Source organism: Drosophila subobscura, chromosome E (assembly GCF_008121235.1).
Source record: "Drosophila subobscura isolate 14011-0131.10 chromosome E, UCBerk_Dsub_1.0, whole genome shotgun sequence".
Lineage (NCBI taxonomy): Eukaryota > Metazoa > Arthropoda > Insecta > Diptera > Drosophilidae > Drosophila > Drosophila subobscura.
Window position 1 is genome coordinate 10,306,478 of NC_048531.1, and position 284,763 is coordinate 10,591,240.

General features: G+C 45.7%; 19 protein-coding genes, 1 long non-coding RNA gene and 2 other non-coding genes across 30 annotated transcripts; 11 read left to right on the forward strand and 11 right to left on the reverse strand.

Moving 5' to 3' along the window:
- The first annotated feature begins 866 nt into the window (after positions 1-866).
- LOC117890613 (wiskott-Aldrich syndrome protein homolog 1) lies at positions 867-2,084 on the forward strand. Of its 2 annotated transcripts, XM_034795554.1 has the most exons (3): positions 867-1,049; positions 1,109-1,414; positions 2,074-2,084. In XM_034795554.1, exons 1-2 carry the CDS (start codon positions 1,047-1,049, stop codon positions 1,412-1,414), a joined length of 309 nt encoding a protein of 102 aa, XP_034651445.1. In that variant the 5' UTR covers positions 867-1,046; the 3' UTR covers positions 2,074-2,084. The 2 variants fall into 2 exon arrangements, with proteins under 2 accessions (XP_034651445.1, XP_034651444.1); XM_034795553.1 differs by lacking the exon at positions 2,074-2,084 and having other exon boundaries at positions 1,109-1,535.
- A 1,126-nt stretch (positions 2,085-3,210) lies between these two features.
- Positions 3,211-4,254, reverse strand: LOC117892751 (palmitoyltransferase ZDHHC15). The gene has a single exon (XM_034799174.1). The coding sequence runs from the start codon at positions 4,252-4,254 to the stop codon at positions 3,211-3,213; it is 1,044 nt and encodes a 347-aa protein (XP_034655065.1).
- An 84-nt stretch (positions 4,255-4,338) lies between these two features.
- LOC117890339 (leucine-rich repeat extensin-like protein 3) lies at positions 4,339-5,018 on the reverse strand. Its single transcript, XM_034795130.1, has 2 exons — positions 4,968-5,018; positions 4,339-4,887 (listed from the first exon to the last, which is right to left on the reverse strand). Exons 1-2 carry the CDS (start codon positions 4,968-4,970, stop codon positions 4,456-4,458), a joined length of 435 nt encoding a protein of 144 aa, XP_034651021.1. The 5' UTR covers positions 4,971-5,018; the 3' UTR covers positions 4,339-4,455.
- A 1,177-nt stretch (positions 5,019-6,195) lies between these two features.
- On the reverse strand, positions 6,196-6,930 carry LOC117890340 (cyclin-dependent kinase inhibitor 1C-like). Its single transcript, XM_034795131.1, has 3 exons — positions 6,898-6,930; positions 6,678-6,815; positions 6,196-6,494 (listed from the first exon to the last, which is right to left on the reverse strand). Exons 1-3 carry the CDS (start codon positions 6,898-6,900, stop codon positions 6,288-6,290), a joined length of 348 nt encoding a protein of 115 aa, XP_034651022.1. The 5' UTR covers positions 6,901-6,930; the 3' UTR covers positions 6,196-6,287.
- A 4,485-nt stretch (positions 6,931-11,415) lies between these two features.
- Positions 11,416-12,525, reverse strand: LOC117890338 (skin secretory protein xP2-like). The gene is made up of 4 exons (XM_034795129.1): positions 12,433-12,525; positions 12,181-12,330; positions 11,824-12,096; positions 11,416-11,655 (listed from the first exon to the last, which is right to left on the reverse strand). The coding sequence occupies exons 1-4, from the start codon at positions 12,433-12,435 to the stop codon at positions 11,539-11,541; spliced, it is 543 nt and encodes a 180-aa protein (XP_034651020.1). The 5' UTR covers positions 12,436-12,525; the 3' UTR covers positions 11,416-11,538.
- A 60,469-nt stretch (positions 12,526-72,994) lies between these two features.
- LOC117890312 lies at positions 72,995-73,487 on the reverse strand. Its single transcript, XM_034795099.1, has one exon. The coding sequence runs from the start codon at positions 73,478-73,480 to the stop codon at positions 73,136-73,138; it is 345 nt and encodes a 114-aa protein (XP_034650990.1). The 5' UTR covers positions 73,481-73,487; the 3' UTR covers positions 72,995-73,135.
- Positions 73,488-80,909: 7,422 nt separating this feature from the next.
- Positions 80,910-82,190, forward strand: LOC117890400 (basic salivary proline-rich protein 4-like). 5 transcript variants are annotated; one of them, XM_034795207.1, is made up of 2 exons: positions 80,910-81,695; positions 81,744-82,190. In XM_034795207.1, the coding sequence occupies exons 1-2, from the start codon at positions 80,918-80,920 to the stop codon at positions 82,112-82,114; spliced, it is 1,149 nt and encodes a 382-aa protein (XP_034651098.1). In that variant the 5' UTR covers positions 80,910-80,917; the 3' UTR covers positions 82,115-82,190. The 5 variants fall into 5 exon arrangements, with proteins under 5 accessions (XP_034651098.1, XP_034651097.1, XP_034651096.1 ...); XM_034795206.1 differs by having other exon boundaries at positions 80,910-81,549; positions 81,592-82,190; XM_034795205.1 differs by having other exon boundaries at positions 80,910-81,488; positions 81,528-82,190.
- A 56-nt stretch (positions 82,191-82,246) lies between these two features.
- On the forward strand, positions 82,247-82,703 carry LOC117891562. Its single transcript, XM_034797081.1, has 2 exons — positions 82,247-82,286; positions 82,320-82,703. Exons 1-2 carry the CDS (start codon positions 82,247-82,249, stop codon positions 82,670-82,672), a joined length of 393 nt encoding a protein of 130 aa, XP_034652972.1. The 3' UTR covers positions 82,673-82,703.
- Positions 82,704-83,899: 1,196 nt separating this feature from the next.
- Positions 83,900-84,796, reverse strand: LOC117891560. Its single transcript, XM_034797080.1, has 2 exons — positions 84,676-84,796; positions 83,900-84,613 (listed from the first exon to the last, which is right to left on the reverse strand). Exons 1-2 carry the CDS (start codon positions 84,700-84,702, stop codon positions 84,020-84,022), a joined length of 621 nt encoding a protein of 206 aa, XP_034652971.1. The 5' UTR covers positions 84,703-84,796; the 3' UTR covers positions 83,900-84,019.
- Positions 84,797-92,837: 8,041 nt separating this feature from the next.
- LOC117891721 (RNA polymerase II degradation factor 1) lies at positions 92,838-196,077 on the forward strand. Its single transcript, XM_034797313.1, is given in 9 exon segments — positions 92,838-93,848; positions 103,057-103,714; positions 103,717-103,775; positions 182,847-183,017; positions 183,540-183,722; positions 185,730-185,963; positions 190,994-191,284; positions 192,805-192,819; positions 193,447-196,077. Coding segments are annotated over 8 exon segments (3,156 nt in total). The 5' UTR covers positions 92,838-93,848; positions 103,057-103,587; the 3' UTR covers positions 195,523-196,077.
- An 8,179-nt stretch (positions 196,078-204,256) lies between these two features.
- Positions 204,257-207,268, forward strand: LOC117891722 (ras-interacting protein RIP3-like). The gene is made up of 3 exons (XM_034797314.1): positions 204,257-204,322; positions 205,254-205,338; positions 205,949-207,268. Exons 2-3 carry the CDS (start codon positions 205,296-205,298, stop codon positions 206,860-206,862), a joined length of 957 nt encoding a protein of 318 aa, XP_034653205.1. The 5' UTR covers positions 204,257-204,322; positions 205,254-205,295; the 3' UTR covers positions 206,863-207,268.
- A 14,718-nt stretch (positions 207,269-221,986) lies between these two features.
- On the forward strand, positions 221,987-237,409 carry LOC117892425. Its single transcript, XR_004648723.1, has 2 exons — positions 221,987-222,017; positions 237,120-237,409. It is a non-coding gene; the product is annotated as an uncharacterized LOC117892425 (long non-coding RNA).
- Trnaa-ugc lies at positions 224,460-224,531 on the reverse strand. The gene has a single exon. It is a non-coding gene; the product is annotated as a tRNA-Ala (tRNA).
- On the forward strand, positions 224,853-224,924 carry Trnaa-ugc. The gene has a single exon. It is a non-coding gene; the product is annotated as a tRNA-Ala (tRNA).
- Positions 227,208-237,395, forward strand: LOC117892421 (Na(+)/H(+) exchange regulatory cofactor NHE-RF1). The gene is made up of 2 exons (XM_034798654.1): positions 227,208-227,646; positions 236,008-237,395. The coding sequence occupies exon 2, from the start codon at positions 236,013-236,015 to the stop codon at positions 237,003-237,005; it is 993 nt and encodes a 330-aa protein (XP_034654545.1). The 5' UTR covers positions 227,208-227,646; positions 236,008-236,012; the 3' UTR covers positions 237,006-237,395.
- Positions 237,410-237,486: 77 nt separating the features above from the next.
- Positions 237,487-239,437, reverse strand: LOC117892417. 2 transcript variants are annotated; one of them, XM_034798650.1, is made up of 4 exons: positions 239,280-239,437; positions 238,961-239,093; positions 238,196-238,903; positions 237,487-238,134 (listed from the first exon to the last, which is right to left on the reverse strand). In XM_034798650.1, exons 1-4 carry the CDS (start codon positions 239,385-239,387, stop codon positions 237,626-237,628), a joined length of 1,458 nt encoding a protein of 485 aa, XP_034654541.1. In that variant the 5' UTR covers positions 239,388-239,437; the 3' UTR covers positions 237,487-237,625. The 2 variants fall into 2 exon arrangements, with proteins under 2 accessions (XP_034654541.1, XP_034654542.1); XM_034798651.1 differs by having other exon boundaries at positions 238,961-239,166; positions 239,280-239,297.
- Positions 239,438-239,845: 408 nt separating this feature from the next.
- Positions 239,846-247,312, forward strand: LOC117892423 (bcl-2-related ovarian killer protein). 3 transcript variants are annotated; one of them, XM_034798655.1, is made up of 5 exons: positions 239,846-239,947; positions 246,224-246,514; positions 246,573-246,719; positions 246,771-247,079; positions 247,142-247,312. In XM_034798655.1, the coding sequence occupies exons 2-5, from the start codon at positions 246,260-246,262 to the stop codon at positions 247,304-247,306; spliced, it is 876 nt and encodes a 291-aa protein (XP_034654546.1). In that variant the 5' UTR covers positions 239,846-239,947; positions 246,224-246,259; the 3' UTR covers positions 247,307-247,312. The 3 variants fall into 3 exon arrangements, with proteins under 3 accessions (XP_034654546.1, XP_034654547.1, XP_034654548.1); XM_034798656.1 differs by having other exon boundaries at positions 239,851-239,947; positions 246,271-246,514; XM_034798657.1 differs by having other exon boundaries at positions 239,856-239,947; positions 246,286-246,514.
- LOC117892424 lies at positions 243,428-245,512 on the reverse strand. Its single transcript, XM_034798658.1, has 3 exons — positions 244,452-245,512; positions 244,210-244,382; positions 243,428-244,154 (listed from the first exon to the last, which is right to left on the reverse strand). Exons 1-3 carry the CDS (start codon positions 245,351-245,353, stop codon positions 243,625-243,627), a joined length of 1,605 nt encoding a protein of 534 aa, XP_034654549.1. The 5' UTR covers positions 245,354-245,512; the 3' UTR covers positions 243,428-243,624.
- A 465-nt stretch (positions 247,313-247,777) lies between the features above and the next one.
- LOC117892420 (electron transfer flavoprotein subunit alpha, mitochondrial) lies at positions 247,778-249,103 on the reverse strand. Its single transcript, XM_034798653.1, has 3 exons — positions 248,946-249,103; positions 248,732-248,872; positions 247,778-248,653 (listed from the first exon to the last, which is right to left on the reverse strand). Exons 1-3 carry the CDS (start codon positions 248,985-248,987, stop codon positions 247,844-247,846), a joined length of 993 nt encoding a protein of 330 aa, XP_034654544.1. The 5' UTR covers positions 248,988-249,103; the 3' UTR covers positions 247,778-247,843.
- A 324-nt stretch (positions 249,104-249,427) lies between these two features.
- LOC117892419 (RNA/RNP complex-1-interacting phosphatase homolog) lies at positions 249,428-253,069 on the forward strand. The gene is made up of 8 exons (XM_034798652.1): positions 249,428-249,577; positions 249,662-249,737; positions 250,126-250,325; positions 250,391-250,437; positions 252,031-252,138; positions 252,200-252,427; positions 252,481-252,858; positions 252,940-253,069. The coding sequence occupies exons 1-8, from the start codon at positions 249,555-249,557 to the stop codon at positions 252,945-252,947; spliced, it is 1,068 nt and encodes a 355-aa protein (XP_034654543.1). The 5' UTR covers positions 249,428-249,554; the 3' UTR covers positions 252,948-253,069.
- Positions 253,070-256,346: 3,277 nt separating this feature from the next.
- Positions 256,347-258,063, reverse strand: LOC117890557. Its single transcript, XM_034795489.1, has one exon. The coding sequence runs from the start codon at positions 258,047-258,049 to the stop codon at positions 256,403-256,405; it is 1,647 nt and encodes a 548-aa protein (XP_034651380.1). The 5' UTR covers positions 258,050-258,063; the 3' UTR covers positions 256,347-256,402.
- An 8,274-nt stretch (positions 258,064-266,337) lies between these two features.
- On the forward strand, positions 266,338-284,128 carry LOC117892756 (myb-like protein AA). The gene is made up of 6 exons (XM_034799182.1): positions 266,338-267,326; positions 275,296-275,344; positions 277,239-277,374; positions 278,710-278,825; positions 278,968-281,052; positions 284,099-284,128. Coding segments are annotated over exons 1-6 (2,418 nt in total). The 5' UTR covers positions 266,338-267,324.
- Positions 284,129-284,763: the final 635 nt, after the last annotated feature.

Here is a 284,763-nt window from a genome sequence, read left to right on the forward strand (position 1 = left end):
AAAATAATCAACATAAAAAAGAAAATTATTTGCAATATTATCAAGAGCTGGAAAAGTAAAAGCAGGCAGTGGCAAGACAGTGGACGGCAGAGCGCAAACAAATGAAAATTGTGAAAATAAAAATAAGACAGAAATGAAATGAAACTATGGCTCGGGGGGCGGAGCAGATCGAAAAGGGAATTGCAAAGGAAATGGAAGACAGCCGAACAGTAGGGCCACAGCAAGTACATTTTCCCACAGAAAACTCTTCAAAATCAAGAAAATAATTATAAAATAATAAATACCAAAAAAACCTTAAAATATGCAGAAAAACTACATCATTCCTCCCACTGTGCCCGCGTGTTGCCCCTTTTTGTTCTACCCTTTCCCCAAGAGCGCTGCGTACAACTCCAGAACTCCAGTTCTGCCATTCCCGGTTCAGATTTGTATAATTGGGGTGTTGGGAGCGGCAGTAAACAGCGCCACAAAACTGAAATGCAAATTAAATTTGGTTTTAATCAAGTCGCCGAGAGCCATCCATGTCTTTTCCCATGCGGGGGCCGAGCCCAAGGCCGCTGCTCGACAAGCAAATCAATTAAAGGGCTGCACCCCACACCACTTGAGGCGAGAAAACAAAAGCCAAATGTAAAAATATGTACAAACAACAACATTAAAAATCAAAACTCTAAGTGGAAGCGCAGCAGCCAGCGATGACCTCCCCAGAGACCACAAATCGATGGGCCAATGCATTGGGCTGTGAACGGACAAAAGCCCGACCGAAACGTGATCATATTTCTCCATTAATCTGCAGATCGGCCCACAGAGCACTGTGCATTAGGAGCTGCGAGCTGGGCCAACCGGTTCCAGTTCCAGCCCGTGTGAGGCATCCATCAAGCTCTCGACAGAGCGGATCGCAGATCAAGTTCAAAGTCATCTGCGGCACATGGCCTAATGGTGATGCTTCCGTTGCCGCCGGCGCAAACTTTATCCGTATAAAAGCCGCGGGTGAGCATCGATGCCACAGCACACATCTGCCGTTGATCGTCGCACAAACACAGCCAGCAAACATGGTAGCTTGAGGATCATCCTCACTCCAGACTGTTATTATTATTTGTTTTTTGGTTTACAGAAATTCCTTATCATTGCCGTTGCCTTCCTGGCCTGCGCCTTCGCCGATGTCTCGGAGCTGTCCGGCTACGACTACCAGCAGCCAGAGCTGCCCGCTCCCGCTCCGTTGGAGACCTACATCCCGCCCGCACCCCCAGCACCGGCGCCCGTTGAGAGCTACATTCCCCCCGCACCGCCAGCACCCGAGTACATCCCACCCGCACCCGTCCAGGCCGAGCAGTCCATCATCGAGGAGATCGAGCAGCCAGCCCAGGACGGCTACCGCTACAAGACCGTGCGCCGTCGCGTCTTCCGTCACCGTGCCTAAGTCCCCCCCCCCACCCCATTGTTGGTTCTTCCTAAGATTGTTTTTGTGTTCACTCGAGTGCCGTTGATTGGTCCAACCATCCGCAATCCGCACTTTGATAGTAAAATTCGTGAAAATTGAAGAGAAATGTTTTGTTGTCTTGCGTTTACTTTGGCAATTGTCAAAGTTTATAGAACAGGAAAATAAAGTAACAATATTTTGCTCAAAATAGTTAAACTAAAGCCCATAAATATCAGCCTTAAGATTTCCGTTTGCAGCTCCCTGGATGGTTGCCTTCTTATCAACAGGTTCCCATCGGCCAATGTCAAAGTCGCCGTTGAAGCGCTTTTTGCAGAGCCATCAGAAACCCTCTTCAAGCCTCAGCCTGCCTCCAGTGCGCCACAGAATATCCTAAACAAACCGCCCAAGGCCAAACACATGTCCTGGCCACACACAGAGACATTCCCGCAGCCAACCCCATTCGATACTCATCCGACTGGCAGTAAAAAGGTCAAACCAACGACTAGACCAATTTGACTTGGCCAAAAAATTGCTGAAACATTCAATGAGCTGTCCAACTCCGAATCGAGTCCTCCTGCAGCTTGCCCCCAGCTCCGATTGAGGTCTGGGGCCAAAGCAAACAAATCCTCGATTACAAAATCAAACAGAAGGCGGGGCAGGGCGGCAGGGGGCAGGGGGCAGGGAAAACAAAAGATGGCGAAATGGAAAAATGTTTGCCCATATTGCAAAATGGGAAAATATGCGAATTCAATAAACTTGGCTGTCCCTCCCCTTTTACCCTTACAAGTCATTTGGCCAATTGATGTTGACTCTGCGCTCTAAAGCGAATTTCCGTGGTGCCCGGGAGAGTGGAGAGCGTGGAGCGCAGTCCTCTGTCGAGCTGGGTTCACATATTTTGCACTCACTTTATGCTGATGACATGCAAGTGGCAAAAAAGTATGTGGACCCGGCCAAAAGGCGAATAATGAGCTGCAAACAAGCTGTGGAAATCAGCCAGCGGGTCCTGCGTTCGCCTCTCGCTCTCAGTCTCGGGCGGGAGACAACAAAAAAGAGAAGACACAGAGAAAAAATAGAAGAAGAAATGTGAAAGAAAATGCCGCCCGACACCAGACAGAGAGGAGAGCCGGGCTCTTCTTTGTCGTGACATACGGGAAATTCCCCATGGAGTCTATCAACAGTTGATAAGGCAAAATGTGCGTGCAGGGAATGGGGCCCAGGATGGCATTCCTTCCTTTTTGGTATGTACATAAGTTTATTATTTTGAAGGTAATTGGATTTGTGTTGCAGCAAGTCAAGAAGCCAGCGACACTGCCACAGCCACAGCCACTGCCACAGCCAGGCTCCTTCTCTAGCATCCCATTGCGTGGCGTGTCCACTCGCCGCATATTCTGTGGCAAATAATAAGAAAATATATAAAGTTTTTCCCCCCCGCCCCACGCGACTCTTGCAGGACAATGAACTGGCAGCTGGGCAGCCAGGCAGCCAGGCAGCAGCGCGACAATCTCAACATATGCTCAATGGCGAGGCTTGTGGCGAGGCCAGGGAGTCGTCGACACCATAGTGGCCCATGGTGGACGCTGGCCATTGTTTGCACTCGTAATTGTTTTCCTAATGGATAAAGTCTATAAATTTCTGCACTGAGCGCACAGCCAAATGCGAAATATGTCACGAATGTTAAGCGTTTTATAAACGACTGCGAAATGCCACCCCAAAGGAAGGAGCAGCGTGTGGAGGGGGATTTATCGATGGAAGCCACTCAGCGGGAACCGTGAATAAAAATGTATTGGAAAGTGCAACTACACACCAGTAGAACTCGCAGAACTGCCAGATCCATCTCGACTCTTGTGTGATGTGGAAAAGGTGAGGCCATCGCCGCGGCTGCTGTAGATGGGCAGCGGCCAGAGGTACCAACGATCGCCGAATACCTCGCGCAGATTCTCGCAGCAGCCCAGATCGAAGGCTTGCCGTGTGCGGCCACCCACGCAGAATGTGGGCGAGTGGGCCGACTCCATGGTGGTGCGGTTCAACAGCACCAAGTAAATGTGCATGCCCAGCATAATGAGTGCGGCAGCGGTGAAAATCAAGGCAAAGACCATGGGAATGATGGTCAGCAGCGAGTCCAGGTCCACGTTGTCAAAGTCAATGCCCCAGGCCTGGTGCAGGTCGAGCAGCAGCGTCACCAGAATGTCCAGGCAGTAGAGCGAGGAGTACAAGAGGAACAGCAGGAAGCACTTGTAGTTGTGGAAGTGCACGCAGTTGTTCACCCAGGGGCAGTGGTGGTCCATCTTGAGGATGCAGCAGCCACAGCTGCGGCAGTGGTGCGCCCGATCCGGCTTGATCAGCCGACAGTGGACGCAGTACCGCACGACACCGTTCTGATCGCACATCGTGATGGGCAGTGCCCGGGCAATGGCTGCCAGTACGCGCCGCCGCTCCTCCGGACCGTCGGCTCGCTGCAGCCGCATCCAATCCGCTTCCGGGATGCTCCACTCCTCAGGGATGGGCCTGCACTGTGTCCATAAGGTGCGCCAGTAGGTCCAAAGGAACATCAGCAGCAGCAGGTGATACCAGAGCAGAAGTACACCCGTCAGCGCAGCGTTTGTCATTTTTTGCAGGCACAAGTGCCACACGTACACGTAGTACGAATAGACCAGCACCGCGCCCATAAAGATCACCGGAATCCAACGCAGAAAGCAGTCGAAACCGCTGCAGCAAGTCGCCCTGCCACTCCGCCTCTGGCGATACTCATCCTCGCTGTTCTCTGTCAGATATTCGATGGCCAACTGGGCTACAATCGGCACTGGGTTGGTCGGCAACACTCCGGAGGGATTGTCAATCATTCTATGGGAAATGTAACCTTTTGTATGTGGAAAAGCGTCGCCTACTACTCTCAATGAGTGGATCTCCACTTTGCTTTTGCTTTTCATTATTTATTTACACTCCTTCGAATCGAATTTCCTCTTCGATTCCAACAAAACATCAACAGATGGCCTATCACATTATTTAACAGTTGCTGGGGAGTCCTGGGATGTCCTTGCGCCTTAGTTGCGGTGACGGAAGACGCGGCGGCGCACCGTCTTGTAGCGGTAACCGTCCTGGGCGGGCTGCTCGTACTCCTGGATGGGCTCCTCGGCCTGGATGGGTGCGGGGGGAATGTAGGCGGGTGCTGGGGCTGCGGGGGGAATGTAGCTCTCAACGGGGGCGGGGGCCGGTGCGGGAGCTGCTGGGGGAGGGATGTAGGTGTTCTTGGGTGCTGGTGGTGGTGGTGGTGGGGGAGGAATGTAGGCCTTGGCCGGCGCAGCTGGAGGGGGAATGTAGGTGTTCTTGGGCGCCGGCGGTGGTGGTGGTGGTGGGGGTGGGACGTAGGACTTCACTGGGGCTGGCTGAGGATAATCGTAGCCGGAGGCACCAGCCAGCTCCGAGACATCGGCGCAGGCGCAGGCCAGAAAGGCGACGGCAATGATTAGGAATTTCTACAGGAGGGAGGATAAAGGATGATGTGAGTGTGGCTGGCAGCCGGCAGGATCCTGCAGGTGGTGTCTCGTGGACCTACCATCTTGGAGGAGAACTTGGCTTGTTGCTGCTTGGATCACAAGTTGATTTGTGCTGCTGTACCACATGCGTGCCGCCGGTTTTATAGCTCATTGCTTTGCGGTCGTTTCGGGTCAACCGTGGTCAAAATTAATTGCACAGCTGCCCTCACAATACCTGGGGGTCTTGGTCTTGCTTTTGCCTTTGCTTATGGTCTTGGCGTAGTCTTCGTCTTCGTCTCAGTCGCTCTCAGTGCCCTCAGCTGCCATTTCAATTCCATAGTCGGAAGATAAACCAAAAAGCTGCGACTGCCACGACCAATGCCAAGGTGGTTTGACGGGTTTCAGTTTCAGTTTCATCTTTAATCTTTAGTTTCAGTTTCAGTTTCAGTTGTCGGTCTAAGATAATGCATTCCAAAATTGCTTTGACTTTGGCCAACTCGATTCGACAACAAAAAGCTTCTTTAATTAGATCAAAACCAAACCAAACCAAAGCCAACCTTTTGGATTTGGATTTCCATTTGAATGCTGAAAAATGAATTCATTTTTTTGTATTTTTATATTTTATGTTTTGTTTTGTGTGTTTATCTTTTGCCAATTGATTAATGTTCGCGGGTCACACGCACTCGCTCACTCACTCGCCTCAGCTTCAAGTTTTGTCTCAGTTTTGTTTTGGTTGCTGCCTGCCACCTGGCCAGCCTATGGCGTCGCTGCGTGTCTGTGCCAAAATTAATTTCAATTTGCTCAGATTATGTTATGCTGAACTTGGCGGTGTCTGTCTTCCTGCCTAATTAATTGCCCAGACCAGCCCGGCTCAGACCAGCTTTGCGCCGAGCATCTGTGGCATGTAAATCAGTTTATTTTGGGAGCTGAATTTTGGCTATTTTTATGCATTATTCCAGAGCTTAAAAGGTAAGAACAGTTCCCATGAGCATACACGTTTGTACATAGTTCTGTAGATACATAAATGATCAAGCCTATCCCTTGAACTTATAACTTTCAAGCCAACCTCTAACTTCTATGGAAAAAATGCAACAGTTTCTGCTGCAAGGAGCTGCTGCAGCGCGGTAGAAAATCCATCTCTGTGCAGCACCCTTGTCTCTTAGAAAAAGAGTCTTTAAATTTATATTTGAATAGGGGAACTGCTGAAACCTTTTCCATCATCTGTAGTCCCCTTTCTTTCCACTCAAATGTTGCGATCCTCATCTTTAGGGGACTGCCTGAAACTCTTCCACAAACCACAATCATTTCTTTTCGTGTATCATAAATTCGTTTTGTTTTATTCATAAATTTCCTGCGCTCCTGGTGGCACTAGGAGCAGGATTGGTGGCGGAAGCTCCACTCTAGTAACGACGACGGATGACGCGACGACGGATGGTCTTGTAGCGGTAGCCATCAGCGGACACGGGCTCGATCTCCTCGAGGACGGGCTGGGGAGCCAGAACTGGGGCTGGGGCCAGGATGGGTGCGGGGGCAGCCTTGACGGGTGCGGGGGGAATGTACTGGTTGACGGGTGCGGGCACGGACACCTGGACTGGTGCTGGTGCTGGGGCGGGAACCTGGATCTGGACGGGTGCTGGTGCTGCGGGTGGGATGTACTGGTTGACTGGTGCAGGGGCAGGGGCAACCTTCACGGGAGCCACTGGTGCGGGTGCGGGAGCGGGCACCTCAATCTGGATGGGTGCTGGCGCCTGCTGGGGTGGCAGGTAGCTGCTCACGGGCACTGGGGCGGGTGCGGGTGCGGGGGCAATCTTAATTGGGGCCGGGGCCGGAGCTGGGATGCTCACGGGGGCGTAGTTGTAGCCCGACAGATGGGAGACATCGGCATGGGCGACAGCCAGGATGGCGAGGACAACGGCGGCGAGCAGTTTCTACAGGGGACAAAAAATCACAAAATGAACTCTCTGTTCCTTCCCCTCTTCCTTCTCTCTCTCTCCCCCTCTCTCTACTCACCATCTTGAGGTGTGTGTTACTTGGAACGTTGGCGCTACTAGTATGCCTTTGACGGGTCGCTGGGGCTCTATTTATATGTCGTCTGGGGCGCGGTGCAGAAGCGACGGACAGACTAAAGATAGTACAAAGAAGTGCTGAGATCTCATGGTCTCGTCTCATCTCTTAATATGCCAGAAACCAGAATTTTACGAGCCCCAAAAACTATAAGCCCCCAGACACTGGCACCCTACCCCACACTTGAAGGGATCTTTGATTTCCATTGGAGTTTTGAAGCTCATCTCTGATCTCAAATTCTTAGCCTTAAATTCCTTACATTTCATGCTGATCTGTAGAAGATTTTCAGCCATCTTTTTCATGTAAATTCCCCCACTGTAGCGTCTGCAAAAGTCGCTGAAACCCAAGCACAAGCCACAAGCCACAAGCGCGGGGTCCATCGCTCTTTGCAATTGTTGGTTTTTGTCAGTGCTTTAATTTAAATATCATTTGCATAAAAAACATTTATGCCTTAGTGTATCGAATTGAACTGCCAAAAATGAACCAAAAACAAACAAAACTCATCCAAAAACGAACCCAAAAAACTGGTCAGCAAACGACGCGACGGCCTACCGAATGGCAAGTCCAAGCGGCTGTCATTAATCTGCTTGATTAGCTGTGATAAGGTGGTGGCCCGAGACTACTGCGCGCCTATGGCTTTAATTAGATGTGTGTGGGAGCGCAGTCGGGCGAGAGGGGCCACTCGTTTCGATCGGGTCAAAAGTTGAACATGACGCCAGCTAGACGGACGCCAAGTGTCACGACGCGGAAAACAAATTTGCAGACGGAGGGAGCAGGAGCACAAGTGGCTGCTCTCACTCTCTGTCCATGTAGAAAGCATTGCGAAGGACACAACTTTGCTTTCGCTCTTTTAATTACACAAATGGCTAATGAACAACTTTTCGGTTGCTGCCTGCCGGGTGCCAACAAATTCAACTGGGAGACACTTGGGCGTCGCCTTGCCGTTCTCTGATTTAATTTTTGTTGAATTTCGTTTATTGCGAGAGAGCAGAGAATAAAAGCAGCAAAAAATGCTCGGAAAATGTCAAAAAGCTATGCAAACAAGCACTTAACCCGCTTTTATTTTGACAATTCCATTATTTTCGTAGCGCCAATAAACTGAAACTGCAAATGTATTTCGAGCAAACAACAATAGATGGCAGTGTGTGGCCCGCAAAGCCATTTTGGACATGCAACGCTGCGTATACGTAATTTAGTTGTTTGACTCTTAATAGTTGACATGCATAGCGGGGGGGAGGGGGCGAGGGAGGGCCAGCCAATGTGGCGCATTGGAGCGGAGCAGCGAATAGGAATAACAATCCTGCAAAATTCCACCACAAGCCAACGAGGAGCGAATATAAACCCCATTTCCATGTTGACTCACTGACTGACTGACTGACCGACGGAATTGGCTTCAATTTGGATGCATATCAGTGCCATAACTTCCATTTGTTGAAGTCCAAACTCTTCATTGATTGATCAGCTGGAGCAACTTATTTATGCCGCTTAGCTGTTGCCTTAAGCTGGCTTCGACTCCTTTCACAAATTAGCAGCACAGCCTGCCAATCGGTTAGGCAGATTGTCTCAACAGATCTGCCCAAGATAGACTCAGGTTCAACGACCTAAAGCCAAGGCCTAGAGCTGACCCAGCTCGCTGTCTCGCCGTCTCTGTGTCCAGTCGAATTGAATCGCTATTTTGGACTACGGATCGGATCGTATTCATTTCGCATTCACATTTGCATAACTACTCGCATTTGGCATTGTTTTGGTGCAAAAAAGGTGATTTAATAAATATTCAAAATGCATTCAAGCACCTCGGGGGCAAACAACAAACAGTCGGACAGTCCAGCTGCAGCTGGAGCATTGTTCGTGGAGTGCTTTGACATGACCAACTTCAAGCTGTGGCTGACAAACGCTTAACAATCGATTTTCGACATTTTTCGACGTTCGACTGCACGTACGCCGCCCCACAGCTCATAAATTCATTCGCAGCATCGATATACATACCGAGTGTATCCCTGTGTTTCCTCGTGTATGTGTGTGCATTTCGCCAGATAAATCAACGGGCGACAAATTAATGCTGCAAATGAAGTGCAGCAACTGCTGGCATCCAGCGAGGGGCCCACCTGTCCAGGATAACGATTATTTTCGCGCCTCTTGCTCGCGCTCCTGCCCTCTCCCGCTCTCCCGCTCGCCCGCTCTGGCATTCGATGTCGCCCAATATGCAGTAACAGTAAAAATAAATGAAGGCAGTCAACGTTTGCATATTTCAGAGGCTGCCCCACCGCCGACACCGCACCGCCGCACCCCTCCACGTTTGCTGGCTGTTTGCTTTCTCGTTTCTCGTTTTTCCCTTTTCAAAATACTTTTTTGCTTGTTTTTGGTTTCCAACTGGCGATATAATTACGTTTATACTGTCAATTTTCCACCCATCCATGCCCCCCAATCACGCTGCTGCCTCTTCGATTTCGCATTTTCACTTTAAAGCCGTAAGCCTGCCGCCTGCCGAGGGCTGCTTTTGGTGGGGTGGGGGGGACTCATCCATTTTTACATTCGATTTACAAAGAGTAAGCCCAGCCAGAGGGCTGTGATTCAGTGTGGGGACTGTGGACTGTGGATGTACATACATTTATTCCATCTTTGCATGGCACCAAAATTATGCAGAAATGTAAAAGTAAACAGTTGTAGCTTGATGTCTTTGCAGGGTATTGTCTAGTCGCATAGCTGGAGCCTTCAGTCTAGCATTAACAATTAATTCTCCCCATACTTTTGTGTGTAATTTCACTTTTTCCGAGTGGTCGTTGGCTCTTTGCATACTTTTGGGCTGGCTGCCGATGGTGTCTGCCTCGTGATTATTTTGTAATCCAAGCGCCTAAAGCATCGATTACACATCCGACAGGTGGGACTGCCCCACCCAGAGGCTTCACTCGATTGGAGCGGAGTCATAATGCGTGTTAATCAGGCATCATTAACTGCTAATTAAGTGCGGTGGGAAATGCAACCGACTGTCAATTGTTCGGGCACCAGCCGAAGCCGAACCCAAACCCGGCTTTTCGTGTTGTTTTTTTTACTTAATCGCGGCTCAACCATTCTTCTGCCTGGCAGAGCAGAGCAGAGCGCCGGGGAGTGTGCACTGAGGCTGATAATTGGCCAATGCAGACCATATTGCAGTTCCGACTAATCTCTGATTGAAATTAGATTGACGGACAGAATGCGAGTGGATTGGAACTCTACTGACTGCCATAGCTTTAAGCTAGTTTTCGATTCTTAAATAGTTCATTAACCGCATGACAATAGCAAACTAATCCCAATGGATTGGCATGCGGTGGGCTCTGGGCTCTGGGCTCTGTCGATAAATTGTAATTGGCTGTCAAATAATTTGCTTGCTGAACGTTTATTTGCTTTGCATCAAAGCAAAAATGTATTTTAATTCATTTAATTGAGCTGCCAATATTTGACCAAAATGCAATTAACAATATAAGCCGGGAAGGACAACTCCAAGCCCGGCAACCATTTGCGGTCGAGAGGGGCCACTGCCATAGGCAGGCGAGTCGCGGTGAGGAAATTATTTCGTTTTAATTACGCAATTACTCGTAATTTTAGGAGCCACTTTATTTGCTTTGCTCTGCGTGTTTTTTTGTTTTGTTTTTTAATTAGTATGCGGCGTGGCAAGTTTAATATGTGGCTTTTGCGGCGGTCCTGGCAGCCAGACAGCCAGTCAGACACATCCAGGCGGTGGCAACTCCCATTTGGCTCTGGCCCGGAGTCAGACATTTTCGTAATCAAATTGGTGAGTGGTGTGGTCCGGTCCTCAGACGTTTGTCGTTGCATTTTCTTGTTAATTTCCTCGAACGTCTAACGTCTATCGTCTATAGTCTCTCGCCTGTCGATGTCCTTGTTCAGCCACAAGTGGTCACCGCTCTGATGAGGCCAATCCACTCGACTCCCAGCAGCTCCGAGTCGCCAGTCGCCAGTCGCCAGTCTCCAGTCTCCAGTTCCGGTCTCTGCCATCGATTGTGGGTGGTGGCTTGCTTGAAACTTTGAATCTAACGAGAAAAAATTTCCACATCATCAAAGCTCATTCCAGGCCATAAATTTCGTGATAAATGTGGAGAGGAGAGTGGAGTGCAGTGGCGAGGAGTGTAGAGGACTGTAGTGGAGTGCATGGCATGGCAGAATGGACGATTCCTTGGGGAGGCTGCCTGCCACAACTTGCTTGCAACTCCTTATTATCCCTGGCACTGCCACTGCCCCTGCCCCTTCTGCTCTGCCACTGCTATCTGTCTGATGGCAAGTTGATTTCCCGAGTCCTGCCACATCTCGTTCGGTTTCATAAATTTGCGAATCAAACGGCCAAAGCCTGTCCAGGACTTTAAGAGTTTTCTGCAGTTCTCTGCTGTAGCCCCCTCCCCGCCCAATCTTTGGCCACAGGAGAAACTTTTTTTGTTTCTCATGTGATTTGCAATGATTGGAAAACAATTTGAAGATTCGTTTCTTTTTGTTTAACAAGTTGAAGGAGGAATTCTTTATTGCAAACTCCCTGGGGAGTTCGTTAGGAAACATTTCGATGCGATTCGCTTCGCTTTGGCTTGGGTTGAGGCTCTGCACTTAGACGCGGCGACGGTAGACGCGACGACGGACGGTCTTGTAGCGGTAGCCATCGGCAGACTGGGGCTCGATCTCCTCGAGCACCTGCTGGCTTGTTGGCTGGTACACTGGAGCGGGGGCTGGGGCGGAGTGGTACACTGGAGCTGGAGCTGGAGCGGAGTGATAGACTGGAGCCGGAGCTGGGGCGGAGTGGTAGACGGGAGCTGGAGCTGGGGCGGAGTGGTAGACGGGAGCTGGAGCGGAGTGGTAGACCGGAGCTGGTGCTGGAGCGGAGTGGTAGACTGGAGCTGGTGCTGGGATCGAGATTGGTGCGGGAGGAATGTAAGACTGCACGGGCGCGGGGGCTGGGATCGCGACGGGAGCCGAGATGCGGATGGGTGCTGGGGCAGGAGCTGGCTGGTAGACCGGAGCGGGTGCCTGGATCACAACTGGTGCTGGTGCTGCTGGGGGAATGTAGCTGTTGACTGGAGCAGGAGCCTGGATCTCAATGGGTGCCTGGATCTCAACTGGAGCCTGGATCTCAACTGGAGCTTGGATCTCGATGGGTGCTGGGGCGGAGTGGTAGACGGGAGCGGGTGCTGGGGCGGAGTGGTAGACGGGAGCGGGTGCTGGAGCGGAGTGGTAGACCGGAGCCGGGGCTGGCTGGTAGACCGGAGCTGGAGCTGGCTGGTAGACCGGAGCTGGAGCTGGCTGGTACACCTGGACGGGTGCCGGGGGAGAGTAGTCGTAACCCAGATGGGAGACATCGCCATAGGCGCAGGCCACGACGGCAAAGAAAACAGCCAGGAATTTCTACAGAAAGAGGGGGAGGGCAGGCGGAAGTGGCATTAGTGGTAATCCTTTTGGTAATCCTTGACGATCGTAGCGACTGAGAGGATCTGCGTGACTGCTTACCATGATGTCTACAACACAAGCTTTGAATCGCTTCTGTCCGACTGTTGGGCGCTGCAAACTATTTATACAATCGGCAGATCCGCGAACGGCAGATCCAAGATCCAAGTCTTAGGTTCTTCGAGCCACAAAAAAAAAACTAAAACCTGAAGATCGTCGGCGGTTGGCAGGCCAAAAATCTCTGAATATTCAAAGTGGATGATGGCTGGCTGGAGATCTTGTCTTTGGGGGCCGTTCAAAGCCGAATAAAGTAGCGTTTGTTATGTTTTTGTATGTGTTTATGTTTAATTGGTTTATTGGCTCACGTCTGCCGCCTGCTTGTGGAAAGAAGATTGTCCGGTTGATAGAAAGATCGATGGAACGATCGATCCTCGATCTGCTTAGCAGGGGACAGCCAAAAGTGTCATTAATCCGATATCTCAGCAGAATGTGGCCCAGATGGATGGATATTTTGGCACTTGCTTGCTGCTCGGGGTGTAGCCGGAAATTTGCAATATGCTGGCCAGATGCTGAAACTGGTTGGCACTTTATTGACTATTTTATGATCAAAGGTTAGCTGGCAGCGAAGCCATTGTTCTACATTAAAATAAACACCAAACTAAACAACTTTTGTGGACTTCCCCACACCCTCGCTGTTTGTTCTTGCAGACTTGCTAATTTATTCCAAATTTATTTTAAACCATGGCGCACTGTAATCCGCAAAAAGAAAAACGAGATCCCATAATTCTGTGATCTAACGAACCCTTCCTTGGCCAGTCAAGTAAGTGGCCAGCTGGGAACCGGTTCCCTTATGATTATGGTCGTTAAAATGGGTCCGGCTGTGACGTCTGAACCTGAACAAATTGATTCGCTTGACTATCTCAAGGTTCTCCTACTTATGGTATAACGTTTCCATAAATAAATGATGCTCTGACACAGAAGAGAAGATTCCACCAAAAAACATCACGAAAGACTGTAATTATTTCGAACAAAATTTCATTTATAATTAGGAATATTTATTACTCTGCGCGGCATGTAAATTATTTCCTCAATGGCCGTACTGTTCTCTCCATTATTCTACATATATTTCATATCCGAATGTGGACTGTGATTTATCGCTTTAATCTTTGTCTCCCTCTGCGCTCCTGCCGTCTCCTGTTGCATTCATGTTCATGTTTTATTGTCCCAAGTACAGCGGACACTTTTTAGCTCTCAACTACGGGTACTTATGATTCAGTTGTCCTCTCTGGGGCGTTGTGCCTTCAAGTGCAAACGAGTTAATAAGCGAAATTCATGGCCCACACCAAGTCAAACATTAACCAAAAAAACTTGTTGCTTAATTCGCTTGTTTTTTTTATTGTTTGTCTGTTGATAGTTTATTCAGCGTGTGGCCTGTGGCCGAGACTTTTTTCTGCATCTGTTGATCTTTCATGTATGTAAATGCCGATCCCATGTTGGCTCTTCTTTTCATCATTTGCATGGCAAATGGCTTCCGTTATTGTCTCTTCTTGGCCCGCTTTTATCAATATAATCGGATTTATCCCAATTAAACCATTGTCTGCCCATGGTAGAGTGTACACTCGGCTGTCACAGCCATTCCCAACTGGTTTTCTGCCTCATCTTTTCGGCCTTGACTTTGAAATGTTTTCTTGGGGGGGTCTTTTTTTGTGTCATTTGTTTATTTTCTTTCCTGTAATTATGCTGCCCATGCAAAGGTTGTGTGTAGCTTATTCATTAATTAAATTTACATTGTTGAATGACATCAGTTTTGTAGAAAACTTGTTTGAGCATCTTTCGAGCTTCTATTTGCCAACAAATCCAACCTCTGGCTGTCGGAAGAAAACGCAGCTTCACACACACCTATTAAGGGTCTCCGTTTTGTGATTAATTCTTCACTTCATATTTTGTAGAATTTGTGCATAAATTTGCATAATCTATTAGTGAAATAAATCTTTGAAAGAAACGTTGAATCGGAAGTGGCTTCAACAGGTTATTGAAACGCTTACAAATGGGCAATGGATGGATATTTTGTTCTTTATTGTAAATAAAGTTCTAAAGTGTAGAGTCTCCTCTCGCTACGGGGCGGAGCCAGGGCAAAACTAGTTTGCTGGCCAACCAGGCCAGGCCTCTCCTTTACCCGTGTGTGGACACAGGCACGCATCTCCCTCCCCCCAACCCCCCGGAGCATATATTTAGAGCTCTCCTATGGCTGATGGCTCCATGGCCCACTTACAGTTAGTCACATTTAGTCGTGTCGCAGCTTTGTCGTTGCCTTCTTTTTATGCACTGGTATATTAATTTTTGGGGTGCCAGCAACGAAAATAAGATTCAGAGGCAACAGACTCGTGGAGAGCGAGTGGAGGAGCAGGGAAAGCAGAAGAGCAGGGGCAGTTCGGCAAGTGCCAGCAGGGGCTGAGAGAGTGGTGTAGAGAGGGGAGGAGCAGAAAGAGTCGAGTTACGACGAGTGCAGTGCACAAAAGGCAGCAGAAGCGGAAATGAAATCACGTACCAGGGGCGTTGTCATTCACAATGAGAGTGTGTGGCTCTGCCTCGACAGTCTCTACAGCTGTATGTGTGTGGGGTGTGTGTGTGGGGTGTGTGTGTGTGTGTTTGTGGAAGTTGTCAGCAGCCGCGGCGGCGACGACAGAAGCTGCCATTTTTATGTACGAGTCTGTTTCCGTGTATCTCTCTTTGAGCGTAAGTGTCTGCATGTGTGTGTGTGTGTGTGTGTCTACGTGTGTGTGTGTATTTATGTGCTTGTTGTGGAAACGTCTAATGTCCAATTTCAATTTGGACTGGCTGTCGCCTCCTCCCCTTGCCGCTCATCCACCGCAAATGGCAAACAATGTGAAAGGTGCCACCAGCCCTCGGCTGCCCCATCGTAGCACTCCCAGCAGCAGCAGCAGCAGCAGCAGCAGTGGCAGAGTCAGTGGCAGAGATCGGGGCTAAGTTTATTTACTTTATCACGAAATAATAAAGTTTACAGAAAGGAAACGTGCGCCGAGCGGTGCGCTGCACTTCTTAGTCATTCCAGTTAAGGGCAAGGGGCAGAGGGGGAGGTTCAAATTGTGATGACTGTAAACCACTTTCGACAAAAGCCTTTACCTTTACAATTTAAGCGCAAAAAGCGAATTTTAAACTTGCTCGACGGCCCTATGTCCTGGCCACAGGCGCAGCAACAGCAAAAATTAACTGCAACCCGGCCGTGCCCTGTCCCTAAGCTGCAGCTCTCTGCCACTTTGAGTACCCTGTACTGCACCGCACACACCAAAAAGAGAACCCTAAAGGGGAAGCAACATTTTTGCCAGCGCATTGCAGTGAAAGAAGAAACTTTCTGCCCCCAAAAGACTGAAAGAAAGAAAGTTAAGAATGGGAACAGAAAAAAAGGTAGCAAAATTAGCGACATGCTGTGTGACGTGACTCGACTGCATTAAGTCCTGTCCGTGTCGCAGGCTGGTCCTGGTCCTGCGCCTGGTCCTGTGCCTGTGCCTGTGCCTTTCCGTGTTCTGCCGCGGCTTTTCTTTTGCCACATGTCTTTGACAGAGGCAGCTCCTGGACAGCTTTTCGCTAACGACACAACTAAATTATTTAAAAACTCTCTAAGTGCAAAGAGGCTTTGTGCAATTAAATGCGTTCTCAGCTCGCTACGCACACATGTGGCACGCTCTTGGCCAGAATCCTCCCCTGAAGAAGCTTCCTCGCTGCTCCATCTGTAATGATAATAATTACATCGAGTCTCGCGCTGGTCACATATGTGAATGTGGATGCTGGCTGCTGGCTGCTTGGGGTCGGTCCCTGCGTGTGCGGCTAATTACAATAAATTTGGCTAATTATTGTCTGGCATTGTTTTGGCCCTTGCGGCTGGCTGTAAACTTTAAGTAGCTCTGGCAGGCAGGCAGGCAGGCAGCAGCTCTCCCGAGAGCAGACCAAGTTTTCCGCCATCGATACTGCAATGCCATGCCGTGCAGAAAGTCCAGAGGAAGGGCAGTGTCTGGCTAATTGTCTTCGAAATTATGATAAGGAACTTTCCCTGAGTTCGAGTTGAGTTGCTTAAAAGGGTCAGACAGGTCAGTACTCACATGATAAATGCAATTACAAGAGAGTTTGCCCAGAGTAAAGCGAGAGTGTTGATGGGTTGTAGGGCTGTGGATTATTATTATTGAATTCAAAGTGCTCAAAGGAGTTAGTGGCGAGAGCTAATAGATTGGATAAGTACATATTAGGAGCACAGTTTGGATGGGATGCGGTGTAATATTACAGCTGTGGAAAGTTTGCCAAATGGGGCAAGAAAATGAAGAAGGTGTCTGCAGGATTTTCACACTATAATTCCACTAAATGCTCAATGGTAAACCGTTTCTAATGAACATTTCTGGTAGCTTCTTTCTTAAAAATATCTGCTTAAACTCAGCACCCATCAGGCTACATCAGGCTCTTTTGTGATGGCAGCTTTTGGCTGCGGGATATTTTTAACAATCATGGAAAATCAAAACAAATGTCAAACGATTTGCTTTATAGCCGTTCGCCTCAGACGGCGACTGCAGTGATTTGCCTGGGGAATACATGGGCCAAAGAGTCCTTCATTTTTATTATAAACCCACACCCTTCAGCCCTGCCTCTACCCCCACCTATTGCTGAAAGGGGTGCAACATATGCGCGCTTCATAAAGTGGCCTTCCCATCGAACGAAACGCCTCCTGCCCCAGAGCCCCCTGCCTGACTGTCTTCCCCGTTTTGGCGAGGTCTTCTGCTGCATGCCAAATGGCAGCAGAAGATGCAGTCAAGTCGTGCGCCAGCTGAGAGCGCAATTTAGGACAACAATACGTATACGCCCTGTTGTGGCCCTCCCAGCCAGCCACCATATGCACATATCCTGATCTGCGCTCTGCTGCTGGCTGCTACTGGCATTTAGGAATGCCTTTGTCTTGGTCTTGGGCCTGTTCCCTCGTTCCGTGTCTGCCAAATGCGCCACGCCACACATATATTTGGGGAAGTTTATGTCTTCGTTTTCTAGCAAAAATATTCCCATGGAGGGTGAGCGAGTGAGGCGGGGCGGGGCGAGGCGGCGGCAGGACAATAATGCATATGTCGGCGGGGCCCGTTGTCGTTTTGTTTTATTGCATATTTATTTTTTATAGCGAAAGTAGCAAAATATAAATCGTTGTAGCGCCAACTGGAAGGAGGGGAGGTTGGCCCTCTCTACATTCCTTTTTTTTTTGGCAAGCGCTTACATTGTGCGGACGGACAGACATAAGCTCTGCCAATCGCATATGGGGGGAACGGGCACAGCACACAGTAGGCTGCTGCTCTTCGAATTAAGTTCTCGAAAGCTACTGCCAAAAGGGTGGAAAGGGGTGCGGCATGGCCACCCAGCAGCAGAATTCAATCATAAAAGTTTTTCAGTAATCCGCTTTGCCTCGATTGCATTTCAATTTGCGCAACATTTTCTGTGCAAAAACTTAATTTTCCACCAATTAGTTTTCTGCAGGGCAACTGATTTTGCATCGAAATTGGTAATTGATGGCCTGGCTCTGTGTGTCTTCACACTTCCCCCCCAACGATCGAACCAATTCGAGTTTTTGGGTGCACTTTGGGTGCTTCGAAAAGAGTTGAAAAGTGGCCCGAAATGTACTGCACCAATCGAACAATAAGTTTCGGTTTTTCTGGCTTTTATTTCTGAAAATGTGCTTGATCCCAGCGACCTTCGCATGACCGCTAGCAGCCTTAGCTTCGACGCTAATGGCCACGGCCAGGCCGGCATCATGTGGCGCTCAAAAAGTCATTGAGCATATTTATTGATCCCCCGGCACACACGGACACAGACACAGCCACAGACACTGACAGAGACACCTGGGAAGAAACGAAGCGAAGCGGAATGGCCGCCAAATGGAGCTCTGATAATGCTAATTTTATTCAAAGGTTATGCCATTACAATCCAGTGCAGCCGGGGCCAAGTGCTGGCCAGCAGACACGAGTTGCAGCAGTTGGATATAGGAGAATGAAGGACCACCACGGACAACGGGCAAAGGACGACGCAGGACGATGAAGATGGAATGCAAGTACGTGAAGAAATTCACGAAAAATTACGAGCATCAGAGCCTTAGTGATGCACACAAAATCGCAAATCGTGGCCGGAACGAAGACGGCAAAGGCAAAGGCAAAGGCAACGGCAACGGCGACCACTGCCAGCTGAGGCTCCCAAACGAGACGAAGGAGGACCCGGGTTGGACTTGCATCGAATGGTAGATGAAACCTCCGCCATGCAGCATTTATTGCCAGCGAAGCGTATTTGGCACATTTGATGCGGCGCATAATGGGGAACGCCATTAAATGTCCATTGACATGGCAGAGTGCAGTGCGACAGGGTCCAGAAGCTAGCACAGTGGGACGAAAACTTCAGTCTGGGAAGGTGTAAGAGAGGTGCCAGAGGGGTGCAAGAGTTACTCAATAGTGGAGAACATTTGGCCTTAAGCTAACCCTAAAAACTGACCAACTAATTGTTGATTTCCAAACCAAAATTGATGTGCCAAACCCGCCACTGTGCCACGGTGTGTACACTGTGGGGTTGCAGCGTGTGGCTCCCTCTCTGCCGGTGGCGCATCGCAAATCGAATGCGAAACGAGCGTAAATCGTGACCAGCCAGGATCTGCTTAGTTTTCTTATTAGCTGCGATTACATTTTATGTTTGTTGTTGGGTCAACATTGGCGTATGCTTCACTTTGCAGCACTACCACTTGCCACCTACCCCCCACTCCTGTGTCTATCCTAGATATGTACAAGACAGGACAGAGCAGGGGGGCAGTCGTATACGTTATATACAGTTTGTTTGCTTAACCAAAAGTCGCAGTTGTTGTTGTTGCTTCTGCAGTGGCTGTTAGTAGATCGTTGTTGGTTTTTGCACTTTGCTGTTTGGGTTTTTCTGCTACCCTTTTTACAAGTGAAGTTTATTAGTTAGGAAGTGTGTTAGAAAGTTCCACAGGCAATAGATTATTTTCTATATTTTAATTCTACATTCAGCAGTAAGAAACCCATCCATACATTGGCTTGACCTTCTTGCCTCAGCTTTAGCTGACCTTTAGCTGTACTTATGTTCAGTTAACACTCAATCAATGGGCACTCCTATGGTCGCCATTCCCCATTCTTTCCCTTTGGCTGTTCCCCACGTTTCTCTCTCCTTTCTTTTTTCTGTGAGATTTCTGTACGTGGCCAAGTTGCAAAATGTCGAAAGTCGTCGTCGCATCAAATATGTTGAAAAGCAATTGGCAGGCGTCGGTAGCTCCACTGTCACCCCTTCGCCCCTCTGCCGTGTTCTGTCCGTTGGCTGCTGCCAACAGCTGAAGCTTCTTGTCTACTTATGCGCTGCTGTTGGAATTTCTTCATTGAGTACGTGCATTAAATATCAAATCACAAGGCACAAGGCACAAGGCAAAAGGAAAATTCCAACTCAGAGAGCTCGCCGAAAATGAAATGCATTTTCCGTTGCATACTTGCAGGCGCGCGCGCGTTCAAGTGTGCAGCAATTTATTGGTAGCTTCCCATTGCCCCCCCGCCTGCACCGATCAGCATCATCATCATCATCATCGTTGTTGTTTTAATTGCTCGCTTCATTTGCGGTGGCAAATACATGCAGCGGCTCTGCCTGGTGGCTCTCCATGATTGTGGAAATCAATTTCCTGTAGCAGCAACCAACCGCAATCGGCAGACAAAACAAAGAGACATTCAGCTGCAGCAATGCATATCAATTGCCGCTGACAATTTCAAATAGAAAACGTCTCAGCATGCCACTACGAGTGCCGCACGGCGGTACACACCGAATGAATAACAACAGAAACAGCAGCAGCAGCAGCAGCAGCAGCGGGGGGGAGTAGAGCCAGAGCTAACCACTAACCGAACAAACGCTGCCTGTCAACGACAAGCTGGAAAACAAAGTTCTGGATAAAAGAGCGAAAAACTGTCTTCAAAGAAGGCCTCGAACCGAGGGCCACCCTTTTGCGCACAGCGAGATTTTACTTTGGGCAAAACTTGGCAAAAAGGGGAGTTAAAATGGGAGTTAGAGCTGGAGTAGGTTATAGCTTAACAATCCAACATTTAGCCAATAATTTCTGCTGCCAAGAGTGCCTAATATTTCTGCATAGATTGCTGTTCTTCCCCGCTCTGGCATATGCTGGAGTCCACTCCTCAGAGTACAGGGTATCCAGCGCATTGAAATGTAACTGCAATTGAGTTTTGGCTGCTCGAAACACCAACATTCCCCGCACCCATCCAACCAGTTGCTGGCTGGCTGTTTTCCTTTTTCTATTATTTTTTTCCATTGTCAACTGTCAATGAGTTTTCAATTGCCGCCAACTTGCATGTTTGAAGATGCTTGCCGCTTGCCTCCGCCGCCACCGTTTGGTTCCACTTTTGCTTTGCTTTTGACAGCCCCAACTGCAGCTCCAATTCCACTGGCAGAGTCCCAGTCCCCGTCGCTGTTCCTGTCAGCGGCAGGTACCTTGGGAAGAACCAGCTAATTCGCTTGTTTGTGGTTTCGATGGCAAAAGGGAACTGAGCTGAAGAAGCTCGTCCCTTGTTTTGACAATCGACTGACTGTCAGTCGAGGGAGTGGCTCCGAATATCAGAGGGATATGGCAGGACAGGTCGGGAGTTCTTTCTGTTGATATTCTTGTGCCATTTGCAAGTGTCATCGAATGATAAATGGACTGCGTGCTGGCGGCAATACAATCGCGTGCTGGCAGCCAGCTTTCAACTTCCAACTTCCAACTCTTTCTCATCATCACCGAGTAGCTGACACGCCCATTACCATATTAATATGGAAACTGAAAACGCCTTCAATGTTGCATTGAAATTGAAATTGGTTGAAGGCGGGCCGCCGACTGATTAAGTTGAAAACTATTCAGCAGAAAGTGGAAACGCAGCACCATGAAAGGTGTCCCACATCGAACAGATTCGATTCATAATTGAAAAAGCCTCAAATTTACTTGCCCCATATCGTGGCATATTGCCTAAATTTTGCATACAAATTGCGGGCTGGGAGGAGCAGCAGCAGCTGTGCAAACTGTGGCAAACATCTGTCCCCCAAATGGAGAGGCACACACAGCAGGCAGATGGAAAGATTTCCCATTGTAAGAGCTCATTGTTTGCCCCACTCGCATTTCCAATTCCCCAATTTGCCGCCCATCCCTCCCTCCGGCTCTCCCCCCTTGCTGGCGTGCCAAACAAATGGAAAGGAAAAACCCTCCACATGGGCCGTGCAAAAATTTTCAATTGAGAGCATTGATGAGTCTCTTCTTTTTTTTGGTATTTCCCATATGTTAGTGTCAGCGCAGTGCCAGCGGGCGGGAGGCCTGACAATGCCACAGGCACGCGGCAGTGGGGGACGGCGGGTGCCATGGGGCACAAGGCCGTACTCCGTGCAGAGGCTTTTGTTGACATTCGCGATGCGAACGAACGCCCACGTAGCAGCAATTAATTGGAAAAAATGCGCAGAGTCGCTGTCCCTGGTGCAGGTGGGTCCCTCCCTCTGTGTTGACATAACCTCCATTCCGATACTCGTACCCCTGCCCCGAGTTCCACGTTCCCCCTGCCCAGAGTTGTGCCTGTCCCTGTCCCTGCCCATTGCTCAAAGTCCTGCTGTGTCGTCTTTGAGCTACTGTCCCAACCCCGACAGACAGCAGAGACTTGTCATCCTCAAATGTCATTTGTTGCTGCTAATAGTCCAACATTTAGCATGTTTCCTACCCTGCCAGTGGGCATAGCTGTTTGCTCCTGCAGTTGAGAGACTAAAATCTACATGTGGGAGCAGAAAACCCTCCAGAATTCTGGCTACTCTTCTGACTTGAGGCCACCTCTAAGGGTATTCCCTGTGTCTGCTCTTGGGCAACTCCCAGAGCAAGTGCAATGCAGTTTGCCAGCAGCAGCAGCAGCAGCAGCAGGGCAGGGTGGAGGAGCGCTTCCAACTTTTCGTCGCTGTCAATGGCTTTTGTCTCGTGGCGCGCCAAAACTTTTCTAATTAAGTGGCAACGCCGGGGAAACGCTGAAACATGTTAAATGGGTGGGGAGTACGTGGTGGGGGATGCTAGCCACTTGTCCAGTTGGCCTACGAGCGGTCGCATTACAATAAACTGTTATGGGTGGACTTTTAATGACCAGCTTCTGCTCTGCCGTTGTTGCTTTTCCTGCTGCATTTTTCGGGGGCGTTGGCGGGGGCGTGTTAATGGTTATCACTGTTGTTGCTGCTGCTGCTGCTGCCGCTGTTGCGGTTGCCCCGGCATTAGTTACAAAATGTCGTTAGCCAAATTATTTGCCATGTTGGCGGAACAATTTTTATGGTTTTTATCAGAGAGAGAGAGGGAGAGAGAGAGGGAGAGATAGAGGGGGGCAACGGCCAGTGGCTTGCACGACTAATTGCAGTTGAAATTTTGTTTTATGCGCACGCGGCACATTAAGTTTTATACGTTGCATGCCGCACATTCCACATTCAAGTAGCAAAAGGGCAGAAGCAGAAGCAGGAACAGGCAAAGGCGAAGGCGAAAGCGCAGGCATGGCCTAAGGGCAGTTGGTCGGGCAGTCTAACTAGCAAACTGTTAAGCCTGCTAATTAACTTAAGCCCACAGGAAATATGACAACAACAGAGGGTAGAGGGCGGCTGCAGAAGGGGAGCTTCAAAGTGGGACAACAACATCTCAACAGAGTGACGTTTAATGGGCAATAATTGAGGAGTGTCAGTCAGGCTTTATATCTGTGTTTACATGTACACATGTGGGCTTAGGGTTTACCCTTTGCTGACTCCACTGTCAACTGATTTTCATAGAAATTGCTGCACTCAAACAGAAGCCTTTATGTGTCTTTTTGGCTGTATTCCCACCTCAATTTCGCTTCTTTTGGTGGCCATGGAGCTGCTCATATCCATCCTAATGAATCGCTGTAGTTTTGCAAGCCGAAAGTCTTAAATATTTAACCGCCGCTGCAGCCCCGACGCCAAAATGCGGCTTCCAATTTCAGTTTTCCAGCTTTTCAGTTTTTCAGCCTTTTATTGCCGCCGCTGCCGGGTCGGGCGCAGTGTTCGTGTGGGACTGGGGCCTGAGGCAGCCAACAAACCAAACCGCATGCTGTTGTAGATTAAGCCACAATACTTTTCCTGGAAATTCACTCCAATAACAGCACAACACACACACACCACACTCGCGCACACACGCAAATACAAAGGGGCAAAGTGCACAGGACTGAGTGCCTCCTGCCTGGTCCTGGTCCTGGTCCTGGGTCTATTTATAGTTTGATGTTGGATTTTATTTGCTCTTTTCCTTCTGTTTTTTCCACTACCTCGATTAAAGCAGGGCCAGGGGTTGGGTTTGCGCTCTGTGTGTGTTTGTTTGCTGCCCGGAATTTATATTATTGCATGCCAGAGACTGACTCCCATTCTCCCCGCTGGTTGGTACCGAACAAATCGTAACATTTGTGCCCCATGTTGTATTGGTTTTTTCTGTGTATTTGGATATTTGTTGCGCTTTGAGTTTTGCTATTATCAGTATTTTGGGATACCTCACGAGCTGCCCCTAATTGAGAGCCTCTCACCTGTCCTGAGAGTCATCGCCATTACCATTCGTTTGGCAGCAGCAGCAGTAGGCAGCAGCAGGCAGCGTGACTCCATTCGATTTTTGCCAGCTTAAAAGCTCATTCATCAATTAAATCGACACATTCATCAAAACAATTTCTCCCCTGTTGATGTCAACATGGGCTCCACTGCGGTGACGTCAATCCAGAGCGTGTACAGCCACAGGGAGGGGGAAGGCAGGCTGGGAGGAGCTGGCGACGTGACGCTGACATATGCGAAATGGAATGGTGGGAGCCTCTGCCTTTTTGGCACTGAATGCGGATTATGATGGTGCAGGAATGTCGAGTGTGGGAGTGTCATATCTTTGACCCATCAAAGTTGGGGAATTATGCCAAAAGAGTGCCCTTAAAGAGTTCCCCCCTAACGGTTGATCTATTATCAGTTTGTGCCGATCATTTTTCATTTATTTTCCAATGACTTAAGCGCTTCATCTCCGACAGAGACAAACTTTGTTCGCTGTTCGTGTTCCTGCTGGCGATCCTAAGGACTTTAGTTCACACTTAATTGCTTTTTCACGCCTCCCTCTGACCCGCTTGGAATACGTAATGCCGCGCGGGGCCAACCCAACACTCCCCCACTGACAGCAGCTGTCAGCTCTATTTCTGTTCACGTTGAAGACGGACTCCGGACTCATCTCTTACCCCCTCCAATGGCATGTCCATGGCCTGCAAATTGCTCATTTCAAGGCTAATTTGTTAGCTTATATACCATCAGAGAGAGACAGAGACAAAGGAGCAGGGGAAGGAGCAGCTGGAGCAGCATAACTTGTCAGCGCCAAGGTGGGCTGTGGCAAAATTTGTCGCCAGTCTGCCAGGCAGCAGATGCACTGCCGGCCCCCCTTGCACTTAATTACAGCGCAATGTCAGCTAAATAAATTTATTTACATAATTTTAATTAAACAAGCAAAACGGATGCGGAAACTGTCACCAAAACGAGATCCAGTTCCGGCCTGTCGTGCCACATCAGTCCTCAGGTCCACGCGCAGTCTGTCAGGGTCAAGAATGTGGCTTGCCGTCTGTCTGTCTGTTTGTCCTTCTGTCTCTCTGTCTCTCTGTCAAGGTGTCAACGCACAGGACTCCACCTGAGGGGTGACGCGACTCCCCCTAACGCTGAGGGTGGCTTTGCACCCTGCCAATTTTGGTGTGCTTAACGATATAATTAGATTGTTTTGTGGATGGCATTTCTGTGCGCTTTTTTGTGGTGTTTGATGCCCAACCCATCCCCCCACTGGCTGTGATTTTCAATATGCCACGAGGCAGCCAGGTTGAACTTCTCTCCACCTCAGCCGAATGGTTTCCCTTCATTCTTTTCTCTCTGTTTGTCTGCATTGCTTGGCTGGGTCTGGGGCATTGTGTGGCTCGAAGTTGCGGCAAATTGGGGTGACAAACCTCATTAATTACAAATGACTTCATTTCTTTTGTTTAGCGAGCATTTGGGGGATTCGCCGGCAAGCTCTCCCGAGGTCTCTGAGGTGTGAAGAGGTGTGTGTCGGAGGGGAGTCTGTTGTGACAGCTGGAGGGCACAGGGCAAAGAGCCTCATGTTTCCCTGGGAATGCTAGCCAATTATCATGTTGATACGTAAGCAAAGAGCTAACAGCACTCGCATAACACATTCAAGAATGATTTGGTCTGGAAAGACCCCAGCAGATATTTCCTCTTGCATTAAATCTATTGCAGATTTGGAGCCATAAAAGTATCTGTTGGAATTTCTTTATATTTTTGTATACCATTTAAAAAGTTGTACCAAAATTTCAATCCACTTGAAAGCGGCTTTTGTTGGTTGAACGCAAAAAAGCAAGTCGCTGGATGTCTGACACTTTTGGCGGAATTTCGCTGCCAAGGGAAGAGGCGTGCAGCGGCGGGAAGCGGCGGGAAGCGGCGGGAAGCGGCGGAAAGCGGCTGGAAGGGTTGGGACAGCTTTTAGCCCTGGTCCCCAGTTGCTTATAAATTGTTCTATGGCCGCCAAACACATTGCAAAATGTGACAAATATGCATTTGGCAACAATAAATTTTATGACCACAGCCACTGGGGGGCCGCTGTGCCGCCGAAAATGTTCGCCGAATGTTCTGTCTGGAGCTGCAGCTGCAGCTGAATCTGGATCTGGGGTAGGGGCAGGGCAGGGGCTGCCTCTTTGGCTGCCCATATTCATATAAATATAAATTAGCATATTTTGTGGCGCCACCGCGACGGCAGCAATGGCAAGCGGCAAGCGGCAAACGGCAAACGGCAATTGCTCATTGCCCCCCGTTTGCCGCGGGGCCAATTGTAATTAAATTGTCGCCAGTCCAGAAAAATATATAAATATAATTGCACAATTTATATTATTGCATTTATCAGATTTTATTGCCTCGCTTTTATGCATTTTTTGTTTAAATTTCCGTGATTTATGCCGCGAGCTCAATCACAATTAAAAATGCCAAACAGCCGCTCGCCGCTGATTTGTAGGCGACCCTGTTTATGGCCCCGATTTATGCCGGATCCGATGCTTGATTATTGCCAATTAGCCACAATTGTGTGAGTTCCGTACCCGCGCCCGCCCATTTCTACCCCTTTCCTCGCCACAATTATGTTCATCCCTCATTCGGCGAGTTACAAGCGACAAAAACTGCCAAAAATAAATAAAAGAAAACTAAACATTGAGTGAGTCTTTTGTCCGCAGACTTGGCGCATGCGTTGGCAGAAACTATCTCAAATGCTTGGAGGGGCAACGCACAACAAAAAGGAAGCCATTTGAGTGCTGCAAAGGGAACTCAAGAGCAAGACGAACGCGTTGGCTGCAGGGATTCAAATGCTCTTGTTGCAAATGTGATTGAATGTTCTGGAATATTCGGGAAATCGGTAAAGAAAATGCTGCATGAGTTTGTGTGTTTATTGCTCAACGAAAGATCAGTGCAAGGAAGATTCTGTAATCCATTTGGAGCCTAATGCCAGGAGATTTTGCAGCGAATGCGAGAACTCTCTCCATGCCTCTAAGGGAAATTGATTGTGCAGTGTTAATTATAGCTCTCTGCTCGATATTTAGTTATCTTCTGCCTGATTCATAGTTCTTTCCTGCACTAAGTGGTTCCCCTCTCTCTCTCTTCCTTTTGCTTTTGCTGTTCCCTTTTCTCAAGCATAACGAAATCGTTAGGGCGACGCAGCGCGTGCAATAAAATAAAAAGGAAAACGCAATTAAAATAATTCCAGACGACGACTTGGACTTGGATCCAGCCACCATGCAGTGCGGCAAATGTTTTGCGTAATTGCAGTTTGGGGCTCATTAAAGTTCCTTCCGTCTTGCATCCGTTGCTGCTTATATTTTTCTCTTTTTTTCCCTTTTTCTCTTTTGCCGGACACAGCTGGCGTGCGAAAAGTGCCAAGCGGACTTAACAATGCGTTACATTATTGTCCCCACACCCGCTGCACAGGGCCTGTCCGAGTAAAAACATTAAAAATCCATTGCACAAAGCTAGACAAATAGACGCCGCGCTCCATTGGCAGGAGTTGTGTGTGGGGCAGACACACAGACAGACTATTGGCTGGCTGGCTGTACATACATATATCATGCAGCCGGCACTCCCCCGCTCTCTCCCCACACTCTCTGAGCCCAGTCCGAGTGGCTTGCTTAATTAATAAATTGATTGGATTGTTTTCACAGCACGCGGCTCGGGCCCTTCATCGACAATTGCTGTTGTTCGTGGGCTCAGTCGTTCGTTATTGTTCTGCCGCACCCTAACAGCGGACAATATCGAATCTGCCAGGCAAAAAACTCACATCGATGCAGCTGCCTAGGGTGTCCAGTGAGTCGACCATGGGAACTAGCTTTGCTCCCATGTTTTCACTCTGTTGTAGGCGTGTGTGTGGGTGGTCCATTTAATCGCATTTTCTTGTTCATATTTTATGCATTTTCCCCTGCAAGTTTTCGTTTTTTTCACTCACTTAAGATGTGCCAAAGGGTAAAAATATTTAAGCTTTTAGTGGGGCAAAACTGATGCCACAAAGGGAACTTGTTCGAGGGAAACTTTTAACACAAATAAAGACCAAATGAAGACTTCAGGCAAGTCTTTAAGCGGCAACTTTTACTGGCTACATTCCACGGGCTTAGCAGGCGGCATTTGAATGTTGTTAACTGCTATTAAGCTGGCCACAAGTTGCTACGCGACAAGCCAACGACACCACAACACACACAGCCACACACACACTCGGCAGTGAAGTCTGTCCTGTCCCGCCCTGCCCTGTTATTAGAGCCAACAATTCAACAGTTATCCTTTTTGCCTGTGCCCCCTGGCTGCTGCTGCTGCTGTTCCTGCTGCTGCTCCTTGTTTTTACGAGCGCCACTTGAACCCGTTTATTTTGCATGTGTTTGTCGGTCGCATACTCGTACTCCCCTTTTTCCTTCCTCTCTGTTCTTTTGGCGGCAAACACATTTCACATGTCGCCATCGTCGTTCTGCGCACTCATTTCCGCTTCCTGTTTTGTGGCCAAAACTTCAGAGCCACAAAAAAAAAGGTTTGTCTGTCCGGCGTTTGTCTGTCCCCTCCTCTCCCTAGCCGGAGCGCGGCTCTCCCAGTGTGGCCATGTTTTTAGCACCATTTTCCATTTGTACGCCACGGCCTCGTGGCCTCGTAAATCATGCGCTGACATGGCTAGCAAAATTGTCGCTGCAGTTCATAATAAAAAGATAAGAAAACGAGCGGCAAGAACAGCGCAAAATTCTGCAGCATTGGAATGCCAGATGAGAAATGTCTTTCACAATGCATGAGGAGGTACAAGAGGTTGGGGGTTGAGGGGTTATGGCTTAGGGGTTAGGGTTAGTGGTGCTGCTGCTGCTGCAGAAATGAAATTAATAAACTCAAGTGGAGACAACTGACCAGCTGAAGAGTTCTTTTGGGGCATTACCCTACAAGTAATTGAGTGCAGGATGGGGATTTGGGATGAGTTTTCAGTAGAGGTTTTGGCATAATTAAAGGAAATTTCCGGTGCATTTTCTTCACTGAAAGATTACGAGAAAAAGTGGAGAAACGAGTTCTCCTCAAGGACCACTACCTCTGCAGATTCCCTTCTCATTCAGCACAATTTATTTCTCCCATTTTTATGGTCTGTTCCACATGCTAAATGCATTGCTTGTGTCCCATATTATATGTAAATTCTATGAATTTCTCTCTCTCTCTCCCTGCATTCCCATTAGTCCAACAATAATTCCTCACACTGCAGACGCTTTTACACGAATCGTTATGCTCGTTCCCCTCCGCCCCTCATGGAATAACCTTGCCAAACTGTGGAGCAAGTTGGCTTAACTTTAATTATGCATAAGCCGGCAACTGGAGAGGCGACAGGGGGTGGCATGTTGAGCACGGACACGGACACTGGCGCTGTCCGAGTGGTGAGAGAAGTCCGCACTAATTAATCCCTTTACGACTGAAACCTATCAAAACACAAGCTTAACTTTTCCAATAAAAATAACGACGACACCGCCACAAAAAATATATGTAAGGGCATTTGAGAGCGGCGAAACCGCAAAAAGCATAACACATAAGAAGGAGGCGTCTGCGAGGAGCTTCCAGGAACAGGATCTAGAACAGGGACAGCTGGCGGTACTGGGACTGGGACTGGGACTACGGCTAAGACTCGCCGAAAGAGGAGCCAGCCAACGACAGAGGACAGAGAGGAGGAGGACTACCACAAGTGCGGGACTGCCGCGTGTCCCTTCCTGGCTCAAAATGCAGCAAAAGTTGGCGCACTAATTACCAAGGATTAGTTTCATATTTGTTTGTCAGCAGCAGCCAACAAACAGGCAGAGGCAAGAGCGAAGAGACGCCCGGGGCGAAGTGCAACTCGAGCAGCGGCTGGGACCAGAAGAGACTGGAGACAGGAGTCAGGAGACCAGCGACCGGAGCCCAGAAACCCAAAGAGAGTGTGCCGTGCCACCGCCTCAAAAAGATTATTTATGCGTTTAGCTTTGGTCGCGCCACAAGAAAAAAATTAAGTTTAAATCATGAAAAATATGTGTATAAAGAGGAGGCAAAACGTTTAGCTTTGCCTTTGCATTCATAATGCAATTTACTCGATTGAATGCACTGATTCTGTTCATGAAATAATCGCACACACCACTGAGAGCACACACAAAAGTCCTGGCCTTGGATAACCCTTCAGAAGAAACTCGTTAAAGGCAATGAAAATGCGGCATTAATGCTTCAACTGGTGGCAGCAACGGAGTGTTCCAAGTGCCAGTATTTTAAGCCATAAATCTACCCTTTAGAGTGCCTAATCTACATATATTTGGCACAGATTAAACGATGGAAAAAACAAACTGAACAGCAGCTTAAATTATATAAAACCAAATTGGTTTTTGCCTGCCTCTTGGACACAACATATCCAGGGCAATGTTTTATGCTTCCACAGCCAACACATAATACCTTTGGCATGTTTATTATGAGAGCTAAAACGTATTACCCGACCCTCGGCACATAATCAGATTGCCTGCAGATTGCGGGCAAAGTCTGGAACGGGGGGGTAAGGAGCAACCCTTGACCGAGAGCCACCCCCTCTCGCTGCGACACACGACTTGACTGGACTGGACTGGCCGGGCCGCATGGCAGGACTCTAATGTGATTGACCCTTCCGCCTTGTTGCTGGCATAATACTTGTGTTATCCCCTGCCGGGGTCGCACGAGGGGTGGCCTCTACTCCCATGTTGGTCATCGGGGGCTTCAATAAATTATCACGCCATATAAAGCAATTAATTCTACTGCTGTTCGCCGTAGTCCATAGTCCTCTGGCCGGCTACTCCTTCTCCTGCTGCTGCTGCTCCTTCTCCTGCTCCCTGTCACTCTTTCTGGGGTTGTTTGTCTAAACTTTTTTCATATTTGGTATGCTCTTGGCTTGAGCTACTTTCTCACCCTCCCCTCCTGCCCTGCTGCTGCTGCTGCTTTTTTAAGCCTGACTAAATAAGCTTTTAATAGCTTTTCGCTGGTGTTGTTGTTAATTGATATATCCTGCTCCGGTCCCATCGACCCATCGACGTTCACTTTCGCCCCATAATTCGATTTTGCATGTAGTGCAAATTTTTCAATTATTTCCATACTGGTGTCCAGTGTGTCCACACCCCTCCCCACCCTGCGCCCTGTCCATTTTCTGGCACTCTAAAAAGTTACTGGCAAATTACTTTCGCCTTCACTTTGTTGTTCTTCAGCTCGGAGCAGCAGCTCCTGTCATGTGGGGGGTCCTGTCCGTGTAAGCTTGATTGGCTTTCTCCTGCGGTCGCTCGGACGGACACTTTCTATGGCAGCTGCAGCAGCAGCTGCAGCACAACAATATTCGGTAGGAAATTAAGTTTTATGCTCCAGTTTGCTCTGCAGAACATTTTCCACTTTTCCATGTTATTTTTTGTGTGTGTTTTCTTATGGTTTCCGCTTGAGTGTGAAAGTGTTTCTCCACGTTCTCAATGTGACCTTTTATCCCCCTTCGTTACCAGCAAAAAATATCATAAATGTTCCACTGCTCTCCGACCCAGCCACCATCTTGAATATCATTTCCATGTGGGGTTGTGCTGCCACCCCCTGCGACCCACTTAGGCCCACTATCACCATCAGTATCCGGCCTAAGTTCATTGGCATTTGTCGCTGGCCAGTGCCAGGCATTCCCATTCAATGGACTCAGGACTCTGTCATAATTCTAACGAAGACGAAGACAGCCGCTTCGCCTTGCCTTTGTTTAAATTTTGGCAATGGCATTGTAATTTTCCTACGCCCACTCCCCTACCCCAGAGTATTTGTCCTGCCAAAATAAAGGCGTGTGCGCCAAATATCCTTGTTTATTCCTACACCCACACACCCTGCGTGGAGTACAACTTTTGGGCAAAAGAAGCGGAACTTCTCCTTCAAGTTCATAAATTACGATGACAAAATGCACTCGATGGGCGTATGCCCACGCCCCATAATTAGTGCATTAATAAGGCAGACTGTCGGGGAATGGACAGATGAGTAGACAATAGATTCGGATAGTTTTATTTATGCAGTGGGCCAGTCCAGTCCCAGTGCGAAGCCATAAAGTACTCGAATCTCCATTCCGTTCCATCCTCCATTGTCGCAAACAACGCCATAATAATGTAATGAAATTTATGATGCGCATTTAATGTACTCGCAGCAGCGCGACAATAAACGACACTCCTGCCCGAACTAAAGCCGGCGAAGGACTAAGGGACGGGGAACGGGGGACGGGGGCCTTTGAATGACCGTTGAACAAAGCCAACACTTAACTGATTTCAAAATTATATGATGGTGTGGAGTGTGCTCGTATATACTATAATTTGGCATATAATTTTATTGCTTATTGTTTGGCGCTGGTCAAGGCAGTGCGCCCCCCACCACTCGCCTATCCACAGACATTAGTGCGTTTGTGCGTGATGGCGAGGATACGGCATCGAGACGACAGGGTAAATATTTGCCCTGCCCTGGACAAATGTTAGTTTCCTGCATTCTGGACACATATCTGTGCCCCACACACACAGTCTGTGTCTGCCACATTGTTAGCTTTGGTTTCGTACATTTTAGTTTTATTGTTTCAACGCAAATGCATTTATTGGAGAATAGAAATTGATGACTCTCAAGATTGTGAGAAATCAGTGCAATTTAAGTAAATATTAATACTGATATGGATGAGGATTAATGGCAGGACTTCTGCTACGAGTATTTGTATGAAATGTTTCCACCTCTTGCTAGCGTTGCCAGGCGACAGCTCGTCCGTGACTCATCTCTCAGCCTCATTCTTATTGCCGTGACGACATCTTAGAGTTGTTCGACTGCCATAAAACCGACTGGCAATCCGCGCAAATAGACAAGTTAATTTTGGCTAACTAATTTGGCCAAAGCCTAAGGGCGAACACACGCCCAAATCGTAAAAGCCAAAGCCAAGCCAGAGCCAGAGCCGAGCAGCAGTTGGGACTAATTCCAAGACGAGGTTTTTATGTCGCCCGGAAATCGGTTCAGCACAGGGCAGCAGGTGGAGGTGGAGACTGGGACTTGGAACTGGGTGACTGAGTGACATTGACATTTGCATGACACGTGATATCAATTCTGATACTCCGCTGCTTGGCGATGATTCAGCTCCGATTGCTGCCAAGCTGCTGATGAGAGGTACAAGAGGAGGTGTGCGGCGGGTGTGTGGCGGGTGTGCGGCGGGTGTGTGGCGGGTGTGTGCGTCAGTGCCCACTCCTGTTGCTCCTTCTATTTTTTCTTTCTTTTCTTCCTCGCCTTGCGCACTTCCGCAATAATTTTTATCGCATTTATTTTTCTCTCTCTCTCTCTCCTGCCCGGTGCGTGTGTGTGTGTGTGTGTGTGTGTGTGCGTTGTGTGGGTAAATTTTTACTACTGCCTGCTTTTGGCCACATTTCACTTTGACGGCTCTGGCGGTGGTCGGTGGGACTGGCTGGCTGGCTGGCTGGCTGCCTGGCTGTGGCTGTTTGTGCCTTGCTGTAGCGCCTGCCTAGGCGCCACTTGAACTATGAAAATTTGTCCCGCCTTGCTGGCGCCGTGCTTATCGATCGCGCATGGAAAACACTTTTGCCATTTGCTTTATCTGCCAGCAAACATTGCCCAACACGAAGCAAACGGGGCAGACAGGACTGGGCTTTGGACTTGGTTCGCCGGTTCGTTGGTCTTGGTTCCATTCCCTGACTTGGACTCTTGCCGAGGGTTCTCCACACAACCTCGTTTGGCGCATTTTCGCTTTCCCTCGTCGCGTGGTGCGTTCATAAATATTCCGTTTTTGCTTTGCTTTCGACTCACTCACACTTTTCCGGCAACGTACATATATCGCACATCTATGTAGATGCGAGTGGAGGTTGTGGACGTTGTGGTGGTTGGGGGGTTGGGTGCATGTATTTTAAGTGTATTTCTGTTTTTGCAGCAATTTCTGTTTTTATTCCCGTAATTTATATGCTCCCCACAGACACTTATTGGGGTAGGTTTTTGGGGTAAACGTTTTCATGGAAGCGAACAGAAAAAAAATAAATACAAAACGAGTCCACAGTTGCAGGGGCAGCAGGCGGCACCACAGGAAGAGGAGCAATTACCTTCCAAGCTGTCCGGCGGTTATCCCTGCATTTGCGAACAATTACAAATAACTACTAGCGACAGTAATTTGAGATTTCAATAAGGGGCTGCATGTGATGGGAGTTCCGAGAACCTTTGCATTGATGTCCACTTGATTTATGTGCTCCTGACTGCAACCCGAACCCCGTTTGTTTCCATTATTCATCCGCTGGAGACGCCAAACTCTAGAGTTACATTTCGAAGACATAACGGAGAACCTCTTGTCGGACATTCCCTTGTGCCCTTGACTGTCGCTGGAAGCTACCCTCATTATTTACAGAAACATTTTCATTTTAAAAATTAATTTTCAGCATTGCCCCCAAATGGGAAATATATTTTAATTGATGATTTACGCTGCTGCCAGTCACGTGGCGCGAACCCTTTTCTAATGGCCGGCAGACACAGTTGTTGTGGGCAAGTGTTAACAAGGAAACCGCCCACCCCACCCCACCCCACGCAACCCCTGCTCAGAGATGATCTGCTGCTAATCAAGTGGAAGGATGGCAGAATGTAACTTTTTTGTGTGTTTCATTTCTTGGCCCATGGGGGACTCCGTTTTTGTTGTTTCTACTTTTAAATATTTAAGTGGATTTATCTGGGGAAAGGGACTTTCTCTGCTGCTGCTTTCGCCGCACTTCCTCTTCCATTTAGAAAATTTGCATGCAACTTTTTGTTGCACTTTGTTGCGAGAATGTTTTTCGCTTTCTGCTGCGGCTGGCTTTCTGCTGCTTTTATGCTTTTTCTTTCCACCTGTCGCGTAAAATTTCACACAACAGCATAAATTTTCCCTCGACGCGATGGCAACCGCACCGTGTGCGGGCTGGCAGCCACCTGGTCCCGCCCACACACACCACCCGTTCCGCAGTCGCAGCTCCGGCTGCAGCTCCCAGCTCCCAGAGCCCGCCCACACCCTGACCGACGCGCCGCATTTGACGCCACATAATTTTGCTGTCGCTGGAACTTTTTGTTAGCCGTTTTTTTTTTGTTCCTTTTGTTTATTTGGACCAACTGCCACGCCCACACGCCAGTACCTGTACCTGTACCTGTGCCACTGCCAATGGAATTGGTGAAATTTATTTGGCGACAATAACCAAAGTTTTGCATACTTTGGGGCTCTGGCATTGGCTTCGGCTTCGGCTTTGGCGTCATTTCATTTACGTTTTCCTTTCGTTTTGTTTGCTAATTAAAAGTAAGTGCTGCCTGTCTGTCCCGGCCACCCACTCCCCCGCGTGAGCACAGTGGAGCCAAACAGGGGGAACCCCCTTCAAGCTGATGGACCGCCCTTGGATTACTCTTTCCCTCCCATTGGCCCTTATTTTTCCTGCACCACTGTGGCATGGATGCACATCTTGATCAGCTTAAAAAATTACCATCACTGGCTGAAAGTAATCGCTGGAGTTGGTGGGCGAAACTTGAAGGAATATTTTGGAAAACTGCACACGTGTTCCGCACCGTGCCACACGACACACCGCCGCCACCCACTTGGTGCGCCATTTTTGCACGCGAACTTTGGCCGCAGTTTGACATTTTGCCACAAGGAAAGAGCGAGCGAGCGCCACCAAAGGGGAAATACTTGAAAGCAAAAAAGGACGAAAGAACATTTAAAACTTTCGCAGTTTTAAATTGTCGCCGCGGCAGTGCGGAAAAGAATGAAAGGAAAGCAAAGGAAAGGAAAGGCTGCAGTTGACTTGCACAATCCACACAACCCACAGGCAGTCCCACTGGCAGTCCCAGTCCCCGTCTCAGTCTCGACCTCAAGAGTCGCCTCGATGCGACTGTCAATTGCAAGTGTCACACGGGGAAAGCTCTGAGGGAGAAACTGCAACTAAAAGTGGAGTGGAGTTGGTCTTTCCGCTCGGCTGTCACTAATTCCCCGAGCTCGATTTGCATTTTTCGGTTTTCTGGTTTTAGGTTTCTGCTTTTTGCCTTGCACATGTTCTGTTCCCCCGTTTCCCCTCTATTTCCCGGTCCCTTCATGCCGCTTTCCATGTTTTTCTGACCATGTGCCGCGGCGGTTTTTCTAAATAAATTGAACATTTTGCTAATATCTTGATCAAATGTCGCTGCTAAACCAGCGGCAGGCTTGATAAATGGACATTTCTGTTGTTTTGCGAGCCTCTCGAATTTTCCAGATGCCAGTTGCCAGTTGGCAGTTTTTCGGTTCAATTGATGGAGTGCTGGATTGGCGGTTTGCTCGTGTAGCGCATTTTCCGAACAAGATTTAAGCCAAATTCTGCACTGGCTTTAACGTTGGCATTTCCCCACAAAGTAAGCATTTTTGGGTTATGATTTGACTGGAAATTCGCTGCTTAGAAAATTTAATTCCTTGCATTTCCTGGTTCCTTCTCACCAAAAGTTTGTAGATATTTTTTGTGGTTGCCCAAAATGGTACATGCAAAAACAAACTAATAAGAAAGTACGTGCGAATAATTTTACAAATTATATGTAGACGGGAAAGAAGACCAGGACGAGGACGACAGAGACATGTGGTAAGATACTGTGGGCCTTGGGGAAAAGTTTGAGCCCAGGCTGAGACGGCGACACCCGCATGTTGAGGCATGTATGTAACTAAATACGCTTGCCACACTCCTCCTGCTGCTCTGTTTCTCCGTTTCACAGTTGCAAGCAGCGGCTAACACGATAAGTGAGAGCCGGAGAGGGCAGCAGCCCCGACACTCTCTTGTGGCAACCAGACACGGCCCAAACTTGGGGCCACAAAACTGCTAAGCGCAAACTGCGAGCGGGAACAACAAGCGGCAAGCGGCAACAGGGCAAGTGGCAAGTGGCAAGAACTCGTAGTTATTCCTGCTGGCTGGCTGAATTTTTGCGTGTGACAACACACTGTGTGGCATCCTCGTGCGTGGAGTTTTGTGTAACTCAAAGCGATCCTGTGGCAGCAGCAGGCAACACACGTCGGCTACTTGATATCGTGGCAGAGCAGGCGACAAGAAATTGCAGCAATTACTTGAGCGAACGACTTGAAAGACGTTGCACAAGTTGTATGCAGATCCAATTCCTGAAACCATTAATGGCGGGTTGAATTTGATGAGCAAAACGGCTTGAAATCGCTCGATTGCCTCCAACCCAAACAAATCGAACAAAGGAACACTCCTGCACAGCGGCGAGAGCAAACAAAAAGCAATTAGCCAGCACAAATCCAGGGGAAAGCAGACCAAAAGGAATCAAGTTGGAAAAGAGGAGAAACGGAGTTCAATAATAAATAAATAAAACTTAAGCAACTCACATTAATGAGCCCCAGTCCCAGTCGCAGACCCAGACCCAGTCCCAGTACCCTCGTGGCGCCACTTGGCATGACAAACATGTGGCGCACGTGGCCGGACTTCGGGGCGAACTTGCTTGAGGAATGGAGAGCGAGTGAGGAGGGAGTCCTGCCACTAATTCCCTAACATGTCACGAATCATATTGAACATGCGGCTCGGCTGGCAGTGCCAAATGATGATGGCAGAGACAGGAGGCCCATGACGAGTGAGAGAGAGAGAAAGCCACAAGGCAGCATAGGAATTAAGCCGAATGTTGTCTGTTTCCGTTACCAACGCGAGGGGAGGGGGGAGGTTTGGTGGGGCATCACTTGACTCATTTTCTACATGTGCCGCATATTAAGAGTGCACCAGAGTCCCTGCCCCGCCTCCAGCTGCTCATTTCGGATCGCTGGCAATTATAATTGTTATGCGGCGAGGTGTGCGGGCCAGCAAATTGTGTAATTTTTCACGAATTTTCATGCATCACTCCGCGCCGCTCCACTGCGCAGTCCATCCACCCCATTAATTATTATTTTGCTAGCACATTTCGCTGATTTATTGAGTGTCGGCTGCAGGGAGAATTGTGATGCAGAACAGCTGCAATCAGAGTGTGCCGCGGCGGCCTACAAATCTCAGACCGAAAAAAATGCACAAAAATTAAATGAAAATTGCAAATGAAATTACACGCAGTCTTCCACTTGAGAAGAGCAGACGGGAAAAGGCTGGCAAATTATTAAACAATCAACAGCTGAAACAGAAGTAGCGGAATGCCTAGACAGCCACCATACCCTGGGAGTACGTTATGTGACCAATCCCCGACCCCCCATTCCCTGCCCCAGCAGCCGTGCCACATTAAAAGCCTGCCACATTCCGACCGCTATTAAGTCAAATGGATGAGCTTCTGCGTAATAAAATTTTTTATTATCATCTGTCGCTTGCGCTTGAAGCAACCAAATGAAAACCCACAGAAAAAACAACAATAAAAAAAGCAACCAAAAATATAAAATAAAAGCAAAGACAAGCCCGGCTTGGGGCTTTGGGGTGTATGCAACTTTTGATACCCTTTGCAGATTGAATATAAATATATTTATTGTGCTCCCAAAAATCTTTCACTTTTTCTTACTCTCCTGAAAAAGGACACCCTGCGACCCTTTGCAATAGCCAAATAAATGTGCCAACCAATGGAGCCCGATGCCCTGGCAGATCATCACCACTTGGTGCAAGCATTACGGGAACAGGCAGAGAGTCACTGACAGACAGACAGACAGACAGACAGACAGGCGCAGAGGCATTCACGAATTATGGTCAACAACAACAACAACAACAACAACAACAACAACAACAACAATTGGGGGGGTACATCCGCCACAAACTTTCGAAAAACAATTTTTTTCACTTTGTCTGCGGGCCTGGAAATATTTATTTTTTATTTTATTTTATTTACAATATTTTCCAGTATTTTTTTTTAGTTTTTTGGCATTTCAAAAGTAGTCAAAGGCGTCCGTCCAGCACCAGCAGGCCCCCGCCTCTTCACCGCTGCAGCGATTCCGGCATTTCACACTCCACTGGCGTGAAAATTCATTAAAAAATTGTGTTTAACACGGAAAACAAAAAACACCAACAGCAGCGGACAATTCCTCATTGTTGTCTGCGTGGCAGGCAGGGAGCGGAATCAGAATTTGGCTGGTCTTACGGATCTCTTGCGTAATGGCAGCACTTTTGGGGTATACTTTTTGACATTTATTTGACGCATGGCAAGGATGTTCATAAATTTCCACTGACGAAATGCAATTTTCAGGCGCCAGATGAGCGAGGAGAACCCCCCCTCCTGGCTGTGTGTCTCGGAGAAGCGACTCGGTAGTTGAACTGAAACTTGAGGCCTGTCATAGCCAGTCGTGATGCCAATCAGCATACAATGGGGCACCCCAGCTCTGGGCAATATGTGGAAAAACAATTTAGACCATAGAGCGAAGAGCGAAGAACGAAGAGCGGGGACGAGGGGGCACAGAACAATGCCAAAAGGCCTTGGTGACTTGTCAGAATGGAGCAGTCTCATTTGTTATGCAAGCTACATTTCCGTTTCCGGTTAACACAGTTAACAGCACGACTCGAGGAGCCACAAAATACATTTGAAAGAACAAAACGCTGGAACGTCAAGCCAAGTCAAGTCAAGGGAAGTTATTTGCATTTGTCGACTGATTAATTACAGCAGGGCTCCAAAGCTCGAGGAACTGCAGTGGGAAAGAACAAGATGTACGAGTCCATGTCAACACACAAATAAGGTTAACCATTAGGATTGTTATATTACACATCCCTACACCATTATACACTTGGATCCTGGGACTCTACGAACTTCCAGTCATCCAAAACACTATGCGTAGATGTTCCTTTCCACGCACAAACTAAACTGAAAGCAAGTAAATATCCAAGAATTAAATATCTTATTTATATCTATACATTTCGCAGAGAAATCTAATACAAGAACTATGGCCGACGGCTTGGACTTCACGATACCGGCATTCCCGGACAATAAAACGATAAATCCCTATAGCTACACGTCGCGGTATGTTGGCAAATCTGCGTGCCAGGGGATGAGTTCGAGCATCTGGATGGTGCTCGGTGGCATGATTCTGGCAGCTCGTATGCTGTGGTTAGCCCTGCGGGCAACAAACTCTGAACCGTTTGAAGAGTTCGGCTTGGAAGGGCAGCAAGCGGAGTGTGCTGAGGAGGAACTTAGGGATCGGAAGAATGAGAGAACTGAAACCAGCAGACGGAAGAAACAATCATTGAATCCACTTGGTGTATAGTCAACCACTAACTATGCCCCGCTGTCATACCATTTTCATTTGGGGCAACATAAACACACATAATGTCGTCTCCCACACACAGACTGAAACGAGTTTTCAAAAACTCCCCACTAATGACTTGTGTCCGTCAGATTTTTTGGCTGCATAATACAATAAATTCAACGTTTGAATAGCCTTTGGCATTTTCTAGGAATTCTGGGTTAACCGCTGCGTATACATACGTAATGGGGCAAACGTAATCCATTTGCTGCAAAAATGCAAATGTTTCGAAAGCGTAAAAATATTTGTATTTTGCAGCTTATTTGCATACTTGCAACGAGCGTCGCATTGCGGTCGAAAAACTCGGTCTCGAAAAGCTCGCTTAAAATGCATTTGGGTCCCAGTCCCAGACCCAGTTCGAGTCCCAGTCCCAACCCTTTCGTAGGCACACACAAGCGTCAGTAGGGTGATGGGCTGTGGGGGTGGTGCCACAGTGTTTATCCAACACGTACCGCCCATAAATTATCCGTGGCCAAAATCCATTGAGTATCTGCGAAGCAGTTTATCATTATTTTCCAGCTTGAGGCACACATTAATAATTATCGCCGGTGCAGCGAGAATGACAATGGTCAGACGTGCGGGATTTTTGGGGGTATGATGCCTCAGCCTCAGCCTCAATGTTGCATAATTGCAATGGGGTGCTGTAAATAAGACAAGTGGCACCCTGAGATCGTGTCTCATCACGGCCAGCCATCCATCCTCTCTCTCCACTCATGCACACCACAAGCCCCAAGTCCACTCCCACTCCCAGTATCACCCCTCAGTCAGCGCCCTGCCAGCCAGGCAGGTGCCGTGGCAGACAAAACGGAATGCTGCAGTGACTGTCAAGTCAAGTTGGCCGCAACACGTTGCCCCTAATGATTTATCATCGCTCATGCTTGCTGCTTATGAGTGCAGCAAGATGATGTTGATGTTGATGCTGATGATGATGCTGATGATGATGATAACGATAATGATGAGGAGAGTCTCGTCGCTCCCCGATGCCACTCAAGTGGTGCATCCTGCTCTGGCTTCAGGCATCCTTCAGCTGCATTTAAGCCAACACCAATTTATGCAGAGTGTTTATCTAGCTTCTGGCTTAGTCTCTCTCTCTCTCTCTATCTCTCTCGTGTGTGTGTGTGTGTGTGTGTGTGTATTAGCATTTTGTTGGCACTCACTTGTGGAGCTCTTAATCAACGATTTGTTTTGCTGCGAATGACTAATCAATTGATTAATTGGCCAATTGTTTGCTGGCTACTTGGATGGAGAGACACTCGAAATGCACTCTCTGATTTTATTTAATTCAAAGCCCAAACCTTTTCCCATTTTCGAACTACTCTTTGAGCCTAATTTGATATTTTGAAATGTTTATGTGGCAACTGCCAGAGTATCAATTGATTTACAGCACATAAAAGACAACAACTTGGAGTCTGATACACAACATCAATCAGCAAAGAGTACCACCTATCGATGGCTTCCACTTGATGCTCCTCCTAGAATTAAAAGTCCAAGGCGAGGGCCAAAGTCATTCCATCTTCAAATTAAAGGCAATCAAGCAGAGTCCTGCCCCCCTCTCTGTGTCTTGTTTGCAGCATAAGGGTCCGGTGGCATTTTCTGTCCGGCAATGAAGACATTTTGAATAGCACAAAAACAAACAAGCGGCAAGCAAATGCCATAGCACTTGCCACTGCCACTGCCGCTGCTGCTTCCTTTTGCCCGTCGGTCTTGCCTTCCACTTCTTTGGGTCTTAGCTCAGGTAAAAATAAATTGTAAATAATTCCGTTTATGCGGCATGCGAAGACAAAACACATAAAACTGCCAACCAACCAAGCAGCCAAGCCAGCCAGCCAGCCAGCCAGCCATTCGAGCCATTCGAGCCAGGCCAAGACAAGGAGCAGCTAGCGGCTAGGGTCGAAGGTAAGGCGAACCCCAAGTGCTGTTAGAATTTACTACTACAGCTCAGTCGGATGGGGATGAGACTGGGAATGGTGGCAAGCGTGTGGCTGGGGCACGACGGCGCTGCAGGTCATTTTCATGGCTGCCGTGGCATACGTAATTGAATAGCAGACAGCAGGAATAAGGTACAGGAACCCTGTACTGGGGATCCGATGGGGATGACGATGGAAATGGGGCAGGGGAATGGGGGAATTCGGGGATGAGGCGAACCAAATATACCTCGCACTCGTTGGATTAATTTTTAATGAATTCTCTCTCCTTTTGGCCCTGCCTGCCTGCATGCCCTCCTGCCTGCCCTCCCGCCTGCTTGTTGTATAACTGCTATTGCTTCCTCTTTGACTGGGGGCTGGCTCTTCCTTCGAGTTGGTCTTCGTCTCAGTTCTCAGTTCTCATTCCCATTGCTATTGCTGCGACGTCTTGCATTTAGACCGTCTTTATTTGCGGCAGCCAAGACAAATACACAATAAAGAGACGTCAGAGACACGTGTGAGTGTGTGGAGTGTGTGGTGTGTGTGTGTAAGGATATAAAAACTTAAGTGAGCTCGAGCACTGCCAGGAGGCAGAAACTGCAAAGTATAGGACTGGGGCACTTTAACCATTTCCGTCATTCAAGTTCTCTCGCATCAGTCTGCAGCTCACATGCAAATGGAGCTGCGTATGAAATGGCAGATGAGCGCCAAAGGGCTGAGAGACAGGAATTATGAAAAATTACAGGGGGTCGCTGCATGCACATGCAAGCAGATTAACATTTAAATTAAAAAAGCAAAGGCCGCCAAGTGCAAAGCCAAACAAACCGGAGACAGGCAAAACGCAAGAGAAAGTGAGAGAGAGAGAGAGTCGACGTGGAGATACCGTGCAACTGCTATATACACACAATCACTGCATCTTCTATGCGTTTATTTCCAGCAGCACACTTGCTCTAACATACCCGTTATCCCATGGCATGCAATGGGCATTCAGCTGCAGCTAGCACAAGCCCCGAAAAAAGCTCACTCTCTCTCTCTCTCTCCACGCTTCTGCTGCTAGCTGACTGCTCTTCCCCCACACACTCTCCCTCTGTCTCCCACTCTCACCGCTCGCTGGGCTTGCAGTTGCGAAACAGCTGTTCCGTGGGCCCGTGCCATATTTCCGCGTTTGTTGTGCCTTATTATTGTTGTGCCGGCGCCCAAGTTTCAGTTTATTCCTAGATTTCCATTGCTTTAAAATTTTCGTATTTTAATCTTTTATCAAATTTGTCAGTAAGTGAACTTCGACTAAAAATAGGAATATTTTCTGTTCAATTAAAAACTAAATTTCATTTGTTGTTCGTTTGTTCTAGTTGAAGCCAAAAACGCAAAGCTGCAGCGCTGGCCTAAAAGCTTTCGTTTGCCATGCATTTGTGGAAGCTTTCAGTGCTGAGCTTTGCCAGGCATTGCAGTTGTTGCGCGCAAAAGTGACGAAATTTAAAATTAAGGCTCGTAATTAGCCTGTAAATTCGAAAAATATTACGTCTAGACAATAATACTGTGAATCATTTGTGATAGAAATCCAAGTCAACCAGCGACAACATTTCGAGGGGTAAGTGCAAGCAAATAAATGAAGTTCAATGGCAACGAGAGAGAGAGAGAGAGAGTCCGTGCCGCTGGCTTTTTCTTTGAATCGAATGCCTGAGCAAACAGAAAACACAGCAAATGAAAAAACACTAAGCCGAAGCGTGCTCTAGTCCTGTTCCCAAGGGATTATCGATGGAGTAGAAAGCTGGAAAATCACACAGCGAACTAATGATTGATCAAACACTTTGAATGAAGTTTCACACATAATTATGGAAGATTTATAGAAGCCAATTCGCAAAGTCAAAAGCTGCCATTAAACCACTTTAAACTACATATTTTTGAGCTCCACAAACTAATCGTAAATACATTTTTGTGAGGCATGGCAGAGGAAGGAGCAGAAGTAATCAAAAATGTTGCAGCATTTGCAGCTGTAAGAAAAATGGAAACTCCAAAGTGGTGGAAGATCTTCTCTTTCTTCGTTTTTGCACACATTCTCAGATATTGCATAAATTATTTATGTGCTTATTTTTGTCTTTTGCCCTTGCCCCGTCTTTTATATGTGTACTTGCCTCAAATAGTTTCAATTTTCCGAGGCCGAAAGGGGGAGAGACCCTTCGTGCATATTCAAATCAAATAAAATTCTTTGCTCAAAATTAAATGTTTAAAAATTTAAAAACTTGTTCTCGCCAATGCGCTCTCTCTCGTTCTCCGTTCTCCCGTGGGAGTCGTTAATTTTTATCACTTTTCTTCTTCCTGACTCTCTGAGTCTGTCTCTGTTTTTGGCTGCATTCTGCCTGCTGTGAACTGCATTGGGAGGTAATCCTTGGAGCAGGTGTTTGGCCATTTCCTTGAGACGTCATTTCTTATTAAAGCCAACCATGGGACAGGACAGGACAGGACGGGAGAGCCAGAAGCCCCTGCGACCGCAAATGACTAAGAAATGCAGTGGAAATTGGGCAAGGAATGATGCGCAAAAAAGGAAAACACCAAAGGAAATACTCTACACTCTATTTGGTATGTTGTGGAGCCCCTTCCCTCCCTTCATACCCTGCACTGGGAGAGAGAACATTTCGCATTGGGACGCGACATGCATACCTAATGACCGAGACTCTCTGCCAGAAAAGTAATAAAGCGTAACCAGCCAGGCAGAGGGTCAGGTCAAAGCGGAATTCGTCAGCAAAAGTAATAGAAATTGAAGGGGAGAAGGCAGCAGCGGCACACAGAGAGAGAGAGAGAGAGAGAGAGAAACGGAATCAAATGAAAGAAAGACGAAACCCAGTGCCTGCTTTTAGGCGGTCGCCACTCGCTGACTATTCGTCTCCGTCTCCAACTCCGGCTACGTCTCTGGCTGATTATGAATACGGAATACGGTGACCGCAGGCTGCAGTCGCTCAGAGGTCGTCGCTCGACGGTCGCTCGTGTCGCATACGTAAGCAGCCGTGCCACACGTTGCAGTTCTTTGTTGTAAATTGGGAAATATGCAAATCAGTCTCGAACGATCAACAGGATGGAGTGGAGACAGCCAGAGACAGCCCAGCCCAGCCCAGCCCAGCCCATCACAGCCCCTCTCCACTTCCCAGTCATCATCAGCATCATCATCAGCTTGCATTCATGCCGGCGGTCTGGGCTGGACCTGCAGCATGAGTCCAAGGACTCATCTCGTCTCTCCTTTTGGGTTTCGTGCTTTCGGGTTAGATTTGTGGCCAATTCGGGTGGCGCGCGTGACCTGAACCCCGAGGCTATTTGGTGCACTTTAAGCCATGCAAACTGACGGCCACTTGAAGGCCACAACTTGACCATAAGCTGTGTCTTTCCCTCTGCGGCAAGTGGCAAGTGCCACGGCAAGTCTCTCTCTCTCTCACTCTCTCTCTGCCTCTCTGTCATAATCCTAATTGGACAAGAGCGTAAAAGTTTCGAGTTGGCATATTTTTAATGATTGCAAATCTGCTAACAAAAGTGCAATAAATATTTCGGTTGAGTTCTTGATTCCCTTCCTTGGGTACACCAGACTACAAGGCTGCAGTCTAAAACTGTAACTAAAACTCTCCATTGATCGGTTAGAACCCGCTTCCTGTTGTTTAGTGTAATCTCAAAAGGATAAATAAATCCAGTGCCAGAAAAAAAGAGGAAAACACAGGGAAACACGCGGCGCTGCAAGCCGCTGAAAAGTTGTAAAAATGTATATATAAAAATTAAAAACTTTTAGCCTAAAAATGTCAGCAGCCATTGCCGGGGGTTTGGGGTCAAACAAGGAGGAGGAGTGAGGAAGCCCACCCAAATGAGAACCAAAAGAGAACGAGAAACGAAACCAATAAAGCAAAACAAATCCACTTAAATGGGCCAAGTGACGATGGCCACAGCCAAAAGTGGGAAGCACGAGAGAGGGCGAGAGCGAGAGAGACAGCCAGTGGTGGCAAAAGTGACAAAGTTAAATTCGAAACTCATAAATTGGCTTATCCACTTAACTGTTAACGGGTTCTCTCTGGCCAGGACCAAGTTTCGTTGCCAAAAAAAGAAAAATACAGCAAAAAACAAAAAAAAAAAGAAACAGAAAAGAAGAGAAAAAAAAAGAAGCAAACTCTTCCACATCCACACGAAAATGGTAAAAACCGTTGGCTAATAATGGCGACGGGCCCAAAAACTGGCGCCTCCTGCATCGATCAGGACATGGCCAGGACTCAGCTCGGACTCCACTCGTCTCGTCTCCTGCCTTTTCATTTGCTGGGTGAAAACTTTGGCTGTGCCACCACCTTCCTGCGCTTGTGTGTCCAGGGGCTATCTGAACTTTTCGCATCATACTTCAATCAGCGTCAGTCACTGCCGCCGCATGTCCTTCAACTGTGCTGCAGCCCAGCCCCAGTCCGTGCCGTGTGCAGGAGCCACAAGTCTGATGACTTTCTTACGCTCGTGAGTCATGTTGTCCTCAATTTGTTGTGGTTCTTTTCAACGCATCGAGGCAAAGGAATCCTCTACAGAGTTTTTCCAGCTTAAATCACAGATGGATCTGCAGGATTTATGAAAAGTTAAGCCAACCATCAGCATGGAAACCCACCTTTTTGGCTCTGGCGCGACACATGCCGCACTCCACACTCTCTCTCTCTCTCCTTCGTGCCCGGCTGCCATTTGCAACAAATTGCAGCTCATTAGTTCGAAATATGGCAGGGAAAAAACGTAGAATAAATGCTGAGACAAAAGCATAAAACAGAAATGCAAGGCGGTGTCAGGCGGGGCCATAGAAATTTCTGGGAAATTTCTACCCGTTTTACATTGCAAAAGTCTTGCAGCGGCACTGTGGTGTGCCACCGAGAGCAAGGACTGTTCGAGGCACAGTCGAGTGTTTCAGTCACTGGCTGACTGCGTGCAACCCACTGTGTGGCCGCCTGCCACAATTGCAAGCAGCTGCAACTGATGCGAATTTCTTGCAAAAATTCTAACCGAACGGAAGAAAGAGTTGAGCCAAGAGTTGCCATAAAAATAAAATACACCTGACGCCTTTCCCAAGACATGGCTTTAATGTGGCAGCAGCAGCAGCAGCAGGGGCAGGGGCAGGGGCAGGGGCTGGGGCACAAATATTTAAATGTGAATGCGAATGTGAGTGAAATGTTTGCATGTGGAAAATGACCGCAGAGAACACACACACACAGAGCCACACAGAGAGACTCATTTATGGCATAATTAATTAGAAATTATACGCGTTCTGGTTGTGTAATTTGCATATTAGTCGGCCAGCAGTCGTCACCAGAGGGAGAGCGTCGCTGGCAAATGCCACAAGCTGACGCTCCATTACATTCCACATATGCACGCTGTCCCCATGGCTGACGCATCCCGGCGGTCAATTAAAGGACTTCTTGCAGACAAAATATCTCGCGTACATCGGGGAGGGGGGTCTGTCAAATGTGCCCAATTGGGCTGCTCATTAGCAGTCGCAGTGGGGATTCCCCACTCAATTGTGTTCCCTGGAAAATAGTTTGCAAGACGCAAGATGCTGCATCCATCCACCCATTAATGGAATCCTTGCGGATGATCCAAGTAATTGCGGCAGCATCAATACATCTCTGACAAACATCTGCGGTTCGGGTGTGGGGTCTGGTGGAGGGACTGCCTGTCCTTGGGGGGCCTGTACTTGGCAGCAAGCGGAGCAAAATCCGAAATGCAATTTTCCACTTGTTCGCTCTGCTCTGCTCGTCCTCAGACAAATTCGATCTGACGTTTTTCGCTCGAGTTTAATGCCATTAAATGTTTTCGCTGATTTTGCAGAATCGCTTTCTATTATTCATAGATTACCGCCCTACTCCCCCGCCATCCATTAGCCTCCCCGCGTGCAAGTCTTTTGTTTTCGTTTGCCAAAAATGTTGTATCGGAATTGGAAAATGCGAAAAATACGAAAAATACGAACAAGAAATCAAGTTGCCCGCGGGGGTCTCCCCGTCTTTACAAATTCGTGACAAGCGAGGGAGCAACTCAACCCGGAAGCCCCCCGGGTGGGGAGCAATCGCTGGGAAATGCTCGAGCGAAGGGGGTAGGCAGAGGTGATGCCGGAACTGTTGCTTAAGTAAAGTTTATTTGGTAGGCGCGTGTCTCGTTCGGCAAACCCCCTCAGACACCTTGGATATCTTCCTCTGCCATCTACCATCAGTCCTTGGAGACCTCGACCCCGACCCCGCTCATAACTTATTTAACCGAAATGCCCAGAAATAACATTTGTGCTTGGCATAACTAATGGCTTTAAAGCGCCATCTCCCCGCTCCCAAACGCACATTTTGTAGATTCCTGAGGCGTATTTTTACCAGCAAATAACAAGAAAAAAGAGCAGCCGCAGCACTGGATGCCCTTCCTATTCCACTATTTATATATTGATAGAAGTAAACTTACCTGAAGAAGAGTCCTTGCTCTGGTCAAAATGAAGCGCTCCGTTCTGCAAGTGTAAAATTAAATAGAAAAAAATTGTTAATGGGCTTGTGGCTACAACTGTCAAGGCACGTAGTTAGGAGGCAAAAGTTTTGCTCTTTGAATCTTTCCACACCCTCTGTGGGCGACTCCCAGTTGCCAGCAACATAATCCGCACCACTTTCAGCAGCTAATAAAGCACTCACCTATAAATTATTTACAAATTAACATAAATTACACCCGCAGCAGTGGAGGCCAAAAAAAAAATAGATGGAATCAGCGGATAAAATATGAAAAATATGTATGACAAATTTCGTAATTAAATGAAAATGAAAATCCTGGAAAATATTATTTATTTCGCAACCCGTTGAAAACTGAGTAACTTGGCGCTGCTGCTAATGATGATAAAGTGTGCCACATCCGCGCTGCAGCAACATTGTGCTGAGAAGCTGCCGTGTCCCTGCGTGTCTGCACCACCTGCCACTGCCTGACTGCCTGACTGCCCCACCTGCCACTATCTGCCTTCCGCTGCTGTCTAACTAGACAAAGTTTCGAGTTATCAGAACGCGAAAACCCACAAAAATGTATTAAACTTGTTGGGGTGGGTGGCAGGGGCAGAGCGGTGTGTCTAGACTGCTTACTTAATAATAATTTGCCAAACAACATCAACAACAAACAAACAAACGAACGAGCAAACGAGCGGACAAACAAACAAACAAACAGGAGGCGAAAGGCATCTCATTTTAAGAGCCGAAAACACGAAGAGAGAATTGGTGAGGGTGGGGGTGTGTGGGTGTGTGGGGGTGTTTACGCAATATTTGCTGAAATTTACACCAGTCAAGGAAGGGAGGTAACAGAATGTTGGATGTTGGCTTAAAAGTGAGCACAGGCATGTCTTGAATTTTGAAAAATACAAAGAAAATACAGCAACAAACATTGTCTGGCACTGTCACAGCTTTCTCCCTCTCTCTTTCTCTCTGTGTGTGTGATCAAATGGACACCGGATGCACAAGGGACAGGGGTGGACTATCAGACAACCAGACAACCGGAAGGAAGCTACCGATACTTGCCAGCTTTTGTCACATTTTCAGCAGATTCTGTGCATAAGCCAGTCCAATTTCCAGCTAGATTACCACTCGACATTCCTTCGCTTCGTCCACGAGCCAAAACTTTAAAAGATACCCCCGCCCCGGCATGCCACCCCGAGCCACGAAGCCGTTTGTGTGGGTGGGTGTTTGCGTGTGTCGGCGGGACACGCTCCGGGCAAAAGCCAAACCCGGAAAAGATGATTAATTCAAAGTTATTAGAAACCTGACTGAAATTTATAATGCCGCCAGCGCTGCTGGGTATGGATGGGATGCCGCAAGGGATCCGCCACAAAGACAGAAGCTGAAATGACTCCCAGTCAAGGCTGCACTCGAAAGGTGGCACACAGTCACAGCTCGCCTGGCTTCTGTTGCCTCTGTTGCTGCATCTTCTCTAGCTATCTATTGCCTCTGCTGGGAGTTCCTCTTTTGGTGTCTCGGCATCCGTATCTACAGCTGCCACTGCCACTGCCACTGCCTCCGCAAGTATGCAACACTTTCCGACTGGCTCAAGCCACTTGACGGTGTAGTGCCTAGGGGGGTTGCAGGTTCGAGCGGGTGGCCAGGTGGAAGACGGTTGACAGCCGCCACTCACCCACCTCGTTTTGCCTGGCAAAGGGGTTAATCAACACGACGCTTAATTATTTCTTCCGTTCTTTTGTGCGCCACGTGGTCGCTCTTCATTATGAATATTTATATTTGTGTTTTGTACTTGTTGGAGCTAAGAGCATTGCATTTGCCACCACATCTCCGCAGAAACAAATTGCTTATCAACAGGCGAAGAAGCAGCCGCAGCAAAGAGGCGGGGGAGAAGGAGGAGAGTGAGCGAAGAGACCGCAAAATGCGGTTGAACTGCAGAACCATTAATTTGTTTGTTGCCCCTACACTGGCTGCTCTGCCATCCACTCGCCGGACATGTTCGGGGGGTGGCAGTGGGAGCTGCAACTGGAGCTGGAGCTGGAGTGTGAAGCCACTGGGAATCCTTAGACAATTTGAAATTAATATTTAAATGGCTATGCAAATTCAGTGGCAGCTGAAAATGGAAATGAACAAGAAGTGCCTGTGGAAAATGCTGCGGTCGCAGCGGAAGGAAACTATTTTCAACTTCACTGAGCAGCAAATACTTTCCGCCTGGCACCCTGTACTACACTCCCCCCTCTCGTTAGCTCTCTCTCCCTCTGTTTCTTGTTTTTTTCTTTGTGAAGCCAAAAACGAGTCTAAAAAGTTATAAAAGTGCAAAAGAAAATTAAAATTAAGAAGAAAGCAGCCAGCACTTAAAGGAAGGAAAGTTGTTCTCTGGGAATCAATAGACATTAATCTCCAATGTTAATCTGCTCTTATTTATATTAAATTTAGATACTAAGTAAGTTTCCACTCGAAACAAAAACGCAAATTACGCACTCAAAATGCCATTTTACATTTCCCCAAGCGAAACATAACACAAATACTGGGAACAGACACGGCTCTCAATAACTCAAACGATTTTCACTCAATTCATTCGTTTGAGCGTAACCATAACAGCTCTTAACATGGCAGCTCTTAGCATAACAGCTCTTAACATAACAGCTCTTAGCATAACAGCTCTTTCCCCTTTAAGAGAGCGCTGCTAGTGGAGAGCTTTGCCGTTGGTGAGCGAGTGTGGTGCCGTTGTTGTTGCTCCTGCTGCTGCTGCTACTGCTGTTACACCGAGGTAAACAACATATGGCAAAACATGGAAACAGACGGCATTAGCTATAGCCGGAATCGGTCAATATTGTATGACAGCAAACAGCGAAGACTATTAAAACCGTGTTAAATGTGTGGACTCTTGCAATGCTCGTACAAATATTTAGTGCCATGAAATTTACCACCAAAAAATATTGCATAAAATGTAACCGAAAGAAGGAAAACATAAATGAGTATTTTAGCCCTGCTGCTCAATCCCTTGCTGGCGAGGAGGCCTTACCCTGTAGAAATACAACTTGAAATTGGCAGCAGCCAGATGCACCGCTCTCCATTGCACAATGCTGGCCATTCTCACTCACTGGAGCATAATATGCTACGACTACCGCAAGAGAGCCGTTTGGCAATTGCCCCTCCACCTTTAACTCCGGCCATAGCTTTTCACTTTCAATTGCCTTTCTCGTGCACTGCTCCTAACGCACATTGAGTGCGTTTTGTTCTGTCGCTCTGCCGTTCCTGCTTTCACTCACTGTTAACACAACTGCTGGGGCCATTAACAGCTGTACAACTTAACAGCAGCGCCCGCTAACATTCTGGCAATAACATGGCTTTGCTTTTGTTCTCGTTCTCTTTTTCTCTTGCTTCTTTGCGGCTTTGTCTGTTCCTTTTTGCCTCATTACCCGTAAGCGAGGCCGAAGTCAATTCGGCAGCTGGCTGCAGCTTCGTGCGTGAACCGATGCAGCTTCGGCTTCTTGAGCCAGAACCCAGCGACAGCAGGCAGGGCACATTCGGCTCGAGCTAGCTTTGAGTGCAACTGCAGTGTCAGCGGCGGCAGCAGCGCTGCCAGCGTCGAGTGCAACTATTGCTGGCGTTGCTGCTGCTGGCGCTTCCGTTCTGGGCGCAGGCATTAGGCTGCCACAATCCGCAATCGCCATCCGCCCAAGAAGCGCACCTACTGCAACCGACTGCAAGTGCCGCAAGTGCCTAACGCCTGCCAGCGCTGCTTCTGCCGCCTGCTCCTTCAGTCTCCAGCCGACTGCGTCTCCGTGCGGTTCTAGTCGTCGTCCAGCGTCCCCACGGGTTACCTCCCAGTTTGCCGTTAGATCTCGTCGTTGTTGCGCTTTCAGCCCAAGTTCTCGCCTCTGCTCGGCTTGATGCTCCGCTCGAAAAGAGCTGCCACCACAGCTGCCGTTGCTCCTTGCTCGCTCGCGTTTAAGTTGCGCGCGCGCCCCTCTAGCCAGTGCGATCCGTGAACAATTCCCAAACAGATCCCAAAACAGTGTGTGAAACCCATCCCGAGAGTGGCAGAACTGACCTTCCCCGCAGTGGACTTTGCAGTGCGTGATCAGCTTTGCTTTTTGTGTGTGCAGCGCGGGCTTTGGGCACCAAAACGAACCACAGAACTGTGTGACACAGCAAAGAGAATTCCAAAAGTGACAGAAGACACACAAATTAGTCAGAAAATATACAGTTTTAGTGTACTAAATAAGCCAACAGATAAAAAGGTATTGCCAACGTTAATGCACATCCCGAACTGGAATTTTATTTGAATTAAGATTAAGATATTATTTTAAATTATAATTTTGAAGTATATTCTCGCACAAAATAAAATCAAATATTATTTTTACAACATTTCTTGCATTTTTCTTTGATTTCCAGCCTTAAATGAATTTTTATTTACCATTTTGAATAAAAGTTCGACTTGAAACGAACCCCGTGAACCCCATTTGACCATTCCGAACTCCATAGAACTCATTAGTTCGTTCCTGTACAGAGAATAGATATGCATTGGGGTGTACTTTAATCCAGGGGAAGCTCGACGGGAAACTTCCCCTTTGGAAACAAATTCAAAACTAAGTTGCAGGACACCGATGTGTCCCCCTGAATGCCGAGAAACCTCCACAACCTCATGCTCAGGCAGGCAGTGCTGCATCCACAATATATTCACACAGCATCATCGTCATTGGAAGGGATTGTGTTGCTGGCGGTATTTTGGTACCAAATATCCTAACCGAAACCACAACATTCGACGTCAATCAGCAAAGCAGATTGTTGCCGCTTGTTGCAGCTTGTTGCTACTGTTGCTGCTGTTGCTGCTGTTGCAGCTTGTTGTTGAACAACATTTTGCAGTGCCTCGGGGCTGTGCGACTGGCCCACCCGCATAGATTCTCTTCTCGACCCAATGCTGCTGCTTGAGGTGGCTAACAGAGTTTTCCATCCCAGATGGTGCGCCGGGCAGCGTTTCCGTTCAGTGCCCCATGATGTTGCCCCGCTCCTGAAGCAGTTTTCTCTTAAATAATTACAATTTTCAAAGTCTTTAATTGATGGGAAAAACTCTCTTTCCTTCTGGCAAAGATAAGCTAACAAAATTAATTAAAAATAAATATAAATTAGCTTCGGTTTTGATCGATTTCTAAACTTCTTTCACAGCGCACTCATTGCCGGGGAAATGGCTTTTCAGTCAATAAATCTGAACATTCAATTTCGCCCATCCACACCTCTGCGGTGGCTGTCCCCTCCCCACGATATTTGCATTTATACACAAATTGCCAGTTACTTTATCTTATATAAATCTAGCCTCTTTACCGATTTGCTTTTTTACGGCCTTAAGTTGTGGGCATTAACTCGTAAATTATGCCAGCCGACACATGAGACACACCGGGGCAGTCGATGGGGAGAGCTGTCAGGCCAGGATACAGACAGACAGACAGACAGACAGACAGGCTGACTGACCGACCGACCGACCCATTCATTAATTGCAGACACTAAAAACATTTTCATGGGAAATGAAACTGCCTCAAAGTCTCCTGCTGCCTCTCAACAAAATTTGTGTTTGGCCTCTGGCTGGTTTTATCTGTCGTCTTGGGGCTATCAAGTGATTTTCTTCGTTTATCACGCGACACATTCACACAGATGCGACTGTGGGCTGTGGCCCTCTTTCTCAAAAGGCGGAAGTGCAATGCGATCCCTACTGTTTGTTGGAAGGAAGTGAAATGTGATCAGGCCACCCCACGCATGGCATGCAAAGTGAAACGACTAATGCTTCCTTTTACTCGTGCTCCAGAAACACTTTCCAAAGCGAATGCCATAAGCAGATTAAAAAGGGGAAAACCTAATGAAGCCATACAAATAATGTAATACCTTTTCCAGCGATCCATTTGTCTGCTCCGAAATAGTCCATTTAACTAGCGTCTGAAGTGTGTGTCGAGGCTGTTGGGAGGTTATTGCCATTGAACATTGATTAATAGCAAAATGTTTTGGAATTGTGGGCTACTGTTGGGGGGCTGGGAGACACGTTACGACTATGGACTTGTCGTTCACAGTTCCTGTCCGTTGAGTGCTTCTCATAACCGGGCTCGACTCTCAACGGGCGTTAACCAAGGCAAAGCATTTAGGCTGAATATGTAACTGCCAATCTGTCATCATGTGGACCGGCTACAGCATAAACTGCAACTGCCACTGCAACAGCAGCGTGCATGCATTTGTGGCAAGCGCAAAATCAATGCTTCAACTAATAGGGAAATAATTAATTTCCACTTTTGGCTTGTGTCAGGCATTTTCAGTTGATAATTAATTCGGCATTCGGTTGACGGCTTCTTCCTCTTACCGCAAAATCTTGTATCTGTCCATAATGAGAGCAAAAGTGAGTGCCTCTCCTGCCTACTGCCTACTGCCAGTTTTATTTTGTGGCCCCGTTACAGATTTTGTGTGGCTCATCCTTTGATTATTCCTTTCTTTCTTGCAGCACTTTTCCTTGCGTTGCCTCTCGTCGCAGCTCCGATTTACCAGGTAAGTTGCACAAAACTCACTGATTAGCAGCGGGATATAAGAGCCCGAGGAGCATTCACTGGAGCATTCAATGAGCATTCTGGTGCTCCTCCAGGGGTAGCCGAAATGGGGGCAAACGTGGCAGTGGCGCAACGTTGATGCGCTTTTATGATAAATGATTTGCGATTTGTGTGCATTCGTTTGAGTTTTATAGACGTTTCATTTCCATCGTAAAAAACGGTTCCACAGCCAGTTGCAGAATCAAATGAAACTGCACGGAAAATTGCCATTCAATGGGCAAAAGGGAAAAGGGTGGAAGGAAAGGGTCGGGGCATTTGCATGCAGTTTTAGCATCGAACGATTTTTGCTTTTAATGCCTCCTCCACCAAAGGAACTATTCCACATCAATGTTGCAGCCCATCAGGGGTAATCTTGCAACTTTGCAACAAAAACAGCGAAAGTGGATGGGAAATGGAAAGAATTACATTAATTTACTCTCAGTGAAGATAATTTTAAAGTGATTTTTAAGCCATTTTGAAGAAAGAAAAGAACAACAAATCAATCATCAGCCCATCCATCAATCAATTAAAGAATTTTAAAACAAAACTAAACGAAGAACCTAAAGGAAACCTAAACTTTCACAAGTTTTTCTTGGACTTACATCCACAGTTGAACTTTTTGTGCAGCAGGAATCAATCCATCAAAGAGGATTGTGGGCTGTCCCCAGTCCCCAGTCCCCAGTCTTTGACTGCATTACGTGCCACAACGAATTATAAGTACTCCAATGGTCTTATGCCAGTGTTTTTCTACTTATTTCTTGTGTGGTGTTCGAATGGCGCACAAAGGGTTCAAAAAGGTCGCACAATCCATCCGTTCGAGTGGAGCAGAGAAGTGACAAAGCAGTCACACAGCAAGTATCATGTTCTCGCCTCTTTTAAAGGGACATGCCTACACGACGGGGGGACACACGCCCAGTGTCCTTTCAATTGCTTTAAAATGCAGCAATTAAACCGCAATTTCTATAAAATACGCCTCTCACAGCACAGCAAAGAAAACAATTACACAGGAGCAGGAGATGGGCGACAGGAGCAGCATTGTGAGCGACTCTCTGAGGCCATGACAACAATTACGAGATCCATTTAACTTTGGCAGGATGCGAGGAATGCGACACATGTCGCCAAAACGCAGCGGGTTGGCGCACTCAGCAAAGCGGGGTTGCAACGTACACGGGGCAGACACAGACACAGTCACAGTCACAGTCGCAGTCGCATTCATGCCCACCCCCCCCCCCCCTGGCCTAACTGTTGAAAAGTCAGCAAGCAGAAGAAATTTCTCCAAGAATACTCCAGCGCTAAAAGCGCACAAATCTTTGGGCGAACGCTGCAGAATATGAACCAGAAACAGAGCCAGGGACAGGGACAGGTCTCTGAGGAGGAGTACAGACAATCGGGACAGGATGTTTTTGCGCTCATTATGCGCCAGCTGCAGGACCATGTGTGTGTCTCTGTGTGTGTGCAGTTCTTTGTTGATTCTTGGCATAAACATCGGGTGAAAGGAGCCAAAGTGAAAGCAGCAACGAGCAGCGCTGCAATACTCTATCCCAAGCGAGGGTTACACTTAACTGAGGAGCTCTGCCACCCAAATGAAACATAAAAGATTTACATAAATGGTCGTAAATATCCAACTATCGATCCCCCCACCAGTCGCAGTGGTTATGCATCTTTTATGAATCAATTTTTAATGCGGTCTTGCATCCGTATTTTGCGAGTGGCCCATTAAATGTGTGGCTGGTCGGTCGCCAAGTGGTTTTGGCTATCTAAATTCGCTCCCGTGGAATGGTTTAACCATTTGAATTCATTTGGCTATTACCCTGTATCGATTAATGCAAAACCAGCTGCAAGCGAGTGGCCGTTAAATGTGAATAATAATTGAAGGAGCAAGTGGCAGGGTATACACTTTTGCACCATGCAAAAACCGAAATGAATCTTTTATGTTTCGCATGTAAATAAATAAAAGTGATTCATGGTCCTCACACTCATCCCTCTCCCTCTCTGCTCGTCGCATTCTTTCAGAGTGTTTTATTCGCAGGTATGTCGTGTAATTGAGTTTCACTTGAGCAGCAGCCAGGCTCTGCCGTCTGACATTGACTTCATTCAGCACTGAGATGAGACTGTGACAAAATGAGAGTTGTCTGCAGCGGATGAGCAAGTCAGGGTTAAGGGTTGAACCCTGCCTCATGCACTTAAGAATGATTTGAGGCATGACAGCGGAGAGGGTACAAAATCAGTTGCTTAAAGATGAGGCAACATTTTCCATCATTTTCCATGCGCACAAAATCGAAATCGAAATCGAAATGGGATCACGTATCAGTTTTTGAGGCCACCGTTTAGCGGGAATTATCATCCACATGACATGAATGGCAGACTCATATTTCTGCATTTGCCGCAAATGTGACTGGATTAAAAACCATGAAAAGAAATTCTTGCATAATTGTCAAGTTTTGTGCCAGCAAGCGACCGACGACTGTCCAAATTGAGCGACAAACCCACAGGGGAGTGCAGTGGGGCTGCCGGAAGAGTGCCACAAAATCCACACAATACCAAACACCAATCGAAATGTGTGGCAGGAAGAGGTGGCAGCCAGCGGGCGGATAAATCATGAAACATCGGCATTTTCAGGCCAACAGCAAAACACTGAATAAGTGATTCAATGAAGTGAATCGATGATTGAATGCGAACGTGCGCCAAAGGAGGGGCAGCAACTGGGGGCCTCTGCAAGCGATTTGAGTGCGATTATGGGTAGGGCTGGGCCCCCACCCCCCTGGCATCAATGTTTAACACTCTCCTTCGGTGTATTCCTTTTGTAAGCGATACCCGAGGGATGCAGAGTAGCCACTGGAGTACCCAAGGATTTGTCACTCTGTTGAGGCAAAAGATCGGCTTAAAGTTGGACCATAAAGAGTGGGTTTTGTCCACGTTTTTGTTGCTCTTTCGGGGTATCAGCTAGTCGATCCGTTCGGTCTTTTGTCGCGTCTTTTTGTTGTGTTTCGGTATTTGGGATTACACTCCTTTTTTTTGGGGTGTCGCTTGTGCCTAATTTTGGAAAGGATTTCGCATCGCTAATGCCTGCCTGCCACCAGTCGCATCAGTTCGCGTCAGTTGGCAACAGCAGCAGCAGCAGCGGCAGCTTGGCCAACATGCCAGCAGACCACCGCTGTCCCCCTCCCCACTGCCCTTTCTGCTTCCGTCTCTGCCCTGTTGCCCAATCCCTTTGGCTGCTGCTGTGGGCTGTCCTCCTGCCGGCGACGACCATGATGCTCCTTTTGCTGTCATGTAGCTGCATTCAGTCGTGCATGCATGAAAGTCAATTAAGCGTATTAAGTGTGCGTGTGTGTGTGTGTGTGAATGTCCTTTATGTGTGTGTGTGTGTGCATGGAGTACCTCTTCTGTTCTGTTTTGTTGCTGCTGCTGCTGCTGCCACGTTGTCTCGTGTATCGCGCTTATCGTGACATTTCTTGGCATCGCCATCAAACAGCAAACGTTGTACACTCCGTGCCATCCCCCTCCCCCCACAGACTTCCCCCACAACTCTTTGTGGCTGATTGCGGTTCTTAATTTGCTTAAAGATAATCCCACACATAGAAGAGTGTGTCATGGAGTGACATGCAGAGGGGGTTGTCCGGTTGGGTGGAGGGGGGATAGTAATAGCTTTGGATAACCGCGAAGCGAACTCTGCCGCGGATTATTTGTTGCATTAATTAGTTATTTGTGAAAAGTAGTTGCTAAATGGTAAACTTTCCTGCTAAACGGATCAAATCTCTTCTATCCTCTCCTCTCCTGCTGCATTATCCTTATGGCGTGTGCTGTACAAATATTTGCAGATTCTCATTAGCTCGGGTTTGCCTTTTGCAACATCAACTCCATTAACATATCAGCAGTTGTTCTCTGTCTATGCAGCACCACGCTGCCTCTGTCCTGCTGGAACACAAGACAGCATTACGCATACGCCACGTTGCTGCAGTTGAGCAGAGGACACATGTGAGGGAAGGAATCTGCCGCCTGCCTCCTGCCTTGCCTTCTCGTCCGCCTTTCGAGTGTTAATTGTCGTATGCAAATTTTTGCGCATGCACAAAATGTAACAAAACACGATTTTGAAAGATGCAAATTGGGTGTTGGAGTTGCCGTTACCCGGCTGTCCCCCTCCCGCCTCCCGCTCCCGGGGGAAGAGGAGAGGGTGGGGGCATGGGTGGAGTGTCAAAATAAGCTTTAAATTACGACACCCCCAGCTGGCTGTGCCTTGGACTTGCCTCCGACTGTTGCCACTGCAGACGTGTGGCAATGTAATTTGCAACTGACAAGAGTGAAAGTTATGCGAAGGGCAGGCCAGCAGCAGCACAAAAAGTGTCAGAGCCACGGGGCCAGGGGCACCACAGGTCAGGGCAGGGCGGAGGTATGGTTGCAGCTTCAACCAGGACACATGCTGGCTAGATCCTGGATGGAGGGATAGGGTTCAGTTCGGTCTACTCTGCGGCTGCCAAGGACAGCCCCATGCGTGATTGTGACATTTGATTAGGTTGCCTTTGTCGAAATGTTAATTTGTCCATTGAAGGTGAGTCCTGGCCCTGGCCCTGGCCCTCGCCTGGATGGATGGGCAGAGAGTCCAGCCACACCCGCAACCAGCAGCCAGAAACCAGCAACCATGCAGCATGCAGCAGGACGTTTATCAAGCTGCCTCCAAATTGCGGCATATTGTTAGTGGCCAAATGGATGGGTTCGGTTGGGATTTGAGTCGGGTTGGGTTGGGTTGCTGGGCCAAAAACATGCCTGTACTTGACTGCCACTTGGATAATTATCGATTCAATGCAGCCCCAAAAACGACATAACTTGCCGCCGCACACCGAGCAAGGGGCATCCGTTCCGCATGGAAAATCGTCCGCAGAAGAGACTTGCACCAAATTGAGACACATTTTGCGGACCAATGAAATTGACTTAAGGCCCCACTTCACTTAATGCAAAATTTGACAAAAGACTGCGGGGAGAGCCAAGAGAGAAGTGGATGCATAATTGCCATATAATAATCATAATCCGCACAAAGCAAACAGAATCCTAGGGAAGGACAAACACACACACAGTCACAGTCAGAGCCAAGGAGCCGGGCACGGGCACGGCAGTCGACTTCAAACTTGTCCACTAATTAAGAAGACAAACTCCGGGCGGTCTCGGTTCTCGGCTCTCGGTCTTTGTGTGCAGTTTAGAAGTGAACTATTTGCTCAGGAGCAACAGCAGGCAGCGTTCAAGTAGCACTTCTTAATGGCGCATTTAATAATTGAAGCCCCAATTAACTGATGGATTAGATTGTCCCCCCCCGCTTTTTTCGATAGCGATTATAACACCATTTAAGAGTGATATTTCCCTTTGGGCAGCTAGGGTCAACCTTTGGGTTTGCCAGTTGCCAGTTTGCACGGCAAAAACACTTTCATTTATATTTATGTATAGATTTCATGCCCTCTGTCTCTCATTTTCCCTTTTTTTGGAATTCCCTAAGTCGTGTCTCCATGACAAATTAATGAAAAGTGCAAGGCAGTCGCATAACCTTTTCCTTGGATGACCGATCGATCGATTTATTAAACTAAATATTTCATTTTCTGCATGCCAAACATCTGCTGAAAGTCATAGAACTTCCTGGTATGGCAGCGCAACCCCACAGCAAGCAAAATAACCAGCGAGACATTCAAACCGCACACTCACAACACTCGCAATGGAGCGAGCACAGCACTCACATTCATATTCACACTTGCTGCTGTGGCAGGAAGGGAGCCACAGGCAGGAAGGGAGCCACAGGCAGGAAGGGAGCTACAGGCAGGGAGTGGGCTGGAAGCTACTGGCAGGGAGAGGTTGTGGCGGCGGCAATGTGCACTGCACTTTTCCAGCTCAATTGCGCGCTCAATGAATAATTTAGTTGAAAATTTCAGCGCACTCTTTTTTTGTATTTGTTGTGCCAACTCCAACCCCCGATGGCACCCTCCCCCAACCCAGACAGACACATTCTTCTGCTCACTCAGTCATAAAATTTATGCCTTTTAGCCCTGCCCTGCAGTTGCTTGTGTGCCCATAAAAAACGCGCCTCGTGCAACAGTTGAAAGTGGTCGCTAAGACAGACAGACAGACGCCAGGACAACCATCAGAAGAGTCATAAATAAATCCTAAATAAATAAAACTTCTTGCTTGATTTATTAGTGCTTTGCTTCTAAGACTAGAACTTGGATGAAGCCTGGGATATATGCATCTGATCCACACAGAAGTAGGCCCCAGGGGAGAATGGGACTCACTGCAGTAACAGCAAAAGATCTCACACCGAAATGAGAGTAGAAAAGAACTCTCCATCCCAGCAATCAATATCGATTCTGAGTCCTTCTTGGGGAGGGTCAATGTCGGATTAATTAGCTTTCCATATGACTGATGGAAGGCAGAAAAGGGTGGCTAAATGTATGTAGGTATTGTACCACCCACTCGTCTCGTGGAAGAGCGGAAAACTCATTTATCAAAAGTGGCCAGGGCGCAGCAGCAGTCCGACCAATAACGCTGCCAGCCCCCAGGCTGTCTTGGAAGTGCAACACGATGAGCAGAAGCGCAACCACAAAAAAATGCAACCAATTTTTTGGTGAGAGTCCAAGAAAAAAACAACAAACACAGACACAGGGAAAAATGATGAGGGAAAGGCTAGGAAAGGAAAGAAAGGATGAAGGAAAGTTGCCGCAGGCGGCAGGGCCTGGCAACCATAAATCATAAGAATTCCATGGCCCGTCGTCATCTCTATAATCTTTGGCCAAGGCGGCGCTTGGATGGTTGGGGGGAGGACTACTATGATGCTGCAATTTGTAGCTGGCAAAGTGTGAAATTGCGTTGGCAGCGCGAACTGTTTTCCCCGTTCCCCACCCGTTCGACACTGGGACACTGAAAATCGTTGGAATTTAAAGCAAAAGAAGTTCATGTCTACATCGAATGATTGGAAGGCGGACCCAGTTCCATTTCCCCCCAAATAAATCAATTAACCAGCCTTCGCACTCATTTGAAAATGAGCTGGGAGCCGGGGATGGGCCCGTGCGAAATTTAAACCTCCTGTGGCAGCCAGACCAGAGACCAGAGACCCTTTGGCTAATTGATATAAACGACTGTCTCCTACGGTTGGTAATACAAAGTAAACATTGAAGCAGCAGCACAAACAGCACATTGGTGGCAGAGGAAAGGGAAACGAAGGACTCGCTTTCACAGCTTTCACTGACTTTTGCCGCTGTTCTTTATATTAAAATTTATGCCCGAAGGTGGTTCCAGCATGAAAGTTGTATTCTTTTTTTGCCACTCAGCAGTAAGAGTTAAGTCCTTGCCTCCGCCAGTAAGTGTTTGGCAAAAGGAATATTACGTAGCAGACAGCAGCAGCAGCAGCAGCAGCAGCAGCAGCCTAATGCAATTCCACACATTTATTCGCACCTCATCGCAGGGAACCGAGTGCCAGACTGCCAGACTGCCAGACTACCAACAGACCAGACCCAGCCATGAATCGTTCCGACTATGAAAACCCCTGACATGCAACAGAATTTATAATCGCACGCAACTCCCAACTCCCTCCTCCAACTCCACGCAGCTGATGCCATAAAGAGTCTGGAGGAGCGCGCAGAAAAGTCTATGCCGAAGTGTGCTATACCCTGGATAACTCCAATCGATTGTAGCCATGACAAATGCTGAGCTCTCCTATTAATCCGAGTAGATAATGGACCTTCAATCTGCTCAATCTGCAATGCCTGTAGGGTGGGTTGCTCCTGTAGCCAGTTCGCCTTTAAAGCGATCAAAACCCTTGCCTACACGGTGCACAAAACACTCACTGAATTCTGCGTGCGCCAGTTATAGGCGGTGGGTGTCGCTAAGTGGGCGTGTCGATGGCATCACACGGTGCAGCATGAGGCAGGTAGTGGCAGCGCGTGGAAGCAGCGAGAGTGGAAAGCGCTTTGGCCGGGCAACGTTTAATGGCGCTGCCTGCAAAAGTGCGTGTCTCGATTTCTACATAATTAAACTACGCCAGCCATGCCCCTGCACCATGCCCCATGTAGGTGGAGGTGCAAGTGGAGGTGCAGGTGCATGCCACCAACACCACTTCCGGTTCAAGCGCAGTCTGGACTGCGTTCCCCTTTCGCTAGGTGGGAGCCTGGCTGCTGCCCCACCGCTGCTGGACAACTTCTGCCGCTAAAGTTTGTAGTGCACGTCGTGCCCGGCCCTAGCCCCGGACGTGGAGCCCTAATGGGCAGTTGGTGGAGCGAGGGGCAGACACTGGGTGGAGGCCATCGAGTTGGGCAGGCGACAAAAGTGGCAGCAAACCAGAGGAAAAATTAGCCCCCGCCTCAAATTTTGCTAAGCAAAATGTTCGCTGATTTTGTCGCATTTTAAATTTGATTTAAACATTAATAAATAATTAAAAATTCAATTTAATATTCCTGTTGTCTGCTGTGACTTTTGCTACAACTTTCAACACACTTCCAATGGGATTCTTGTGCTGCCACAAAACTTTGGCCGGGTGCACAAGTTCTTGGATTGCAGTTTTGGGCTTTTGTTGTTGATGTTGCTGCTGCTGCTGCTGCTGCGTCTCTCTCTCTCTGCTCGTTTGCACCGAAATTTGTTGGAATTATTTCGAGCAGTTCTAAATTTGGCAATAACGAGCCGCACTTGACGGCCATACAAATTGCATTTGGCCAGCATGTAGCCAGTAGCTTGAAGCCTTTAGCAGGCAGAGGGGAAGCGGGAGCGGAAGCGGGGCAGCAGGCAGCAGGCAGTTGTTGAACTCACAAGTTGTTTCCGTTCGAGCCGCCTGCAGGCCGGCCGCAGACTTGCAGGCACAAGTTTTGCCCCGCTCGGCTCGGAATCGGCAAACTTGAGGGGGGATGCTACATAATTAAATAGCTGGAGCATGTGGCCCGAAGGAGACACAGCCGCCAGATTACAGCACAGTTTAAGGCCAACAGATTGGGCCACAACTCGAGTGCCAAAATATTTGTGCAAAGTTTAAGCGTTTCTTTTTTTTTTCCCTTTGTTTTCTTGTGACTTTTTCTCGTGGCTGAGCACGGATCTGGGGCTCTCCCTCTCGCTCGTTTCATGCTGTGGCAATCTTTTTGATTTAGCTGCAGAGCCATTAACACGGATTGATTGCCCCAAAGGACAAAAGATGGCAAGTGGCTTAAAGGACAAGCGTCAAGCGTTGCTCTGGGGCCAAGGACACCAACGGCAGTGCGGCACAAGCTGGGCGAATAGCGGATGGGAGACGGATGCTGGTGCGTGCAAAGAAATTGAAAAGTTGCCGCTTGTCTCTCACACTCTCCCCTGCCACCCACTTGGCTTTTGGCAATTGATTTGTGTTTGATTTCTCCTTCCCACTGGCTATTCTGTCAGGGATTAGCCATGAATAGTACGGATGCTAGGAATAGATCATGGAACGTTGACAAACTTCGAATGAATCGATTTAAAATTGGGTGAGTGGAGCAGGAGCAGGAGCCTGTCAAGTTGCATGTCCTGCAGTGGGGCAACAGCCCCCAAACGGGCAATTTATCGATTAAACAGGAGGTCGGTCGCTGCTTTCCTTCCGCGGTAAGGCAACAAAATTGAAGACAAAATGCAAGCAGAATCGAAACTGAAAACTGCCAAATGTGCGTGCCCCGTCAACATAATTCAGCAGATTAAGAGCAGAGTTTCACCCTCCCATTCGGCCATAAATTAGCTCAGTGATATGCTCGATGGAGGGAGCTCCTCTTTGGTCTCGGAAACTTTTGCTAGTTTTAAAATCAAAAGCCTCGTTTGAGGAGCTTCCCAGAGTCGTAAACGGTGGGTGGGATTGAGGAGGGCTTTGCCAAACCTCCAACAAGCCGGAGGCAGGCCGCAAAGATTAATTTGTTATGGGACCCAGAGCCCAGGCCATCCCGTCGGCATGTCCTCTGTGTGTCAGCTGTGGAATTTTTAGCGCAGCACTAAAGGTGCAAAGGAATTTAATTAAATGCTCTCTCGCTCTCCACCATTCTGGCATTGCGAAACTTTTACAGCATTGCAGCCAGCTCAGAGACCCAGAGACCAGAGACTCTGCTCCTGCCTGCTGCGGCTCCTGGCGGCAGGACAATGCCAACTGTTTGTCAGCCAGGCAGGCAGGCAGGCAGGCAGCTTTCGGCTCTGGCTGCCCCCACGAGTGCAGCTCAATAAGCTAAACAAATTTGCATAGTTCCAGGTTCCACAGCTCGACTTTGCGACCTCTTTCAGGCCCAACTTGTGCCACTAACAAGGCATGAAAGGGCCCCAGCAGAGTCCTCACGGTGTGGAAGGCTCTTTCTTAGGAAAACACAAGACCTGAGACTCAACAAATCGATGGGAAAGTATGCCGATTATCTGTTTAAAATGGGGATAATAACACGCCGACAGTTGGGTCAGTCAGCCGCAAAAGCTTTGCCCTCTGCGAGTCCATCCATCATAATCAAATGGCAAGCAGAGTCCCCCGAAAGTCTTTCCATTGCATCGATTGTTCGATTGACCATCAGGCAGGCATCTCCATTTCCATTTCCATTTGCATCTTCATCTTCCTTATGCCTCATCCATCCATCCATCCCGAGTCGACAAGAGTGGAAGCGCTTTAAAGAGTTCATAATCCGAAATGTACACAAACCCAGACGACGACGACGATGAGAGGGCCAGGACCAGGGCCAGTACCAGGGCCAGGAGCTAGTAAAACAAACTGATCAATGGGCTATAATACGAGTAGGACAGACCCACGAGGAGATGCCACAACTGCAGAGAGAGGAGCGGAGGAAGACCAGACACACACACACACAAACGGAGGAGGACAGCTGGCATGAAAAATTATTTACTGCAAGAAAAATCGCATGCAACATGCAAAAGAGATGACAGCAGCAGCGATGCACACGTGACACGACAGTTGGGGGGCCGTTACTTGGCCAATCGAAAGCCACAGCCGTTGATCGTGTCACGCGCTCAACTCGAGGGCAGCGAGAGAGAGTGGGAAAGGGAAAGCGAGAGCGAGAGCGAGAGGGTTATGGTCGGCCGCAGCTGCCTCCCTCTCTCGAAGCGCACGAGATGACCAGCCGCATGATGAAGTTGCCAATGATGGGATGGCATGGATGGCACCGACGACCCATTCCAATGATGATGGTGATGATGATGATGATGGTGTGGATGCCCCTGCCGATGAGGATGAGGATGAGGATGCGGATGACTGTGCAGGCGACACAATAATGCCGCCATTAATCTTCTGGCACGACTGATTTGTTTGACTTACGGCTAACGGCGACAGGCAGCACCAGCACCAGCACCAGCAGCAGAGAGGAGGAGGAGAGTCCGGGCACTCTGCAGTGCAGACGAACGGTTGATGGGTGATGGCTGGAGACAGCTTTTGGCCAGCTTAAAGCAGCCAGTGCACTGGCCGGCCAAAACGCAAACGCACATTGCAAAATAATTTGTGTAAATCATTTGTCCCACTGTGGAGTGCGTTATATAAGGCACACACAAAACCCCACAGTTGTCGCCATCAACACTCTCAGCTACACAGACAGACACGGACAGACAGACAGACAGACAGTCAGTCCCCAGGCCTGTTTTGACAGTTGTCGCCAGTCGTCAGAGGCTTCGCAGGCGAAAGGCATTCATAATTTTGGTCTTGTTAATGAAAGGTTTTTTCAAAGTTTTGAAAAGAAAGCCCGAGACAGATAGCAGGCGACACTCTACAACATAATTGAGGCAGCAATTCCACCAATTGAAAGCTTAAAGTTGCTGCAAACTAGCAATAGAAAATCCTTTTTATTTGGTGTAATCTGCCTTGAGATTTTGTAACAAATGCTGGCCACATGCTGCGAAGACACACAACTCACGTGAAATCACATGTTATGGCATTGCGCCGCCTTCCTCTCTGTTCATCCATCGGGTAACTATCGCTCAGTGCCCACAATCATTTCGCTTTTAGTTGGTCTCTCGAAATGGACTTGTTCCAGCCATCCGATTGGCCAGCAAAGCAAAAGAAAAACCAAAATGCGAATTGCGAAAAGTGAAGCCAAAGGCCCCCTCAATCCACAACTCCACAATCCCTCCTGTTACCAAAGACGACCGCAAATTACTCTCCACTTGAGTGCGAAAATTGCACTGGAAAAGTCAGTGAGGCGAAAACATTTCTTCTTCTTGGCAGAGATCTCCTCTCCCTGGCTTTCGGGTCGCAGATGCACTTTGGTCGGGGCTGCCAAAGTCAAATGGAAATGCTAATGAGAACAAGTTAATCATCTTTTGGGTTGGCACTCGAAGGATCATTCTGTCCCGGGAACTATCACTTTGAAGTGCTGCTGGAAGGGGGAACACTCTGTGGCAAGAGTTCATCTTGGCAGCCAGACCACAAGTGGGTCAAGCCATTACGCGACAGAGTACTCAAATTTCCTGGCTATTGTGCAAAGTATCTTGCAGGCCTTGATTACCGCCACGCCCACTTATTTATGGCCCAAAAAAAGCAACACAATGGATGGATGCCAATTTTGTTTAACATTTTTATTGTTTTCATAATTTGGAAGATTCCGAACCCAAGACAGCTGTCCGTCTGCGGCTGAGTCGCGGCTCAGCTGATTGTCTTTGACCAGGAAGCAAATGCCAAAGCCAAAGTAATAGACAGACCAGACCAGACCAGACTACACCAGACCAGAGACCCGCACCCGGGACTGGCATTTTATCAAACCAAAAATCATACAAAATTTGACAGAAAATTACACGACTTAAGGCCGCCCACTTTGGCATGAGGACTGCCAGAGGAGGAGGCGGCCGGAGGAGGATGGTGGAAAATGCAGAAAAGGAAAAGCAGAAAAGCAGAAAAAGCAAGCTTCAATCCGGGCTCGAAATTAGTCAAAATTTTGACTCGAGCTTAGACAAATGGCCGAAACGAATTCCCCAATGTAAAAGACTACTCTCTGGCGATAATTATGAGCAATTTATTTAATGATGATTTGCATTGCGAACTGACAAACTGGAAAACCAAAAACTGCAAAACTGGAAAGTGTTTTCCACTTGTTTGCATCTGCTGTTTGTTCGCTGCCTGTGGCCCGTGGCCGCTCCTTGATAATTGCAGTTCATTTGCCAGTTTGTTGTTTGTGGTTCGCTTGATATATGACCAAAAACTGTGAGTCAGTTTTTTCCCTGTGCTCCTGCTCCCGTGCTTTTGTGTAGATTGTTTATAGCATTCATCAATTAACGGGGAAACCCTACCCGCCCACCGACCACCGGCAAAGACTGCGACAAGACTGGCGATTGCCAAAATGGCCGTAAAACATAAAAGATTTAACGATCAGAAAGCCACAAGACGCCAAGTGCCAAGACACGCGTAAACAAAGTGCAGAGTAATCGTTTTTCAGGGCAACAGAGGGGCAGCTTAAGCATTGGGTAAGGGTTAATTGGCTGTTGCAATGGCCATAACGTGGTTAAATACCAAATGAGGCAAGAAGACTTCAGCTTGTGCAACCAATACACAAATGGATCTGGCATCGGTCAATCCTCGATAGAGAATCCAAACAAAAACCTAATCCGAGCTCTGGCTGGACATTTGTTTTGCCCAAAAATTGATAAAGAAATGTTCCAATCAGCCAAGTGCAACATCGAATGTGGGTGCCCTTCTGTGTTTGTGATTTTTCCGGCCTAAACTTTTCGGTTTCTGGCCATTTGTTTTGCTGTATTTGGCAGGCGTGGCTTGCCCCTTCTTTGTTTGCAACAAATTGAACATTTTCATTAGATTTTCGTCTCGGACAAGGGGCAAGCGGCACGCACAAGTATGGGGTAGGGGGCCAGGACGTGGTGGGCCGGGGCACATTCAATTGTAATGCCCAGGAGAGTGATTCAATTGAATTTGTTTGTTTTAGTGTACGGTTCATTTATTTGCCAAAGCGAATGAATAACAGCAGTTACCGTGCCACAGATACACACACACAACACACACCTCTATGGATTTGTGTGTGTGTCATTTGAACTTTGTCGAACTTCCGGTCATATGGCGAGCACTCCACTTCTGCCCTGTCTAAGCACACATGCTCCGTGTATTGTTCAAGTGCAGATTCAGGTAGTTCTTATATATATTTCAGGTGTAGCTCCCCTCTCCTTACGTCTCTGTTTGCGCAGAAAGTTCGTGGCAGGCAGAAAGTTTTCTGCTCGCGCCATCTCCCTGGGGACCTCTTAAGATTTCATTGTGTAAATTTACTGCGGCATTCTTTGTGTCCCTGAAATGCTGAAGGCAGCAAGTAAGAAGGTATTTATTTTATATTTGCGACCTCTGAGTACCCCTAGTGGCGGATTTATCCAGGAAAACCTTTCAGAATGTCAGAAAAAGCTTCATGCAATTATTTTCCATAGTCCATAGATACATTCATAAGAATTCATCTACCTTATGGGCTGCCCTCTGCTCGTTGCATATCACCTTTCAAACAGCGCAAACAGCCTCTGCCATTACGGGGTAGCATAAACCTGAACAAAAAGAGCTTGGAATTCAAATCGCGAACTGCTTAAAAATGAACAACAAATGAAATTCCCATAGGTGCCACAGAACTTCTCACTGTCTGTCTGTCTGCCGGCATTTAAATTCCACGCTGGCTGCACGGTGGCGCGGAAATCTCTCCGCCATCGCAGCGGAAAGTTTTCTTGGGCCCGGCGCATGTCGCTGCTCTTTTCACCTGCTTTTGTGTGTGTGTGTGTGTGTGTCTGTGTCTGCCATCTGCGAGCGGGGCTACATTTAATGTCATGTTTTGTAAGTTTCTAGACGACGCCAACATGTTACTCCACCCTGCCACACCTTGACGATTCCTTCCGGTCCATCCTGTGCAACCCGAAAGTCACTTTCCAGCACCAATTCGGAGCTGCTTTAAGCTGATTTTATCTTATGTTAAATTGTACTCCAAATTGCAACTATTTCAAGATGAATTCTTGATTTATTTGTAGCTCAAATCAAGAGCTTTAAGAGATTTTCACATTGCAACATTGTTGGTTCCTTCATGTGGTTCCAATTAATTATAGAGGATTCATAGGCAATGCCCACACATAGATATGAATATTGTATGAATGGAGCCGCCCCTCCAGAGACAGGAGCTTATGACAATGACAGTGGGATTAAAATTAGAGCAGGGCAACACATCTGTGAGCTGCCAGACACATACGAACATGTTGTAATGTGAAAACCGCTCCTAGACAATGGCAAAAAGGATTGCAATTGTCTTGTTATCTGGCGCTAATAATGTTGATCTGATTAGCAGCGCTTCTGTCCCGCGGCAGCTACTTAACAAATCATAGAAATGGGGGGAAAACCCCCACAATGTGTGTCAAAAGTTGGCATTGAGAGTAATTAAATTCAAATTGAATTCAGAGAGAGTGAGGGCCACAGAACGAGCAGCCGAAAGGCAGGAAACTTTCTTAATCCAATCCTCCAGTTGTTGTTGTCGCTATTTTTTTTAACTCTATTTTTGGATTGTTGTGCGTAGAGTTGAAGCTGAAGCTTGGATGGGGGCTGGCTCCTGCGTGTGGCTATTAAAACTTTAAGCGAAAAACTTTGCTGCGCAAGAGATTTTAATTTTAATTTGAATCAGTCGAAATATGTTGCACTGGCAACAGTCCATCACTGAAACTACTTAATTAAAGACTTAACACTCAAAACCCACAAAAAATAATGCTTTTATTTCCAATTAAATCATGTTCCTTCCGCTGGAATAATTTTAATGCTACGCCAAATGCTGAAAAAACGTTGATTGCAGCGCGAGCAAACCTGTGCCACATTTGGATTCACCATTCCTGCCACTGGATTTTATTGCAGCGCACATACTAGATGCATAGATAGATTTGTATCTTTTGCAAATTGCTCGGCACTCAGAGGCACCGCCGAATCGCCATCGATGCTCGTAAAATGCCATGAAATACCAGAGCGGCAAATGAAGCCATAGAATGGAGTCGCGATGGCAGTGCGCGATGTGCGGCAAATGTCGATGGTTATGCGAGTGTCGGGGCAACTCTTTTGGGTGGCAAAAAGCCCCTGCCCCAGCCCCTGCCCCAGCCCCAGCCCCAGCTCTAAGCGTCCGCCGCGCACCCGCAGGCAAGGCAGTGGCATGTTGCACGTTGGCTTTCATGTCGCGCCCCTCGCCAAATGAGTCACAATTAAAACCGAAGCACCGTGTGGCAAGTGCCCGGCAAGTGGCAGTGTTGGCACTGTGACTGCTTTCGCCCGCTGTTGCATGCAGCATGCTGGCAGTGGGCGTGCATACCCGCGACACGCAATGGCTAAGGGGTATGCAATGGAGAGGCAGGCGGCTAAGCTTACGGGAAAGCGAAAGCGAAATTGTTATTGCAACATGCAACCGCAACAACAGCAACAACAACAGCCACGCTGTGGCTGCCTCGTCTCGCAATAATTGTGAGCAAATATTACATGAAAGCGCACAGAGGGAGAGAGAGAGAGAGAGAGAGAGAGGGAGAGAGGGAGAGCTCTGGCAAACGGAATATTATCGTGGCAGGCGATGACGATAACCACAACGACAACAGGCAACAGGCAAAAACAACAGCAACAACAACAAAACAACATCATAATTATCGACTGACTCCACAGACCCCACGGCACACAGAGCGGCTGGGTGTACCCGCCCCCGCCCCCGCTACCGCACCGCACCGCACCCAACCGCTGCAGCTCGGCAATTATGCCAAAAGCGCGTTTATTATGTGAAAAGAAACCGAAAGATAAAATATTGAATTCAACTCAAGCCGCAGCAGTGCAGGGGAAAAACGTAGCGAAAATCACTTGAGGAAAAGCCGTCAAGGAAATCGCTCGATTCGACAGCAAAGCAAGAGAGAGAGAGAGAGAGAGAAAAAAGTTTGTGGTAAAAAAGAGAAAAGCAAAAGCAAAGTAGAGCCAAAGCGGCTGATGGGTGCACTGTGTGGGACACAAAAGGAAGCAAGAGCAGGGAGAAAACTAAAAACCAGAACTGAGACTACACAGAATAAACGTACATTCATGTGGCGTTGCTCTACAAAAGAACCCATTGGACCCGCTGGAAGGGTATGCAAGAAAAAAGTGAGTTATACATACAACAAAGTTGTCGGTGCATTTTACTGATTTAGAGCGGTGGCTCCACGGAGCCATGGAGGCACGTCTTATGGCGTGTTACGACATCGTGATGTGGAGAGTGAAGTGGAGCTGCTGCTGCTGCTGCATTCAGAAAATCATCAACTTCCAACCGCATTAGCAGCACGGCAATAGCAAAAACCAATTACAAAAGACTCGGCCATTAATTTGTGCCGCAATTTTCATTGATAATTAAATAAGTTATGCGAAATACTTGTGGAAATTTCTTTGCCCAATTGCTGAACTGTTTTCGGAGACTCATTCGTTTGAGGTTTGTAGAACATGGCAGGCATGGCAATAAATTTCCAAAATTATTGCTAATTGACAGCTGAATTAATTACACACTTTTCATATGCGACTTTGCCCCAGCCGAAATCCCCGCGTGTTCCATCAGAGGAAGTCGTTGCTTTGGCGGTGTCTGTGGCTGGACAGGAGTGGCGATGGCGAGCGCAGGCATGGGGCGCCTCTGGTTGCATGTGGAGCAACTGTTGCTCCAGTTTCCGTGCGTTTGTTGCACGATTTCTGTGACATAATGGGCCGTCGTCGTCGCTCAATCAACGCTCGATTGATCGATCAGCAATAAATCCGCATAATAATTCAATTTTTCTTGTGGTTTTTCTTTCAATAAATGGTTTATACGAACTCGATCCCCAACTACATTCTTTTGTCTTGTCATTCGAGGCTTCATCGTGTGTGGTATTCACAATTAATTTTGCTTTGTCTGAACTTGTTGTTTGGCGTTGTGTGGGAGTGTAGCTTCATTCTCCTTTCTTGTACATCCCCTTTGGAACGCGCAAGCATTACAACAATTATCTCTTACATTTGTGTGTGTCTAAGTGTGTGGTGTATGCATAAGTGTGCGAGTGTGCGATTGATTTAGTGTACAATTCGTGTCCTCATCCTGTCTGCCACCCAATTTAACAGTCAATGGGCGACATCTCGAGTATTCGATCGGGTCCCAGACCCTCCTCTTCTTCACGCTGCTGCACCTCAAGCGAAGAGTCCTCAGCGTCAGTAGCCACCGAAGGTGCGGCAGCGGCAGCGGCAGCTGCCTTGCGCCCACGCAAACTCTTGAAGATCCCCAAGTCACGCAGCTTGGCCCACATGGCAGTGGTGGTGTAGGCGGCGGCAGCGGCCACTGTCAGCCAAGGGCTGGCCATCATCAAGGCGGCACCAGCCGTGGTCGAGCCCGCGGTTCCACCGGATCCAGCTCCATCACCACCATCGCCACCTGCAGCGGGGGATTCATCAGAGGAAGACATGTTGAAGCTAAACCACAAGCGAAAAAAAAAAAAAATTTACTTTTGAATTTTTTATTTTTTTTGAATTTTTCTTTACTCACAAGTTTGTTTGCTTTGCTAAGAATTGGAACCTTAAATTATTTTCTTTCTGTTCTGTTGTTCACAGTTCGGCTGCCGGCAGTGGAATGAAAATTCTGAGCTGAGCACCCAAGGGGTCGAGAGATTCGATTTGAAGGCCTACTACATTCGCCCCAAAAAGTGTGTTTGCTGTTAAGTACAATGGGACAAATCGGTTTCGAGCCGGAACAGCCTCCGGTTACTGTGTGTGGCCCACTGTGCAGGCTGGGCGCCAAAGCCAACTGAGTTACAAACAAATTATTGAAATTGAGTGAAAATTACTTGAAGAGGGTTGGGGCGGGGGGGAAGACACACACACACACAGTCCGGAATGTGATCTATGGCAATGAACTGCACTGTCTGTCTGTCTGTCTGTCTGTCTGTCTCTCGTGTGTGTGTGATTTATACTTCACAAGTTGATGAATTTTGTAACAAGTTGTCACATTTGCCATCTGCAAGAGTGTTCCGTTTGTGGCAGCCACAGCAGCATCCATCCAGCAGTCCCTCCTGCCACTGTCCCCCCTGCTTTGCACTCAAACCAGGCGACAAATGACACAACGCAAACAAATGCAATTTGCATTTTCATTTGCATTTGCATTTGAAGCCGTGTATCTGTGTGTCTGCTTGTGCCACTCATATCGGGGACTTGAACAAATTTGTTCCCCTGATGGAGAGTGTTAATTCACTGCGCACACATATTTCAGCAACCCTTCGGTATATTCTGTCGATAAGTAGTAGCAAAAGTACATCCGACACAAGCATAAACCAAATTTTAAAAATTACAAGAAAATTATGACAATCTTCCTTTCCTAATAATCTCTTTCCTTCATCATCTCGGGTCACCGAAATGAAGCACTTCCACAGCTGAGACAGCTCTTGACATTCCCTATTCCTGCTTTGATTTCTCTGTTTCCATTTTTCCACTTTTCCATCGGTTCCGCCTGTCGGAACTTGCAGCTCCACTAAGCCTCTCGATTTCGATACTAGGACCATGCCACACACGCGTAGAAAACCTGCCCCTGCCTGCCGCCTTGCAACCTGCCAGAGGTGGATATTTGATCGATGTCCCCGCACACACATCACACGGCTGAAAAAGAGACTTTCAATTACGGTTTTTCCTGTCATTTCCCCGGCATGGCTTCACAGGTTACCCGAACATTTGGCAGACTTTCTGCAGAATTTTTCGAGTTCCCTAGCCGAAAATTCTGCTCGAATTGTTCACTCATTTTTTGAGGGATGTGATTGGGATTTTTCTTGGCTATGAGAACCGTTTTCCATGCCATTCTTTGGCAATAAATATGCATTCCATTTACCCCAACCTTATACATATTTTAATTGTAAATGATTATTTCACAATTAATTTGTTGGTGTGTGGTGGAGCGATCCAAATGAATGTGGAGCAAGCAATGAGTAATATTCTGGGTGTCATTCAGGAATATTCTGCCGCTGCCGGAAGTCGCAGCGGATGTCAAGAGTTGAAATGTGAGAAGAACCCAAAGCCCCCCACTACACTCCGCTCCAGGCTGGCCCAAAATGTAGGCTACACCAGCCAGCAAGCGCTTTGTTTTATTTTTCTCCATTCTTTTGGACTATTTTACTTATTTTTTGGGAGCACTTTATTGTTGCATAAAGTTTGCAATTGCACAATGAAAATAGGCCCCAGCCCCAGCCCCAGCCAACAGTTTCTGCAAAAGTTTATGGCCACGCCCCAAAAGTTTGCAATTTTCAGTTGCAAATGCATTAAAACAATGCACAATTCGTGAGCCCCAAAAAAGGGAAACTCTCCACAGGGAGTCTGTTCTTGGGGGGTTCTTGGAACTACACCTCCTGGTGGCAACCTCTGCCCAACTGGTAGACTTTACGATTTATGTGTGGGTGTGCGTATCCCTCGGTTAGACAACTCTCTGCTGATTTTTTGGCTATGAACTTTACCTATTTAATGCCACAATATCCTCATATATTTTCGGTTCTTTTATTTGCTATTCCTATTCCTAAGAACACGGAACACTTTTCGCACGCACCTCCCACACCACCGACCGTGTGCTTGTCAGCGCAAACGGAGGATACTCCGAGACTGTTGCCTTGAAAGCGCCATAAATCTTTTTATGATTCTTGCTGCTCCACCAAAAGAAATGACTTGATTCGCCCTTTGGTCTCGGATTGTGACTCGGTTTGTGAATTGTGACTGCGCGACTCCAATGATTGTGACGCATACAAATTTCAATGTGTTTCTCACTAATACACTCTAAATCTTAGCCCCGAGCCCCCACCAACACCACCCATTGCCAGTGCCCATTGATTTTCCCCACACTTGGAAAAGTCGCTTGGGTTTGGCATTTTTCAATTGATTAATCCAGCAGAGATTCCTTCGTGGGGTATCCTCTGCTTCGAGGCTTAAGCTTTTTCGGGATTTCTTTTTCTTTTGGCTGACATTTTCGACAAACATTTCGCGGCAGCACGCAACGCCATTTTGGCGACGAATGCCATGAAAATGGAAAATGGCCCAAGCACGCGACGCGACGTCCCCGACTGGCGAAAAAAAAACACACACACACACAGCAACAGCAGCAACAAAAATGATTGTGGAGCGAAGCCTGTGCCCCAGCATGGCGCCAACAAAGTGAACCGCAGTTCAGCCCCCCTCTGGCAAGGACACTGGGAAGCCGAAGCGACTGGGAGGAGCGCCACAGTTGGTTTGGGTTCGGCATAAGCCAGGCGCCAGCAAAGTTGTAAAATCGCCAAATGGCATATAAAAATCGTTGCTTGGGCTTTCTGCTGTTGTCGTCAGAGTTCACAGAGGATCCAGCGAGTCGCCAGCCAGCCAGACTGGCTTCCTCGTTCTGGCAGTGAAAGTGCAGTGGGAACAGCAAGGAGAACATTTTTGGTTGATTACTTGAGAACCATCAACCGAATTAGAGCTTGAGCAACTTTGCCCCACAACAGGAAGTTCCTTTGACAAAAATAGAGCCATAAAAATCTGATAGATTCATTTGTTGTACCGGAAGAGGGGAATATGCTCGTAAAAGGTGTTGGGAATATTTGTGTGCGCTGCTGGGAGGCACAACGCTCAGGGGTCCAAGGAGATGTCCTCCTCTCTTCTTCAATTTTAACCCTGAATAAGTAACAACTCGAAGCATTGCCTGTTGTCCTTCAATCATTGAGTGTAATGAGCTTTAGGCATTAAGCTAATGTTGCCATTAAAGCTGTTGCCCCCCCCGTAAAGAGTCCTGTAATTAAGGTCAACGTGTGACAAAATGTTTTCATTTTCGCCTCTCTAATTTGTTGGCTTTATTTTTCCTTACTCTTTCTTTTTTGTTGAATGACATCAGCAGCAGAGTGATGGGGTTGCCGCCTCTCAAAACTGGCACAAATCATTACACACGAGTGTGGCAAGTGTGGCACACACACACGCACACACAATGCAAATTAACGTGACCGTTTTATGTCATTAACACATTGAAGTTCGTCCCATGTCCATGTCCTGCGTTTGAGGGAGAGAGCAGCAGCAGCAGCATTAGTGTCCCCAGTCAGTCGGCCATCAGTCAACACCTCGCAGGTCACGCGGGACCCACGCCAACGCCAGTCCTCAGCGTTAATTGAAATTAGCCGGCGGCTGATTTTTCGGGGTTTAAAAATCTGCACGCAGCAGAGGGAGGAGCTGAGCGAGGGGGGGTTACACACACATTGTTGTTATGGAGAGCAGATTGAAATGTGCGGGCAAAGGTGCAGCATTCACGTGCGATGACGAATGGCAGTCGGGAGAGTTGACGATGATGGTGGTACAACGATTTGGTGCACATTTTCGATGTACGAGTATTTCCCTGGGCAACGTAACTCGAGCATCATCAAGCGCCCTGAAGGAGCCCTCTCCTGCTCCTGCTCCTCCTCCTTCTCCCCTGCCCGACGAACGACACAAGATATTGAAAAATGAAAAGGAGCAAAAGGAGCTCTGAGCTGAGCTTCAACTTAATCCCAGAGCTTTGGCATTGCTGTGGATCCACAGGCACTACACACATGCAACAACAGCAACAGCAATCCAGCTCCCAGCTCCCAGCTACAGGCATCCAGTTGATGCACAGAGAGAGAGAGAGAGAGAGAGAGAGGTGGCTGTGGCTGTGGCTGTGGATGATGATGACGATTACGATGTGGCGGTGAAGAACGTTGACAATGACGCCATTGAAAGCACTTTTCGTGGCATTATGTGCCTGAAGAAGGACCTGAATTTGTGGCTGAGATTGAGGCAGGTTGCTGGGATTTCAAACTGGGGAGAGGACTGGGGAGGACTCTTGCTGAAGGCGGACAAGAGTTTCTCGGTTTTGGCAATCAAAAAGTCATCAAATATGAATTTTACGCTATAATTTTTCACCTGCACAGCTGCGGGGGGTGGTGCCGTTGTGGCATGAGCCATTTTTATGGCTTTTCTTTGGCCCCTTTTTTCCGTGGCTTGTCTTGAGTGTGTGTGTGTTTGTGTGTGTGTGTGTGCCCTTTTGGCACGTCTTTCAACTCAATTGCACTTTTGTGTGCAACCTAGCTGGCGTCTTCGCTCTCTCTCTCTCTCTCTCTCTCCGTTTGTGTGCCTGATGTGGCAGACACATTTGAATTGATGGCAACAGCATCGTGTCCTGCCTCCTCCTCGTTCCCGTGTCACAAAATATTCAATTCAATGTGGACGGAAACGCGGCAGAAGCTGATTGAATGCGATTTAGTGCGGGGGGAACAGCATTTTCGGGGGGGAAACTGACTGCCACTTTCTAGCTTTAATATCTGATGGTTTTTGCTTTTGTTTCTTGCTGAGGATGCTGCGCTGTGTTGGCCAGAAATTAAATTAAAGTTTATGCAAGCGTGACGGCAACGGCAACGGCAGCGGCAGCCACCAAAAATCATTTGCCACAAAATCCACTAAAACCCAATTTTGTGCCAACAAAATAAAATGGAACACGCACAAAACAGCAGCCAGCAAGGAGCCAGGAGCCAGGAGCCAAGCGCCAAGAGTGCGGCATGGAGCGCTGGCCGGGAGGAGTCGCAAAGAGTTTTGTTCTCGGCTTGACATGTGTAGAAATCACAGGACAAGAAAGCGTTGCATCAAGCCAAAAGACGCAAGAACAGAGTGAACAACAGGCAAGGCAACGTGCAGCTGAAGCTACCTCAAGACGTTGCTGCTGGCTGCCACCGGCAGTGGATGGCAGCGTGAGGCATGGACATGGAGGCATGCGGTGTGGCGGCGTGGCGGCGTGGCGGATTCGCTTCTTGTGGCTGTAACGTAGATAAGCAAAAGTTTCGCTCAACTCTTGAGTTGCAGTTGATGTGTGTCTGTGTGTGTGTGCCACTATGAGTGGCATGTGTCAAGTGGCAAACCGAATCAGAACTGAGAGAAATCATGTCATTTGGCAAGCAGCGCCGCAACATTTTGCCGCTTTCAATGTTAGCCAAACTGTCAGGACGATGTTGTCTGTCCCTCACCCTCTCCCCAACACCCCAACCCTCACTGACAGCAGACAGGAGGCGTAACAATGTGGCATGGCGCGGCAATATGTTGCAGTCCACGCGGCAAGTGAGAGTTTTCTTTTTTTGTAACCAAATTCGATCGCTGATCCCTCGCTAATGGATGAGTCACACCTTTAATCGAGATTCGATGCGGCAGAGGTGCAGTCTACGGGCAGGCGACAGTGCCACACGACAGCACGTAGCAGCGGCATGGCCTTCCCCGTGACAAGCGGAAGATCTACGGAAATATTCGGCGGCATGTCGGGTGGCATCTTCTGGCCGGAGGAGGTGCCGCCCGTGGTGGTGGGATCGCCGCTCTGGCGTGCCAAGAGGCCCGTCACGTGTCCTTGGGGCTACAGCTGGACATCCAGGGAGAGGCGAAAGTGCTCCCGCATCAAGTATCACGCGGTCCAGCAGCCGCACTTCCTTCGAAAGGTTTTTGGCTGGTTTGTGCCCATCACGACTAAGCGGCCAACCACGCTCTACATGCCGTGGAGCGACTCGGAAGAAAAGCCTTCATCGAAGCGGCCTCGCAAGAAACCGCCGAGGGAAGACAACGAGGGGGAAGGAGGAGGAGCAGGAGAAGGGGGAGCTGGCGGCGCTGGCGATGGCGGTGGACCAGATGAAGCAGGACCTGGCGGAGGAGGACCCGCAGCAGGGGGAGATGGACCAGCAGGTGGACCCGCAGGTGGAGGCTTAATAGAGGGCCCTGGAGCAAGAGGCGCGCAAAGAACTTTTCATCAAATCTTTTCGAAAATTCTTCAAAGAAACGGCATAGGCGGGGAGCCACCTGCAGAAACTGCAGCGCCCAAAGCGGACGAAGGAGTCTCTGGAAAAGCAGATGCTCCTGCAAACAAATGGATCGGTAGGGGTAGACTGCTAAAAGCGCCACAATTAGCGGCAAGTGAAGAGCAAAGTGACGAGGACAGCGAGGAGATCAGTAGAGCTGCAAGAGCCAGGAGGAAAGGTGACAAAAAAGTGACCAAAAGCACAACAGGAGCTATAAATGTGTAGCAGGGGATTGAAAATATAACAACAAAAAGAAATTGAGCAGAGGAAAGCCTCCACAAATATAAAACATTTAGCTATAGATTCCAAGGCAAATAAACTTTCTGAAAATCTCCACAAGTGAATGAAATTGTAAATGGAGATTGAAGTTGGGAGAATGTCATTCAAAATGATGAAGAAACTCACTCAATTCGGTGGCAACTTGAAGTCAAAAAGGTGAACAGAAAAAAAAAGAGGCAGCCCAGCGCCCAGATAAACCATTAGCAAAAGTTGCAGCACCTCCAGCACTCCCCTCTCACTGCCTGATTATCTTTCCAAGTCAGTTGCTGCTGCTGCAAGGCGACACTTTTAGTGCACTCAGTTCCCGTGTGACAGATAGTTCCGACAGCACTGGCACACAACAAACAAACAAACAAGCAAATGGCAAAAGGCAAAAGACACGGCACTGAGAAAGAGAAGGAGAAAGATGCAACAAAAGCAAACAAAACGAGAACTGAAACGAGATGAAAGCTGTCCCACTCTGCCTCCGCCTCTGCCTCTGGCTTTGGACTCTTGCCTTTCCTTTCAGGTGTCAGACAACCCTCTCCCCCGTCATGTTTGCTGCTGAGTTTTGAAACTTGCCACTGACTTTGGCATTGAATATTGCCTGCCCCACAGCCCACAAGCAACTCGAGCAACTCGAGCAACTCTCATTTTGTGCGTGGAAAATGGTCAAAGTTTTGTGATCTGTGCAGAGCAGCAACTGAAGCTGAAACTGCTTCAGTTAATCGACTTAAATACTTGATTAGTCACACGCCAAACGAGAGCCGATCCAAGCGATCAACTGCCAGTTGGCCTGACCGCAGCGACATGGGAGGACGCGGCACATTGGTTGCACTTGTGGCCAGCCTGGTGTGCCTCTTTGGGCCGGATGTGGTGGGGCCTGCGCGACGGAACGAGTGTCCCTACGGCTTTCACTGGCTCAATCCCTACCAGAGGGATCAATGCGTGCGCATGGCCTACAGGCCGCGACAGCAGCCGGACACAATCCGCAAGGACTTCGGCTGGTTTCTGCCCGATAAGGACGCGGGCAAGACGACCGCCACGCCCGGGTATCCCAGCGGCATCATTCCGTGGTACGACTCGCCTGAAGAGAGACCACCCAAAGTGGCACTGGCACCTGTGGTTGTCGAAGAGCAGGATGTGGAGTTAACGGAGGAAGAAGCCACAGAGGAGCCCGAAGAAGGAGCACAGAACGCGACAACATCCGCAGCGGCAGGAGATACAACGAAAGCGACGCCAGAAGAAACAACAGTCGTCACAAAGCCACCAGAAGGCGGAGGCAAACCAACTGAAGAAGGAGGCAAGACACCTGAAGGCGGAGACAAGAATCCTGAAGGCGGAGGCAAGCCACCAGCAGAAGGAAGCAAACCACCTGAAGGCGGAGGTAAACCACCCGCAGAAGGGGACAAGCCTGAAGGCGAAGGCAAACCACCTGAAGGGGGAGGCAAGCCACCAGCAGAAGGAAGCAAACCACCCGCAGCCGAAGAAACTCCATCCGAAGGCGAAGGCAAACCACCTGAAAGCGGAGACAAACCACCCGCAGGGGGAGAAACTCCATCCGAAGGCGAAGAAACTCCCTCTGAAGGCGGAGAAACTCCCTCTGAAGGCGGAGGCACACCATCTGAAGGCGGAGGCACAGCACCGGGTAGAACTGTTGGAGGTAACAGAAAATCGAGCAAGCGAAAGGCGGATCAAGTGGATGGACAACCAGAACCGGAAGCCGAATGGCATCCCTGGAGCTGGTCGCAGCCGAAAAGCACCCAAAAGCCACCGCCCAAGGTGCTGCCAAAGCAAAAGCCCACAAAGATGGAAGTTGTGGAGGATAACCAAGATGAATGGCACCCCTGGAGCTGGTCGCAGCCAAAGAGGAGCAGCAAGCAGGCAACAGAGAAGGTCGTGGGCAGCGGAGAGATCACCACCAGAAAGCCAAAGACCGCCCGAAAGGTGCCATTGAAGACTTCACAGATCGCCGAAGAGTTTCCGCTGTGGAGTTGGGACTCGTAGCCGAAGGTCGGGGCTGGACTGGCATTAGATTAGAATTAGAGCGTGGAAAAATAACTTAAGTGAAACGGAAAACTGTGGACAAATGCCCCGTGAGAAGTAATTTTTGCTGGGGGAAAAATCAGTCTCGTTCGAATGGAGTTGGCGACGGACGTGAGCTACTCGCTGGTTGAGTCCACGACGCACCTGTCCCACTCGCTGGTGGATGCCTCAGCGGACGGGTCCTACTCGTTTGTGGACAAATCGGGCTGGATACCGTGCGAGGAGGGATTCGACTGGAGCGAAGAGTTGGGCGAGTGCCAGCCGGTGCTGGTGCCACGCAGCTATAGATCCTGTCCCTGGGGCTACAAAATGAACGGACGGTACAAGCAGTGCATGCGCGTCAAGTACCACGGGAAGCATCAGTGGGACGTCTTCAGGAAGTGGTGGCACAAGATCCTCTATCCGCCAGTGTCTAGGAAACCCATACGGAAAAGGGAACCCACCAAGGCCACAACTGCGTACACTGGCGCCTGGTTTGGCTACAATTTGGGCTATGGCAAGGATGTGAAGCGTCCTTGATTAACGTCCAATAATCAAATAAAAGTTTCAATGGGAAATTGTAATATTTATATTTGATCTCGTCTCACTTTCCCGCTCTGTAGGCTATGCGTGAGCATTGGGAGAATTTGTTGTACACGTAGCCAAGCGGACACTTGCCCCCGTGCTTCGTCCTTGCTTGATAACTCAGCCCGAGGAGACACAGCCAGATGATTCGATGCAACAACATGGTTTCCAGCTACCAACTGTGGCAAAAGTGTTCTATGATCCATCAAATATTTGCTCGCTGCTTGCATAAGCGAAACAAAAGGGCCAACAATCGATTTCAAGGGTTTCTATTGTTAATATTTATGGAGGGATCTTCACTTTCCTGCACTGTAGGTGGTGTGTTCGCATTGGGCGAACGCATTCAGTTTGTAGCCCAGGGGGCAGCTCACTTTCTTCGCGTGTTTCGTGGACACACACCGCACGGCTGCTGCGCTGTAGACCATATTCTTGCCACATTCTAGATGCATGGCTTCCTCCTGACCCAACACCAGAGGGGAGATCATTCCAAAGAGACACAAAAGCAACAGCATGGCTTCAGACGAACTGTGGACATTTCTCTGCGATCTGTGCACAAAATGTTCTCGTTCCGCTTGCATAAGCGGAGAATCGATTGAAGTGTTTATTTTTTGCTACTTTAAGCTCTTTAAATGCACAATCCACAGTCGAATCCAACTAATTCCCCACCAACCAATTGTCTCTGTTGCAGGTACGTTCTCTGCGCTGATTTGTCGCCAATGAGAAGAGCAGGACACTTGCCAAAACAAATGTCACGTGAGCCACACACAAACACACACCCACACACACACAACACACATAGAAAACTTTTTCCGTTTTCCTTTGCTGATTTTGGCAAGCATTTTTTGTTTTTCCCTCTGATTTACTCTCGTTTCTGTATACCCTTTAAAGCTCGTAGGGAGAAGCAGCTGCCTGGCAAAAGGATATGCCACAATGGAGTGGATATTCCAGGACATGGTTTCCTTTTTTTATTGGTTTGAAGGATGAGTGTGTGAAGGGGAAACTCTTAACCCGATCCGTGATTTGGATGGCTGAAATCACGTAAGCCAAGGGCAGTGGCAGAGGCAGTGGCAGGAGGAAGTGTCTGCTGCCGTCTATACTTTTGCTCTGATTACAAAAACCCAGCAACATCCGCATCCTCCTCGCCCAACTTTGTTTTAAGTGAAAATTGAAACTGAGCTCAGCAACTGTCCGATGGCTTTTTATTCGGTGATTGTCGCCGCTGCCCCTGTAACAGAAAACTCAAAGAAAACGAAGCGTATACGTGACACCAAGTGAATGGAGGAGCGGAACCCTGCCCAACCCTCAGGATGAACCATCGAAAGCACTGTTTAGATGGTGGGACACAGATCCTTGGTGCGACAAGGCGACTGGCTGATCCTGGGACGTTTGGCTGGACCTAAGGGAAAGCCAAAATGCACGCGCTACTTGTTCCAGAAAGGGTCCTTCGACTGGCACCTGGCTGGCTGAGAGCATCTCCTTGCTAGACGATGACTTCTGATAATATTTCTCGCTTGACATCCGATTGGACGTCCTGGCTGTCATCTGTTTGGACCGCTGCATTCTGGATTGATCACCAGAAAAGTTGCAATTGCAACTGCAACCCCAGCAAGACTCCGTTTGGGTTTCCTGCGGAACTTTCTCCAACAACGGCTCGACTGCAGGGGGTAAATGGATCTCATGGCACACATTGCAAACGGAGGTGGCAGCGCCAGGTTCATCGACTCTCCTGAACTCTGGATTGAGGTATCTGACCTCAGCAATCGAGTGGGCCTGCAGCCTCTCTGGCGGCATGCGGCAAATGCGTCGAATAATGGCCGAATTGAGGGCATTTGGTGGTTTCGTGCAGCCAGGAATACTCTTCCTCAACTTTCCCCGTTTTTTAACTGAGGTCATCGCCTGGAGGAGATCTCTAGGCTGTCAGTATTCCAACGATTTGGCATTTGTTGGCATTCACTCACCCGTTTCTTGGCAGCATTTGGGGACATGATTTTCTTCTTCTTTTAAAGCGACAAAAAACTTATACAATTTAAAGAAGTTTTCAAAAATACTTGGAATTTTCTACGATATTTGTTACTGAAAGGTTTCGATTTTAATGATTTTATATAACATTAAAAGGAACTACGGAATGTGTACAAAACCTCAAGGCTAAGTGGATGTAGGAATTATTCGAGACACCATAAATATCATTTCTAAATATGGAAACTGGCTCTGCATACAACCAGAGATTCGTTGAGGTTAGATAATTTATATAGACTTTTATTTTTGTACTCAAAAATTTGCTATACGAGTGGGAATAAAATCCAAAATTTTCACTTGTAAACTCAAAATATTTCCCACCATTTTATGCAGTTTTCTGTTTAATTTATAGAATTTTATATTTAGTTCAAACATTAAACACAAATATATATCATGCCCGCTGTAATAATGCTCCGATTGCAATGTCTCAATGGCACACAGAATAACCAGTCTTGGGTCTGCCAGACGTTAGCCAACACTTTTTTGCTGTTAAGCCTAAAGGCGTGAGTTTTGTTAGCAGAGCGGCAAGACGCTCCGCTCCGTTCCTTTTTCTAGATTTAAGTGGTATCTACGCTGCCCCCTCGACCTCACCCACTCTTTATTGACTTTGAAGCTGTTTACTTGTCCCTGGCGCTGTTTGACTTTGAGCTTGCAGCAGAATGCTGCTACTGGCTGTCCCCGTAAGAGGGGTGTGGCACCAGCTGAAACTTGGCTGGGGAACGGGGGGGGCCAGAGAGAAATGTTTTATGCTGTGCACGGTGGAAATTCACATAATTGCAGTTGAAACTCAACAAACAACAGTAGTGGAGCAGAGCCAGAGCCAGAGCAGAGCCAGCGTAGAGCGTAAATAGAAAGCGCAGAGTCAACAGAAAAAATAGACGGCAGAGGGGAAAGGAAATCTTGCAAAATGGAAAAGAATTCTTCCTTCCATTCTGCTGGCAGCGAAAAAAATAAAAATAAAAACTGTGCGAGGGTGTGTGCAATCGGATGGGAGTCGCCACAACAACGAAAACAAACAAACAAACTAACCTTTGACCCAGCATGGCCATCGCCGACCGACGACCGACGACCGTTATCGTCGTCGTTGTCGCTGTCGCTGTCGTTGTTGTCGTCCACTTCAGGTGCGCCAAGTAATTGCAACTGAAACTGAAACTTGGCCAAGTTGCCAGCAAAACGGATTGCAACTAAAATTGGAGCCGAAGCTGGTAGCAGGAAGGAGCAGCAGGAGCAGCTGCAGAATGCAGGATGCAGGATGCTTGGACATGTAGCGAGTGCGACACAAAAGCATTTCGATGCAGGTCATTGCGGCTAAATTAAAAGAAATCAACGCAGCTTGATCGGCGGCACTGGAGGAGGGAGCAGGGGTTGCCATGGCTGTCCCGAGTTGTCAACGTAAGGCAAAGATAAAGAGCAGAACAAAGCCAAAGAGTGCATCGGAAAGACACGAGCAGCAGCAGCAGCAGCAGTTGGTAAACCCGAACAGAGTCTGCTGTTGATTTTAATTAAAATCTTTAAGCTTCTGTTGATTATTAATTATAATGCCACGGAAACTGAGCTGCGCTAGGTAACACTCGTGACGTTGGGCGGACAAGGGGTGGGCAGGGGGTTCGACTAGAGAAAGTAAATTGATTGTGTGACCTTTTCCAAGCGAAGAGAGTATCTATTACTTTAACTAAAAGTTCACGCAAAAGTGTGTAAATAGAATAGAATGCGAAGAGTATTAAACTATTTAAACAATTTATGGAAATAATATACTTAAATCGATAGAGTTTTGTCGCCTTTTCCTTTCCGGGATACCCCAAACAAATATTTTAGTTAGTCGCTAATTACAGGTTATATTTTATGCTCCTATTTTTTATTATGTTACATTTCTGCATTGAATGTGATACATTTAATTTGTGCTCTCCTCAAATAAAAAGATTTCTGTACACTTTAGGCCCGAAAAGAACGAACCTGTTGGTCAACTAATTTCAGCAATTTGTCAAAAGATTCAGATTCAGTGGCAGTGGGCAGCAACAAGCCAAATCCAAACATAAATAAATCGCAAAGTGTCCGCCGGATAGGCAAACAAACAAACAAACAGGCAGAGAGACGGAAAGAGAGGCAGACGAATGGACAGAAAAAACAAACAAACAAAACGGTCGGATCGGACAACAACACCTGCCATCCCTCCTCCCCTCCCCGACACAAGCCAACCCACCCAGCCACACATATTCTGTCGGGAAGCTGCTTCTGCCTGCTGCTCTCTTAAGCTGCCAAATCCGACAATTAAATTATTGCATGGCAAAACATGCACCGCAAAATATTCAAAACTCGCCGAAAACAGGATGTAAACGGCAACAAGGACAGCCACACTAAAAAAAACACAAATGCGGAGAGGAGCAGGGGCAGGAGAAACTGTGGAAAAAAACCCCAAAATACACAAACACCCCTCATGGATGGTGTGGGTGTGGGCGGAAGAACAATAGCAACAACTAATCAAACAACAACAGGAAAAAACACAACACAAATTCATCTTTCAGTGGGGAAAAAACATCACCCAACAAACACACACAAAGAGGAGAAAACTTTTGGCACAGCAAAAAGGAAAAACTGTTGGAAAAAAGGACACATTCCCAGCCTCTCGTCGAACCCCGTTACCCGCCTCCACTGATAGAGCAGACAGTGCATATAGCTCGTGGCAATAATTTGAAATTCGATTACCATAACCAAGTACTCGGAAAACACAAACAGAGATCGCAGGCGAGCAGGACACACCACACACCACACACACGGAAACAGGAGTAACCCTAACCCACAAAAAAATAGACGCAGAGCGAGATAGAGAGACAGAGAGAGAGAAAGTGAGAGCGAGAAAGAGTGAGCGAGTGAGTGAGAGATGGCATGTCCGCTGCCAGAGGCGAAAAACTGCAAATGGCGAAAACGTTCGCTAAAAGGTCGCCCACATCAGACTGGAAATTGCCAGAAAGAAAAACAAAAAACCAAAAAAAACATAGAAAATAGAAAAAAAGATGAGTAAGAAATAAAGTGTCTAAAGAGCGACGTGAAGATACCCTATAGACAAAGACACAACCTAAGGGCTGTCAGAATGAGTTGAACAATCGAAGCCATCTGCTTTCGGAGTTGATATTTCTGTTCCTATGGGCAGCAGGATAATACGAATAAGAGAATCGCTAGGCCACAACTTTCCATCTTCCCTTGACGCTCGTTCTGCCAACCATTCGAATAATATACCCTTACAGTACAGGGTACAGGCACAGAAGAAAGAAACGTGTGGCCAAAAAGCCAAAACGTGAATATATCAGAATTTTGAGCAAACAAGTCGCACCGACCACAAACAAAAAATCCTCGACGGCTGGCAGCAAACTACGGGGGGAGTGTGTCTACGCTCGTGTGTGTGTTTGCGGATGGAAAAAAAGCAAGAGAGTCCTGCCTGAAACAGGCAAGAATATGGCCAAAATGGTCCAAGGAAATACGCGCAGAAAATCTTGGTTTTGTGTCCTAATATTTTCATTGAAGGCGAAATATAAATTGAAAATATATTTTTAATGGGAGATATCTTTGCGGCAGCAATTGAAAATATTTTCTTCAGCCAAATCACGTATTAACAATCGATTTCCCGATCACGCATGCCACACACCCACACACCCACACCCACTCCCACTCTCACACCTCTCCTTCAGACCAATTTCAATTACAGCCAATTAGGCGAAAAAGCGGATTCAGACAAAGAAAAAACTTCACTTTACGAATTGCAACAAAAAGCCAGAAGCTGCCACTTCTGTTGCAACACACACACACACGCGTGCAACATTGAGGAGTTGCACCTTAAGAAGGGAAAACTTTTCGACTTGCGAGTCTACGTTTCCACCGCGCTCCTCCCCTTTCCGTGTCCCTGAGAATACGCCGAAAATGTTAAAACAAACAAACAAATAAATTAGTGTTCAATCAGCGTAATTTCTTCGACTCTGCAGTCAGACCGCCACGCCCCTCGCCGCCCAGGCTGGTGCCTCCGGGCAGGGCAGCCCTTTGTCTATGGGGGTTTGATATGCGGATTGTAGCGCAGGTTTCAATTGCATTGGGGCTTCTAGAAGGGGGTGGAGTGGAAAACTTGAAGCCCAGCAGCAGCGGGAACGGCAGTTAGTTGTCAGTAATTAGGCAAGAAGGTTGCAGGGGGGGAGGGAACAATGCAGACAAAGAAGAGAAAGGTGTGCAGGGGAAATGGAAGCAAACAAACAAAATTATCGTTAATTTGTTTAATTTGAATTCGAATGCAAGCAAAATGGAAGAAAACAGAGAAGTAAGAAAGGAACGTGGAAGTCAGGGATTCTTGATATTGAAAAGGAAGCCAAAATAATACGAGAAATAATAACATCGGAGACTTTTATGGAGCATAAGAGAGGGATGATGCCTGAAAAATTCAAATATTTCATTTAAATTATAAAAATATATCCGAAAGAATTATTTATTTAATACTCAAATAAATGTTAGCTAATTCAATTGTTTAATTAATCATTTCCACACAGTTTTCTTTGGTTATCGTAAAACTGGGAACACTTTCCGCCATCGAATCGAGCCGAAGTGAGGCGCGGCGCTCTCTTTACATTATTCCACTCAAACTCAAACTCAAGAGCAACCCCCATGAGAAATCCACTCAACGGTTGAGTTGAAAATTTCCAGTTCTGTTTCTACGGGGAAGCATTTATATGGAATTGTCAGAGCAGGGGAAATCTCCACATGATTCAACTTCTGGCGGCACCCACGCTGCGTCTCTCGCTCTCTCTGTTGCTCTCTTTGTTGCTGGTGGGGGATCCCAGCTGTTTGTATGCGCTCTTTGGGCTTCACTTGCTAAGAGCAGATAGAGCGCGACGGTCCGCTGACTCAGAAGACGGCGACGTCATCGTCGCTGCTGCCACTGGATGGATGATCTGATCTGGAATTCTGATCTTTGCCGCTCTCCCAGCACTCCCACTCTCTTGGCCCGGCCCGGCCTGGCCTGGCCTGAAACTTGAAACTGGTTTCTCTGCCGCTGCTTTTTGGCCACGGATCTACGTGACTTTTGCTTTATTTATGCCAATTTACGAGCATATGCATTAGCCGGTCTCTTGCCGATCGCGTGCTCCCGATACGAGGCGATGCGATTTGAGCAGCGTGATCTTCATTCTTGGCATTCGCCGTTATTTCTTATTAGATGAGGGTGGGACTTTCCTGCTCTCCTCACTCTCTCGCTCGCTCTCTCTATAGACATGTCTCACTCTCGCTCGCGTTGCCAAGTTCTTTGGGTACGAGCCAATCCCCAGGCTTGCCTTTTGTTTTCCCAAGATCTCTTTGTTTGCCAGCGACCTCCTTTTCCTTTTCTTTTCTGTTGCTGCTGCTGGCCACAAACACACCCTGCCACTGCCACTGCCACTGTCCGTGCCCCTGCCCCTGCACCAGTCACTGTTGAAAGCCTTGAAACACGTTCTCTCGAATTGGATTGAAACGGAACGGAACGGAACCCTGGAGGAACAGGCGTAAAAGGTGTAGCAGAAACGAGAAGTAAACCCGTTTCCATGCGCCAGGCCAGCTCCCCCAAAACAAGGGGCGACACACACAGCATCCAGCGATCTCTGATTCCAGTCACACCCCACAGCCGCTCCCTCTTACTCCACAGCATCCAAATCTCACTTCCAGTTCCAATTCCAATTCCAATTCCCAAACTTCTGCTTTGGTCAGCAGACCCAGCAGCAGCAGCAGCAGCAGCAGCAGCAGCAGCAGCAGCAGCAGCAGCAGCAGCAGCAGCAGCAGCTGAGACGACGGCGTCTGCGCAACTTTTGATTTTGCCTGGAACCGGTTTCGGTCCGCCAGACCGACAGACCGCCAAACCGTCGCTGTGTACGAGTGTCTTTCGGTTTGCATTTGTATCTGTATCTGAAGCAGACGCAAGCTGCCCACAAGGCTGCAGAAGAGCCAGCAGAACAGGCACCAGAAGAGACTGAGAATGAGACTGAGACAGGGTCTGGGTCTGATGATTGTTAATGATGTTTTCAAGATGCTTCAGTGGGCGGCTTGGGTATACAGAGAAAGATGTCATTCGGCGATAGCATCTTCTAAACAGACATCCCATCCATTCATCCATCAATGGCCCCTTCAAGGTCACTCTTGAGGTTTTCTTCATATTTTTTAATGGGTTACAACTTTTTAATGAGGAGATTTTCCTAGCTACAGTAGCGTTCGGCAAAGTTTCTTGTAATAGTTCAGGGAGTCCTTATAGGCAACACCATTCAGGCGAAACATAGTAGTTCTAGTACGAATTTATTTATAATAACCCATACAAATATAGTTTTTCCATCCGTTTTCAATGTAAAAATGTCTCATTTGACATCTAAAAGCCTCGTCAAAGGTATCTAAACAATTATTAAACAAAACACTCCATTGAAACACAACTTACATTCATAATGGCACTTAAATAATGCTTGTAATTCCCATTTTTCGTACCTAATGGATTGCCTTTACCACGCTTGAGGGGCAACTCTTGTTACATTGTGGAAACAAACCTTTCACTTGCCCCAGAGGCGCACCGTTGAATGTGGTCTCGGATCACTCACAAAAACTCCGATTTCGAATTGTTTATAAATAGTGCAGCAGCCGCACAGCACACAAAAAACACACACAGAGACTTCTAATGTCTAATAATAGAGGGGGGCAGATGGTTGCTGGAAGGGGGAGACTGGAGTCGAGTGGAATGGAATGAAATATAGAAACATTGCGGGGGCGTTTCTCGATCTCGTTTGATTGCTCTCCCTCTCTCTCTCTTTCTCTCTCTCTCTGTCTTTTTCTGGACTGCTTTCACATGTTCGCCTTCATGTTTCTCCTTCAGCGTCGCACATTTCTCGTTGTTTTCCATTCACTTTTCATTCCGATTAACCCACACAGGAGTGTACAAATGATAGAAATTATTTTTCCCCCCACATCCCACCACACCATCATCATGTGCGTACGACTTTCAGGGCTGGGCTCTCTGTGTGGGGGGTGGTGCGTGGGGGCGGGCGGGATGCTGCCAAAAATCCAAAAGGAACGAAGCGGCAACAAATTTATGACACAGAAATGTCATGATGTATGCAGTATGCTCTCTATAAGCGACGGAGCGACACTTTACAATGTCTATTTCGGGTACATTTTGGGCTGCAGTGCAGAGCGCCTCGAGCATTCAGATATACAAAGTGGATATAGATATGGATGAGATGCATTTACGTAAACGATTTGGGACATATTGAACACATTTGAAGGTGACTTTGACAAAGTTCCAATTCATAAGTGTACAAGTTTATTTTTGGGACCCACAAGACTGTACTAGGGAGCCTTGCTTTTATGGCTTTATGCAACAGAAATCCTTCAAATGTTTCAAAAATAAACCATAATCTTTCAACACTAAATATAGGAATTCTACAACACTGGAGACTGTCAAAAAGTAACACTTGTGCAGTGTCATCTACAGTTTGTCATTTATTTTCATTGTTCTGGGCAGTTCCCCGCATAAAATTGCAATAAAATTGATTTGACTAAAATTTGCACTGAAGCAAGTCTCAGTTTTGGCCACGTTCCGCAACCTACGGCAAAAGCCGTCCGTCTACGTAGCCAGTTAACCTTTTGGTACGCGTCACAGCCGGCGGCAGCGGTAGCAGCAGCAGCAGCACCCTGTGCGCCTCCCCCGGGCCAACAACAGAACGAACGACCGAGGAAATCACTCCAAAGCCAAGTGAGTGCTCTCTTAACATACAAACACAGAAAAGCACCACCGTGCGCTCTTAAATCCACAATCGAGTCCAAAGCTATTGCTCTTCGTGTTTCACTTTCTCTCTTCGGCTGGCCGCGCACGAAGCCCCAACTCCAGCGGCAGTGGTAATAATCCAATAAGAGACCCCACAGCGGCAGAGTGCAGAGGGGAAATTGGCAGCATGAGTCAGGTATTTTTCAGAGAGCCAGAGAGAGAGTGCCCAAAGCACGTTTGCTCGCGCTCTCTCTCTCTCTCTCTCTATGTCTATCTTTCTCTTCGTTGTTTTCCTGCCGCTGGGTGTCTGTGTCGTGGTCGCTGCCGTCGCCTGTCGCTGAGGCCGTTGGTTGGGAGGAATTTACAGTTTACTCTGTTCCGAAGCGTCGAAGAGTGCAGTGTGCCGCAGCCAGAGTTCAAGATACAAGATACTAAGCCACTAAAATCAGACAGCCAGCAGCGCGCATATAGCCTACCGCACAGCAGAAATCGAACAAATTGTGCAAACGCCGCAATAAAACAGTCAACAACAAACCAAAAGGCAAAAATCACAAAAAAGAATATTAAAAGAAAAAGAATTATAGCAATTGTCGAAAGCTGCAAAATCCGGCAATTGTGCAACATCATTCAAGAAAGCGCGCGCGTTTACCAACAAAAAAAAGCAGAAGAAAACAAAAAGAGGAGAAAAAGAAGTAGAATTGAAATTCCCGATTCAAGTGCAAATTGAGTGCTGGAATATTTGTTTCTGGAAACGAATCTAATAACAAATACAACGAGACGCCGCGTGTGTGATTGTTGCGTGTGTTGGTGTGTCGCCGTCTCTCCGTCTGTCGGTGTGTCGTCGGTGTGTTGTGCGTGCGTGTGTGTGCCAACTGTCAGATCCTGTGCGAGTGTGTGTTTGTGTGACAGCAACGAGAGGACAGGAAGCAGAGAAGTGTAGAGGAAGGAGGAGAAAGGAAAGTCCCACACACACAACACGAAGACTGGCCCACAGCAGGCCCATTGTTGTACCGGCATTTTAATGACGTCATGTCCAGCAGCTGCTTGCAACACTGAAAGCCACAACTTCAGCCACCACATCTTCCATCTCTGTCGCTAACAAACGCCGCGCGTGTTTCGTACAACCAAAAAATAAGTTAAAAATACAATTTACCATAACGAAAAAGAAGGAAAACGAAAACCAGAAAAAGAAAAAGAAACAACAAACAGCCCAGAGTGTATACCAACAACAATAATTCAAATACAGCAGCACAACAGCACAGCACAGCAGCTTCAACAAAAAAACGAAGCTCCAACAACAGCAACAGAAACAACAACAACAACAACAACGACTATCGTCGCATCATCAGCTGGAACTACCGAAAGGTGTTTATATACTAAAGATCTTCTCTTCTCTGTCTTCTCTTTCTTCTCCGTTTTATGTTTTGTTTTGTTTGGTTTTGTTTCGTTTTCTCTCTCGAGTCTTTCTTCCTCCTTTTGTGAATTGTTTGTGTTTCTTGGTGTTTGCGGGTTTTTATCGTCTTTTTTATACTTTTTGGTGAAAACACGGAAATTCTGTTTTATAATGCCAAGAAAACGCTCAGAGAAAGTCAATGCGAGGAATTTGTCAGTCAAAACTCAACCAAAAAAAAGTGTTAAATTATCTAAATTTTCGATAATTTGATGAAATTTATAATAATTATGTGGAGAGCAGAACTTGGGGAATATGGAAAATGTGCAGCAGAAAATAGACAAATATTATTTAGAGTTGCGGGGACTTACCAATTTATTGAATTAGATTGTAAATTTCATCAGAAACTGAAAATGGAATAAAGAATTTAATTAATAGAAAGCTCAATAAAAATTCGAATACTTATAATTTAAGAGAATCAAATAAATCACCCAAAGGAGTTATTTAGTTATTAGAACACTTAAATTAAAAAAAAAACCTGTTATGTCAAGAGATTTATTTCGACACTGGTCAAACGTGCATTCCCTGTAGCAAAGGCACCTTTAAAAAGCATTAAGCGTCTTAAAGGCATTAAAATTGACTTAAAAATAAACGTAAAAATACAATTAAATACATTTTGAGAGTGCAATTCGCAAAATCGTTAATAGGATTTCAGTTTCCCAATTTGCCACATAAAATGTTTGCTCATTTAATGTTTTTATGTTTTATGCACAAAAAGCTAATGAACCAAAAATCAATTAAAGTTTCGGTGCTAATGAACTGTGAAATAATAATTGAAAATCAACAAATTGCCAGTCCAAAATAATGTCCAATGAACACGGAAAACAAGCTGTAAAATGGTGTAACATTATTGGGCAAACAACTGTTTATCAATCAAGGATTAAAACTTGCACAAATCGTGTTCAAATTAAATGCAAATTAAGCCTCTTTTGTTTTAAATTCTAATGCAAGGTCTAGGCCACAAAATATATGAGCTCTAAGTGTGTGCGAAAACTGTACAGTGCGTTACAATACTGTCAGGGCAGTGAAGTACTGACTTGGCATTTGATTTCTTGATGCGAATCTTGTTCGTAATGGATCGAATCAGGCATGCAATCACATAATTAAATCTCTGTTTATTTGCAATAACTTTGGCCATCCAATAAGCGACTGTGTTCGATTAATATGTTGTTGAATCAGAAGAACATGAACATCTCTTGGCAGAGAGACGCACTGTAGGCGTCGTCAGACATACAATTGCATAGATTTTTGTTGTTTCGCTGATTTTTTATGAAAAGTCACGTTTTTTTATGTGGTTCTGTGGTGTCTGGACGTCGCGCCTCCACCCTCCACCCTCAACCTGAACGGTTTTACGAGTCTGCCATTAAATTTATGTGTATTTCTGGCTGTGCCCCCCATATGATTTTTGTTTCTGTTTCAGCTTCAGTTTTGCGAACCGAACAGATTGTTATTATAATTTTCGCGATTCGTTTCGTTTTCCTTTAGCTTCGAGATATGCAAATTGAATTAGCTTTGCTTTTGGGGCAGAAACAAAAAAAAACCACACACAAACACAGAGAAAAACTGCCAGCAAAAGCTCGACACAATTTGCTTTTACAGACCCATCAGCATCATCATCATCATCGCCGTCATTGGCAAAAGTGTCAAAAGTTGGCTTTCGAAATAAAATATGAGTCAAAGAAATCGCATTGGAAAATGCCAAATGAATTGTGATTTCTGTCCATTTTGTTCCATAAACTCGACTCTCTGTCCGACAAGTCATTCACTTTTATTTTTATTTTTTTGTTCACTTTTTCAAACAAAAACCACTCAAAACTCCAACTGAAAATGCCACGAAAGGCAATGGGCATAGGAAGCAGACGACTTGAGGACTTGCCATGACTAATCGATTCGATTTTTTGCCAAAAGTCATGCCGAAACCCCAAAAGAAACACAAAGCGGCAACACTGAGAAATATGTGTGCAGTTTTGTGCTCTGCTCTAAGCTCTCTTCAATGTACCTCAATGGGTCGTAAATATCGATACACCATACCCCCCGAACACCCCTCGATTGTCTTTGAGCGCTCAAAACGCTTGAAAGTCTGTGGAAAAATTGTTGGCACTGTGATTGTTCGCTCGGCTTGAATATTCGCAATTTGACGCGAGATGACAGTCTCAAAAGGTGTCAGAGTTCAGCCAAAAGGTCCACAAAGAGCAAGCGCAAACAAAACGAGAGTGAATGGTTTAGCTTTGGCATTTAAAGTACTATATAAGACAGTCGTACTCTAACGTGGGTGGAAATAAAAATACGAATAAATCTGCAGGAAAACATGGGAACTATTGAACTACTCTACTTTGTTTAGTTTGGAAAAGGGAAATCATTTCTCTGCATTCATTGCTATATCGAGATATTTTAAAAACCATTTCCAGGAAGAGGCTTCTACGCTCGCTTTTGGCACACTAAAATGAAACACACACACACACACACACACATATATTTTTGTAAGCATTTCGTTTCCTTTACGAAATCGTTTTTCCCTCTGGCTTTAGTTTTTCCTCCTCTCTGCTTCTTCTAGTTTTCATCTTTTTTGATATTTTGAAACATGTGCGCGTGGATTTTCTTCTCTTATTCTCTCTGCTTCTTTGTCTAAAAATACCAAAAAGTTGTCTTCGTTTTTGGGTTTTGTTTTTGGTTTTGGTTTTTTGTTTTTACTTTTTTGGTTTTCAATAAGCAAAGCGGCAGCTGCGGCGCAGCGTCGACGGCAAACAAGTCGGAAAAGAAAGAGCAAAGAAAATACATAACAAATATCTCTCTTTGTGCTTTTATGGATGAATAGGGTGATTCAGTGGAGCTGGAGAAATGCAAACCAACAAAATAAAACGATAGACAGATACTCGTAGATGTGGTAATGGGGGCGGGACATCCACTTTGATTTCTACTATCGCAGGCTTTCCTGTGAAGGAAAGGGTTCCATTAGGATGGAACAAATGCAGCGTTTTGTCCATCATTCATGGCCTGTTGGTTGGCACACCCTAAGCATAATTCTCCTGGCAGTCGACATGCCAAAAAAGAATTTCTCGAACGTGTTCGTTCTGTTTTTGGGGCTGTCTGCTGGCCTGTTCCTTTAGCACCACGAGCATCTCCCCAGAACCAGCGACAGCTGCTGTACGCTTTCGGATGTACACATGCATATCTGTTTGTATGTATCCGCAGCTGTGCAGCGGCACCTCTTCCTAAGACCCCACCTCATCACACTGTCAGCACTTGGCCACATTTTGGAAGCACTGGCGCTGCTGCTGCTGCTGCCGTTGGTACTGCAAGCCAAAAATAACTTTTTTCGTGCAACGAAATGTGTGGCAGAGACAACAGCAGCAACAACAACCACAACATTGTTTAGTCTTTTGCATAATGCTGGGGGCATCTTTAACCCTTGGCTGACCCCTGTCCAGGCTCCACGTTTCTCTCCCTTCGTCACTCTCTGTGAGAATTGAGATCAATTGAAAGCGAAATTGATTGTTTAACCTTTTGGGAACGAGCAGAGAAAAAGACACAAAGACAGCTCGCAAAAGAGCGAGAAAGAGAGAGCGAAACATGTGATTAAACAAATTAGTTCAAAGATTAATTTAATTATGAAATTCGGAAACATTTCGTTTATATACATATTCGTTCGGTAATTGTTTCCCCTCTTTTACGCTCTTTTTATGTCTATTTTGGGATTCGACGAAAATTTATATTTAAAACGTTTTGCTACCAGCAATTTTTACGAAAATTATAGTTTTCCCTCATCTGTTTTCTGTCTTTCACTTATTTCTCTTCTTCAGGCGAATATTATTTTGTATTTCGTAGGAGAGCATTCACTCGTGCTCGTATATTTTGAGTCGTTCGCTGCTCGTAGTTGTATTCGTATTTTAAGATAAGCAAAAGTTTATGAAATATGCCAAAAAACAAAAAAATAGTATTTGAGAGAGTCAGTCGAAGATTGTTAAACAAAGGCGTGTGGAGAGGGAGGGGAGAGGCATGGTGTTAGATCGAGCGAGTAAGAGTGTGAAAGATAGAGAGCGGAAGAGTGCCTTTGCTTCTCCCAAGTTCTCACTCACTCTCTCTCTCTCCCTCTCTTTCGGCATTTATGAATTTGTTTTTTGATTTCTTTCATTCGTTTTTTTGTTGTATTTGTATATTATTTTTGATATTTTTGGGTATTTTCGTGTGTGTGCTTTGTGCTTCCTCCCGTTTTTCGTTCGTGTTAGATTTGCCGAACTCTGACGTAATTTACGGAATGATGATCGCGTTTAAAGTCTAAAGAAATTGATTTGTTGATGCGAGTGAAAAATTTAAATATTGCATTGCCGCCAGAGAAACGTGACAAAAGGGAAGGCCGTTCGTCCGGCGCCGGGAGTCGGAGATTGCGCTCGAGACTGAAGACTGGGGCAAGGTTTTTGAATGAATTTGAAATTTTAAGATCAGTTTAATTCGAAAAGGGAAAATATATGATAATTAAAAATACATGGGCTTGTGTGCAGAGGGAAAGCTGCCATCTTTATGGGATAAAGTATTCCCAAAAGACGATATGATGAATTTCTGTTGCGTCTGATAAGAAATGAATCATAAAGTCGATAAAGTCGCTTAGTTTTCAGCGTTTCTGGAATCGTTATTTGGAATCTCCAGAGCCGTTACGAGATCCCCCGACGAATCCATTTTAGTACACATTTTCGGCACGCTTCAGGTTCGCTGTATTCGGGCATTAGTCATGCCATATAATACCATACTTGGGATCAACTGAATTACGCATGCAACCCAAATAAGGGACAGAATGCACTTTCATCTTGCGGGCCACTTTCGAAAGAGATTTTAGTCGACGAAAGGAGCGCTAAGAGATGTCAAATGAAATCTGTCAACGCTCATTCAGTAGCCCACACACACACGAGAGCAAAGCAAACTCCAGATGAATTATCTCCATCAAATGGATGACAATGAGAATTAATTAGCCAAGTCGAGCTCTATCTTTGGAGCAGACTTTTTGGTGTACGAACAAGCAACCACCCACCTGTATGACATAAGCATCATCATCTTTGGCATCTTTAGCATTTTGCCATTTATGGCAGAAGCCACACACACACACACACATCTCAGTTTTGAGTCTTTTGCTGTTTCGGATTTGTTATGGTTCTTTTATGGCTGGAAGAGTGGGGAGTCGGTACCCGTTCTGCTGCTCCCGCTTCGGGTGTGTGTGACAGCATATGGTTTGTGGCTCGTGGGCTTGTGGTTCGTGGTTCGTGGCTCGTGCAATTGCAATCGCTTTTCGGTGCGGCAGCTGGAAGGGTTTTAGTGTAGTTCTTTTATCTAATCGGCTTTATTGATAGCAGCCGTCGAACTCTGTGTGTGCTCCCACCGCCCCATACGACGACCTACAGCACTCAATCGGTTTTTGTATACCCTTTTTGCCAAGTGGAGAGAGAGAGAGTGTGAAAATGAAAGGTAACTGAAGCTTCGACCCCAGCTGGCTGTTACCATTTTCTTTCACTTTTTTGTTTTTATGGGGCGCATCGTTAAATAATATGTGTGTCATACCCCTAGGGTGGGTCTCTGGCCAAACACTCTCGCTCTGTCAGGGAGTGTTTGGGGGGAGGAGTCGTTTGGCTGGGCTGCTGTTTGCTGCATGTTGCCGTTGTATAATATTGCAAAGTCTGAGAGCGGTTACTGACCGATGTTTTCTCGTTTCGTTTGCTATGGCTTCGGCTTGCGTAAATGTTTCTTTAAATGCATTAACTTGTCGCCTCCCCACTAAAAGGTATTCCGAGCAGCTTTTGTGGAGCTTTGTAGCCATAACTTGGGGCCCGCATGGGTTAACTCTGTGTGCTTGTGTGTGCCAGAAAGGCGGCAAAAGTTGATGCACAAATTCTGTTATGAGTCGCGTATCTAAATAAAGAGAGGGAGAGGAAAATACGGGCACGCTCTCTCTCTCTCTCTCTGTCGTTATCAGCGTAGAGCGCCGCTCTCGAGTTGGAATTCCACGTAATGTGGCGGAGAATGTGGGGCATGTGGCGAAACGGGAACGTTGGATAAGTTATTGTAAATGGAAATTTGTAAAGGGATTTACATTGATGGATATCCCCGTCTAGTCCTATATTTTCCATCAATGTATGATCGCATATTGAAGGGTTCCCCCCTTGGGACCCCACTTTCTTATCGAAAAATCATAAATTAAAGTAAAATTATTTACTTTTTTACTGCCAGATGCCCAGAGCTACAGTTTCAGTTCCACATGCAGATTCGTGTCGCTGCTGCCAGTGAACTCAGCGCCGTGCAGCTCCTCCCTCCCTCCCCCCACAATTCACCCCCCTCTGTATTGATTCAGCTTGCATAAACACTCGAGTTTTTGTATGGTAGGCGAATGTGAACAAATATTTAGTGGGATTGCGTTAAGAGCTACAGAAATTAACAGTTTTCAATCTACAATAACGTCACTCTCCACTCGCCGCTCCACTCCACACTCCACACTCCACTCACTCTCTCTCTCTTTCCCTTTCTGGTTTCTGTGTGTATTTCGGCGAGTCTAACCTTCAAAAAAACCATACACACTTTTTTTCGAGTCCGAAAAAACCAGTCAAAAAACTTGTTGAACTTGTTATTCGTCTTTTTTGTGGGGGCCTGGGGGTCTGGGGGTCTGCCAGCATTTTGCATCAGCATCTTTTGTCGCTTAATGATTTTTTAATAACCGAAACTAAACCCGCTGCAGATTGACCAACCGCAGAGTGTCCTTATGTCAGAGAAGTGCTCAAGGTGGATTGTAGGTCAGCGGATGCATCGATATATTCACATATAAACAGACATTCATTCAGCCGCCGGAGAACCTTCGATTCTGCTTTCTGGCCCACAACGAAAGTTTATTTTCGTAGAGCGCTTTCCACACTCGCTGCTGGCCATCAATTTTCCCTCCCTACTGCGTCAATGACACGGATGCTAATTTCTGTACATGTTTCTGTAGCTGTATCCGCGTCTATATTCGATATTGTAGATTTTTCTGATGCCCATCCACGTCCGCTTGCGTGGGCGCAACAACGTCTGTTCGGGTGGGTTGCGTGTTCTTCTTTTTTTTCTCTCTCCCCTCCCGATGGTTTTTAGCCGAAAAAGTTTTCAAAAATTATTTTAATACTACATCCCAGCCCACACACACACGTTCACGCAGATTATGAGTCTGGCTAGCATTTCTCAGCTCGTAAATTAAGTTAGAATTTAAATCTTTGGAAATCAAGTTGAAATACGGAAAAGCAATTTGCAGCTGACATCATGCCCGAGCGTATCCACAAATTATCAATACACAAATAAACCAACTAAATAAAGTCTATTCTAATGCCTAAGATACGTACGTACCCACACAAATAAACCACATACATGTGTGCATAAGGTTTATTAATTGTCTTTTCATACAGAGTCGTCAGAGAGATAGTTTACGGGCAGTGCGGCTGGCAGGCAGAATGTGGTGCTGCGGCGGCAATATCTTTGCCAAAGATATGAAGAAGGCTTTTTGGTAGCTGTCAAATGAAATGGATTCGCCTGGACAGGCTTTGGGGGGACAATAGCATGGAAGTAGATAGCAGAAATATTATTGCACAAGGCAAAAATTAAAGGGGTTTGCCAGTATTTATTGTTTCATAAAGTTTAGGAAGTTTCTTATTTACTTATTTACAACGAAAGTCTATTAGCAATATTGTATTACTATTATTAGTTATTTCTCTTGGCAAAAAGAAAACATTTAAAATAAACTGAAATCTTTTCCGGCAACAATTTCAAAGTCTAGTCATCACCCGACACATCCACAACCTGCCCTTCCTACCCGGCGAGGGAAAACTTTTAATAGATTTCCCTTTTCGAAGACTTTGATTCATTCGCCGCTTGCCGCAAGAGATAAGATAAGATTAAAACACAAACAGCAGACACACAGACAGACAAGCTGCGAGAACACAAGCGAAAAGTAAAGATAAAAACCAAAAACAAAATAAAAAGCAAAGCAAAGAAAAGGGAGAAACAAAAACCAAACAAAACAAAGGCGATAAATATCAATTTGTGTACCGTCATCGATGATTAAATCATTTTGCAACATTTTTGCAAACTTGTTGGCTAATTCTAACACTCACCCAAAGCACACACACAGCCCCCCACCCTGAACCTTATCTTAAACCAATTCACACACATCAATCTCTCTCTGTCTGTCTATCTTTCTCTCTTTCGAAATATATACGTATAAACAATGTATTTTTTTACAGTATTTTTTATTAATAATAAATACATTTTCTATCCCATGCGATCGGTAAGTGCGTTGAACAATTTATTTCTCTGCTATAAGAAACGGAAAGAACAACAAAAAGTGACTGAAATCGGAGCGTAATAATTAAGCTCTCTCTTAAGGTTCTGCCACCTCTCTCTCTTAAATGTTGCTTAAGCTAAAGCACCCGCTGGCCATGGATATATACATACATATACATTTAAACTATCTGCAGGAACAATTAGTGCACTTTAGTTGTTTATTTTTTGTAGTTATTTTTGTTGGTCAATGTGCATTGCGCGCTGCCCTGCGCCGCCAACGCGCCAGAAACTGCTGCCCACTGGATGCTGCTCTCTCGCTCTATCTATCTATCTATAAACCTCTCTCTATTAATCAGATATATGTATGCATTTAGTGTACATATATCTGGAACTATTTTTAGTGATTATATCATAAGTTTTGTATGGAAAAGAACTTTTTATTTTGCACCAAAAACACACACAGAAAAAAAATCTCACGCAACGCCTCATACGATCTCTCCATGTGCGAGTTCGGTTTTTATAATTGTATGTGTATTGTGGATAATAATCTTTATAGTGAATTTGTTTTTAATTTCGAATATCATTTAATTTAAGCATTGCATTCTGCATACCAACATAATACCACCCACCCACCTTTGCGCATTACTAACCCAAAGAAAACAGAGATGAATCAGTTGAAAATCCATCCTCCATTTAGTCTTAGAATCGCTCTCTCTCTCTCTCTCTATCTATCTATCTGTGTCTCTCTCTCTATCTATTTGTCTGTCAGTCTTGGACGATCCCCCAATGCAAATGGCACAATCCTAAAGATATGTTTTCTCTCTTTTATTCTCATTTCAGATAATGTAAAATCAGCTTGAACAAAAAACAAAAACAAATACGAATATTAACAGCTGCGTCTATCTATACACCACACACACACAAACACACTCACATCTACTATATAGTGATATAAGAGTTCGAGTTTCCCCCCAAAAACCCCCTCAGAAATCAGCTATCAGCTATATCCTCCCCAAAAAGCTTTGTGTGCTCCGCAGCAGAAACGTGTAAAACGCTAAGACACAACAACAACAAGCCATCTATATGCTATATATACCTTATATATACACTGAGTGCTGATCCAAGTTCTAGTGCTGTTTGTTTATTGCGCGTGTGTGTGTAAACTCGATCTACAAACTCCAAAAAAAAAAACCAGCAAAGCAAAGCAAAAAAAACTAAAAACGCGTTCTAGTCGCCAGCGCTAAGCTAAAAGTCTATTTGAAAAGCTATCCTAGATCCGTATAGAGCATATAAACCACACACACACACATCTCTATCCATACTCGTATATATATATACTATATATTTGTATCTGTCGAATACAACGATCAAATGGCCAACGTTGTCAATATGAACAGCCTTCTCAACGGCAAGGACTCGCGCTGGCTGCAGCTGGAGGTCTGCCGGGAGTTTCAGCGCAACAAGTGCTCGCGCCAGGACACCGAATGCAAGTTTGCCCATCCCCGGCCAATGTGGAGGTACAGAACGGCAAGGTCACCGCCTGCTACGACAGCATCAAGGTCAGTATATGCCCCAGCCCACAACCACACACCTCTCAAACCCCCCAAAAAAGACCCACATCTCCCACCCACCGACCTTTCCCCCCAAACTGACTTTTGCTTCTTGTGATTGTAGATTGTAAGCTTATGATTTATGATTTCTCATCTCAAAACAATATGCCTCGAAATACCCCTAAGCAAAAAAACCAACCAGAATTCGTTTAGGGCCTGAAAAACTGAAAAGTCCAAAACTGATCTTGTCTCGCTTTTGTTGTTTGTGCTTTTGTGCTTTTACTCCATTTTGTTTTTATGGTATCTCTGTGCTTCCATATACATAAATATATATAAATATCCTATTTAAACACACACACTATATATCTAGTTGGAGCTTTAGTCTGGCTGCTGTCTGTCTCTCTTAATGCCTGTGATGCGGCGACTGCTGATGCGCCAGATCCGCCTGCGAGGTGCAGCTTTTGCAGCCTAGCGAGCGAGCGAGCGATCGATCCCAGCTTTTGGGGCTTTCGTTTCGTGTGTCTTGTGTGCTTGAGTCCCGAGTAGAGAGCTTTAGCTTTATATAGCCCAGCCCGAAAATATTAGAACAATTAAGAGAGTGTTGTTCCAACCGCCCCCCCTGAAAAAAATCGATCATAACCATAATCCAAGTGTGAACTTCAACTGAATAATTCGAGTGATTTTTAGGCCACGCCACACTTAGACATGGACAATCTGCAGGTAAAGCTCATTTGATTTTAACGTTTATTTAAGAACCTTAATATCTAAGTCCCATGCCCGAAATTTGAGACCCAACCAAAGAGTCCATAATATCAAAGCGTACCTTTTAGATATTCAATCCTCTTGTAAAAAAGCCGCCAACAAAAAGGTCGAAATGAGCTCCTTTTACACGGAACAATGTCCAACATAGAAACAGTGAAAGGAAAAACCCAATGTAGTTGTTTTCTTTATTAAGCTTTTTGTTTTATCCCTCGGCAAACAAAAACGAATGAACGAGAGGAACAGAACGGAAACAGCCAGAAAAAAATGGCCACATAAAGTGAAGTATTTTATGTATACACTACATAATGCTGACAAAATGCCGACGCGGACGCCATCATAATCATCAACATCATCATTATCATTCTCCGCTCTCCCTTCTGTTGGGGTCCTCAAATTTTGTGACAGCATAAAAAATTACGTTTTGAAAATTTTGTGCCGCCGCCTTTTAGGCGTTTCGCCAGCCGCTTGTTTGGTCAACGACAGGCAGGCAGGCGGGCAGGCAGAGGAGCTCCTCTTGTTGTTTCAACAAAAAACTGAAAAGCCTTAAAGTTGGGGCATAGTTCGTTCAGCCCCTGCCCATCCGTCGAAGTCCATGCCACTGGCAGTCCGCTCTTCCCACTCCAACCCCAACTCTGCTGAGTCGAGTGTGCAAACAATAGTTAAAACTGCTGTTTGGTAAGTAGCTCGTTGCCGTTGAGTGGATGGAGTGTGGCGCTGGTCCTTCTTTTCACGCCTGTCCACCCACTCAGCGAAGGAGGGCACGGGCACATCGTTAATTGAGCCACTGCCTGGGCATGCAGGCTGGCTCTTGCTTCCTTCGGCTTCATCTTTAGCGTCCTACAATTTTCCTTGTTTGCCATGGCAGCCCCCCAGCCGCATGATTTAATGTATTAGGTATGCTTCAGAACCTACTTGGACTTTCATACGACCGAAAGCTGCCTCAAATCTTCTAGTCCTTATCCATCAATCATCATACCTTATGGTAAACCCAAAATCACATCTAGGGTCAGCTTTTCCTCGAGATCTATCTACTCGTATGTAGTTACCATCTGGCGTAACCACAGCTGCGTGATACGCAACTTCTGCCTGCGGCATTCACATTAATTCACTTCTGTGGCTCTTCACAGCTGCACACACACACAGAGAATGGGGGCCAATGGTGACCCTTTGGGCCACTTGTAGTTTTTGCTGGCCCCACTGTGCACGCTGGGCAAATAAAGCTCAGACATTCATTGCCCACAAATTAATTGTGTTATCCTATTAATTAACTATGCAGTAAAGTTGCCCAGCAATTTCCCAAGCTTCTTTTTTCTTTTCACTCTCCCTCTTTTCCTCACTGTGCGCGCCTTTGAGTGTTGTAATTGTTGAGAGAGAGAGAGAGTGACTGTGAGTGTGTGTGTGTGTGTGTGTTTGCACTCATTTTCACCTCTTTTTTTTCTGTCGTCCCCTGCGTGCCAGTGTAAGTGAGTGTGTGCTGAGGGTTTAAATGCATAACGAACTTAAACGTAACCAGAGGCAAGTAACCAGCACACACACACACACAAACACTCGTTACATATAATAAAAGCACCTCGACGAGGACTACGTGTATGTACTGCACTGTATGGTACACATAATGGCGACTGCCACAACCATTTCGAGGACGAGGAAAGGCCTATATGCGGCTCCTGTAAGCCCCCCCACCCTCCTGACAACTTTGTTTTTTGCACTGTATGGCCACGACACTAATTTATAGGCACGTTGCCTGCCGCATTGTAGACTTTCCAACTCGCATTGCCACCAAGCAGCAGCTCAAGTTAAAGTAGAATTTCGAGTGGAAAATTGGGTCAATGGCGAATGTAAGTGTGTTCTGCGAGGCTACATATTCCATATGTGAATATTATATTGAGTTTAGAAAAGTTTCCACTGAAGTGTGTGTCAAGGGAAGTTGGAATTTGGCTATCCGCAAAGGTATAATAATACAAAGGAATATAATTGTATTATCCATACATGAAGAACGTTTCTTTTTGCGCTCTATCAGATCTTCCTGGGTTTCACTTTCAAGCCAATCGAGAATTTTGGGCAATCCGAACAGAATTGCTTCGTATTATAGAACGCGAATTGCTTTTAGCTCATCCAAGCGTTGCCTTTTGCCTGACGACCGTTGACCCTCTCGTTGAAATTGGCATCATTTCATTGGCAATTTCCCCTCAATTTAATTCTGTCACAATGAGAAACTTTAAACGGCACTGGAGCAGCCACAAAGGGGTGAAAAAGGAGAGCAAAAGAGTGAAAGTGTGACCGGGGAGGGGTGGGACTGAGAAAAATCGCATAGCCACAACATAAAACATTTTCCGGTTTATAATTTTCTTGTCAACACAATTTTCACGCCATGCTCTGGCGCTGTGCACCGGCCTTGCCCTGCCTGGCAGTCCACCTCCCGCCAGCACCAAGCCTACACAGCCACAGGCCACTCTCCTACTTGTCCCTCTTTCTTCTGGCTTGCTGCTTGGCTGGCTGGCTGGCTGGCTGGCCTGGCCTGGCTGGTGCTGCCACTTTATCCGGCGCTTTTCCTGCGCGTCCTTTCGCCGCTGCGCGCTTTTGCTACTTAACCAACTGTAAAGCTCTCGGCCATATTGTGTGGCACCTTATTTTTCTATTATATTTTGCCAGCAATGTCGCTGCAACATATTTTCCACGTTGCCACCGCAGCTCCCACTCCTCTATCCCTTGTCAGCCGTTGTTCCGCTTTCCTTTCTCTTTCTGTGGGCAACAAAAGTCAAGTTCCCATGCCATGCAAATTATGAGTAAAAATAAAAATGAACAAGAAAAGTAAAAATAAAAATAAACGAGCGAAAGAATGAAAATGGCGCCTCGCAAAAGAAAATGAAAATGGCAACTCTTCCGCTGGGCACAGCAGAGGGGCAGCAGCACCACTTTTGACAACATTTCTCTCTCTCTCCATGGATTTGGCATTTGTTTATGCCAATTTATGTAGTTGACGCTTGAATATCCGGCATGCGGCAGTACTCGGATATGCCTCTGGGATAATTACACTTTAAAGAGAAAAAGCGATGGACTCGCCTCTTCTTTCTGCTACTTTGCTCACTCAATTTGTAGTATTCAATGTCATCCAATTATTTTTAATTCTATTTGCTGTGCGAGTATCTATCTTTGGGTGGCTCTGCTTTCTATGGCATAGTCCAATCGATAATAATAATACAAAATAATCATCATAAGCAGCAGTTCGACCAGAAGAAGTGAATGAGGAAAGCAAACCGAAAGCCGGAAAGAGCCAAAGTCCAATTTAAATAAGAATTTCCAAATAAAAATGATACTCGTGTCCGTGGCGGGGCGGGGCGGCGGGAAGTAGAGCGAACACAAAGGAGTGCGACGGGGGAGGGGGATGCAGGGCCATCCATCAATAGTGCTATGAGGGAAACGGCAAAAGAGAAAACTTTACGACTGTCATTGGAATCAATGGAAACTGCAATGAAAAATATTCGTAATTGGGCGGGAGAAACCAGACCTCAGCTCTAGCTCGGACAAAGGATCGCTGCCACAGATACTGCCACAGTGTATCTTTTGCATAGTTTTCTGGGGCTTAAAGCACACACGCTGCAGCAGCGATTGCTGCCTGCAGCAGCCTGCTGGCGCCGCCTAATTTGTTATGCCTTACACGCGTTGCACTTGGAAATTCCGCAACAAACTTCAAGTCAATAACTCAGCGGAGCGACGACTCCACCGACTTCCCGGCACTTAATGCATTATGCAACAGCAAGTTGTGGCATGTCCTTGCACACACATGTGTGTGTGTGTGTGTGTCTGTCTGTGTGTGTGTGCAGCCATTTCGCAGTTGCTGAAACCTACACAATTCATTCGGTGCCTCTGGCGCCGCATTGGCTTCGCAGCCCCATGTCCTGGCTGTATGTGTCGCCCGCCCGTTCTTGGCCTGGCCAAGACGTGACTGCAGATCGAGTGGAGCGCATGCCTTAAATAAAATAAATGGCACATTATCAATATAAACAAGAGCCAGAGGACGACGACTACGTCGCAGTGAAGGAGTCGCATCGCGTACGCGAGTTGCAAGCGTAAAGTTGTTAAGTTACTTAAGCCAACAAATGAAGCGGGCCAAGATAGAGGAGAGAGACAGAGAGCATGTGCACAGGCACTGTTGGATTCTCTCTCTCTCTCTCTGTCTCTCTCTGGAGAAGCAGTCACGAGCCTGACAAATTGCACCCGGACGCCAGACTTTGCCCCACCCAGAAGCCCCTTTCCAAAACTTCCTGACCAACAAACAAATGCTCCTTTCGGGTGCCACAAAACAAAAGGAATGCCACATCCAGAATGAATATAAATGCAAGTGGAAGGGGCTGGGGCTGGGGCGAAAGTTTGCGACAAGTTTTCGCCTCTCCGTTTGTCAGCCAAAGCACGGAAATATCCGTTAATGCAGTCAACTGACAAAGAGAGAGAGAGGGAGTCGGTGGCCTGGGGTGAAGAAAAAGTGCATATGGAAATACGTCAAAAGATTTTCGCCCGTTGGACTTAAAATTTCATTCTGCCAATGGATCGGAATGGGGGATTACATATTCATACGAGTGTCAATCAGCTGACAGAAGGACGAAAGCGTCGAAGAACAGAGTGCTGCAGGAGCTGGAGGATATATTTACTCGTTAGGCAATCATTTTGCAACTCCCTTTGATTGACTGTCGGGGATTATTCTCCATTCAGAACTGGGGAGGGGCTGGCAGGGACATATGCCCGAGTAATCTAATGTTGTTGATTGAAATTGGATTAACAAGTGATGGAGGAGCATGCGAAATGTAAGGGAATGAAATTACAATCGAAGCATGGCCATGGGCATGGGCCATACATTAGAATGATTGTGCAAATTCCTTGCGACTTTAATGTGCCACTTCCATTGGCAATATTTACCCAGCAAACAACGAGCGCAAAGCAAAGTCTGTCAATCCGTTGAATCACAGAATTGTTCCAGCTTAAAGCTCATCGAAAACCGCACACAACTTGAGAGTCCGCGCTGCTGTTGCCTGCCAAGCGACATCTAAGCGTCAAACTAAGAGCGGAAACGAAAATCGAGATCAATAAAAACGTCATTCAATTTATTTTCAATTTTTGCGGCAACGGCAACGCGCGCATCAAATGAGACGTGAAGGGGGAGGGAGGGAAATGGGTAAAAGAGGAGCGCAGGAGTGCCCAACAAATAATGGCAGACAGAAAAGGAAAACCCAATAAATTTTAAGCAGAGAGAAGCATAGAACGCACACAGCCAGGAGTACAGCGTATGCCATCGATGGGATATAGGAATGGAGGGTGCAGTCCATGTGGGTGCGTTCTCCTTCGTGTTTGGGTATATCAAATAACTCTGACTTTACACATTATTAAACGGCAATGTCGTCTCACTGTCGTCGCTCTTGTCGCTCGGCTGGCAGGAATAAAGCGACACAAGCAACACATAGCACAGGCGACACATTTGTAGGGATTGCAGGGATTGCAGGCAGGCTCCTCCTGTTGCTCCCGCAGCTCTCCTGCAGCTCCTGCTGCAGCTCCACCACGCTCCACAAAGCTCGACAAACAATTGTCAGCTTGCCGCTTTGTCTTGGGCTGTTGCATTTTTGAAGGGAAATTGATTAAAGAACTTGCTGCACAGCAAATTGTTTGCTCTCAAGTCAACTCTAAGAAGGCAGCCCCCTCGCCACACCCCCTCCAGCTCCTAGTCCTCCTTGCGCCTTTATTCTTTTCCTCTTACCAATTTTTCCACTCCCCCATTTGGCGCATTTTCCTTTTGCCGCTGGCGTTGCGGCAAAGTCAATGAGTGGCAATATGCCACCAATAATTCAGGTCACGCGAGATGTCCTCGTCGTGGTCCTCCGCCTTGTTGGTTGCAGCCGGCAGCTCCTTCGCGTCCTGGCTGTGCTGAGACAGTGGGCCCAAAAGCGCTTCATGTCGAGGGGAATGATTTTTGTAAGAGTTTCATCGCTTTTATCAGCGGCTTTGCGATTATCTTTAAGCTATTTATCGATGCTTTTTGGAACATTTATAGATTATTTCGAATAACAGTTTTTTCTGCACTTTTGGCACTGCTTTGTCCACTGTCCATCAGCGTCTTCGACTGGGGCCCAAGCCTCATTTGCTCGACTCCACGCCCACGGCTGCGCCTCCTGCAATGCGGCGGAGCTCCACCGTGTGGAATGTTCTATTGCCGTTTGGGTTTTATTTTGTTGTTGTTGCTGCTGTCCTTACACATCCGCATTGTTCGCTCCATTGTACGCTGACGTCGTTAGGCCATCTTGGGAGAGGCACTTCGTTTGCCAACGTCTCCGTCTCCGCCTCTGACACTGCCACTGCCACTTCCACAGCTCCTGACTGCCTGACTGCCTGCCTGCCTGGGTGGCGTTTCCTTTTCTTGGGTTCTGCTGCAATTTTAATGAAGCTGCGGCATGCGGCAAGCGCGCCTTCAAGTTGCACGCGCCACGGCACAACTTGCGCTTTTTATGCTTTTGCTGTGTGCCACATCCTTCTGTTCCTTGCTCTGCTCCTGATGATACTGCTGCTCCTGATGCTGCTGCCGCTGATGTGGTGTGGGGTGTCCATGCAACATGAGGCACGTTGCTGAAGCCTTGCCATTGTTAAATGAGCTTTACATGACAGCTGCTGCAGCGGCAGTTAACCCGAGAACTTCAATCCCCCACCCAGCCACCAGCAGTCGTCACCCAGGCCCCCGCATTCCCTGGGAGAAATTCAATTTCTCTATGCCTCTTGCCTAGGCGGTCAAATTTCGAGTCTGTCTGTCAATTGGGATTCAAGTTCTTCCTTGTGGGTAGCTAATAAATGAAAGGACTCTCTCTCTCTCTCCCTGAAAGGGAAGGGCAGTGCAGTGCAGGGATAATACTCCCTTTGGACTTCCGGCTGCGTCGGACTGCAGTGCCGGAGTCATAGGAGGGTTTGCCTTTTAAATAAATGCCATAATTTATGGTCAAAAGTTTGCTTGTGCACACATTTTGTGGCCAACACTTGAAGCGCAGCTATTTAGACCAGAGTTTAAACCCCCCCAACCCCCCAACCCCAGCCCCCCTCTTGCCTGCCTATCCCTTCTATCTGCTTGGTCATTTGGCCATGATGATGATGATGATGATGACTACATGAAGGGATCCATCGCTATTTTCCATCTGCATTTACCAGTCCCCCGTTACCCCTGGCTACTGCAGATTTTGCAGTTCATCTGAAAAGTTTGCTTCGGTTACATTTCGGTGTCCATTAGTGTAATTTAGAAGTGAAGTCCTTGTGGATGGACGCGGCGTTGGAGTTGGGCTCCGATTGGGTTTGGGTCGTTTGCATACAAAAAATAAAGATAGAAAACCAAAAATAGAAAGATATTCAATTTACTTAATAGTTTTGGGCTAGCGGGACTTCAGACGACACCCAGGGTCATCAAATTACAGAGGTGCCAGAACCAGAACCAGACCAGCGCCAAAACCAAACTCAGGACACGAAAGGACAGAACCGAACCGAAGAGAGCAGAACATAACCAGAACAGGTGCTTATCATATTCCAGGGGTTGACGAAACGTTATCGGAGGCTTGTGCCTTTGGCATTATTCAGTTGTGGCCTTTCCTTTGCTTTGTTTGCTTTCCTCTTGAGGGAAAATCAAATGAAGCGAAGGACAGACTGTGTTTGGGAATGAGGGAAATGCTAATCAACAATGCCATCGATAAATGTTTGAATTGAGCAAGAAAATAGACAGAGACAGAGGGAGCGGGAGAGGGAGCGGGACTCAGAGAGGTGGAGAGACAAATGCACAAAATTTGAACAATGAATGCCCCTGCCAGAGGTCCCAGGCGGCTATTCTGTCGCTTACACTCTGAAAAATTTGCATATTTAAAGATGAGGAATGGGGGAATGGCACTGGCTGTGGCAGTTCAATGGGAATTGGCTGGCCAAAAAGGAAATTAAATATATTTTCAATGAATTTCAATAAAACTAAAGAAAAAACTGTGCAGAAAACTATTCAGAAAAGAAAAAGAAAAAGGTAAAGGTAAAGGTAAAAAAATAGCGCCCAATATACCAAACAATTCATGACATAAGCATGGAAAGTATTTTATCTGTTGCAAACTATCGCATAAAATGTCTTAATAAAGGTCTAAAGATATCCCAAATCTTTAATTCAGTTCGAACCTTTAATAGATAAACAAATCCCATGATCCGGGAGGAAAATTCCGCTGTCGCATGAAAAATGGTCGGGAGCAATCAATGGATTACTTCCGTCATTTGGGCTTCGATTTGAGGCACATGCGTGTGTGTGCGAAATCAATATCGAGAGCTCCAGCTCCTATCCCCAGCCACAGTCACACCCCTCCCCGTCCTCTTGCCTGACAGCACAATTTAAGCTAAAATCAACAAATATCTTGCCAGCGCATCGATGTACATATGTATATACCTACTATGTATACATATGGCTGTGTATCGATATATAAATACCCATTTATTTGGACTAAAAATTGAAAATGCGCAAAGCGCCTGTTTAAGCATTTCAATTGATATCCATCAGCAAAGTGGCGCAGCAACAATGGAAAGTAGAGTGGGGAGAGGGAGGCAGGGAGCGGATGGGCGAAAAGCCAGGGAGAAAAATAGAAAATCAATTCAATCACGCTTATCATAGATACGAGAGAAGAGGAACTCATCGACAAACGTCATCGGCAGGAGCAACGGCAGGAGGAGCAAGCAGTAGGAGGAGCAGCAGCAGCAGCATCAGCCAGAGAAGTGGCCAGAAAACAAGAAATAAAAGCGACATACATGGGAGGCTGCGAAACGTTAGATACCCTGGATATAGAGAAATCCTAATGGAATTTATATGTATAATTTGTTATACTTTTACTTTGGTTTGTTGTATGATATGAGAGCGTGGCAGATTTAGCCTGTTAACTTTAACAGTGCTCTGTTATGTGCAGGTTTCAGCGGTTAACTTCAACATTTTCCTGCGCTTGCTGCAGTCTGTTAATTTTAACAGTGCTCTGTGCAGGTGTTCTGCATTTAACATTTCCCTCTACCTGTTACAGTCTCTTAACTTTAACATTTTCCTGCGCCTGTTACAATCTGTTAAACAAAATCAAAATTCTCTTGTAGGGTGGAGACATACATATTTTGATAGATATTTATTATTATAAGTATTTAATTATTTTTTGTTGCCGCAGCATAGAATATTTTTTCCTGTCGCAGTATTTATTGAAATTTCTTTACGTTCCACAAACCCATTATACCCCTGCTGCAATGGGTACAGGAATTACAATTCAAAAAGCATTTCGGTATGTTTACTGTCGCAGCAGAAAGTAGGCAAAAGTCCTCCGACACGTCCTTCCCCCAGCACCAGAGGGACAGGCACAAGGGGGCAGGACCGTAGAGAGGAGAGATATGGCGACAACAATAAAAAATCTAAATGGAACTAGTCTCCCCCTCGCCACCCCATCACTCTCTCTCTCTTGGCACAATCCCATTCGGCATTCGCTGCTGAGAATGATTTACTGTCGTTTGTTTGTTGTGAGTGGCAAAGATACAGTGGTCGAGAGAGGGGGGAGTGGGCAAAGCCAGGGGGGAGGGGATTTGTATCCCTAGGATTGGCAAACGTTTTAGACATTTTTACTGTTTATAACTATCACTGCCCCCTGCAACCACCCACCAGACAGACAGCCATCTATCTGGCGCCGCACTGTCCTGGTCGTCGTCCTCGTCCTCGTCCTCCATTTCGAAATGGTCGCATATTTATATCACTCAGTGTTGGTTCAACGCTTTGGTTGGGTTGGGTTGGGTTTGGTTTTTCTTTCTTTTTCTTTTTTTTTTGTTGAGATGGAAAAGCATTAGCCCGGCTATTGTTGTGCCACACAGCGAGGAAGAGGGAAATGCCGCTGCTGCTGCTGCTGTTGCTGCTGGCTTATTGATTGCTCAAGTGTTGCATCAACAAGCTTTTTGTCATGGCTGTTGGCATTTCGAGAGCAACTATTAGTGGCTGCCATGAGACGACAAACATGATCCGAATTGTGTTGGATTAATATAACTTCAAACGAATTCCTGTTTATATTTCTAAGGAAAACTTTTGCTTAAATATCCTAGAACCAATGGAAGCAACTTTGTTGCTCGCTCCTCGATAACCAGTCCTTGTTCTAGCTCCCTGTCTACCGCTCTGTGTGTGCCCTAATCCCATTATCGCTTTGTGGCATATGGAAATATTAACTGTGCCCTGTGGCACACTCGAGTGAATGCCTCTTGCCACATCCACACCGAGGCATCGATTTACTCTGGGATGTGTGTGTGCGAGGGAGGGACTTGTGACCAACTTTTCCATCACTTTCCAAGCGATTAAACAATCAGCGGGCATTATAATCTCTGCACAAAGTCATGTATCATAGATTGTCGACTCTTGGGTCTGTTCCTCACTCTCTTTCACTCTCTCTCTCCCTATCTGACTCTCCTTTCGCTGCTGTCAAACATGATTTGCATATGCTTGGCTTTTCTGGCTTATGGATTAACTCTGTCGCTGTCTCTGACTATTCCTCTTCCTCGATTGCGAATCGATTTGTGGCCACGCGCGGCACCGCCTCCCGCTTCGGCTGTTGGCCAGGCTAAGACGCGTGTAAGCTTTTTGGAGCCCAATTAAAAACAGGCTGACAAGCTGACTAGCAGCTGGCCAGGCTGCTAGTTTTCCCATTTTCCTTTTTACCAATCCAAATCATAAACTTTGATTAATCGTAAATGCCAAACAAAACGATTTCCTGCTCTGTATATCATTCGGTTTTTGTGTTTGCCGCATGCCACAGAGCTGGCGCCTTGTGAGTGGAGCGTTATAATGAATTCATTCCGATGACATTTATTGTCACACAGGTGTGTGAGGTGTGGGGTGTGGGGTGACAGACAGACAGACTTCCGGAGTGTCGGAAAATAGGCTTAAAAAGCCATTATTGTCAACATTTATAATAGTTTCAAGAGTCTCAAGACGCACACAAACACACACACAGAGATAGACAGAGAGAAAGGTAAGGAAATGTGTCCTTAAGTCAGCTTTCTGCCGCTACCCCACACCTGTGTCCCCCCTGTCATTTGTGTGTGTGTGTTTTATGTTTACCTTACACTCGAGAGCGACACACAGCCCACATCCTCAGACAGCCTCAAGTGGTTGACTAAGGACGATGAAAGCATTTGTGTTTCTCCACGTTATAGAAGGGCACTGGCAGAACAGGCAGAACAGGCAGACTGGCAGCCACCTCTCGTTTAAGTAGTTCTCATTACCATTTGGAGCGACCTCCTCGCAAGGTTGAATCCCACTCCCACTCCAGCCCTCAGCCTCCTCTCTGCCTGCCGCCTCAGTGCACATTCACTCCACTCCTGTGACAACTTGTGACAATCTGTCTCTCACTCATAATTATTATTATTATTATCATTATTTTTGGCTTAAATCCTTTCGCTGACAACCAGGCAGACAGACAGCCAGCCAGCCAGCCAGCCAGCGGCAGCCAGCGGGCTCTTCGCTCTTTAAGCTTAATGGAAAGCGCCAACAAAATTTCGCCGGCTATCGTTTTGATTCTTCACTTCTTTGCCAACATTTTGGGCCGTAGTTGTTGCTGTTTTTCTTCGCACTTTTTAATTACTTTCCTTTCATTTTATTGGGTGTCGGGGCGGGGGCGGGGCAACTTTTGGCCACAATTTCTGTGCTTTCATTTCCCTTCTTCATTTTTGTAATTATTTCCACAGTTTATTTGATAATTTCTCATTGCACACAGATACAGAGGAAAGTGGGGATGGAATTTATCATTTTCCACTGTCACAAATTCTCGCAAGTGTCAAGCGGATGCTGTCTGTGTGTGTCTGCTTTGTGTGTGTGTGTGTGTTTATGTGCTTGAGGTGGCTGGAGCTAAATTTATGTGTCCCGATGAGAAATGATTAGAAGTGTGCTTATTGAGGGGGAAAACTAAAGGGAAATGTGTCTTACGAGGAAAACCCATTTTCTTTTGCTTAAAGCTTCAAGGAAAGAGCATCCTTTCAAGCAGTTCTGTCGATGTCTGAATGGCAGCTGCTGGACAGCGATTATGCATCGATTTGATGGCTAAATGATTACAAAATTATTGATAACAGATTCAGATTATTCACGCAATTTCCGTTCATAATTTAAATTTGTTTATGAAATATCTTAGAGGAAAAAGCAACAAATTAAATCAAGCCTTGCCGCTCCTAACTAAATAATTTCCTTCTGAGATTTTCAAGGAGCCACAGCACAAAGCCCCACATTTACATTTGCCGCAAGGTCCCGCAAGGATTTATACAGATATTTTATTAAAAATGAAAATTTAATTGTCACATTAAATGCAATGTCGGAATTAGAAGGAGGCCCCAAAGTCCCCAAAGATCCCACAGAAGCAGAGGGAAATCGTTTTCAGTTGTTTTCGTGGGCCCCGGGCAGGCATTTCCCAAGGAAAAATGAAGCAGCAGCGTGGAGGAAGTGGCAGAAGTGGGGGAAGTGTGTGAGTTGCCAGATCCCTGGAGAGGTTGAGGCGGGAATCTAACCTATTTACACAGTAATTTATTTGCTTATAAACATAAAACCACTTTCACGAGCCCCCAAGACTCCAGAGAGCAGCAGGAGAAGGAGAAGGAGACTGGCGCTGCCACATATGTTCGCAGGGTGGTGCAGGGAGGGGAAGGCACTCCACTTAATTTAATAATTTTCACATTTATTGAAACAAAATGAACAAATGTGAGAAATGGTCGGAAATTACAGAGTGCAGAGGGAGGGAGACCCGGACTTTTGCATCTTTTCTGCTTCATTTGTTTCGGTTTTTAATTTTGCTTGCCTCAGCCTCAGCCCTGTGTCTGTCTGTGTGTCTGTCTGTGTGTGTGCCTGTTGTGTGTGTGTGGGCCAAACACACTTAAAACTCAAATATTTGCATACACTCGAGTGAGAGAGGGAAAGCGAGCGAGAAGGAGCATTGTTTGCACATATAAAAAAAAGAAGAAACCAAAAGAAATGAAGAGAAAAAAAGGTAAAGAAAAGAAAAAGGAAAGGAGCAGCAAAATGGCAAAAGGAGCTGCTGCTGCTGCTGCAAGACCATGGGCAAATTTATTATCACACACCCACAAAGGGAGGAAGGGAAAGGCAGCTTCCAGTTACGGGGCATGCCACACACACAATCTGTAGAAAGAATGTTGCAAAAGCCCAGGACAGGCACGGAATCAAACGAAATGAGGCGCACACACACACACAGGACATGGATCCTGACGCGCGCTTTGTGCAAATAAAGCATTGGAGGCAGGAGGCTGGGGGTAGGAGGCTGGAGGCTGGGGGCTCTCGACACGGAACCCACAGAGCTAGTGGATTGTAACATTTACTAGACGATGGAGGTAATGTATGCCAATGCACACGAGACCAAGACCAAGCAGGCACCTCGACTCCATTTCATTTTAGCCACCCACCCAGCAGGTGTGCCGAATGCCCCGTGTGCCTCAATTTGCATAGCTTTGTCGTGGAACTGGGTGGGGAAGGGAATGAGCCTCCTCCCAGGGGGAAATGGCAAACAAAAACAAGCCACGCCAGCAGAATAACAGCAAACAGCGGAGGCGGGCAAGGGCCGCAGGACAGCAGCTGCCAAAAAAAAAGGGGAGGGAGGACTGAAAAGCGGAAAGCCGAAAGCTGAAGGCAGAAGAAAGCGTTAAGTTTAGCGCAAAATTAAACAATCTTATTGCCCGGATTAGTGACAAAATTATGTAGCAAGGAGCGAGAGCAGAGCTCCAGCTGGGGGATGGTGCCACAGGGGGATAAGGCATAAGGGTGCTTGCCGCCATTTGGCAAAGGTAAGCAAGAGACATGCCACACAGGCGGATTTCCACCGATAATTGAGTGTGGATGCGAGTCCTGTGTAGGGGCGGAAAACAAAAGGGAGACAGCGAACGCAAATTGGAAATTTTGATCAGGAAAATTAAATGTTGGCCAAGGGAAAACGTTTTTCAACTGAATTATCGATGGAAATGTGTTAATTAAATGATAAAAATGAGTAACTGTCGATCGGGTGTCGAAGAGAGTCGCTTTCTCTTCTCTTTTAATTAACTCTCCCTCAAATATTGAAGCTGCCAAATTTAATGCTCAATTTAACAAGAAGTTCCCTTCGCATTAAGCCAAAAAAACTGCCAACAGAAAAGAACGGCACACACACAGTCGGAAATTTCTGGAAAAAAGAAACATAATTATGCAAATGACTTGGTCGAGGTGCAGGGGGAAAGCAAAGATAGAGAGCTGCTGCAGCGTCCTGTCGGAAGAGTGCGAGTGCCAGTCGGAAAAGGAGGAAAAGCGCATAAGCTGCACGTTAAAGATTGGCTCAACCTTCCAGCCCCCGCCCCACCAGCCGGAATCCACAAAAGAGAGAAGTGGCTGCCAGGACAGTGTCATCCACTGTTGTCGTTGTCGTTGTCGTCGTCGTCGTCGTCGTCGTCGTCGTCGTCAGCTGCCTGCGGGTTTCATTTCCTGGGCCAAAAACCTCTGGCTTCTGCTGATGCTGCTGCTCACGCCGTTGCCTTTCCTTCCCTACTGCTGATTTAGTGGAAAACATTTTTCTTGATTATTTTAGTATAAGCATACGTATGGCATTTTCCTTTTTCCCTCTCTCTCCCTGGCTGTCGCTGTGCTGCCCCAAGGCGAACCTTTGCTTCACGGTGTCTGGTCGCCTCCTCGCTCTTTACCTCTCTCTCTGCTGTGTGTCCATAACCATTTGGTCTCCTGCTGCGTGAGAAGTCATAAAGCGATTTGTCATATTTATACAAGTTGATAAAATTATAAACAGCATCTCGTCTCGGGTTCTCCCTTGCTGGTTGCTGTTTCTGGGCTGCCTGCTGCTCAAGTGCTCTTCCTGTGCCTTTCCTTGCTCCTACTTCTGGCATATCTCTATCCCTGTGCGTATCTGTATATCTTCTGCTGTGCCAGCATCCTCATGGCTGTGTGGCATTTCTGGCATATCTTCCCTAATTGAATGGGCGTCGGCATTTGCTTTATGCAATTTGTAAAGTTGATCTATGAAATTGAGCTTCAAAACTCAGCAAAAAGATGAGGCGGTGGCAGTGGCATGACTTCTCCTCCGCTGGCTGAATAGTTGACAGATATTTTTGTGGCCAGCCACAAGCAATGTGAAAACTTTTGCGATACACAAATATTTCCATAGACATTGAATCAATTGGAGAATGCTCTTGCCCCCGCAGCCAGCCCATTGCCACTGCCTCTAGGGTGAGGAGTGTCGCATCCGGAAAATGTCCCTGGCAACATTCAAATTACATGTTCAAATTACTGTCAGACGGCTTAAAGTATTTGCCAAACGATGCTTCCAGCTTCCCAGCTCGCCCGTTTGCCCCACTCCTCCTGCCGTGTAACGAAATGTATTTTATTTTAATATTTATTGTTTTCCACGGCAAAGTCGACAAAAGCACAAGCGTAGATTGGACAGCTGCTGCTGTTGCTGTTGCCGGAGGCCTTGCCCTTGCCTTTGTCTCTCACTCCGTCTCCGGGCGACGGCAGCCGGAAAATTGAAAACGAAAGCAATGCCAAATAGAAATGTTTTTCGCGCCACCCGCGCCCCCTGCGCCACCCCATCAAACGACATTGTCAGCATTGTCGCGGCATTATGTGCCGCCTTCAAATTGGAGTTAACCTGGCGGCAAGAGGCAGAGGCAGGCGGCAGGCTTCGCATTCTGTTGTCTTACTCAAAGCGTAATCATTGTCGTTTGTCGCACGTTTGCCGAGGCGAGCCTCAGACGCCCAGACACTGCGTGGGCTGGCGGGGCGGGCCAGGAGGGTGCATCCACATGGAACTTATTACTTTCATTTGGCTGTGAGGCCGTCGTGAATATAAATTCATAAGAAATTCATTGCGCGCAGCGAGGCATTTAAGAGGCTGCCTGGCTGCTGCCTGCCTCCGATGTCACCGAAGCCACACCGAGGCGGCTCTGCCGCTGCTTCTAATTTCGTATTTGCTTGGTCCTTCTTTTTGGTTCTCTGCTCTTGCGGCTGGCTGTGTCTCGTCTCACTCGCTGTTTGCCCCACGCAAACCTCACGCATATCCGCCTAATCCATCGCTGGCCCCCTCAGGCCCTGGGCCCGTGATGATGTTGCCGCCTTGCGGGAATTGTCGACGCATATTTATGGGGCATGGCCCCAGAAGAAACTTTATTACCCCCCGCCAACGCATTGAAAACTTCTCTCTCTCTCTCTCTCTCTCTCTCTCTCTGGCCGAAAATCGAAGGCGGCCGAAACGGCTTTGCCATTATTTGATTTTATTTACATAATGACATTTAATGATGATGATAATGTCTGGGGCATGACACAAGGCGACACGCACACAGCGAGGGGGAGGACCAACGAGGGGCTCTATGATATTTCCATAAGTTTGCGCCATTGATGAGGTAATCGTTGGGTCCTTGGTGGGTCCTTGGCAGAACTTGCATGTGGGATGTTCTCCCAGAGATTTAAAAAGAAATGGGTGCTCCTGCTTTCAATGGAAAAGAAGTTTCAACTACAGAAATTAGTCAAAAATAGGAACTCTCTTCAGGGTTCCTCCTCTTAGGCATTAACCAACACTGGATTTAAGAGCTTATGACCGCCAAGTGATTCATCTAATATTTAATGCTGGCCGCTTCCACTTACAAAACTCAACCGCTTTCGGCTTAGCTGCTCGACGGCTGCCCAGCTCCTCCCCCGAGCCGCACTTGTGGCATTAGCCAACACTCAATTTCCGTTCTTACGGACGGCGATAAGTAGGCAACCATTTTTGGCCATTACTTGCAGCTTTAAGACATTGCGGAAAATTCATTAAAACTTGGAAGGGCAGGAAGGAAGGAAAGCAAAAATGCTTGACGCACATTTTGTAAATTGCCAAAAACTGCCCTCCCCCCCTCCAGCCCCTTTTGCTGACATCGCCTGCTGTTGTTTATGATTATCTCTCCACCGACACAACCATTTCTCCCTCCCACTGTGCGCTTTCTCCCTCCGCGCGTTTCGTGCGCGCTAATTTCAAATTACAAAATATTCCATTTAGTATTTTTGAAAAATGATTGCCAGCTATTTCATTTCCGTTTGCGTTACGCCTCCGTTGCTCTCAGAGCACCGCCCCGCCGTTTACCCGTTGCAAAAACTAATTACAAACACATAAAACTCAATGGGGAACCCACCCAAAGGATGCTGCTGCTCGGCGATAGAACAATCCTCTATCTACTTTTTGGTGGCAGAACATGTGACGAACAGAATTGTCCAATTCTGTGGCACGCCCATCAAACTAAATTACAACAAAAAATAAATGTCCGCCCCTGCCACTGCCGCCACTGCTGCTGCTGCTGCTGCTGCTGCTTCTCCTGCCATTCTGACTGATGCCCAAGTTGAAAATTTCGCATGAATTTCAAGTAATTTTCCTGATTTTCGTTTTTTTGAGCAGCATCCACCATTAAGACAATACCCTGTCGGAGGGCACAAGGGCAGACGGCAGACACTGGCATTTTGTGGCCTCTGTAAGATGGTGCTTTAAAGTGTGTGCCAGCAGCACGCTCTGGCTGGGCAAAAGTTTTCCCTAGCTGGAAAATGTGTTTTCAACTGCACACCAATTTGTGTTGGACATTTCCTTTTATGACACTTGGACTCGAGTTTCCTTTTTGCGGTGTCTAAGGAGTGTGGGCGGGAGGTTAGGGTGCGGCGGTGGAAAATATATGCATAGAAAATCATTTCAAAATGGTTAAATCAATCGCAAAAATGGGAAATCTGAGCAGTCGGTGAAGAGATTGCGCATTGATTGAGCGTAAGCCGAGTTAGACCTCTGACCTGAACCCACAGAAGCGACTCCCCCTCCCCCTCCCACAGGTCTGCTGGCTTCTGAGGTTGCTGCCAGGTCATGGCCTGCAGCAATTACCAATTTTCTTCTTGCATTTTAAGCTACGCGACTCTGACTGGAGCCGTTGCGGTGGCTGGCTGATGTCCCAGTTTTGTGCTTTAGCTGTGTGTGGCACATTAAGTGCACTTGAGGCATGCGGCATTAAGCTGATGACAGCATCAGCAAGGTGCCCCCCAAACTGATGACAATGAAGTGCATAATCTTTCCTGTCATTTGGGGGACGAGCAAGTGGCATGACGCCATCACCCACCCCTGCTCCGGCTTATAAGAAAACGAAGCAAGTGCCACAAGGTGTAAGCGGCTGTTGGGGATAGTCTGATCCAAGTTTAAGTTTAAGAAGTGTCGGTGGGGAATATATCACTCCCATCCTTGTCTCAGTTTCACTGCAAAAATTGTTCATTTAAAACCCAAAAAACTAAATAAATTTTCATTTTTTACTTGCAGGTATGTAAAAATCGAATAATTACACAGTTGTTACCGTAAGTAAAATGTAGAATTAATTTCACAAGGGTTGAAGATGCTTCATTAAAATAATCAGCTACAAGGCACAGGAAAAGTCAGGGGGAAAAGCGTCAAGCAAGTGACAGCCAAAAGAGTGATGGGAGAATGGAAGACGGCAGCCCAGAGGAGTGGCAGGGGCAGCGGCTGCTGGTTGATGCGGTGAATGTGTGAGTCCTTTTTATGCCTTTGCCGGGGCATGTAAACAGGATGCTGCTGTTGCAACACTTTCCCTCTGCCTTATGGGTATCCCAATTCCTGACTTGACACTTCGCCAAGTCTCCAAGCCCCCAACTTTGTCGTCGTCTTTCACTTTTATTCTCTGTCTCTCTGCTCTCCCATTTTTATTCTCTAATTAATTATGCAGCAACAGCAAACAACTTGAAATGTAAGGAGATTAAAGCGACTTAAAAGGCATTTATGCAATGTCTGGCAACAACAAAAACAAACAGAGCAAAGAACAGAGCGCAGAGCAGAGAAGAGCAAAGCACAGACAAGTGTCAGTTTGCCCCCTGCCAACCATGCCCCGTCCCCCATATGCTCATGGAACAAAATTACTAGACAAGCTGGCAAATGCCAATGCACATGTGTGTGTGTGTGTGTGTGTCCCTGTGTATGTGTGTGTCATGTTTACAAGGCTGAATGGCAGAGAGGAGAGTGAGGCATGCCTCACCCCCACACTTGTACTCTGTGTACTTTGACGGCAGCTTAAATAACTCTCTCTCTGTCTCCCTCTCTCTCACACACTCCGGAAAATGTAAATATTAAAATCACTAACATCAACAAAAAAATACAAAATTGTTGCCTAACGAAGGAATAAAGTGATTAAATGTGAGAAATAATTGAAAAATTTCCCATTTAAAGGAGAGTCAAGCACGAGTGGAAGTTTCAGTTGAATTACATTTATGAATTTAACAGCTTCAAGTGCAAATAAATATTTCAACACAAATGGGGAGTAAAGATTTAAGGATTCAAAGAAATATCAGAAATATTTAAGACATATTTTTCATGCCGAAATAGTTTTAAAGGGAAGCCTTTGAACTAAAGGAAACCACCGCAACACCGTACTTCGAGCTGATATCGAACTTATCTTCCCCAACTCGAACCTTCTTTCACTTCATACCTTAAGTTCGATGGAAAACACCTCATACCGTAACGAACATGTTGCACATTCCCTTTGATCTTTGTTTCGCTGCTGCTAAAATGAAGCACCTTCCAACGCTGCTGTTCCTCCTCCTTTTTTTTCTGCTCCCTCGTTCCGCAACACATTAGCCATTAATTTTCACTTAATTAAAGCCAACAACAGCAAAAGACAACACACAAAAGTTGACACTTTTTGACAGCCAAAGGCCTGCCTGTGTGCGCGAGTGGCAAACAAAATAAAGCAGAAAAAAGAAAACAAAGTTATTTTTATGAAAATGCTAATTAAGTTACAAAATGCGCTGATGCCCTGAACAAAATGAAAATTATAGACAGCAAAAAGTGAGATGGTAATATATTCAGGTGTGTGTGTGTGTGTGTGTGTGGGTGTGTGGGTGGTACACGCGTAAGTGTGCGACTTAAGTGCGCTTGAAACGACAGCAGTCACCCGTTCCCAGCATCAACCAGGTGGGCCTGCGTGTGTGTGTGTGTGCGCCACAAGACAATCGACCCGCGAACAGCGGCACTTGCCAACCCCTGGAAGCCTCATTTCTACATAGAGATGTGTCTATGCATATATCATTTTTGGAGTCTAAGAGCGAGCGATGGAAGTGTTGTACTTATGGTACGTTATGGAACATTATCGCGGGGTATCCTTCAGTCGGATCCACATTCTATTCGCTGTTTTTTCCTTTAGTCTACAAAGTTGCTCTTCATGCGGGCGTCTCTCAGTGTATGTTTGTGTGTGTGTGGTTAAGTGTTTCACAAACACTTGCACACCTGTCCGCACACGTTACCCCGGCCTTATGTGTATGACAATGACTGTTATGCGCCCAGCCCCTTGCCACACTTTTAATAATAGAAAAAAACCAGCGGAGAATATCGCGCGGAGACTGGGCGGGCTGGTGGTAAATGTTGCCAGAACAAAAAGTTGCAACAAATTGAGTGACAGTTATTGCAGCCCCGCACTCGCTTAAACAGGGGAATATCTGAATGTTTACGACCAGAATAAAAAACATCAAATGGGCATATCATACGTAAAAATACAGAATTTTAGACCGCGAGATATTTATATCCTGTTAGCCAGCACTGGACAACTGGCTCGAAGTTTCATTTAAATTTTACGTCTTTTATTTGCACGTTTCACCCGGAACGAGCGAAATCCACGCCACGACTCATTGTTCTCCTTTTCACGATTGTTTCTCCACTTTTCTCCTTGAATTTTTCGAGCTTTTATAGCTTGATTGACCGAATGAATGACTGAATGAATGAATGAATGAACCAAGTATAAGTGCGTTAACCAAAGCCATGGCCCTGACTGCAATTTTTGCCGCTGCTGCTGCTTCTCAATTAAATTCCATATAAATTATTAAATTATTTAAACACAATCTCCGCTTGGCCATGGTTTTTAAAGAGTACGTGGCATTCCCCCACCCTCTTTCTCTCCCTCTGACTCTAGTGTGTCGCCCGCATGTCCTTCCCCGTAGAGTATTCAACAATTTAAAGCTCTTTTGCGGTCGCAGCTTTGGCCACAGTGCACCAGCCCCCCAGGCCCCTGCCACCGAAAAGGACCACCGCGTGCGTTTTTCATTGCGTTTTTCATGCATTTCCCCATGTGGTTTATTACAAATTGATTTCATTATTGTTTTTCCCTTCGATTCCTGCTCCCCGCTCTTGTGAGGCCTTTTAGGCCAGCGTTTGGTTGCGATGCTGTGGGCGATTTGAAAACTGATTGCAAACACATGATTATATACACACACCACACCCCGCCCCCTCATGTTCACCCCTCTGACAGTACGTTTGAGTGCACCATCGATTGTTTAATTAATTTTATAATGAGTTAATTTTACGCTGACCAAACGCTGGCTGGCTGAAAAGTTTAATTTTTGTTTCACAGTCTCCTGTCGGTTTGAATTTTTCCCTGTAATTGCAGCAATGGAAATCGAAATGGAAACTCAAATAGAAATCTGCTTACATTTGCATCTGTTTGTCAAGTTGGCTGCTAAAACGTGGCACAGGGGCAAAGCAGATCTACACGCAAATAAATGAATAAATTCGTGTCAAATTATGTTATTTCAAGTCAAATTCTGTTGGCCAACGGCCAGCGCTGCGCGAGAGACGCGAATGTTTATAAATAAAACGAAAGCCAAAATGAAGATTCAACAAATGTGCCTACACGATTCCTCTGCATAATTAAACACTTGAAAGATGCACAAACAGAAATCCATTCGCATATATACATAAATACTTATATACATATGTGTATGAGCTGCTGCAAGCTCCTTTTTGATTCATTTTTTAAGTGATTTTCATGCCACATTTATGAGTGCACATTCGCTCGATTCGCGGCTGCCGCTTTTCATGGGGATTATTGCAGCGGAAAACCCAACGACACTCGACGCTGCAGGAGGAATGTTGTTAAAATAACTCCTTAAACGAATTCCAATTGTCATTACCATCGGCACCGCAATTGCAGTACAGCCCGCGCCCCTTCTCTGCTGTCCGTGTCCCTCAGTTTGTTTCTTGAAGGAATTTTTGCGATTTTTCATTTCGAGAGCTTTCTTGTAAATTCCACGCACCACCCAACCACACAGCACCACGCACCCCAACTGCCTTTGGCATTGCGCGTATTTTTGTGCAGAACAACGGGGAAAAACTTGGTCCTTTTCGACGACAACGATTAATGCGAAAACAGAACGACAGAGCGGCGTCTTCTGCTGCTGCTGTTGCTGCTGCCAAATTCCCAAGAATTTTCCCGGGCACTTCGCTGGGATGAGTCTGCCGAAGAAAAAGATGGCAAAGGGAAAAGTCCTGGCTTGTTCTATGAAATGCCACAAGGTGTAAAATTGAATAATTGAAATGAAGCGAGCGGCAGGCAACAGCAGCAGCAGAAGAAGCAGCAGCAGCAGGACTTTGATGAAGAAAGAAATGAAAATGGTAAAAGGGAAATGGGGAAAAGCGGCAGGGAACAACGGTAGAAACGAGCAACAAAGTTTTTACTTAATTGCGGTTAATTCTGATGGATTTGTGCATAATTAGTGAGTAATTAAATTTCTGGAATTACTACCGAAAAGCAGCAGAGAGGATTAGAGGGAACGAAGTTTGATTAAAAGTGGAAGTTTCCATGGAAATCTGAAAGCAGAAACACCCAAGAATACGCTAGACTTTCGCACCTTAAAGGCGCTCCTTTGGATCCTCCCTTTTTGCCTCTTTTAACAATTGAAAAAATCTTAAGAATTTCATTCCACACTGGCCAGCAAAAGAATCTTTCTGTTTTGCGCCTTGCTGCGCTCTCTTTCTCTCTGTCTCTGTTCCTCCTTTTGGGCACAAGGTATGCAACATATTTCCTTTATTAGCCGCAAAGCAACACTTGAAAACATTTGCCAGCCCTGCGGCACTGGCCCCAGACAGGATTCCCAGTGGTTTTTCCTCCTGGAAGACAACTCCTGGGGGTGGTGCAGGATGGGTGTGGATGTGGGTGCGGGTGTTGGCCTAATGAAATGTGACATTAAGTGCTGATGCTGACACGCCCCCGCCATTGCCAATGGCCGCAACAAAAGTGGCGCTCAGTGGCGCAATTTTAATTGTTGCCACCGCTGCCGCGCTGCCACTGCCACTGCCGCAGCAACAAATCGAGTTCTCTGTTGCTGTTGCGGTGGCAAAAAAACGCCCCAAAGGCTTTCGGTTTGCGCTCAGACAAATGCCAGCCAAAAGACACGCAAAAAAATAAAAGCGGGAAAAATCTGAAAAACGCAATGAACAAAACGAAGGGCGAAAAAACCCAAAAAAAAACACAAAAAGTTTTTAATTAAAAACTTTTTCCTGTTTAAATCTATGGAAAATGTTCGAATGGTGTGCAGGGGCGTGGCAGGGATGCCAAATTCTTACAGCTGGGGCATCGAATAATTAGACAAAGATTAGCAATTGATGGCAGAAATCCATCGTTGGGGGCAGCCAGCCAGCTTTGATATGATCCACGTGGATGGAGGAGGTCCTGGCAGCATATACAACCCGTTAAGCACTTGCTTGGCCAACTTTTGCCACTTCTCTGCGAATTGAGTTGTTGGGCGCCCCGTTTATTTATGGCGGGGGGTGGCCGCAAGTACGAGTGGTGTCTGTGTGTGTGTGTGTGTGTGTGTGTGTGTGTGGCAGAAGTCAAATAGCGTTGCATGCAATTTAAATGCGATTGTTTATGCCCCGGACGACCCAACTCCAAAAGGAGTTGCAGCAGGACGCTTAACGTTTGCACAATGCGGCGTATGCGCAATGTGGCAGAAGGTGGTGGCGGTGGTGGTGCTGGTGTTGTGTTTGCCACTACCACTGCGCCACACCACACATAAATTGCAAGAGAGCAACAAGGGACAAAGCCCGACGCTCGCGCACGCACTAATAAATTATTAAATGCCTGCAATAAATTTCAAATTAATCGCTGATATTTATCTCCCCCCCCCTCAACTCGCCAACCTATAATTATGCGTCCAACCAAAATTAACCTCTCTTCCCACCCCTTTGCTGGGAGCACGGGGGGTGGCTTGACATTTTTTATAATTTTCATATTTGTTTCCCTTTAATTTCCATAATTTTCCAAGTGATTTTTGCCTTTATTCCTCATTGTTTCGGCTGATTGCCACTGCTGCCTGTGTGCCACTGCCACTATATGCGCAGAGTATTGTTAATTAAATTATATTGCTGCCACAGAAGCAGGCTTTTATTTATTTAATTGCATTTCTGTTTGTTTGCGCAAATTTACAATGGAATTTCGAGTAGTTTTCGACGAGCGCTTTGACCAAATACCCAACTAATGAAGCTAATTAAGTGGCCAACGAACAGTGGGGATGAACTCAAGAAAAGAGCCAGAAGCTGTGCTTCTACACAGCACATTTCACCTTGCAACCGCTCCCCAAGGACCCGCTCCTGTGCCCATTGTCAGGGCCATAATCAGGACCATTATCATGGCCAACGCCGCAATCATCACAAAGGGCCAACCAAGCAACCGGCAACCCAACAAGCGACAAATATTCCACATTGTTTTATGCCACAGTAGAAAACTTTTTTGCCATTTAACATATTGTCCCGTTTTTGGCGCACATATGAGAACTCTTACGGCCATTTCCCTGGGCTCTACCCCCTGGTTTTTCACTGCATATCAAACTGAAAATTAACACAATAATAGCTACGGACAAAGTCATGCCAGAGAGACAAAGGAGGGCATGGCACAGAGAGTGTGTGTGGGGAAGGGGCAAAAATATGCAAATGTCAAAAGGAAAGAGAGACAAAGAGAGAGAGAGAGAGAGAGAGAGAGAACTCTGACCATTTATTGTGGAGAATGTGGTGGTGTGGTGGTGGGGTGGGGCAGTGTGCGGATATGCTTGCATATAAATTATAACACCGGAGTGTCTATTAAAATGATTGTATCCGCTCGATTATGCACACACATACCGACGGTGCTATCCCTTGCCGCTGGGCAAACTTTTTGACTTCATCAGAAATACACAAAACACACACAGACAACACACACACACGGATACAACAACAAAGCAAATGGAGATACAGATACATTTGCAGCTATAAATTGAGGCCAGAGTCGGTGATACTTTTGGTAGAGGATATTTTAGCTGGAAATAAATACAAAATTTCCCTCTCTCTATCTAAATTCGAATATTTATTCAACATTTAGTCTGTCACTCGTGTCTGCCGCACTGTCTGTGTGGCAAGTTGATACAAAACCATTTTGACAGCTAATTAGTTGCGTATCCATGAGTCCATGGCACCCAGCATGTGTCTGTGTTTGTGTATATTTTGGACACTTTTTTGGAATGCTGTTGGACAAGTCAATAAACCAAATAGAGACATAATTAATCTCGTAGATGCGTAGCTGCAGCAGCCTTAGCTGCAGGTGCAACCGCAGCCAAAGTTTGGATAGATGGATGGATGGATAGCTAGATAGATATGTGGTGGGATGCTGCAACTGCAGCTAATAAATTGTGACCAAAAACCGCACCAGAAAGTGTGCGTGTGCGTGTGCGTGTGTGTGTGTGTGGCACTCACTTCCACTTCTGTGTGAAGTATGCAACACTTTTGGATGCGTCATTTCAGCTGCTAAAACGGGACACTCTCTCTTCCTCCTTAACTCTGGCATCTGCCCACTCTCTACACTTCTCTCCCTTGCTGACCGCAAGTGCATCAACTGCCATTCAAAATAAATGAGCTAAATAGGCAGCCTGACAGGCAGGCAGTCGGACAGGCTTAACGCAGCCAACTTGGAGGCATTAATAAACAAGGCAAGTGCCAAGTTTGCGACTAGAAACAGAGAGAAAGAGATAGTGGGAAAGGGAGGGCAAGTGGCAGAGGGAGGGAGAGTGAGCGAGTGGCTTGGATAATGCAGCTTGTTTCTGTGTCTGTGTGTTTGTTTTAACCATCAATTAAAATGACTCGTTTCTAATTATGTTCACGTGTCTGCCGTGTCTCTCTCTCTCAATCCTTCTCTCTATCTTTCTCTCTTTCTCTGATTGTCTCTCTCTCTCTCTCTCTCTATTGTCTCCTTTCTGAGCTGACATCTCATTGTGTGTGGGCTCTCGTATCTTTGAAATTAGTCAAATATTTGTTTGCTGCCATTGTCCTGCTGCTGGCACTGCTGTGCGTGATTGTGCGTATCTCCTAACGCCTTAGTCCCTGATTTATGCCCGTTGTTTTGGCCATGTTATTGACGTGCATAAATCAAACAAAAGGCAACACGACACCAGAGGCAGAGAGAGACAGAGAGGATGCTTTGGCTCGGAGCATATGTGTGAATTATCGGTTCAAAGCTCCAAAAACAATGACAATGGACTTTGGTCCAAAAGGTCACTTTGGTCAATGATTAGGGGCGAACACAGTAGCAACTGTAAATAGAGCAATTCACAGAAGGCCAAGCTGCAACAGACATCCCTTAGTAGCTACAATTAACTAGGTTATCGCTTATAAGTGCATTCTAATGACACAAAAAACTGAAAAAGCGAACGATTTTCCTAGCACAAATAATTAATGAATTAATAAACCTTTTTGCTGACTTGAATCTTTACTTTTCGATCTCTATTGCTGACTATTTGGTTCGTTTAAAGTGGTATCCATTTGCCTCTATTACATTTCCCAATTTTCTACTTTAATTTGCTGTCAGCATTTCCCGCCATTGGATTTTGCCCTCCGCACGGGCACCATTATCCAGCAAATATCCAACTGTGCTCCACGCTTTTTGCAAGCTTAAACAATAACAATTACAATAATGGGAGCAGCAACAACGATGGCAGGCAAAAAGCTACCAACAATTATGTGGAAAACAAAGTTTGAACCGTCCAAAAACATGCGTAAATTTATGCTAAACCAAATTGTTATTTAAAACACTAAAACTACGAAATTACTGCGTGGCTTGGTGGCATGGCCTGGGTTGGGATAGGGGTCATAGGGGAAGTCAGTCATCGGCGTGTGGTCAGAGAGGGGGACTCCCACAGGCAGGGCAACAGTGCGTGCAACGCATGTGTCCGTGTCTCTCTCTGCGCAATGTGTGTGTGTGTGTGTGTGTGTGTGTGTGTGTGTGAAATATTAATGCACAACATTTAAATGATTGCAGCAAACAGACGACAAGGGGGGCGGGTTGGGGCTTGGGCCCAATGTGCGGTTTCCGGGGGGTGCAGGGGCTGATGAACTGGCCTCTGCGCCAGATGCAGATGCAAAGCGACAGATGCTGGAGGCAAGAGGCAGACACGCAATGATCTGATTAAACATGGTAATGAAGTAGTCAAAATGTGGTGCAACGTGGCGTATGCGTAATTTCATACGAACAGACCAAGAGGCTCGTTTGTGTGTTTGCATACGTGCATATGTGCTTGTGTGTTTGTGTGGTGTTGCTGCTAATTTAAATTTACGCGCTTCGCCTCCTCGGCCACAGCCATGTCCATTTCCATGGCATGGCCAAGGGCCAGAGGACAGGGCACACACAAAAAGTAAATCCCAACGGAGGCGGCGCCACCAGCAGACACATGGACATTCGGAATCTGACTCTAGGCCCGGGCTGCTGCTTTCATATATATAGTACATAGAATATGTATGAATATATGTACATATGTATGTATGTACATATTTATGTATGTAAATACAGCAGACTTTCTCTCGCTCTTGCTAGATGTTTCTCCTCCCTTTCGCACTCTGTGGCTCAGAGAGCAGCAAGGTGTCTCGATCGGTTTGATAAGAACATGCCAGTTCGAAGCATCACTGCATACATGTTTGATGGGTTTTGTTAGAAGCCGAAACACAAGCATACATGTTTGATGGGTTTTGTTGGAAGCCGAAACACAAGCACAGACCACTTGCAGTTGCCACATGAAAATCTCTGAACTAACAAAAAAACAATAAAATATTTTCATTTAAAAATTGCCAAATATTATGAACATTGCTGAATTTAGTAGATATTAATATTTTCATCAAACCTGCTCGATCATGCATGTTAAATCCATGCAGCGAGCACCTACGAGCCTTTAAATGTCCACCAATTAAAGCTCAACTTCCACGTTTCATCACTCACAAAACAATTGCATTTTTCCCGCTGTTGTCCGGCACTATACTTTGATTCCTTATTTTGCTCGTTTTTACATCAATGCATTTTTAATGCACTCGTGGAGTTGATTTATCCTACAATCAGTTTTTTTTGTCCTACTGTGATTTTTTTCCATCTTGTTTATTGATAAACAATAGAGCAACAAAAATTGTGCGAGTGAAATTGTTCACATTGCGAATGGCACTCGGCTCGTATTTGCCGATTTGCCGCTTTAAACCACTTTCAATATTTATTAGCTCGACTGCATTTTGTTTGCACTTTGCACAACCGTCTGTCCACCGTCCACCGTCCAACGACCACCGACACTCCTACCTCCCTCCCCCCGCACGCCGACACACGCTCCACACTCATTTTCGTATGGGGAAATAACAGCACGTTATGCCATTATTTGTTTTCGCTGATTGCATTTGATTTTTGGCAAACGCCAGCCGAGCTACTTGCACGGGAAAAAGAGCACGGAAAAAAGGCAGGATCCGACCGGTTTGTTAGCTAAGCAAATACCACATTGTTCTGCACTCTGGATGCAACGAATGAATGGGCGGATGGAAGAGTCAGAATCAGAGTCAGAGTCGTTTTCCGCTTTCCCGTAGAGTTATGCAATTTGAATGGTTGCCGTCGGGATACGTTGGGCGTCTCACATTTTAGCAGATGAACCGAAATCATATTTTATTTGGAAGCTGCACAGCTTCGCAGGTGGCAAACAGCTCTCGCTCAGAAATCTACTAATTAGACGCAAGTTGAGTGCTCGGCATGTGTTGCTCACCAACTCGATTTGGCTCAGCCAATATTGACCCAAGGAGGACGCACAGCCACGTCCTAGCCACAATGTAGAAATGGGAAGACATAAGTGTATGTGTGTGTGTGTGTGTGTGTGGGTGGACGTACCAAAAGGTCAATAAGTTACATGGCAAACTTTTGCCACGTAACTGCCATAATCCACAGCCACAGCCACACGGCACAGTCCAGTGCTGTCCACAAAATGCACGTAAATTGGCAATTATTTAGTGCGGTGCATGCCATGAATTAGCCTCTTAGTTGGTTGACCTTTAATTAACTCATGATTAAACCTTAATATCAGACTGTGAAAAAGCAACTGTATATTAGGTACATTCGAATACAAACTTATGCGTTTCCCTTTCCAATTTCTGTTTAATTTCAGGTAAGTTTCCATTTCCCACCGCGACTTCCATTCCTCTGACTTGAAGTAAGTGCTGAGATTTCTCTTCCTTTTTTTTCGATTTTGATATTCTCGAAAAAGTCTTTAATGCATTTTTCTTGCAACTCCTGCCAGTTTTTTTTTGGCTCTTTTGAAGAGGTTACCAAACATTTTTCATGGACGTCAAGCTTAAACGACTTCACGAAAACCGCTTAAAGCAGCAAAACGAAAAGAGTAATGATATTTGGCACAAGAAATAAAAAACCAAAGAAAGAGTGCAAAAGAGGGAGAGGCCCTGGACCCCAAGGGAAAACTTTGACTGCTCACACACACACACACACACACACAGACAGAGTCAAGGAGGGGCATAAGGACACACGCATATTGGTTTCGAAAGAACTTTACTCCGATTTTGCGTGGAGTAAAAAATGAAGTAGAAAAATGGGTGGAAAACTTTAAACGGCAACGACGCCGACGATGATGATGATGATGATGAGAAAGTGCTGGCAGCCCCACACACACATAGCACACAGCAGCAGTCGCGTCGTCGCACACTTTGAGAAAAAAGTTCATAAGCAAAAAGTTCATGGCAGCAGCTAAAAAAAAGAAACAAGAAAAAAATGACAGTTGAACTTTTCCTCTAACTGCAGTTCTGCTTTGCGTTTGCACTTTTGGCTTTTTAATAAAACAAAGTCTCGGCCACATTTGTATAATGTCTTACAGGCAGCAGCGCAGCCCATTCCCTCCGCCCACCATAACTCATCAATGGAGGCAGCCCCTGCCCCACCCGCGCAGCAGCGGGGGAGTGGCGGCAACATTTTAATACATTAAGTAAACACATCCGAATGCGAAAAGTTTTTCAAATATTTTCTGCTTGATTTTGCCTGCTGCTCTGCCATCCCCAAAGCTCCTACTCCATTCATGGCATGCCACATTATTGCCTATCACGGGGGCTGGGGATTGGGTGTGGCGGTGCTGGTTGCTGGCTGCTGGCTGCTGGTTGCTGTGATTCCTACTGCCAACTAAACGAAGTTTCCTTCGATGGCTCTCGACTTCGCCGCTGTCTGAATGGAAGCCCCAAAGAGAGTGCGCAAAAGTTTCTTCATTTCAAAAATGCACTTGTTGATTTATTGAAATTAATATTGGCAGACAGCTCCTGCCGTGTGCCTGCTGCCTGCTGCCTGCCCCGTCCTGTGCGCAAAAGGCACCTCAAATGCAGGTGAATGCAACTCCGAACGGCAGGAACCTAATCAACTAAAGTGTTGGCCTGGCCAAAAGGGAAACGGAACATAGAGACACAGTTACTTGCACCTGAAGGCAAATGTAATTGGCAGGCAAAAGCTGCAGGGGCGACGGCTATCGTACGGGATATCCCAGCCACAAATCTGAGTTCCGGCCAAGAGTAGGCTTAGGGTCTTAATCCGCTTATGTTTTTATGCCCCTAAAGCAGAGGATATTACAATTTGGAACAGAAAGCAGGCGATTGCGAGTTTGTTATTGATCAGGCGAAAGAGCGTGAAAGAGAAGTTGATAACAAAGAGAGAGCATAGAAGAGCACACTGCCAGATGTATTGTTAAGAAAAAAGTGAACTAAAAATGTAAAATCTCTTACTTTCTGCACATTTCTGGCTTGAACTTTCATTAATTTTACGCGCACAACTGCCCCGTGTCTCTGAGCTAAAATATCACTTCAAAAGCAGTGAAATTGACTAATTTCCCATCAGGACATTGCGCTTGTAAAGATGTCACTCGCAGGACCTCTCAACTTGTAAGCCAATAAAGCATGACAAGCCCCCATCCAGCAGAGACAACAAATCTGAAATGCATGACAAACTGAAAATGTCACAGCAGCAGCAGCAGCAGCAGAGGGAGCAGCAGCATCCCCAGCAGAACCAACAGATTCATTCTTTGAGTAGCGTAAAAAATTATGGTAAATTTTTGATTAATTGCTCTGTCAGGCACGCGTCTGTCTGCCATATCCTGCGCAGAGGGGTGAGGGCAAGGGCAGAGGGCAGAGCGACTAGCGCCAGCCAAGACGGGAATTTGAAAATATTAAAAAAGTTTTCACTTGACATGTTATTGACTTGTTAAAATGCTTGTCTCGCTCTCTGTCGTAATATCATTTCTCTATATCGACGAGGGTAGTTGCTTTCTTTCTTTCGCAATTCTTTTTTACGCTTTCTCTTTTTCTGTTTTATTTTTTTTTGTTCTTTGTCCCTGCCGTCGTGGCTCGCTGGATGACTGGGCTCTGGGTTCTGGGCTCTAGCATCTGGAGTTTCTGGGGTGCTGGAGCTGCTTATTTATTTATAATGTGGGACTTACTTGGGTATTCAAGCCACGTTTCTGCTTCATGCACGAAAATTGCATTGGCGTCCGTCCCCTTATCCCCGAAACTCCACGCTCCACTCGAACCTGTACCAGTACCAGTACCAGTGCTGGCTGCTGTGTGGCACGGAATGGATCAAACTTGTGTATAATTCGCTGAGGGTTGGTTTGGCAGTAATGTCGACTAGACTTTTATTAGACAAGCTTCTCTGTGTGCCTGCTCCTGCTCCTGCTCCAGCTACGACTCTGGCATCTCCTGTGTCTCTTCCGAAAATTGGCAAGAAAAAGCGTTGGTAAAAGTTGGTCCTGGGGTAAAAATGTAACCCAGGCACGAATTTTCATCGTCTAGCCGTTTGAAAAAAATGTCTCCAGAGTGTGAGTGGAGTGTGTGTGTGGGCTGTGGGCCATGTGCTTTATATGTAGATGCTGTTTATTTGACAAAGCATGAAAAATGCATGTGGATTTTGTGATCAGCGGCTGCGGCTCAATAGGGTTACGGGGGAGGGCATGCCGTGCGGTTGTAGCGGTGGCTTTTCTTCTTAAGTGTGTGCTGGGGTGGCCACAGGTTACAGCTGAAGTATTAAATCCTTTGTTTAGCAATCGGAATGTATGTAATCCTCATGCTCGAGGCACTTTGGCGATCCACAGCAAACTATTTACATTTGCTACACTTGAATTATGCTCAAATAAATCTTAAAAGTGTTTTCCCATACGATCCCCCCTCGATCTATGTTCAGTCAAAGTCCAAGCATCCATTTGTTATCAAAAAACTCGCGCACATATTTCTTGTTTATCCCCTTTGGTATATGCGTTTTGTATCCGCCCAAAACCCCATAACTCTTGTACACATTTTCCGCTGAAAATCTAAAATCTGAAGCGACAAAATCCAAACCCAAACCCAAACCCAAACCCAAGCCCTAGCAGCAGCTTTACGCTTGTCAACATATTTTCTAAGCTCTGTCGACAAAATGGCGCCACAGCAGCCAACAAAGGGCCATGCCATAACTGTTATCTAAAGCTTTTCCTGTGATATTTTTTTTTGTTGCTGTTGCTGTTGCTGTTGCACAACCGGGCGACGGGGGTACGGAGCGGGCACACACAAAGACACAGAGAGAGTAGCAAAAAATTCGCAGAAAAGTAGTAAATTTTACGCGCATTATTTAAATTTACTTGAGTCTAATGTAAATTTACATTTTCTCTTTGCGCTGAAGCAAAAGAAAAGAAAAGAAGGAAATCCCCCAGAGCCCCCGGAGCTCTGCAAAGTAAGTAAGCTTTTTCCGAGCCGCACCATCGCATGTGTGTGTGTGTGTGTGTGTGTGGCATGGGGGAGAACGTATCCTGGCCGGAGGCAGTACTCTGGCATTGTGGCTGCCACTTTCCACTCGCTGCTTTGCACAAAAGACGCAGTAAACAAGTGCACGAAAACAAAACAAATCTCTGGAGAAACCCCAAAAACAACAACAAAAGTAGAGGAAGGAATTTATACGTATATGAAACTCGGACCGAAATTGTGGAATCCGAATCCGACATCTATTTGGGATTGAAAAGTTTCGTGTTGCCTGCTTATCGGGAAATATTGCAAGACAAAACACAGCGAAAATGGCAGCGCCAGTGCTCCAGGAGCCAGTCTCACAGTCTCTCGCCTGTCCGACTGTTATTCTGACTGTCAGTTAGTCAGTCATTCCGCTGTCATTGTCTGCAATGAGTCGATGTCCTGTTCTGTTCTGTTCAGTTCTGCTCTGTTCTGTCGCCCAATCTGGCGAATCGGTTGACTGATTTCTTGTACTCATTTGTCGTCTGTCAGTTTTTGGCGGCGTTGATTTCCCGCTGTCATTGTTCGGCAAGCCAATGTTTTCCTTTCTTTTTTTTTTTTTTTGCTGGCAATTTCTCAATACTCTTACTGGAAAAGAGATGCATTTTTTGTTGTGCCAAATGGTTCTGGGCTTATGTTTTTCCAGCAAACAGAATTTCAACTTCCCCCCGCCAGCAAACAAAAAATAAAATGCTCTGCCCAAGTAGAGAGTTGATTGCTTTTTCGTGTATTTATTTGGCATATACAATATTGCATTTTACGCAGAGACCAAGTGGTGCGCAGAGGGTTAAAAGAGCTTAAAGTTGAATGGGAAAAAGTACATAAAAACATGTACATTTATATGTATATGTATGTACATATATGTATGCATGTAAAATGTATTTGAAATGTTTGCAGATCGCATTCGTACCATTAGCATTTCACGCGCCGTTTGCCGACAGTTTTTGCCAGCAGCTTGCCATAAATTCTAATAACTCACGAGTTTAACATAAATTACCAGAGCGCATAATTAAAATGTCCAAAAGTGTGGGACCACCCACCCATCCTCATCCCCCCCTCGCTCACTCACTCTCACTCTCTCCCTTTGTGGCACAGTGCAAATAATTGAAATTAAATGACAGAAACATAAACTTTAAACCGAGAGTCCAGCACTGGAGTGGAGTCTGCAAATGAAGAAGCCGCAGAAACCCCAAACGCAGTGCAGTGTGGAATGCGATCCACAGACACCCGCCATGACAAAATAAAAGTAAATTAAACTGTCATATGTTCGGAAGCAGACTCTGGTCGTCCTGCTGCCGCGTCCTGCTTCGTCCTGCTGTCGTCCAACTGTTGGCTCATCTGTCAGTGTGCGAAGATATGTTGAAATACGCCGCGTGTCATGATAAAGCATGTCGAGTGTGTCTCTCTGTGTGTGTCTCTCTGTGTGTGTCTCTGTGTGTGTGTGGGGGTGGCAATGAAAGCTGCAACAAGCGCTTCAGTGCGGCCAGCTAGATTTATAGGATGATGGAGGAGGGGGAGGAGGGCCAGAGCAGAGCACAACAGACAAAAGTGGCGCACAGAAAAAAGTGCAGACAACTTTCTGTTGATAATTAAGAATAAATGCGAAAATATTTCAAGCGCAACACGAAGAATGAAACAACAACAAGAACAGTGAGTGAAATGGATAGAAAGCAGCTAGCTCTGGCTCACTCTCACTCCCACTTTCTGCTTTAAAATTGTTTATTAAACAAAAATTCAAGCAATGTAGCAACGTATTTTTGGACAGCATTGCTGGACTTGTCGTCGCCGCAGCACTCAAAACAGCAGCAATATTCCCCTTGTCTGCTGCTGCTGCTGCCACTCTCTGGCCGAGTGCCAAAAATAAGGCTCAACAATATCAGCAGCTGCAACAAAAACAGCAGCGACAACAGCAGCAGCAGCAGCAGCAACAGCAACAGCGACAACAGCAAAATAAAAACAAAAATTAAAAAAAATCAATCTTTTGTGGCATTTGCCAGGAACTAGATTTGCCACAGCGTTGACGACAACGACAACTACAGCCGGGAAGTAGCCAGTCAGCAACAAATTTGGACTCGGAACAAACTCTATAGAATGAAGCCAGCCAAAAGAACACAAAACAAAAAAAAGGAACCCAACTGACAAAATAAAATGAGGTCTTAGCCAAATAAAAACAGGCCATGTGGTGAAGTATTGCGCCAAAGAGGCGGACATGTCGCTACTCTCTGGTAAATTGTGTGGCATGTTTAGTCAAGGATTCTTGCAGTCAGTATTTCGATTGTATCTTTAGCGAATTTAAGATACTTCAGGCCTCTAAAGTTGCACATTCAACTTTTTACTTAATTTCGAAATCATTTTCGTGTATTTTTCTAACGCACTTTTTGGCAAGTAACAAGCAAAGTTTCGTTGCCACTCATTTGGTATCTCACGGAGTTTTTCACACAACTTTCCGAGTTATATTCAGATCAGAATGGTGGTTTGGGGGGTGCTCGAAGGGGATTCCGTTTCCAAGTCACTAGCGTGGCTTGTTGCTATGCTTTTGCCGCACCAAAAACCATTCAAATGAAAAGGATCTCTCCCTAGCACCCATCTCCTCGCCCCCATCGCTCTATTGCATACTTTCGTAAGCCAAAAAGTATACTTGACATTTTTTATGCTGCTCAAAGCGAGAAAATATTTCAAATACGAAGGCCCTGACCGCAGAGAGAAAGTACGACAAGTACGAGTACTTCAGAGCATCGTTGGTGGCGGTGGCGGTGGCGATGGCGGGGGCAGAGAAACTTTTGAAGAACTTCTCGGGGAAGTTCCATACCGCTCTCTGGATGCTGGATGATGATGCTGAGAGACGAGAGACCGTCACTCTAATAACAGGAATAGAGGAATACATAATAATAAAGCAAAGCGTTTGTGCAAATAAATATGCAGGCACTTGAAATTACTTGGGATGAACTGACGATGGGCGATGGACGAAGGACAAGTACTGCCGTTGGTGAGGCGACATCTAAATATCGTTGGAGGATGGATGGGTGGAGGGGGGGATGGGTGGATGGTGGAACACAAACCGAAACTCAATTTCCAGCAGCCCGCAACTCAATTGTCAATGAATAAATTTCTTTTCGCTCAACTGGAGAGAAGACTGTCGGCCTGCCCCTGCCCCTGCCCATGCCACTGAAAGGCCTGCCTGGCTGCCTGCCTGCCATGACAGCAGTAACAGTGGTCGGTAGTCCAAATCCATTATCCTTATCAGGGCACGGCCATCGGCGCTCGTCGCTCGACGCTCGACATTCGGTCGCGAAACTTTTGCTGTCCCATTATTTCGACTTGCGTTCCGTTTCGTTTTCATTTCCCACTCCCACCTCCCACTGCCTGCCGCTCCTCTTTTGGCTTTTTTCCTTTTGGAATTTCCCACTTTGGTTTCGCCTTTGCTCTCCCTCGTTCCCTGCTTTTCGTTCTCTTTTTTTTTTTTTGGAAATTAATGACGCAAACGGCCGGAAAATTTAGTAACTTTTAGTCATGGCGTGTGGATGATTCGCAGGCGATACGTTGGAAGCACTTCCCACGGCTCATCAGCCGGAATAACCATGAAATGTATGCGCCGCCAGGCCATGCCAAGCCAATGAAATCGATATTTATGAGCCTTTTGTCTGGATCTCTGCGAGTGTGTGGTGCGGACGTGGACGTGAAAGGAGTGCTGGGGGTGCTGGGGATTGTATTCGTGTTTCGTGTTGAGTGCGTTATCGAATCTGTGGGATTGTCGGGTCACTGGGGGATCTCTGAATCTCGGGAGCTTAATAAATTAAGTAAGAGAAAAGTTTGATGCTTTTATTAAAAAGTTTAGCATGGCTCTGGCTCTGGCTCTGGCTCTGGCTGTGTATCTGGCTTTGTATTCCACTCATATTTTAACTGGGAATACGAGTGTGCTCGTATTTTCTGCGTACCAATTTAAGTCCACAAATCAAAAAACTGTCAAACTAGAAGCAATAACTATAAATTCAACGGAAAAATGAACACCAACTAACAAGTTCCACATGGCATCCACAAAGAGAACGCTCAAAATATACAAATTTCAAGGCAAATATAATTAGAATTCTCCAAATACAAGTTCCACATACGATCCACTTGCAATCCACTTACAATCCACACATTCCAACATTTTCCCTAGCTTTTGTCGTGCCAGAAAAACCTTTCAACATACAAATTTCTTATATTTGCTATGGTCCACTTATCATCCACTTACGAATTTGTCCTACTTCATGGGATAATGGGATGCTGAAGCGCCAGCACGAGCCCTCCAAGCATGCCACTCAATATTGGCAGCCATTGCAGTTTGCGACCACCGAATTATGTCAATGCACGACCACCCAACCTACCCTCCCTCTCGCCCCGCCACAGCAATCCGCTTTAACAGTCATTACGCCGCCACTACAATCCACCCACGACAATATCAAAAGCCAATTAGCATACATTTCCAGGCGGTGCAGAAGGGGAGGGGCTGCACAAAATCAAACAAGTCCAAGCGGGCGACTAGGGGCGGACAACCGAAAAATGTTTGACCCGCCCCCCAAACCTGCTCCCCCCGCATCCTCTACGACACCACTTTAAGCGTATTCATGGGTATCCCACATTCAGTCCGTCAGTCAGTGAGTTCTTCAGGAATCGGAGCCAGAGCGCCCGAGCCAAAGCCAGGACTAGAGCCAGAAACACGAACAGGAGCCGCATTCAGCATCCATGATGGCATGTCAACAAGAGAATTTCGCATTTTGTTTGCTCTCTCACATTTAGAGGGGAGCGGGGGGTGGGCGATGGAGCGGGTCCTTATGAGTGTACGAGTGGACCAGCCAACGGAACTATTTGCTTCAGACATGGTCCCCGTTCCCGGCCCCGGCCCCGGCACCACCCTGGCACTCCTGTATACCCTGTGGCAACAGCATCATGCCCTAGGATCCTATATCAAATTAACAAAACAAACGGACCAGCAGCAGCACCAGCACCAGAGAGAAGGAGGAGCAGCAGCGGCAGCAGAAGATACCCGGCAGAAACTTAGAAACTACTTCAAGCAGCAAAATAAACTAATAAGCAAACTGAATGCCCCAGCAGAAAGAAGAGAAAAGAGGAGTAAAGCCGATGCCACTGATGATGCCACTGCTACTGCCACTGCGTGTCGTTTGGGGCAGCAACAATGGGGCAGGCAGGAGTGGAGTCCCATTCGTATCCGTATGGCATCGCATCGCAGCCCACAACAAGCTGCTCGGCCTCGTCTTAATAAGATAAATAGGCACTTGAGTGCAACTTCTGGCTGTTGTTTGGGGCGAAAACTTGAAATGGGTTTCCCCATTCGGCTCTTGGTCCTTTTCCTTGTTCGCCAGCTCCTGCCTGCCACGTCGCGGTCCTCCTGCCTTCTGCCTCGTGCCTCGTGCCTCCTATGTTCAATATTTTGTTTGTTAATGATGAGCAAAGTTTGTGCCGATCTACGCAAAAATGTCTGGACTTTAATGTTTGTGCTGCGGCCTGCACAAAAGTGAAATATGGAGCAGGCTCTCGCCCCACTTTGATTTATGTGGCAATATTAGTCGAGTGGCAGACATAAACCGTAAACTACCCAAAAATCGTTTGCTTTTGTGGGTAGATAAAACCCGAAAATTTACTTCAACTTGGGAACCTTTGGGGGGGTGCTGAAAGATAATTACAATCCCTAAAAGCGAATGCTAAAAGAAAGTCTAAGACTAGCTCTGGGACTTGGGACTTTTCCCTCCGTTTATCCCTGCTGCAGTCACCTCAAGTGGCCGTTGCTTTTCCATGCGATTGGTTTTTCATTTTCCCTGCCGTTCTGTCTTTTTCTTTTCTGCCAAGGGAATCGCGCGCGCCCATCGGTAAATATCAATTTCCACATTAACACTCTGCTCCCCCTCCGCTGCGGCTCCTATCGCTCCTCCGTTGTGTACGCCAATTACAGAGGCTGGAGGAAAATTGTCATTTTCTTTTCACTGTGATTTACACTTCAAAAGCCGCCAAATGAATCCTTTGAGAGCGTTTCGCACACTCGCGCGTCTGTCTGTGATTTCGCATTCGTTTTGTTGTCTTCTTTCGTTCTTTCGCTCTTTCGCTCTCCTTTGCCTCTGCATATTCGTCAATGGCAATTTTTCAATTTATATGCCACAGGGAGGCCGAAGGAGCGACTGATAGCCAAGCAAATTTGCTCATTTCTGTTGTCTTGGCCTTTCTCTTTTCGCCCTCTCGCCCCAGCAATTGTGTTTGACTTGACTGTGCAATAGAAAGAGAGGAGCAGAGAGAGAGAGATAGAGAGAGAGTGATGGTGGGGAACGGGGGAAGGGTGCGGAGGAATGCCACTTGTAAAAATATTGGCATAAATTATAAAGAGGCCACCAGAGCATGCAGCAATGCACGAAGCCAAAAGGCGAAATGTTTCCGCTTAATAAGGCTTTCCGTTTCCGCTTCTGGCCGCCTGCCGCCTGCTGCCTGCTGCCTGCTGCTTCCTTCCTTCCTGCCTCTGCCACACACTTCAAGTGTCCACCCCTGCCCCTGCTTCACTTTGCTCTCCACATCCGTTGCTCGACTCGGCCCCGCCTTGGACCACCACCGCCTACTTGGTATGCATCGCAGGCAGCAGTTTTGTGGTCGCCTCCATTTATCTGCTCCATTGTTAAGCTCGTTGTCAGCGCTCGGCAATTGATAATGATTATAATGGTCGCTGTCCGTTCCCCTCCCCCCCCCCCCCCCCCGCCCAAAACTACTTACATTACAATGCACTCACTCACCCCTGCCACTGCTGCGTGTCTGTCTTCCCCGTGGCAGACTAGCGTTCCCCTCCCTCCCGCAATCGTTCAATGAATAGATGGCAATTTCTTTCAAAGCGCATGCAAATGACTTTGGATTTTAATTAAAAAGCAAGTGGGCCCCGGACCACAACCCCCTCCCGCCACCACGCCACTGGGAGTGCATTTGATGAGCCTTGATGTTGGCGGAGAAGATGGCAAATGATGATGATGCGGGGGGTGGTCTCTGCTGGATGTCCTTCTTGCGAGGAGCAAAATAAGGATATTCTGTGTCAGTGATTCCTTTGTGCACAGGCCTCTGCAATGCTTTCAAAAATAAAGTCAATGATTTCCTCTTCATCTCTCGCTGCATCTCTCTTTCTCAATCTCTTTCTCTCTCTCTCGCTGTGTGTGTTTTTTTTTTATGAATTATGCTGGCAATTATGCAGCAAAAGGCAACAATGCCCCACACACACACACACACACACACACACACACCCACACACACACAAACACAGAGTAGAAACGAGAACAAAGAAGAAGCTGACAAAAAAATAAAAAGGGTTGCTGCTCTGTTTCCTTCCGCATCCGTTTTGGGTCCCAAAGAGATCCCTCAGCCTGATGCCGGGCCACAGTTTGCTTTCGGTTTATTGAACCTGTTTAATTAAGCGGAAAATGTCCCGTTATTTGTCATCTCGCTTACAAAAAACACTTCCCCTCGTTTCACTAGTTATTTAAATTGTTGCATAATTAGCAACAGACGGAAAGATGCTAAAAGGACGAAAAGAAGGACCAGATTAGAGCACAATTTGGAGTTCTTAAAAACAAATAAACAAGTCTTTTGTGTGCTTATAATTGATACATTTCAAAGCAATTTATATTCATAAATAATTCCCACATAAAGAAATTTCAATCTAACAAAAGATTTTGTCTGCTTTTTTGTTTCGTTGCAGGTATGTTTACGTTCCCTCAAAGCTCTTTCCGCCCACTTCCCCGCTATCCGTAAGTCATTTCTAACTCTCTTGCCAAATGTTGTAAACTCATATGTTGCACATTGAAAGAAATAACCATAAAACAGAGCCCAAGAACCCAAGCATAGCCTCAGGCCTCTGGCTTCACAGGACAAAGCCCATCAGCGCTGGCTGGCAGGTGGCAGGCAACATCGCACTGTGGGCTGTGTGGCGCACGCACACGCAGAGGCCACACCACTTGAAAGTTCTGTGGAAATAAATAAAATTAAAGGCCTCTCCCCCTCCCAAGCGATTCCCTTCGCCATAATGCACGATCTGGAGCAAGGTGCGGCGGCGGCGGCACCTGCCCCTGCCACTGCCTCGCTGGCAGAATGTAATTAGAATTGTACAGTGCGGTTAATATTTCCGCCCACTTGAGCTACGCCTATATGGCTGTGCATCTGTGTGTGTAAAACAATGCGACTCTTGTTGTTGCCCGCGCCCTGCCGCTGCCGCTGCTGCTGCCTCTTGGCCGTGCGCCTGCTGCGTGTAAAATTCAAACGCGTCGCGTGTCAAACTCTCGTTTTAATGCCTGGCCACCAGCAGCCCTCCCCTCGCATAACACAAAACACCTCCCCAGTGGCCCCCGCACACACACGCAACACACACACAACACCACTTGAGGCCAGACATTTGCAGCATTTCTTTGGGGGCTTGTTTTACAATAATCAAGGCCTTCCTGCGCGTTAGCCCCACTCCCCCCGCGCCAGATGCTGTATAAAATTAATTTTATTTACTTTTTTGTTACCCTTGATGAGGCTACTCGGAGGGGAATATAAGTTAGAAAGAACGATAGAGCCACAAACAAAAAACAATTCAAACAAGTGCCAAAAGATGCCTAATGCAAAATTAGCTTCGAAAACATTCATTTACAGGGTAACCGCAGGTTCTACCCATTTAGCTGAAGCTCCTTCCATGTTTGGTGCTCAGCCACGCCTTGTCCTGCACTCGGCACTCGACTTCGCTGAGCCGCCTGTGTGGCGACGTCCTTTGGGTTGGCCCTTCAAGTGGCTACTTTAATTTTTCTTGGCGTTTCTTTTCTTGTTTTCATCCACTGTTGTTGTAACGAGCGCGGCCCTGTAATTAGTGCCATTTCTCGCAGGTCTAATTGGAAAATTAACATGTGAAGTGCTTCGTGTTTGTGTTTGTGGCCATCTGAGAGGTGTAATGGGATTAAAATGGAACTTGAACTTGGGGCATAGCACAGCATAAAGCAAACAGCATTCACATGTCAAATCTCTGCTCAAATATTGCGCACTTCTGCTGCAAATTCATAGTAAAATTTAACTTTCCCCACATGTGTGTGCGTGTGTGTGTGTGGGGCTTTAAGAGCGAAGTGTATGGGTGGAAAAACTTCAAGCAACAAAGCCGCATTCTAACCACCGAGCCAACCCCCCGCCACCCCACACAGCCCCCTAAGCGCTGAGAGACAGGCAGACAGACAAGTTGTAAAATATATATAAAAATTTCATAATACTCTTAGTGGAAAAATGTGCCACAACATCTTCCTGTCTTTTCGTTTTATTTTCACTCTGTGGCGCATCGCATCTCGTTCTGCTGTGTGTCCCTCCCCCTCCCTCCCTCCCCTGCTGCTCGCTCTCTTCTTTCCTACTTTTTGTTGTCGCCTGGACTCTTGTCTGCAGATTGTATCTCGTCTCTCTGTGTGTGTGTGCGAGTGTGTGTGTTTGCGGAGGAGTATCTGTATCTTATGTATGCTCTCTGTTGTTTGTGTTGTTGCGGTTATCATACTTGTTGGCATTTTGGGGGCTTGGGTATTGTTGTGCCGCTCCGCTCCTGCTGTTCTCTTGTTGAGGCTTCTAGCTGCAACTGCTGCTGTGGCATACACACACACAAACTCACACACTGCCCATTCCTCATCCTTTTGTGTGTGTGTGTGTGTGTTTGAACAAGCGTATAAAGCAAATTTTTATGAAGAGTCGAGGAGTCTGCAACATATTCAGAAATTCTTTCACTTTTTTTATGCTTCGTTGCTTGAAATTTAATAAGATGAAGAGCCAGAGGGAGGGAGGGGGCGGAAGGAAAGATATGTTGCGGCCAGGTCATAAAATTAGAGGCAAGACGAAAGGGCAGGGGGCAGATGGGTGCCTAGGTATTTTAGGTATTTATTGGTCTACTAAGTGGGCTCTAAATTTGACTTATGCGTTCGGCTGCCTCGGTTTTATTTCCTTTTTTTGTTTTGTTGCTTCTGTGCGCTGTGAGAAAATGCATAAATTATGCACAAAACTCCAAGTCAGAGGCCATAAAACCAGGCGTTAAATGGGGAGGGGGATGTCCAAGTACCAGGCCAAGTCCATGCCCTCCTAGTGCCGTGTTTATTCCTTCGGCCAAACTGCTGCTGTCCTGCCCGAAACAGGAAGCAATAAAATCAAATCAACGTGACGACATTTCAGTTTACATCTCAGTGGGTGGGTCATGATGATGATGTTGATGGGGGAATCATTGGATTGGGTATGGGGCAATAATAAAACGCACCGAATTTAAATTAAAAATCAATTGGAACAGTGGAACCGGAAATGGCAAATTGTAAAAGAAAAATTCCCGCCCAAATTCATCAGCGAATCAACCTTAAAGATTCTCTTCTAGATTCTCTTTTGGTGAAAGTTAAATTTTTTTTAAATTAAATAGATATTTTAGCTTACCTTTTTGAAACAATCGTTTAGATTTAACAAGAAACCTCTGAAAGGAAGCAGAAATTTCTTTGATTAGAGATTAAATATATTAAAATAATTATGCATATAAAAATATATTAAAAATCAGTTCCATGGTTCCATTTTCTTCAAAATAAAACCCACATGATTATCCTATAGTAACTCCTTTTATGGAGGACATTTTTGGTTGCAGTGATTTACTCACCGCTTGACTTTTGTTGGCTCTGCCTGCCCATTCGTTCCATCGTTTTGCTCTCGTTTCCCCATTGCCCTTTTGCCGTCCCACTCTGGCTCCACCCCCTTGACGTGACACATAAAATCCCAAATTACTGTGTTTGACCAACCCCCACCTCCTCCCGTCCTCCTCCTCCTCCCTGCTGCTTAGTTTGCTGCTTTTGTGACACGCTTTGCCCTTTTCCCCATCTTCCAACTTTTGCCATTTGCCATTATTTTTGCTTTTGCTTTGTCAGTTGTTAACCGTTATTTAATGCACATTTAATTTAGTCGTAAACAGAGAGGCAGAGCAACAGAGGTGGAGAGACAGATATTCAAGCGCTGAAGAAGACAAAACACAGACAGAGACAGCAGTCAGATGTGTGGGCGTAGGAAAGGGATGGCTAGACAGATACGGATAGCCGGCTTACCCCAGAGTGAGCGTAAACGCATTTCTTGTCCTCTCACTCTCGCTCTGTCCCGGCCGTCCCTTGCCCGTCAAACGATACTCGAGGGAGTTGTGTGTCCGCGAGAGACATAAAATTTCAAAAGTCGCCCGCATTTCAATCGCCTTCGACTTTCATTTATTGCTTCTCTTTTGTCGCTGCTGCTGCTGCTGTTGTTGTTTTTGCAGGAGAGTAATTAACTAAAAGACTGCTTTGTAGTGGCAACCACAGGGTGGGGGGGGAGCAGAGCGCTGGTGGGAGCACGCACATGTGCGGAATAAATCACAGTTCTCCCCCGTTGATTTTTGCAATTAGAACAGAATCGAAAAAAGGGGGGCAGCAGAGAGCGAGTGGCCAGTGGGTGGGTTCATTAGATGGCTTACTCCTGACCAGCTAAAAAAGAGAGACAGAAACAGTGACAGAGAGAGAGAGAGAGAGAGAGAGAGAGACAGCTTGCTGCTGTTGCTGCTGCTGCTGCTGCAATCGATGCGTGCAATTAAATGCTGGCGGCCAAAGGCAAACAACATCCTGCATCCTGCAACAAAACAGAGCCGCCCCAAGAGCAGCCAGATTGAAGATTTCCACACCCCCCACACCCCTAAGCTCCTGGCTAATTGCTAATTGATAACACTGCCAATTACGTGGGGATTTTTCATGCGAATTCGACCAACACACAAAACACACACAGAGAGAGCAAGAGACTCGACGAGTGGCAGAGGGGAGATTATTTCAAAGGATAAACCTCAGCAGGAAGCAGTTTTTTTGATTAAATTGATCCACAAAATGGCGGATTCTCTGCCTTAAAGCTTTTGCGGCCTTTTTAAAATTTCCTTAATCCTTTTTCCTGTGTGCGCCGGGACATTGGCGGGTGGCAACTGTTGCCGGAAGCGCCGGCGGATGTCCTTGTTAAACCGAATGGCTTCGCTGTCGTCACTTACGTCAAAGCGTCGCGAGCGCCTCAAATGAAAATCCTTAAAGCGCAAAAAGCGCTCAGAAATTCCCAAGGATTCCGCAGAGCAGACGCTTAGGTAAGCTCCTGCTTACACAGGAGTGGAGTCCTTTGGCGCTCGCTCTTTGTTAATTCTTCTTTTCGGTTGCAAATCAAAAACGGATTATTAGCTGCAAAGGTTTGTCGCTCGACAGATTTAATATCCTCCATGCGGTGGATCGTCGGGCTCCAAGTGGGTTTTAGGCGGCATGGCGGGGCATGGTGGTGGGGCGTCTGGGCTGTGTCACCGGATGAGTGGGAACTCACACAAGTGACGGAAATTGCTGCATAAAGCGCGCTTGATTGAGTTGACAAGTTGTAATTTCATTGCCGCTCGCAGCTCACATTTTATACGCCTCTCTGCTACTGCCACTGCCAGCCTCTGCCTCTGCCTCTGTCTCTGCCACTGCCTCTTGTGGTAAGGGTAGCAGCAGAACGTGGCTTCGCGAAACGGAGGTGTAATGGCTGGCGCAGGGGGCGAGTAGGTGGAGTGGCATCAAAGTGACGCAACATCTGCCATTGCCGCCAGGCAAAAGTGCTTTTAGCTGAGAGTCGCTTACAATACGCTGCATTATTGGGTTAACAGCGGATATCTAACAGCAAATATATTGCCAGGGAGGCAGGGCATGAGGGAGAGCGGCGGCTGTGCAGAGGTGAGGACCATATGGCGGGTTGGCAGCAATGAAAACTATAACTAAGATTGCGGCAAGCGTTTCAAAATGTAATCACTGACAGATGCCAACCAAGCTGCTATCGCTGCTTCAGTTGGAAGCAAAGAACTCAGCAGGAGACAAGTAGGACTCCCCCAAGTGGATTTATACCTACTGCAAAGTGCTTGCCTACCTGCCTGTTCACAGTTTTCCCACGCAAATGGCAATCCTTTTCTTCTACTATTTTTGCTGGCATTGATTTCACTTGATGCTCACTCAAGGCTCAAGGTCTCAGCAGATGGATCCATCTCTCAAACAGACAGACAGGATGCACCTGTTTCGCCTCAAGTTACGCACAAATCAACACTTTCGCTCTTACCCAAGAAAAAGAACAAAACAAAAAAAAGGTTCCTCAAAGACCAGCAATGAAAGCTTAAGAAGTAAATGGCTCAAGGACTTCTCTACTTTTTCTACTCCCTCCCTGTGTCCTTTTTTGATGCCCGACAATAGACAAAAAAAGGTCCCGTCCTGGCAATTAGCGAAAAGAAATCGAAACCCAAAAAAAAAACAAAAAACATTGATTCAGAGCTGCCGCTGCTGCTGTCAACCACTTGTCTGCCACACTCCGGAAGCTGCGGCAGCCTCTTCCGCCTGACGTTGCCGGCCACCAGTCCTCCAGGAAGTGGCCAGGCAGGCCCCCATTGTATTTGTTCGCTGAACTTTAAAGCCAGCCCAGTTCGCCAGTCCAACCTCCACTCGCCACTCCACACCTCCCTCCCTGCTTCTGGCTTATTAATGATGTGGCTCTCATGTTCTAGACCAAGAATAATTTAATTGGCGAGGCTAAGCTTTCACTTTTTCGTCTCTCAAACGTCTTGAATTTCCAATTTATGCGAATTTCCCTTGCAACATATGTGGCAGGCTGGCAGGCTGGCAGGCAGGCCCAAGTAGAGTCAAAGTTTATGCTAGCTTTACGCATGATTTATGTGACCTTAGACCCAACCGAAAATCTCCCTCCGCCGCCACAAACAACTTTGCAACAAATAAAATTAGCAACAACAAAAACAAATAAAAAGAAATACCAAAAAAAAAGAACATGAAAAACCTTCAAACGCTCAGCGAAACTTGCAGATGTTTTTCTTTTTCCTTTTTCCTTTTTCTTTACATCTTTCCATCTTTTGTATTTTTTACTTTTTGGGGGGAATTGGGGTATGTGTAGCCCTCATGTTTAACATACATTCCCCGCCCATCACACACACACACACACACACATCCTGGAAACTTATTAAATTAAACTTCTACACATGTTCTTTGGGGCTATGCCGGATATGCCCAATCTATTGTGTAAAATTGCTGTATGCCACCCACAAAAAAAGGAAGTGGCAGAGTGCCTGGAAGTGGGGCAGGGTGTAAAATGCGTTTCAAGTTTCGCGCTTATCGACATGGCAAATAAATCATTTTCCCTTTTGCGTCCTTTTGCTCTTTGAAATCTCAAATGTTCTTTTTTTTCTGAGGATTATTTTGTTGAGCAAACAAAAAGCAGAAGGGAAAAATACAAATATAAGCAAAATTATTGTAGAAAAAAACAAGAATTATAGAAGAGAGAATTATGTATGTGCTTTCTCTCTCACTCGCTCTCTCGCTCTGTCGTTCGCTCTATTAACAGCAAATCGAGACAGAAATGTAGAGGCAGAAAAACAACAAAAAACGGATACACATGGAAGAGACTAGACAAAGCAGAGAGGGGCAGGGGCAGTGCCACAATAAAAATCGCTTTGGCTTAGGAAGAGGTAGGCGCTTGCTCCTGCCAAAAGGATACACACACACACACATGAAAGGCATGGCAAGCAGGGCAGTCAGGTGGCGACACTATGGCGCCACAACCTGCGTCGGGGGTCTGTCGGGGCCAAAGTCGTTTCCACGAAACAGTTTGCTTTGTTCCACTGTGGTAGGTCCTGTGGCTCCTGAGGTCAACAAAAAAAGGGAGAGACGGTTGGGCAGAGGGTTCGAAAAAAGGAAAAAAAAAAAACAAAAGTAACTTTTGCTGTTTTTACTGGGTGGTTTTGGGGTCAGTCTCCACTCTTCTCCGATTAGATTAACGAATGATTCTCAATGGGCGCACTGATTGGCTGAGCGATTTCCACTTGGAAAAATATTTAAAGTTCAAAGATTTCTCCATGATCTAGCAGGCAGAATTAGATCGATATCTGTGCTGAGGAACTAACCCCTGTAGAATCCCAACTACCCCCTGCAACAGCTGTTCTTCCGTTTGTTGTGGCCGCACCGCACCGCACCGCACACCCCTTTGATGCCACCCCACCATGTTGAGCCCAAAGCTAAACCTATAATTTGCTGCAATTTTTAGCGCTGTATATTTTCTTTCTGCTTTTCGTTTCTACGTTTTTATGGCTGTTGTTTTTGCCATAGTCGGGAGGGCCACATGCTATACTATATTTAATCGGGGGTTATGTGCGCCACGGAAAAAGGGTCCGGGCTGGCGTTGGCGTTGGCGTCGGCGTCGCACTGGGGGATGGCTGGCAGTGCCTGTCGCGGAAATGTACCGCAGACATGCAAACAAAACTTTTTACCTACTGGAAAAAGCTTCTACTGCTGCTGCTGCTACTTTGGCACGCGAACTTCTGACGAAGTACCGTACGTACATATGCCGCGGTGGCCAGTGGCACGGTTGGCACATTTGTACTGCCTGCCTCCCCCTGTTTGCTCTGTTTTTATTATTACTCCTTGGTAGTTCTCCAAGCGGCGTAATGCAAACTTGTTTATGTACATCGTGTGTGGCGTCGCGTTGTCCTTCTGCCTGTCGCATCGCCCACTGTCTGCATTGTGCCCTGTCGCCTATGCCCTGCCACCGTCCCTGCAGCATTTCTTTGTCGCTTTTTCCGTCTGTTTTCCCATTGGACATTTCTTTGTTGTTGCTGCTGCTGCTCCAGGGGTGGCACAGTGCTTTCTCCTCTGTCTGTGCGACTGAATTATAGTTTCATAAATTCATATATTTATTTGGGAAATAAAGAGACGAAACAAATGAATGGCCAAAATGGGGGAAAAGTGCAAATTTAACTTATGGAAAATGTGCCTCAAAGCGTATCCTGCCGCCATGCAGCACTTTTGTTTGCTTGGCCACACACAGTTAATTGCATTTTGCAGGAGTATCTGTGCTATAAATAAAATTATATAATTATATGCCATGCATTGTGGCACAACAGGGGGAAGGGGCTTAGATGTTTGCCCTCACAACCCGCACCCCACACCCCACACGGGCAAATCCACTTAACGTATTCGTTATTCGTTGCTGTTATTTAACGCGGTGTTGCCGTGGCAACAACAAAAATAAAACAAAAATCGTGGCCAAAACAAAAAGGCACTGGAAAAAACAAAGCAACAGAAACAAAAGGCAACTAAAATGCGCAAAATAGCAAAAGGCAAAAGAAAAGGAGGCGGAGAGACAAGCAGGATATGAAATGAGAGAGCGAGACAGAGCGAGAGACAGTGAGAGAGCGTGATTCAGTGGCTGGCAAAGCGCCTTTTCTAGATGCTTATCCTTGTAGGCCAACAAACGGCGTGGCGCCACCACCACCACCCCAAAAGGCGCCGCAACAAAGTAAAATTCTTGTTTCGTGTTGTGTTTTGTTGTTGTTGTGCTTTGTGCTGGTCGCAATCGGAATAGCTGCAAGAATTAACGCTTGAAAATGTTGGCCAGGTGCCGGCCAGTTATTTTGAGTGGCGCAGCGGGTAGGCAGGGATATCCCTATCGTTCATGCAGGCCCCACAAATTAACGCTTCACCAAAGTATTCCAAGAACTTGCACAGAACTTGCCCCAAGAATGCAAAACTCGAACATGAAATTCACATTAGATATGGGTTGCCCCTTGGATATGCCGTTTCCTAGTAATCCACTCCGAATGTGTATGTCCTTTATTCTATTTTCTATGTTTTAGCAAGAGTTCATTTATTGTCTTCCTTTTTGTTGTGTTCCTTGCTGTCTGTTTTTGCGTGCTTTATTATACCCGGTACTCGAAGAGTAAATAGGGTATATTGTATTTGTGCGGATAACGGTTGTATGTAACGCACAGAAGGAAACGTTTCCGACCCCATAAAGTATATATATTCTTGATCAGCATCAATAGCCGAGTCGATTGGGCCATGTCTGTCTGTCCGTCCGTCCGTCCGTCCGTCCGTCCGTCCGTCCGTCCGTCCGTCCTTATGAGCGCCTGGATCTCAGAGACTATAAGAGCTAGAGCCACCAAATTTTGCATCCAGACTTCTGTATGCTCACACTGTTACAAGTGTATTTCAAAAATGAGCCACGCCCCCTTCCGCCTCCGCAAAAGGGCGAAAACCTCCCAAATCTACAATTTTGAAGATAGCAGAAAACTAAAAACGCCATTTCGTAGGGAATGAGCATATCTATCAGATCACCAAATTGGGATACGATTGGAACATTTTTAAAGCCACAATGAAGAAATTAATTTGCAGTGGCCAAACCCACCCCGTCCCGCAGCATTAACACTCTGCATCGCGCTGTTTATGGCCTCTCCCCCTGACACGTCTCTGCCTTTGTCTCTGCCTCTGTCTATGCCTCTGCCGCGACTCTGCAGTGTGTGTCTATAGGGGAGGGTGGCGAGCTAAAGGAGCGTGTTGGCGTGAGCAGTGTTGTTGATGTAGATGACAGATGAAGAAAAAAATGTTAAATCTGACAAATAACCGCTAAGTTGCAGATGTAGTACTGAGTGCCGGGTATAAAAGTTGTGACGCGTAAGAAGCGTCTCACACGTCCCTTCTCGTTTTTCTGTATTATGTTGATTTCCATGGGGAATCGAAGCCATGTGCATAGGACATAACACAGCAGGAATAGTGGGAAGAACCTTCCTCTCCCTCACCCTCTTCCTGCCTACACTGCTGCTGTGTGTGTTCTCTCGCTCGCCCAGGGCTGTTTCGCTTTTTTCTGTGTTTGCTAAATTATTTATTGCAACTTGCACGTTGCTCTCTGTCGCTCTTTCTGTCTCTTCTTTGGCTCTAAATTTTTATGAGAGTTTCGTGTGTTTCACTGAGCTTTAAGTGATTGCAAATTGATTGAAAAAGGGGAGCACATGTGCGAGTGTCCACGTATGGGTGGCCCGTGGCATGTGGAGGGATCTCTGTTGAATGGCATTTCGGGCAAATTACAAACTTTATAAATTGTTTACGTTTAATGCTTTCAATTAATTTAATGCATCGTTCATTGCATGCCTCCATGCCCCACTCGACACTTGGCCCTACTGCCGCACTCCTTCCCCGTCTAATCATGCAACTCCCTCAATTTATATTTGGCCCTCCACTCATTTGCTCATTTGAGTATTTCTGTGTGTGAGTGTGCAAGTGTGTGTGTGTGTGTTGGCCATATTTAATTGCTTGTAATTTGCACTAATGATGACGAGCACAACGGCAAAAACAAAGGTCCTAGGTCCTCGGTCCGTGTTCCTTGTTCAGTGGATTATTCTACTCCCTTCGCTTGTCATTAAAAGTGAATTTCATTGGCAGTGTGTTTCTTTTTCCCCCCACTGATTCATATCAAATAAAAATCAATAGTGCTGCTTCATTCTCATTTAGTTTAAATAAACATATGTATTTGATTTTAAAGTTACACAATTTTTCCCTCACAAAATAACCAAAAAGTGAAAAAACCCTTTTAGGGGCAAAATGACAGCGCAGTGATTCATGCAACATCGAACATGTTTGATTGTTTCGATCTCGCTCGCTCGATCTCTTGTCTGTTGCAGTTGGCTTGTCTTTCTACAGTTTTATTTCACTCTGCAATTAAAAGAAGCAAAGCGCAAGTTCCATCTATTCCCTTCACACGCACACACACGCATACATAGCTCCCACACTATTCGCCAGAGGCTATTTACGCCATTTTTAATTGCAGCATGAAAAAGTAATTACAATTTTGTGCCCTTTGTGGCCCGAGAGGCAAACAGCTCGCTCGCTCGCTCGCTCTCTCGCTTCATTCCCTCTATTCCCGCTTCCTCCCGAACTCCAGAGGGGGCTGTTAGTGGGCGTGGCAGTGCAACTCAAACAAAATTATAAGCAAACACGCAAAACTGCCGCAAAACTTGAAAACTGAGAGTTAGCCCTCGCTTCACCCTCTAACCTCAAAACAAAAACAGAATAAAAACAGCAAAAAATATAACCAAAAAAAATTAAAGGGTGCAAAAATGGAGGAAAAAATTCCGAAAAAAATATTATTTTCCATCGTTTAGGATTCGAGTTGAGTTGGGATACGACGAGAAAGTTGAGTTTGGGGTTTCTGTGGTTTCTCCTTTTGTTGGTTGGTTGCTGCTGCTCCCTTTTTGTTTTTTGTTTGTTGTTGTTGTTATTTCCTAAAGTCCAGACAGGAGACGCATTTGTCGTTGCCCGGCGGGCGTTTTGGCTGCAATCGCTGACCCAGACGGCATCGCTTTCCAGTGTTGAACAAATTAATAAAAAGGAAATGCGAAAACATCGCATTTGCCTGCTGCCTGCTGCCTGCCTGGGTTCGCCATAATTCTAGATCAGATTTTTGGTCCTGCTGTGCGGATGAATTTCATTTCGTAAATTGTGGCAGCAAAATGCGAGTATCCAAAAGGGAAAGGAAGCCCAAAATGAAATTATGGTTTCAGAAGGCCAAGGACCACCCAGCGATTGGAACTTTAAGGGACTTTAATCGTTTAGGGATTTAAAGAACATTCCTTATGTTTCCGTTTACTGGCACTTGATAAATATCGATTTGCTGGCCACTCTACCTAATGGGGGAGAGAGCTCCCTCTAAGGAGCTCTCGATAACATATGTTGCCCCTTCATTGCGGTACACTGCCCCACCAAAACCCACTCCAGAGTCCACACTCACAATTTGTTTTGTTGATTCTGCTGTTGATGCTATCCATGGATTTTCTTTTTATATAAACACTCGCATGTACACACATTCCTCCCATCTATGTACATATATACCACCATTTACAATTCGGCAAGCGGTTGCATGTGTGGCGGGGTGTGGGTATGGCGTCGCTATCGCCGCTACGAGTTTAATTTTGCTAATTGAAAAACGTAATAAACCCGGGGGCTAAGCGGCGGCCATGTGGAGGATATGTGTAAGAGGAGATGGACACAAAATGCTGGACACACGTGAAAAGTTGGCCCCGTTTTTAGTGCAATTTTCTGTGAGCTGCTGGGATGCATTACATTTCCGTATCTTTCCTTTTGAACAAGATTTAATTACGGAGAATTTTCAATGGTGCTGGGCAGGCACTCGAAAGAAGTGAAATTAAATTAAAATAAACACTAAACAAGGCTTAGAGAAGTGAACCTGGACCCCTGTGCACTGTCCTCTGATCTCTCTTTGACCCACAGTTGCCAACATTTTAGTTAATTAAGAAAATCGCCCCGAAAAATGGTCGCCGCTCTTTTCTGTTTTTTTTTCGTTTGCAAGTGCAGTGGAATGTGGAAAAATGCAAGAGAAGAAGGAGGGAGGGGGACACTCATATGAGTGTCTTCATGGTTTGTTTCTCCTTTCGACATGGCGCTCCTGTCAGAGTGTGTCCTGTGTGCATTTGTTGATTGTATCTCTCAGGCTAATGAAGCTGGCTGAGAGCTTCGCTAAACACGGTATGGAAGAGGAATGAAAACGGTAACTGAGTGACTGATGGCTCTGACTTACGGTTGGAGGACAGGACAGGACAGGACAGGGGCCGGGTAGGCCCCGTCCATAAAGAACCAATTTGGCCCAGTGAACATCCCTTTATCATTGGCAGCTGCAATCCTCAACACAAAAGCCATTTTAATAACTTGTACAAGTCGCTCGGCAATGGCTGGGCGGCAGGGGGGAGTTGCCAGGGGTTGTCAGTGGTGCGGGGGAGGAGATTGCGGATGGAGAATGAGGGTGGGGGAATATGGTAGGGATTATAAAAGTTATATTATTGAAATGAGAGTGGAGCCGGGCACGGTTTGCTTTGACGCTGACCAAAGTCATCCTTTTGTCCATGCTAATTAACTTGTTGCGTCGTTTAATTAGCCGAGAGCCAAGAGAGATATAGAAAAAAAAGTGATATAGGGAGAGAGCGAGAGAGCGGGAGACAGAGAAAAATATGCAGGAACTGGCAGATAAAGAGCGACACAGAGAGGGTGGGGGGAAACTTTTCGCTTAAGTGAACTCCGGTATTCATTTTCCACTCCACTCCGCCCCTCTCTCTGTTAATTTTTTCTGGCATTTTCAGCTTTTAGTAGCCTGCCGCCGCCGCCGCATTGTAAATTATGAAAATTAAACAAACGCCTGAAAGTTTTTTAATTAACCAAACGGTTAGTGGGGTCTCGGCCTCTCTCTTTCACCCACAAAACTCTCTTTTTTTCCACACTTTCCCCCACCCCTGAGTCTATGACCCCAGCAACATACGAGTGTGCTGTCTGTCTCTTTCGCACTGACACTAATTGCGGCAACAAGCGCATGAAATGTTTGCCAAAAATTGTCACAAAATCTAAAAAGAAATGCAAATAAATTTTGCACGATAAATATTTATGACGACAGACAGACGGAGCGAGAGAACGATCAAGAGAAAGAATTGAAACGGAAATTATGAGGAGGAGCAGCCACAGCAGCAGCAGCAACAGCAGCAACCATCGCGAGTTGCATCGCATAAATCGCATATTTCTGCAAATTGCATTATTAAATTGCCCAAAAAGTGGAGCGAGTGACGTCACCCAGCATCATTCATTCATTCATTCATTCATGGGGACAGGCAGAAGCAGACAGCAGGCAGCGTGTCGCGTTGCAAGTCAAGTTGTCGTCTTCGTCGTCGTCTTGGTCGTCGTCTTTCGCCGTTCGTCGGGGACCTGGCACTTCTCTATAAATAATTGCACGCGAATTTGTCAAGCGTGTCAAGGCAGAAGGAATGCTGCATCGCTGCAGCAACATCACATGAATGGTGTGGAGGCTCTGGCTGTGTCTGTGCGGTAAAGTATATTGAAGATGCGATTCGCAGTCGCGACAAATTTGCAATGTCTTCGGCATGCAAAGTGCGGCGGCTTGAGTGCAAAAGTCGCATCATTATGCCATAAGGCAAGTGCGAATATCTGCCACAGATACTCTCGTGTGTGCACTATCTGAAATATGCAGAGTGGAGCGCTCCACACACACACACACACACACACACTGGTGGCCAATTAAGTGGAGTATAGTCGATGGTGAAGTCTATTCGGTACCTTAATGGACTGCCAACTGACTGCCAGGTGACAATTTTCCTTTGATAAATTCACTTTGATGCACATAATCCACATAATCGGATAACTTTCCCACACTGTGGAGGAGGGAGGAGGAGGAATTTAAAATCTTGTTGTCGTATTTGAACTTTTGTTCCTTGCCTGCCACACAATATCTTTGGAAACAAATCTCCATTCATCTAATTCTAATTTAATTAAACTCTTTCTCTCTCTGGCATTTCCCTTCCCTGTTGCATTCTCCAGTGTGGCACAGCAGAGTTTTAATGCAGTTACGTTACGCGTGGCATCATTGAAAGTTTTCCCAACCAAATGCCACACATAACACAGATGGAAAATAATAAAAATCCCAAAATACGAGGGAAAACTGGCGTCTGTCTCCAATTTTTGACACGTTGTTGGGAGGGGGGAAAAGCGGCGAGCAGAGCAGGTGGTAAACACTCTACTGTCCCTCTCCCCGCCCTTCCTCTCTGCTGTCTGCGTCTGACTCTGGTTTTTTGGCTAAAAGTTGAAGCGGTAAACAAGCAGAAAATGTCGCGTCTGTCAAAAGTTAAGTGAAGACGAGGCTTTGGGCTGCCTCTCTCCATGCGTGTGTGTGTGTGTGTGTGTGTTGCATGCTACACGTGTGTCAAGTGTCTCCTTTGTAGGGGGCGGAGGCCCCAAAGTGTTGCCTTTCAATTTATATGCTGCAGTTAATTTGCATGAAATATAAATAAATGCTATCCAAAGGCAACCCGAGATACTTTTCAAATGCGATACAATCTCTAGGCATACTCTCTAGGCCCACCCCATTCCCCTTCCCATGCACCTAAAGCATTCAAATTAAATTAGAATTTCTCTCTCTCTCTCTCAGTGTGTAATTTAAAACTATTTTTGTGCATGGGGATACGAGCATCCGTACTGCTGCCAAAGTGCTTCCTCCTGCCCTGCTGCGGCTCGGCTTTCTTGCTCTTTTGCGAGCGCTTCAACCGAGTGAAAACTTGTTAAGCTTTAGGGAATTTCTAGCTTCGCAGCAGCAGCAAAAAGTGCTACAAAAAAAAGCACACAAAAAAGAGGTTACAATATTTAAAACTCAACTTGATATGCGCCTGGGAGCTTACTATGTCTTCCACTTCTCTCCGTCGCTTCACCCATTCGTCCCCTCCTTACCGACTGTCTGACTGCCGCTCTGCATGTGTGTGCTTCTGTGTGTGTGATTTATAGTGAGCTGGGATTAAACTGTCTTTGTGCTCTACAAGAATGCTCCAGGAAATGTTCAGCATAATGCACAGGAGCAAACAGACAGACAGACAGACAGACAGACAGAGCGACAGAGAGAAGGAGAGAGATTTCCTTTTTGGCCTTACAAAAATCTGCAGATACGAGCATCTAAGCGGAAGGCAGGGTCTTTTCTTTGGGGAGCAGATGTCAAGGTGGATAGATAGAGAGATAGATAGCTAGATACCACACGAGGCACATCAAGGTGCAGCAGGCAGACAGTGGCCGACAGAGTGGGGCTTATTCAGCCATAACCAGCTATAAATTGATAGTTTAATGCTGCGGGCATAACGAGTGCAACTCCAATTAAAGGACACATTTGCGTGCTTTATAATTGTTGCAGTTTCCACCCAAATCCAACTTCCAATTGTCTTTTAATCTTGTAAATAGGAAGCCCTAGTCCAACCGCTGCTGGTTGCGCGTAGTTCAATGCACTTTAAATCTAATTAGCCAACGGGGGGAACCGCGCTAGACAAGCCTCTAGGGTGGTAAGCTTAACAACAACAAAAAGCAAACCTATACAAATCAATATGGGCCAACAACAAAATGGTAAAACATATGAAAAATGGCGTCGCATAACGGTATACATGTACATGTATGGATGTGTGTGGGGTGCGCTTGTGTGTAGGCATTGCTGATGACGCGAACGCGGCTTGGGCTCGGAGTAGGACGACAAAGTCGCCATTGTTAATAGGATTACGAGGCACAACGGCGAACAACTGGCACAGAAGCACAGCTAAAGCAACAACAACATTCACAAAGGGCCAGAGCTAACGGCATTAGCAATGGCAGAAAACCCCCAAAAGCACTGGCACAAAGCGCACAAGAAACAACAACGGAAACCACATAGAGGAATAAGAAGGGAAATTGTTTACAGAGAGCCGAGGCAATTGATACCCTGATCGGACATTCTTCCACTCGCCATGGAAAATTGTATGCAAATGGTCTGTGGTTTCACTTTGAACAGAATAATGTTAACCTGCGATCGCACTGTTAGTGTCTGCTGCAGCCGGCTTACGGGTAACATGCGCTGTCTCTGTTAACGTGGATTTTGGCTGTTAATTTCTGATATTGAACTGCTTGACTTCCTGTCTCACTGTTAGTATTAACTTTCGCTGTTAACTTGCGCTACAGCCGCTCCCACTGTTAACACCCACTCTCGATGTTAACGTGCGCGATCCACAGCCGTTCCTGCGGACTGTGGTCTTCTGCTTCGCCTTGCTTTGAGCATTGCCAGCTCTTCGATTGCTTTCACTCTTTGTATGCTGCCTAAATCAATATACCCTCTGCAAGAGCATACAAAAAATAAATAAAAACATACATAGCAAAATCGTTTCTAGTGAAAATACAACAAAACGCAACGAAAACGAGAAGCCAAAACAGAAATAATGAGCAGGGCAGGGGCTAGAGGGGGAAACAAACAAAAGTAAATTAGATTGTGTGGCCCATTAAGGCATTAAGATTTCATTGCCCTTCCCTTTCCTTCCTCACTCTCACTCTCTCTCTCTCTCTCTCTCTATATCTGTGTTCCTCCCGTTTCATATGGTGAAGAAGGGCTTTGTTAGTGGCAGACACACACACACACACATGTGCGCGCCACTTAAAGCGTCGCCGTCGCACTTTAAGGCTTTCACTTAAGTCCGCCTTCTATCTCTACCCTCTCTCTTTGACTCTCTCTTTCTTCCTTCCTACACTGAACTACACCGCTTCATTTTCATTTTTTCGCACTTGAGCATTTCTGTTGACTGTTGAATGCAACAACATCCTGGGGACTACTCTGCTCATCCTTCCCTTCTCAGGGCAAAATCTCGGGCTACGTGACTTTTTGCGGTTTGCTTGGATTTTGCCAGCGAAAAGTGCTAAAAATTGCCCCCTTACTGCCAACACCACGAAACCACTCTTATGCCTCCCCAGCCCCAGGCCCAGCCCCAGTCACACCCTTCCCCTGCTCAAGTTCGCACTTCCACCATTTTGTTTAATGACCTTGAAGCAGCAGCATCGTGTCAGTCGAAATGTATCTGTCCCATTCTGTTCTATTCTATTACGAGTACTATTTCTAGTGGCCGGCTAAATTTAATGGCCCGAACAGCGCACACACACACACACAGGCACTCTTTTGTGATTCGTTGTTTGCAGACGTTTTAGGCTTTCCATTTTGTTCATTGTTTGGCATTTGACTTAATTTAAAGTGCCCAAACGACTAGATGAAATTGGTCGTAAGAGGGGCAGGGAGAGCGAGGGGCGCAAGGGCTCTCGAAGAACTAAATAAATTTCGAAATTACATTTGATTGGCAGCCGAGATATTCTACTACAAAATGTTCCATTCACTGATAAATCCTCACAAATTTGTATCTCTAACTATCATTATCTTTGCACTTTGCCTAACCACAACTATTTCTCTATCAATTCTCTTTGCAGGTAAGATACGCTCCATTTCTCCCCCCTAAGTCCCGCCCCAAAAATGCAGGCCTGTGTAAGTAATTTAACACATTTTCCTGGAACATTTCGTAAATTTCAATTAAACAGAAAGCGTTCTGCACACACACATAAACACACACACACTCGTAAAGCGTTTTGTGTTGTTGGTTAACCGGAATTTTATCATAATCATTTGCATACATAATAAAAATTCCCCAAATCATCCTTCGTGACGGAGAAGGACCTTGAGCCAAACTATTTATGCTGATCATCATTAACGGACCTTTCCACAAGAAAATCTAGAAAGCTCTGAAGTTGAGGCTGTGAAACTCAGGTCAAGACGCGCTCAGCGAACAAGAAAATTAATTTATGTGCCGAAAAGGGTGGCGAACTCTGGGTCTGGTCTGGTCTGGTCTGGTTCTGCTCGTTTTGAGGGAAAACTAAACTCCTTGAGAGGGATGCTGCTGGCTGGCCAGGGAACTTAGGGTTCGGCAGTTAGAAATCATTAATATGTCTTACCCTTCAGGCCATGCATTTGACAAAAGGACACGGACACGGGTACGGACACGGACACGGACACACAGAAACAAACAATGCATTATAATGTGCTTATAAATATATTTGAAAGATGCCAGGGTCCAGTTCTCTATCTCAAGGGTTGTCGCCGCCGTCTTGTATTTTTCCCATGCCAAAAACATGTTTAGATATGAATTTCGGGTGTGGGCTGGGGTAGCCAGCCCGAAGGTCAGACGAAAGTCGTTCACACGTTTCACACAATTCACAATTAGCAGCTGGCGTTGAGCTGACCGCTGCCGTCGTCGAGTCTCTAAAACCTGAAGGCGAAAATCCATTCCGATACGGGACACGCGTTGACCACGAGTACAGCCGGAGCCAGGATGATGCTATCCTTTCGTTAAGTGTCCTGTTGGACATTTTATAGTTCTTTTTGTGCTGCTCTCGCAGTGGCATTAATGGATATCGGATTTTCGCCCTGATCTACTGGCCTCGCGGTTCATCAATATTCCCCCCAAGCAGCGCCCCACCCAAACAAACAACAACAACAACCATTTTAATGTCCTTTTCCATTCACTTTTATGACGTAATTGTGTGTGTTTTGGTTCAGTTTATTTGGGGGGGATGATGCTCTGCGAATGTCGTTGAATAAAACCCATAAAAACAAATGTCGAAATAGCCAGACAGCAAAATGGAGCCAAGGGGTGATGGCATTATTAATAAACACAAATTTGTTTAGCGGATAAAAAGACGGCAAAGGGGGGAGACTAGAAATCAATAAATAAATTGCTGCCGAGGGAACAACTGCAGGAACGAGTCGATATGAATAAGTGAGCGAAAAAGTACAGCGAAACGGGGAGTTGGGAGTAAAATGTGATTGATTTTTGGTATCGACTCAAAGGAAAGACTAACAGAGCCTGGCAGATAACTTCACATTAGTTTACATTCCATTTTGGCCACCTAATCGCACAAAGAAATATCTGCACTTTCATTATTAATTGATTAGGCGGCAGCGGCAGCGGCAGAGCTCCCCTTTTGGGTGTCCAATATTTTGACAGCAAGCACGCGCCGCATAATAAAATAAAAAGAATAAAAAGAAGAGCAGCAAGAAATGCCTGCAAAAAGAACAGATAAAGGAACAATAAATTTGCATAAATTACCCGCATGAATGCCAAAGGAGACAGAGAGAGAGAGAGAGAGAGAGAGAGAGAGAGTCCCCAAATGCGAAGCAGCGGCAATTCAATAAAAAAAGAAAAGAGGAAGCCAAGTGGCGCAAAGGCAAACCTGAAATATGCGGCACGTTCCTCACGTAAGTCGGTACTTTTGTGTGTGTGTCAGGGTGCGATATAAAGACATGTCCCGTAAGCGTTAGAATGGTCGTGCAATTAGCATGCTAAGAGGATGATGATGATGAGCATGATACACAAAAGAATAGGCACAGGCAACGCGGTCATAAATCAGGAAAACAGGAGCCCAAAATACACGACACACTTCCCGCAGAGGTGGTGTCCCATAACTGCAGCACACAACCCTTCGTCAAGTCGCCGGACAATGGGTGCTCCTCTTGCTTTTGCTTTTGCTTAGGTTTCGGTGAAAGGTTAAGGTGTCATCATCTCCTTTATCCCGTTTGCCGATGCCACGCGGTGTCAACAATAAACAAATTTGTTTTACATTCTATGTGCCGCCACCCCTTGATCCCTTTTTTTTTTTTTTTATTATTTGCTTATTTTGTTGCCACGCTTCTTGCAGGACACTGCCGCAACCCTTGAGTTGTCGTAGGAGTTATTTGTCCTCTTTCTTTAGTATTATTATTGCTATCTTTGTTTTATTTGGGCTGGCGGCTTCGACTGTCAAATTGCTGTCAGCATTTCAAAGCAGCTTTCCCCCCGCACACCCACCCCGCATCAGCCTTCGTTTAATAATGTAAAAGTTTTTCGCCCCGACCTTTCTTTCTGGCGTGGCATCGGAATCCCTGGCAACGTTGTCAATCGGTTTGGGAGACTTGGGATTGTGTTGCACAAAAGTTGTTCCTTCTTGTTAATTAAACTTCAATGTGTGTGTGTGGAAATCGGTGGTTTCTACGGGTAATAGAGAACTCCCAAAAAGAGCGAGAGCGAGAGAGAGAGAGCGAGCTTCTAATGAGATTGCGGGCTCTCCATTTAATAGACTTTTGTCAAGAGCAGAGCAATTGTTGGCAAGTTAAAGTTTTCGGCTGCATCAAGCAAAAAGTTTTGCTTAAAATTGGGCTTTGTTGCGGATAAAACTCGCAGAAGGTTAATCACGAGGAAAATGGCAGACGAAACCCGGGCGGAAGCAAGAGTTTGTTGCGGTAAGAATGCTTCAAACTTGATTCCTCTAAGAACTCGATGCCTTTTCCTTTAGCTAATTGGATAAAAAATCAAAGCGCTCTCTCTCGCTCTCGCTCTTGCTACTCTTAAGCCCCCCCAGCCGATTGCTCTTTTGATGCACAGAAACGCTCTTCGACTCAAGAGAGAAAACCAGTCTCAACCCTCTCTCTGTCCGCTTGGTTTCTCTTTGCCTTTGCCCTGCTCTTGCCTTGCCTTGCCAATGTAAAATGTCTTGCCTTTGATTTGGACTTTGACTTACTAGTTCCTTGTTGTATTTGCTCCTCGGGGGGTTGTCAAAGCTGACGTCATCAACACCACGAGGGCGAGGGCGATGGCGAGGGCGATGGCGAGGGCGCAGTGGATGAGTCACTGGCTTGGGCTTCGGTGGTAATCGCAACCCTCTGGAATGCTTAGCCATCCGTCTGGGCACTATCCGATTTCAGGCTGCCCGCCCACGTAATTGCTTCCTGCAGATTTTCGGACACTGTCCTGCATAATTAAGGCGGCACTCGCACACACCCACCAGTCCCTCTCCCTGTTTGGTATTTTAGGGCACTTTTAAATTGTGAAACGGAAGTCCAGCGAGCCCCGAGGCAAACACCTGTCAGTGTTTTTTTTCCCCCTCTCTTTCTGCTGTGTGGCACTTCTGTGGCGTCTCCCGCTGCGCCGTTTTGCCAATCAAACTTTGTAGACCTTATTCTCTGCATGCGACAACTCGTTACAGGACGACACACCTTGCCACCCGATCGATAAAACCACAAGCCGCATTTATTGCCATTATATTTAGAAAATGGCCCAAAGCCGCCGGATCATGGCCCCTGCTGCCCCCACCAAACAGCCAAGTGGCACTCTTACTCTCACTCTCTCTCTCTCTCACTTTTTATTCTCGCTCTCTGTGCTTGAGTCCTGTCACTTCTTGGGTTTCCTAAGCAATAACAGTGGGGGAGGAGACGGTGAGCCTCATGACAAATTCATTTGACTTCCACATGACTGAAGCCGTTGCCGTTGCCTCCTGCCGCCTGCCTGCTGTGGCTAGCCACAACAAAAGACTGTGGCATGTGTGGCACAAGTGGGATCCATGGGACGCGACCTTGGGGATATACGAGGGATAAGTGGATTAGAGACAACTTATAGGACCGCTGCCGTTGAACCGATAAATATTTATGGTTTCCCTGCGATTACGCATAAAAGATTCTCGCTCCCTCTTGCTTTTCACTATTTTCCTGCTTTTTTCTATGCACTATTTCAACCGCTTTGCCCACTGTCTTTGGCACTGCATCATTTGTCATGCTTTATTGAATAATAAATTGTCTTGGCCTGTCCGAAATGATGTTCTTTAGCCGCCCCCCTAAAATTGATTGAAAAATAACTATCATTTGCGGTCAGACGATGCAGCCACAAAACCACATCCTTAAAAGCGGAACTCAAAACAGAACTTAAAATGTGGATAATTGGCCATAGCTCTGGCCAGTCTGCATCAGTTTTTAATCAAGTTTCGAGCGGGGGTCGAGAAAGGTCTATCGTTAGCATAAAACTCCATTGGATTGGTCGTTAGAGCGCCAGAACTTTGCCCATGGAGCAGATGTTGCAGGAAGCAAAGCACAACCGAAATTGCCGCCTCTCCTGTTTAATCGAACAAAAAGTTTGAGTTGAGCTTCGAGGCTAAACTACCCCGAGGGGACGACGGGTGGTGGTGAGGAGTGAGGAGTGCCAAAGGCCAAGGGGCAGTCCACTGGCAATGACCGTTGGTCCTTTGCTCCCGTAGCTCATTACAAATAAATATCTTTGACTATTTATAATGCCCGGACGCAGGCCCAGGGGCCCATTTTACCTTCGTCGTCGAAAGGTAGCAGAAGTCCTTCATCCCAAAAGCATCCTACACACACTCACACACACACACGCATCCGACATCCCTGTGTGCAAATTATGCAGATTAGAGCTAGGGTCAAGTCCTGCGAGAGTCCTGGCCTGTACCTGAGCAGCAGCGGCGGGCACTTCTCCTGCAATTTCGATTTACATAAGAATCGAATTTCGATCTTTCGGCTGCTGTTGCCTCTAATTTGATTGTGTTTGCCCCTCCAGCCACCACATTCTGTGCTCTGCTTTTGGCCGCACGAAAACAGCGAGTACATAATAAGCCTTGGCTGGCCTGGCCTGATTATCTGGGTCACACGTTGGCTGTGGGGGTTCTGCTTCCACTGGTAACTGGTTAACTTTTTTGCAGCTGGTACAAATTCCTTTTTGCCTCCGCTGGCAGCCAAAAGTATGCCCTGGAAATTCCAACAGCGCTTGCCAGCTGTACCGCGGATCTCCTCCTGTCCTGCCTTTGCTCCTGGCACTCTTGGGTTTCACTTTCATTGCCAGGCCAAATGTTTGCATTAACTTGTTCGTTTTTTTGTATTTTGTGGGCGGGTGTAGCGGGCGGTTCGCTCTTATCGGATGCTTAATTTTAATTGAGTTTTGACCGGTTTGTTCTTGGAATGAGCTGCTGGCAGGGCAGACTGGAGCTGTGTCCCTTGCATAACTTCTGCCTCGACAATTTATAAGCCACGCTTATCACTGCCCGTAGTACCGCCCGCTCTCTCTCTCCCTTCATCATCTCGCTCTAAACAATGCCTGAAATTCGCGCACTCGAAGCGGGAAATATGTCACAGCGAACGAGTGACAGAAAAGCCAATTTCCAGGGCCAGCTCTTTGTGTTCGCATCACACGGCTGGGGCATGCAACGCATTCAATTCTTTTGTTTTCTTTATTTTTGGCAGTGTGACGATTGTAGATAAATATGACAATAAAATACTCATGGCACTACACAGCGCGTAAAAAACGCTGCAAAATATTTACAAAAATATTTCCACTCCTGCGGTACAGTTGACTTCAGCTCCACCCCAAAAAAAGTAACGTGTGAAAGGGCTGACAGGACAGAGTGACAGTGGGTGTGGTGTGGTGTGGCGAATGCAAGCACAATTTGGGGCCAGCTGTGGTGGGGTAACACACATTCACACACTCACACGCACGTGATAAGCATATGAAATTTTATGGCAACTCTATTTGTAACTTTCACTGAGGCAACGACGGCAGCTGGGTGGCAGGGTGGCACGGGGTGGCGTTTTTTCTTTGCCCGCTCTGCTGCGCTGGGTTTTTGTGTGTGCGCTGACTTGGAAAATACTTTTTGTGATAACATTTTATGGCTTGACAAGACAGCAGCAGCAGCAGCAGCAGCAGCACTAGAAGACTTTCTTGCAATTTCTTCAGCTTGCAACGAAGGAATTATAAAAGAAGCAGCAGAGAGCGTGGGGGGCAGCGGGTGGGAGAAGCGGCGGCTAATGGCTCGAGTGCACGGGTGCATCAATTTGCAGAGTATGACAGTTGCCTATAAATGGTTGGGGATGCCCCGAAGGACATTGATGGCTCGAATAGAATATGCAATATAAAAACTCCAAGGGGCCAAAGCCTTTTTGCCAGCAGCAGCAGTCTTGCTGCCACAATTAGAATCTGAACCGCAGGAACATGTCAAATTGTGTGCTGAGAGCTGTGGTGGGTGGTGGAGTGGTGGAGTGGTGGGGGGCAGAAAAAACTAAAAAATAAACACGCATGCTTATGAGGTCATTCAACAGTCGTAAAATGCTTCAGTTTGTGGCGCCACACGAGAGACGCCCCCAAACAGACATTTGTCGCCATGAGTCGCCCTTTCTCTCACACTGTCTCCCCCTTTGTGTGTGTGTGTCGTCTTTGCATTTGTGTTTGTCATTGCCACTTAGCCTTATTAGTATGTGCAGCACACGGGGCATGCTACATGGTACATGGGGCGACTCCCTGTCGGTCTGCCCTGTCCTGCCCCACCATCTTTTTTTTGGGCCAAAGTGGCAATGAAGCTTGCCAAAAAGTACACACGCTGCGGTGCACACATGCCACAGACACAGACACAGACACGGGGACACTCGCCTTGCAGCGCACTATGGGGCATTTGTCCACTTTTTGTGGCATTAATTAATAACTTCCAAACGAAACATTATTTTTTGATTTAGTTTTTTGATATGAGTTTATAATAGTGAAAGGAAGGTATGTTGAAAAAATGGGCGTGGCACCGCCTTTTCTTCAGGGTAAAATCGAATTTTTATTTTATTTTTAAATTGAATTAAACAAATAATGATGGGAATATGTAAAGCAATGCCATATTAAACTAAAAAAGTTGTGCCGGATTTTTAAAAATTTTAAAGTAGAAGATAATCGGATTTTTACATTGACTTCCTTTTATACGGCAAGCAGCTTCTTTTCTTTAATTTGTTGAATGTTGGACACAATAGCACTGCACGTCAGTGCAGATATACTGGAAATGTCTCAACGTTATTATAATTGCACGATTGAGCACGAATTGATCCAATCTGCACAGTTTTTTACGATTTGTTTCAATTTTTCCGTGGAATTGTTCAATTTAATCGACAAACCGTGAAAAAAAGTTCTTCAAAGGGTCTACAAATATCCCTTATCGGTCTCAAAGCTAGTGACAGGTATTACCACTTAAATGCAATGCAAATCGACATCTTCTTCCACAACTTTCTTCTTCACTGAGTTTAACATTGCAAACAACTCCGAATTTCCAAACTTTAGGTTATATAACGAAAACTTAAATATCTCCGAAGACGCATAAAAGCGCAAGAAAAAGTAACTAAATTGGATTAAGAATTGAAAACTCTACAATATCTATGCAGTTTATTGCTTCCGGCGGGAACCGAACACTTTGTAAGTCTATTCAAAGACAAATTTTCGTCATAAATATGGACTTGTTAAAAAACTAGTCATTAAACATATTATGAGGTTAATTTTTTAATTTCAAACTCACAAACAACTTTTTAATACCTGTCTGAATCAAGAATGTTGTAAAAAATTTACTTAAATTGGTAAATTTAGCAATTTTTGCACTTTAAACTTCATAAAAAAAATCAGTTTTCCGATAACTTTATATTGTTCGTAGCAAACAGCTGACTTTAACAGCTGTTATCTTAACAGTGGTGCGCAATGTTAATTTTCTGGGTATGTAACATTACGGACTGATGTTATCCCTATGAATATCCGTTAAAAAAATATTACTTTTTTGACTTTTGACAAATGAGTTTCGGCCAGGAAAAGTGGTCAAATGCCCCATAGTGCAGCGTCATGTAAGCGGAAAGGGCGCCAGAAAGTATGCAATATTAAAATATATATTTCTGTATGTATATTTGAAGAGCGCTAAAGTGGTGGGCTCTGGACTCCTGCCACATGCCGCATGCCACAGCAGACAGACAGCGCAATAACTGTACATTAAAAGTCATTGCATTCATGATATTATTTTTTATGCATTTTTTTTTTCGCCCCACTCTTTATATTTTATATATTTTTTTAAAGATTTTTTCTACAATTTTTTGTTGTATTCCGCCATTTGTTTGTCTGCCGCTCATCATTGCTGTGTGTGGCCCCCAGCCGCCGTTTGTTTGTGTTTGTTCTGGCCCTCGGGAGAGGAGGCAGCCGTGACACGCCTACACAGCACAGATGGAGGGCGGGGAAAGCGGCTGGGAAAAGTCCCTAAGCGGAGGCAGAACGCTAATGCTTTGTTGAACACCGAAACGAAACAAAACGAAACGGAAAAAAACACTGCCAAATGCCAGAAAAATAGAGAAATGTGTAAATATTCATAATATTTTTTGTGGTGCAGCCACAGACTCAACAGTTGGCGGCGGGGGGCGTGCCAGAGGCAGCTTAAAGAGCATTCTAAACGCTTAAATTTGTGGTTTAAATTGAGAAAGAAAATGCCAGAATTAGTCCTCTGAGGCACTGCACGCCACAGAGGAGTTATTGTCTTCAATTAAATGGCAATTAAAAATGTTGTACTCCCACAATAAATTAAGCCCATTTCGAGCAAAATGTAGACATAAATTCTCGAAATTCTCCGTGCGAGAGCTTCCATAATTTATTCCGACACCTGAAAGGAAAATATTACTTATGCGGCAGTGCCGCAAGCCAATAGGTTGCGCCACAGTCTGAAGCAGCAACAAATAAAATGCAATTCAATTTCAAAATCAAATATCTTATGGCGCATGTATCTGCATCTGTGTATGTGTGTGTATCCGTGTATCTGTGGCCATATTGTAGTGCAAAAAACACATGTTGTACAATCTACGAGCTAGGGGAAACCTGAAACAAGTTAACCACAAAACAGGACACAACTGAGGACACGGACTGAAGGGACAATTTTCCACTCCAGCCGACAGGCAGCACCACCATATTTTCCCCCCTCTGCCACTCGCCACTCCTCAATGGTTTGCGACGGTTTCCGCAAACACGGCAAAAGATGTTTTATCCCTTCGTTTTATTTTTCTGCACAAAAATTCAATATTTTTCAAACAAACAAGCAGCAACAACAGCAGCCACAGCAGCAGAAGGACTCCGGGAGGACTCACATCGAAGGATAACATATTAAATTTGCTAGCAGATTTCGTCCTTTGCCTCATTCGAAGGATCCCTGCCTGCCTGGACAAAAAGGGACAATGCCGTAAAGACAAGAAATCAATTCGGTTTTTTTTTTTCTGCTTCCCCGTTCCGTGTGCGTTCGTTCCGTGCGGAGAAAACAATTTTCTAACAATAAAAAATTGCCCCAGCGATGATGTGAGAGCGATAGAGGGTCGAAGGACACACACACACACACACACGCATACACACACATGATGGTGTGTCCTTTAAAACGGAAATGTAGCAAGCGAAACAAATCATAAAAAAGGAAGAGGGCAAGCCATCAAACGACTGGCAGATACCCTGGAACAGAAGGGTAAAATATTGGAATTTCAAGAGCGATTCAAACTCTCGGAACATTTTGTGGCTAAAATACAGCAAACCGTTAGCTACAATCGCGGGAAGTTGGCACCTTTCTCCTACATATTTCTGCCACAATTACGGGGTATAAAAAGTGAAGAAAGACAGCAGAAACCCAAGCAGAAGCCCTGCTTGGATCTGCAGTGGGGCGTGTGCGGGCAAAGTGTTGCTGCTGTGGCCAGCCATAAAAGAAGAAGCCAAGCGGTTACGGGGGGGGGAGGCAATAAAAACTGCCTCAGGCAAGGAGGGATCCCGTCTGAGGCTGAAACTTCGGATTAGTCATCTGACCGAAGAGGCCTTCGCTTTGGCTTTAATTGAGATGAAAAGTCGCTTTGGCAGGGATGTCACTGACAACTGTCGCTTACAGCAGGCCCCTGCCCTGATGCCTGATGCCACATGCCCCCTGCCACATGCCACACATGCGTTGCCTATGCCACTGGTTGACTGCCAACTAATAACGAGCCTCATTTCGTGTAAATCGATAAAGTTGTTACGTGGCAGCAACAGCAGCAATATCACAAAGAAGCAAACAGAAAAATAAAAAAAGAGAACAGAAAGAAAAGTTTATTTTTGTTGGCACAAAAGTTTTCCCTTCGCCAGTGGGAGAAGGAGCAGCGGGTAGTGGCACGAGTGTGCGTGTGTGTGTGTGTGTGGCAACATTATCGCATCGCATGTTGCATTGCGAAGGAGTCGTGTTGACAATTGAATTATTTATGTGCTCCTCTGACTTCGCCTCTATATGCGGCGGGGGTTTTGTCCTTTTTGTTTGCGCATTGATTGAATCCTTTCGATGTGCTGGACGCTTGGCCATTGTCAGTCATCCCACTGCATCCCAGATCCTTCAGCATCTCCTGCCGCAGCTACTTCCACGTCTACCACAGCCAGTTACTCCCTGCTCATATGGTCCTTCCCGCTTTATGCAGTTTATTGGCGATTACATTCACTCAAAAGGGCAGACAAGTGGGCGTCGAGGGGGGTGGAGTCGATGGAAACTTCAATCATCTCGTCCTGGCATTGGTCCTCCTGCCTTCTATCTACGTTCTATGCTACTCCTTGCTGCTGCTGCTGCTGCTGCTGCTCCTTTCAGCTTGATTGTCATCGTTTGTGGAAATTTGATAAGCGCTTTTTGTTCGTGCATTTCCCTTTCTCCAACTCTTCAGCTCTCTCTCCCTCTCCCTCTCCCTCTCTCTATTCCTTTCTTTGTCTCTAGACATGTGTTTGTCCTGTGTGTGTGTGTGTGTTTGTTTGCCAGCGAAAACTTTTGCTTGTTCGTGTCAGGACTTGGATCTTTTTAATAATGCGGGTTATGTGATGGATTTATTAAAAGCGTGTCCTCCATGTCCATGTCCATGTTGCCATAAACTTTCTCCTTGTGCGGGTGTGTGTGTGTGTGTGTGACTGTGTGTGTGTTAGAGCTTCCCGTTTCAATTAGTTCGCATTGAAAATGTGCTGTGGCATGCAACCATTGAATGCTAAGTGCCTCTGCCATTGTTCAGCTCAAGTTTTAGAAGCGCAGGCACAGGACACATCTCTTCGAGCGTTTTGCCACCCACCCAACCCCCTGCTACCCCCCAAAAGTATGCCATAATAATTGCAAACGATCCATGGCACATATGGGCCATAAAATGTTGCTCCCGCAGGACACGACCGACCCCGACCAGACCCCTTTTTTCGTGTATTTTATATCTCTCTTTACGAGCATGCAAATGTCGCCAACATATGTTTGGGCAAACCGAAATCAATTTGCTTGTGCCACGACGACGACGACCTTGGGGCACAGCACACACACACACACACACACAGTGGGGCATGCCACAGTCCGTATATTTTCAGCGGCTTGTTACTAAATTATTATGGGGTGGCCGGCCGCCGCTCGTTAATTTGCGGACACTGCGGACAAAAAAAAATCGCAAATAATCGCATTAAATGGGGGCACCACCCCTCCCCCTCCACCAGCAACAACTGTGGCGGTGCGGAGGGTGTGGAAAAATCGATTAAGTCTCTCCCTCCCTCTCGTTCTGTGTGGCTTTTGGCCCCCTCTGTTGGCCTCTTTTCATATGGCATTATGATGATTATTTTTATCGCCGCGTCACGCGATATTTTACCCTGATGTCGCCGCTAAAAATGGCTTACAGCCGCCAACTCCATGAAGGAAACGGAAATGCCAACACGCCGTGTGCGTGTGAGTGTGTATGTGTGTGTATCCTAGGCAAACATTTCCCGCCACAACGCTGTGTGTGTGTGCGGCGTCTTTTGCAAATGACTGCAGTTAAAAAGCCATCAATGTCTGCCAAAAAAAAAACACACACACAGAAAAGTCGGCATTTAATGTTGCCGCAGTTTATGCCAATCTCTGCCCCAGTATGTGTGTGTGAGAGTGTCGATTTCCCATCCAGATAAAGGCAAAGTTAGGCTCGGCTCTCAGGTCATGGGCCATCAAAAAGTTGGAAAAATTTGAAATCGAACCACCAAATGTCGCAGCGCAGAAAATGCTTTTAAATAATAAAAAGAAAATTAAATATTTCTTACCTCATTGAGATTCACTTTCTGGCACGAAAGAAAAAGTCATCGGCTGGCCATTTTCATCTGTGGAAAGGTAAGAGAAAAAAAAGCATGATGAATACGCGAATGAATAATAGAAAATTTAATGAAAATATATGTAAAAATGTATGGAAAAATGCAAAGAAAACTGTGTGCAAAAATGTATAGAAAAATGCATGGAAAAATGCATTAAGAAATGTTTTCCTAATCATAATGTTGCCCCATTCAATCGGCTAGCCATCGAATTAAAGTCAGACATTCGCTTTGATAAGATGTTGAGCTGCGCCCCACAGAACAGATCGTGCAGCAAAAATCCTACAGCCCGGCAGACACAGCAATTTGTAAAGCGGCTCCATAGGCATAGCCGCTGCGGTCAAATCATATAGAGGAAGGCAGCGGCAGGGCCTTACGTGGATACAAGAAAAAAATCAATGTGCCGGACACACCACACTACAAACACACACACACACACGCACACACACACACACACACACACACACACATAGAGTACCACACAGGACTATGGCCTGCCGTCGGAATCCTGTTTCTGTTTCTCGGGGACAGGCGGCATTATGTGGCCATATGCAAGACAGAGAGAGAGAGAGGGGGGGAATGTGTGTGTGTGTGTTTGTACAAATAAACAAGGTAATGCCCGGCAGGGGAAACCTGGCCACCTGACCACAGCATGGGGCACACCCAACCAACCAGGCAAACATCCAGCCCGGTCCCGGTCCCGGGCCTAGCCTGCAGGCGGCTGCAGTCGGTTTACGTTTAATGCCCATATATTGTTGCCTACTTTCGGGCGCAGTGGCCCCACAGGACTCCATCCGTTTGCCACTTTTTAAAGCCCTTTAAATGTGAGCAACATTTTTCCCGCACGTGGTGTGTGTGTGTGTGTGCGCTGCACGAACGTTCGAGAGGCCAGTGTACTGGTCAGTGGCTGTTGGACGTTAGTTAAACGTATGCCCCAGCCCACACGCCCTGCAGCCCCACACCTCTGCCAAATGAATGAGTCCGTGGATCGGAGCGCTCCCTCTCTCTCTCTCTCTCTCTCTCTATATGGTTTGTGTATTGAAAATTGGATTTTCAATTGGTTTGCAAAACGGAAATTAATTCGGGGGCGCAACGGAGCCGAAGCCCCCGTAACCGGGAGGCGAAAATGAAGCAATGACCGTTACTCTCTCTCTCTCTCTGTCTCTCGTTCTGGTCCTCGTCCACGTGTTGTTGATGATGATGATGATGATGATGGTAGCGGAATGACCAGAGTGCCATTGCATACTTTCTGACGTTGCTCTCTATGTGTGCGCGAGTGCAAAAATAATGCTGAAGTTCTTCGTTTCGCGAATGTTTTCTGATCGTTTTTTTTTTTTTGTATTTCGCTTCCTTCTGCTCCTCTTGCGTTGTGCACTTTAATTAAATTAAGTGAATTTCGAGGCTGATAAGCGAACCAATGAATGGCGCGAGAGAGAGAGGAAGAGAGTGAGAATCGAGGTGCAAAAGAGGTGGCCAGCAGTCCAGGAGGTTAAATGAGCAAACGAAACGAAAACATTGCAGGGATGCAGCTAGAAGCGGAGATGATGCACAGTTCCAGCGAAAGATACAACAAAAAACCCGCTCTCTGGCAGTGGCATTCCATTAAGCCAAGTGCCAGCCCCCACCCCTGACCCTTTGTCTGCTCTTCCAAAAGTTAATCTACTTAGACCCCAAAACATACGCGCAACAATTGCCTCTAAAACTCGATGTAACATTTTTCAATTAATGCCCGAAGCTGCCGGCTGCTGGCTGCTGGCTGCAGGGGTTCCAGGATTTAAAATTTAAAGCCCCCGAGTGCCGAGTGTCGCACTGGGCCAAATGCTGGGCCATAAGGAGGAGTGTGGGCAGATCGAGTGGGGATTCTGTTGCAAATCCCAAAAGTATGCAATGCAATGGCGGCGGCGGCTCCTCCATTCAATGCAACCAGCGAATACATGATTGAAAAAAAACATGCCAACACACACACACACACGCGTAGGGAGGCTCGTTCATTGTTTCGCAGGCAGATAAAGGGACAGAGACCAAGAGAGAGGAGGAGGGAGGAAGGGCTAGGGAGACCGTGGCATATGCATTGGCTATTTGGCGTTGCATACTCTCAGCTAGAGTTCAGTGCACTGCAGCAACGACGGCTGTTGCTTTTCCTGCACGCCGCCACCCCCCTTCGCCCTGTCATTGTCTGCGAGGCATTCAGCTTTGCATCGCTTCGCTGGTCCGCCGTTTGTCTACCTTCATGCAGCGAGGAGGGGCTGCCCATCCTCCCCAACCGTAGCTCGCCCTTGCCTCGGGCAATTGTTTTGTCGTAGGGCACCTCTCCCCCTCTCCATCTCTCTCTCTTTCTCTCTCTTCTAAACAAATATTGACCATTTGCCTTTTGCCAATTTGTTTGCATTTTACGAAAATATTTTCATTTACAATGCTCCGCAGAGCTCTGGCCGGACTGGCGCTGCTCTGATTCGGCTATTGGCCACATCGACAAAAAAATGCAACTGCAACGCAAGGAATAGAAAAATAAAAGAAGAAAGAAATATTTTGCAAATTCGAAAATTGGCTTGATTGGCGAAGGGCAGCTCAGGGTTGGGCATTGCGAATTTTCATTTTTAACACAATAAATATGCTCCCATAAGCCTAGCTCGCTCTCCCTCTCTGTCCCTCTCCGTCTGCATGTGTGTGGCTATCATTTTCTGGCTCTTTATGACTCTGCAATTGCTTTTTGATTATCTCCATGCGTTGTTTGTGTGTGTTTCGAGCTTTCGTTGTGGCTGTGTGCATCTGTGTGTCGTGGATAACCCAAGTGAAAACAAATTGAGTTCTCGGCTAAGCGTTGAAAATAGTTTTCAACTCTGCATCTTGCCTCTCGCTTTTTGCCATCCCTTTCTGCATCATATGCATGTCCCTGCCTCTGTCCCTGCCTCTGTCCCTGCATGGCCCTGGGTCTCTGTGTGTGTGGCATCTAAAGTGCCAAAGCTTGTACTGCCGTTAGTTTGTATTACAATTTCTTTTTTCGGCAACGGACTTGTTTAAGACTGGCCCCGAAAGTGTTGGCTGGGCGGAGGTGGGAGTTATGCTCGGGCAGCAACTTTTTTGTTCAACAACAACATTTTGTGCTTATGTTTTATGTAAAGCCTTAAATGGAGTTTCCTCCAATGATAGGGACACGCTGGCAGGGCGGGAGGAGCAGGAATGATGTACCGTAAAGTGGCTTATCATAATTTTTACTCACTTCGGTTGCAGCAGCGGCACACAGAGGGCTTTGCTGCAGTTCCAATGGAATTTATTGCAAGTGCAGAGAAAAACCCAATATTGAAGGTCTGATAATGCAGTGTTGTGATCCTCTTTGAATGTGGATTTAGGCAAGAAAAGAAAGCATTTTCTATACCAACTAAAGCAACTTTTCTTTAAATATTTTACTTAAATTTGCAGCAGCTTTAATAAACAATTTTTTAGATTATTTTTGAAATAGTGAGAAAAAGTCATGGCCATGATCGGCAGGTTTTCTATCTATATCACATTAACCCGTAAGAATTTCGATATTTCGATAATCCATTCCTCAGGGCTGCCAAAAACCTTAAAGGTAGAGGCTTTAAGCATTAAATTCTGATCATTCGAAATCCATTTGCCGCACCCAACGTAACCAACGCCCCACATCAGAGCAAAGCCAACGGAAACATATTTCATTCCCATTACAGCAACTCTTTGTCTACTCGAAAGACTAACCCTATTTCCCCACCCTTCACCCTGCTCCCTGCTGCCTGCTGCGGCATTATTTTAATGCATACCAAAGTCGAACCACTAAACAGTTTTAAATTTGCATAAAAATCCGTTTTATTAACATTCAAAGGCGATTCGTATCGCGGCTAAATTGAAGAAAAGTAGCTGCAGCCTGTGATCCCTTTCCCCCGTCCCGAAATCTTCCTTAGGGCGCCAGCAAACAGAACCCTGAGCAAACTTCGAGTCAAGATTGAGTCGAGGGAGGGACAGAGAGGTGGTGGGGACGAGGCGAATGCCATGTAAATGCTCTTAGAGTCCACGGGGAAGAAAAAAAAGTGTAAGAAAAATTCCTTTTGCACTCAACAAAGAAGAAATAAATAACTTTCGAGTCAGATTAGCCAACTTGTCACGAAATGCAAAATGACATTTAATACCCAGCTAGGACGAGCGAAAGGACATCGTCCTGAGTGCTCCTTCTGGCAGCAGCAGCAGCAGCAGCTGCCGTCCGTTCCGCAGAGTGAGAGGCAAAGGAATCCAAGACGCATGTCGACCAAATGGCAATGCGATACGCGACGATATACATGACTGGACTTGACTTGCACTTGGCAGGAGAAAACATGAGAAATTCCTTAGCCAAAGCGAAGGACATGAACGTGAGCAGCGTAGACGTTGCCCCGCACTCTGCCACAGACCAGTCCTCAGTCGTGGACGACAGGCGACATTGTTTCGAGCGCATAGCATAGCCGGAGAAGAAAAATGGCTCTGAAATGCCATCACTACGAGTAGACACCCCCCCCAATCAGCCACCAACGACAAAAAAATTCACGGGAAAAAAAGTATGGGGTGGCGAGGGGGTGGAAAAGGGGAAAAGTAATCATTGCAATTTAAAGCGGATAATCTGCATCGGAGAAGGCCATGGCTACGGCTGTGGAGGAACAAAGGCAGCTCGCAGTGAAGGAGCCGGATTTCAGTTCCAGTTTCAGTATTCAGAGTCCCCTCCAATGCAAATATGCTGTCCGCCTGTCGGTCTGTCCGCCTGTCTGCTGGTCTTTCCTGCCACCTCCCGCTCTCTGCCGTGCGTGAGTGGACACCATTTGCAATTTTCACACTCGCTTTTCATTCTCCGCTCTCGCCCTGCGTTCGCTCTGGGGGCTCCACAGGGTTTGCTTTTTTTGTGCTGAAGAAGGAGCGCAGGCGGCAGTCATGCAGATTACAATCGAAATGACATGAAAATGTTTAGTGTGGCGTGTGGCAAGCAAAAAGAAGAAACGCGCGAGAAAAGAAAAGTGAGAGAACGCAAAAAAACGGCGAAAATCGTGGCGGTGGCGGTGGCAATGTCAAGCGGCGGGCAACGAAAGAAAAGTGTTGCACAGTATCTTGGGGCAGCCAGCCCGGAGGGTTGGTGGGGGTATTGCAGCGCTTGGCATTCAAAGATAATGTCTGCCACAGGCAACGCGGGGGCATTGCAATTGCAATTGCATTATATGCAAAAGAAGAATAATGTCTTATTCGATTGTCGTCGATCGCCTCCGCCCAGCAAATGCAATTTAAATGTGTAACAAACAAGAAAAAGTGTCCTTAAAGGCGGCACACTCCATCGGTGCTGGCCCTTTGACCCGCACTCATAATTCAGTTAACAAAACACCTCTCGCTACGATTTTATGGCCCAATCAGCAGGCAATTAACCCACATTCAAGGGACTGCGCTGCTGTCAATCGATAGACTACAAGTGTGCGCTGTAAAAAATTGCATTAGTATTTCATTCCAGCAAATTAGTGAGAGAGAAAGCCAGAGCCAGAGATGGAGCAGGAGCAGGAGCCAGCAGATACAGCTACAGCTACAGCTACCAGATACAAATTGCAGTCAGTCTGTTGCTGTGTTGGCTGTTAAACAAACTCAATCGAAGCATTAAATTACGCCAATAAGCACACAACAAATAGACCAACACAAAAAACTTGCTCCTCCTATACTCATGTGTCCCTTCCTCTCCTCTGTGTTGCATGCCACTGACAGTTGCTGATTGAAAGTTTGTTCGAGAGAGTGATGGAGAAGGGAGTGTGCAAAAATATTTGCCTCTTGTCAACAATAAATATTTTGTGTATTTTGATCAAATTTTGCAAATCAACAAAATTTCCCCAAGTATTTTCCGTTGTTGTTTGCTGCACAAATATTTCAGGGGCGGCAGTCTGTGCTTTCCAATAGATCAAAGATAAAATGGTAAATGGATTGTATAATTAATTGGGTTAATGGGTGCACAATTTTTTATAGTTTGTCAAACATTTGTCAACGTCTATGCAAATAAATATTTGTGTGTGGAAATTTCATTGCCAAAAATAACAAAAAAAAAAAGGAAGCAAAAGAGGGAAAACGAAACGCAAATTGTTCCGACAACAATTATTTGTAAGTTAGCGTCAGTTTTGTGGGAAACTCCATAAATCTTGTGCAGCTTTCATTGCGTCATAAATTTGAAATGCCATCAACAGCAGCAGTGGCAGCGGCAGCGGCAGCGGCAGTGGGTGGCTGGCAGGAAAGAGCAAGCAAAAAAAAAGAGAAACCGAGTTGGCATGTCGCTGGCCCTGTTACTGTTGCCATATCTGTTTGTTGAACGCCCCTGTTGTTGGGGCATGCCACACAGCACCCGCTGCTTCCACTTCTCATCCTCGTCCTGGCCCTGGCCAAGGCAAACAATCAATTTATGCACACCACACACACACACACTTTTCGCTTTTACATATAAATTTGTTGTACTCCAATTTTTTGGTTCGCTTCATTGTGTGTGTGTGTGTGTGTGTGTGTGTGTGTGTGTGTGTGTGTGTGTGTGTGCGCAAATATTTGTTAACTTCATTTGGTCTGAATTAAATATAATTTACATGCATGCTTGTTTGTCCTTGTCCGTTGGTTGGACCCATGCCTGCCTCATGTTGCATGCATCGTGGCGCGCATTAGCTCTCACTCTCTCTCGGCATTGTTGTTGACATTTCAGCTTAAATTATCCAAAGCAAGAGAAAGGGTTCAACGCAAATTACACGTGCAAATGAAGTGAAATGCAACTTTTGTGCAATTAAAAATGAATTTCAAACAAAAATTCGATGCGAAATTCGTTTGGGTTTTCAGATTCCCCCAGCTTAGCCCCAAAGGGAAGGAAAATCGCAATCGCATTTGCATGCAGTTAATTGGTTTGCCACACACAGGAACTAGGCAAATGTGTTGAGAACACGAACACATTGCCCCATGAGTCATCCGAGCAAGAGCTATCGATGGGTGGCCTGTGCGGTAATTTCTATTTAATAACAAAAGTCCCAATTAAGTGCAAGAAAATTGTTTCGTCATTATTGGGAATTACGCTGAACATTTCCCTGATTTCTACTAACTTTAATATCATTTTAATAAAATTAAGTTTGCCCTTTTGTTGTTTTTGCTGTTGGCCTGTGCTTGGGTTGGGGCGGAGGCCACATGGAATTAAGGTTAAGCTCTACAATTTGCGTTAATCAACATCCGGACGAGCCCATAGGCACCCGTGGCACATTGAAGCATTAACATAAATTAGTTTCGTGTAATTTATTTAGTGCGACAAAGGCACTTCCTTGCCGCCACAAATCGAAGCTGAATTATGGCCCACAGCTGGTTGTAGTTCCCACAGAGTTTCCTCACAGTTCCTGTCAGTTTTTGTGTACCAAATTGATGGCTCTCTTTCTTGCCAAATGGCCAAACCATTTACTAACTAATTTTTATGCAATTTTTGTGTGTTTGCAGGGCCGCTGTAATCGTGAGAAACCGCCGTGCAAATATTTTCATCCACCACAGCATCTGAAGGATCAGCTATTGATAAATGGACGCAATCATTTGGCCCTCAAGAATGCACTGATGCAACAGATGGGCATTGCGCCCGGCCAGCCGGTCATCTCGGGCCAAGTGCCAGCTGTGGTAAGTGCTTGGCTCACCTCCCTAATACTTTAATTGAATTCCCAACACAGTGGTTGGGCGCAGAGTGGAGAAGAGTTCACAAAATATGAATATTTATACAGAAGATACCACCCCTCAATGACCAGCAAAAAGAAATTCACGAAAATGATTCCAAGATAAGGATGGGCAGGCAGCAAACGACGAGGAAGACGCAGAAGAATGTTTTATTCATGGTTTTTGGGTAGCATTAAAGTAGAATGGGGCAAGGGTTAAACGAATCGAAAATTAATTCTCAAATAATTTGAGACAAGGTTTTTGTGTGGATTTCACAGCTAAACGGTGGCCATTATATGGGGGAAGGGGAAATGCTTGGAATGTATTTTAAAATGCATGAATTTCCATTACTGTTGGGTCCGAGCGATTTATGACTTAACGTGGCATAATTTGACGGACAGAAATAGACAAGTGAGGGGGCCCCACCAATCAAGGCTAAGTGAAAGCTTCAATGATTTATGAATATCCCCAAAATCTTTCACATTGCAGGCTACAAATCCATACTTGACTGGGATACCAGCAAACTCGTACAGTCCGTATTACACAACAGGACATTTGGTGCCCACTTTGCTGGGACCCGATCCATCGGCTGTGGCCTCACAGCTGGGACCTGTGGTGCCGCAGGCGGTGCAGGTGCAACAACAGAAAATACCACGTTCCGACAGATTAGAGGTGAGTTTTCATCCCCTCCCCACCCTCCCCGTCCCGCCAAACCACAACAAAAAGCAAAATGCTGCTGCTGCTGCTGCTACTGCTGCCAGCCAGCGTGCATCGATGCTTACATCTTTATGTATACATTATGAATCGACTTTTATTGTGACTTAATTTACGCTTACGTTTCGTTTTACGTTTTACTATTTTACTTACATTTATTGTACGTTTTTTTTTGTTTGTGTTTACTGTCGCGAATGAAAAAAGTTTAAAAAAAGAAAGAAACAAAGCAACTTGAAGCCCAAAGCGAAACCAAAACGAAGGCTTGAGTTATGTTTCTGTTTCCGTATCCGTTTCGTTTCCGTGGCATGCAACACGTGTTACCGTTTCGTTTTTACTGTACTTTTACTTATATTTAGAATTAATATTGAAACTAAAATATGTGTTATACACGCAAAATGTACAACACACAACGACATTGTACAGTGTTTTGAGTTCTCTTGTGTTCAAGCAGAAATTCTCACATAAAAATCAAACACGATCTGAAAATCTGACAACGTTGTAATAATTCGCCAATAACCAGAATTGATTTGACATTTGACAATATTGACACATACACACACACACACACACATTCGCATACGCGTCTAACACCCAAAAAGTACAAATAAAAATAAAGAACGCCAAATTTGAAGCAACCCAATCTTGATGTTATTTCTCTAACAATTTGTGTTTTGTTTCGTTTTTAAGCTCGTTTTTATTTCTCTCTCTCTCTCCGTATCTCTCTTCGCTCTCTTTGGAATTCTCTGAAATATATACATATTTTTTGTGTTTAATGGTTTTACGGATCTGTGGATCCGTTTGCCTAGCAGCTGCTGCAAAGATTAATTGAGGCGCTTTTTGCAGGCAATTTCGATTTCGAATTTCCCCATGTGTATAAAGACGAAAGAAAACTTTCAAGTTCCAGAATTATATGCACCCGATTGTCTCAAATTATGAATTTATTTTTTCGTTTTCTGTTATTTTAATATCGATTTGTATCTGTTTGAGGGATAGATCTTACACCTAAATCGCCCTCTACCCATAGATGTCAACCAATACTCCCTTCAGGAATGTAAATGTTAATAGAAATAATTACCTTACCCCGCCGCCAGAAGACACTCTCTCTATCTATCTTTTTTCTCTCTACAAAAACAGTCCAACGCCAGCCCCCGAGCTCCTTAATATTTTTGTGTTGATATTTTTTTATATTTATTTATTTTTGTATAATCCTTGCATTCTCGTTGTTCTCTCTCTCGCTCTCTCTCTGTCTCTCTCTTTTGTTTGTTTGTGCTACGTGTTTCTCTTGTGTTCTGGTACTCAAAATGTGCACCCCAACCACCAAAACCAAATTGAAAATTGAAAAACTAATCGGCATGAAGCAAAAAAAAAAAACGATTCCAAGAGCGCAAGACTCCAATCGAAAATCTAACCCAAAAAGCTCAAATGCAACCACAAATATCGGCTCTAACAACAACAGCAACAACTAAAACACTTGCCTACGAATCGAAAATATGACCAAAAACTATTTTTAAATATAAAAAAAAACCAAAAGAAATGAACTTGTTACTGAATATCCTTCCATTATTTCCAAAAACCACAAAACAACAACAACAAACAAAAAACTCAACCACAAAACACAACCAAACACACACACCAAACACCATCTCCGCCTAAAACCACACCACACACACCACCACCACCACCACCAACAACAACAACAACAACCGAAACACCACCTGAACCACTCTGAAACCAACCAACCACAACTGCTGCCACTTTTGCTATCCGCTGCCAACGCCCGCAACCAACCAACCAACCAACCAACCAACCAACCAATCTGCAATCAACTTTACGCCAACTTCGAACGATCCATGCTCGATTCCACACCACGATCGAACGAACACAATGATGAATTTCAACAATCAACAATGAAATGTGCCTGCGTTCGTGTGCGTTTTGCGTGCGTGCGTGTGTGTGTGTGTGTAGGTGTGTCGCGAGTTCCTGCGCGGCGCCTGCAAGCGCGCGGAGTCTGAATGCCGGTTCGCACACCCTCAGGAGAGTGTCGCACGCCATGACGATGGCTCCATCACGGTATGCATGGACGCTGTGAAGGGAAGGTGTGCCCGTGATCCCTGCCGCTACTTTCATCCCCCCCTGCACCTACAGGCACAATTAAAAGCGGCCCAAACACGCGCCACCGCTGTCGCTGCTGCAGCTGCGGTATGGCTATATACTATATATTTTCTCAATACTTTTTTCCCCCCCCCTACCTGCCCACAACCTTTTTCTTCTTCTTCTTTTCTGTTTACCGTTTAACCCCGCCACCCCCCAACACACTCCCCCTCTAATTTCGTTAGTGTATTTTTATTTTCTTTTCTTTGTTTATATTTCTCTTTTTTGTTTAAGCCGCCGAACGTTTTTGCCTTTATTCTTATTCCCATTTTGCGTTGAAAATGTTTGCTGCCTTTTCACTAGCGCTGATTCCGTTTCCGTTTCTGTTTTTCCAAAATAACTTCAAACAGAGATATACAACACACAACTTTACTCCTGCACTAACACACGCCACACAAAAAGAATGCCATAGATACATCTATGCATCAATATATACATATTTAGTTCCCTCCCAAAACAGTATCCTCTCTATGTATATGTATGTACGTAGTATAGCCAAACATTTTACGTTTTCCGACTGCCTTAGGCGTTCGTTCGCTAGTTAGTAAATAGTTGATTGAATTTGCTTTAACTTCCAGTCAAATTGTTAACAATTTGTGTGTGCGGAGGAAGAAGGCGAAATCCCTTCGTAATTTAAAGCAAATTTAATTACATCTTCACGCTGCATGCAAACAATTTAATTAACTTTATATGCAAGCCATGCCCCACACAAAGCCCCAAACAAACAAAAAATTACACACATATTAATTCTGTCCCTCGATAAATAACTGTTACTAAACCAAAGAGCAAATAACAACAAAAGATACAGAAATATGTATAAATAAATACATATAGAAAATGGAGATTATTCTATTTGTGTTGCATGTTCAATGAGCGAATCATCGCCGGTGGGAATATGAATATGAATATTCAAACAGAATCAATATAGCAGATATCTATCTGATAGTAAATCGACCAATCTTTTCACTGGAATTATTTACGTGTTTGGATTAAAATATAATACAAAGAATGCCTCCCTACATTTTAGTTAGAAATTATTTCAATTATTCAGAGATTAGTTCTTACAAATAAATATCATATTTTATTTGGCTATGCTCTGCCTTGGCAGCAGTGGGGGTCGTTCACTTGAAAGCTCTATAGGTCATTCCACAGTCGTGGTGGTGGGTTTATTTTGCACAATTTTGGTCGTAAAATTTTATGGCTAATTGAAAAATCATTTAGCCAAACTTAATGGATATTTATACAAGCCAAAAGAATTTGTTTCACACACCATAATGCTATATTATGTGACACCATCGTGAAATAGGCTGAGCGGTGAGAGTTTTTACATGCTCTAAACACCGCTTTCCCCACGGAGTTAGATATTCCTTTTGTTTATCGAGTAATAAATAATTAAATGCTGATAAATTATAATTTCTGAGCGAAACAAACACACGAACAAACGCCCGAGCCAAAAATAAAGGTGTCGGGAATATAATCCCGGCATGGGAGTGATGGAGTGCTGCAGAGGGGGAGGCAGGCAGGCAGGAGCAACATGGAAAATATGTTGAGGCTCGCATAAAACACGCCATAAATGTTGATTTTCGTTCGGGCCAAAAATTAACATTTATTATAACGCGTTAAAACTTTGAGCACGCAGCCAGCCAGAGAGAGAAAGAGAGGTAGAAAGCGAGTGTGTGTGTGTCATGGGAAAGAGGCAGTAAGGAGAGAGGCGTGCACACACATATGCATGGTTGAACGTACGTGATTGCCACGTGTGTGAGGCAGAGCCAGGACCAGGACTCTGGGCCATGGTATCCGTATCCGTGTACGTGTCCGTGTCCGTGTCCTGGCTGCCAATGCCGTCGTACTTAATTCGCGACTTAATTGCTTTCTGCTGAAAATTTATTTGACGCAACAAACAACAACAACAACAACAGCAACAGCAACGACCGTGTTGTCGCAGGAAGCAGGGCGCCAGGATGGCAGGGTTCCAGGGTGATGCAGGGATGCAGGGGAAACTCTGCTGGTAGATGGCATGGCACACATAATTGCAGCATAATATCGCATAAAGTGAAAAATTGTTGCAGCATTTTAGGCGTAATTCAATCGACGCTTTTTCCGGAAGGAAGCCACTCCCCGACAGACGTGATTATTGTAGAAAAATTGTCCTTTGACACACACACTGACACACACATCCTGTATACTGTATACTGTAGAGAGAATACCCATAATTGTATTTATGGGTCGTCCTCGTTTAATGCGATTATGGCCCTGAAAAATGAAAAGAAATTAAACGTTTACCTTGTTGCACCGTTTCCCCCCCCCCCACCCCCTTTCAACATACATTTATTTTTTGTTGTTTGTTTTAAATGGATTATTTTGATATCCTTCCCTTCAGTCGTTTTCGATGTTACATGCTTTACCGTAGCTTGCCGTAATACCCAACAAATACCATAGCTTTTCCCTTAGACATCTTGAAAACCCAACAAAATCCAACAACAGAAATGTACCTCAAGTGCTTAGAGGTGACAATAAGAAATAGTGTCGTATCGGGCTGTTGATATCCGATTTATCCGGAATCAGAACCACATATAGTCTGTAAAAGTTGATCTATAGCGAACGACCGATGCAGCGCTGCTGTTTCATATGAATTATAACCTTCATTTATCCATTATATCTACCATTAACTCTTGAATAGTTCATTTCTCACTCTCTTAGTGCTAAAACTGTATAAAATATCTAAAATATATTTTTGTATAGGCTACCATCATTAGGGGTGTTCCTTGCATGACGAAAGTGAATCCATTCAATGTTGTTATCAACTCATTCAGTCTATATATCCATGTATATATGTATATATATATATCTACGTATATGTATCCCAATACTCAATCCCAACAAAAACAGAACCCGAAACAAGGAAAACACAGAACACATGAAACTTTATTTCGTATTTATGATATTCCCTACGTTGAAGAGCGCTCAAGTTTTCTTTGTTATGATTGTTAGTGTATTCTGGGGCGTATTCTGGGTCGCCCATATGTCAATCGCCTGCCCCCACGATATATGTACATATGTGTGCCACCTGCCGCGTCCACCGAACTATAAGCCTGACATGTAAGCGTGACGCGAGCATCCCTCCTCCTCTCGAGAAGCAGGAAAACAAAAGAGGGAGAAAAACTGTGGAAACAGCCCACACCCTGTGCCAGTCCGGACTCCTTTCTTTTTTGTGTTTTCTGTGGCAGTGGCCAAAAATGTAAATGTCAACCTGTACTGTGGCCCCCATTCACACGGGACATGGGACACAGGACAGAGGACACAGGACATGGACACGAACGACATGGATTAGTCGGGCAGGATAACGTTTGAACCGGAAAATTAACTAAAAGCAGAGATTTCCATGCCAATGAATTGTCCAGCAGAGATGCTGGTCCGATGCCGCAACTGAACACAGAGGCGGCCGGCCTGTCGGCTGCGTTTTTTATAGACTCGACGACCCCAATATCCAAGCACACAGAGACACTCCACACGCACACACGCACACATGGACACATACACCGAAGCTGTCGCGCCCAAGCGAATTAATCCATTTGTAGCATTCATTGCCAGTGACACGACACGGCAGCAGACCCAAGGAAAAAAAAAAGGAAAAACAAGCAGCAACATCTCCTTCTCTATCACTCTCTCTCTCTACCTCTCTCTTTCTCTCTGAGTGCGAGTCCATTTAAATGCAAATTTTGTGCACTTCCTGCCTCCTGTGCACTGCCCCCAAATGTATGCTAAGGTTTTTGTACCCTTTTACTTTGTATTTCTTTTTCCGTGCTGTTTTTATTTTATGTTTTGGGCCTTAGTTATTAGACAGACATACACACACATTGCGAGGTATGGAGAGCCCCAATTGTGGTGTTAAGCGCATTAGCATAGAGCTCTACACCTAAATTTATGGCTATCCCATGGCTTATAATACACTGGACTTCGGGGCGGGAATCAGGTCATATCTTGCTTAATTTTATGAATACATATTTTCTGTGAATATGCAACAGCAACGGTGCATCGGTAGGTATAACGGTATATAGCGAATAAACGAATCTTTCTAAAGAAAATCGTTTGTGCACGATCTCCCCAAACCAAAAACAAAAACAATAACGGGATACCCGAATGTGTGTCAAAAGTCAAATCGATTGTTGGATTGCGAAAACAAAAACACGAATGCGATTTTGTTGCGTTTCCAAGTTTTTAGCATCTAAGTTAGTTCTAAGTTAAGTTTTAGAGTTTAAGACAGAAAGAATGCTCTCTCTCTCTCTCTCTCTCTCTCTCCTTAACTCTCTATCTCCGTCTCTATATCTATCGCGGTTTTTTGCCAGCTTTGCAAGGCTTCTTTTCTTTATCAAATATTTTTCTAACTACACTGGCTTTACACTCACGCGAAATTAATTTGTGTTACGCTTTCCACTAAATGAATTTCAAATGACATTTAGCTTATGTAAGGTCGAACGATATTCAAGCGGAAATCACGTTTATTTGTTTTGGGAATTACAGTTGATTTCTGCTTGATTTATCCATGAATATTGTACAGCCATATTATCCTACCGAATATACCTAAACCATAAAAAAACAATAAAAAATAAACGTTTGATTTGTTTCTATTATTTTACTTATCGAATATCAAAACACTTTTCCGTACTCTTCTACTATTATGTATTTTTCATCTGTTTGCACAAACGAAAACGCACAAATACAAATACAAACACACCCACACACACACATACTGTAAACGCTTCAACGATGGATGGCACACACTCATTCAAAAACCGCACAAAATAAACGCAAAACCAAAAAAACAATAATTGAAAAACTGAAAAAAATTCGAAATTGAACACACAATTAAATAATTGATGGGAAATGGAAAACATATGGAAAACAAACCATTGAAAAATGTACAACAAAAAATAATAATTAAATTGTGACGACACCCCATACAAAATGGAATGCGGAATCTCCCGGGGAAAATCTTAATGCACATAAATTCATATTTACAAATACGAAAACAACACGCACACACATGGACAAACACACACACACACACACGCGTACAGACCTCACCTGTTACGGCACACCATCACCACGCACACCACCATCACCAGCAACAACTACAACAGCAACAACAGCAACAGCAGTTGCAACAACAGCTGAACAACATCAACAACAACAACAACAACTGCAGTGCAGCAACCACATCAACAACAACAACAACCACAAACAACGCTGCCGCTGCTGCTGCCGCCGCCGCCGCTGCTGCCGCCGCAGCCGCCGTCATGGGCCATCACCATACAGCAGCACTGGAAGTGGGCAAGAAGCGGGCAGCGGACACTGATCTGTTTCCACTGGTATTTTTCTTTTCCTTTTTTTTGCCCTTTGTGTTTCCATTTTTTTCGTTTTGTTTTTTATTTTCGAATTCCCATTTTTTGTGGATTAATTTTCGTTTCGTTTTTCATTTGAGTTTTCTCTTGAATTGTTTAATGCGTTTGTATTTTAATTCTTTTGTTTGTTTGTTGAAATAGTTTCCAATTTAATTTGCATGCTTTTAGGCGGGTGAAGAATTAATTCACTTAAGCTAAGTATTTTTCCAGCCACACCCCCACGCCGCCCCTTTCTCCTCACCAAAATAATAATAATAATGATAATGATCTGTTATTGATGAACCTTCCGTTTAACATCCGATTGATGCATTGCCACGGACTCAGACTAGACTACTTTTATCCTCCACATCCTCATGGAATGCACTCCAACTTTCACCGCTAACCACAAAGCCCTACACATTCATTCATTTAGTCACTCAGCTGCACATCAAAGTGCTCTCAATTAACGTTTATTATCAGCCGGCCCGCCCGCTGACATTTCATTTACGGAATGAATTCATTATCTGATACATCAAAAGCGCAAATACACACTAACAGCGACACTGACTCACTCACACTGTTGATTAGTGTGAGACGGACAGACAGACGGACAGGCAGACAGACGGACAGCATTCATTGGCACATTCCACAGTGTGGGATACCTTTACATTTAACCAATTAGCAAGCGGCATATCATTCCCTATGATACATCACAATCACAGAGCACACACACACAAAGGCACAGAAGCACACACAAACGCAATCAATTAATTCATTCCACCTGGCGAAAAGTGTTAATTAAAATGATTTAACCGATAATTGCGCCAAGGCTGTACGAGCTCTTCTTTCTTTTGGCTTTACCTTCTGCCTTCTGCGTTCTGCCTCTTGCCACTGCAAATGCCACCAGCTATCGCTTCAGCTATCCTCTTAGCTGCTGCCATGGGCTGTGCTTAATTGTTTAAGTGCTTTTCCTGGTTAATTAGTTGCAACATGCATTTACCGCGAGCACATATCCTTGTTTATCCCTTCGCCATATCATACTACACACACACACACAGTCACACAGTCACAGTCACACATGCACACTAGTTAGGACTAAGTATATATATTTCTTTATACATGTATATGTAACTGTATTGCCTATGAATATAATTGATTGAACTGTGCAGAGGATATATCCACTAATTTCATTTGTGTTCTTCTCTCTCTCTCTCTCTCTCCCTCCCTACCTCTTCATTTTACTCTTCCACACGTCAACAAACACACACACACATACACTCTTCCGTTCGATTTTTCTCTCTCTTCCACAATCTCTCTCTCAATCAATCTGCAATCAATGTGTGTGTGCGCGCCTAACCCTCTGATCAACCACATCAATCAACAAATTCCGATATAATCCCAACAACAACTACAACAACCAAAAATATCAAAATTCATTCACTAACTGAATAATCAACCAAAACCGAAAACCGAAAACCAAAAACCAATCCGATAAATGCCACAAAAAGATGGATGTTAAAACGGTTGGTTCATTTTACTATGAAAACTTCGTAAGTACTCCAAAAAAAATACACCCAAAATATAAAATCACAAAACGATCAACTATAATATTTTATATACACTATAAAATATATCTGAGCAATGCGCAACGTTTTTGAATGCAAAACTATAACTTAGTAAATAAATAAAACAAAGCAGAGTCTCACATGAATTGTAGACAATTTTCAGTTCAAGCAAAAAGATCATTGTGGAAACACACAGCTTTTCCGCCCACACCCTCACCCAGATATGCACGGAAATTTCGCTTAGAATTCGCTTTCATTCATCGTTTCGTTTTGTTATCGTTTTATCTATATTTTATTTTGTTTAAATAGACAGAGTATGTGTATTTATTTTTGTTTGTTTAATTTCTGTCTCTCTACCTCTCGTTGACGAATATAAATTGGCAATAGAAAAAACACACACAAGAATTATTGTGGGTCAAAATTTGAAACAAATCCCGAAAATCAAGCTCGTTTTTAAGCAATTAATTGTTATAATGTGCCTATGGTTAGATGTAGAGACTAACTAAGTTAAAGCAACTAATTTAAAGCAGAAAAAAGCTAATGTATCCCTCCCTCTCTCTCTCTCTCTCTCTCTCTCTCTGCTAGCAATTCTCTGGAATGGTACCGTTCAAACGTCCAGCTGGAGAGAAGTCTGGCATTCCAGTGTATCAACCCGGTGCGACTACGTATCAGCAGCTAATGCAGCCCTATGTACCAGTCTCATGTGAGTATCCCCAACAACAACAACAACAACAACTACAACAACATCAACAACAACCACAACAACAACAACAAGTACTAGTACTACAACAACAACAACAACAATTAGCGTTAAGTAGCGCCATAACAACAACAACTACAACAGCAACAACAACAGCCAGTAATAATATTAATAATAATAATAACAGTAACAATGCCATTCACGTAAATGCTGTAATTGCTACTGCTAACAATCCATCATCAATCACCACATCCATCGATCAATCAGCAACAGCAGCAGCTGCAGCTGCAGATCCTGCTAATAATCACAGTGACGATAGTCACGATAACAGCGATAACAATAACGATAACGATAAAGCTGATACTGGCGATGATGATGTTGCTGCTGATGAAAAAGAGAATGATAATCCACAAGACAGTGATGATCCCAATAAGACATTGAATCCAAATCCAAGTCCCGCTATCGATTGTAATCTAACACAAACAAATGCACACACCACAGCCACAGCAACAGCAACAGAAGCTGCCACAGACACAGACATAGACACACAAGAGACACCTGCGACAGCAGCAGCAGCAGCAGTGGCAACATCATCCAATGGTAGCTCTCCCGCCCCCTGTCCATCCCCAACCACAGACAGCAGCCTTCTGCCCCTGCCCCAGGCTCAGCCCCTACCACCGAATGGCGATAATAACAATTACTTGTCCTATATCAATAACAATTTAACCAATGGCCAGCGGATCAAGTCCACCAGCCCAACCGAAGAGCCCATCAATGGCGAGCCAGACATTACCCCATCATACGTGGCAGCAGCAGCCGCAGCAGGAGCATCCCTGACCGCGGCTCCTCGCAGCTATAGCAAACACAATGGCGACGCCTATCAGAGGAGCACCAATGCCACATACTCCATGAATGGACACAGCTCTGGGATTCTGCCCACACCCACCAGCACAGCCCCCACAGTGTCGTATCAGTCCCAAGCGCAGGCACAGGCCCAAGCACAGGCACAGGCTCAGGCTCAAGCACAGGCCCAAGCTCAAGCCAGTTTGCAGCGCATCAACTATGCCATGCCCGCCTATAGCTATGCCAATCTGTACTCTCCCTACAACAGCGGCACCTCCTCCATCGTGAGCATTGCAGGCAACACGCCCTCCTATGTCCAAGCCCAAATGCAGCAGCAGCACCAGCAGGCTCAACAGCAGCAACAACAGGCTCATGCCCAAGCCCAAGCCCAGGCTCAGGCTCAGGCACAAGCCGCCTATGCTCAGCAGGCATATGCCGCATATGCGGCAGCCGCTGGACTCACGCCACAGCCAACGGCAGCAGCTGGCGGCTACTATGCCGATCCCGCTGCCCTGGCCAAGGAGGTGGCCCAAAAGAACTACGCGCTCAAGGTGGCCAGTGCTGCCTCGGCAGCGGCCAAGCCGGGCTCCCACTCGGCTGCCGCCTACACTGGCATGACCCTCAACAAGGGGTATGTGGCCGCTGCAGCTGCTCCGCAACCCGTTCAGGCGCCCCAACCGCAGGCCGTCTCCATGGCCACCCTCCTGCAGATGCAGGCACAAGCGCAAGCCCAGGCACATGCCCAGGCCCAGATGCGGCACATGGGATCCCTGCCCAATTCGGGCATGTCCACACCCATGGCGCCGGGCACGCCCCTCCGCTCGGCATCCGCTGGCGGAGCCCAGACCCAGCAGTACTTGTCTGCAGCTGGTGCCGCCTCCGGCGCCCTGTTGCGCGCCCCATCGCCCATGCAGTATGCCGGCGCCCAGGGCTACTTCTACCCGGGAGTAATGTCCGGTCCGACTGCAGCCGCTGCCGGATATGCTGCCTATGCCATGCCCTCGAGTCAGGCGGCAGCGGCCCAACAGTATGCCGCAGCAGCAGCAGCTGCCGCCGCAGCGGCTGCCCAGGGGGGAGCACAAGGTCTGAATCCCTACAAAAAGATGAAGACATCCTAAAAAGTAGACCCAGCCGTCCCAACACAAGACACAAGACACAACTGTACTTAAAAGCTCTCCCGTTAACGAAGAACTCAAACATCGAAGACGTAAGAAATATGTGCCTCAGAAGTAGAACGATTAGACTTTAGTTTGTAGCCCCCGAACCCATCAAAGAAGCGATAGAGAGCATCCATGACACACACAAGATAAAGGTGAAAAGGCTTTTTGAAAAAGCTTTTCCCCAACATGCACTAACACAAACGCGCGCATTCGCCTGCTGTACAAAAGAAAAGATATCGCTGCCCCTGCCCCCGCCCCAACACCCCCTTACTAACACAAATGCCGCGCAGCTTGCAACACAACGAAAAGAAAACTTTTTTTGCCATTAAGTTATTAACGAAACGAAACGAAACACAAACCTCACAGTGGACTGGAGCTGTTGCCATTATTCTCAAAATGCTAGAAGAAGCTTTCAAAAAGCTGCCACGACAACAGAAAGAGCAACAAATGTTATGTTAGATGATAGATTTACTTAAGTTCCTTCTCTGGTTAGCAATTAGTCAAACACTAAACGGAAAAAAACACAAACGAAGATATGAATAGGGATCGGCACTGGCAATGGGAAAATAATGTGATAGAAAACACACACAAACACCCCCCTCTCACTCACCACTCCCGCTCCCTACAGCAAGCAGATTCAGAGAGAGTAAAAACAGTGCGCTCTCCCCGCTCTCTGCAATGCTCCTAACAGATCCCCACTGCTACTGCTAATGCTACTGCTGCTGTTACTGTTACTGTTGCTGTTGCAGTCGCACCCGCTCATACATACATACATAAATGCAGTACCGTTTCCATTCTCTTGCTGCTTCACCCATCATTCTCTTAACTTCTGCTCTCGGAAGGAGAGCGAGCTCTCCTACTCTATTGCTATCTCTCCTTAAATGTTTACTTAGATAGCGGCCATAAATATCGTGAATGCTGTTGTAATTGTTTAAATTAAATTGTTGAGCAACGAAGAGAATTGTGCATAACGTAACGGAATATTGTCTAGTTATATAGAATACGACTTATATACGATATACATACAAACATACATCAAAGCTGTATGCTGCTACTATCTACTATATATATATATACCACACACACACCTCCACACTCTGTACTCTTCTGACACACACACACACAAGCTCATCCGCATACACGCATACACTATGAAAGAGACGAAAGAACGATCTGTAAATCGTATATCTATAGCCTTACTAATCACAGATATCACTCTAACACTCACACACTCACCCACACACACACACACACACTCTGACACCTGTTAAGCCACCCTTCAAAATTAATTAATTCATTAATTAACATTATGTTTGTCAAAGATTTAAACCCGAAAAATAACTATGTACAACTTTTGTTTTCCTTTCGATCATCACCTCTGTCTATTAATTCCTCACCCCTCCACACACACACACACATACACACGTTAATGCTATCTTTCAATGTATTTCGTTCTTTCTATAATCAAATGTTAAACAAAAAATATATAAAAATAAAATCATTGGCAAACAGAATTAAGTTTTTAATGTTAGATCTCTCGTGTGTGATTATCAGTTCTTTTCACTCTCTTCTATGTAATGTTTATGTTTTATTTATATACATTTATAATATACATTTTGATGTAAAAGAAACAATTTTCTAATGTAGTTCTTACATATATAATTTATTAAGAAAAACAAATATAAATTTTGCCACTGACTTGCGCGCACACTCCTACATAAGTCTTAGATCCACTGTCCCCCCCGAGCATCCCACTGCCCCGTACCCTACATTTTGAGACAAAACGAACACATCCTTACATTATGATATGAAACATATATCCTACTATAATCTCTCTATGTAAAATTGTTCTTAATTGAAGTACTTCTAATGTCGTTAAAACAACAACAGACTTTGATGTGTTTTTTTGCCACTAATTCTTATCCTAATTCTAATTCTAATTTATAGTTTCGATAGTTTTTATTCATGTTTTATTTGAAATATCGTGTTTTTATCTAAATATAGTTTTTATCAAACAAAACAAAAATATATATCCTATTCTGTGTGTTGGTATTTTACTTTTTATTCGATTTGATTTAGTTTTCTGTTGTGCCGCTTTTCTCATACCATTCCAACCTTTAAATATTATGATATATCCGGAACATACGCCCCCCGCCCACAAATACACACCAAAACACACTCACACAAAGCATTTCCACACACTCGCGCTTAAACGGCAGAGCCAGCACTCGTATACACTCCCCGCCCCCTCTAGAGCTTGAAGATCTACCCACGCCCCAACACCACTCGTTCTTTTTCATCATCTTCTTACATCCTGTATATGTTTTAGCTCTTAGTATAATGGCCATGGCAAAGCAAAATGAGTACGCTAACGGTAGAGATCTACATATACCTATAATAGTTGTAAACCTCTGAACAATATGCATATATCGATCGTATATATATATTTGTCTGTATCTGAATGTATGCCTAGTGGGCCAGCTAATTGCTTGGCTTATTCTATCTATACTTGGATATCTACTTGATAAGAAAGATGCTTTAACATGCAGCGATACAGTATCGAAAACCACACATAATTAGAACCAATAAAAGTATACCTATCTGCATACATCTATGTCTTGTATCCTCTATATGTCTTGCCTAAAACGATGATAACATTGTACATATGTGTGTTGTATGGTTACACCTTTTTTTTTTTGTTCCTTAACAAAAACTACGCGAGAACTACGCAAAGTGTCTAGAAAATCGGTCTCTCTTTCTCTCTCTCTCTGAAACATAAACTAACAGCAAGAACACAATCTCCACTGCATGGCGCAAAAGATATACAATAACTAATTTGCATTCCAGAATCTACATAAGCATAATTTACTCCGCTTAAGCACCCAAAATAAGACACACGTAATAACTGCTTCAAGTTACAATAGTTGGAAGAGCCTTTAACATCGGGATGCAACAAATAATGCAATAAGTAAATGGCAATATAGCAACGAATACTAGGGATAAGATTGACTTTTTGCTGAATTTCAAAGTTGAATTTCTGAATTTTTGTAGAGCTGTTTGGTTTTGTCTTGTTTTCTCTCAACAGACAGAGCAGTGAAGTACCGTCCAAAACGTAGCAAAATGTAGTTTATTGGCGCACCATATATTTTTAATTTGTAGCAGAGAAGCACACAAACACACACACACAGCCACTTACACTGAGAGAAACAATATTAAGGTTAAGAGTAATATTTTGCTTTCATCATCGACCAAAGCAGCAGCGAGTAGAAAAGTGAGCAAAGCAAACAAAAAATAATGAAAAATGAAAATGCATGTTGCATAAAAAGAAGAAAAATGAGACGAAGAGGATGTTTACTAAACAATTTAAATTCATGAATTATATAACCATACATACATACATATATAATGTATACACACGCCTGCCACACACCCACACACACACACACAAGCAAGAAACACACACACCAACTTATGAATATATGTTATATGTATGTGCTAACATTAGTCGTACGATTATAAAAGGAGATAAACCAAAAACCAAAAAACCAAAAACAAAACAACAAATTATATTGAAAATTATATTATATACGTTTTATTGTAAAAACCGTAAAAACAACTTGTTGGCTTATTTAACTCGAACATCGTCCCCTCGTACCACGAACCTCGAACCTTGGAAAGTGATCAAAAACCGAAACTAACATTCTCTGTCTCTCTCTCTATCTCTCTCTCACCCCACTACTAATACATAAAAACAACAGTTTGCTGTGTGTTGTCTCTTTTTCTCTCTCTCTATCTCTCGTACTCTGTTTGTTGGCTGTTTAAAATTTATAGTTTGAATTATTATCGATTTTAATTGTTATTATTATTTACTCATAAGTTGGTATTACTCATTTTGCTACGCGTGAAGCCACCTGAAATACTTGTACTTTTTCTTATGCTTCTCTCTTTCGTATTCTTTGTTTGAACAATCCTCAGCGCGGCCGTTATAGATCTCAATGTGTGCCGCTCTGTTCGACAAGCAAAATAACTTTTGATTTCCCTCACAAACACCCGAAAGACACACCCATCCACTTTTATCCCTTCGGTAGAACTTCTCCCTACAAACACACACAAACAAACACATTTTGCCAGAGAAATATTTCCTACTGTATTGCTTAAATATATCAATATAAACCAGATACTCTCTAGAGTTAAGCGCTTTTTGTAATGTTTTCAAAGAAAATGCTTCGAATCATTTATCATTTTTGCCAACATATTAAGTACTCTGATTTTGGTTTCAAACTATAGTAATTTCCAGGCCCCTAGGCACTAAATATAATTAATTTATATGAGAATTAGAGCGGAGTTCGGAAGAACTTGGCAAGAAACAATTTGGCAAGTAAGAATATAAGGCTAGCCCTTCCTTTTTTCTATTTACGCCTTGTGAACAAAATTACATCATAAGAACAGCGAACGAGTAATGAGTGAAAGTGCTTAACGCTTACTTTGATCACTCACAAAATCTTAAGTGGAGTACAAGATAAATAAAATAGTCCTAAGAAGATCTCAAATATTCACGAAGATCAAAAACATTCCCAAAGATATGTCTCTCTAGGATCTGAAAGTTTCCCTCGAAGCTTTTTCTTTCGTCTCATTGCAAAAAAAAAAAAAAAACTCAAGTGCAGTAGGAATTCTGTCTCTATCCTTCACATTATTCCCTTTCTCTTTCTGCTGTCGATCGCTGGTCGGATGTTTTGCGGGGTTGGGGGAAAGTACGTTCCTGTTCGACATTTAAATGTATTTGATTGATTTATGAGTTAAGATTGATTTTCTGTCGTTTATTGTGACTTTTTCCGTTTTGGAGCGTACATTTTTGTGTAATTTTTTCAGCATGTGCTCAATGAAAACCAGAACATTTTTGTAGCAAGTATTCTACCGATTTGAACATGAGTATGATGTGGCTGTATCTTTTCATCCTCTATATATACGTATCTCTCTCTCTGTCTCGCTCGCTCTCGCTCTCTGCCTCGCTCTCACCCACGCGAGGGAGAACGATAAATATTTATACATTCCGTTTTGCTCACACACATAAGTATATTATACTATATAACTCGAGTATGGCTTCTCAAGTGGCATGTGGTATGGTAAGCGCACTCCTAAGGTAAGCTGGTGCACCTGCCCCACCCCTTTCCCCGATCAACGAGCTTAATTATACCGATTATATACTCGTCCCGCTAAATATACATACAATCATATATACATAGATGCTAAGTATGTCTAATAATCTTTTGTTTTTCGTAGATTCTCGTTTGTCGTTTAACAGCTTCGATCGGATTATGGTGGCTAAGGAGGCATCCTCCTTAGCTCCCCTGTCCCTCCAACCGACGCACACACACCCACAAACACACACACACACACACATATATATACTCGTACAAAAAAAATGTTATTAACATAAATCCTATTAACTTTTATTTTTTTATATTTTTAAACTGATTATTCGATACTTTTTTCGTAACAGCAGGATGAGAAAAAAAAGTAATATATTTGCTGAACAAAAAAGAAGATAATAACACGCACATACAACCACACCCACACACACACACACATTACACACACAAATTTAGATACTTTTTGTAGTGCGAAAAGTGCTTTCTAGGTTGAAGTTTTGCTTTGTGGAAGTCACGTGCCAGAAATGCTTGAGAACGACCAACAATCGTATATAATCGTTTAGACTACTGCATCAACTTTTGCCCTTGCTGGAAGATCAAGAATATATCTAGATATATAAATAAATACACACACTCATTCCCACACACAAACACACAAGGCCACACAGTACAAGCAACCAAGGCAAGGTGGTAAACCTACTTCCCCAACGAAGAATTTATCCAAGTTATTCTATTTTCTATCCATCGATCTAAGTATCTATCTTTCTATCCATCATATTTGATTAACTTTTGCAGGCTTGTTTGTATTGTACTATTTAGTAAGTATTTGCATTTGTTTATGTGTGTAATGTCTCTCTCCCTCCCCACCGAGTGCTGCCCCGTCCCGCCCCTAATGCTTGATCAAATCCCAACAGACTTTTGGCTTTTATTTTTCTCTCATTTACAGTGCTTTTTGCTGCCGCGCAGTAACACAGTTTGAAATGCGCTTTAAAATTCTGCCGCTGCTGCCAATTTAATTGATTTTTAAATACTTTTAATGCCATTTTTTTTATTTCAGACTTTTTTTCAGTTTTGCTGCTTGCAACCGGCTTTAAGTCTCCTGCTTCAGTGCTGTTTTTTCTGCTTTTTTCTAATTACATTTTTATTTGCAGCGTGATCCTAACTCTGCCCGTTAACCCTGGCTTTTATTTTCATTCTCCCCACTCAAAAAGTATGCCACTGTTTTATAATTTGCCTGCAATTTTCCTGCTGCTTAAATCGCCCTTCTCCGCCTTGCACGGACTGACTATAATCCTCGATAGTTTTAAGTGCAATCTGCCGCCTCTTTGCATATGCGAACAACAATCCGCCGGTAAACCAAAGGCAAACTTTTCCGCCAGCAACCTGTTAATTACAGCCCAAGTATGACGGCTGTAAAGTGCGGGGCAAAACCGTAATTTACGTTTACACATTTACATTTATTTCTTCGTGTCCTTTTGTGGTCCCAAAAAACCATTATAACCGCCAGAATTTTCATTGTTTTGTGGTCAGTTAGTTTGTGGTTTATTTCCATAAAGTGAACATTAACTTGTGTGTTCAGTGAGTTTAAGTAGATACATATTTGTAGGGAGTGTAGGAACTTCTCCCAGAGAGTGTTTGGCAGATGCTGTGTGGATTGTTGTTTCGCAAATGCAGCTTCGGCTTTAGCTTAATTTTAAGACTTTTCTTAATGCAAAACATAAATAAAAACTAAATAATTACTTTTCATTTCTTCAATGGATTTTTATACACAGAATTATTCATTTTCCAATCATTTTTCTACCGTTTTTTTACATGCTAACACACACATGCGCCAAAAAAATATAAACAAATATAACAAAACTTTCTCACTTCTTTTTGCATGAAACAAAATATTGATATATATTTAATTTATGAATATCAACAATCACGCACGGATTTTTTGGACTGAAATACGATTGAAATGCTGCATGGAAAATCGAAACTTTTAACTACAACTATAAAACCCAAATTAAAACAAATTGTGTTTTCATTTCTCGCACACCCACACCCACACACACACACAAACACACCATTAACACACACATAATCGCATTTTGTGTGTGTGTTTCCCTGACCCACTTATAAATATTTGTCATTGCATTTTGTGCATTTGATTTGGGGCATGTTTCGGGGCGGTCGTCTGGCTTTGTGATGCAATAATAATCATGGCTGAATAGCAAATCAGAAAATACCCCTTAACGCCTCCTGTGTCATCTACACCGATGCCAGTGGACAGGTACAGTGTGTCTGCTAAAAGTCCCCGATCCACATCCCTCTGCCTGCCGATAGGCTGCATGCGCGCTCCATTTGTAATCTTAAGTACTATTCCCCAACCCCACCAGCCCATGCAATGGAAATAAAACACAAACTAGGAGCAGCAGCAAGTATAAGCTAAGAAAATTGTACCAGATAGTGTAGGGAGCAGCGATTAGGGGGGCGGCGGTGTACAAACAATCCTTCGTGCTAATCAAGTTAAATGCGCTGCCGCCGCTCCCTCATCCAAGAAAACAAGCAAACAAAAGAGCCAGAGACGGCGACGGCAACTCAGCCCACTGCCAAAGGCGTTGCCCAGTGACGATGACGTTGACGTTGGACGTTGGATGATGTCAGGAGTCAGCCTGAGAACGATGGACACACCTCTGTGTGGGGGTGTCATGGCTGTTGGCGCAGTTGTTTGTTCAACAAACAAACACACACAAAACACACTTACACATAAACTCACACCATACACACACACACACACACACGCTGACACACACACAGTCTCCATCCACTGAGCTCTACTCCTTTACTTTATATATATTTATGTGTATATTGTATGTCTCGTATCTGTGTATTCCCTCTGCAGCCCAACCGGAGAGGGGCGTCTTGTACACTCAGAGTCCGATGCTAATGAACGGCACCTTTTACATAATTAGGTATGAAAGAGGTCGAGAGTCCGATAATCCTCTTCTACTTCTTCAGCTGTAGCTTTATCATTCCCCTTCTGTTCTTCTGCCCTTCTGTGTGCTGCTGCTGCTTCGGCTTAGTGCGAGTTTTTTTTAGGCTTTCGCTGCTTCGATCGTTATCTTTTCGATCTTTACATACATTTCGGCTTTTGTTTTTCGCCACACCACCCCTTCCCTCTCTGCGCTCAAACTGTTTTGCTCTTCCTTCCCGAATTTCCGGGACAGCTTCTTGGCAGCTTTCGTTTTTGTTTCCTCTCTCTATTTCTCTCTTTCGCTCTTACATTTTGGCAAAAGCCTCAACGCAATTCTCAGCTCGATTGCGGCCTTAAATTTCAGTTTTTGTTGGCTTCTTGGCAGCTTTTGGTTTTTGTTTACCCCACTCTCTGTCCCGCTCTCTCTCTCTCTCTCTCTCTCCCACTCGACGGTCCCGCAGAGGGTCGAGATATAATGATGGTAATACGTTCTCTCTCTTTCTTTCCTTTCTCTCTTCTCTCTTTTTTTCTTATATTTCTAGTGCCGCCTATTAGGATATGTAATTGTTACAGCCTTCTAGTATCGCCCCAATATAGAACCTAAGATTCAGATCAAATTTTCCATCCCCCGCCCCTACACCTCAAACGAGTGAGTGAACGAACAGAACAGAAAACAAAGGTTTTTGTAGAGGCTTTTTACGGGCTTTTTATAGCTTTTCCTTCGGCTTTCTTGGCTCAGTTAAAAAATAAAAATAAAAACAAAAAAATACTTGCTGCTTCCCCGAATGTGTTTTATTTCGTGGCAAAAACTTTATTTCTAAGCTCTGCGTTTAAGTTCTTTTAAGATTTACATAAACAAACACCCACTCCCCACCCCACACGCACTGCCCCACATCATGACCCATTTACGAGGAATCAAAACAAAAACAAATCCAGAGACATTCTTTCGATTCATTTGCGAAGCCATTTTTATAATTTGATTTCTACCTTACGCATTTCCTACTATTTACTAGAGAACCACTATTTCTACTGTATTTAAGTCGAAGAGAAAACTAGCTTAACATTAAATACATACATACAGATATACCCATGTGAAAAAAACGATAAGCGAAGCAGTTATACTTTATATTAAAATACCATATTTAGTTAGAGATATCTTAACAATGACTAACAAACATCCGGAACATCCATCAAAGCAATTGTAATACCGAGAAACGTAATTTATTCTAACAACAACAGCAACAAAAAACCATTAACCATTCTAGAGAAAACCATTTTCAAATATTATAAGAATATAACTAATTTGTGCTCTTTTTCTTTTCTTTTTTCTGCTCTTCTCTTTTTTTCGAAACTGAAAAAACCGATGAAATATACAAAAAAAAAAATATATATAAAAAAATAAATACCTATCCCACCTATTCCCGATAAAAACCGATAAAACACCAACAAAAATTATGTTTAAAACAAAAATAATTTATGATTTCACTCTCAATTCGGTTTCCGTTTGCATCCTGCCATACATATCCCACACACACACACAACAAAAACAACTCATATCCTCGACAAAATCTATAATATAGTTACTGGACACCCTCCCGGTGTGCCAAGATTTTAATAGATCTATGTGCAGTCGGTTAAATTGTAGATTCGTTCATTTAACTGAAGGTAAGTGCATGTGCCTTATGTTCTGTACCTTCTGTACCTCTCCTCCCCACCCCCTCTTACTTTCCCTTACTTTTCCGTACTTTCCGTATTATATTTATATGCTTTTAGTGCTTTCTTCTTCTTCTAGAGATTTGTTGAGAAGACTTTTCCGACTTTTATTCTGATTTGTAGTTAGGAAAACACAACCAAAGTCCTTTACCATTCAGTTTTTATGTTTGCTGCAATTGGCTGACGTTTTTTTTAATAATTTGAAAAATTGATTTGGGTCTTTTCTGATTTACTGTTTCTCTTTTGGCTAAATCGAAGAACTTCCGTCAGGATTACACACACACACAAAGAAATACAACAGAGAAAATGATATCAAATGTAGAGAACGAAGAATCGGATGACTTTCACAAGGGTTTTGTTACGATAAATGTACACCAATAGTACGTCTCCGAGTCCTACTCCTTGCCTCCTCTCTCATGCTCTCATACGATCATGAATCAATTTCTTTGGAAGAGCTTTCACTGTTTTCTACATTCACTCTGAATATTGTCTGCCTTACTAATTTGTGTCCCGTTCTCTTCCCTTTTTTTCCCTCTTCGCGCTTCAAACATCGCATCCACAGATGACAAGGTCGAGGTGATTGATCAACGTGTTGCTGTCTGCCGTGATCATGCTAACAGCCAGTGCCGCCGCAAACAGTGTAAATACTATCACATACCCATTGTCCTGCCGCCGGCCAACATCATGGCTGCCATGATCACAAATCCAAATGACCAACAACAGCAGGCGGCGGCGGCGGCTGCTGCTGCTGCTGCCGGCCCAAATTCTGGCTTTAATGGTGCTGGAAATTTGATCATCATTGAGCCGCAGCAACAGCAACTGCAGCAGCAACAACAGCAACAACAGCCACAGCCGCTACAGCAGCAGCAGCAACAACAGCAGCAGTACAGCTACCACAGCAATGGCAACTACTACCAGAACAAAAACATCTATCAGCAGCAGCAACAGCAGCAACAGCAGCCACATCAGCAGCAACACATCACCTACCACTGCAGCTCCCCCTACTCCCCCTCGTCGGCCTCATCGTCATCATCCTGCTCGATAGCCACCTCGCCCACCCTCTCGTCGGCAACGACAATGTCCACCACATCGACAGCCACCATTCCCACGCCCCAGCAGCAGTATGCCGCCGCCCCCACAACGACCACCTACTTAAAGGCGGCCCCGGCCTACTATACCGATGCCACGCCCACTCTGGTGCTGAGCAGCGACTACAACTCGAACTGCATCCCCATACAGGCGGCGCCGTTCATCTCGCTGCAGGCGGCCCCACAGCCGCATCACTTGCTAAAGTACACCACACAGCCGGCTATGGGGCAGCAGCAGCAGCATGCCACCTATGTGGGGCACCATCACTATCAGCCCCAAATGGGGACAGTGGTGGCCACAACAGTGACGGCCATGCCGGCCACCACGATCAGTGTGGCGCCAGCAGCAGCAGGAGCAACAGTGGTGGCGCCATCGACATGCATCTAAGGGCCGTCACGGGTGGGCTGAGGGGAATTTTTTCCATTAACAATCCCTCACAATAATTTATTTATTTCGAATCCTTTGCATACAAAAGTCTCCACACATCACATCACCTATAGATACTTTTCTAACATAAAAATATAGTATGTATTTACATATATATTCCACATGCCACACAATCATTGAAATCGAATCAAAAACAACTTTGGAGGATTTAAAAGTCTACGCATGAAAGGGAAAAGTCTCCACACACACACACACACACACACAAAATGAAAATTTAAATTAAAGGTTGAAAATGTAACTATTTACAAATCCAAGAGATCTTTTTCTTACTTAAAGCAAAGACTCGTGTGTGTGTGTGGCATGCATCAAGTGAGGAAAAATATTGAGTGATGACTCTACAATATTAGAAGAAGAAAGAACAAAAAAACTAATACTAAAATTAAACCAAAAGAAAAAACAGAAAAAAAGAGTGTTTAGTGTTGTTAAATAAAAACAAAAAAAGATTAGCAATTAAAAATTGAAATAAAATTAAATAAAAACAGAAGCAGAGATGAAACGCAGTTGCATTAAAATTAGTTACAAACTATTTTAAAACTCTAGTGTTCCATATTTCAATGCAAAAAACAAAAACAACAAAAGTAATCGAAAGTCTATAATCAAGATCAATCTTAGGAATGAAGAAAGGAAGGAAGAAAGGGAAGGAGAGGAGTGTTAATATTAGCCTAACATTAAGCCTGACGACAGACACTTCAACATGGGGAAAAATAGTCAAAATTAATCAAAAACAACAGAATACGAATAGGCCATAGATAAGCAGCCAGAGCAACTCAAAAAAAATCTAATATTCATACATAAATATAAATACCAATAATAATCATAACGATTACGATTATGATTGCGATGAAAGTAAAGTACAGTCACGTCCTATTTTTGCAACAACGATTTACTAAAACAACAGCAACAAGAAAAAGCGAGATGAAAACGACAGATCCAGATCCAGAGATGTGTGTGGTGCGGTGCGTATGAAGATTTTATTAGAAGCCAGACACCAGATAAACAGAGAAAATAAAAAACAAAATCCTTTTTTACATTTTGTATTAGCAAAAGAATACAACAAAACAGCAAAGAGAACTCATATTTTTTTAATATACAAAAATGGAGCATCAAAACCTAAAGAGGAAAACAACCGAAAGAGAAAAAGTTAATCAAATCTGAAACGCTAGGCATTTTTGCAAAACCAAACGTACATTTTTTTTTGTAATGAAAATCTCTAGAAAACTGAAAACAGATTCCCCAGAAACGTACTATACATACATATATATACGATAAATATATATATATCTTCCTATGCAAGCGATTTGTAAGCATTATACAAAAGTATCTGTACATAGAAAGAGCTGCAAAGATACAAGACAGTTTTCCAAATTTCAAAAATGATCGACAGCTTCGAACCAGTCTCTTCAGTTTCGATCATGTTTCTATAACCTTGTTTTGCTATCAGATATTTGAAACACACAGAACAGAACAGAACAGCAAAAGTTACAATAAATTGCAGAACGGAAACTACTTATTATATACAAAAAAAAACTTACAATGCATGCATACATATACTTACATAGTACATATATTTGCATATATTTATGAATCAAGAATATATTGATTGATACATATACATACATACATATATATTTACTAATGGCAACTAAAACATGAAATGTGATCTTTTAAAGAAACAGAAAGGAGAGAATAATAATAATAATTTAAAGAAAGGGAAATCAAAGAGAATTGAATTGAATAAAGAACAGAACAGAACACAGATATGTGGATGCAGCGGCAGAAGCAGAAAAATGCATAAATAAATATAATTTTAAATTGGAATTCCACACACGGAAGACACATAATATATAGTAATCGACATTTAGCTAAGGATTGTTCAACAATAACAACATTTATATGTACATGTACGTTTAAGGGCTGGTTATAATATACGGAAATTTGTTAACTCATCCCCCTACCCCATACACCCATACCACTCTCTCCTTCTCCTTCTCTCTTTCTCTATCCGATTCTCACTCGTAGTTATGTAGCCCACTTTCAGCTCTCTCGCTCGCCCGCTCTCTTTGCAGCCTAAGCCTATAGTTAATGGAACGATCCTTTCCTGCTGATCTTTCCTCATACTTTCCTACTAATGAAAAATGCCTAATAAGTTTCCGTCCATTATAAGCAGACCTTAAATCTATGTGCAACACCCAAGCAACCACAAATCCCGAAAGCAACAGCAAGTGGAAGAGTTGTAAACAAATAACAATTAAACAAATAAAATTTAACAAACTAAAGATAAAAGATAAACAAATATATATAAAAAAAACACACACATATTAGTAGATTCTCAACAACTAAAACAAAACTCGTCGACATTTTAAACAGTTACTAACATTTATTGTAATAACAAACAAATGAGGAAAACAATAAGCTGCGAAATGGCAAAGAAAAAAAAACAAAAAAATGTTCTTCAATATGAAAATAAATTAAGAAAATAAGAAAAACGGAAAATTCTAGTTACTAAGAAAAACTACATGCATACAGACACCTATAGGTTCCACTGTACCATAAGGTGCATACTTCAAAAAAAGGACTTTGTTCAGTAGAGATTCCTCTTGCAAGGACTATGGATCGAATACTTAAGGGTGTTCGAATTGATCGCGGCGTGGCATGTAGCATAGCACGAGTTTGTAAACTAGAAACGAAACTTTTATTTGCCTTAATCGAATCATATTACACTACACGCTACACGACACTACACTACACTACACTACAGAATTAATATGTTTGTTATTAAACACAGGACACACAGACAAACACTTGACATGGCTTGTACATGGCGCAGAGTCTCGTATAGAATATGTCTCTCTAGAGAGAAGGTGGAAAATATTGAATGTAGTTACAGGATGTGCAGAGTAGAGTCTCTCCTCTCACTGTAAGTCATAGTTATTATTGTTAACTTTAGTTTATATATTAGATCATTATGATTATTAATTGTGAATATGATGTGATGTGTTTATTGAAAAGTAAAAACTAAAACCAATACAAAAAATACAAAAAAAACTTAAAAAAAACAACAAAACAAAAAACTAAATGTTGCAATTGTAATAAAAACATTAAAAATTATTACTGCTACAAAGATCCCGAGCGAAGCGAAGAGGTAAAGACAGTTATCTAACCCGCTGCTCTGGTTCGGTGTACGGTAAAAACTAACATAAGATTACACTATGGATAAAACACGGGCGGGCGTACCATATACCCGTACTGTACGGTACTCTGATGTACTGTACTGTAAAGTAGTTCTCTTTCATTTTGTCAGGTGATATCAACGAATTTTCGCTATGTTCTTGAAAGGGGCGCCGTACATTTACCGCCCCTTCATCTGCCCCCACGTATTGTTTTCAATTTAGTTAAGTTCTTTCGGTGTATGATTTTAAAGTCCTTTTGTCCTTTGTCGTTTTTTTGTTTGTTTTGTGATATTCGCGAAGATAGGAGGAGGAGAAAGGAGCAGAAGAACATTGTTTGTTGTTTAGTTTTTGTGTTCATAAATATATTTTTGTAGTTTCTGTTTTACCCTTTTTTATAAATATATACATATACAAATATGTATATATATAGTATATATATACATTGTATTAAACAAATATATTATATTATATTATATTATACATTAATGAACTAGTATATACAATTACCTATACACATATACAACAACAACAACAAATAAAGATGAATTGGAATAATAGATATTTAAGCGAACAAAACTAAGGAAACTCCAGAATAAAGAAAATGAGGGGGTGCGAAAGCGAGAAAAAAAATCCAGATTCTGGTTGAGAGGATATTGATAAAGATAGCGATGATACTTATACTCCTAAAAAATAAAAAGCAAATGCAAAAGCAAAATCACAAAAAAAACGAACATTTTTTAAAAATATTTAATAAACAAAATCATTATTAACTATTATTATTATGATTATTATATTTATTATTAAAAAAAGAACAAATTTAGTTATTATACATGTAAAGAAAGGAGTACGATAGAAACGAAACGAAAGGCAAAGGCAAACAAATCTTGAAACTGCAACTGCAACAACAACGACATGAAGGTAATACGAAGATAGCGTAGAAGAGTAGTCTAGAAGAGAGAGAAAGCAAAAGAGAAGTGCAGGCAAGAAATTGTTTTGGAACAACAACAAAACTATATATGATTGAAATTATATTGATAATGAAAAACAAATACAACATTAAAAGTTATTTAGCAGTAAAATGAAATGAAAACCATGAAAAAACCAACAACAACAACAAACGACAAGAAACATCAATGAAAAACATCAACAACAACAAGAAAAACAACAATGAAATACAATAAAACACAACAAATAAATTACAAAAAAAATATCTGTCTTTCCATTCGAAAAGGAGGGACCTCCAATTGGAGTTGAATCAAGGTTTATCTTTTTAGAGGATGAACGAACGAGCACTCTGTCATGTCCTTTTCAGATTCACTCATCCAGCCAGCAGCTTGGGGAAACGCATGGCAATGCACATTGTAGGATGCACGAGCCCACATGCATAATATCCGACCTAACCGCAGGGACCACAAACTGCAAAGAGAAGCCGACAAAGGGAACACTCGCTCCGAATTTGCCTTTCTCCAGGGAGAAGGGGAAAGGTAGAGACGCCACACGTAAAATTCCCCAAGTGCCAGTGTTGAAAAACCTGAAAGCTGGAAAGAGTAGAAAAGAAAAAGCAGGACTGCAGCTGCAAGTGCAAGCGGGGGAGGGAACAGTGAAGTAGAACCAACGACATGAACCTGCCACATGGCAGTGAAAAATGTGCAAAAAACGAGTCGAAAAGAAACTCTTTCTATCCTCTTGCCTTCCCCTGCACTTTCTTTTGCATTTTTCCCCCAAGAAGAACACCCACCCACCCGCACACATGTACGTAGTAGAATGGCACGTAAGTTGTCTATTTCACACACCAACGCGCGCTCCAACTGTGTCATTCCTTAGGCGGGATAGGGGGGATGTCGACACAAGAGAATCTCCGTCTCCGTTTCGGTCTCCATCTTGGGACTCCTGGCTCCTCTTACGAATGGGCGCCATATTGGCGCACGCAGTAAATCGTAACTGTTGCAATTAGTTGGCAGCGGTTACAAAATATTGCCCCCAGGGAAGCAGTCACTTAGCTTCAGGAGCTCCACCATTGAAGCTGTAATTAATGTGTGTGCGCGTGTGTGTATGTGTGCGAATTATTGACATCGGAAAAAAGTGGATACGGTGGAATTTTGAGAGCTATAACATTAAGTAATGGGTTGGAAAACTTACGACGGAAGTGCGAATTGGGAGAAAAAAGTAACAATGCTCCAACCAAGTATAATCTTTATGTGGCATATGGGATGGACGCATTTACTTGAGCGCTTAATCCTTAACCCTTCAGCGGTTATCCCTCATATCCCTGGCATTAATTACCCGCACTATAAACCTAGTGAGCAGCCATTGGGGCATTGGGGGTTGCACGGTCAGGGCATAAAAATTAACACAGAAATTGCTTTATTATCAGGCCCTGCTCATCCCCACCCTACCACACCCTTCCCTTCATACCCTCCCCCACCGCACGCTGATGTCAGACAGCAATTGACAAAGTATACGGATACTCGTGGTATATGTATGTATGTATGGGTGCGACTACCCCAAGCCGTCGGACAGTTATTCTCCCATGATGCTGTTAATGATAGTGTGTTCCCCGCTCTCTTACTGTAATCACTCTGTCTCTTTCGCTGGTGAATGGCGAGTGTCGGAGAGGAGAGCTGACGTTGATGAGACATGTGGTGCGGTTGCTGCTCTGCTGCTGCTGCTGGGCATCGTAAAAATCATTTCACGTTGTACATAACACGTAACGTGGCGTTTATGTTTACGTCTCGTTGTCGCTGCTGTTGTCCCTTTTGGCACAAGGACACTCCCGCGCACACGTAAAAATTAAAATTTAATTGTCACTTAAAGTGAGTTTAAAAAATGATGCAAAGAAAGCCGGGGAATGGGAGGATGAAAGCTAATTAAATTAATTTAATCACGTAAATTAAAAACTGCCTTTGCGCGCACCCACACCCACTTATCGAGAGGTGGAAGTGTAAGGAGAATTGTTTTTGGTTAATTTCGAGAGTGTAAAGCCAAATATTTAGACAGCACGTAGACATGGCACACCTGCGGGCATTGGCGTCCATCCCATTCCTGACCTGGCCAAGAAAATGAATACAAATGCTGGAAATGGGGTTGTTTTTGCTCAATTTACGTGTCAAAAAACGGCCTAAGGGGATGTGTAATCCCACAAAAAGGTTTGAGAAGAGGTTAGGTTAATTCCCTTTAATTCCCAGTGGGGTACGGTAATAAACAAAAACAAAATAACTAAAGGAAAAAAATGATCGTCACTGAGAAAAATATATGTACATATGAGCATTTGCGATAAGAAATTATAAACTGTAAAGCAAACATAAAACATAAATTTTCACTTGCCTTTTACGTTCTTCTTTTCCTCATTGCGCTTCTTCTTTTCGCATGTGTGGTGAAGCATTTATTGTCCTCTTCACACACATGCATACGTTACCCGCGCGACGAAACGACGAAACGAACGAAACGAAATAAATGCAACGGGATCGAGCGAGAGATTCTAATAAGAGCACAGATATTGGGCACATTAATTTAAGGTGAGGCATTGGGACGGAAGTTCGTACGCACACACTCAACGAGAGAGAGTCAGACTGGCACGAATTGCGCTGCCGCACCTTATTAGTAGACACTTGAAATGAGAGCGCTGACACTCGCTCTTTGCTTTTTGCGCCTCTTCTTTTTTCTTGCGCTTTTATATGATTGCAGGGTAAAGGGAGGGGACAACTTCGCGCCTTTTTTGGCACATTTTCACACACACACATTGCAAGCCCTTGGTGCAAATTTAGAACATTTTAGCTCTATGTACGTACATATGTACATACATTTTTACGGAAAAAAAAACACTTTTAACACTTCACTTTCACATATTGCCGCATATTTCCAACGCCGATCTGCTTTTAGCCTTGTTGTGCTCCTCCGCAATTGATCTCGCATTTTTTGCCCATTAAATGCTCAACCATTTCACCATATTTCACTAACACACACTTCACTTTCACATATTTAACAATTGATCTCGCATTTTTTGTCCACAAAATGTTCAACCATTTCACCATATTTCACTGCACTTCACTAACACACACTTCACTTTCACATATTGTCGTATATTTCGCATATGATCTCGCATTTTTTGTCCACAAAATGTTCAACCATTGCACCACATTTTATTTCACTTCACTAACACACACTTCACTTTCACATATTGCCGCATATTTCCATCGACGATCTGCTTCTAGCCTCGCTGCTGTGCTCCTCCGCAAATGATCTTGATTTTTTATTGATTTCACTAACACACACTTGTTGTTGTACAATGCACATACTGCACGATACTTTTTCCCGTTTAGTTTCCCGAATTTTCCCGTATTTTCCCGATTTTACACGATTTTTTCGATTTTTCGCGGACCGAATCCGTACCGGACCGAACGCGCTGACAAATTTTTAACTACTGAGTGGGGAGGAGGAAGCTGCAAAAGAAGTAAACTGCGTAGGTGTTGGTGGCTTGGGCCGCGCTCCCCTACTCTCAAATCACATATGCACATATATTGTGACGTGCACTTGGGCCTACTGCTCTCTGGGATTTTGAGCTACCCGACCAGATCAGTGTAGGGTGAATCTACGTTTTTGCATGGGATTTGCGCTCTCTTTACATTTAGCTAATGAGGAAGTGAAGAGGAGAAAGAATAAGAAAACATTGAGAGCGAGAGAGCAAAGTAACGGCGAAACAATGCGAGACTGAGCTCTGTCGTTCTTTTTGCTTTGTATGAGTGAATAGGAAAGACAATTGGATTCTTGGTTTGGTGGCTTTTGACTCGCTCTGCTACTTGCAAATCGAATGCACATTTATTGTGTGGAGAAAAAGAAGAAGAAGAAGAAAAAGATGAGCTGCTGGAGTGCAGGCTTGAATCAAAATGAAATAAATCATCCCGGAAAATATTTCCTTCACGTGATCTTGATCGGGAAATGCTAAGAAAAGTGTGGAAATTGTAAAGGGAGTTACATTTAAGATTTGTTATAAAGAAACCAACATTATGCGCCGTTTCTTCTTTTTGGTTGTCTCTGGTTTTCGTGTGAGAGCGAGAGAGCAAAGTAACGGCGAAACAATGCGAGACTGAGCTCTGTCGTTCTTTTTGCTTTGTATGAGTGAATAGGAAAGACAATTGGATTCTTGGTGTTGGTGGCTTTTGACTCGCTCTGCTACTTGCAAATCGAATGCACATTTATTGTGTGGAGAAAAAGAAGAAGAAGAAGAAAAAGATGAGCTGCTGGAGTGCAGGCTTGAACCAAAATGAAATAAATCATCCCGGAAAATATTTCCTTCACGTGATCTTGATCGGGAAATGCTAAGAAAAGTGTGGAAATTGTAAAGGGAGTTACATTTAAGATTTGTTATGCAAAAACCATAACTGTTTCTTTTCGATTCTCTCTGCGTTTTTAGTGACAGCGTTGAAACAGTGAGAGCGAGAGAGCAAAGTAACTGTAAAAACAACTCAAGACTGGGCTCTCTCGTTCTTCTTTTTCGTGTGTGTACTAAATTCATATGTACATACGTATGTACATAGGAAAGGCAAATGGAAAGACAAATGGAAGAAGAAACGGCAACAATTTTGATGCCAAAGACGAGCAATAAATATGTACATATGTTTTACTTTGGCAACTTTCATGCTGACACTCTGCTGCTTAAACTTTTCCTTTCCCCAATTGATCAGCACAAAAATGTGCGCCTAATTGAAATTTTGCCCTAGGTAAATCTCTTTCCAACCTCAAACCACAAGGTGCTGCACCAGACTACGCAGCCGGAATGCGGGAATGCATTTTTATAGAACTTTTTGATCGAGCCCATCCATGCCCACAGTTTCCCAAGCAACACACACCTCAACTAATAAGTTTGCCCAATTGGAGTGAACAAATCAATTGCTTGCGATGAGCTTCTTGATTTTGCTGTGCCGCAGAAGTCTCTCTTCCAAATCTATTATGGAAGCGACTGTCCAGCGTAATCCTCAATCAATTTGCTTAAATACTCAATTTATTAATCGTCACAAAAATGTTGATATGTTACAGTGGTCTCCCCTTGCAAATTCTTGAAGAAAATAAAATGTAATCATTTTTATACTACACCTTGGGGCACTTTTACTTTTGCCATGATGCCAACTAACCTTTTGGCCCTCCTCTGTTCATGCCATGCCCCTATCCCTGGTGGCACGCTCTGCAATATATAATTGCTGCCACCTTTTGCGACGTCTACACAACTTTGTCCGACCATAAATTTGCATTCTTCTTCCTTTTTGGATCGTCTTTTTTTTTTCTACTCCTCCTTTTTGTCGAGGAAAAGTAGAAATATGGCCATTTGGTGCATGCTTGTGGGGAGGGGGAAAATGCAAGGGTCTGGAAAATGCGGAAAATGTAGAAGTGGACATAAAGTTAGCTTAGCAAAATTGCACAGCCGTGAACGTGTGCGGAGTACATACATATCTATTTACATATGTATATGTATGTACATTGTGTATTTGCATACTTATATACTAGCTGGAGATATATAACAAAATTGCATTGCAAATAAACAAACGAAGGTTTGCCGGCGGGGGGCAGTGACTGCTGAGGTGCGCCGTAAACCTGTGAATAATGTTGTGCGATATGAAAATTGCACTGATTTAGTGCTTGAAATTTGCCAGCCCATTTATTTCCGCTTGGGCCCACAAACAACGAACCCACCCCCCCACTCCAAAAACTAAACCAGATACCGTTGCTTGGCCCACCGGATATCCGCCTAATTGGCGAAACTTAAAGCTAAAGGATCTGCTGGCCACATGCTGGCACTCCGATATCCAAAGACCAAAGCCCCGCCTGATACTTCTCCAAAAAACTAATTGCAAAACCAAAAATTTAAACTCCACACAAATTATGTGTGTGTTCTGCGGCTGTGTGTGGCTCTCCCCTCCCACTCCCCACCATTAAAGTTTAATCAGAGATTCCAGCTCCTTGAGAAAGTTGAGTTAAATTTACTGTTGATTTTGTGGAAATTTTCGCACGGCGAATCCGCTAAAATGCATCTCATACAAATTTCAGCAGCTGAATCAAATGAAACGTAATGCTCCCGGAATGCAGTGCCCCCCACTCCAGAGGAGTCCAGGGGCAGGGTGGCAGTGTGGGTGTGTGGGTGTGTGGCAGTGCCAGCAAACCAGGAGCTGAATTGACTAAATTAACTGGCGCTGGCAAAAAGTTTGTTTGCCCTTCAGACGTTTGCTTCGCTGCTTTTGGCTGGAAGTAAGCGAATAAAAAGGAGGGAAAATAGTACGAAAACGTTCACAAAGGGGGGAAGGGTATAGAAATGGCAAAAGGAAAAGCTTTAGCGGATGAGGGAAAACGTTTTGATGCTGCACAAAAGATTCGCGTTTAAATATTTGATGCTAAAATTATGCAACGCTGCATTAGGCAGTCGCACAGAACAAATGGAATTGGCCTTTCAGCAACAGTGAACAATGCTCGGGAAAACCCCCTGAAATTCCAGCCAATCAAAGCGTGAAAAACCCATCCAAAGTATTCTTAAATTTGCGATGACAAAATCGAAATGGAAATCAGTTGGATCGGGCAACATGGGACATGCAAATGTAGCAAGAGATTGACTGGATTGCCTGAGAGCCAACGCCAAAACAGATGCAATGCCAAAGACACGTTGACAAGTCCGACTGGTGGCGCAGGGGGCTTTGCAGTGATTCATGGGCTCTCCAGACGGACGACAGACCCTTGCCCCATGCAGTTATTGAAACTTTGGCTTGGCCAACACAGACACCGAGTGAGTGAGCGAGCGATTGGGGTAGTACTTAGCATAAAATATTGAGATTCCCTGTTAAGTGCCACTAAATGCAAATGCGGCAGAGACCAAAGGTGGGATCACTGAAAGCCAAACTAAAGCTTGAATTCGATTTCAACTAAATCAAGTAAATGTTTAATGAATTGAACTAAATGTATCAATTAGAAGCCATCGAATATTTGCCTCTGATAAATTGAATTAATATCTTTGCACAGATATGGGAAATACTTGCAGCTAGCAGTGGGTCAACAGTTGCCGTGACCTACGAACAAGAGATAGAAGAAGGAATGGGGTGGGGGTAGGAGCAGCAGGTCGAGAGTCAAACGTTGTCTGAAAAATGAAAACAAGAACTTTTGCCTCTCGAACTCTTTCATGTGCAACAGCACACACACAGGCAGACAGGCAGACAGAGGCACTGCAGCTTGTCAGGCAGCAGCAGCATCTGGTGCATCTGTATTTCTGTAATCTGCATTCTGCTGCTGGGTTTCTGGTCCTCGTCCTCAACCTCATGCTGATGCTAAAATCCTGATCCTGTTCAGCGGCTGTGGCAAAATGTGTTTGCATTTCAGGTGTCAACTGCAAAAACACATTCAGCTTTGCTGCAATAACAAACAACACAGAAATAACCAATCCTTGCCCCCATTTTCCTACCGCCACCCCCTCTCTGCCCGCCACTCCTGTCCCACTCCTTTCGCCTGGCAGCATTTCGGATACAACGGAAACATTTTACTTAACAGCAGAGCAGCAGAAGTTTCTGTGAAAAAGCGAGCAACATTTTTGGACACAAAACAATGGAAATGCAACGAGGCGAGAGCAAAGGAATTTTCCCGAGTGTTTGTCTGGAAAATCAATGCGGATTTTCCTACAATTTCGAAACGAAATTTCGGCAGGCAAAGGCAGATGAGATACATACTGATTACAGCTGCGAAATTGTGTGCAGAAAGAAAGTCAACGATTATCCGAAAAGTGCAGAGAAAATTATAGATTAGGATTTGCATGGGCCATTATCCAGCAACAATTTTCGCAGCGAGCAGCTGCTGTGGGTCGCAATTAATTACCTTAACTTCAAGGACTAGAAAGGACACGGAGTAGCCGTAGTCTTCAGCTTCACGGGCAATCGAGCGAAGTGGAAAACAAAATAAAACTTTACTTCAAAATGGCGACAAAATTGCATTGGGCGGGCAGGGAAATGTTTGGGGTTTGGGGGTGAAATATGCCATGCATTTTGGCATTAAGCCACCACCACCAGCCACTGTGCGGGCAACCCCAAGAGCAGAGCCTTCAGCAGCACCCACTGTGGCCCCTGCACCCTCATACAATTTGAGGCAATCATGCAGTCGTTAATCTTGCTCAGGGTCCGAAAATTAATAGTTAACCTGGGCCCCGAGGAACGCCGCTCTGAAGAGAGAAAAATGTGCTGGCGAGCAAATTAAACTCGTTCTAAATACATTAAGGATAAGGGAGAGGGCCATCCAAGGAGCTGCTGCTGCTGCTGCTGCTGCTGCTGCTGGCCTCACGAAAATACACAAACAAACAGGAGCCCAAGGTGACAGACAGACAGTGAGACAGGGGGAGAGGCAGAGTCAGGCAGAAGAAGGCAACAACAAGAGCTAAACAAGATTAATTATACCTGAAAAGCCAAAAACTCAGTTTAGACCAAAGTTGCCGTCGACGTCCTTATAGCCTTTTTGACTTTTGACGCTGGCAGCGTCTACGTCTAGGTCCTTGTCGTTGCCCTCGAGCGTCAACTCTCTCACACCCACACCCACTCACTGGGACTCGGACTCGGACTCGGACTCCGACTCGGACTCCGACTTTTGTTTATCCGCAGCGTGTCCTTTGGGTTGTTGTTGTTGCTTAAGCGCTTGGAAAATCGCCTCGTAGATAAAACGCAGCTGTGCAGCCGAAGAACTGTCGTCTGTGTTTGTGCAGAGAGAAAGAGTGGCAGAACGCCACTTGAGGTGCAGCTGCCAGGGGGCACGCGAGGGATGAGCGAGCTAAAATCATGGAGTGTGAAGTGGACAAACACGTAAATGGAGCAGCGGAGTGCCGGGGTTGCACTCCATTTGATTGATTTCGAAGTTACAGATATGTAGATGGATAGGATGCATATTAAGATGTACAATTTCTGGCCAACATGCTAACTTTATCGATTTGTTATCATTAAAACGATTAAAGTGCGCAGCCCCGAGAACCTATAAATGATGCCACTTTGCGGTTGCGCGGGGTATGTAGAGAATTACCTGCTTATCAGTGCTTAGATTACTTTTATTGCAATTTTACATATACAAATTATCGCTAAGTTATCGATAGCTGATCGATAACAATGACGAAACCTGATCCAAGAGCAAACAAGGTGCAACAACTACTCCACAGCAATTATCGTGGTATAAAATCTTTTCAGAGGGAAAATTGAGTTAAATTTTGTATCGTTTGCCGCTTTCAAACGGGCTTTCCGTGATCGACAGTTGATTTATATTGATGCATTTGAAAGTTTATCCAGCGATAGAAAGGCTAAAAGCGAACCCCAACTGAAGCATCATTACGCACACACACAGACAGGCACACAAAATGCCCCCAACCCCCCGTACACAGATGTACCACTTAACCCTATACAATGGGAAACCAAAGTCAGCCAACGGCAATGAAACATTGCCCAAGAGTGAGGGAGAGTGAGTGGGGACAACCATTGAACCTTCACCTGGTGCTCGGGTCCTCGTGCTGTTCCTGTTTCTGTTGCTGACCGATTTGGAGCAGGACGAGGCCAAAGTGCGTCTAAACTAATGGCCACCGACAACAAAGTAAATGAAGCATGGCTCCCAGCCAGGACACAGCAGCTCTCTGGCGAATAGCCTGCGGGGTTTACCCATCAAAGCTGACCCCTCGGACTGGAGGGGGAGCAGGCTGCAGGACCCCTGCCACGTAATAGGCAAAATGAAAAATCTATAGAGTTAAATGAGTGAAAATCAGGAAAATGCATTAATGAATGAATGACAGGCAGTCCGCTGTCAACGGCAGGACTTTGCATGTGCACACGCACCGGACGGAGGGCACCAGGCCCCAGGACATCACCTGGAACAGAGGATGGGCCTTCGGAGAGTTTGAGGGAATGATCGAATGGACATTCCTTTGTGTCTCTGTGTGTGTGCTGGCCTCTTGTTAAGCTGAATGGACGGGATGAAGTGTGCGGCTGTTTGGGGCAGATTTTCCACGTTGCATGTCTTATTTATGAATGCGAAAGCATCGGATGGGCAGCGGAGGCTAGCTCGTAGCTAGGAGTGGGCTGATGGGCTTACTCTGTACTACACCTGCTATGATAACCGACGTTCAACACGTACGCATTTGGAGTGCACGTCTGCTCATCGCTCTCTCTGTGCCTCTGTGTGGCTGTGTTGGCATTCTTAATAGCCAAACAGTTGCACTCTCACTCCACCAAAGGGGCCACAGCCCGGCACAGCACACTGACAGTTGATGTACTTGATGCCCTGGCCCCAGGAACTTGTGCTTCTGCTGGGTAATGGCCCTGTTCGAGCTCTTGGGGAATACCAATGCTGGAATTTTCGGCACAAGAACGAACCAAAACCAATCGGGCGTATCTAAAGTACAGTAGGGCACAAAGGGCAGTCCTTAAACTCTTGCAAAAAGTGTAGATTTTCGTTGGTTGTTTCATTTGCCGCAATCCGATGTCGGTTATCCAATTGCATTTGCCTCATGTCTCTCTGCCACACAGCGGGCAGGGGGGTTCATGCAACATTTTTCGCCTATGAAAACGTTGTCGCATATTAACGTAATTAGTTCATGCGCTCCATAGAGCTGGGGTGCGGCACAGGGTGGCTGCAATGTGCATGTGCAACCGCGCTCTGCCACACACGCCTGTGTGCAACGGGCCCCTGCCTACACCCCTTTTGTGTGCTGGCGGTGTTTGGGATTTGCGGCCAGAATTATGATGTCCATGCGGCTGGGCGGGCTGTGCCCCCCATGGTGCTGCAACGGCAACGGCATGTGCCGGGCCTCCTTAGCCCATTAAGCCCTGCCCAATGAGCAGCCGTTGCGTGCGTGTTTTACATATGAATATGGCCAGGACACAGGACACAGAGGCATAGGTCCAGGCAGGAGCAGCAGCAGCAGCAGGAGCAGGAGCAGTGCCCATTCTGGAGGGTCGACTGGCTGTGTGTGTTAATTGAAACGTGATTGTGTTGACGGTGTTCCGGGTTTGCAGTCTCCAACTTTTGGGGGGTATGCATGGGTATGTGTGTGTGTGTGTGTGTGTGTCCATTTCGAGGCTTAGTCATCTGCGCTTCCTTTTTTGACACTTGCAATTGTCATGTGGCCCAGCAACAAACCCCCAAAAAGTAGGTCCTGCGTCTGCTGGCTGGCTGGCGATCCATAAATAGTTTCGCATTGAAATTTCGCAGCAATATAATTTACTTTGTTGCTCTTTGGGGGGTGAGTGGGGGGGTTGGTGGCTGGGTGGCTTTGGGGAATTGAATTTGCACGCACATGCACAATTGAATTTTGAATGCAAAGTGGCTACGATATCGAATGCATTATTAATTTACCACACATGCAGGGACACGCACAGGGACACACGCACACACACATCCTTGGTGTGTCCTCCCTTGCAGGACGAAAGGGAGGGAGAGAGAGCGGAAATATGGTTTTTCACTTTCGCAAAAATCCCCCATGCCCCTTTGGCCCAACTGTCGTCCCGTACGTATCAATGCTGATGATGTTGATGGCAGAAAGAGAATTTTAAATGTCCATTTAATGTCATTAAGTTTTGGGTCTTAACTTGGCCTAGGACTTTGTCGTTGTGCTAAAGTGTCGTTCGTGTGTGTGTTTATAAGCCTCTGAATGTCCTTTTCTTATCTTCACTTGCATTGGTGGTAGGGTAATTGGAGCTCTTCGTGTGTGGGTCGGGGCGATTATGCTAAGCCCCAAAAGAAAGCGTCGGCTAAACTATATTAAATAATTGAGCGCATTATCGTATTATCATTGGATAAGCCACAAAGGGGGTTCAATTATTGATAGATATCCCCATTTATAGTTCGTATTTGTAATCCATTTTTCACTTGGAATTGTTTCTGTAATCTGCATGCCAATTGAATCTCTTTATTCCTTAGTCTCAGTCCATTGTTGGAATCTCTAGCTATCGCTTTGAGGATGATTACATTGTCAACTGGAAATGTGAAACTGCCTGCAGCTAAATGAAATCAATAACTTGGCCACCAGACCGTGCCATAACTGCAGCCAATCCAAGCCCCCCGAGCGGGCTTGACACGCCCGTCACAGAATTGAGGCCATGTCATTTGTTTAGTTTGTTGCCTCAATTATTTAGACCCAGACCGAGTCGAGCCCCTGTCCAGACAGCACAGGACACACTCCCTAAAAACAATCATTCTCTCTCCCCAACTCCATCTCTTCGTCTTTTGTGGGTGCTGGCAGGCACTGAGTCCTGAGTCCTTGCGGTGTTTATCCAATTACATAAATTCTGTGTGACAATTTCGATTTGGATTTTATTTTATTTAAATGCTGCCTGCAGTCTGCCTGCCTTCAAGTCCATCGGGCTCTTCGCTTCGTGTTATAAAATATTTATTGCCAGCAAATAAATTCCACACACTGACACGAACAGACGTCGTTATGGTAATTAATTTCAATGCAACACGAGACATGGCAAATCTTATTTATGCGAGAGCCTCAGTGTCTGTCGCTCTGTCTGTCTGGCTCTGAGCATTGGGATTCTGCATTTCTGATTTAGAAATTTTGGATTTCGACTTTTGTTTCTTGCTAATTGATGATGGTGGGTGGGGAGCCTCAAGAAAAAGAGGCGGGACACCAGTGGGGAGCGCAAATCAAAGACATGTGCGTGTGTGTGTGTGTGTGTGTGTGTGTGTGTGGCACATTCAGGCAACCGCAACAAAATCAATTGCCTGTCCAGAAGGCTGGCTGCATATCCATGTCAGAAATGGCCCAGCAGGCATACAGGAAGGACAGCTCAAGTCAACTTTGCGGCTCATGCAAAATTTAATTTTAATTTCCACTGAGCAAATGTTGCAAAAGTGAGAACAAGGCAATTTCCTTTGCCGCCCCCAAGCCAGCGCCTAGACATGCCCCAACGCCCATGGCAGCCTGGCTGAATGGATGATGGGGTGGGGTGGGGTGTTGGATGGCAGAGCCTTACGGTATACACATTTTAACCACTTGACTGCATTGTGGCTTTGGCTTAAATGCCGGCCAGAAGTCAAACACAGGCCAAGAGAATCGTTCAAGTTTTGGATATGCCCCTCCCACTCTGCCTCTCACCCGCTACGCCTTCCTGGTCTGGCAGCAATAGTGTGTTTTTGCCAATTGACATGCAGACCTGCCTGGCAGCCGTAAATCGGCATAAATAATTCATTATTGCCGCCTCGATGCGCATAAATCAAGTCGCTTTGGCCCTGGCCCGACTCTTGAAAAGCAGCCACAGCCACACACAGGCAGCCAGCCACACGGAGAAAACAACTCCGTCTTTGCTCACTCTATGATGTGCTCTAAAAATATATTTAAACTTCAAAAAAATAAAATAAACACCAAAAAAATGTACTTGGAGATGCCGGGGATTGAACCCGGGGCCTCTCACATGCAAAGCGAGCGCTCTACCACTGAGCTACATCCCCGTTGTGGACATGGCGGCCCAATGCGCGTTTTCCACGGCTGCACCTGAGATTGTCAACGTGCAAAAGCAATGCTCTCAAATTTATATATTTAAATGGGTATAGGTAAAAGGTAAACTAAGTGGAAAGTAGTTAATATCATCACAAGAAGATGCTAAAAATACAAATTAATTTGAATGATTATACATTAGCTATGTAGCTTCCCATAGCTATGAAATTAAGGGGCTGCTTGGTAATATTTGTTTTTTACTTAGCATTTTCCACACCTGAAGTCTGCCTTCTCTTTGAGTCTTCTGTTGGCATTTAGCGCCGCGATGTCCATCGGGGGATGTAGCTCAGTGGTAGAGCGCTCGCTTTGCATGTGAGAGGCCCCGGGTTCAATCCCCGGCATCTCCAAGTACATTTTTTGTCTTTATTTTACATTTTTGTTGTGTTTCTTGATGCTCGGCGGTGACGTTTTCGTGTGTTGTATTCGCCTCGAAAAATATACCGATTTCGAGATCACAATCGATCGCATATTTTCGCTTCTTCGTAAAATCGATAAAGTGATCCATGTGTACACCAGGGCCGCAGCAGTGTGAAGCAGCTCTCTCCCCTCCCCCACTCAGTGCTTCCGCAACACACACCACACATGAGCCCGCATGATCGTTTCAAGCGAAACGTAAAATGCACGTCACGCTCGTGAGAAAGGGATGGCCAGCTGGCGGGTGCGAACGCACGGCAAAGAACAGAGCGAGAGGCAGACAGACAGCTATGGGATTGGCCAGCGGTTTCGAATAGGTTCCGCTCGCCGGCTGCGCGGTGCTGTGCGCCCGATACTTTACTTCAAAAGATTGAACGATTTTTGCACGGTTTGAGCACAAGTTCATTTGAGTTTCCTTCCCCCGATCGAGTTTTTGTTCCGTTCCACTTGAGATTTGAAAAAGAGCCGAAAGGGCGTTGCCGCTTGTAAATTCAAGGGATTCCCCATACGTTTTTGGAGCACTTTCCATATTCTTCTCTTCAATATCTAGGGTGTTCGTTTCGTTCTCCTTCATTTGGGAATGGAATGCAATTTAAATCATTTATTACCAAATCCCCTGGAGGATTAAAAGAAACTTTTTTATTGCAGGTGCACGAAACTTTTGCCAAATCTCTCGACAGCCCCAGCCACCAGCCTCCAGAATTGCATTTTCTCTTCTTATTTATTATTTTGGTTCTGCTTTCTGTTTTTTTGTTGTTTTTGTTTTGCATATAAATTTGTTGGCTGCCAGAGAGGTATTCTGCCTAATCCGGCGACGTTTCTTGGGTAGCTGCATTTAATTCCGCGCCATTTCCTATAAATATTCATGCTAAGGCGAGAACACCCGCACCACCCAAGGGTGGGGCCCACGAAAGATAAACAGGAAAACAGAGCAGGTGGCGCCCTTCACTATGGCCTTAATTAAATGTAAAAGGAGTCGCTCCTAAAATGCAATCGGACTCCTAAGTGGCTACTTATTAGCAATCTCATAATTGCCTCGCTGCTCTTGCCACCATTCCTGTCTGCCACATGTGCCTGGGGGCATGCAGGGGCTATCGAGTTCTGTTGGCACAACTTTTTGAAAAACTAATTAAAACGATAAGAGCAACGAAGCAGAGCGGCGAAATGTCGCCAAAGAGGCCACCGAAAAGAGCACCAACAGAGCGCAACTTTGACTATTTCGCTTCGATGTTTATCTGAAAGATATGAACCAAATTTGCATTGGTATTCCCACCGTGCATTTGCCTTTTGTTTGCCGTCCACGTCCCATTCCCAACATCTACACATGTGCAAGGATGCGGGCTGGAAGTCAATTTACTTCAATGGCCATGCGGAAATTAAATAAATTCCATGAGCAGACGAGCAAATGGCAGGTGGATCCCCCAACACCCAACACCCACCCGAAAATGACAGTTGTCAGCTGTCAAACCGAAACCTCTGACAAAAGTACAGTTGACCACAGCCTGCAGTGACGGGCAACGAGACGGGAGGACATTTCTAGTTGCAATCTGATGGATTTCGTTATTTCGGCATGTTATGTTTACTTTCGCAGCATTTGATTACTTTTTCAAGGCTCGTGCTGGGCTGGACTGCCGGCTCAGTCATGTAAGACGAGGCTTCCCCTTATTGTTTTACGAAATCCGATTTCATATGTTTGGGGGAAAAAGGATTTTTAGCATATGTTCGTTGGAAGAGAGGCACATCCTGTGCTCAAATTGATTTTCATACAGGTAATGCATTCAGTTGGAAACCACAGTGGCTACCGCTGATAAGAAGCTGCCTGGGGGTGGCGGTGCAGACAATGGGAGTAAACACAGTTGGGGAGTGAAGCGCCCATGGCAAGAATGAAAGCGAAACCATTAGCCGTTGAATATGGAAATAAAGCTAAAACATAATTTGGTCTACAAATATTATATGTAACTGACATTTTCTCTGATTTTATAACTGATCTAAAAACTATCTAAAAGTATGCTGCACACTGCGCTGTCGCGTTTGGTTCGAGCGTTCGTTCGTTCGGTTCGAGCGCGCTGCGCTCTTTTTGGTATGAGCGTTTCGAGTTGAGTGATTTTGCCCATACGAAACACCAATCGCGATCAAACCCAACACAGCTCGTCATCGAACTCCAACTTGAGTGGCTGGTAAACACTCAATGCTAAACAAGTTAACAAAAAGCAAGTTAAAGTTAAAAAGCCCGCGAAAGCGTTAACACGTTCCCCACGGATCTACCCGAGCGCGCTATAGCGATAACAACAACTACATCCACTCCTCTCTCTCACTCACTCTCTTGTGCGGCGCTCGCTTTGCCTCTCTCTGTGGTCGTGGAACATCAACAGTTATTTTTACTACCACCTGTGTTTCGTGTTTCGTGTGTTTCTCTCGGTTCGCAACGCTGCCAGCAGCTCCTTCATTAAAAGATAAGCAAGGCTTAAACGGCAACAACAACAACGCGTGTGTCGTGGCTGTGTGACAGCGTTTGCATACAAAAAGCAAAAGCAGCAGCAGCAGGCAGCAACAACTACAGGCCGAGCAGTAGAAGAAGACGATAAAGAAGAGCAGCAAAAACAAGCGCACATTGAAAGGGAATCTATTTGCCTGAACAACAAAAAAAACGAAACGGTAAGTTGTGATGAAATTTGCACTCGACTCGTGTGTGGGCCAGCCTTGATACAGTTGCAGCAGCATTGACCAGCACGATCTTGAGACAGTTGTAGAGTCATTGAATTTGAACTTCTTGACCTGACTGCACCAGCAAATATTCTATTAAATAGAGGCTATTTATACGTGCTGCCGGATAACCGACAGTTTAAATGCAACCCATCCACAAAATAGTTGTTAACGACTTAATGCTGTTAATAAAAACCCATTTAGTTTGAGCGCTGGCCAAATTGAAAGCCATGAAAATTGCATTTGTAATAACTAAAATTTAATAAACAATTCGCACACGCAAACCAAAGAGGAAGCGGAGACAGAGTCACAGATAGAGAGAGAGGGAGAGAGAGTGGCAGAGAAGAGGCCATAGAAAAAGAGAGAGGTAAAGGGGAATCTCTCTGCATTGGCTTTTAAACGCCATAAATAAACAAACGAAATTCAAATTAAAATTCATTTCTATTTCTGGCACAGCTCGAAAAAGTGTGGCCCTGCGTTAACTGTTTTCGTGCTGCACTGCACTCGCCGCCGCCACTGCCACAAGCCTTACATAATAATTGTTTTGATTTATTGCCCTCTCTGTCTCTCTGCATCTCGGGCGGCATTCGCACTCTCGCCACCCCTCCCGCTCTAGCGCATTGCATAAGGCCGTTTGCAAATGCGACGACATGCATGCCATTTTTTGTTGTTGCTGCTGTTGTCTCTTGCTTTGGCTTTGCTCTTGCTTTTGCTTTTGCTTTGCTATTCATAATTCGCTTTCAACTTTGCGGGTTTTTCTACTTCTCGTCCACCTTCTCCTCCTTCCCCCACTTCTTCAACCACTCCCCGCCTCTGTCGGCGGCTGTGTCAACTCTGGTATTCCAGCAATGTCTCCCCGTCACAAAAGCAGGTTTCTTCTTTGATGGTTTTTATTTTGTTGGTTTTTGGTTTTTGGTTTTGGTTTTAGATTTTGTCTTTATTTTAGTTCGAGTCGTTTTCCGGTGGGAAGGGAAGGGGGGCTGCTATTAATTCACCGGTTTACTTCACCTGATCGCTGGTTGTGCATTTTTGTCGCGTGTTTTCTGGTTTTACCCAGGTTTTCCACGGTTTTTCTTGTGCGGTTGGGGCTTTTTCTTTGACGCAGCTTGATTCCCAACCAGATATGATTTTCTCCGGCCCTGAGCGGTCTCTGGTTCTGTGCCCGATGCTATGCTAATTCGATTAATGACTCCTGCTTTGGTATTTAACGATCAAGTTTTGCATTTAACACAGTTACAGATCGATTCTTTTTGGCACGTTACCCCTCAATCAACCTGTTCTTGTGGATAATATGGAATAAATGATTTCAGTGCAGACAGAATGGCAAGAATGATCGTGGCCACACCTAAATGTTTGTCTGGGGGCTTCCTAGAACTTTTCTTCGTAGAACAACCGATCGTAACTCCATCCACAAATTCTGCTTAAACAGACCAAAGAGTGATCATCGTAGCCTTGAAAATTCATGCCAAAAAATGCTAATCTCGCGCTCTTTCGATAGATCTTTTCCCAAGAATTTGCAAATTCCCGCCTGTATCTATTTATCATATTTGGGTAGATTTACGGGCGGACGTCTCGTGATTCATGCGGTTCATTTTCCCACCATCCATTGACAGCCAGTGGCATGTGAAAATCTCCACAAATTGCAACGTTGATCAGCGTATGCACAATGGATGTACAGTGTACACTGTACACCATGTTATACACATATTTCTACATTGTAGATATATTTTTTGTATTTTTCAAAGTTTGTTTTTGTGCTTGTGTGTTTGGCTAACAATTTGCACACTTGGTTCGGCGCATTGTTTGCGTTTTATTATTTCTATTTAAGCTGGCAATCATCATAATTTTTTTCCAATTGTTAATTTATAATATTCTCAAGGTCTGTGAAAACCATTGACGCAGTAGACACTCGACAGCAAAATGCAACGAAACGACTCATCGAAAACCCAATACCATAATTTATACAAAAACTCACTTTTTCGCTTCGTTTTTTTGGGATAAACTTTCGAAAAAATAGAAGACAAAAATGTTATAAATTATACAAAAATATCTACGTTATTATTAAATGTCTAGCCCATTCCATTCAAAGCTCCCCCCGTGATAAATGAAAACGAAAGCCCCCGAAAAGTCCGCAGAGTCTTCTCCAGAGATCTCTCACACAAAAATATATAGTATTTTTCTCTTCCTTATTTTTTTTGCTGTTGATTGGTTGGACGGGGGACCGGACCCAAACAAGATCCCAGCAGCAACCTCAAGAAACGCCTAAAAAGAGCGGCTGCTGCGAAGGGGCTGCTGCTGCTGCTGCTGCTGCTGCCACAAAAACAAGTACAAAAGCCAAAGATATTTCAAAAGGCCAGCACAAAGAGCCACAAACAGAAGAGACGAAACGCAACGCAGACGCGGGGCAGAGCCGAGCCAAAAAAACAGGTTCTAGAATCAATTTTTATTTTCTCAAGCTCAACCAACAAAAATACAAAAAAAAAAACAACAAAAAAAGAGTTACAAAAAAAGAATGAAGCGAAATCCCAGACGAAACAAGAAAGGAAGCGGAATTGTTGAGCCCAAAAACAGAATTTTAAATACTCTAGAAAAATAAAGTTGAAAGTGGAAAACGTATAAGGATTGAAATTAGAGATAATTTGGAGAGCAGAATAATTTCGAAAGCTTTTAAAGGTATTCCTTAGCTGTAACCAGAATATTCTGTAGTGTACAGAAAATAAATTCCATTTAGTGGATCCCATGCGAAAGTGTATCTTTCTCGTCACTTCATTGAAATGTGTATCGCCGGCTGGAACGCACGAAAAATATTTGAGGCAGAGCTCCTCCACAGCATCAAAATGATTTTGGTTAGGACCAGGTTCTTACAGATCCACACAGAGAGGGAGCGAGAGAGCGAGAGGGACGGCATCTAAGTGGCTCTCTCGCTCTGGCTCTGCAAACTCTTTGACTCTCTCACTCTCTCTCTTGGGCGATCTTTAGACATACCTTCCTTTTATTATTATTTTCATTACTTTTTATATCTGTATCTGTCCTCAGTGCCTGTTTCAGTGTGTGTGTGTGTGTGTGTTGGTTTCTTTGAGGGCTTTTCTGTGTGTTTCGACTAGAATTTTGTATGAGCAAAAAAGAACAGCAAAACAAGCTGCCTAACATGGCTTACAACAAGAAATTTGTCTTACAAAAATTGCATGGGTTTCAACTTTAGCATTTTTTCATTCCTCTTCTCTTTTTTGGGCATAATTTTACAAGTATTTGTAATGCTCTGCGTTGTTTATTTGCTTATTAAAGTTGCTGATTGATTGCCGCCCAGAAGTACAACCAAAAAAGATATTCATTACGCGTGTATCCGTTATGCGAGAAGAACTGAAAACCTGAAACTCAAGAAAAACGATCAGTCTGTTTTGCCTCTGGGGCGTTGGGTTTCTCTTTTTTTCTGCTCATTAATGAAATGAAACGAGAAGGGTAATTGCAAGATTCGCTTTTTGTATACACACAGGCAGAGTTATGCTTTACTTATTTACTTATTTACCATCGAATTTCTCACCTATCGTGCAGTAAAACATTTCCTTGTTTAGCTAAGCTCATGGGGGGGCGGGTATTGTCATAAAATTGTGCAAACTATGCCCAATGTAAAGCGATATTTTATGCATTTAATACACGAGAAACTAACACAAATATTTACTTGGCCCGTTTGACATTGGTCGTGGCGCTGCGGCCGGGGCTGGGGCTTAATAAATGCTTATGGCCAAGCACTCAAGTGTCTTCTTCATGCAGGTGTTTCTCTCAGCTTGAGACCAGTGGCTGGAGGGGGTCACAGTCAGAGTCAGCGTCAGTTTTACATTCACATTTACAGCGGTTTTTGCCATTGTCATTGAATAATAGAAAAATGACTACCAAGCGAAGTGTTATACGACTTTAAGAGTACCCCGGGAAAGGGTTTACAGTGGGAGACTATAGACCAACAAAAAAGATAGTTAAATATGAGTAATTAGTTAGTACTTACACTCGAATGCATTTACTTAAGTTTGGGTTCTGTTCGAACGAGTTCCTTTAGCAGCTCAACCCACATTCCGTGTTCGCTGTGACTATGCAAAGAATAAATAAATCCATAACCAGTTTCGCAGAGAGTTTTCCCAGCTGTAAGAAAAAGAGAGAAGACATTTGTTAACAATATTCCCAAGCGAGCAAGCGGGGGGCGACAACAACTGACAGTCACTCATGAGGCGCACACGCAACGCATCTGCCCCGAGATCTGCTAGGGAGGGAGGGAGGCTGCTGCTAATGAGTTTTCTCTCCGGACCAAGTGATTCATGAACAGAAACAGGGCTTGAAACTGTCACCACATCCGTCTCTCAGTGCGTCGCTGCGTCTGTCGCTAAACTTGCTAAATGAACCCCAAAAAAGCTTCTTGGCTCTAATCATTTTGACGTCATCTACGAGCCAGCTACGAGTGTTACTTGCATAATTACACCCATGAATACGGTGGAATGCCAGCGCTGAAGGTGCCCAGAAATGCTTAATTAAAATCAAAAAAAGATAAGATAAGCGAAAGGAGAATCTATTTGGCGGGCAAGGAAATATAATATTTGATAAAGTCAAACAGAAATTAAAATGTGTCTTATGTCGTTAAGATAATGTCAATGCCAATATATACAACAAGTTTTCTACGGCCACGAGTACCCTCTTGACTGCTTCGCCCGCACAATCCTTGATGATTGGATCCATCCAGATAGTGAAAGTTTTTCGCCCGCTCTTCGGACTCTCTGTGGGTATAAAAATCTCAGTTGAACACCGACATGTCGTCAGCTTTTGCGTTTAATTTATTACGTAGACTTTTTCAATATTTCCGTAATTTTATGGCAAACAAATAAATAATCTTTGAATATTCTTTTGCTGTTGCCATTTATTTTGCGATTGTGAATTATTTTTATTTATATATTTTGGCTGGCTCAAATGTGGCTCGTGATGCATCGTTTCGTGAAATGTGAAGGGCTTACATAATACTTATAAATGAATCGAGTTGTTGCGCGCCTTTCTGGCATTGTCTCTCGCTATTTATGACAGCTAATTGCACACTTAGACAACGGGAGGGGAATCCTCTCTCCAAAGCTTCATCTTAATTGTTGCTGCCATGATGTGATCATCGGCAGGCAATGAGGCTACGTACCCTGTGGATCGGATACTAATTTATATGTTAAAATCCCAGTAAAAGAATTAGTAAAGTGTGGAAAGACTTTCATAGCTGCAGGTCACGGTTTCACAGTTCAAATTCCATTGTTTCAAACTTTTCATAAGCAAACCGACATCGGAGTAAACGGGAGGTAGTCCCAAAGACTCTCCACAATTGATTTCTAATCACACCACTTGGCAGGGCTATCTTTAATTATTTTCCATCTACTTTTGACTGCCCTTTTTTCGAGAGAAAATTATTAACAGGTGACTCCAACGACTCAAGAATATCTTATTACAAATCAGTTCCCATGAAGTGCTATCTTTTATAGCCATATAACTTCCATGCCTCCCCCCACATCTGACTCATTCGCTTAATCATTTCTCACTTTATTCTTAATGTTTGCCTGGAGCTAAGCTCCAGCAAGAAGCTGCTACAAAATGTATCTTTATCGCATTAATTTCGCTGTTTCCTTTATCATTTCCCCGGCTTATCAAAAGACTTTGCATATTTGCACGGAAGCTATAATTAAATTCGGTGCGAAATTTCCAAATGAAATGAAATTTAATTAGAATTTACTTGGAAATATGCCGCATGGAGTAAAGTTTCCGCCACGTGAGATATTTAAATAGGGATTTACCTGGGATTTTTGCTTAACGCAGAAGAGTTGGGGGAGCACCTGTGGATGTGGGAGGTAAGGGGCACAATCAACAATCGAAATCATCTACCTGTAAGTGCCTAATGGCTAATTTGCTTTAATGATGAGAAACCGCTTAAGTCAACAAACAAGCTGCTGCTGCTGCCACACAATGTCGCTCTCTCTCTGTCTCTCCAGCCAAAAGTTAAGGGGGAAGAAGGTGTAGTCACCATACAAATATTTATCTATGGTTGTGTGTGTGCGTACTTCATGCTTGATTGCCAATTCAATTAAAGTTTGCCCCATTCTCGGAGAGCTCTCTGAAACGCGGATGCTCGGACATACGGATAGAACGGCAAAACGACAGATCAGCGAGAAGGTACAACGGGAAATCACTTGACGGAACGAAGCGGACAAAAAAACCGAATTATAAATGTAGCTACAAATACTTATAAATTATAGAGTACGGACCGAGCAGAAGGGCTCAATGCCACAATTGTAAAAGGCAACAAAAATGGCAGAAAAGTAAAATTTATTTATATATATTTAATATTTTATGTACTATTTTCTTAAAAAAAAATGCAATATACTCCGGATACTCCGGAAAACTCCCTTTAATATAATTTTAAATGCCAAACAGATTGAATTTCTTGCAGTTGATTCCCCATTTAATTTAATTAATTTAAATGCTCATATTTGCCATTAAACTCCCAATTAAACGTTGAAATAATATAATTAAAAGTTGAGTAATCCTTTAATTAGTTCTCACATTAATTCTCTATTAATATGTACTCATCTTTTTCGCACATTAACAATTCGAATATAGTACTATATACTGGCTTACTCCATTCAGTTTCCATCCATCCATTTAACGATTAGTTTTGTTGATTTTCTGTGACGTTTTTTGTTGTGCCAAAAGTCACTTCCCGCTTCGCTACCAAATAGAAATCGAATCAGCGGAAAAAAACAAAAACAAACTTTTCAAACATGCGACTGCGAATCGGTATAAACAATTATTATTATTGTATATTTTAATATTATTATTTCCCACTGACATTACCCATCCATTGAGAGAGGCTCCACGTAAACGCTCTCATTGTTGGATTCTGAATTGAATGTTTGTGTTCGCTCCATTGTTTACCTTTGGATTGGAATTATAAATCGCTTACAATGGAAGCTGTTCGAGTTGGAGTGGCGGGAAAGTCAAGGTCATATCCCCAAACACGAGCCTCATCTTGCCACCCCCCTCCGCCAACCCTAATAAATTAAGTCGCGTACTCATCAAGCGGCTAATGCCAACACTCATAAATCTTACGGGCCTGCCTCTCCAAAAGCGATGATTCAACTGTTAGCTGAAACAAAATTAAAGAAAAAACACACAAAAACATAAATAAATATATAAATAAAAAGCAAACAAATGTTAAGGCAAAGGCGGAACAAAAATGCCTTTGTAATTTGCAATGCCTGAGTTTTATATTTATTTATTTTATTTGTTTTTCAATTTCATAAGTTCAGGGTCGCATCGATATGGCATCCGTTGAGTGGCTTTCAAAATGACGGGGTAATTAATAATGCGAGCGGAGAGCGGAGAGCGGAGATTTCAATTGTGGGAACAGAAAACCCGACAATGATATCTGTGTGGGGGAATTTGCATACACCCTGCCCTTTCCTGCAAGGCAAATTAATGTCAAGCATCGTCTTGACAAATGTACTTATTTTTGTGTGCAAATTTTCGTGGCAAAATCACGTTGCCCTTCCGATAAGCGGGAGCCAGGGAGGTGAGAAATCAATTTTCAGCCATGAGCGCATGCAGTTGGAATTTTCCAACTTGAGCACGGGCCATAAAGTTATTTGGTAAGCAGCCGTAATTATGGCAGGCACTTGTCCCCCCAGATATGCAGAGGAGGAGGCGGAGTAGGAGGCCCCCAAAAAACTATACCAATGCAGCCATAAACACGTACGATCAGAGCGAGGTATCGAGCAGACTGCTTTGGACAGGGTCGTGTGCGTCCTCTGCCCCCATGTGGGTCAGCATATTGTCAATGTTGCCACGGCGATAAGGCTACTGCTGAATGAATGAATGAAATATTTGTGTGTTATCATCGCTGATTGCCATAAAGATATGTATCCATGCTTTGTGCCCTACCGTTTGGGGATTGCTTGAGTGCAGAACTGTTCTGTTTGATATTTGAGTTGAGTTTCCAGACCCGAGCAACGACAAAAAGCTCATTACGAAATCTTGCAGTTTATCAGTAAATGTTTTACGCAGCAAATGAGCAATTTCTACACACCAAATGGGGGCTAGAAGTTACCCTGTAAATAGTAACTACGTTTAGTTGGTTGTGTGAACATATCTACCCCCAGTTAGCTTCCTTTTATAGGGGGTAACCTTTGAAGAAACCAAAACATTCCGCCAGAGAACTCATTTCGCTATCGCCCATACAGTGAGGCGCAAGTAACTAGAGCCAGCAAACCAATTTTAAACTCTTCCTCTCTGTCGCCCCCACAGCCATAATGTCGCCACAAACATCACCGAAGACACCGACACCGCCCACATTGCCGCCGGGCGTGACCAAGACCTGTCACATAGTGAAGCGACCCGATTTCGATGGCTATGGCTTCAATTTGCACTCGGAGAAGGTGAAGCCGGGACAGTTTATAGGCAAGGTGGACGCCAAGTCGCCGGCAGAGTCGGCTGGCCTCAAGGAGGGCGATCGCATACTGGAGGTGAACGGCGTGTCCATTGGCAGCGAGACACACAAGCAGGTGGTGGCACGCATCAAGGCGATTGCCAATGAGGTGCGCCTCCTGCTCATCGATGTGGATGGCAAGCCCATAGAGATGTCGCCGTCGCCGTTGCCACCTTCGCCATCAGCCCTTTCCAATTGCAGTGAGCCAACGAATGGCAATGGCAATGGCACTCCCAGTGTGAATGGCAATGAGAATGGCAACGGGTATGAGGGCACCAAACAGGAGATGCCCGGTGCCAGCGCCAACATTAGCAGCATCAGCATGGTGAGCATGAAGCGGTCCTCGAATGCGAGCAGCATCCAGAGCGGCAGCACCATGAATGCCAGCGATCTGGATGTGGTGGACCGAGGCATACCGCCGCCGGTGGCTGCTGTTGTTGTCGCTTCGCCCCAGCATAATGGCAGCAAACCGTCCTCGCCGTCGCCGATTAACAACAACACATTGATGAGCACGCCGCCGCCGCCACCATCCGCCGCGGTGGCCACCATGAACAGCAATGGCAATGTGTACAGCAGCTCCAATGGCAACACAAATGGCATGTCCTCGCCCACAGCCGCAGCTGCAGTCGCGGCCACACCCACAGCAACCACAACAGCAGCAGCTCCTATGTCAGCGTCAGGAAACCGGGCGGGCAGCCTGAACCTGCCACTGACGGTGGCCGAGATGCGGGCCAAGCTTGCCTCCAAGAAGAAGTACGATCCGAAGAACGAGAGCGTCGACCTCAAGAAGAAGTTCGAGATCATCCAGAAGCTCTGAGCGGACACCCAGCCCGTCCCACAAAAAGGCACCCGTACTTGTTATAAATTTACACGAAGCAAAACAAAAACCGATAGCAAAGGTTAACCCGAAATCCATGTAGTACGTCGGCAGAGCTGAGCATAAATAATGTTTAACTATTTAGTACGAGTCACTTATGAACTAAGCAAGTTTTTTAATTATTATCCATTAAGCAAAGGACGCGAATAGGAAGGCGCACAGAGCAGCAAACGAAAGAATTATGTAAATTAATATATAGAAATCTTTGCAAAGACAACTCTCAAATTGGAGCTTGGTTGTCGCTTTTGTAGTTCTTCCACTGAACAACGTTCCCGTTGAATATGTATTTAGTTTTGCGCATATTTTTCCACAGTAAATAAAGCAAAATTATAAATAAAAACCAATACAAACGAGCAACTGTTTGGTTAATTGCGGGAAGAGATAATGGAAATATTTTAAAGCTGTTTAAACAAATTCTTTGAAACTCTACAAATGTTCTGCAATTCAACACAACAGACTTGGAGTTACTCGAGCAGTACGAGTAGATTTTAATACAATATTAGTTCCTCCGCTAGTTGGCCTTAAAACAGGCCATAAACTGCCTCCTAAAAAACTTAAACCTACGAGGAGAGCTCCTTTCGCTTTAGATTGCAGAGCGCAGCGGCCACAACTAGCATCTCGTTGAGGTAGCCGAGCATTGACTTTTGTTGTATGGAGCTGTGGTGCAGCATTTTGAACTCCCGCAGCGTGTCGATTGTGTCGCGCATTTGGGCACGGCAGGACGGCTCCTGCAGACGCAGCGTTGGCAGCTGCACGGACGTGGCACGCTTCGAGATCAGTGCACCGTCCACAACGGACAGCGAATCCTGGCTAGCCAACTGTCCGGTCAGGCGCTGAGCATCGTACTTGCTGACTGGTTGCTTCAGCTCGTCCAGCGATGCGGAATCATCATCCTCGATGGCATCGTAAATGGAATCGGAGGCTGGCTGCCGGCAGCGGGGCACCGCCTTGCCGGGATCCGCACACAGCGTGAGGTAGTCGGGTACGATATTCCTGAAGTTGCTGGCCTCGAACAGCTGCAGGTCATCGTACTGGCCGGGATATGCGCTCGAGACGTAGCTGATGATGCCTGGAGTACAGCAGAAGCTCAAATGAGTTATTGGAAACAATTTTGGATGGAATTTCAGCACCGTTGGTGTTGATGCAGAGTATGAACTTGTAGGTGGGGCAACTGAAGTCCAACGCCTCACTCACGTCCGTCTCCACGCACTCGATCATGGACCGCAGGTGCATGAGATCGGACCGGTAGTCCAGCGGCGTGTGCTTCAGCCTGTCGAGGAAGTGATTGGCGTCCGGCCAGCAGATTAGTGGCCTCAGGCAGCGTGCCAGCTTTATGATGGTCCGCTTGAACGTTTCCTCCGCATCGGACTCGCTCAGCTCAAAGCATTCGGCCAGCTGGGCAAAGGGCTCGTTCTGCCGCAGTTTCCGCAGCGTTATGCAGCAGTCCAGGTGCGTGACGGCTGCACTGCGGCATATGTGGCGCTTCAGTATCGACAGATGCTCGCTGGCCAGGCCCAGGTACTGCATCGTGGCGTTCTCCATCTGGCCCATGGTTATAGAGCGCATACTCCGCTGTTGCGGCACTTCCCGCTTGACGAACACTGCCTGATGCACGGCGGACGAGATGCGGGAGGCGGGTGTCACAGCAGGCGAAGACTGGCTGTGCGGCAGACTCGGCGTAGCTGTTGCACTTGGTGTCGCTGCGGCCCTCTTGATGATCGTGTTGGGCGGCAGCGAGCTGATGGCAATGCCCAGGGACTGGCTCGACCCAGACTCCCTTTTAATGGCTGTCGCAGACTGACCAGTCGAATTCACATACTTGGGGTTTTTCAGCGGAGCTGTCGATTTGTACGTTGCGATTAATAGTTAGTCCCACGTCTGAGGCTATCACTTACTTGCTCCCACGGCTGCTGGTGTTGTCGCCCTCTTCATTGTGGGCTTGATCTGCGCTGGTATTTTGTTGAGGACTATTCCAGCGGAGGTGGCGCTGACGATGCCATTCCCCGCTTCCAGCTTCACAAATTGTTTCTGCATTTCGAGTTTAGAAATTAATTTTACATTTCTGTTGTGCTCTTTGCTTCTTCACACGTTTCCACATCAGCTGTGAGTGCATACGGTATATTATACCGCTTTATACATTTTCTACCTCCCACAGCGCAGTCTGGCAGCATTGCGTGTCAACAAAAAATTTGTTTGTTTTCAATTCGTTGTTACCTTCATAATCTGCATTGTGTCCAGGTTTTTCGTGCGATAAACCAATGTCGGCTGTATAGGCACCAGTCCAGCCGCCGATTTGCGGCATTTCATAATTGTTAACGACATTAATTTGTTTTTTTTAAATATTTTCTGAGTAGGGATGCAACCAGTGTGACCGCGGAATTATCGACAAAATATACCGACACACCCACGGAAATATACCGAAATTTAACCTTCATTTTCAAGATATACCGCGCAATAATACCGTAAATCTTAAATCATTTTTCTGGACATTGATCTTCTGTTTAATATTGCAAGCAAGTTAGGACTCTCAGCTTTAAAAATGCAATTTTACTCGAATCATCATTTGATTGCCCACAAGATTGGCTTGTTTTCCGGACCTGCTTTTGTTGATTTGCTTACAAAAAAGGCTTTAACATAAAAGGGTCCACAACACATAATATAACATACTTGTTGCTCTGCAACTATCGATTGTCGGCAACACTGGCAGCAGTGCTGGTAAGCGCGCAATGGCCCGCACGTTGGCGGGCAGTTTGTTTTGTTTTGGTTTGGGACTGGCTCAATTCATTTTCAACCTTCGACGTGTTCGGCCGCCGCTGGCGACCGCTGAAGCTGTATCAAAACGTATTTCTTCGTGCCGTTTCATTTCGGAAGTAGTGAAATCGGTTAGTGGTTCATCCCATAAGCATATTATGTACGCTTCTGACGTTTTTTTGGGGCTATACTTTCGGTTTCCGGTGATCAGTGACGATTATTTTTGTTTGTTGCCCCTCCCACTGCTGCTGTAGCTGTAGCCTTCGGCCAAAACTCTGCTGTGACCGTGAATATTTCACACATATCACACCCCGTATTCCGCCCCGCGGTCGAAAACGCGTAACGCATAAATAATCAAGTAATTTCCATGCAATTCAGCGCGGAGAATCGCTGTTCCTGTGTGTCGGTGTGTGTGTCCAACCTGTGTGTTTTCCCTTAAAATAATAATAATAATATTGCTCAACGCAAAGCAGAAAGCCGAAACCCGAAACCCGCACCGCAAGCCCATTATCAGCTCCAATTGCGCATCCATCCGACAGCCAAAGATAAACAAATATCCGTATCAATGCGATCCACTTTCGGCGATAAGTAAGCCGCAGAAATAGGAGGAGGAGCAGCGGGTGGGGGAGTGGCACTCATTTATTTATTAGCCTAATTGTTGCTGCTCGCCGGTTGAACGCACTTCCACAAAAGAGCTCAGCGAGGGTCATGGCAGCGCGGGTTTTTTAATTAAATTACATTTTGTTTGTTGTGTGCGAGTGCGTGTGCGTGTGCGTGTGTGTGTGGGGGGATAATCAACTCCACCCACACCACAGCTAGAAAGAGCTGGCAATAGGCTCAGCAATCGACTTTTGCCATAAATGATTTCAGTTTTTATTTTCTAAAAGCTCTTCGAGTATTTTGGGAATTTTATTATTATTTTATGGCGACAATTACGGTGGGCATGGCAAACGCCATCAAAATGAGTAATAAGTCAGCGTCAAACGTGTCCAAGAAGGAGAGTTCCATGATATTGGAGAGGGAAGTTCTAATTTTGTTCTAAAAAATAAATAAATACTGCAGTTTGCCGCCTTATGAACGTCAGAAATTAATGCAAATCAGCTCATAAAAACTTATCAACTGTTTGCTTTGCTAAACCCAGTGCTAAAGTCTATAATTATTGTCGCACTTTTTGCACCCATCTCTCCAGAACTTCAAGTACAACAAATAAAAGTGTTTGGCTAGGGTTGTGGGCCATGTGATTAATGTGGCTCAATTGTGCGCAAACAGGCTGGAAACTGAGTACTGACCTGGAACATTGCAATTAACTGGCAACACACTCCCCGCCTGCACCCATCGATCTATTGTTGTGGCCCCACCCGGTCCCCTCTTCACGTTCGATTGAATGACGCAGATCGGTTAACTGTGCAAAAGTGCAAAGCCAACAACTAATGATCTGAACAATGTTTGCCACCTGTCGCTTGTAGATGTATCTCTGTATCTCTGTGTCTGTAGCTGCATCCACGTATCTGTATCTCAGTATTTGTCATGTCTGGGACGGTGTAAATTACAAATTGCCAACGCCAGCAGCTCCAAGCAGAAGCGCTGCTGTAAGCCACTAATTTACCCATTTTCATTTCCATTTTAATATTTTTTTGCTGACCACAAAGTTTAATTCGCTGCATTTAGGTTGTATTATAATATTATGTGACACTTCGTGGCTGCTCGAATTGCTGCATTTAGCTATGAAATGGCATTTTAATGCACTTCTCTCGCGCTCTGCGTCGTCTCTGATTCGATTAACCAATCAGCAAACGAAAGTCAAATTGCTGGCACGCCGAATTGGAGCAAAATGTATAAATTCCAGAGGCGTGTGGAGGAGGGGAAGGGGGTGGCTTGTGTGTGCACACCCGCTGCGCCTGCGTAACTGTCAAACTGTTGTACAGAAATCAATAACACAAATGTTAACATGCTCAAAATGCCCAACGGCAAACGGAGAGCAACAGCGCCGCAGCGAGCAAATGAAACAAAAAACAAGTCGAACAACCAATAAAATGTGCAACAACAACAGCAACAAAATATCAATCAATGAAATAACCAACAAACAACAAAAACTTAAAGTTTAGGCCGCGTTCGGGCGTTCGGGCCAATCGTCAGTCGGCAGTCGCGCGATAAAGCATTTGACACTTTTGGTTAATAAAAGTTGCTAATGAGTTGTGCGTTTTTTTGTGACTGCACAGCCAATGGGAGCACAGGAGATTGGAGCATGGAGCAGTAGCTGGTTAGAACAGGATAAATGTGCCATAGAGATTACAATTTGAGCAGCCAAAAGAGCTTGAAGCGGGGGGAACTGCCGCTTTCAGCTTCACAGCTTCAATTGCTTTTCTGGCATATTCCCTCAATCGATCTCTCTCCGCCTGCTTAATGATCAGCTAGGCATGTGCTTTGTGCCTAATTGTCAGCCTTTTGGTGGGTCGTTCGATCGGTCCATTCACAGAACCGACATAGTCGCCTGCCTGCCTGCCTGCCTGCCTGCCTGGCATAGCTCTTGTCCATTGTAAATTGACTAAAATGAAGTGCGCTCATAAATATTTATTAGCCATTGCTAAATTGGGCACTAAGTAGTCGATAATTTAAGCAGACCACAGAGCACAGACCAGTCCAGAGACGCGACATGAAAACAGCCCCAACATTTGGCCGATTTGGAGGCTGGTGAATGAAAAGTGTAAATTGTCGGCTTACCCAAGAGCCAAGACAGAGCTGCAGTCGAGGATGGAGTGGAGAGTGGAGAGTGGAGTGGAGTGCAGTTTGGAGTCTCCAAACACAAAACACGAACTTAAGCGCCAGTTGGGGACGACATTAATTTATGGGCGCCAAACATTTTGCCTGCCATTTAAGCGACAAAGACAAAGTAGCCTTTTGCCCGACTGTTGCCTGCCTGCTGCCTGCCTGCTGGCTGCTGGCTGCATCTCAGCGATGTTAGCTACTCGACCAGGAACGTGTCGGGATTATTAATTAGCCCCCAGTCGGAGAGGACAGCGAAACCTGAGCAAAATTGAGCACCTGCTGATGATCTGTGGGAATATTTTGTGCAGGTCAAGAAGGATGCAGCGACTCCCCCTAGGATTCGTCCATTTCTTTGACAACTTGCAGAGTGTTTCCCTGCCCAGATTGTGCTACACCCCAGACAATAATTAGTGGCGCGGCTCGGCCCCCCCACATAGCTTTTGCCGATGACAATCGGACAAACGCTGCTAATTGGCTGCGATTTTCATGCCCATTAAGCGTAAACTGTCTGGCTGGTGGGCTGGCTGGCTGCCTGGCGATGGATTAACATACGAAAATGACTACAAATTGCACCAAATAACAAAGCCAAAAAACACAATGCCAGGCCAAAATCAAACCAGCAGAGTGTGCGGTTTCATGAGCTGCACCCGAAGCGTGAAAACGTGATAAAATTTGAGTTCGTTTCGAGCTGTAAGTCTGGCCTGGCCTGGCCTGGCCGTGTCTCTGGCCATAATCTGCGCCCAGAGATCACAATTTGCGAATTGCGCGCGCAGTTTGGAAATCAGTCAGTCAGTCAGACACTCGGCAGTTGGTTAGCCACTAGAAATAGTAACAGTCTGCGGCTTCAGTTGTTTTATTTGTACTCCACGCGGCTGTCCAATTACAAGCGACATGAACATAAATAAGATTTTATTAAGTGCTAATTTCTGTTTGCTGTTTAAGGCTCAAAATGGTCAAAACAACGCCGAGCTGGCAGCTGGAAATACGGGAAAAATCCACGCTAAAGTGTGAGACTTAGAGAGGGATTTCCCTCGCACATTTTCTATCTGCCAAACTTGTGCAATGCCACCAGGGCCACGGCCAGGAGAAGCGCCACAAATGCCACACTGCCCCACAGTGCCAGCGATTTGGATGCGCCCAGTACATGCCTCATGGCTGGCACTTCCTCCTCCTCCACGCCGGGCATAATCACACGGAAGGACAGTTGGCTGAATTCCGATATCTCTGTGCCATTGCCGGCTGCGGCAGTCGTGTCGGCATTCCGCCTACGTCGCTGTGCCACCGAGGGCAGGCAATCCTGTGCCGTAATTTGGCAATCCTCGCGCTCCAGGCAGCCGCTGATGCGCATGGACATGACCAGAACGTCGCCACTGCGCATGCCCGGAAACATCACCGCCTTGAAGTGGAAGCGCTGACCCAGCGGCGGCTCCACGATGGGCGCATGACTGCAGATGGCCTGCATGGCAGGGTTCAGGCAGCCCCGCGAGCTGATCAACTGGACGGTGTTGAGGACTTCCCCTCCAGCGGCAATGCGCTGCAGTTGGACGTCACTCAGCTTGGTGTAGTTCCAGCCTAAAAGGGGGGGGGGAATCATTCCAGGTTCCTTTTTCTCGTACCTTCGACTCACCATCGCCTGCCAGGACATGGGCGCGCAGCAGCAGCTCCTCGCCCAGCTGCACCGCTCCGTTGGTCTCCAGGTGGCGCGTGTAGCCATTGCTGCCGCGTCGCAGCAGCTCCACATGGGTGCGAAAAGCGTTCTGGTTGCCCCCATGCGCATAGTTGCCCACGCTGCGTGACTGCCTGCAAAGGGAAGAAGGAGAAGCAGCAGCTTAGCATCAGCATCCATGCCAGCTCCTTCGAGCTACCCACACATCATTGGCCACGCCCATTTTGAGGGCATGCGTCTTGACGGCCACCCGCTCCTGGGACTTGCAGTGCAGCGTCAGAATGGAGTCGCCGCCGGTGCGCAGTCCCCTGATGGCGGGGAATCGCAGCCGCAGGCACAGATCCTGGCCGCAGGAGCGCACGCCGCAGCGCTCGAAGTCCGCGCCGGCAATGTCCAGCAGCAGGAAGCTGCGCGCCAGCTTCAGTTCGCAGCGCTTGTCCTGCACATCGTCGCTGTCGTGATCCACCGTGGGTGCGGCGCCCAGGAAGCTGTCCAGCTTCAGCACCGCCCGGAAGAAGCCCTCGGGCAGGCAGCGCATGTCCTTGAGGCGCAGGCGCAGCTCCCCAAGACTCTCGCTGGGCGGCAGATAAACCGGAGCGGGTGTGGAGGGCGCATGATAGTCGTAGCCGGGGGAGTGTATGGTCTCAATGTCCTCGCCCGGATCCTGTACGACAATGGGCTGTGGAGGGGTGGTCACAGGACTGGCAGGCGGTGGGGGATAGTAGTAGGCGGGGTAGGACTCCTCGCCGGGCTTGGTGGGACTCTCATAGCTGGGCCGCTGCTCAATGGCAGGCGGCAGATAGTGCTGGCTGAGGGGAATGAAGTTGGGTTGTGCCTTGGCCTTGACACTTCGATTCTCAATGATCTCCGGCAGACTGAACTCCGTGGTGGCCACAGGCGCAGCCACTGCAGCGGGTGCCGGGGTGACGGGAGAACCATAAAAGGCAGAGGGACTCAGCCCGAGCTGGAATGGCGCCTGGCCATGCAGAAAGCTGCCCAAATCCGTGGGCGATGAAGCGAAAAAGTGCGACACATCCGCCAGGCAGCCACGCAGGAGGAACACGAGCAGCAGGCTCACAATTGGCTGCGTCCCACTGGTTGACATTCTGATGGAACACTGACTGAACGGGCACAGGGGGAAAGTGACTTTATAAGCAACAATTTGACCCGAATTGCGTATGGAAACCAAAGCATTCGTCACTTTCCAGCCGGCCCAGACACGACTTTGATGTTTGATGTTTTTTTTCGGGCAGACTTTCCTTGGTCACGAGTCCACGAGGTATTGATTGGGGGGCATTGGGTGAGGTTATGTAAAGCTAATTGTCAAGTACTCCCCAGACAACGCATCCTCCGGTCATCGGTTGTGCCACAAATCATTTGGCCATTTGACATCTCGCTTGCGTTAGACTAATGACAACAACAGCAGAGAGCAGCAGCAGAAAAAAATGCAGCTGGCAGGCAGCAAACATCATAGCCGACACAGGTTGCCGCATGGCAACATTTTGGCCATATTGCGGAGCCAATCAAACTTAACGAGCCGACAATCTGTCCGATATGTGCCCGAAAAGGAGTCTGGCTCTGGCTCTGGCTCTGGCCCGCAGCCAAGAGGCCATCAATGAGCGTCATAATCGCATCAAAAGGCCACGAACTGGCTGTAATTTTCGAGCAGCTTAAACGTGTGGGAAGTGCTTTCAATGCTGTCCCTTTAGACAGCGCACTCTGACGATTATGAATCAAGTTTCGGCTGCGGTTTCATTTCGCTGCGATCGTTGCATCTCCCCCGGGGGTGGCCACAGAGATATTTGCCAAATGGAATGCAATTAATTGAACTTACAAGAGCGACAACACATCGTGGGGTATCTATCATTAAGGCAGACCAAAATAAGACACAGACAGCGTCTCTGTGTGTGTTGCGGTGACGTCAATTAGTTTGCTGATCGCCTTTGATTTACGATTGCGTTGCCTTTCCCTCTAGGAACTGATCTCTCTGCTCACATTTCTGTCTAACACAATGCCCGGCAGCCACGATAATTTCAGCCACGGCTTCCCCATGGCCAGCACCCAAAGCGAGCGTCTGCTGCAGGCACAGAATCGGCGCAAGTTCAGCTTTCCGGCCACGCTCCATTCCGCCTCGCTGCTGGAGGTGGGGCAGCGCGAGACGACGAGGCGGCGCCTCAGCAACGTCAGCGATGTTGTCACACGCAAGTTGTCCTACACCATTGGCTGGAAGGCGGCACAAATACCCGCACAGGACATCATCACACAGGTGGGTGCAAGAGTTGGGAGCTGATTTTGAGAGCCTCTAATCCTTGTCTGCCCTGCAGGGTCGCTGCTTGTGCGGACACTACATCAAGCGGAGGCTGAGACGCTCGGGTTTGTTCAACAAGAAGTTGGGCCTGCAGCGCATACGCAGCATCCTCGGCTCCACCTCCATGGGCATTGTGCGCGATGTCTTTCCAGCGGTTCAAGTGGTGCGTAATTCCCTCCACACGCTCTGCCACTGATGCACATTCTCCTTGCAGCTTGGCGATGAACTGGAACGGATGCATCCGCGTGCCTACAACGGCGTCGCTCGACAGATTTGTCGCAATCCCGGCGGCGAGTTCCACACACCCGATGCTGTCAGCCTGCTGCTCGGGGCGGTGGGTCGCGAATTGTTCCGTGCGGACATCACCTGGAGCAAGGTCATTTCGCTGTTTGCCATTGCCGGCGGCCTGTCCGTGGACTGTGTGCGTCAGGGGCATCCCGAGTATCTGCCCAAGCTGATGGAGAGCGTCTCGGAGGTGATTGAGGACGAGCTGGTGCCCTGGATCAATGAGAACGGTGGCTGGGTAGGGCTTCTTTCTCCACAAACATTCATTGTAGCTCAAAGCTTAATGTTTTGCCCTTACAGAGCGGCATCAATACGCATGTGCTGCCCACAACCAACAGTTTGAATCCGCTCGAGTGGACGACGCTGGTGATAGGCGTGGTTTTTGGCCTTATTCTGCTTTTTATGTTCTTGCGTTTCATAGTGAGCACAATAATACCCAAAATATATCAACGATTTACGAACTGATTAACGCAGAGCTATTGCTGTTTGAATTTGCGCGCCAAGAGTGTGCTGAAACCTTGCAGCACTGCTTCACCTTTCTGTTAAGTGTGCAGCTCTGTTAACTGTGCAGCTCTGTTACTTGCAGCAGTGCTTCTTGGCTCTGTTAAGTTTGTAGCTTGAGAATTTGTGTGATAATCGCGCGATCTTCTTATCTTCCCTCTCTCTATAGCCATTTGAAATATAAACAGATCAGCAGACATTCATTGGGCTTACGAAATATCCAGCCAATACTCAGAATATCTGCGAAACTGTTGCACAATCCATCAGAGCTGATAGCACAAAACTTCGATTATAATCCACTTGATACAATTGTGGACACACAGATACATGGTAGATAGATGGTTTATTATTATTATACAAATGGCGAGAGAGGGAAGACGCAAAGGTAGCTTCTGCGGACTAACATTAAAATTCAATAAATGCAACAAACTCTTCTCAATTCTTGATCATAGAATCTGATCTGATATTATTATGCTACAACAAGGCTCCACGTGGCTCCGCTTACAACTTGCCGGTTAGCTCGGGCACGGCCTTGAACAGATCCGCCACAATGCCGATGTCGGCCACCTGGAAAATGGGTGCCTCCGGGTCCTTGTTGATGGCCACAATCGTCTTCGAGTCCTTCATGCCGGCCAAATGTTGAATGGCGCCCGAAATGCCAACGGCAATGTATAGATCTGGGGCCACGATTTTGCCCGTTTGTCCAATCTGCAGATCGTTGGGCACGAAGCCAGCATCGACGGCGGCACGGGAGGCACCGACAGCAGCGCCAAACTTATCGGCCAGATCGTAGAGCAGCTTGAAGTTATCGCCAGACTTGAGGCCACGTCCACCGGAGATGATGACCTTGGCGCCCGTCAGCTCGGGACGGTCGGATTTGGTCAGCTCTTGGCTGACGAATTCGGACAAGCTGCTGGCATAGTCGCCGGCTGCGGCCTGCTCGATGGCGCCGCTGCCGCCACTGGTGGCCGCTGGCTGGAAGTTGGTGCCACGCACGGTGATCACCTTGATGGGGTCCTTCGACTTGAGGGTGAGGATCGCATTGCCCGCGTAGATGGTGCGCACAAAGGTGTCCTCGGACTTGATGTCGATCACCTCCGAAATGGGCGACACATCCAGCTTGGCTGCCACACGGGGCAGCACGTTCTTGCCAAAAGCCGACGCGCCGGCCAGGATGTGGGTGTACTTGAACTGCGCCTGGGCGGCCACAATCAGTGGCGTCAGCGACTCGGAGGTGAAGCCCTTAAACGCGGCATTCTCAGCTACCAGAATCTTGGTGACGCCCTCCACCTTGGACAGCGCTTCGGAGGCCTGCAAATGATTCGATGTTTGTGCGTGTGATTATGCAAAAGCTTCGAGAGAGCAGCAACAATAGCAACAACAACATACGGGTCCGCATTTGGTGCCTGCCACAAGAACCGTCACGTCACCGCCGATTTTCTTGGCCGCCGAAATTGTGTTCAGTGTGATGGGATTCAGTGCCTCATTATTGTGCTCCGCCACCACCAAGGTGCTCTTGCAGCGCTGCAGCTGCAAAAATATTCAATTATTTAATAATTTTCATCCAGCAGCGCCTGCGCCAGCCGCCATGTCAGTGTCTTACAAAGCTGCTGCGCATTAGGTTACGCGTGTTGCTGGCAAACATGGTAAAAGGTTGTGCTGGGTAACAAATCGAGCTGCGGGATGTTCTGATGGAAGACTTTTATTTAGTTGCTACAATTAATTATTAATTAAACAGAGTCCAAAGGTTTCTTTTTTTTCCACTCAGCTGTGCAGTGTGACCGCGAAATTATCGATAAAATATACCACACGACCATCAGAAATATACCGTAAATATACCGAACATCTTAAATCATTTTCCTCGATTTTGATGTTCCATTTAATATAACTATCTAGTATGGATTCTCGGCGCTTAAGCTACAATTTTATCCTATTGAATAATCAATTATCGACAAGATTGGCTAGTTTTCACGACTTCCTTTTGTTGGAATTAAGTTTGAAACGGAAAAGGTTTACCAACAATATTAGCATAAACGTTACGTGAGTGGGAATGGATGCTACGTTTTGACAATTTGTTGCTTGCCAACAGCTGTTTTCGAACTGTCTGGCAGCGCCGTAATTTATACATTTCGTTTCGTCACATTAATTTTAAACAAAATTAACAAAAAATTAAAGTTTAAGCATTAGCTGAATTGTTTATAAGTATTATCCAATGGGCAAAGGCGTACCAGATAGGTGGGTACACTTGAATTGGCACTTAACTCGCTATATTTGGACTAATTTGCGTTTGTTTTTCCGACGTGCGATGCGCGCTTGCAGATGGCTCGATTACAGTGCCATAGGAAAGCGTGTACCCGGCACGCGATTCATAGCGTTCAAGGTGCCGCTGAATCAGGTGAGTTAGCTTTCCCCTTGCAGCCAAACCGGTTGGCAGGAGAGGAGCGAGCGAGTGATGGATGCTGAAAAGGGCCCACCAGGACCAGGGGACCACCAAGCGAGCGCCAGCCAGAGCCTCTAAAAATAAATAACAACAGACAAAAATTTGTGCATCGTAATTATGCATAAAAGTGGCAACTGGAACATGTTGCTCTGCACTCGAGTGGCCGAGTACTACCTACCGACCCCACATGAATATTAAATTAAATTGTTTTTGCTTAATTAAATAACGCCACAGAGAACGCGGGACCTCCTGCTTATTAATTGCCTTGCCCCGGGCCCAGTCGCATAAATTGAGCAATTTTTCGCATGTAATATGACTCTTCCCCCTGTATTTGCCCTTGCAGAATCTCAATAAACATGTGGACGAGGAGCTGCGACTGGGGCCCGAATCGGTGCTGGAGTCGGTGCCCAATCTGGGCATGATCATCGATCTGACCAACACAGACCGCTACTATCGGCCGCAGTCCTTCACGCAGAACGATGTGCTGCACCAGAAGCTGATGATACCCGGAAAGCAGACGCCGTCAGCGGCATTGGCACAAAAGTAATTACAATAAATTGAATGTTTTAATCATTTGGCTGACTCCCAGGAACTTTTGGCCATTGCAGATTCTGTCGCTATGTGAAAGACTTCCTCGCGGTGAATGTGGACAATGGTGAGTGGGTGCGAAAGAGTCGGCGGCCGTGGGAACGCTTTCACGTCAACAATGCCAGATGCATATCTGTGGACACAATTAGAGATGCAAAATATATGAACAAATCATATCAAAAGCGACTTGCCGTCGTCGCACATGCAATTACCACGTATCCCCAGGCTCAGGCACAGGCTGCACTGCCTCCAGAGATTCCTATCTGCCAGCAAGCGTAGAGCAAACACAGCAGAGCCAAGTGGCTCTGGCCAGAAGGAGAGAAAATCTATTTAACCTTTTAGCGCACACCAATGTGGGCGCGCACACTCAATCAGTCAGTCAGTCAGGCAGTGAGGCAGCCAGGCAGTCTGTCGGAGTCGGGAGCTGGGAGCTGGGAGCTGGGAGCCCGAGCAAACAAATCACTTATGCTGCAGCTCAGTCATGCCTCTGCACACAAAAGGGAAAAGGCATTTCTAATTATACACAAAAGGCAGGCACACAAAACCGCATTTCATTTAAATTTTCATAACTAAAGAAATGGCAAGGCGAGGACAGACAGGACAGCCATGCCAGGCATGCCAGTCTGCTGTTGTGTTATACATTTCATACCCTCTAGGGTATTGTAGCTTACGTTCCTCCTGTCGATCGTTGCAGCTGGGGGCGTGCGCACAACCCTTGATCTGGCGCTAATGTATGTGCGAACAGCCTCGCTGCTCGTTGCAAATATGCAGAATTCCTAACCAGAATGCATTAAACGAGGCTCCAGCGCCCTGTGGCATAATTAAAACCCGATCTGGCGCCGCTGTGCAAACAAAACAATAAATAAATACGCGAAGACTGCCAACGAATTTACAACGAAACAAATCACAGGGAAATAAGTCAAATTCAAGGTGGTCGCGACTTGTCAACGGCCAGCAGCAGAACGGGCCATCTGCAGTCTGATTTCTGATTTACAGTGGAACTTGGGCATGGGTTTTCTTTACTTTAAGTAACTTTAACTCCAGGCAGCTGCCTTTTGTGGGCTTTTGGCTCCAGTGTGCAGTGCGACAGAGATCTGCGCCAGTCTTCTGCTTGGTCTCGTTCCCATTCCCAATTCCCATTCCCGTTGTCGTAACTTTATTTTGCCTGTAAGTTGGCTTAAATGCAAGCCAAACATGACGTACTCCTGGCAGCACTCTGGCACTGAGCACACTGGCAGTGACCGCCGCCCTGATGGCACCGCACCCGCATAGTGCACCGCGCTCGCGACCTGGTGGCTTGTGTCTGCCTCCTCCCGCCCGGCCGTGTCCTCCTGCTGACATGTTTTTGTGAAATTTATTGCCAATGTTATTATTGGCAGAGCAGCGGCGAGCGGGCGGTCGGGCGGGCGGGTGCGCTGTTTTCTGTTTTCTAGATTTAGCCCAGGACGGTCGCTTCTGCTTTTATGCCAAATTGGCAGGCCGGGTTTCTCTTGACTGTTTTGCGTGGGTGTGGAGCAGCACAGAGCAGAGCTCAGAGCGCATTCCTGTGGCCGTGTTCACTTTTGAAATTTGTAGCAATTTGCGACAACATGCGGTTCATGCGGGGCTGGCTCTTGGCACTACTAAAACATTCGAATGCTTTCTCTCTCCTTCTCTGCAGATAAACTGATTGGAGTCCACTGTACACATGGCGTGAATCGGACTGGATACTTGATCTGCTACTTCATGATAACCATGCTGAACAAGTCACCCCTGGAGGCCATCGAGAGTGCGTTCAGTCAGCGAACTCTATCACCGAATAATTACCACTTGATTCCTCCCAATTGCAGGCGTTGCTGCGGCACGAGGCCACAAGATTGAGCGCGAGAACTACTTGAGCTCGCTGCGACGGCTGGCCAAGCTGGATGCGGAGTCCAGCGAAGAGCCCAGCCAGGACACAGGCTATACGAGTCACTACAACAAGCGGCACAACTGGAACGAGCAGGCAGGCGGACGACAGCAGCATTATCAGCAGCAGCATCAGCCGGAGGGACGCTATCAGCAAAGATACAACCAGAGTGAGTAGAGCATTAGCAGTAGGGAATAATCCATTAACTGACTGCCATTACAGGAGCCCATGACAGGAGCCAAGATGATGTGCGACAGAGCAGGTGGCAAAGTAACAGCGGTGGCTACCGCGACCATAGCAGAGGTCGCCCACAGCAGGAGGATCGCTTTGGGTCGAGCGACAATGGATGGAAGCAGCAGCAGCAGCGGGGTCGTCAGCAATATCAGGATAGGAGCAGAGATCGCATCACGGACTGGCGCCGACCTCAACAGCAAGAGCAGCGAACAAGCGGAACATATCATGGAGATTTTCGCAGCAGGAATTCGGACTGGAAAAGCACCAGAAATGGCCATAGCGATGATCCTGAATGGAACAAGCCACATTGGAATGGCGCCCAACACAGTAACAACTGGCGACAGAGCCATGAACAGGCGAGAAACGGAAACGATTGCAGATACCACATACGTGATGTACCATACAATGATGACAGAAGAAATAATCGACACATTCAATTCAATGCAGGCGACTGACTGAACCTTCAATAAGCTTTCAAAGACTAAATTCAACCCACCAGACCACCAGAGTAACGACAGCAACCAGAGCAACACATAAGCTACCGTGTAAAGAACAATTAAAATTCATTTGCAACATGGAACGAGAGAGGGAGAGGGCAGGCAGGCTACAGGCCATAATGGTAGTTAACAAGCAGTCGGCACAGATCGTGTGAAGATACAATAAAAACGCTGGCAACAAAATTTGCATTTGGCTGCGGGCCACAGGCCGCGCGTGAAATTCCTGGAAATTAGTGACCAGCGCTGCTCCTGTGTCAAAGCAAATGTCAAGATCATACAGAAACAGTGGAACAAACCCAACCAAACCCCACAGAAATCCCTGCAGAATATTCGTAAGCAAAAAATTGATTGATTTTAGCGTTTAATATTAGAAGTGAGTGCAAGTGAAGTGTAAAGTTTGAGAGTTTTAATCATGGAATTAAACCATTAGTGCAACATTTTGATGTGTTGAGTTCTGTGTGAGTCCCATGGTGCACGGCTTGGGGGCACAAACGAGTACCTGTCACATTGACGGCTCCTGATCGTTTCATTATTTCGTCATGGTGGTCAAATGTCAACTTATTAGCATAAATGTTGCTGCTGCTGCCGCTGCAGCCCCTCGGGTACCGGCCGACAATCCTTATCGGCAGCGCACGATCAACGATTGTCATTATGGCCAATGGACCGCGAGGCTCGGACAGCGACAAATCGTTGGCCATTACAATGGATCGAATGGAATGGCAGTCGAGGCAGCGTCTGCTCGGAGCATCTGAGATCGTATCGCATCGAAGATCTGATCTGGCCGCACCGATAAACGCCTGGTGTGGCATGTGGCGTAAAGTTGTTTGTTGCACGCTTAATTGGACAGCGTTTCGTTTCGTTTGGTTGTCGTGTCTGCTTCCTTTTTCCCTTTTCTTTTCTTTTCTTTATTTTTAGCATTCGAGTGACCCAAAGACATAGCTACTTTAAAGGGAAAGTGCCACATCAAAGGCCAAAGGGGATGGCCAAAGATATTCATCGGTTGCGAAATTAAACTGTGAACAAAGGGAGCAAAAAGTCAATCAGATTGCTATTCCCTGCAGTTGTAGCCTCAATAATAATCCTCCCTTCTATTTATAAACGCAGCATTAGTCCCTCTAAATGGCTCTCTCTCTCTCTTCAGCTCCTTCTCTCTTGGGGGTCTGGATCGGATCTGGTTCCTCTGTCCGGTATATGGGTCTTTTGGTCATGCCGGCTGTCTGCTCCCCTGACTGTCATAAATTGCAAAATCAACCAAAAATTGCCAATTGTCAGGTTCCTACCATATTCGTTTGCCTTTTTTTTTAGTTTATGGGCAGCGGGGCTCTGGAAAGTGTTGCCAATTTCCACGCTGGCCATTTATCTTAGCATAACTTGGAGCGCGATAATTGCATTCCAAGGCGACGCTCCAGCCACAGACTCGCGAGTTAAGTCTCCACTTTGAAGTTCGCAGCGGACAATTAGGCACGGCACATAAATTGCCATCTCATATGCGCGGTCAGAGCGCGGGGCGAGGCGGGGCGCGGCGCGGCGCGGGCATTGATTTAAATAATAGTATTTAACTGTGCTGCTGGATCTGTGCGGCATGGGACGTGGCAGCCACAATCATCCGGCCATTTCAATTAGCCAGTGACAAACAATGGGCTGTGCGAGTGGTTGGCTGGTTGGGGGGATACCTGAGGGCGGCAGATATCACTGGCTGGGCACTGAGCACTCAATTGTTGTCCGCGAGCCTTTTGTCTGCCCCCAGCGAGATTTACGGTGTCGGTCTGTCTGGCTGATAAGCGCAAGCAGACGGATTGAAATGCTGAACAAAAGGGTCAAACATTCAGGTGAAAATTTTAATATTTTTGCACCAAAAACAACAGCAAAAGTTAGTCTGAGTTATTTTAGAGGCCGAAAGGTACAGTTATAGTGGATATAACTTATGGCAGATGTGCATTTCGCTTCGATTGAGTGCGAGCCAACCCTCAATTGAAATGCAATTCCGGTTTGCACGGCACCCAACACTTGCCATTTATCGGCGAACGCAATCTTAATTAAAAGCCGCCCCCTCCGCCAGATAAAACAAATGTTTACTTTAAAGCCGATTGGCATCGGGTACGCATTGGCAGGATCTGCAGATGAAATCGATTTCGAGTCGCGTTGAAAACCCACGAGCAAGCGCAGCAATTAAAGCGACTGAAGGGCGAGAGTTTATTGTGGAACCTCATGGATATGGATGCAAGGCACGCACATGACCCAGGGTGTCCGCCCCATCATTAAGGCGAGGTCTCCGCTCCACTCCAAACGGGTTTCCTGCGTTGTCGTGTGAAATGTGTGTCGCTGGTGGGAGGACTACAGGGACCATCAATTGCCGATGATCATCATCATCTCCTCTGGGTTTATCTGCAGCTGCCCACACAAAATGCAGTCCAGTAGAGTTGCTTCTCTTCCCTACCCTGCCAAGCCATCAAATTTATTCTATTCCGCACAATCTTTTTATGCACACTTTTTGGGTATTTTTTTTGGCTGTGGCGCCGCAGCATAAACTTTATTGTCGCCACATTTCTGCTGCATACTTAATGGCGCCACGGCGGCACACGGAAAATGTGCCAACCCACAATGCCGAGTGTCAACGAACTTTAAAATGCGAATGGAATGCCAAATGGCTTGAGAAACTCATCCACCCACTCAGGCAGGCAGGCAGGCAGGCGGGCAGGCGGGCAGAGCTCCCCCCCAGACATTTATCTGGGATACGCTGCAGTCCCCCCAAAACGACATCTTTGGTTCCTTGGTTTTCTTTTCGGCAAATATTTGTGCAAGTCAGCAGCTAGAACCCACCCTGCACCCTGCCACATGTGGGTGTGTTATCATTCGGGTTGCATGCCTGCAGGCCCTCGTGCCACAATGGGGAAATTGCTGGCTGGCTGGCTGGAACTTGGCTGGCAAATGTTTTGGAAACATCTCGAGTGCTATTTATTTTGAAGCGACAGTCAAAAACGGGCTCGAGGGGTGGCTCTTGCTTTTATGCTTTGTTAATGGAAGCCACAGGGTTGGAGAGTGAAAAACTGAAAATAAAATTGAGCTCGGATTAGATGTAGCCTAAGATCCAGCTAAGGGCTTACCTTGTCAATCATTCTGGCACCAAGAGCTTCCACAGCTGGGAGACAAATAAAGATGCCAAGCCCACACATGAGTGCAAAAGCCACTGCCAGAGAAATGCTCAAAATAAAACGAAATCCCAGCACAAAACTCTCTCAGAATTTGCACAACTTTGGATTTATTTGCAAAAAACAATTACTAATGCCAAGAAAGTGCTGAAACATGCCACGAACAACAGCAACAACAACAACGACGAGAAGAAGAGTGCAACAATCAATCAATCAACATCACTCCATGGCAAAAGTCCTCTTCAACATCTGCAGACTTTGCAGTTAGACCTGCTCGCGGGAGCGGCACATGCGCCAGGCCGTCAACTCGATGACAAAACTGATGAGGGCCAGGCTGTGGCCGAGTGCGAGCGCAATTGTGGGCATAACGAAATAATCTAGATCCAGCGGCTTCGCCTCCAAGTGCTCCGTGATGAGGTAGTGCAAGTGTCCCACGCTCATCGCCTCGTTGTTGGCATCCTGGGCCAGTTTCCGCGTAAGTCCGCTCTCGAAGGCATGGTACCAGGCCGTGCTCAGATGCTCCTTGAGGAACCAGCGCTTGCGCATGGGAATGCCGGTGAACAGGAAGGCAAAGTTGATGGGTATGCGACGCAGACGAGGATGCCGCAGAAATAGCTGTGCCGTCTCGTACAGGTCCATGCGGTCGGTGAAGAGAACGTAGGCGTAGCGCTGGTCGAAGCGATTCCGATGGTGCAGCAGCGTCTCAAATGTCACCGTCTCGACCACGGACCACAGCACCTCCGGCATGTTGTACTTGGCGAACAGAATGCGATCGTAGGGATCCACCAGCAGTGTGATATTGCTCTCCACCAGCTGCTCAAAGGTGTTGATCTGCGGCTCGTACACCTCCGAAATGAGCATGCTCTTCAGCAGCCCCAAGTACATCGTGGAGTACACAAAGCCCGTCATGAAGATCACCCCAAAGAGTATGTAGCGCTCCCGCCCGCGTATCGATTGCAGTGTGAAGCCTGCGAAGAGCAGCGAGCTGAACACCTCCAATAGATACTTGCTGAAGTCCCATCTGCGGTACTGCTGCCAGTGCAGGCAGCTGAGGAAACTGACGATCAGCAGGACATACGCCACCAGGCACAGCCAGACACTGTTCTGGAACGGCGCCTCCAGGTAGCGGTACGAGAGCAGTGGCTTGGCATGGGCCACCATTACATTGGCATAGGCGATGCGAAAGCCATAGGTGAGGCTGAACATCTGGGGATTGGCTGCCAGCGAATCGGCGCATATGTCCACCGTTTCGTTGTGCAGCACGAGGGTGCAGTTGCCCGGCGAGTCGCTGGGCGTGTGCACGGGCACGAAGCTGGCATTCTTGGAGTCCAGAAAGGCGCGCACAAACCGCATGTAGAAGCCCGCATAGATCGTCCTGCCCCAAGCATTCACGTACATGAAGCTGCGCGGCACATTCTTGTAGGCTGCCACTCGCACCGGATATCCGTGCAGATTCTTGAGCGTGCCCCTGTACCGCAGGTACTCCTCCACGGTGGTTGGATCTATCCGTACGTAGGGGAACAGCGTTTTCCCGTAGACTCCCCCATCAGAGGCGGTGTACAGCAGGAGGCGCACATAGCCCTGCTCAAAGGCGTACTGCACGAAGGCCAGCCACGTGTCCTGTTCGATCGGTTGGTCTGTGACGATGAGAAAGTCGGCGTGCTGAAAGCGCAGCTCGAGCACCTGCAAGAGATCGTACGGTGGCTCTGTGCTGATCACAATAAAGAGCTGACTCCCGTCTCCTATGTGCAGCTGCAGTTGCGTTGAGTTCAGAGCTGCCCCCGAGGTGTAGATCATTCGTGTGATCTCCGCCTTGTGCAGGTACTCCGACTCCCAATTCAACAGCTTCTGGCTCTCGTTGCAGTACAAAATGTTTGCCGAGATGCGCAGATGATCGTTTAGCTTGTCCATGACGTGGCCTAGATCTACACTCCCGCTCGAGTGCCACTGAGTGAGCAGGAAAATCAGTAGACATGAGTGATGGAGGATCATCTGAAAGACACACAAAAGGGTTGGATGTTGAACGGATTTAATGGGAGGAAAAGGAAGAGTGTAGTCTGAAGTCTGAATGGTTTCCGCTTTATTCGAGCTGAGATTCAATTAGCATGGACATTAGATAGCAGACACTAGCCAGACTTTGTCTAAGCGGCTGCCCCCAGAAGCTCATAAATATTCCATTCCACCTGATTGAGTCTGGGGCAATTAACACTCGCCACAGCCACCCACATGCCAATTCAAGTCCCCGGCCAGCTACTAATATTTAGCTTAATCATTCTCACGCCTATGCAAATGTAAATTTTCCATCCACCCTTTCCCTTTGCCTTTCCCTTAGACGCCGCCCCAAGAGCCCCAAAAGTGTTGTAGACTGTGTCAATATTTTTGCGCCAGAGACAATGGAAAAGTCATGGGGAGCTGCACCTACATGTTGGGCCCAAGCAGCGCCATTTTGTGGCCGCTAAAAATAGATGCCAGACCCCGCCATGCCGCAGCGTCCAATCAGAGGGCAGCGCAGAGTCTTCCCATTGCCGCTTGCTGATTTTTGGCGCCTGCTTAACGGTTGTCAGTCGCTGCAATGGCTAACTACTGTATCTGCCGCAGTGGCATGCCTGGTCTTGAGTAGGGTTAGCAAATTACGCTCTGAAAGCCTGTGGGAAATTTACAAAAAATGTATTCCTAAGTGGGTCAATGCACGTGGGGTCTGGCGAGAGAGAGAGACAGAGAGAAGTGGTAATTAGTCGAGTTGATAATTATATATTAAAGCGCATAAATAACGGAATGCGTTGAACGATCGCTCATCAGTCCTTCCGGGTTCTTGCAGCTTCGCTCTTTGTACCAATTCCTTCAGTAATTCTTTAACTTAATCTCAATTCTCTTTAAAATTGCTCTGATGAGTCAGACGCACAGTAGTCCACAGGCCCCTGCCCCTGCCCTTTACAATAAAGACCAAATAATTAATAAGATAAGAAGCAGAGCCTGCACGAGCGGCCGTCCAACCCGGGGGCTGAAGGTCAAACTAATAATGATTTAGATAATAAAAAGAGTGGAGGCTGCAATGCAATGCGAAGCACTTGAGCCTGCTGCCGAGGCTTGGGGCTCCGCTGAAAACCAAACAAAGCAGCCAGGGAGCGCCCTCGTGGACACACTCCACGCTGTGCGGAACCATCTACCACTGCCAGACCATAAATACCAAAGGGTTACGCCTATTTTTACACGCAACCGAGTGCATTTCCCCGTAGCCGGGCCAGAAATATTAAAACGATGCGACGTGACAGATTACAAAACGTTTGACACCAGCGCCAAAGCCGCCAAGATGCCCCCGAAAGAAGAAGCTCGACTGGCAGAAGACGCAGCAGCCAAGAAGAGCAGACCAAGACCCAAGCTGAGCTTGCAACGGCAGTCAAGCAGCCAAGCAGCCAAGCAGTCAAGCAGCCACTTGCCACACGACGATGACGAAGGCAAAGACCGCACAGTGCCACGAAAGCCAAGGAAAATTTCGAACTTAAACTTCGTTTGGCATAACGCCAAAGATTTCAACTACGAGCGAAGCACTGTGCCCGTGGTGCAGTCACGAGTCGGGCTACCTCAGCGAGTGCACAGAGTTTCGAGAGTAAATTGCCTCCAGGCGGAGGATCCACAAATGCAACTGGGGAACTGGCAACTGGGCAACTGACTAACTGACTGCCTGCAGATGTAGATGGAGATTGGAGGAGCTGTGTGGAGCGCGCGCGTCACAAATTAATTCGCTGATGTTCTGTTCTGTTTCTGGTCTGTTCTTATGCGTTGTTGGGCAAAGATCGGTACGATTCCCACAGTAGTCCCTTTATTTGTGAAGTGCTCTCTCTCTCGAGGATGCCTCCGCTTGTCTAGTTCACCTGCAACCGAGCAGCGGTTTATGCGGAGGCAGCAACACTGTCTGTACCTGCATCTGTGTGTCTGTGTGCCACTCGTGAGTTATGTCAGTCAGTGAGACAGCCAGACCAGGCCAGACCCGGCCAGACCCGGCCAGACCCGGCCAGACTTGAGGTCCTCTCTTCCACTTGAGCGTGCAATTTCTCTAATTCACATCCCAGAAGGAATCGCTGCAGTCTCGCTGCATGCATCGCGTAATTGACTTGGAAGTTATGAACCTTTAAATGCGGGCCACTGCAGTGCACTGCATGGATAAGCCGTTTGCCTCGCGATCACCGGCACCGAAACCCATGGTCATGTAATTTTAATTTTCTCACTTGATTGCCCTGCGAGCTGGCTGGTGTCTTGTCTGCCACTGCCACTGCCAATGCCACTGCCAATGCCATTCATATAAGCTGGACCCCAGGCGCAGTGGCTGGCCCATCCTTGATTAGTTTTTTGGGTGCTGAAAGATCATCATTATCGCAAACCTCCAGTCACGGGGCTTTGTTTGCATCCTGTTTGGAGAATTTCACACAAATATTGTTATATTTGGCTTGAGCTTTTCTTCTTCTGTCTATTTATTATTGCCGCTAATTAGCTGGGCTGCAAATAGTCGCCAAATGAAATTCCCATGGCAGTCGTCAGACTTTACTAATTAGTTGTGGAATGCAAAGCTCTTCCATCTGTTAGTTCGCATCGAAATAGAATCGATGGCATGAAGAGCGACGCGACAGACAGAGGCACCAAAATGGCAAAAGTAAATAATTATCTTTCTTTTTTTGTTTTCTTATTTATTTGTAGGTGGAGATGGAGGAGCGCGAAATTTGTCAGCTGCGGGATCTTCTTTTGGTTTTGCTTTCGTACGTTTTTATCACACGAGTAGAGATTGGATTTTTGTTGCCTTTGCCATTCGGCACTTCGCACAGAGCCGCAAATTTGTTCGGCAAAGCCTCAAATATTTCATTCAAGATGCCTTTTTCTTGGCCAAGATCAGCAGCTGCTGCAGACCTCTGGCCCAGAGACTGACTCCACGGCTGTTGGCCCAATGAATTATGAGCCCGCTTCTTATGAGCATGCAAACAGCATTTGCCTCCGCCGTTGTGGGTGTCATGCGTCGGCCGCCTAATGAAAATGTTTGGCTTTGGACCATGGCCCAACATTTTTCCTATTCCTATTTTTCAGCTGCTGGTGGGAAGCGCGAAATTTATTGCGCATCAAATTACAAGAGCTTGGCACGGTCTGGTGGCATCTACACCTTAATGGCCATGTAATGAAGCGACTAGTAAGCTAATGGATCCCAAAAATATACAAATTAACATGGAGAGATGTCCGGAATTTCGGCTGTTGGGCGGAGTCTACTCGTAACACTTTCGGAGCAACATTTATGCGTCTTGTTTCAGAAATAAATATAATTTATTCATGCTTAACATCAATAAATGTAGAAGAGAGTAGAAATTAAATGATATTTACGTAGATTTCATTTCAAGTGGGAAACTCCACCTCTCTACCTCCACTTTTCCATGGTCTTATTAGAGCCCGAGAGCCCTTTGTTTGCGTTGCAGTACCGCTCCTCAATTAGCGGGGCATTTAGAAACACATTAACCTCTTCGGACTTGGCCTTAACCTTTTGCCAAAAGAGCGCGTTAATTTGATGCGAAAATACCGAAAGCGAAGCTCGTTTTGATGGCACTGATTCACAGAAGTCGTAAATTGTCATAAATATTCCATATTGTGGCACAGATTGCACACCGATGTGGCGCCAGCAACCGCAGAAACGAGAAAAGAACATCTCAAAAGTTGGCCGAAAAGTTCGTCCACGTTTTGACCAAGTTTGGAGCGCACACGCCGTCCCAATGTTTGTCTTACTAATTTCCTGGCCATTCTTTTTGGCAACCGAACAAAAACGAAAACATTTATTTACTCATTATTGTCAGATTCAGATTTGGCCATTGATTGCTATTTTCGCCTCGCTTTGTTTGACTGCCAATCCGCGCGCATACTCTTCACATTGATATTGATATTGATATTGATATTGATATTGACACGCATAAATTTGGGACTCCACTCGCATGTAAATCTTTTTTCAATGTTTTCACTTTGGGGAGACGAGCGCGCAGTCGTTGTTCGCCGCAGCGCAGATCCGACAATGTTAATTTCATTCCCAAACACGGCGAAAACTTACACGTGTTCGTCACACAATAATAAGTCGTATTATTCCCTGAATAGTGATTAGCATCCCTTTGGAAAGATAATCGCCATGGCCCATCTGCCATAGGGGTGGCTTATCAATCGCTTGAGGGCTGTGATCATTTCGTGAAGGATCTGGCTGAGGAGCAAGTCTCCTGGCAACCCTCTCGAGGCGTCAGCCACGCGTAAAGTCTCTCCGATCACTTTCACTCTGTGGGAATGGGAACCCAATGAGCCACAACGCATAAATTAACAAACTTCATTGACAACGAGCCACGGGGACGGGGACGGGGCTTGTCTAGTACATTTTCATTAACAAACGCTTGTTAGCTGACCGAATTCAATGACCAAGTGCTGTCCGCCAGTTGGCCTGACCCAGCCCGACTCGCATACGGGCGGACCCTTTTGGGTAATTAAAGCAACTGCCAAAGGGGTTTCCAGCCCCGAAAATGCATTGCGCCTGCGCATTGTTTGTTTAATTGAATTTGCAGCACACGAAATGAAAGCAAACACACTGGGACCCCGAGGCAATAAAGATGCGTGCGATATGGAAAGCGGTAAATTGGGGGGCACGGGCACTGCCATCGATTGATCATGTGCAGCCTGATGACTGCAAGTGAAGTGCCCAGCCTGCTGTCCCCATTGTCCCCGGCTTCCATCAGCAAACACCATCGGCGTTGAAAGCGTTGAAAACACTCCATTCGAGGCTCTCCCAGGCTGCAGACAATCGCTTACAGTTCCTTGGAAGGAGCGCAGGGTTTGCTCTGGCTTTGCTACCCCTGAGACAGCGCGGGTATGATGTGTTTTTGCTCTACCAAGAAGCGAAGAATCTACACTTGCGGAGTCATTGATTTTTGGCAGTTTTAAGACTATTTTTCAATTCGAAATGTATTTTAATGGGTATCCGCTGTTCGTACACCTCAAATCTTTGCATACCTAGCATTTGCTTCCTTTGTGTTTTATTTCTTGCGATCGTTTTTGTCTTCGTTTTTGTTGTTTTTTTTTACCAACGCCCACCGTTGCCGTTGGCTTACCTTTCGGCCTGTTGTTGTTTTTGCTGGTTCTTGCTGTTGGTTTTCGCGTTTATCAGTTGAGATCAGGCGGCGGCTGTTGGCTCTTGGCTGTTGGCTCTCTTGGGGTTTATCCTGTCTGGGGCTGGGGCTGGAGCTGGGGCTGAGACTGCGGTTTTGGTAGTTTCGTTTCGTTGCTCTTTTTGGGGCAGTGAATTTTAATTAAAATATTTCTCAGGGTTTTTATTTTCCCTACGCCGCGGCACTGCACTCGATGCCGTGGGGTAGTCAGGGGCTGGAGGGGTAGACGCTGTAGAGAGACTCTTTCGCTGGTGTCGTGATTGTGACACATTTGAATCAGATATGACAAGACTTTCTGAGGAGAAGGACACCCACAGACTCATAAATCAGTGGCACAGCATTTTTGCTGCGAAAAGGAACAACAAAAATTAACTTGTCAATGTGCCACACAGGACTCTGCACGGATGACACCTGACACGACTCCGACTCCGACTCCTAGTCCCTTGCCCGTAAACAACTAGAATTTTGTATTCTCTTTGGCATTGTTTGGCCCGTGAACATTTCACACATATTTCTATTGCCATTTTTCCCATTTTCCACAAGACACTGGACGCGACATGGCGCCAGCAAGATTTCCATTTCCCCGACACGTCCTGCTGCGCGCGGCCACAGGCACTGCGGACCAGGATGGTTGCATCACAATAAGAATCCCTCGTTATGACTACTCGGAATTCTTGGCTCGGATCATCTACAATATGGAGTACAAATTGGGCGTTACTCACCTTCATGGGAGGATACGTTGGGGCGGCAGCTGAAAAAGAAGAACGCAGGTGTTTATTTAATGAGATAAAGTGGTATCCACACGCTTCAGTTTGCTATCGATTATCGTAAAAAGCACTTGAGACTGTCTAAAAGGAATTTCGGCTTTGGTTTTGACGAAAGGGCATCAATCTCATTTATTTGGTTAATTTATCGTTGTTCTTATCAGTTGCTAATTTTACTATGGTCGTTGTTGAGGAATTCGCACAGCTGCCCCCCATAAATCTTCATTAACTGGCCGGCCAACCCACATTTGAGCTTCCCTTTAAATAAAATGGTGGACATTAGAGTGGAACTAAGTAAACAATTGATATAATATTTAAAGGGAGCCTTTACCAATGCATAAATTGTGCAGAACAACCTTAAACCATTTAATCATTGCCACAAAAAGACAAAACGCATGTATTGCGCGCAAGTTCTGCAGCACTGCTTGCCACACACATCACTGCTTGTACAGCTGCAACATGTTGGAGCAGACAGTCAGCTCTAACAGAGGTGTTCGAACTGTTAGCAGCGGGCAGGTTCGAACTCAATTTGAAATCAATCTTAACAGCTTTCGAGTCGTAGCAGATTTTTATCAAGTGTAAGCAGAAATTATGGGGTATTATCAATTTCATCATGTTTATGGACCTGTAAAGCAAAGCCCTGTGCCATAAACTAATAGTACCAACCAATTTCTGCCAAGTAATGCCACCATTAGAGCGACATTTCAGTGGAATTCTTTGGCATTCTGGCTGGCGTCTCCCCAAATGATATGAAATGCTGCGATGCGATGCCATGGGATGCGTCACGTCACAGATTTGCGTAAACAAAATACCTGATTGATGAATTTTTGGTGTTTTCGTTTAAGTTACTGTGATAAGAGAGGGCAACGCTACTGGATTCCATTCATGGCCGGAGATTCTCCCACTTGTGTGCCTTTAATTGAACCTATCACAAAACTTGTGCAGTTATCTAGGCATCGAGTTAATTGAAAATTGGTACACGACCAAAGTCCACAAATAGTCGCACGGTTCTCGCGTTTTCGGGGAACTTCTATTCCCGACTGCTTTGTGCCTGCCGATAGCGTAAGGTCGTTCCAGGTGCTTCGACAGATCAAGCTTCATTTTGTCTCAGATTGCGAATTGTTGCTCGCTCTGTGCCAGGATTCTTCAGCTGGTGTTGCCCCCCGATAAGCCAGCAAAATTTGTGCTTAATGTAATCTCAATGGGTGGCTAACTGGCGCGTTACTTCTTGTATGATTCTTGCTTTTTGGGTCGTTGGCAACAAACACACACACAATGTACATACAATGTAGATATGTGTACAATTTGATTTACAGCATGATCAATAAAAGTGCCTGATACAACGGTCTGGCCTAATCGATCAATATCAAAATGCAGCGGCAACTTTGCTAATGGCCTGGCGAACTGGACCTTGCCCAATACAGTCAGTCGTCTGGCATTCCCGGGTGCATACCTGGTGCTAGCCCATGTTAATGGTGTCTCCGAGTGGGTGGGTGACTTGTTTTTTTGGAAAGTGGAGCAGGTGCTGGCGCATAGATCATTATCTAGCGGTGTGACCTACATTCCCCAGAGAATTCCATACCCAAGCCTGTTCGTCCACCCTGTTCTTGTAGAAGCCCTCCCGTCATAAGAGCTATCCTATCCCAAAGAAAGTTCTTCCCTTTGATGGAATTGAACAGAATCCTGAACGAACATGTCCATCTGTCGCCCAAATATTTTTATTTGAAGTCAGCAATGCTTTTCATAAATTTAAATTATAATTTAAAGGTAATATTTATCTCTGCAGCTGGAAGCAGGAAGTAAGGGTAAAAATTGAAATTGTGAAATTATTAAATTTAATAAATTAATTTCTCTGTTGATAAAATGTTGCTGCACCAATGTTGCTAGTACTCTTAGCAACAGTTGTATCGAGCCGAACGGCGATATATCGTATGCATTTATACTAATATCGATAGGCGCGCGGGTTTTCAAATAAGCTGAACTACTGGCAGCAAATAAAGAATAAATAAAAAGGTTTCTATAGGAAAAACAATGCCAAAGTATAGGTAAATAAATATTTAACAAAAACTTTTGTAGTGTGTGGAAAATATTATCATTTATCCCTTCTAGTCACGTTCGATGAATTGTATCGTGCCTCAAGAGTCTGTATACATTTTATCGCACATACGTTGCCAACATGCTGCTGCTGCAACATGCTGTTGTCGCCAGCCACATGCTGCCGAGCAACGTTTTCAAGCACCAGGCGGGCAAGATTTGAAAGAACGAATTTGCCGCTCAAATCTTTCGGGGCGGGCGCGGAAAACGAAACGGAGAAAAGAGTGTCGTGTCGCATTTTTTTCGAAATTCAGAAAAGCAAAATAACTCCGTTGATATATCCCACAAAAAAAAACAAAAATAAATGTTAATATTTTCGCAACAAAAAAATAAAAACACCCCAAGAATAAATTATCAGGAATAAAAAGATATGTAACAATATATCCGCTAAAACAAACTGTTATTTCCGAAGCTCGATGTAAAAAATTCCGTGCGATCGAAATGTGTGGTGGAAGTTGAATTTGATGAAGCCCAAAACCGAATTAAATCAAAAACAAATCAATTAAAGTGAGAATTAAATGATTAATTAGCCAGAGGTGAAACAGTGCGATAAGCTGATTGGATTAACTGATTTTGTTTTAAAAATCGGACACAGCCAAACAAAAATCGAAGAAACAATTGAAAAAGTGCCAGTGCCAAGGAAATTCACACAAAAGTTAAGAAGAAATTCGAATATAATACAAAAGTTGTCGTGTCGCTGTCTGGCAAGTGCAATATAAATTGATATTTATATGTGTATGTTTGTATGTACACATTATATTGTTAATCGGAATAATAAGTACGCAAATCAAGGCAAAATTATTGTACATAACATAAAGTGCAGCCGTAAATATTCCAAGAAATTAAATAACATAAAATAAGGTGCATTGAAAATTGCCGCTCGGATTCGATTGCATTTTTTTTTGTTACGGTGTGGAAATTTTTGTTGACGCCGCGCTTCTGGCCCGAGGAATCATATGCAGCCGGTCGGTGTCTTATATGAATCTTGATTTCCGCCCGGAGTCTTGTTCGCCGACGACAGCAGAAAGCAGCAGCAGAAAGAGCCCAAGCCATTTCGTCAGCTCCATGTACGACTACCGACGATATTACGCACAAACCCATGTTGGATTATAATTTATACCCTTAAATTTGGGGGCTACAATGCGGCCAGAAATATACAATGTAAGTACAATTGCAATATCACTCTCTGATGATGACTCAATTTACACAGAATGGTTGAAATTGAAATCATAAAATGTGAAATTCCTGAGAGCCAACCCATATAGATATAACTAGGGGCCAGGCCACAGACTTTTGTGAGTCTTTACGATTGTGAAAGAGAATTAACATTCCTAGAAGGAGTATTTTTAATGCAATTATAAATTAATAAAAGAGCTCGCTCCCAGCTTTTATGTAGAATTCATTCAGTGAAATTCATTTGTATCTTTTTGTGGCATTACCACGTACAGGAAGGCAAAGACAAAACCACGCCATACCCCCCAAAAGCAAGACCAAATCCGCAGCAATAATCCGCAAATACCATCCATGACCTGTGTGTTCGCCTCCCTTTTATTTTTGCACACCTATACACCTATGCTCTCACTGTGTGTGCGTGTGTGTGCGTGTGTGTTCAGCCCTCGTTTATGAGGCAAAGCGCAGCGCAATTTCACTTAAAAAACAATTCCAAAACACACATCAAAAGCACAATTATACATTCGTATGTTTGAAACATGAAATATGAAATGAACCGAGAAGGTTTCCCTTGCAAAGGCAACGGCAAACGGTTTCTCGAATAATTGCCATTTATATTATAACTTGTTATGGCACCAACACATGCAAGCCATCAGGATAAATCAGCCTCTCTCTCTCACACTCACTCTCTCTCTCTCTTTGTGTGCGCTCTCTGTGCGTGTGTTTGTGTACAACCCCTTTTTTTTTGTTCGAAAAACTTTCGAGGGTCGTCGGGACTTGTGGCGTGTTTCGGATCTCAGGACATTTACCTGAGTTATAAATCAACTGCAAGCGCTGCCCGCTGCCCGCAGCCAACCCTCCGACACTGGCAACGCACTGGAAACGCGTGGAGCAAGCCAATCGCTGGGCAATCGCCCGAAATCCGATAGGAAAAAGAGTTTCCCATCCAGGGGGGGGCCAAAAGTAAACCAAGCTAAACCTTTAATGCCACAGGCTAGCCCACCGGCTAATTCAGACTAATTGCCTTTAATCTCACACCCAATTCGAGACCCTAAATGACACTCCCACCACACCACATGGCAGCTGCCACTTGGCACAGCACAGACACCACTTGCACCACAGCCATAAAACAAGTTCAACATTTCCCAAGTCAAACACTGCCACGCCCCAAATGGGAGGAATTTCGAGTGGGCAGGGGGCGATAAGAGCCAAAGAGACAATATTTGATTTGATAGTTCGAATTTGTTCTTTTCTTTTATTAATTAAACGGAAATAGGCGCAGATAACACTCGAGAGAGTAGAACCCACCTGAAGACTGGGTCTGGGCTGTTAAGGGAGATTGATAAGCCAAGAACGAAGCGCTCGGGCACCGTTAGAGCTCTTGGGAGTAGATCGAACTTTGGGTGGGAGGAGCGTGCCCAGCCTCTAGACTCGTCGTAACAATCTCCGCTATGTACACACTAATCTATCACACTCTCCTCAAGAGTTTTATTGAAATTTATTATATGGTTTGGCAAATCACATGTTCTAATGGCAAAACATCATAAACACGGCCGTGCCGGGGCTATATTTATGACTCGGCACATATTTGTGCAGCTTTGATTAATGCAATCACTTGACATCGGCTGCCCAGAAGCAGAAATCGAAACTGAAACTGAACCTGAAGTAGAAGCAGAAGCAGAAACAGAATCGGGGCTCTAACTGTTAATGGCAAGGCGTCGGAATGGGCGACAACCTTGGCCAAGTAAGCAAAGCTAAGCGCAGTGCCGTGACGCGACACAAACTCCGACACAATTATTAGCTGAAAAACATTCCAATTGAAAGATCTGCCATTTATTTATAGCCGTGATAATTATGCATACATTTACAGGAAAAATAATACACTTTTTACGGCTTATTCCAATACTACCTGCAAAACGTGTCGGAGCCCCAGGGACTGGCTGGGAGACGCTTCAAAATACGTCAAACTTTTTCACCGAAAGTTTGTTCGAAACAAAAGTTTGCTGGCGTCTGAAAATCGCACACACAAACCGCACAAAATGTCACATCAACTTTTATAATTTATAATTAGGTTACGCGAGCGGGTGGCAAAAGCTGCACAAAATGTGTCGCTGCTGCCATTTCTGAGGTTGGGGGCGTTGCCAAGAGTTGAGATTTAAACAAAATTGAGTAATGTAATGTGAGGAACATAGGCATAAGACGCCACAGCCTGTGGCTGGTATCGATCTGAGCGTCTTTCAAAGTCACGTCCCATGTGGCGGGCGGGCCCTTTAACCACCCAAGCCCTTGATAATGAATGTAATGGTGATCATGCGGCCAGCGCTTAAGATGAGTCACATTAGCAGCTGGGCTCAACGACTTGCAAACGAACAAAAAGCCGCCGGGGAGCGAGCGTTTTAAAGCAGTTTCAGGCAACCAAAACATTGCTCGCATTCCTCTAAGGTGGCTCCTTCGATCTAACGTTTCCCGCTTATACAATTCTCGATTTGCGAGCGATTTGCGCTCTTAGCTGATTGCTTATATGACTTTATTAATTTATGAGCCAGCAATTGGATTGGCTCACTGCCAGTGACTAACTGGCTAGGATCTCGGATCACAAGCCATCCCCTGCTCTGAACTCCAACCCAAGTTGGCGAGCGAAAAGCAAGCGCCCTCCTCCCTAGTAACCTCCCTGCCCAGATAATTATCTTATCAGCGAAACACGTTCAAAAATATACGCCTCGGCGTACTACGCGTAGTAGTAGCCAACAGACACAGGCACAGGTACCATTATATCTTTGCATGTGTGCAAATAAAATAATAATAATAATAACAATGCGCCGAAAACGCTCGAGACGGGCCAAGAACCATGCGACGACCACCCACCGACGAGCGACGAGCGAAGACCGAAGACGGACGACCGACCGACCAACGACCGTCAAGTGTTTATTGTTTATTTTGATTTTCTTTGGGCCAGAGCTAAACGTAGTTACTACGCGCTGCTATTGGTTTTACTACTACTAAAGTTTTCCACGCTTTCTTTTGGCCGTTATAAAACAATTGAAATATTTGTAGGAGGGGGAAAACTAAACGAAACGAAACGAAACGAGAAGCGAGAGATGTGTGCCACCAGCTGGTTTGGTTATAAAATTGTTCGATTTATGCAAATATTTGCATTATGAATTACTACCAGTCGTTGTCGCCGTCTCTCAGTTGTGTAGTCGTAGACTCTTCTCCGTACTCACTGCATACAGCTGCATAGGGCCAAAGACGATTGACGTTGCACCTGACCTACAATGCGCAGTCTTGCTGCTGCTGCTGCTGCTGTTGTCATTGTTGTTTTACGATTGTGTAAAACAACAAACACACCCACTTTGCACAGTCGACGTAGGCCTAGGCCCTGACCGTTGGATTTTGGTAGGAGTACACCCCGGTGTTCCCGCTGAAAATCATCGAAGATGCACAGCAATCGATAAGAGATTTTGATGAATTTCTCGCCTGGAATTAGAAAGTTTTGAAGTAATCCCCGGGCTGGGAGTTTGTCTATTCACAAGGTTGTCGTTGTTGTTGTTGTTGTTGTGTTAATAAGCTTAGCTATTGATTTATGGATGAGTTATTGTCAATGCTGTGCTTTTATTTCGATTTTCGATTGATTTATTGGCAATGCCGCGGGGCATCTTATCAGAAGGTAATCAAATTCTTACACAGGAATGTAAAAGCGAGTTTTATGGCTGCATTACGATAACAAAATCACGAATAAAACGAACAATTTGAAATGGAAAATTCAGATGAAAAACTGAAGCCGCTCCTCCTCTGGCATCTGGCATCTGGCATCTGCCGTCGGCCATCGAGGGGTGCATCTCAGGTGCATAATTATTGTTATTTGCCAGCAGAAAAGGTGTCATATTTGAGTAACTCGCACAGTCCCTAGCCAGACATTCAATCAATGCACTTGCCATGATGTTTGCCTTGGACTCGCCATCGCCTACTCCTCCCTCCACGACACCGACTCGGACTACTCTCTGCGGCCTGTCTGGGCCGGTTTGGGTTCGTTGTTGACACTTTGGGAAAGTTGCTGAATGGTTGCCTAGCACAACAAAGTATCTGGCCGCTGGCTGCCACTTAAGTAGCCCGTCGTCGCACTGCTGGCTACTTATCAGAAAGGGCTCTGAAAGCGGCTTATCACCCAATAGAGCAACAGCAGCAGCAGCAGCGGCAGCTGTCGACAGTGAAAATCGCATTAGATCCAACCCCTCGAACATGGGCCGGGCCAGGCCCATACCGATTCCCGGTGCCTGTGTAAACTTCACGCCTATTCGGGAATTATGCAGCAGCATCAGAGGGAGCGTACGTAATGACTGCTAATGAGTCGAGTTTTGTGTTGTGGCACGTCAGCATTTCCATTACCATAGTACACCATTCCCCATAGCCATAGCCATAGCCATCTCCATTGCCATCTCCAGCGCAGCCTTGACACTGTGCTTGCGCCGTGTGTGCACATCAAACTCATTTGGCGCGACTTCTGCTCTGATTCCCCCCACCGCATTTTGTATATCTAGCGACAGGCAACAACATTAGCTTATCGCTGGAGTACACTGAACTCTCACGGATTCCGATTCCCCCCAGTTGGATCTTTGTTGTGGTTGTGCTCCCGGCTCTGTTTATATTTGGGGCGTTGCTGTTGCTGTTGCGGCTGCAAGTTCAAGTGTTTTGGTTGAGAGAGAGCGAGGTCTAGCCGAGGGGCTTTGGATGCCAAAAGTATGCAAAGAATAAATATTCAAATATGCAGCTAGATTAGCATTACATGTCTCACATTCCCACAATTTCCCACACCCCAGATCGCACGAATCCGGCCTCCCACTTGCCGCCTGTTGCGGTTCTCCAGCAATTGTCACAGCGAATATTATATAAATATTTTCATATAATGTGCGCAGCAGCAGAACTCAAACTGGCAACTGTATCCACCCATCCACCGATGCATTCAACCACCCTCCGCCCTCGGCAGTTCATTAAGGCGCAGAGCAAACAGCGGCAAATGCACAGCAGCGGGTTAAAGTTGCAGTTTGCAGCCGGTCGGACGAGGAGTGGCAACCCAAATCGGGGAACCATTAAGCGGGATGAGGCTTAGGGTTGTTGGCTCGGCGAAAAGCGCAAGGTGGATGATGCCAGAGAGTATTAAGTAACAGCCCAGTTACAACCCCTAAAACAAAAGGCACAAGAAATTGCATTAAGTGCAGCACTGCCGAATGTCGAATGTCGAAATAAAAGTGAGGAAACGTGCACAACCCCGGCCATCATACGCACAATTGACAGCCGGGAATTTCACACTTGGTCTACCCATTGTGCACGTGGAGAGGGGCTGTGATTCTGTGTAGCTGCTGTGGCTGGAATTATGCTGAGGCGATTACATGATTGATGAGCCAACACGTGGCCGCAATCAGAGTACATATGTAAGCCATGTTCCTCGGACCTTCGGCTATCACTTTCTTTGTGGTTTATCTGTGGAATCATTTTTGCCAATTCACCCGCTGTCCAAATACTTTTGGCCTAATCTAATCACCGCCACATTCCACAGATGCCGCAGACCGCAAAAATATATATTTATTGTATAGGTACATATAAGTACAAATTCACATATAAAGCGCGGTACTACTCGTATTTGGTGGCTAGGTTGTTGGAAGCAACAAGTGTTAAAGTCCAGCGACAACACGTGCCTGGCCCGTTCTCTAAGGCAAACTTGTTTGCATCCATGTGCTGGACAGATCCAAAGACATCGGAGGAAACAGACTTTTGCGCTGCTGACAAGTTGGCTTCACTTAGCATATTTATCGGTCGGTGGGATCGGGGTTTGGGTTCGCGATCGGTTTCGGTTTCGGGTTCGGGCTCGAAACACTTGGAGTTTAATTTTGATTTGGAGTTGATTTATTTATTTCCAAATCACAAATACCCATACAATCGAATGGACAAACTAATTAAGGCCTGAAAATGTCCCAGTGATTAGATTGCACTTTTCAAAAGTGGTTTGTGACGTAGACGCGCACTGCCCCAACAGCCACAAACACAAATATATACTGCCAGTTCTGCCACGAATATTTGTGAGCTTTTCGAAAGGTTCTTTAGGGCTGGCTGGGCTGTCTGACCTTTGGGAGGTCCCAGCCACTGCCAGAGGGCTTGACAGGGCACGTAGCGAAAAGGAAAACTCTTCAATAGCACCAAAAGAAAACTATTCATTATTCAGGGCACATTCTCAGGGTACCAGTACGGGTACGGGCGTAAGCCAGACAAGAGCTGGCAGAGGGACCCTTTTGGCTCCGTTCTGAAACTTCCAGCCCAATCGCTGGGACGTCACTGGCTGCCTGGCTAACTGGCTGTGCCTCTGTCTGCATACCAAATAAGGTAATTATGAGTCGTATTGTAAAGGTACAACACACAAAAGTGAAGCACAGACAGCGGCTACAGCGACTGCGACTTGCCATAGAAGTGATATCCGATTACATACATGAGAATCCGCGCATAGAAGCGGCATAGAGGGTCACATGATGTTGGGCTTTTGTGTTTTGTATTAGAGAATTCCATTGCTGAAGTTTCGGTTTCAGTTTCAGCTTGAGTTCCTTTTTTTTTGTCGGTTGCCCTTGCCTGGCTGCACAGCAAGTGAAACCGCTGCCCATTGATCAGTCAGCACTCCCCCACACGAGCCGCACTTCGACATGGAAAAACTGTTCATATTTTTGGCAACTTTCGTGGAATGCAAGCGAAACATAAATTGCTCGACACGTGAAAAGGAGAGCACAAAGCTGATTTAATTGCTTGCCAAAGCGAAAGCGAAAGCGAGAGCGGAGAATAAAACGTTTGAAATTCTGCAACTCCTCCGTGCCTCGGGCCATGAGCTACCAGCACTGAGCAATTTCATTTATATTCATGTGTGTGCACATTTCAAATGGACCTCATTGTCTGCCGTGAAATGGAAAAATGATAAAAATCGCACGCCACATGGCCCAGGGCATTTGATTTTTTTGGGGACTGCCCACTGAGAGGGCAAATGGCTCTGGCTATGGGACTTGGGACTTGCAATGAATTGCAAGGGGCTGCCTCTTGGCTTTGGCTTTTGCTTTTGACTTTCGGTCTCCGTCTCCGTCTGCGTCTCTCTCGCCCTCTACGTATTGATTTCTTGAGCTTGATTCTTAATATTTTCACTTTTCAACGTAGAACGAAGAACATCGATGGCAGCACTACAGAATGGAGGCAAAGCCAAGCCAAGGCAAGGCAAGGCAAGGCAAGAGACCTTCGTCTCAAGAAACTACCCTTCTTGGTCTTGAGTTCTCTGTTCAGTGTTCAGTGTTCGGTTTTCGTTTTGTTTTGTTCTTGGTTTTGTAGTTCAGTTCAGTTCAGTTCAGTGCTAAGCTGAAATCAATGACCTTTTCGGCCTGGGCCTGGGCCTGGACATGGACCTGGCGGGGATTAGTTGCTCGTGAAACAGAATATGCGGAATACTTGTGTACCAAGACTTTCCCGCCGCTCTCGCACACACTCTTCAACTAGTTGTTCAGTTGAATCGATACAAAAAGAAAAAGAAATATATATGTTTAGCGTTTTTCTGTAGCTTTTTTTCGCCCACCAAGTGGTCACTTGTGGGGTGACATTGAGCCAGAGAGCCGCTGCAAGGGCTCTCCAGAGAGACTGCGGATGGATGGTTGGATATGTGTTTTGTTGTTTAAAGAGCTCACGATCATCTCGCGATGAAATGACTTAATTGTTGCTTAAGCCCAAGACCTGACTACGACTATGACTCGGCCTGAGACGGAAGTCCGAATGAACAACAGAAAAATTCAACAGAAAAAAGCAAAACAGTTGAAAACAAATCAATAAAATCAATAATAATCATTAATAATAATCTGTAAGATTTATGCAAATTTCGTTGTATTTTTGACTCATCGTAATATCGCCGCTTACTACATTGAATTCATTTTTCTTCTACTTGCAGGTTACTACAGTTCACGCTGCCCAATGTCAGGACTATTTTTATACTGATGGTGAGTAGCGGCTGCCCACTCCGCGAGTGTTCACTGTGAGGCGGCTGGGGCGTGGCCCAGATTCGGGCATCGCCTTGATTGATTTATCTCGTATCTAGTGGTAGAACAGAAATAGTTTTCTCCCCAAGTGGTGCTTATGTAAAATAATAATTTGCATTTTTACGACTACCGGGAAGGGTGTAGGGGCAGGGGCAGGGGCAGGGGCAGGGAGCGTGGTAATTGTCTAAAGCTTAGCGGATTTATGGCGTATAATTTGTATATGTAATCTGTAAGCAACTAATTTATGTGGGGGAAACCGCTGAGCGAACATAATTTCCAACACTCCAGCAAACGATTCTCCCTGGCTGGCTGCTGACCCTTTTACCCAGTTTCGGCAAAACAAAACAAAAACCATCTGGGATTCTTCAATCGCAATCGTAAGTCCCCCCACAAGTCCGCGACACTTGGAATAATTATCATGGAAAAAACACACACAAAATGTCAAAATATTGTTATGTGTACGCGTATTTTCTGCTTTTGCTTTTGGCCCATAGCAAGATCGGGGAGATTGAGTGTGTGTAATCGAAAATGGGTGTGGAGTGGGGGGAGACCCATTCGGAGTTTTGATATGAGAGGAGCGTGTGTACTTTGGAGTGGCTCTGTGGCTCTCGGCTGTGGGGTCTCTGCACTTGAGCCTATCCATAAAAATAATAATAATTATTATTATGATTAATACACACACACACACACACACACACACACACACACAGTCATGCTCTAGCAATAAAGCGTCATTGAACTATGGAAAAGGTCGCCCATCAACAAAATGAAACAATATTTTCGAGTTTTCGAGTTTTCGACTTTTGAGTAGTGCAAACAGAAGGGGGCTCCGTTCCCCATCCATCTCCCATCTGCCACACTGGCATTCTGTCAACTTGAGGCGCATGAGGCGTTGACAGGCAGTGCAGTCTGTGGAATGTGCGAGTTGGTAGGAACTCGAATCGATTGGCCATGCCTGGAGGCATTCCATTCCATTCCATTCCATTCCATTCCATTGGTATTGGCACGCGCCTCCACAGTAGTTGGGTCAATTTGTTTTGGCTTGTGATAGCTCGTGGGTTCCAGCCACCAATCCCCTAAAGCCCTGGGGATATTTTTAGCACTCTGCGCAAAAATAACTAATGGCCAGAGGTGGTCGGATTCCTTGGTGCCGTGCGCTGCCCGGGCATGATGTATGAGTCCGTGACTCCGTCTAAGCCAGCAGTAGACCGATAAACACACTCGATGCCCCCCACACGATCCACACCGATATGTCATATGTCTGGCTGACTGTGCGGTCTGCGTTGTTTTTGCTGATTTGCATGCGTGTTATCATTAATTGTCTTGGTGAAATTCGGTTGGTCAAAGGTGCTAAACGTGTCATCCAAGAGCGCGACATGAGCCAGACACGTGCATGCCAGTGGGCGGAGTCAGACCCATGGGGGGGCCCACATCCAATCGGAAAAAAGGGCAGGGCTAGGGCACATGCAACGCCCACAGCTGCCGCATAGTGCAGCTCCCATTTCAATGTCAGCTTAATCCACAGTGCAATTTATATGTACAAGTTCGACTTTGGCAGATGTTCCCCGGTTCCGACAATGTCATACCATGCCGCAGGCAATTACCTGGCTTAATGGGCGGCCCCCAACTGGTGGCTCAACTTTGACCATAAACCGGCCTTGGGCCGGCAGTGTCACATGTGTCCGGTGGGGCACCATAATAAAAAGCTCATCGTATTAATGGAAATTTATGGGGCTAAAAGGGCTGCGTGCTGCTGGGATGCTGTGCGGCTAGGATTAGTCGCCAGATGCGACTTTAATGCAGACGAATCGGCTATTAATCGCATTCCTCTCTCTCTCTGTCTCTTCCTCTACAGGTAATGCTTGCTCTTGGGATCAAAACAGGCGCAAAGAAAACAGACGAATATGTTTTAACATTGAAGACAGACAACGATCGTGCGCTGCACATCAACGCGCACGGCAAAGTGACCGCAGAGGATATATCAGTGGCACGTAAGTACAAAGATCTCCACCCCAAACCAAACTGAACCGAGACAAGAGCGAGACCCACTCATGCCCGAGTTCGTTCATCAATTACCATTGGCATTTAAATTAAATTGGCATTTATACTACGTACATCCCATGTACCATATATATTTTGAACTCTGTCTCAGTCCCAGTCTGCGTGTCTCTGTGTGTGTGTGTGTGTCTGTGCATATGGTGTGCTTAATTAAATTATTGGTAATTTAATATTTGATTGATGTTATGAACCGCCACAATGCCGCCCCAAGCGGCGCCCATTGCGGTTTATTTCGATCTGCCTCTGCCTCTGCCGCTCTTTTAATTTATTTCGAATTTATTTTGCTTTTTCTGCGGTTTTCCAAGCCACTGTCGCTGTCGCTGTCTTTGTGTGTTTTTGAAGTTCAGGAGCAGCCGCAGCCGCAGCCGCAGCCTCATCGGTTGTAGTAGGTTGATGCGTGAGCGAAAGCGACAAGAGCAAACACAGTCCAAGCCAGACCGCAGGGGCGTGAGAATACGGACCCAGAGGGTACAGGCAAAACAGTCAGTGGGGCACTGATAAGGTCAGCACTGGGAGTGGAACTGGCAGTCCAATACTCGATTAGCAGCACAGTTCAAAGCGCCTAATCCATAAATTAAAAACAATAATCAATAATCAAATGAGAATGAAATGTTAAGGCGAAACCTTTACCTTCTAATAGGGAAAACGCAACAATGGGAAATCTTTTGTTCGGGCTTCCCTGCATTGGCATACCTTTTGATCAAATTCGTGGAACCCTATGAGAAAGGAAACAAATTGTCACTTTGGTATTTTATCTAATCAGACTTAGGGCGCTGGGGCTGGGGGCTGTTGGGGGGGAATACTTGGGGTTTAGTCAACTTGATCGATTTGCTTTTGCTTTGCTGCCCCCGAAGGTCTTCCCCCAGACACCCAACAAAACATTCCTCCGCTGAGAATTATCACAAGTTGACAGGTTTTCAGGGTTAAACCCTTTATTCTAAGAGGCAAAGGCAGGTTCAACGACTGAAAGGCGGCAGTAATTGACTTAGTTGATTTATTGATTTTATTAAATGTCCCAACTCGGCGCTTGGAGCTGCTGCTGCTGCTGCTGCTTATCAAAACCCCCTTTCGTGACTTTATCGTAGAACCTTTCAATTAATTGGGTTATCTGCAGGCGGTTCTGTGCGGTTCGACTTGCCTCAAGTGTTGCCCCGTTGTACGGGCAGTCGGGCGGCTGCTATTTACACAATAGAAAACACTTTTGTTTGCCAATAATTATAATTAATTAAATTTGATTTTCGATTTGCTTGCTCGCCCTCTTTCCGCAGAATCCTTCACAATGGACAGTGTGGGCGATGCACTGAGTGTGGACTTCAAAATAACCATCTATGCCAGGGATGTCGACTACTATCTGTGCTTCCATCAAGGCAGATTGGTTGGAAAGGTGAGTTTCGATTGCCACAATAAAGCCTATCTTTGCTTTACCTATTCTTTGCCTCTCTCTGAGCCTCTTTCTGTCTCTTGCAATCCGACTAACCCAAGCTCTTCCCTTCTGCTCTCTGCTTATTTGTTTCCTCGCCATGCAGAGAAACGCCACAAACGATTGCCACTTCAGGGAGTCTATGGATCATGGCTATTATCAGTTTACACACGCCTACAATCCGGTGCTGCATGTGGGCATCAAGCGCAACTTTAGGCCCATCGGGCCGCGGGACATGGAGCGGCCGAAGCGTATGCGCAATGCCTGTTTCCTCTTCTATCGCTCCGAGGCAGAGCACTTCCACAGCAACATGGCGCTGTTGGGCACGCGGAAACACAAGTTGGCCAAAGCCACGAAAGCGACCAGCACCACGCCCAGTACTACCAGCAGCAGCACCGCCCCTAGCCCTACTACAACCACAACCACCCTCCCCCCAACAACAACAACAACAACAACAGCAACAATGTTGAGCCCAGTGTCAGTATCGGGCACGAAACGCGTGCGTGGCAAGCCGCGTCGCCCCGCAGCAGCAGCAGCAGCAGCACCATCTTCAGCAGCAGCAACAAGTATTACTAGCGATAGTTCTTCAATAAACCACAACAACACACCCCACAATAGCAACAGCAACAGCAACAGCAACAGCAACAACAATAGCCTTAAGTCCTACAACCAAGCCAATAGCAACAACAACAATAGCAACAACAACAGCAAGAAAGTCAACCATTTGGATGACAGATTGCAGGAGCAAAAAATCATCAAACGAAACTGGGAACGGCGACAGCACCGCCAGCGTCAGCATCAGCAGCATCGACTGCGCCAGCGGCATCACAGCGGCGCCGCCGGTGCCATGCAACAGCCGCAGCCGAAGAACCTGGAGGTGCGTCACCATCACAACAACGCCACCCTCATGGAGCGGCGCAGACGCCGGCGGCTGGAGCGACGCCGCCACAAGCAGCAGCAGCAGCAGTGGGAGCAGGAGCAGCGTGAGGGGTCGTCGCCGGAACGCGATACCGAGCACCTGCCCAAGGCATCCTCGTCCGCCTCCTCATCCTCCTCGTCGTCGGCCACCGCAACGGCGCTGACGGCCACGGCCGCCTCGCTGGCCCCCTCCGCCCTCAATCTGGTGGCCATGTTGGCTGCCAGTCGCCGCAAGCGGGACAGGCGGAAAAGGTCTGCTGCCGCCGCAGCAGCGGGAACAGCGACAGTCGCTGGTGCGGGCGGGGCGTCCGCAAGTGGGGCGGACATGCAGCTGATGGAGATGGCCTCGCAGCGACAGCAGCAGCGGCAGATGGAGCAGCAGCAGCTGGATGAGGTGCTGGAGCGGGAGCGGGAGCAGCAGCAACAAAATGAATACTCAACCATACCCTATGTTAATAGAAACCTAACCCTAAGCCCAGAGCAAACCCTGCAGCCACCACAACACCTAAACGTAAGCCGTAGCCTAAATGTAGTAGAACTTAGCCCTAAGCTAAATAGTAATAGCGATAATGTTAATAATGCAATACCTGCCTTGCCAAAAAACTACAACTACTTGTACAGTAACGAGCATTATAATATGAATACTAAAAGTAGCACGACTGATTCTAGTAGTTTAGAGACTAGCACTAAGTTCGATAGTCCAAATAGCCATAGCCATAGCCATAGCCATAGCCATAGCCATAGCCATAGCCAGAGCGCGTTCAATCAGAATATTGACAATAATCTTAAGGAATCCAACGATCGAATTGACAGTGTGGCAGATGCAGTTGAAACTGCAACTGTAACGGAAAGAGAAGCAGAAACAGAAACAGAAGCAGAAACAGAAGTAGAAGTAGAAGCAGATGTGGTGGAGAATCGCAATCATATTGATGCTAATAATATAGTCGACGAGGACGAGCATGAGCACGAAAAAAATATTCTAAAGAAGCTTTTTCGTAGCCTAGAGCTGCCACAGCCGCAGCAGCAGCAGCAGTTGGAGCAGCCGGAGCAGCCGGAGCAGCAGCCTCAGCAACAACCTAATATTGATAACTATAATGCAAATATTAACGTTGTTAACGATAATCAATATCGCAATGATAATGATAACGACAATGGGCTGCTGATCAACAATAACCATAATAGTAATTATAACGAGCAATTTGCGAATGACGATGAAACGATACGAATTCAAAATAATAAATATGAAACACATATAGTACAATACAAATCTGTGGTATTTATTTCAAACATCTCAAATTGGCAACAGCTTGCCGCCAAGGTTTGTACTTAAAGGTGAGATTATTGCGAGGGCTCTAGCAATCCGGAACCATCTTTGGCAGCATGCCCACACGCATTTTGAATTGGAATTGCCCCGATAGAAGCTCCACACACACATAATACGAAACTCATGTAACATTTTGATAAGAATCTCGGACAATGTGACAATGTGTAAATCGACTGGCGGACTGTGACCTCAATCTGTTTGGATAACAATAAATTGTGAAGCGGGTAGAGTCGTCGCCACACAGTCGCGGGTACAGAGCGTGGGCGCTTTTCGGCAATTTTCATCACAAAAAGATCTCGCTGCGATCGTTGTGATCTTCGGATCGGCTTTGTTGTTGTCATTTTGGGGCTGAGGGAAAATGTTTGATAGATGTTGACACCGCATAAATCATAAATAAAGATTTCATATTAATTTATGCAAAGCAGCCAAGATGAATGGCGTGTCGGAAATTAATTAACCAACATTTTTGTATGCTGAGGCGACCGACGTATGCAAATTTGGCCGCAAGTGCGACCACTACCAGTGACCAGTGATCAGTGTTGGCTGTCGCTGGCTCGATCCCTAGAGTTATCAACTGGCGCCTGACTTTTCTACAAAAATCTGTGACAGCTCGGCTCGAAAACAAAGGCGGGTGGGCAGGGTCGGCCAAGTGGCGCCGTCTGCCTCGAGCGAAAACCGCACACACCGCACCGCACCGCAAACGAACAAACGCCAACGCGTGAGATGGAGCCGCTAATGAAATTTTATTATACGTTCAGAGTAATAATTTATAAATTTGTTTAACAAAAAATACATTTGTTAAGCGATAAATTTAAATACGCAAAGCACTTGCCAACTTTTGTAAGTCGCTCTAAGTCTATGAGACTTGGCAGATGCTCTCCAAAAACGGAGAGCGCCAGCCCCTCCAGCAACCTTTGACTCGTTTTGGGGATCTGTCATTGAATTAATGGAGATTTGATCAGATAGCTAGTTGGGAGAACAGACAACTTAATGAACACTCCAAGGCACAGCCCAGATGTTATTTGGTGTAAACTTCTGAAGAGTCATAAATTGGTTAAAAATTAAACGGAGCCTCTCCCTGATTCAAGTGAATTTTTCCACAAAATATCGAAAATTCCCCCCTACTTAGTAAGCTCAGTATTATGTCCGAAACTTGAATGTTACACCTCTATCTGCGCTGATCAGCCGGTTTGATGGCCGGGGAGGAAGGAAGCTACAAATACAAATACAAAACAAAATATCCAAACAAATGAGATACAAAATTTGCATGAGAATATGTCTCGGTTTGGCGTCAAAATATTTCAAAGGCAAATAGCTCACTGGTTTTTGAGTAGCGTTGAATTTATCACCCGACGAGCAGTGCAAGAACAGCCCGAGGCGGTCCATAGGAATGTCGGTCTTATATGCAAATTATTTAATTTTATTACTTTCTTGTATACAACAACAAGATTCGTGTTATTTGTTGACTTTCGGCACTGGCTACTCCCCCCAAAATCAAATGGTTTGGCGCCTACGAAAATTCGTTTGAATTTTGTGGTTGGACTCTTTTTTTGAGGGGCTTTTCGTTGACTGAAGTTGAATGTTTATTAGCCAAATTAGCGTGTCAGGTGAAATTTAAGCAGATTTTAGCTGAGCATCGGCCGGCTGTTTATGGGAAAATGATTAGATCCGCTTACGGTCGGGCATCTGAAAGATGTTTTTTTTATGCGTTTATTTTTATGACACTTATTCTAATGAAGAAACATTTTAAGCTACAGCTTAAGTGACGGAAATACCTATTCAGCTGGCAGTTCCCCGTCCCCCGTCCCCAGACCCCAGACCTCAGTCGCTTCTCTATCCGCAAAGATTCATATTCATGTTGATTTTTTAACCATTTTTCAAGTGCAGCTTACGGCTGTGATTTTGCCAACTCTGATGACAGTCAGCCATTACGGAAGATTAGTTGGCAGCTTGTATTTAATTGTTGCAAATTAAATACATTTGCATCAAGGAAACAAGTTTCACTTTGCGCTGACAACTTGAGAGCTGAGAAGAAGAAATTGTAGGAAAACCCAGGGAAACAAATCCTTAAGTACGTCCAAATATTTATGGCACTCTAAACGTTGTCTGCGCTTTTCAGACCTGCCAGCAAACCAGACCAGAACCCACCACTGACGCAGTTGCCCAAAATGATGATTAAATCAATGCGAATTTATGGTCATTAATAATGATATTTATAGCCAAGCACAACCGCCACACAGCCACAACATTCCGTTAACAATTTGGCGCCATTTAAACGGCGCGACATTTTATAATGCAATAATTAAATCCAGCAAACGAATCTGTCTTCGGTATCAAAAACAAACCACAATGTGGAGGGACTTTTAATGGCATCGTTAAAACAAATATCGAAAAGGCATCATGATGGCATCAAGAAACACAACAAAAAAAGAGCAGATCGTTTTACGACTTTCGCGCCTTAGAACCAGCTCATTATTTAGTTTATTTCGATTCGGCCAGACACACATTTTTGCTGCTCTCAAATGTAGTATGTACAATATCTGGTAGAGGGCGGGGGGTGCTTGGGTTTTTGGGGGAATTCCGATATTCGAACCGGTTTGCGGGGTTCGTTCGTTCGGCTAAAATTAAAATCTGACGCGCACTCAATTAAGTTTATTGCATTGCAAATCATGTCCGTAACCCATTTTTATGACAGTCCCGAGGTGTCAAGATGATTTGTCAATGTTTGGCCACGCCCCAAGTCCCAAGTCCCACTCCCACTCTCAGGCAGTCACTCTCTGCTCCCTGTCCCCTGTCATAAAAACGCTGGCTGGCTGGCCAACAGCTAGGCCTGGTCTTGCGGCAACTTGTTGTGGCACTTGCCTTGATGGAATGCTAACTGTAGCTGGTCCCCGCGCTCCGACAGCATCTTCTCTCGGTTAAAGACAGATTGCGGGTGTTTTTCCGACTACGTTCGGTTCGGTAATTAACCACTCACTGACCTTCCTCATTGCAGGTTTTTGGCACCTTCCTACAGCCTACTTAGGAGCCCATGTCTTGTGCAAACAGTCATAACTGTTCAGCCTCGTCTGCGGCTCATTGTGTTCTTAGATAACTTTTCTTTTTGTTCTCGGTTCCCGTTCGAAAAATGGGTTAAAGTCTTTAAGCATTTTATGGGCAGACAGCGAGAGAGAGAACAACCTTTTACTCAATAGATCATTACGTGGGCAAAGTGAAAACGAGCACCAGAACGTGACCCCAATTAGAGCTAGTAGATGCCAGAAGGTACATCAAGGGAATCTGCAGACTGCACTCTAAGATCTTACAGCTACTCTGCGCTCTTTTATTTGCATATTTTAGCACTTAAAAATCACATTTTATTGTTGCATTTCAAGTATTTCAAATATTTGCCAACACCTGGGTAAAAATGTGACTGCAAATGCAGAAAAAAATGTACAACTAAGCGGCCAAGACATGAAATATTTTCTATAATATCACGAGCATGGGGCAGTCGGCAAGGGGCAATCGAAACGGCAGCTAGTTGACCAGTTACCCCGCCTGTCAATCCCTCATGGACTAAAGACTTAACAATTTGACAAATAGCCAGGCCAGGCAGCTGCATGCAGCAGCAGCCAAAAAAAAAAAAAAAAATCTACATAAATTCTCACCTACGAGGGCGAT

Excerpts from the sequence above, each read along its gene's own strand:
- LOC117892751 (XM_034799174.1), bottom strand. The coding sequence starts at position 4,254 with ATGATTGACAATCCCTCCGGAGTGTTGCCGACCAACCCAGTGCCGATT.
- LOC117890340 (XM_034795131.1), bottom strand. Across the intron at positions 6,495-6,677 it reads AGATTGCCCCCGCACCCGCA|CCAGCACCAGCACCAGTCCA; the intron begins CCCGCCCCAGTG and ends CAGGTTCCCGCC.
- LOC117890338 (XM_034795129.1), bottom strand. Across the intron at positions 12,097-12,180 it reads CTCCAGCTCCGGTCTACCAG|TCCGCCCCAGCACCCATCGA; the intron begins CCAGCCCCGGCT and ends CCCGTCTACCAC. Across the intron at positions 11,656-11,823 it reads TCTCGATCCCAGCACCAGCT|CCCGCTCCAGTGTACCAGCC; the intron begins CCAGTCTACCAC and ends TCCGCCCCAGCC.
- LOC117890312 (XM_034795099.1), bottom strand. The coding sequence starts at position 73,480 with ATGTCTTCCTCTGATGAATCCCCCGCTGCAGGTGGCGATGGTGGTGAT.
- LOC117890400 (XM_034795205.1), top strand. The coding sequence starts at position 80,918 with ATGGGAGGACGCGGCACATTGGTTGCACTTGTGGCCAGCCTGGTGTGC. Across the intron at positions 81,489-81,527 it reads AGGAAGCAAACCACCTGAAG|GCGAAGGCAAACCACCTGAA; the intron begins GCGGAGGTAAAC and ends ACAAGCCTGAAG.
- LOC117891562 (XM_034797081.1), top strand. The coding sequence starts at position 82,247 with ATGGAGTTGGCGACGGACGTGAGCTACTCGCTGGTTGAGT. Across the intron at positions 82,287-82,319 it reads GAGCTACTCGCTGGTTGAGT|CCTCAGCGGACGGGTCCTAC; the intron begins CCACGACGCACC and ends CGCTGGTGGATG.
- LOC117891560 (XM_034797080.1), bottom strand. The coding sequence starts at position 84,702 with ATGTCCCCAAATGCTGCCAAGAAACGG. Across the intron at positions 84,614-84,675 it reads CAAATGCTGCCAAGAAACGG|GCGATGACCTCAGTTAAAAA; the intron begins GTGAGTGAATGC and ends GATCTCCTCCAG.
- LOC117891722 (XM_034797314.1), top strand. The coding sequence starts at position 205,296 with ATGTGCAGTCGGTTAAATTGTAGATTCGTTCATTTAACTGAAG. Across the intron at positions 205,339-205,948 it reads ATTCGTTCATTTAACTGAAG|ATGACAAGGTCGAGGTGATT; the intron begins GTAAGTGCATGT and ends TCGCATCCACAG.
- LOC117892421 (XM_034798654.1), top strand. The coding sequence starts at position 236,013 with ATGTCGCCACAAACATCACCGAAGACACCGACACCGCCCACATTGCCG.
- LOC117892417 (XM_034798650.1), bottom strand. The coding sequence starts at position 239,387 with ATGTCGTTAACAATTATGAAATGCCGCAAATCGGCGGCTGGACTGGTG. Across the intron at positions 238,904-238,960 it reads ACCAGCAGCCGTGGGAGCAA|CTCCGCTGAAAAACCCCAAG; the intron begins GTAAGTGATAGC and ends ACAAATCGACAG. Across the intron at positions 238,135-238,195 it reads ACTCTGCATCAACACCAACG|GCATCATCAGCTACGTCTCG; the intron begins GTGCTGAAATTC and ends GCTGTACTCCAG.
- LOC117892424 (XM_034798658.1), bottom strand. The coding sequence starts at position 245,353 with ATGTCAACCAGTGGGACGCAGCCAATTGTGAGCCTGCTGCTCGTGTTC. Across the intron at positions 244,383-244,451 it reads ATGGGCGTGGCCAATGATGT|GCAGTCACGCAGCGTGGGCA; the intron begins GTGGGTAGCTCG and ends TTCCCTTTGCAG. Across the intron at positions 244,155-244,209 it reads CCATGTCCTGGCAGGCGATG|GCTGGAACTACACCAAGCTG; the intron begins GTGAGTCGAAGG and ends CCCCCCTTTTAG.
- LOC117892423 (XM_034798655.1), top strand. The coding sequence starts at position 246,260 with ATGCCCGGCAGCCACGATAATTTCAGCCACGGCTTCCCCATGGCCAGC. Across the intron at positions 246,720-246,770 it reads TCTTTCCAGCGGTTCAAGTG|CTTGGCGATGAACTGGAACG; the intron begins GTGCGTAATTCC and ends TTCTCCTTGCAG. Across the intron at positions 247,080-247,141 it reads TCAATGAGAACGGTGGCTGG|AGCGGCATCAATACGCATGT; the intron begins GTAGGGCTTCTT and ends TTGCCCTTACAG.
- LOC117892420 (XM_034798653.1), bottom strand. The coding sequence starts at position 248,987 with ATGTTTGCCAGCAACACGCGTAACCTAATGCGCAGCAGCTTT. Across the intron at positions 248,873-248,945 it reads ACCTAATGCGCAGCAGCTTT|CTGCAGCGCTGCAAGAGCAC; the intron begins GTAAGACACTGA and ends ATATTTTTGCAG. Across the intron at positions 248,654-248,731 it reads CAGGCACCAAATGCGGACCC|GCCTCCGAAGCGCTGTCCAA; the intron begins GTATGTTGTTGT and ends AATCATTTGCAG.
- LOC117892419 (XM_034798652.1), top strand. The coding sequence starts at position 249,555 with ATGGGCAAAGGCGTACCAGATAG. Across the intron at positions 249,578-249,661 it reads GGCAAAGGCGTACCAGATAG|ATGGCTCGATTACAGTGCCA; the intron begins GTGGGTACACTT and ends GCGCGCTTGCAG. Across the intron at positions 252,428-252,480 it reads TCAGCAAAGATACAACCAGA|GAGCCCATGACAGGAGCCAA; the intron begins GTGAGTAGAGCA and ends CTGCCATTACAG.
- LOC117890557 (XM_034795489.1), bottom strand. The coding sequence starts at position 258,049 with ATGGACAAGCTAAACGATCATCTGCGCATCTCGGCAAACATTTTGTAC.
- LOC117892756 (XM_034799182.1), top strand. Across the intron at positions 277,375-278,709 it reads AGAGGATATATCAGTGGCAC|AATCCTTCACAATGGACAGT; the intron begins GTAAGTACAAAG and ends CTCTTTCCGCAG. Across the intron at positions 281,053-284,098 it reads TAGTACAATACAAATCTGTG|GTTTTTGGCACCTTCCTACA; the intron begins GTATTTATTTCA and ends TCCTCATTGCAG.